This window comes from Aedes aegypti, chromosome 2, assembly GCF_002204515.2.
Source record: "Aedes aegypti strain LVP_AGWG chromosome 2, AaegL5.0 Primary Assembly, whole genome shotgun sequence".
Lineage (NCBI taxonomy): Eukaryota > Metazoa > Arthropoda > Insecta > Diptera > Culicidae > Aedes > Aedes aegypti.
In genome coordinates this window covers 402,556,502-402,830,707 of record NC_035108.1, presented here as the reverse complement: position 1 = coordinate 402,830,707, position 274,206 = coordinate 402,556,502, and the positions used below count along the sequence as shown (strand labels likewise).

The 274,206-nt window shown below is 37.7% G+C and overlaps 4 protein-coding genes across 7 annotated transcripts; 2 read left to right on the top strand and 2 right to left on the bottom strand.

Moving 5' to 3' along the window:
• Positions 1-10,160: 10,160 nt before the first annotated feature.
• LOC5580042 (ATP-dependent zinc metalloprotease YME1 homolog) lies at positions 10,161-46,058 on the bottom strand. The gene is made up of 8 exons (XM_021847190.1): positions 45,817-46,058; positions 45,122-45,686; positions 13,329-13,648; positions 12,839-13,151; positions 11,856-12,246; positions 11,637-11,802; positions 11,078-11,261; positions 10,161-11,009 (listed from the first exon to the last, which is right to left on the bottom strand). The coding sequence occupies exons 1-8, from the start codon at positions 45,841-45,843 to the stop codon at positions 10,678-10,680; spliced, it is 2,298 nt and encodes a 765-aa protein (XP_021702882.1). The 5' UTR covers positions 45,844-46,058; the 3' UTR covers positions 10,161-10,677.
• Positions 46,059-53,476: 7,418 nt separating this feature from the next.
• LOC5580045 lies at positions 53,477-55,314 on the top strand. Its single transcript, XM_001660646.2, has 2 exons — positions 53,477-54,048; positions 54,751-55,314. Exons 1-2 carry the CDS (start codon positions 53,681-53,683, stop codon positions 55,259-55,261), a joined length of 879 nt encoding a protein of 292 aa, XP_001660696.2. The 5' UTR covers positions 53,477-53,680; the 3' UTR covers positions 55,262-55,314.
• A 17,046-nt stretch (positions 55,315-72,360) lies between these two features.
• On the top strand, positions 72,361-240,728 carry LOC5580046 (protein daughterless). 4 transcript variants are annotated; one of them, XM_021847187.1, is made up of 12 exons: positions 72,361-72,929; positions 170,231-170,277; positions 219,702-219,983; positions 220,055-220,240; positions 221,433-221,864; positions 225,536-225,610; positions 233,211-233,499; positions 233,568-233,655; positions 233,878-233,979; positions 234,050-234,195; positions 238,689-238,804; positions 239,355-240,728. In XM_021847187.1, the coding sequence occupies exons 1-12, from the start codon at positions 72,848-72,850 to the stop codon at positions 239,397-239,399; spliced, it is 1,890 nt and encodes a 629-aa protein (XP_021702879.1). In that variant the 5' UTR covers positions 72,361-72,847; the 3' UTR covers positions 239,400-240,728. The 4 variants fall into 4 exon arrangements, with proteins under 4 accessions (XP_021702879.1, XP_021702877.1, XP_021702880.1 ...); XM_021847185.1 differs by having other exon boundaries at positions 233,863-233,979; XM_021847188.1 differs by lacking the exon at positions 225,536-225,610 and having other exon boundaries at positions 233,863-233,979.
• A 15,952-nt stretch (positions 240,729-256,680) lies between these two features.
• On the bottom strand, positions 256,681-262,752 carry LOC5580047 (protein phosphatase 1 regulatory subunit 42). Its single transcript, XM_001660649.2, has 4 exons — positions 262,484-262,752; positions 261,851-262,156; positions 257,367-257,604; positions 256,681-257,303 (listed from the first exon to the last, which is right to left on the bottom strand). The coding sequence occupies exons 1-4, from the start codon at positions 262,562-262,564 to the stop codon at positions 256,792-256,794; spliced, it is 1,137 nt and encodes a 378-aa protein (XP_001660699.2). The 5' UTR covers positions 262,565-262,752; the 3' UTR covers positions 256,681-256,791.
• Between the last annotated feature and the right edge of the window lie 11,454 nt (positions 262,753-274,206).

Below are 274,206 nucleotides of genomic sequence, written 5' to 3'. Positions count from 1 at the left end.
AATAATAATTTAAATATTTTAAATTGGAATGCTCGTTCTCTGAATGGTAAAGAGGACGAGCTGTTTAATTTTCTTACAGCTAATAACGTGCATATAGCAGTTATTACCGAAACGTATTTAAAACCTGGATCTAAACTCAAAAGAGATCCTAACTTTTTTGTTTATCGTAATGATCGACTTGATGGGGCATGTGGGGGAGTTGCAATCATCATTCATAGGCGTATAAAACATCAACTGTTTTCATCATTTGAAACTAAAGTTTTTGAAACTTTAGGTGTTTCTGTTGAAACACAGTTTGGTAAATATACTTTCATAGCTGCCTATTTGCCTTTTCAATGCTCTGGACAGCAAGTTAATTTGCTCCAAACTGACTTGCGTAAATTGACTCGCAATAAGTCAAAATATTTTGTCATTGGTGACTTTAATGCCAAACATCGGTCATGGAATAATTCTCAAAGTAATTCCAACGGCAGAATTTTATTTGATGAGTGCTCTTCAGGATATTTCTCAATTCAATACCCTGATAGCCCTACATGTTTTTCCTCTTCTAGAAATCCTTCTACGATTGACTTGGTCTTAACCGACTCTAGTCATCTTTGTAGCCAATTAGTTACTCATGCTGATTTTGATTCTGATCATGTCCCTGTTACATTTCAAATATCGCATGAAGCGATTCTCAATCCTATCAGCTCCACTTTCAATTATTTACGAGCCGACTGGAATATATATGAAACGTATGTTGACTCTAATCTTGATGTTAACATTTCTTTAGAAACTAAAATTGATATTGACAATGCTCTTGAAACTTTAACAAATTCCATTGTTGAAGCCAGGAACATTGCAATTCCAAAATGTGAAGTAAAATTTGAATCCGTGATTATAGACGATGATCTTAAACTCTTGATCCGTCTTAAAAACGTGAGGAGAAGGCAATTTCAACGCACTCGTGATCCTGCTATGAAAATTATATGGCAGGATTTGCAGAAAGAAATCAAGAAACGTTTTGCAGATTTAAGAAACAAAAATTTTGAAAATAAAATTTCTCAATTGGACCCCGGCTCTAAGCCCTTTTGGAAATTATCTAAAATCTTGAAAAAGCCTCAGAAGCCAATACCGGCATTGAAAGAGGAAAACAAATTATTACTAACTAATTGCGAAAAAGCTCAAAAACTTGCTATGCAGTTTGAAAGTGCGCACAATTTTAATTTAGGACTTACTAGTCCAATTGAAAATGAAGTTACTCAGGAGTTCGAAAATATTCTCAATCAAGAGAACGTTTTCGAAAATGCCTGGGAGACTGATTTGGAAGAAGTGAGAACTATTATTAAAAAATTCAAAAATATGAAAGCTCCTGGCGATGATGGAATTTTCTACATCCTCATCAAGAAACTTCCAGAAAGTAGCTTATCATTTTTAGTTGGTATATTTAACAAATGTTTTCAATTAGCATATTTTCCTGACAAATGGAAAAATGCTAAGGTTGTTCCAATTTTAAAACCAGATAAAAATCCTGCAGAAGCTTCTAGCTATCGTCCAATCAGTTTGCTTTCCTCCATCAGTAAACTTTTTGAAAAGGTTATTTTGAACAGATTGATGGCCTACATCAACGAAAATTCAATTTTTGCCAATGAACAGTTCGGATTCCGTCATGGACATTCGACCACTCATCAACTTTTACGTGTAACAAATTTCATCCGTTCCAACAAATCTGAAGGCTACTCTACTGGTCTTGCTCTTCTAGACATAGAAAAAGCATTCGACAGTGTTTGGCATGAAGGTTTGATTGTAAAATTGAAAAACTTTAATTTTCCAACATACATTGTTAGAATAATTCAAAGTTATCTGTCAAATCGTACACTTCAGGTTAATTATCAGAACTCCAGATCTGAAAGACTTCCTGTAAGAGCTGGTGTTCCCCAAGGCAGCATTTTGGGACCAATATTATACAATATTTTCACATCTGACTTACCTGAGTTACCTCAGGGATGTCAAAAATCTTTGTTTGCGGATGACACAGGCCTCTCCGCCAAAGGACGAAGCCTGCGTGTCATCTGTAGTCGATTGCAAAAAAGTTTGGATATTTTTTCTTCATACTTGCAAAAATGGAAGATTTCTCCTAATGCTTCCAAAACTCAACTAATAATATTCCCACATAAACCAAAAGCTCTTTATTTGAAACCTTCAAGTAGACATGTTGTCACGATGAGAGGGGTTCCAATAAATTGGTCAGATGAAGTTAAGTATCTAGGGCTCATGCTAGATAAGAATTTAACTTTCAAAAATCACATTGAGGGCATTCAAGCCAAATGTAACAAATATGTAAAATGTCTCTATCCCCTTATTAATAGAAAATCAAAACTTTGTCTTAAGAACAAGCTTTTGATATTCAAACAAATTTTCAGGCCAGCCATGTTGTATGCTGTACCAATATGGACTAGCTGTTGTAATACCAGGAAGAAAGCTCTGCAGAGAATTCAAAATAAAATTTTGAAAATGATTCTGAGGCTTCCTCCTTGGTATAGTACCAATGAGTTACATAGAATATCCAATGTTGAAACATTGGAACAAATGTCAAATAAAATAATAAATAATTTCAGGCAAAAATCGTTACAATCTTTTATTGCCACGATTAATGCGTTATATGTTTAGGTTAAGTTAGGTTAAGTAAATTCAAAGCGTTTTTTTCTCTTATAAGCAGGTGAAATCAACTCACCTGTAAAAAATCTGAACTGCTACGGCAAATGAAATGTAATATGTTGTTAACAAAATGTTAATAAAATCTTAGATTTGTTTAACCAAATTAGGATGATAGTGTTGTCTAATAACACAGAACACCTAGATATAAGAAATAATGAATGTAATGTTTGGAATGATACTAATAAAGAAATTAAAAAAAAAAAAAAAAAAACGCACTCGCGATCCTGCTATGAAAATTATATGGCAGGATTTGCAGAAAGAAATCAAGAAACGTTTTGCTCAATTAAGAAACAAAAATTTTGAAAATAAAATATCTCAATTGGACCCTGGCTCTAAGCCCTTTTGGAAATTATCTAAAATCTTGAAAAAACCTCAGAAGCCAATACCGGCATTGAAAGAGGAAAACAAATTATTACTAACTAATTGCGAAAAAGCTCAAAAACTTGCTATGCAGTTTGAAAGTGCGCACAATTTTAATTTAGGACTTACTAGTCCAATTGAAAATGAAGTTACTCAGGAGTTCGAAAATATTCTTAATCAAGAGAACGTTTTCGAAAATGCCTGGGAGACTGATTTGGAAGAAGTGAGAACTATTATTAAAAAACTCAAAAACATGAAAGCTCCTGGCGATGATGGTATTTTCTACATCCTCATCAAGAAACTTCTAGAAAGTAGCTTATCATTTTTAGTTGATATATTTAACAAATGTTTTCAATTAGCATATTTTCCTGACAAATGGAAAAATGCTAAGGTTATTCCAATTTTAAAACCAGACAAAAATCCTGCAGAAGCTTCTAGCTATCGTCCAATCAGTTTGCTTTCCTCCATCAGTAAACTTTTTGAAAAGGTTATTTTGAACAGAATGATGGCACACATCAACGAAAATTCAATTTTTGCCAATGAACAGTTCGGATTCCGCCATGGACATTCGACCACTCATCAACTTTTAAGTGTAACAAATTTGATCCGTTCCAACAAATCTGACGGCTACTCTACTGGTCTTGCTCTTCTAGACATAGAAAAAGCATTCGACAGTGTTTGGCATGAAGGTTTGATTGTAAAATTAAAAAACTTTAATTTTCCAACATACATTGTTAGAATAATTCAAAGTTATCTGTCAAATCGTACACTTCAGGTTAATTATCAGAACTCCAGATCTGAAAGACTTCCTGTAAGAGCTGGTGTTCCCCAAGGCAGCATTTTGGGACCAATATTATACAATATTTTCACATCTGACTTACCTGAGTTACCTCAGGGATGTCAAAAATCTTTGTTTGCGGATGACACAGGCCTCTCCGCCAAAGGACGAAGCCTGCGTGTCATCTGTAGTCGATTGCAAAAAAGTTTGGATATTTTTTCTTCATACTTGCAAAAATGGAAGATTTCTCCTAATGCTTCCAAAACTCAACTAATAATATTCCCACACAAACCAAAAGCTCTTTATTTGAAACCTTCAAGTAGACATGTTGTCACGATGAGAGGGGTTCCAATAAATTGGTCAGATGAAGTTAAGTATCTAGGGCTCATGCTAGATAAGAATTTAATTTTCAAAAATCACATTGAGGGCATTCAAGCCAAATGTAATAAATATGTAAAATGTCTCTATCCCCTTATTAATAGAAAATCAAAACTTTGTCTTAAGAACAAGCTTTTGATATTCAAACAAATTTTCAGGCCAGCCATGTTGTATGCTGTACCAATATGGACTAGCTGTTGTAATACCAGGAAGAAAGCTCTGCAGAGAATTCAAAATAAAATTTTGAAAATGATTCTGAGGCTTCCTCCCTGGTATAGTACCAATGAGTTACATAGAATATCCAATGTTGAAACATTGGAACAAATGTCAAATAAAATAATAAATAATTTCAGGCAAAAATCGTTACAATCTTCTATTGCCACGATTAATGCGTTATATGTTTAGGTTAAGTTAGGTAAAGTATATTAAAAACTTTTTTTTTTCTCTTATAAGCAGGTGAAATCAACTCACCTGTAAAAAAAAAATGAACTGCTACGGCAAATGAAATGTAATATGTTGTTAACAAATTGTTAATTAAATCTTAAATTTGTTTTACCAAATTAGGATGATAGTGTTGTCTAATAACACAGAACACCTAGATATAAGAAATGAATGTAATGTTTGGAATGATACTAATAAAAAAAAAAAAAAAAGATTTATTGATGAAACATTTTCGAACCATGAATGGTGCCTCTCTTTCGTATATTCATAAGCTAATGATAATAAAGGTTTTTGTCAAAATTGCGTTTAGTTCATGCGCAAATTTGTCAACTTTTTGAAACAATGATTTCTATCATTTTCACTGACACTACCGAAAATTCATGTCTCACATGAGTTCTGCAGACGATGTGATCAAGGAAAATGCGGTTCTTACTAAAAATGGCATCGCCGAAAACGATTCCGTTCTCAAATCTTTCATAAGTTTATTCAATTAGGCAACATTAACTAATTACTATTACGAATGTAGAATTTCCTGAGGAAATTGCCTACTTTTAGGCGTGTTCCGCGATTCAAGGTGTTTTGAATTTTGAAATAACTCAGAAAGTAAATGACTTGTAAGAGTTTGGTCTTCATATTCGGCTTCAGGGGCCCTGATTTTAGTAAGTAACGACATTTCCAATATTAGCGAACGTTGTTTACTTGGGTGATCAATGTTACCCCATATCAGCTGAATCAAAAAATCACTTAAAACATTTATTTAAACATGTTTAAATCTTTAGAAAAACAAAATAAAGTACATAGTTAGGAGCGGTGGGTGCCAGTACTTGTTTTAAAAATATGAAACTTGTAACATTTGTATTGTGAAATGAAAAATTTAAGAAAAACTAAATAAATGATCAATGTTACCCCGCATTACGGTACCGTAAATTCGGGTGAAATTGATCAGTAGGGTGAAATTGATCACTGTGTCACACGATTTTATTTCCCTCTAATAGAGCACAGAAATCAATACAACCTATGTAAATGAACATTGTTTGTCTTAACTATTGTCGAATTGCATGTTGTAAAGTTTTTTGTGTTATAGAATGTTTATTTCTATGAAAATAATAGAAAATTCCATAATCGTGCTCTGTATGGTATTGCAGATATCAATAAACTTATAGTTTTAAACAAGGATTTGGAGATGGTGTCAACCTGAAAATATGTAAGGATGCTTGAAATATATTCCCAAAGCGTATTTTATCATTAAAATTCTTACCAGTTTGTTCATTTTGTTGTAATAATTGATTTTTTTATAGATATCAGAAGATTCCTTCGGAAATTGCCTACATTTAGGCGTTTTCTGCGGTATTGTTGAAAATTAATTGTTTATTATTTCCAAAAATTTTGCATTGTTAAGAATTTGGAAAGCATATTTGGATTCAGGAGGCCCAAATTAAATAAGTAAAGTTGTTTTCAAAACTAACAATAATTGTTTTGACAGGTGATCAATTTCACCCCGAAATGAAATTCCTTGATTTTTTATTTTAGAGACGATTTACAGCACTAAAATCACAACTGTATGAAAATTTGAGTATATAAACCAATGAGGCTCACCGTCGTACTTGTTTTGCTGCATTAAGTTGTTTGGAATTGGCAACATCATAGAAAACAGACAAGGAAAACAGTGAAAACTGATCAATTTCACCCGAAATTACGGTACCTTAAGATCCTTATCAGCTAGAATGTTGGTGTTTTCGGCAAAGATGTCCAATAGAATAAGGGTAACCTGACGATGAAGAGTCTGTATGAGTCTGTCGCTAGGTAGCGCTAGTAACGAATTTGCTTGATTGTCTGCATCTTAAGATCCTTATCAACTAGAAGGTTGTTAAGGTCTCATGTTCCGTAACCGGTCGTTTGAGAATGGCGCGATCCATTAGGAGCCACGGAGTCTGGGGAATCTATCAGAGAATTTTTGGGGTAATCTCTGTAGAAATTACTTATGGCAACATCTGAAAAAAAGTATCAAAACATCTCTGGAAAAATCACTACAGTTCAGGACGAATTTCTGGGAGACTTGCCTGGGAGAACTCTGGAAGCGCCTCTGAATGTATTCCCTGACAAATATTTAGAGAAACCCTGAAGTTTTTCTTTGAGGAATCGTGGAGGACTCCACTTGTGACTTTAGACATCAGTTCCTCCCAATATTCCTTTAGTAATTCTTCCAAAAATTCTAATGAAAATTTACCAAGGAAGTCCTCAATAAATTTATCCAAGAATTCTTTCAGAGATATCTCAAGACAATTGTCGAATTTTTCAGGAATATTGGAGAAATTCTTTAAAAAAATCCGGAAGAAAATCCTAAAATATGTGATGAACTTCAGCAAGGATCCCTAAAAAAATCCTGGACTCTTGATGAAATGTAACAGAATTTCTTATATAAATTGCTAAGCAAATTGTTGAGAAAAAAAAATGAAAATCAAACTCCTGGTTAATATTCAGTATTTTCAGAAGAAATTCCTAGAAACATAGAACGAAATACCTAAATAAATTTGTGAAGAAATGGTTGAAGATATAACTAGAACAATTGTTGTGCTTCTGTGAAATCTCAAATGATTTTTTGAATCTTTCATGGAGTTTTTACTTGGGACACTACTTGAGAAATGTTTAGAAGAACTGCATGTGTAATCCCTAGATGAAAAGCTGGAAAAATAGCTGGAGAAATTTCTGAAGGCATTTCATTCTTCATTGTTAAATTTATTGAAAAATTACTGAAATAATTTCAACAATTAATTCTGTAGAAATTTTTGGAACAATTCTTGTGAGATGCTGTAGATGACTGATTTTTTGAAGGAATCCATTAAATGACTGGAAGAATAACTGGATAAATCGGCACAATCAGTAAAAGAATTTCTTCAAAAACTCTAGAATAAATCATTGAGGATTTTCTTAGAACAAAATCTGTAGGAATCTTTGGAACTCTCTAGAGTAACAACTGGAGAAATCGGTGGAAGCTAGGGCTTGTAACCATTAAGTGTCTTGAAAATAATAGCTTTAGAGACCCCATGCATAAAATAGCATAGCATAGCATAGACTGACTGTACATGTCAATGGTTGCTACTCCGTGATTGATCGGAACTGGTAAGAATTGCACTACGATCCAAATGAATAAGGGATGGGAGTTTCCGCTTACTCTCGAAGTGCAATTTTAGCAGATCTAATATTATTGATCAATAACGGCGCCGGCCAAGTCCTTACAGTCAGTTGGGATGGGGAAGGAATGTTAGGGTGTAATGATTGTTGCTTCTAGAGACCGAGAATACCTCTGCATCTCCACAATCACCACGGGAAGGGTGTTTATTAGTGAGGGAGGAAAATATCTGGGAGTCACCTCTGGTCGGTGATGCGATCCATGGACAAGGGGGAAATATACGACTTATATTTAAAGCTAGTTTTGTATTTTTGTCTCGAGAAGTTTTTGGTAGAAGCATTAAAAAATAGGTCAACATCTATAATGTCAAACAATTCAAAAGACGTTTTTATTAATGTCGAAAACTGAAAATTACATGTATATATTTTAAATTATATGAAACAGGAATAATGCCGACACTTGTAGTGACGAACCATACATAGTTTGTTTGAAAATGACATATGAGTATTACTGTGCATTTTGTCTCGATATGGTAGAAGTTTTAAAAAATACGTCAACATTCACAATGTCGAACAATTCAAAAGATTATTTTTAATAATGCCAAAAAGAGACAAATATATGTATATTGAAATTGTATAAGAAAATAGCATAATGCCGACACTTATAGTGACGAACCATACAAAGTTTGTTTTAATATTACATAAAAGTTACGCTTTCATGAAAAAATGTGTTATCATAAGCATGAAACGAACTCACCAGTTGGTAATCCATTCTCGACTGAACACAAAACTGACACTGACAGCAAAACTTCTTGGCGTTCCGAAAACAAACCGTCTTGCTTGGGCCTTCCCAAATACCTACCCAGCAAGACGCTCCAGAACAGGGAAAAAAAATTCTCCGGCGACGAAAACACGCGCGAAACCGTGAGCATAATCTATCGGACGACGCAAAACCGAACTGTCCTGCTTGGGCCTCACGAAGCACTACCCAGCAAGACGCTCCAAACAGGAAAAAAAAAATTCTCCGGCGACGAAAACGCGCGAAATTGTGAGCAAAATCTAACGGACGACGCAAAACCGAACTGTCCTGCTTGGGCCTCACGAAGCACTCCTTTAGAGACCCCATGCATAAAATAGAGACCAAACAGGAATCAAAAAGAGACCTATGTGGCGAACTCACCAAGAGCGAAAAACCACCTAAATAAAGATAAATAATAATCAAAAAGAGACCAGAAAGGAACTAACTTGTAACCAAAAAACAAAAAGAAACTCAACAAAAACAATGAGATAAGGGCTATTCGCCAGAGAATCCTAATAGACACTCCTCTAAGAATGTTTTGAATATATTTTATTGTATGTATTTTTCTATTATTTTCTTCAGGTATTTGCCCAAAGTTTGCTTGAAAAAGATTTCTTTAGGAGTTCATTCAGTGATTTTTTTCAGATACTTACCTTGAAAGGTTCAACCTGAAATTTTTCTAAGGATAGCCAAAAAAGTTACCTCAGAGATTCCATCAAGTTTCCTCCAAAGATTCAACCATCGTTTTTTCAAGACTTCCACGAAGATTCCGTTCAGAACATTTTCAAGGATTTCCTACAAAATTTTCCACACCTATCAGACTGGAAAACTCTAATGTTGTGTCCATAATGCAGACTCGTGACTCATCCTTATAAGGGAAAACATTTACTGTAAAGTCTGATTTTTTCCTAACTATTTGTACAGTTGAGTTGTAATAGCAATAAGGTACATGGGACCTATAAATAGTAATTGATTGTAGGTGTTATAAATAACGTCTCCTTTATTGCATAAGGATGACTCTCTTTGTGAATGTCGCCAATGTGCTCTCTTGACCACTTCCTGAAGATGCCAATACAACAACTAAAGTGGCTGAAACTACGACAAACGAAGCAAACAGGCGAAACAACAACTGTTACGAACAATGCAAGTGATGGGGGAGAAACAACAACTACCGCAGCATCCAAGAAACCAGGCGAAGGTTCGAAGGATGACCGCCAGGGCACGTACAACAAAGTCAACGAGCTGTTGGATAAGGATACCGACGTCCATAACATAGACAACGCGTTCCTTCGAGCCTTCCTAGTTAACAATCTTCAATCTCACTTTGAGGATCCCGGTAGTGGATGCCGTTGTCATCGGTAGTGGATTGCCATTTCTCCAAGATTGCTGGTTGCTTCACATCGATGGGCCCCGAAGTGAAGAAAATCGTTGACGAAAAACTGAAATCTTTCACGTCCTGCGACCGGTTCCAAGTGCTCCCAGGATGGCTCGATCGGGGGTCAGTTCAATCAGATTACTTCGAAAATCAAGGAATGCGTTTCTTCAAAGGCTAAAGGTAACAAATAGAGGCACACCGGATTGATCAACTAACATTTGTAATTTTTATTCAATTTTCCTGGAATAATTTTTGCTCTCAGCTCATTTGGTGGTGCTCTGACATTTTTTTTTTCATTCGAAACATCTTAGAATCAGACTCAAATTTTTAGCTGGTTTCCCCCTCGGTGCAGTTCTAAAGCTGTTTATCAGTTGGTTTATCTTATTCTGTGTATTGAAGGTTCATTGTGGTTCATTTTTAGCGCTTGATTCGCTTGTTTAACAATTCTATAGTACAACTATCTTACCAAGCCTGTGTCGAAAAAGGTTCGGTTCATTCTAAATAAAACGGACAAGGAAGAAAGCTGCGATTAAATATAAATTAGTTCAATATGTATATCTAAAACCACGCAGCAACACAGGATGTTGACCGCATGTGAGTGTATTTCGTGTTGGTTTTCGCCAATCAACTCTCAAATTTTTGTCCTTACATCTTGTTGCATTAATCTTGTACGAATCAATATATAGGTACCTACTCGGCATCAATTCTCCGTTACTCGCTTCAGTGTTCTTCCACCGGCATTTTCTCGCCCCCGAGGATAGCCTTGATGTCTTCGGCGTCCAGTGTTTCGTACTTGAGCAGCGCTTCCGCGAGAGCCTTGTGTTCCTTGGCGTGCTGCTTGAGGATGGCCTTGGCACGCTCGTAGCTATCGTTCAGAATTTTCTTGATTTCATTATCAACGCCTTCCACGGTCGATGGGGACAGAACTTCCGCGGTAGCACCAAAGCCCTTGGCCGTTTCGATCGTACGGAGTCCAACCTTTTCCGACATACCCCAGTCGCGAACCATGTGCGAAGCAATCGAGGTGGCTTGCTTCAGATCACTGCTGGCACCTATGGTAATCATGTAGAGACAACGCTCTTTAGCAAATCTTGAGAAAACGAAGGGTAATTGTACATACCAGATGTGATTTTGTCAGCTCCGAAAATAAGTTCTTCCGCCGCTCGGCCACCCATCATCGTGTCCATCATGGCCAACAGTTGCTGCTTGGTGACGTGGTAGCGTTCTTTCTCCGGGATGTAAGCGGTATGACCGAGCGATGGACCGCGTGGCATGATTGTCACTTTATGCAGAGGATGGGATTCCTGAAAAAAAAAAACGAATGTGAAATATTATCACTTAGTTTTCGTCTCAGTGTTCACAAGTAGGTGATATAATTCAACAACTGGATCTAATACACTGTACATCTTCAAGTCTAATAGTGTTTGATCTAGTCCCGCGTGAATGTATCGCATCACCAATTAAACTTAATCAGATCCTAACAATTCTATATTTTCCATATCCTATATTTTTTCAAATTTAAAATCTGTGTCTTATAGGAAATCGAAACTAAACAAAGCTTTTTGATATTAAAACCGCGAACGTTATCAAAGAGCTAAAAAGGATCTCTCTTTTTTAAATTTACGCCTTGAACAGGTTAAATCTGATCAATTAGAAGTATTCTCATTTGCCAAATTTACCTTTGTATAGTATGCCACAATAGCGTGTCCGCCCTCGTGATACGCAGTAATTTTGTTGGCTTCCTCGTCCGGCAGGCGAGACTTTCGCTCTGGACCCATAAGTACCTTATCTCTGGCGTTTTCCAGATGTTTCATCGTCACCGTTTCAGCCCCGTCAATAGCGGCCCTACAATAAAACTTATCAATTGCCGATCCTCGTTGATCACATTTCCAACGTACCTCAAAGCGGCCTGGTTGACCATGTTTTCAATGTCTGCACCCGTAAAACCGGTCGTTCCCCGTGCCAGCTGATCAATGTTGATCTCCTTGCTCAGGATCTTGCTCAAATAATGTGTGAGGATCTCCTTCCGTCCGGTGAAGTCCGGCGTCGGAACAACCACTTCCACGTCGAAGCGGCCCGGTCGCAACAAGGCTTGGTCCAAATCGTCCCTCCGGTTCGTAGCTCCTAGTACGATGACTCCCTCGTTCTGCTGGAAACCGTCCATTTCCGACAGCAGCTGGTTGATGGTTTGATTGGCGTACGGATGTAGCACGGAGTTGGTGCGCTTGGCACCAACCGAGTCAATTTCGTCAATGAAGATTACGCATGGAGCCCGTTCCTTGGCTGCCTCTGTTGAATAGAAAATGAAAGCCTTTCATTTTACTACGCTCCTTGGTCGGTAAATTCTCAGGCCGATTTTATTTTGCCAAAAATGCTACAACTTGTCGGTTTTCAAACATTTTAGATAACATTTTCAATATAATCTAGATGAATAGTTGTGCTAACAAGTGCATGGTGCCTCACCCGAATTTCTGGCAGCCAAAAATACGTGGGATTTTTCTCATTGTTCTTTAAAGCCATTTTATCCTATTCTAATTTTTTTTAATTTACCTACGCGGCTACAAAGCAAAGCCATGCTGAAAGTGTCTGGGTTCGATTCCCGGTCAGTCCAGGATCTATTTGTTATGGAAATTTCCTTGACTTCCCTGGGCATAAAAGTATCATTGTACCTGCCACACAATATACGAATGTGACAACTTTGGCAGAGAAAGCTCTCAGTTAATAACTGTGGAAGTGCTCATAAGAACACTAAGCTGAGAAGCAGGCCCTGTCCCAGTGATGACGTTAATGCCAAGAAGAAGAAGACCATGCACTTGTTAGCATTTTTAACAAAATAAGATTATCCTGGTTATTTACGAATTCAAAATAAGGGAAAACTTACTGAACAAGTCCCGCACACGACGTGCTCCCTGTCCGACGAGGACTTCGTCGAACTCCGGTCCAGCCGCGTGGAAAAACGGTACTCCAGCTTCGCCTGCCACTGCCCGCGCCAGCAATGTCTTACCCGTGCCGGGTGGACCAACCAGTAGGACACCCTTCGGCAACTTGCCTCCGAGGTTGCTGAACTTGTCCGGGTTCTTCAGGAACTCGACCACCTCCTTCAATTCCTGCTTGGCCTCGTCGCAACCCTTGACGTCCTCGAACGTCACCGAGATGTCCTCCGGGTCCACCTCGACCTGGTTGCCGATTGTATTCTACTGAAAATATGGAATCATGATGGGGGGGATAATCCGGGACGTGAAAAGGAAGAGAGGAAAAAAATGCAACCGAAAGGAAACAAGGATCAGTTTAGAATGTTGTTCCGAATTGTGGTCTAGACAAAGGCGTATAATGGACAAGCAAATCGTATGACAAAAAAGCAAATTGATTGCAGACCTAAAAACGGACCCGTTGGTCGAGACGAACAGGCTGATGAAGATTCCGATGAACACGACAATGATCAGCAGCTGCTGAAGGACCTTGAGATAGCGCATAGCTTTGCCAGAACGGTTTGCATGGTCCGGATGGGTTGCCGTAAGGTAACCTTCGGCAAACGCAATCTTCAACCGTTGCTTCTGCTCGTCCGGTATCGTTGGGTCGTTGACCTCATTGAGCAGCTTGTTGAACGGTTCACTGTACTGCTGAGGGTTGATTGTTTGCGCGTTGAATGGAATCGGTTCGTACTTGTGGGAAATTTGCGGTGCCGGAGCAGCTGGAAGAGGTACATCAGAATCTATTTTAGTGATACGCGTGTTGGCAAATGTTCTGGAGCATTTGGTTCTAACACGGTATGGAATTGTAGAATTTATCATATCATTGAGACAAAAAGGACACATTGAACGGGATGAATTGCAACGTATGCAGGGTTGGTAGCAACTAAGAGTCTCAAAAAAGGGACTTTGAAAAACTTATGCTAGTATAAAACCTTAAACTTCTGAATAGTTAATAGAAAAATCACATCATTACTGAAAGAACTACATGATCAATCCCTAGATGAAATCGGAGAAACACTAAATATATTTCGGAAGAAGGAGAGAATTCCTGATCGAATTCAAGGAAGAATTCCTGGAAGAGTTCCTAATAGAATTCCTAGAACTGGAGACACTTTTTGAGCATTTCCTGAGGGAAATAAATACTTGAAGGAATCGATATAAAAATAACTGAGAGAATGACTGGAAAAATAGGCGTTGAAATGAATTTATGGAGAACCTCTTGTTTTCTGGAAATATCCTTATCCCTCTCTTTCTAGATGAAAAAAACGAATTTAGTACTATACCATTTATTAGAGTTTGTATCCTTTGACAGATACGCGTACTTCGACCTCAACTGCAAGGCCGTTTTCAGTGTCGTGTATCAGTACACGACACTGAAGACGGCCTTACAATTGAGGTCGAAATACGCGTATCTGTCAAAGAATACAAACTCTAGTGGAATTAAATTGTATAGTACTAAATTCGGTTTTTTCATCTACTTATAGGTATTCTACTAAACAGCTCGATGATTTATTATCCTCTCTTTCTTTTTCTTTACGAAAGAAGCGTTTTTATAAAAAGTACTTGAACAAACACTATTGCAAATGGTCTGAATTTATTGAAATCGATTTAAAAAATTTGAATGTTTTTCAAAAGTAAATTCATTGTTTATCAATAGTTTTACTATTGAAACCCAGAGGCGTCGCGTCCGCATGTGCAACATTTGCACTGCACAGGTGGCATCTCGTTCATCCTGACCGCCAACAATATGTATAACTTATCAATGACAATTTAATAATTCATTCACCTAACAAAATATAGCCCTTTACAAGTATCACTATTATCAATAGTTTGCTAAATAATTTACATTCATCAAAATAGTTGTTAAAATTTTGCTTTGCAAATTAAATGAAATAGGCATTTTCGTGCGACGCACGATCTGAGACTATTCTTTTGCTCGCGCACAGCGCGAAGCATGCTACGCAACACTTTATCCCACGCTACCAGCCTCCTGACACTAGAGATGGTCGGGTTTCACATTTTTCAAACCCGAACCCGACCCGTACCCGACTTAATTTATTCCTTTAAACCCGGACCCGACCCGAACCCGAGACAAAAATTTAAAAGCAAACCCGGACCCGACCCGAACCCGAAAAATTTTCGCTGTTCAAACCCGAACCCGACCCGAAACCCGAGAAAGTTTTCTAAGAAAAACCCGAATAGAACCCGAGTTCGAAAAGATGATAAATTCATCGGTTCTGATGCATAGGGAAGCTTTCCGGTTGTTACTTTGTGAACAATTATCCCCAAACCCGACCCAAACCCGGCAAAACCCGATTTTTTTCAAGCCCGAACCCGACCCGTACCCGATATTTTTTTAACCTTCAAACCCGACCCGAACCCGAACCCGAAAAAATAAAAAGTTTCAAACCCGAACCCGACCCGAACCCGTCGGGTTCGGGTTCGGGTCGGGTTTCGGGTTTGAAAACCCGAGACCCGACCATCTCTACCTGACACCGCCTATACAACCCCATTGAAAAATAACGAGCAAACATCTCTGGTTCCTACTGGGAAGTGGTTCCCACTGACAGCTCAATGTTTGTAAACAAATAACCGTTTGAGGAATAACAATCTATGATGGCGAAATCTTTTTCTCCGAAAAAAATCTTTTCCCGCATATAGGGTTTATTCACAAATTTCATAACGCCAAAAATGGCCATTTTCGACACCCACCCACCCCCTCGTAACGCTTTTTGTATGAACATTTTACAAATTTTGTATGAGCCGTAACAGCACGAGGACACCCACCCACCCCCTTCAGCGTTATGAAATTTGTGAATGAGCCCATATACAGCTATTCGAACAAACAAACGGTTGCAAACTATTGGATTGCAGTACAGCAAGTCAATTTGGGTTGATGTGATTAGCTAGAAACACATTTTGGTATTGGAGGAAAAAATCCCTAACATGATTAGGCCAATGTACGTTGTTGCTCTTGAGTTTGATGCTGACTACGAAAACATGGCTGCCTAGCACCGGGTTGCACGCTACACATTGTTGGCTGGGACGATGAAACCCAACGTGTGCACTTTCATCGGTAAACGGGCTGCCCGGTATCGTACACGCAATGCTGCCAATGTGGTAGAGAGCTTTTTGAACTACAAATGCTAGTGTGTGAGTAGCCAAAGCGTCAACTCCGACCAGTGCACATCTTGTTACAGCAACCAAGTCAACCAGTATGAGAGTGCAGATGGGCATAGGCTAGGGGAAGTGGTTCACCTAGCATGAATGAGGGATGAACTTATCGCTGAGAAAAAGTAGATTTTGTATGAAATTTGACAAGTATTTGAATGACAGATTCATCCTTGTTCATCCACTTCTCCTAGCCTATGCTTGTGGTGTGAAGCGCGGGAGTGTCTCAGACAGCGGAAGGTGGATTATTTTTTAGTTGACTTTTAGTAATCAAACCTCGCTTTTCGCATACTGCGCAGTAGTTTTTGCAATAATTAATCGCAGAATGGACGCGCCCAACCCCAGCGCCGTCGTCGTCACCACGCTTGTTCTACATGTAACAAAAGCGAGTATTTTACACGATGCAAACTGTTTTGGTTCAATTCTATGTAGAGATATACATGACCATGGTGACCATAGATAGTCACAGTTTTAAATTGCAAGATTACCGTGAGGGCCCCTAACTCTGCGCAGCTCCTAACTCTGCGCACTTTTACCTAAATTCACCAAAATCTGGTAAAATACTTATTTTTTTGTTTAAATTTGTTTGTTCATGTATTGCTACAATAGTAATAAAAAAGTACGTGAAGAATTTTCTTGACAAATTTACGTTTATTACTTTAATAAAAAAATAAATACCTTTAAAAATATTGAAAAACGTCCAAATTGACTGCCCGTTAGCGAAAATGCTAAGGGAGTACATCATCACTTAAGTCATTTGAAGCAAATTAAAGAGAACATATTTCAGATTTTTAGTACGTAGGCACTAGTTTATGTATCGAGCAATCATCACTGGTAAAGTGCAACTTATTTTCTCTTCATTTTCTTATTCTTCTTAAGTGCGCATAGTAAGGAACCATTTTTCAACCATGTTCCTTACTATGCGCAGCAGTTATAAAACGTTATTTTCAACATACAATCAACCCTCCAGAGGTCGATATTGAAGGGAACCATCGACTTGTCGACACCATCGAGATATGGAATAGAAATACTTTGAAAAAATGTTAGTAAGGAAAGATTAAAAAATTACGTCCATCATATTTTAAGGATTTCTACACTCTGTCCCCTCAATCCTCTGTCGTGATTTTTACAGTACCTATTGCATGCATTGTCACATTTTCGTAGACTCCTCCTCCCCTGAACGATGGACGTAATTTTTGAATACTCCCTAACCATGCAATAAAATAATTTTGATTTTTTGTATAATTTCATGAGTCAATATTGAGTAAGAAACGCCAATAAAGTATTGTTATTGATCTGTAATAGGGATCATTCATTAATTACGTCACGCTTATACAGAATGGCAATACTTCTCGATTGAATGATGAACAATACATTAAGAATGGATATACCCTTTCGCTCAAACTATTCTTCGTATTTAGTAGAAATGTTCGGGTTTCACATATAACAAACCAGAACCAGGTTTATTTTCGTCAAACCCGGATCCGACCCGAATCCAAGACAATTATTTAATACTAAACCCGGATCCGAACCGAACCAAAGAAAATTTGGTTTTTATATTTTCTAGTGAAAATACATAAACATTCAAAGCTAATTTTCCTCTACATGCCAAGGGTGAACGCAAAAAAGACGGTAAAGACATTCCACGCTCCACTGGGGACGTAAAGCCGTATAAAGCAGGAAAATGAAGATTAATTCAGTGTTTAAATTCTAGTAATGCTTTTAGTAAAATACTTCAAGTGTTATAAAGAATTTATCGAGTGCGCAGAGTTAGGAACCTAAATGCGCAGAATAAGGAACATTGCAAAAATGAGTGCGCAAAGTTAGGAACACGGACACCTTTGAGAAAAATTAAAAATTTGCAATAAAAATCATTACTTAGTGAAGCTTTTATATTTTTTTCCTTATACATAAGATCAATAAGTATTTGCTCCCAAAATTTCAGAGTATTGTGTTTTGTTTTCAATTAATTAAAATTGTTTGAATTATGAAAAGCCTTAAGTGCGCAGAGTATTGGGCCTTCACGGTAGTTTGAAACCAGTGCTGTTGAAATTGTCACTACTTCTTCAGAATTCATCATTGAATGATGACTGATTATTGGGTTATTTTGCAATGACAAATTTACCGGTTTTTATTGACTGCTTAAAAAGAAACTTGCGACGACTGACGCGCCCCCATTATTCATATAACGGTGGGTTTAGAACTAAGTTGGAGGTGATGATTTCGCATTTTGGAAGAAAAGATCACCTCCAAACACTAACGATTTTGCGGTGGGATGTTGACGTTTGATTACGAATAAATGAATCATTGAAGGTAACTCTTTCGGTACTCACCGCATCAAAACAGCGGCGCTACCGTATATGGAATTTAACATTGTGCATCGCTGTTATGTCAAACACACAAGACTACGGTGGCGCTATCTATGCTTTTCATAGCGGTCGTTTTGGTTATTTTAATGATCCATTGACCGAAAGCGCACTTTTTCTTGATTTGAACGATATTACTACGCTCGACATCTTATTTTTGAAAATACCTGAAGGTCGTAGACACAAAAGTCAATTTGGACAAATTGAGATGTAAGATTGTGAAAAATAATAGAATCGTTCTGGTGGGCTTCGATCCCACGACTCCCAATACGCTAGACTGGGCGCGTTAACCAACTACGCCACAGAACGGGTAACGATTCTGCAGCGCAATCGGCCAACCTGAAACCAAAGTCCGTCACGACCCAATTTTCTCCTTCACAACCCTACAACTCCTTCGGCTCTCTGAGATGCCCAATTCGACTCTCCTAAGCGTGCCTACGAACAACAGTGAGAGATTTTATTTTTAGCGTCGCACTGTTGCCTTGTTTGTGCCACACTACTCATTAGCCAACGTTGGCTCAATGAGATGGTTAGTATGGGTCCGGCTTTCGACGTGGTCGTATCTCGTCATATCGACCCCTTTTGCGATAGAGAGATCGCCGCTCAATTTTACTCAACTAGGGTTGTCATGTCTATTACGGCTTAACCAGCCGACGGTGTTTTGAAAATACCTGAAGGTCGTAGACACAAAAGTCAATTTGGACAAATTGAGATGTAAGATTGTGAAAAATAATAGAATCGTTCTGGTGGGCTTCGATCCCACGACTCCCAATACGCTAGACTGGGCGCGTTAACCAACTACGCCACAGAACGGGTAACGATTCTTCAGCGCAATCGGCCAACCTGAAACCAAAGTCCGTCACGACCCCATTTTCTCCTTCACAACCCTACAACTCCTTCGGCTCTCTGAGATGCCCAATTCGACTCTCCTAAGCGTGCCTACGAACAACAGTGAGAGATTTTATTTTTAGCGTCGCACTGTTGCCTTGTTTGTGCCACACTACTCATTAGCCAACGTTGGCTCAATGAGATGGTTAGTATGGGTCCGGCTTTCGACGTGGTCGTATCTCGTCATATCGACCCCTTTTGCGATAGAGAGATCGCCGCTCAATTTTACTCAACTAGGGTTGTCATGTCTATTACGGCTTAACCAGCCGACGGTGTTTTGAAAATACCTGAAGGTCGTAGACACAAAAGTCAATTTGGACAAATTGAGATGTAAGATTGTGAAAAATAATAGAATCGTTCTGGTGGGCTTCGATCCCACGACTCCCAATACGCTAGACTGGGCGCGTTAACCAACTACGCCACAGAACGGGTAACGATTCTGCAGCGCAATCGGCCAACCTGAAACCAAAGTCCGTCACGACCCCATCTTATTTTTGATATTCTGAATGATCAAAATAGATTTCAAGCTCAAATTTCAGGCTCAATCTCATCCCGACAGCTCGTCCTGTAGTAAAATTTTCCAAGGGGAATTAACTGTTTCAGGGCACGGAAAATGTTGAAACAGGATTCTAGTTCAATTTTTAACGAAGATTTAGAATATATAAATTAGATACCCATATACAACTCTATTGATAAATTCAACTAAAAAGCTTGATTACTAAATAAAATATAAAATATTTAATTCGATTGAAAAGCTGAGAAAAACACATATTCTAGAATGGTGATTACGCTCTTTATACTAAAAAACTTGGTCCGTGGAGCATACATATTGCAAAAAAAGAGATAAAGTTAAGTAAGCAGTGCACAGGTGGAAAATTAGGTCACGCGACGCCTCTGTTGAAACCGTTAGTTGACTTTGGATTAATGTAATGAATGTATACCATCAGTGCCCCAGATTCCGCTCATTTAGTCCTTTTTTCCCACAGTAGAGGTCGAACAACAGTTGTGTGAATCCATTTGTTTTACCAAAACCGAAGACTATGTAAGTTTTCTTCACTTTTGATCTCAGTGCCAAAAAGATGTAAAGGTCGAATCCCATGACGGTTTCGTCTTTCCGTAAAAAGTACAATAGATGTTTTATTCGGGTTAACCGAAAGGCAATACTAATGACACCGATTCTCGACTATCAGGTCGTTTATTTGGTGCTTAGGACCGTCCATAAATGTCGTAGCATTTTAGAGGGGAGGGGGAGTCTACAAGTTTGCTACTAACCATGTATTAAGTATGGGAAAATAGGTTACGATGGGGGAGAGGAGATTCAACAAAAGTGGTAAGAGATCCTTTTGAGAGCATCCGAAAACAATTAATTCCGAATCGCAGCTCGACACAATGTCGAGAGAGATGTCGGTTTTTGAGCATTTGGTATATCCAATTAGTAATCAGTGTAGGCAGCTTATGGTTTCGAGCAGCTTCTAATATGGCATCGAAAGACATGTTACTAAAGGCATCCTCAATATCCAAAAAGACACCCAAGCAGGATTGCTTCTGAGCGAATGCTTTCTCGATATCGTACACAACTGTGTGTAACAGAGTCACTGTGGACTTTCCAGTTTGATAACCATTGATTCACATGAAGAGGCATGTTTGCCAAACAAACATCAAGGATTTGATGATCGATTATGCGTTCCAGACATTTCAGAAGAAAAGAGGTCAGACTGATTGGTCAAAACCTCTTCGCTTCTTTATACGACGCACGTCCTCCTTTCGGGATAGACTTCTCAGTAATATTACTAAAATTCATTTATGTCATATATCATATTTTTTATAAGGTTAATATCACAGACAAACAGACGTCACACTCTCATCATTGTCCATCGACCACCTTTTTAACGGTCGATTCAAACATATGTTAGGTGGCCAATCCGCCACCCGCAGCGCTTGCTTCGTTTTTGTTCGTGTTTGACGTTTACACACTACCGCCATCTGTTGGCCCGTCGGCCAAACACGCTGATTTTAGCATTGGGCGTACATGTCCTCGTGACTATGATTTTGATCGAGATTTGTTCTAAGTGTTACGTCTGTTTGTCTGTGTTAATATTTTAATTTTTGTCGTATTCTTTCTATCTATTAAGCATTATAGAAATATGAAATATATTTCAATCATTTGTATGTTAAATGTGCTCTTATTGTATTTTTTTTTTTCAAAATAATCCTATATCAGAAGAATGATTCAAAATATTTTCTATACATAATTAAATAATTGTATTGAAAAAGCATCAGTTATGATTGTATCCAACATGTTTTTATATATTAGTAAGTAAGTGACGAATTCGTGGCGAAAAGTCACTCAAATAGAGATAAATAATGTTTAGATACTTTGTCCATTTTACGAAAATTTGGCTATGATGTGACCTTTTTTGTAAGGTTTATTTGTTGCGGAACAATGTGTTTATTAATCGTTATTTTGGCCTTCTTTGGATTAACTGCTCGGATGATATAACTATGTTGTATTAGGATCTTATAAAATACCTATACAGCTTTTAATCATGTTCATGTTAAGCATGGAAACAGCTGAAGTGCGAAGCAACCAAAACGTTAGTTTGTCTCCTATACATCGGTTTACACAAATATATTTGTTTGGTGGAATATTGGCTCTTTAATAGAAGGAATAAAAACTTGTTCAACTTATTAGTAAACCAATCTTGACAAATCGACAGAGATTCTTTGTAAAAGTTTAATAAGGGTTGATTCTACTATTATTTATTCCAATGAAAAATGTTGAACATTGCCTTAAATTTGGATTCAAATAGCATCTTCTCAGCTCTTTGTAGGGCATTTTTTCAGCTGTCACCATTATTCAACAATAATAGAATATGTATGTTTATTTGTGACTCTGGACTGTTAGTTGAGTAACAACTTTCATGTAATTATTTATAAATAATTATAGATACTTCGATTATCATTAATAATGTTATGATTAGTAACTATTTCCGATATCAAAAACGTCGCAGATGATGAACACCACATTTAGAAAATTAAAATTATGGTCTTTTTAATTCAATGTGATTCGATCTTTACCTTCGATGATCCATAGTCGCCTACATGTTTTAGATTTGATTTAAAAAACATTTGAAAATAAAATAAAAAGACATAATATGTTTTGCTTGGATAAAAGCATACCCATATACTGTTATACTGTTGTTGGACGCAAATCTGGTATCAGTCGGTAAGCTAACTGAGAAAAATGCCGAGGTGAATTTCACTGGAGAAACATGCAAAATTTTGAAACATGGACACGTTGCCGTGTCAGGCCTATATCAAACATATATGGAAACATTGAACAACAGCAAATCGATAACCGCTATGTCAGCGAAGCATGCCGAAAATTGTATTCATAAATGGCATCGAATCCTAGGGCACCGAGACGAAGGAGCCATTCGTAAACTGGTACGTGATGATCTTGTAACTGGTATTCAGATTCAGAAATGTGAAGATGACGCCGACTGCGAGTGTTGCCTGGAGGATAATATGACGCGATTGCCTTTCCCAAAACAAGCTGGCCCATAATCATCGAAAATGTTGAAACTCGTGCATACCGATTTGTGTGGACCTAAGAATACAGTTACACCAGGAGGGGCCCGATATTTTATGACGATTATAGACGATTTTACCCGATATTGTACCGTGTATTTTTTTTTCGAAAGAAATCGGAAGCTGCAGAAAGGATGGAGGAATACATCCGGATGGTTGAAACACGTTTCGGAAAAACACCTGCTATTATTCGATCCGATTGCGGCGGAGAAAATAAATCAAGCAACCTGAACAGATTGTACCGCCAAAAGGGAATCTTTCCGCAATATACACCAGCCTACAGTCCTCAGCAAAATGGAGTTCCGGCACGTAAGAATCGAATTCTAGTCGAAATAGTGTGGGACAAAATTTAGATTCTCGCTCCAGTCTACTTTTTGGATTGCATTTATGTCCCATAACAACTGTGCAAAATTTCAGCTTGATCGGAGAAACTATATTTTAGCGCCAGCCGTTTAAAATTTGTATGGGATTTACTATGGGATAACTTACTTTTGCAAAGAAAATTCGCCAGAGGTCGCCCATTGACCTATATAAAAATTCTGAACACAGACCTCGATAGGTATTTTTTTCATTGCTGAAGACAGCAAAACAATCCGACACTTGTGAAAAAAAGTTATTCAATGAAAACCTATTGGCAAGGCGAAATTGATTAACACGTAAAGGAATAATAATAATAACAAAATCGGGCAAAATTTCCGAATATTCTATGCTTAATAACTTTTTTTACAAGCATCGTATTGCTTTGCGGCAATGTTGTTCATCGTAGAAATACCTATCAAGATATGTGTTCAGAATTTTTATAGAGGTCAATTGGCGACCTCTGGCGACTCTCTTTCATATAACCGTGTCCCAGGTTAATGCTCAATGCTCATCTATGCTGGTATGGATTATAAACACTGGGCAGAAGCTATCAACACCGCATCGCATATCCAAAATTTGTTGCCAACTAGAGCTACTGCAAGAACACCCTGTCCTTTGGTTCAGAAAGGGGTATGGGCGCGTTCTGCCAACTCGGTCGAGGCAGATTTCTTGTGTGAACAAGTTACAACATGGACGTTCTAAAGTGCCAGAATGAAGTGTTGTGCTTGTGGGGAGCACTTGAAGATGGGATGAAAGGTCATTACTTCGCGTTCGTGCTTTACTCCTGCTTATCTTAAAAGTTATATTTCAATAACCGACTCTAAGTTTAACTATCTAAATTAACAGTTGCAAATATAATAATCGCTCTTTTTTTTTTTTGTTTTTTACAAGGGGGAAATCTGCAAACAGATCCCCTGAGAAGATAACTCAGGGAATGCGGGGATGACGCACCAACGACGACCCGCTAAAACCAGCCTATGCACTGTGCATGAGCAATTCATTTAGAATTGCTCAAGTGGTGAACAGTGCATCGACATGACCCTTGGACTCAGACCCTCATCTCCCCGGAACCACCTTACGGTATTTCTTCGGGAAGGGACCAGTGCATATAGCACAACACGTGTAGCAGAAGTAGCCTAGGCAAACTGCTTCTCCTAGCCGACTTAAACAATGTTACAAGGGACCAGCCTCGGCAGGGCTAATCCTCTGCAGCCAACTCTTGGTCGGCGCGCCATAGACGCTGCAATTCTAACATAATGTGAGTGACAGCCGTGGTTACTGCATTCCAGCACTCGGCATCCGCACACATTCTCTCTATAATATTGTCGGGGGACGTGTCCCCTCCGCATGTAGTGAGCATGCGACCTCTCACAACAATGAAACGGGGGCAATCGAACACGACATGCTCCGCTGTTTCCTCTACACCAGCACAATTGGGGCACGCAGGAGATTCTGAGTGCCCGAACCTATGCAGGTACTGTCTATAGCAACCATGTCCTGACAGAAACTGCGTCAGGTGGAAGTTCACTTCCCCATGGCTTCTACCATACCAATCTGACACATTTGGTATTAGTCGATGGGTCCATCTACCCTTAGTGGAGTTATCCCATTCCTGCTGCCAGCTTCTGAGCGTTTCCTCTTTACACGTGTCGCGGACTCCTCTGGTACCCCTTTGGTTGAAGCATTGAACATCTTCCTTGATGATGAGCCCGATGGGCGTCATCCCGGCTATGATGCACACGGCCTCTTTAGATACCGTCCGGTATGCACTTGCTACTCTTAAGCACATTATCCTGTACGTGCTTTCCAACCGCTTTAGGTTTCTGTTCGTTCTAAGCGCTTTTGACCAGATTGGTCCTCCATACCTTAGTATGGATAGCGCCACGCTTGCCAGCAGCTTGCGTTTGCTGGCAATTACAGCAGAGCTGTTAGACATCATCCTCGAAAGCGCCGCTATAGCCGTAGATGCCCTTTTACAGGCATATTCAACGTGGCTAGCGAAGCTCAGCTTGTCATCGATCATTACCCCAAGATGCCTAAGGGATCGCTTGGACTCTATGGTGCAATCACCTACCGAGATAAGCGCCCGTTGCTCGGACCTGCGGTTGTTGACCACCACCACCTCAGTCTTGTGACGGGCCAGTCCTAGTTTCCTAGACTTCATCCACTCCTCAACCAGGGAAATAGAGTGCGCTGCTGTCAACTCTACTTCCTCCATCGATTCACCATAGACCACTAGGGTGATATCGTCGGCGAAGCCAACAATCTTAACACCCGTCGGAAGGGGCAGCCTCAGTACGTCATCGTACATCGCATTCCATAACAGCGGGCCCAGGATTGAACCTTGAGGTACTCCCGCGGTAATTCGAACGCTTTTCTGCCCCTCCTCTGTGTCATACAGTAGAATCCTACCATCAAAATAGCTTCCTAGAAGCTTACACAACTGCACCGGTACCTTGAGGCGGTGAAGCGCGTGTGCTATTGCTTCCCAGCTTGCGCTGTTGAACGCATTCTTCACATCCAGAGTGACAACCGCGCAGTAACGGATGCCGCTCCTTTTATGCTCGATTGCCACCTCAGCTGTTTGAACGACCGACTGGATGGCGTCCAGAGTAGATTTACCTTTTCTGAATCCAAACTGGTTGTTGGACAGGCCGTCTGCACTCTCCGTATACGGTACTAGTCTGTTGAGAATCAACCTCTCCAATAACTTGCCCGTCGTATCTAGTAGACAGATAGGTCTATACGCCGACGGGTCACCTGGTGGTTTCCCCGCCTTTGGTAGTAGCACCAATTTCTGTCGTTTCCATACATCCGGGAAGATTCCTTGATCAATGCAGCGTTGCATCGTGGTTCTGAACATGTCCGGATCCGTGTTCACTGCCGCTTTTAAGGCAACATTCGGGATACCATCGGGTCCCGGTGCCTTGTTTGACGCGAATGATTTCACGACTTCTGCCAGCTCTTCGTTCGTCACTCTCGCCACTTCTTCTCCTTCATCTGCCGCATACGGCGCTGGGGGCCATGGGCTTATGGGATGGTGCGGGAAGAGTACATCGATTATCGATCGCAGCAACTCGGGCGATTTCTCTTGGGGTGCTATGGCTCCTTTGGTCTTAGCCATTACCACTCTGTAGGCGTCACCCCATGGACTAGAATTGGCACTCTCGCATAGACTTTCAAAGCATGCCCGTTTTCGACTCTTGATTTCCTTTTTGAGAGCCAACTTTGCCTCTCTGAATGCTGCACCGCGTTCCTCTCTTTGTGCTTCTGTGCGTGCGCGTTGCATTCTTCGTCTAGCCCGAAGGCAGATTGCTCGAAGATTTGCAATTGATTCGCACCACCAATACACTGGCGGCCTGTTCTCTCTAGGAGGGGCTTTTCTCGGCATGGAAGCATCACACGCTCGTGATATCACAGCAACTAGCTCTTCACCGTTTAGGTCCAGAGTGTTTCGTTCGCGCCTCAGGGCTTCAGTGAATACTTCGCCGTCGAAGCGCGCTGTTTTCCATCCTCGGGCTTGGGTCGAGTTACATCGCGCTGCCTTCTGCCCGCCTGGTATTATACTATAGCGAATCGATTGATGATCGCTATGAGTATAACCGTCATCAACGCGCCAGTTCATGGTACCTAAAAGGTTAGGACTACAAAACGTCACGTCGATGATCGATTCTGCACCATTTCTGCGGAAGGTACTCACTGTACCCACATTTGCCAGCTCTACATTTAATGCGGCCAGGGATTCCAACAATAGCTGGCCTCTTTGATTGGTGCAGCGGCTACCCCACTCCACTGCCCATGCATTAAAGTCGCCAGCTATCACTACTGGCTGCCGATTAGCTAGTTCGGCCATCATCCTGTCAACCATGTGGGAAAATTCCTCAATCGACCACCTTGGGGGCGCGTAACAACTGCAATAGAACACGCCGTTGATTTTTGCTATCGCAAAACCGTCATTTGAGCTAGAGACTACTTCTTGGATTGGGTATCGTCCTGTCGTCCCTATAGCTGCTAGCTGTTGAGACCTATCCGCCACCCAGTTCCCGTTGTTGGCTGGTATGCGGTATGGGTCCGATAATAACACCACGTCAGTCTTGGTTTCCGAGACTGACTGCCAAAGCAGCTGCTGGGCTGCATCACAGTGGTTTAAATTTAACTGTGTTACTTCCGTTTTGGCTGCTTTGATACTCCGCTTGTGCCCGGACATTTGGGTCCGCCCGTTAAGTGTCCGTTGTCTGCTCTGTCGACACATATTAGGCACTTAGCGATTTGCTTACAATCGCTTGCCCTATGGCCTTCAGCGCCGCATTTTCTGCACATCTTACTTCTGTCGGGACCATTGCAATTCCACGACTTATGGCCCTTCCCGAAACACTTGAAGCAAACTTCAGGAGGCTGTTGTATGCTCAGCCGGCAAACCGACCAGCCTACCTTGAGTATGCCCAAGTTCTTCGCTTTGTTGGCCTCTGCGACCGGCAGCCTGATCGCCGCCACCTGGGTGCCCTGCGGGCCCTTTCTAAGGTGGATGGCCTTACTGGCTACGTCGATGTCACACTGCTCTTTGAGGGCAGCCGAGACCTCCGCTGCATCGGTGACCTCATCCAGATTTTTACACTGGAGAGTCGCTTCAGCAGTAAGGGATCTTACATCAACCTCGTCACCAAGTACTTCTTGTGCCAGTTGCTTATAGACTGTACCCTTTTCCTTGGCGTCCTTCTTTAAGACTAGGATCATTTCACCAATCCTAGTTCGCCTTATGCTTCGCACGTCTGCGCCCAATGGCGATAGCTTCTCTGTGCTTCGCATCGCCTTCAGAACCTCGGCGTATTTTGCTTCCTCCGTTTTGATAACGAGGGCTTCGCCTAAATTCCTACGTTTCGCTGTTTTCGGTTTAGCGCTCTCCTTGGGCTCCGTTTTCGGTTTCCTCTGTTTTTTCTTATTTCCAACTCGTATCCACGGGTTGGGCTGCAAAATGGTGAGTCGACGGAGTCCTCACAAGTTCCTACCTCATGCTTCCACGGGTCGACGGATGACAAATGACCGCCAGCTAAGAGTTGCGTGCTTAGCTGGTAGTGCAGCCTGGGTCCTGTAGTCCTTCTGACTTCAGCTAGATTGAGGAGGTACGTCCACCGAGCGTCTGTTCACCAAGGAGGTGCGGCTCAAACAGCGTCTGTCTGGCATCCAGCGGCTGAATAAGAAATGCTCTTCCCCGGAAGCTACACCTAAGATGGCAGCCCCATCACGGCGGATAGGGAACCTTAGGCTAACAACCTACTGTCCCCGAAACATCAAAAAATGTTCAAGAAACCGATAGAGAAAGATTACGAACTGATTTAACGGCAACGACTTTTAGCGCGAAACAACGGACACGAATTGGAACATGGAACGTACTAACCCTAGCCCAGCAGGGTAAACTGGCACAACTCGCCAACGAGGCGTGTCGCATGAAGCTGGAGATCCTAGGACTGAGCGAAGTCCGTTGGCCAAACTTTGGAGAACACAGAATACCATCGGGACAGATTCTGCTATATTCTGGCCTGCGAGGTGAACACGCTCCTCGGCACCGTGGGGTTGGCTTTTTGCTCAGCGCCCAAGCTTACGCCGCGCTTATGAAGTGGGAGCCTATAAATGAGAGAATAATCGTCGCCAGATTTAGAACACGGGTCCGAAACCTTACCATAGTCCAATGTTATGCGCCAACCGATGCTGCCGAATTGCAGGACAAAGAGAACTTTTACAGTCAACTCAATGCTGTCGTGGATAAGATTCCGAAGGGTGATATCAAGATCTACATGGGCGACTTCAATGCGAAGATCGGATCCGACAACTCGAGCTATGAGCCTGTCATGGGACGCCATGGTCTCGGAGAAATGAGCGAAAACGGAGAACTGTTGGCAGAGTTTTGTGGCAATAACGACATGGTGATCGGGGGATCGCTCTTCCCCCATCGTCCGGTTCACAAGGTCACGTGGGTCTCCCGTGACGGCTTTACCGAAAATCAAATTGACCACATCTGTATCAGCCGAAAGTGGAAACGGAGCCTTCTTGATGTGCGGAATAAACGTAGCGCTGACATCGCATCCGACCATCACCTCCTCATCGGCGAGGTGCGTCTGCGCATTGCGCGGATTCGTCGACAGGAGGAAAGAGTCGGACGTCGATTTAACACACGCCGACTGGAAGATGCCACAGTGAAAAGGTCCTTCGTCGAAGAACTGGAGACTCTTGCTGCTAATATTTCGGAAGGTGGCAGCGTAGAAGAGCAATGGACCGCCATCAAGAATGCCTTCATCACTACCAGCGAAAATAATCTGGGTGAGCTACGCACTCAGAGAAAACAGTGGATTACCGATGAAACCTGGAGGAAGATAGAGGAGCGGAGAGAAGCCAAAGCCGCGATAGAGCGGGCGAAAACCAGAGGAGCCAAGGCACTTTCCCGTCAACGATACTCGGCTCTAGAAAGGGAAGTTAAGCGCTCATGTAGGCGGGACAAACGAGCGTGGGCGGACTCCCTTGCTGACGAAGGTGAGAAAGCCGCAGCAACCGGCGACATTCGTCTTCTCTACGATATCTCACGACGCCTTAGCGGGGCAAAGATGAATACGACGATGCCCGTGAAAGACACGACTGGACAACTGTTAACCGACCCCACTGACCAGCTAAAACGCTGGTTTGAGCACTTCGAACAACTTTTCCAAGTGTCAACCCGGCCACCAACACCTCAGCATGATCCGCCTAGGGTTCGGCGTATTAGTCGCGTTAACACCGAAGCTCCATCACTGCATGAGATAGAAACAGTCATCCAAAGTATGAAATCCAACAAAGCCCCTGGGGTCGATCGCATATCAGCCGAGATGCTCAAAGCAGACCCCGCAATATCCGCACAACTGTTGCATCAACTATTCCGCAATATCTGGGACACCGCGACTTTTCCGGCCGACTGGATGCAAGGCGTGTTAGTGAAGGTACCCAAAAAGGGTGACCTCACTGTATGCGATAATTGGCGGGGCATCATGTTGCTATGTATTGTTCTCAAAGTTCTATGCAAAGTGATCCTAAACCGGATCCAGGAGAAGATCGATGCGACTCTCCGTCGACAGCAAGCGGGATTCCGTGCCGGACGATCCTGTGTGGACCATATTGTCACGCTCCGTATCATCTTGGAGCAAGTCAATGAATTCCAAGAGTCCCTGTATATGGTATTCATTGACTACGAAAAAGCTTTCGACCGACTCAATCACGAAAATATGTGGGGAGCCCTGAGACGCAAGGGTGTTCCTGAGAAAATCATCGGCCTCATCGAAGCGCAGTACGAGGCCTTTACGTGCAGAGTATTGCACAACGGGGTCTTGTCTGAACCCATCCGGGTTGTAGCTGGAGTGAGGCAAGGATGTATACTATCACCACTACTGTTCCTCATCGTAATTGACGAGATCCTGATAGGCGCCATTGACCGTGAACAAAACCGTGGGCTGCTGTGGCAGCCTATTACTATGGAGCACTTAAATGATCTCGATTTGGCTGATGATATTGCTATACTAGCTCAACGGCGCTCTGATATGCAGAGTAAGCTAGACGATCTTGCCGAACGCTCCTCAGCGGCAGGTCTCAACATCAATGTCAACAAGACCAAATCGTTGGATGTAAACACGGCCGGCCCTTCCAGCTTCACAGTAGCCGGGCAAACAGTGGAGAACGTCGAAAACTTCCAATATCTTGGTAGCCAACTGGCGTCTGACGGCGGTACCAAGATCGACATAGGTGCACGGATCAAGAAGGCGAGGGCTGCTTTTGCGAGCTTAAGAAATATTTGGAAGAACAGTCAGATTAGTCAACGCACCAAAATTCGAATATTCAATTCCAATGTCAAATCTGTGCTGTTATACGCCAGTGAAACGTGGTGTGTATCAGCGGAGAACACTCAACGGCTGCAGGTGTTCATCAACAGATGCCTGCGGTATATAATTCGGGCATGGTGGCCACACAACTGGATTTCTAATGCTGACCTCCATCGTCGGTGCCACCAGCAACCGATACAAACCGAAATTCGACAACGAAAGTGGGGGTGGGTCGGCCACACTCTACGTCGGGGCGGAAACGAAATCTGCAAACAAGCGCTGGAATGGAATCCAGCAGGACATCGCAGCAGAGGCAGACCCAGAGGATCATGGCGGCGCAGCCTCAACAAAGAAATAAAAGAAGTCGACGGCAATTTGACCTGGCCGCAGGTCAAGGCGATAGCTGGTAATCGCCCAGGATGGAAATCTTTCACGTCGGCCCTATGCACCAGAATGGGTGCCCAGGACCCATAAGTAAGTATCCACGGGTTGCTGTTGCCTTGCGCCCGTGGTTCCTGTGGATGCACTGCCTGGTTCCGGTTAACCCGTGGCTCCTTTTTCTTCGCTTTCTTGGCCTTAGGATTGGTGTTGGCCTCTCCTTTGTTGCCATGTCCTCTTGATCGCGGGGCTTGGCTCGTGCCAGCTTTTCCGCTTTGGAGGACGGCCGCGTAGGTCACTTTTCCCTTAGCAACCATACGTCTTTTCGCCACGTATTCATCCCCGGAAGCTTCCCTCTTCCGCATCGCGTATCGAATGATATCATCAGATATATTCGCGTTGCCTGTGAAGGAAAACACTTCGGTCTGACACGACCTAGTGTCTTTTTGGCCTTCTACCTTGCCCAGTTGTTCCTTGGCTTTCTCGTAGTCCTGCTTTGCAGCTAGGACTGATTGTCGCAATTTCAGTAGACTTGTTTTCAAGTCTTTGCTGATGTTTGTTTTGCTTTTAACATATTCGATGATGACATCAAGTTGCTCAGCAGCTACCTGCATTTTAGGGAGGTACTCCCTATTGCGATCCATGGCCTCGATTAGTCCCGGGCCATCGGTCACCACACATGTTGCACTGGAGCGGCCAGTGCCTGCCGTCGTCACAGTATCTAGGCTTTTGCCCACACTGTTTTCAATAAAGTTGGTCGCCTCCTTCCTTGGCGGGAACCTTAGCCGGTTACTGATAGGTCCAGAAGCCTCTCCTTCACATTCCGCTAGTTGTTTGTTTTGGTTGATCATCTCTTATGGGTCCCCCTAAGAGCCGCTATCCATCTCCGCTGGAATAGTCGCCTTTATAATCCCATGGTTATCTATGCAAGCAGGGAGGCCATGCTAGGGTTGACATAGTCCTTTATGGGGTACTATGTTCAGAGCCGGATCGGCGCAGGTCAGGTAATGGCATCTGAGCCTACTCCCGCCCAGTTGGAACAACCAGGCGACGGATTTGGAACGTACTCTAAGGCCTGCCACGGTTTTACGGGACGGGGGCAGCCTGCGCCATTAACCCACTCGCCGTTTCGGGCCAGTGTCACCCGACCCTACTAAGGGAGTAGAATGTCGCCGCTGTCAGCCTCAAAGCATATTATCCAGTACATATACCGTTACTTGTCCTTTGTCGTGCGCTGCCAGTATACATAATTGGGGCCGTACTGGCGTTGGTCCCAATGTGCTCGAAGCACTCCTACTCGTAATTCCATGCCTTGTCCGTTTGTATCGCGACCAGTATGCCATAATCAGGATCTCACTGGTATCAATCCTGATGTGCCGGTTGGCACTCCTGTTAGTTTGGGCTATGGTACTTTAAGCGGCACCGGTCGCTGTGACAGAGTTGCATTCGGATTTTTGTGGTTTTTATGAAGGTTCATCAGAGCCCACTGCGAACTTCACCACATCCTGGGCAACTCCCCAACTCGCAGAGGTCCTGGGGGGGGTCCGTTAAGCCCCTGGACTGTCGTCCCTGCTGCCCCAACAAAAAAAAAACGCATAATGCGAAGCCATAAGGGTGAAAAATTTAAACTAATTTACAACATCCTTATAATCCCACCCTTATTTAGCCTCAGGTTTGAGACTGAAGAAGAGAAGAGAAGCCGATTGTCTCGGAGAAACACAAGGTCACCTGCACCATTGCTCCGGGTAGCACAGGAAGGGCACAATACTGTAGAGGGCGCCCTGGTACTCCACAGGCTCCGTTTGCGGTTAGGTTTTTTTTTTAGACCCCCCTAACCATTCATTCTTAGGCACGGTAAGCTTAAAGCGGCATGAATTAGGGGTCACCTGTGAGATGGACTTCTACCACCGGAACAGGCAGTCCGTAGTGTTAATTCTTAGCCAATTGAAACAACCGCTACCGACACTACACGGCTATCTAGGCTGTTCGGGAAAAGGAAGTTAACATTGATGATTAACTCCTGACGTGCCCAAACAGCCGTGATAATAATCGCTCTGAGCTCACTAACATGTCGTCGCGTTAATTTTATCATAATGATCTTTTATCTACATCCGTCGAACCATTCTGAATGGCCGTTGTGAGAATACCACCAAGAACTTCTCACATGCAATAAAGCTGAATTGTCCTACATTGAAACATTGAGGTTTTCGCTCTTTTGGATTCATTTTTTGTTGTTCGTCATCAGTATTGTTGAGATGTCCTCAATGCCGCACATGGCGTACAGTTATCATTGCCATGGAGTTTCTCGTAAGCTGCATGGGGATTGTTATCATGGGAATCCAAAGAGCGAATTTTGTATGATTTCATTGTAGGCCAATACAGCAATAAAGCATGTAACAAACACTAACATTTCTTCTCTCTTTATCCTTGTTTTCATATCTAACCCGCCATTACAACGAGGAAAAATCCATCGGAGAGGAAAGACATGCAGCGTATTGGCCGAGAAAAGATAAGTATCATGTTTTTGTAAATATTCTTATTACTGATTGCAAGGTGAATAAGAAACTAAATTTTTAACTAATAACAAACTTGTTCCACAGAGCTATTTACAAAATACCACCCAAAATCCCTCCTTTCCCATATCCTTAGGCAAAACACTTCACTACCTTCGTGCTCGGGATACTGTATTACATTATCAAGCGCGCAGTTGCTCTCTCCAAATCTACCAATTTCCGAATACATACTGTGCGAAATCCCTCGTTTTGGCCGTTACATGGTGGTTTCACGCGGATTGTCCGTCGGTAAAGTGAATTCGTTGGGAAATTTACCATAAAAGTGATAAATTAGACAACTTACCGATAGCGTAAATATCACGCGGTGCAGCCACCGCTTGTGGCTATACCCACACATAGATCGTCGCGATAGTAGGTACCGAACGACTTGTCCCGATCGGTAGGTTGTGTTAAAGCAAAAACAAAATCGGTAGTGGATATTTTTTTGGAATCCTGGATCTGAATTCTCAGTGGTGAACAGTAGTCTAGGACCAATGACGGATAGTTCCGCTGGCCCCTTCGGGGGTGCAGCAGGACTGAGAAGGAACAAACCAGATTGGATGATGGATCCAAACGACCTCGGACAAGTGATGGTGTTAATCCTCCGTCGAAAAACGGACGCAGCTGACGGGCAACGAGTACAAGATGAATCCCTACCTGATTCGATCATAGTAGGAACATCGATTGAGATCATCATCGGTAAGAAGGCAGCAAGGGCACTCAAAGCAACCCGTGAGGGTCGTGGGACGCGCTATCTGCTTCGTACCAGCTCTACTGAAATCATTGAAAAGCTGACAAAGATGACCGAGCTAACTGATGGTACAAAAATTGAAATAGTGCCCCACCCCACACTTAATACGGTCCAAGGGATCGTGTACGACCCTGACACCATTAACAAAGACGAGAAGTCCATTTTGGAGTACTTGGATTCCCAAGGCGTACATGCTGTGCGGAGGATCCAAAAACGTATTAATGGCACATTAAAAAATACCCCTCTACTGGTCCTATCATTCCGTGGCACAATTCTCCCAGAGCACGTATATTTCGGGTTGCTGCGAATTCAAGTGCGAATTTATTACCCCACACCCATGCTCTGTTTCAACTGTGGCTGCTATGGGCATTCGAGAAAGTTCTGCCAACAATCTGGTATCTGTCTGCGATGCTCGGCACCGCACCACGTATCCGAGAGAGCAGTGCACTAACCCACCTAATTGTCTTCACTGCAGAACAGAACACCAGGTCACGTCACGGGAGTGCCCCAAGTACAGAGAGGAAGAAAAAATTGTTCGCCTCAAAACCGATAAAGGGATCTCTTTCTCCGAAGCAAGGCGCCTGTGTGCCCAAGAGGCAAAAAGTCAAACGTTCTCTGGTATTGTTCAAGAGCAAATTCAACAAGAGCTGGCAGCTAAGGATCAACTAATCGCTACTCTACAAAAACAAGTTGCGGTATTAACTAAGGAACTCTCCGCCTTGAAGAAAATGCTAAGACCTGCCACACAAAGTCAATCACCAGCTCCACGCGATCGGCGACCGTCATTATCCAACCAAAAATCGTCTTCGCTAATGGCACCACCTACACAAAACTCTACCCAACACTCCACTGACCGCCCGTCCCGAAAAGATCAGCCCACCACATCACCGAAAGCGCCTCGACAAGAAGATCGCCAGACCAACAAATCTAGTGGTGGAATTCAAACACGTAGCAGAAGTGGTAAAAGGCATATGGAAGTTTCGCCTACTGAAGCCGCCCACAGCCGGGGTAAACGAATGCCTTCGCAACTCGATACCAAAACTACATTTGTTGATATCGAGATGAACAATGGACCAGGGCCTTCATAACAAAATACGCACCGTCCCTTACGATTACGACTCCGCTACGATTATGGACATGAAGAAGGAAGAACGAAACCGACCAAACACGTTTGATGACTCCCGCAATTCCATGGACTCCGATAAACGACCCACAACTACTACGAACACATCTTCTAATACCGTCGTTACCAAGTTGAAATTTCAAACCATCACGTCTGAAGAATACGACAGAATGCATAATCTCATCGTCGTACCATCAACGAGCAGAACGAGCAGCTATATTAAAACAATTGATTTGCCAAGTGCGAGGCTCACCACGCCAACCCTGACCGAGGAAGTCCCGGAGTATTCCGAAGAGCCCTCGGCGGCAGTTGGCGTGGTTTGCCCACATCTCAGGGCTTCGATACTACACTCAATTCGACAACGTACAGTGTATGGCCTACGCCATTACACGCAAAAAGCTCCGAGTCATCAGCGAAAGTGGACTCTCGAAAGATATCGTATGGAACTAAACGAAATAGCGGCATATTCCGATCCTCTTCGAACTCAAATTTCCACCATGGCTCCATTCATCAACACAAGACAGACCTACCAGCTAGATGCACAAGACTCACAGCATCAATCGATTCGCCAAGCGCGAGGCCTACCACGCTGACCCTGACCGGAGATGTTCCGGAGCAATCCGAAGAGCCTCCGGCGGCAGTCAGCGTGGTCTGCCCACACCCATGGGCAAGTATTACTTCAAATTTTATATTCGAAGAACCCAATACTGCATCTGTTCCAATTATCCCAGGCTTTGATGCTAGATCGAGATCAATGGAGAGCAACAGTACATCACCTACCAGCGTACTTCAACATAGCCACGGCAATGTTCATCAACCTGCAGCCATCTTTGATTCGCCAAGCGCGAGGCCTTCCACGTCGACCCTGACCAGGGAAGTGCCGGATCCATCCGAAGAGCCCCTGGCGGCAGTCGACGTGGCTTGCCTGCAACTCTCGGCAAGTATAGCTTCTTTTTCGCCCAAAGATCAGTCAACTGCCACTTCTCTTCCTACCAACACAGACCTCAACATAGAAGTAAATTCAAGGGAGGTCACTACAGCCACAACCGTTCCCCTGCAAACATCGGTTGAAGATTCTCCAGCGGAATTGGACTACTCATCGTACTGGAATCCAATCGGGACCGAATTCAACAACCACATCGCCGACTTGCAGTCACCGTTACAAACATCAACCGATTCGGATTCCTGTGTTACCGAAACGAACGAAAACAGCCCAACGTTCGCAATTCAGTGGAACATATGTGGGCTCCGCTCCCATCTAAGCGAACTACAGATCCTTTTAGCAAAATACCAGCCTGTAATACTGTGCTTACAAGAAACCAATGGAGACTACCGAAAGCTAAGCCCTAGCTGTCTGGGGAAGGATTACCAGCTTCTACTTGGCCAGTGCTCTGCTCATGGAAGGCAAGGTACTGGAATTGCAATTAAAAACGGTACTCCCTTCCAAAGAATATGGTTTCAAACCAAAATACAGGCCGTTGCAGTTCAATTAGGCGCTCCAATCGCAATAACAGCAGTTTCGGTTTATCTTCCACCTAAAGACAAGGAAGCCGCGAAACATTTGGGTGAGCTTTTGGAAGAACTTCCAAAACCTATCATCGTGTTAGGTGACTTGAATGCGCATCACGACGCATGGGGTAGTAGAACAGTTCAATCATCATCTGGAGCCAAACAGAGAGGTGAAGCAATATTAGAACTAGTTGTGCAAAATGATATGATTGTTCTTAATAATGGATCTCACACCCGCATCGATCCAGCAACAGGGACCTCTCAAGCCTTAGACGTAACGATGTGCAGCACCTCACATGCAGCAAAATTTTCCTGGAAAACGTTACTCGATTTTTCAGGTAGCGACCATCTACCGATATTGGTTGACACACTTTGCAAGCAGAACCAACCCACACGCCGAACCCGATGGATTTTTGAAAATGCAGATTGGCCACTCTACGAGCAGCTAACAAACAATTCGATCAAACCAGGTTCTCAGTTTACGGTAGACGAATTTACAAACAGAATAATCGCTGCTGCAGAGGCAAGCATCCCCAAAACTTCAGGGAGGGTAGGACCAAAATCTGTTGTATGGTGGAATCAAGATGTAGAATTAGCAGTAAAGGCCAGACGAAAACGACTACGAGCTCTTCGTCGCTTGAAAGAAGGTGACTCTAGAAAAGTCGAAGCTCTTAAATTATTCCAAGAAGCACGATCACACTGCCGCAAAATCATAGCCGATGCTAAACAAAAAAGCTGGGATACATTTGTTGAGGGCATAAACCCTGATTCACCTGCTAGTCAAGTTTGGAACAACATCAATAGGCTCCAGGGAAAGCGACAACGGAATGTAATAACCCTAAACCTTCCAACAGGGCATACGAATAACGGGGAAGAAGTAGCAAACGCCCTAGCTGATGAGTATCAACTGAAATCTTCGGACGCAAACTATCCCGAAAAATTCCGTCGGAAACACAAAACCGAGCAACGGTCAATACGAAAAAACCAACGTCCCAACCTACATAAGCGATACAACGTAGACCTTACCATGAGCGAACTGATGTGGGCTCTTGATAGACGGACGGGTTCTTCAACGGGAGCGGATAACGTAAACTATCAATTGCTTCAAAGGTTACCATTTTCTGGGAAGGTTGCTCTGTTGGAGTTATTCAATCAAATATGGCACAGTGGCACTTTTCCTGAAGAATGGAAAATAGGAATAGTAATTCCAATTCCTAAACCTGAAGCTGATCGCAGCCGACCAGAAGGATACCGGCCAATAACTTTATTGAGTTGCTTAGGAAAGTTGTTCGGAAGAATAATCAACCGTCGGCTTGTAACAGAATTAGAGTCCACGAGAAAATTAGACCCACGACAGTACGCTTTCCGGTCAGGCAAGGGAGTTGACTCTCACCTTGCCAAATTAGAATCGCTTATCACCCTCCATGAGGACGAACATGCAGAAATCGTATCTCTTGACATATCAAGAGCCTACGATACTACATACAGACCTGGTATCCTTCGTACTCTGATGAATTGGAGAATAACAGGGAGGATGATGAACATGCTATCTAGTTTTCTGTGTGACAGATTCTTTCAAGTGGCAGTTAATGGAGCCCTCTCAACCCTTAGAAGAGCAGATAATGGAGTTCCACAAGGATCAATCCTATCTGTCACATTGTTCCTTGTAGCAATTCAACCCATGTTCGATGTTATACCTAGTGATGCAGAAATCCTAATATATGCAGATGACGTCATTCTAATAGTGAAGGGTAAGAACCACGTCACAATACGTAGAAAGCTTAGAAGAGCGGTTAAAGCTGCAGTCGATTGGGCCGCTAGTGTTGGGTTCACTATAGCCCCTACGAAATCTAAGCTACTGCATGTCTGTAACCTAACACACCGTAAACGAGGTAGAGCGATCAAGATTGACAGCATTCCAATCCCTCAAATAAGGCATTTAAAAGTTCTCGGAATCATAATCGATTCTAAACTCAAACTTTCAAAACACCTAGCGTCCGTCAAGCAAAACTGTCGTAAAAGAATGCATATTCTACGTATACTAGGATATCGTCTGAAAAGAAGTAGCAGAACTAGTATGTTAAGGATAGGATCAGCTCTTATTCTTTCAAAAGTCTATTTTGGAATCGGACTCACCAGCATAAATTTTGAAGCATTGCAACAAACTCTGGAACCTATCTACAACGATGTCGTTCGTCAAGCATCAGGAGCATTCAAAACTAGCCCAACAATTTCTATAATGGCGGAAAGTGGTTGGCTGAACTTTCGCTTAGCTTTGATTCAGCGTCTGTGTATACTGGTTGTTGGCCTCATTGAGAAAAATGAGGATGCAGTTGCCTATCCAGTTGTCCAGAGAGCTAAAACACTTATGTTGGAAACGACGGGATGGACGTTGCCAAATGTGTGTAATGTGTTAAGGTTGTCAAACAGAGAGTGGTATGCGCCAGTCCCAATATTTGAAAATGCACTGAGGAACAACATCAAAGCAGGTACAAACCGGGCCATCGTGGTACCAAGGTTTAAGGAACTTATCACAAGTCGCTACAAAATCCACGATCAAATATACACGGATGGCTCAAAAGATCGCGACCAAATTGGAGCTGGACTAACAATTGGTGATAGAAACTATAGTTTTCGTTTACCCGGCATATGCAGCTTATTCTCCGCCGAAGCTTTCGCCTTGATGAACGCTGTTTCAATGTCACAAGGACACACAAATGTTATCATCCTAACAGATTCTGCCAGCTGTCTTGACGCGCTACGCGAAGGACGATCTAAACACCCCTGGATACAATCCATCGAAAATAATATAGAGGGACGAAATGTGACATTCTGCTGGATACCTGGGCATTCTGGCATAGTCGGGAATGAGAAAGCTGATGAGCTGGCGAAACAAGGTTGTAATCAACCATCGGTGGATATACCAACACCTGCCCAGGATGCTGTACGAGCGGTAAAAGAAAAAATTTGGTCATATTGGGAAGCACAATGGAACCAGAGCCGATGTCACCTAAGAGCCATCAAACCCACAGCTGGAAAATACTTGGATCGTAAATGCCCATCCGAACAACGCGTGCTAACTCGCATACGAATAGGGCACACTCGCCTCACCCATGCACACCTGATGAACAACAGCAATCCTCCTGTATGCACGTATTGTGGAGATCGAGTTACAGTGCAGCACATAATAACGGAATGCAGAGGACTCGAAGGAAGTAGGAAAAAATGTGGTAAGGTACCGTGGGGCAAGTGGGTAATGGAATTCGCATAGTTGAGATTCTTCCAATTCTAGAGACTTTAAATTGAAACAAATGAGGTTGTGTATATTTTTTAGCATGACTCCCACCATATATAAGCAGCATGCTGAAATTGATTTTTATGAAAAATTGAAGAAAAATATACAGAAAAAGTTTTTGAAAAATGTCTTCTTACTTTTCACTTGCCCCAAAAGTGGGGCAAGTGAAAAGTTTACCGTTTTGAACAATAAATTCAAAAACTAAAAGTTATATTTACGATTTCTATTAGCTTTAACACTTGTTAAGGCTTCCCAATGAACAATAACATAAGTAACATGTAAACAAAGAAAATGTTATTCTTTTCACTTCAATTTTCTTCTATTCAGTTATGTTAGTTGAAATGATTCGACAACATTATAACTGCAACGTTTCGAATGTTAGTTCTTACAATATAGGACTGCAATTGCATTTCTGCTCTGTAGAATTTCCACCGCTCGTTATTTGTTTTTGAGATAGTCGGATATGACGTCGGATAACTTTTCGGGAGAAATCAAACGGAATCCTTCAATAACGTATTTAGGGTCTTTTTTATGTGGATAGACCTATACCCTTATTTTTATGTTTGGACTAGCTTTACATAGACATTCCACGAGATTTCCGTGTGTTCTCTAATATTGCAACTTTTCAGTCAACGTCTTCCTTTTAATTGGTTGCCCGAAGTAGACATATTGATATTGTAATGTTTGGCAACATCTTTTAGAGAATTTCCATTATTTCTAATAGCTTTTAACGCTTGAGTATAGTGTTTCTTGAATTATCAGCACGTTATGTTTTTCTATGATAATTGCGAACCATGTTTACTTCTGGCGACTTAAAGAGAAAACACAAATTCAATCTCTAATGATAAACTTTTCACTTGCCCCACCTGATAAGAAAATTAACGGTGTTTAAATTTAATTATTTTTAGGTCTTATTAATTCTAAAACTTTGTTTATTACAGTTTGAAACTGTCACAGAGGACAACTGAGAAGTGGTACAGGAAATTATTTTCCGCAACTTTTTTCCACTGAAAATATTAAAATAAGATTGTACGCCGCCAACTTGTTACGGAGTAACAGTTGACATGGCAACAATTTTTCACTCTATTATGCAATAATGGCTGAAAAATCTCAGAAATCTCTTAGCTATCGTAATGTTCTCAATGGCCTCAAAGGTTTACGCATGAGTTTAAAACGTTAATTCACATATTCAGTAAAATATATCAATTGTTTTCACTTACCCCATTTACCCACTTGCCCCGCGGTACCTTATAAATGGATCGATGGCTGAAATACTCGCGTATAACGCTGAAAATGAAAAAGCAGTGATACAATTTCTCAAAGATTGTGAATTGTTTGATAAAATTTAACAAAGGTTAATCTGATAAAATTTGTACGAAATTAGTATTAAACAGACACGAATGCCACTCAGATATGTGGTAAAGTGTCTCTAATAAAGCATAATAATAATAATAAACTTCACTACCGCTATATGTATGACTGATTCATGTTCTTTTGACCTTGCATCATTCATACGTGTATTGGAAGTCAAGAGCAGAAGCAGAACTTAAAGAACCTTCTGGTCAAAGATGTTGCGTTGCCTACTTCCCAAACTCCAAAATTCCCTCGGTGTATTATGGACGGTGTGAGTTTTCAAACTTATGCTGGAGACTTGGCCCCTGACCCCCTTGTACATCAATAAAATAAAATAAAATAAAAAACTAGAGCTACTGCAAGAACACCATATGGGTTCATTCACATATTTCATAACGCCAAAAATGGCCTTTTTTGACAACCACCCACCCCTTCGTAACGCTTTACACATTTTGTATGGATCGTAACATCGAGAGGACACCCACCCACCCCCTTCAGCGTTATGAAATTTGTGAATAAGCCCTATGACGCCTGGTATAAGAATAAGCCGGATTTGAAACATTTGCATATATTCCTGACCAGAAAAGGACTAACCTGGAGCCAAAAGGAATGAAGCTTACGTTTGTAGGATATTTTGATAATCAAAAAGCATATCGCTTCGTGGATCAGGCAATCAACGAAGTCTATCACAGTAGAGATGTACGATTTGTGAATGAAGGAAAACCGTTAGAAAATTCTTCGAAGCCTCCCATCTTAGTAGAGTACGAATCAATTCTAGAGCCAAGTATTTCAAACGAAATGAACAACTAAATCTGGTATTGACAGAAATTCAAAAAAGGAATATACTTCATATTTTTTGCTTCATGCAAAACAACTTTTACCGAAATAATTTCAAGCGAATTACTTTACTTCTCAAGAAAAGTACAAAACAAACAACGCATGTTCGTTTGGCTCACGCTTTGACAGCTCTCGCTGCTTGATTGGCTCACAATTTGACAGAAATGTCAGCTTCCGCGTATCTCTTTTATAAAAGATCACTAGTAATGTCGGTTGTAGTTTGGCCTCGGGGATATGCCATTCCAGCAAGTGGCTCCGTAAATCAGTACACTTTTTTCGCTTGTATTGGAGTGCCTGGAAATAGTGAAACAGAGGGTTCGCTATTATACAGTCAGTCTTCATTACTCGATATTTCGTTTCTCGATATCGAGTTAGAGAACCGTAGTAAAAGTTGGTTTTCATGGCTAACTCGATGGTCCCTTGGATCGCAGTTGCACTGGTTTAGTGTTCTGTAACTCGATACCTACCTAAATCGATGGTCCCTTCAATATCGAGCTAGGGAGAGTTGACTGTAAATGTAATAGCTGTCCACGTTGTAAGTGTTGTTGAATATAATCGGGCAGATTTCTGCAGTAGGCCTGTCTCATGAAACAGCATATCCTCAGCCAGTAGTTCGATGGAACGTCGACGCCATGAATGGAGTTTCATATGACTGCTGTTGTATCTCGTCGACGAAGATTGTGGATGCAGCGCAGAGTTGCTTTGAAGCAGCGCCCACCCACGGGGTAAAAGCGACCACCTCGATTTTCGTTCATAATTTTGCGAAAAAAATATAAAAGTTCCCTGTTATTCTAAAAAGGATATTGTTTTATGAATTCTACATTGAATCATTTGGATATTGAATCATTTTAAGGGTGAATTAGTTCAAAAAACTTAGAAATATACTATTTATTACCTTGAGACACCCATATTTTGGAAAAATATGCGGATTTGGTGTGTATTTTTAACAAAATTGATTTTATTTTACTTGAATAGTAATGTACAATGTAGTTATAACTTTTAAAATGGTTTAGACATTTTATTTGATATAAATTAGGGGTGGCGGTCTTACCCCATCAACAGTGGTCGGTTTTACCCCGCTTGCGCAATTTTCACAAGTAGGGCCTCATTTCAATGCTAAATATTTGCAATTCCTATTTCACTTCACTGAAGCATATTTCACATTTATGTTAGAGCATGGACGGGTCTTTAAATGAGCATCTGTTAAAATTAGATCAAATTCAGTATCTACGAGCAAAAACTTTGTTTTTGATATTTGTCATTTATGTCATTATGTCATTAATGTTGGTATTACACTAAATGCTTTAGAATGTCAAAAATCTTGTGTTTATGCAAAATGCTTAACTTTCAAGAAAACCGTCATTTTCATGCCAAACTGGAGGTGGTCCGTCTTACCCCGGCGGGCGCTCTTACCCCGTCTTCCCCTATATATTTACGGCACAACGGTACTGAGCTGGCTGAAGATGGTAGTCTGCGTTTTTTACGGGTTGGGCGCTAGGTAGTTGATGTCAGCCCAACTATAGCCTTGAGATCTGCGTTGATGGCGCACACTAGTCTTTCAACTTCGGATATTGGGTCATTACTCTTATAACTGTTTAGAAATTCAAGAAGACCACCGGTTAACTCAAGAGCAATTGCTATCTCAGGCACCTCCAGTAACACCACGAATAGATTTCCTGTAATAATTGGAAAAATCGGCGTATCTGGACTAATTCTTCTTGGAGCGTAGTTTCTGAACGGATGCCTAGAGTCCCTGAATGTGTTCCAGAAAAATACAAGCAAAGAAAATTTCTTCACTAGCAGAATTCCAAAAGTTTTTCCTCGACTAATCTGAAGAGAATATCCTGGAGAATAATCGCGTAAAAGTTTCTGAAGGTTTTATTTGGAGTTTCTAAAATTTTGCACTTGGATTCATTGCATGGAGAAAGGGATAATGTGGCTGTAGACACCAATTTGGTTAAAAAAGAGACTTCCTTCAAAAATAGAGACTTTCTTGGGACTTGCATCGACATAGTGACCAAGTCTCCAGGAAGAGACCTGCTACCAACTCTGCGTACGGTTTCCTCGCAGAGAAGCATTATTCTCATCCGAAATACTGCGCATCTGAATTCCCCTGCGGATATGCACTCATCCTGATGTCCTTTAAATCTAGCCGCCCTTCGAAAACCCCACATACTCACCCAACGTATCCTTGACCCGCGTGAACAGTCCCGGGTTCCGCTTCTGTTCAGCACTAACAGACCGAACCGTTTTGAATCCTCGCTGCTGTACCCAGGCCAAGTTACTGTAGGCCCCCGTGCTCTGATGAAGAAGATTCCTCACGATTTGCTGTACCGCGTGCCCATCGAAGAAGACCGTCTCCCGCTGCTGTGGTTCTTTGCCCTTACGCGCCTTGGGCGTAAGACTTATGCTCCAGGGGACGTCCTCGCGGTCACTGGTCATCACACGGATCTGACTGAAGTGTTTTAGCAAGCTTCGCTCAATCCTCCGAGGTAGTTTCAGGTCGAACATTTCCGGTTTTGGAGCGGCGGCCGTTGCGTTCTGAGGTTCTTCGATCGACTGCCGGAAACTGTCGGTGTAGAACTGCACCAGAGACTGCTTCAACCGTGGCAGGAACGGATCCTGCTGGGCCAGATAGGAAGCTGCTTCCTTTCCCTGTTGTTTCGGAGCATGGTTCCTGTGCTGCTTACTGAAAGCAATATTACTATGGCGTGGAGTGATTTGCGAGAGATGAAAGAGCAATTGCTACGGGATAGAACGATAACAAAAGATTAACCACCTTATTCTTTGCGGAATAATGTCCTTTCAATGACAGCAAAAAATTGTATGACGAAATTCACTGTCTGCCATCACTCTTTTCAAGCCAAACACTTACGTGCTGATGTGTGTTGACCGTAAACATTTTGTGGCTACTCTGCCGACGGCACTGTGACCTCGTACGGGTTCCGGAGGTTTCACTTGCACAATTTATCACCCGACAAACGAATAAATGCCGGATATTTTGTGTATTTTCACTATTTTTGCTTCGAGGCTCTCGCAAAAATCACTATCACCGTCTTCTTCGTCGTCTTGGCTTTTGGTTAGCGAGTTGCTCCGTCGTCAAGCTGATGGTTGTGTAATTTTGACGTTTGGTGTGACGTTTTTTGCGTTGTGGAACATAAAGTGGACTCTGATTAATGCGGATTTTGTGCTGAAACTTCGAGCAATGGTTAAGGTGAAACTATCTCCTAAATATTTTTACTATTATTTATTTTTTTTTATTATCGCAACTCCAGTTAGAAACCGTAATCATCGACACGCGACAATAGATTTTTCTCAAAATCTATGCGTTGAACCTAACGTCGGCCACAAAAGTTCAGTATTACTTTATAAATACCTGAATTGCCAAAATTCAAAATTTCTACGGTAATCTTACGAAATCTCAAAACTCTTATTGAAATCTCAGATTTTTCACATAAATCTCAAAATTATAGCATCCGAATTTACACGGTTTCGTAACGAATTAAGCTAGGTATGCTGTTCCGCTCAAGAAAAGTAAAATTTTATGCGGAAGAAATGGTCAAGAAATTTTCTACAGTGAGCTCAATTTGAAAAGACATTTCTTTTCAACTGCGTCCTGCGATCAAAGAAAAATGATTTTCTTGACCATTTCTTGCAAGAAATTTTCCACGCAACGAGATAGGCGATTACTTTTCTGTTGAAGTGAAGACTTCGCTTTAAGGTGAAGATGCATTGAAGCCAAACCTCAAATTTTCAACAGCACAAATGTCTTTGGCACAAATCTAGAGTACCAGACAGCGATTTGAGCTGAAAACTTAATCGATTGGTCGCACGCTGGTGACCAAACGATTAAGTTTTCAGCTTGAATGGCTGTTTAGCTCTCTAGATTTGTGCTTGTGAAAATTTGAGGTTTGGTTTCGATGCATCTTCACCTTAGCTAAATTAGAATGAAAATTGCCCGATTCAAAAATATGTGCCATACATCATGGCTGGTTATTCTCTTTCGAAATATCAATGCTGACATTATTGCCCATGATTTTAACTCACATTTTTCATTGGATCAACAATCTCAACAAGTGACCGATGCTGCACGTTAAAAAAAAGTCCATTCAGAGTGCAGCGTAAAATCATTTTTTTATAAGAATCATTCCAAACATTACATTCATTTCTTACATCTAGGTGTTCTGTGTTAGACAACACTATCATCCTAATTTGGTAAAACAAATTTAAGATTTTATTAACATTTTGTTAACAACATATTACATTTCATTTGCCGTAGCAGTTCAGATTTTTTACAGGTGAGGTAATTTCACCTGCTTATAAGAGAAAAAACACGTTTTTTAATTTACTTAACCTGAATTAACCTAAATATATAACGCATTAATCGTAGCAATAGGAGATTGTAACGATTTTTGCCTGAAATTATTAATTATTTTATTTGACATTTGTTCCAATGTTTCAACATTTGATATTCTATGTAACTCATTGGTACTATACCTCCTTCAGAATCATTTTCATTTTTTTTTTAATCCTCTGCAGAGCTTTCTTCCTGGTATTACAACAACTAGTCCATATTGGTACAGCATACAACATGGCTGGCTTGAAAATTTGTTTGAATATCAAAAGCTTGTTCTTTGGACAAAGTTTTGATTTTCTATTAATAGGGGGATAGAGACATTTTACATATTTATTACATTTGGCTTCAATGCCCTCAATGTGATTTTCGAAAGTTAAATTCTTATCTAGCATGAGCCCTAGATACTTAACTTCATCTGACCAATTTATTGGAACCCCTCTCATCGTGACAACATGTCTACTTGAAGGTTTCGAATAAAGAGCTTTTGGTTTATGTGGGAATATTATTAGCTGAGTTATGGAAGCATTAGGAGAAATTTTCCTTGTTTGCAAGTATGAAGAAAAATATCCAAACTTTTTTGCAATCGACTACAGATGACATGCAGGCTTTGTCCTTTGGCGGAGAGGCCTGTGTCATCCGCAAACAAAGATTTTTGACATCCTTGAGGTAACTCAGGTAAGTCAGATGTGAAAATATTGTATAATATTGGTCCCAAAATGCTGCCTTGAGAAACACCAGCTCTTACAGGAAGTCTTTCAGATCTGGAGTTCTGATAATTAACCTGAAGTGTACGATTTGACAGATAACTTTGAATTATTTTAACAATGTATGTTGGAAAATTAAAGTTTTTTAAATTTTACGATCAAACCTTCATGCCAAACACTGTCGAATGCTTTTTCTATGTCTAGAAAAGCAAGACTAGTAGAATAGCTTTTAGATTTGTTGAAACGGATCAAATTTGTTACACGTAAAAGTTGATGAGTGGTCGAATGTCCATGGCGGAATCCGAACTGTTCATTGGTAAAAATTGAATTTTCATTGATGTGGGCCATCATTCTGTTCAAAATGACCTTTTCAAAAAGTTCACTGATGGAGGAAAGCAAACTGATTGGACGATAGCTATTTCCATAAGGGCTTAGAGCCAGGGTCCAATTGAGAAATTTTATTTTCAAATTTGTTGTTTTTTAATTGTGAAAAACGTTTTTTGATTTCTTTCTGCAAATCCTGCCATATAATTTTCATAGCAGGATTGCGAGTGCGTTGAAATTGCCTTCTCCTCATGTTTTAAAGACGGATCAAGAGTTTATGATCATCGTCTATAATCACGGATTCAAATTTTACTTCACATTTTGGAATTGCAATGCTCTTGGCTTCAACAATGGAATTTGTTAAAGTTTCAAGAGTATTGTCAATATCAAGTTTTGTTTGTAAAAAAATGTTAACATCAAGATTAGAGTCAATATATGTTTCATATATATTCCAGTCGGCTTGAAAATAATTGAAAGTGGAGCTGATAAGATTGAGAATTGCTTCATGGGATATTTGAAACGCAACAGAGACATGATCAGACTCAAAATCAGCATGAGTAAAGCGTAAAATCAATAAATTCATGCATATAAAGGGGATGCCAAATTTGTCACTTATGATTCACACGACAAATCATGACTAATGCGCTAATAGTATTCAAGTTTCAAGATTCCTGATTTTTGCAAGTTGCTTGGATATAACAAAGATTCCTGGGTCATCGATTTTGTGTTTCGGTTACCAGCTTTTGCGTGTTGATGCCGAATTTGTGACTTCCATTGAGGATGGATTACCAACTGGTGAGTTGGTTTCATGCTTGTGAAAACACACATTTCTATCGTGGCAATGTTTCATTTATTTGATAAATAAACTATGGATGGTTCGTCACTGTAAGTGTCGGCATAAGCCCTTATTCCTGTTCCATAAAAAATGAGCTACGCGTACATATTCTTTTATTTATTTGTCGCAATTACTAAAATATATCCTTTGAATAGTTCGACATTAAAATAGTCGACGCACTGATAGATATTTTATTTTAATTTGAGGCTACATGAATCGCATCACTTACCAAGGTGAATCCTGATCATGTAGCTTGTGATCCCTCTCACTAACAAACTTCCTTCCTGTGAAAATCATGGAGATGCAGAGGTGATCTCGGTCTCTAGTAGCAATAGATGTCACACTAACATTCCTTCCCTTCCCCGATGACCGTAAGTACGTGTCCGGCGCCGTTATTGAAATTATTAAGTTTGGAGTCCTCGAAATTGTTCATTGAAGATGTTATGCTACTCCCAAGCTACATCTGTTGGATCCCTGTACAATTTTGATTATTTCGGTCAATCACGGAGTAGCAACCCGCATAAATATTTATCGTACATGATACGGTGTCGAACATAATGCGAATACAGATACTAATGTTACCCATTAGCAGTATGTTCGCAATACTTTCCATTTGAAATGGTAGAATAATAGCATTGGCATTAGTTCGTAAGGTTACCACAATGGGTACCCAAGTAACATTGGCAGCTGAATAACAGCTTATTCAGCTAAAATGCTGTTTATACAGCCTCTTTTCAACTGAATAAATTATTATTCAGCTACCAATGTTACCTGGGTATGGTCTTCCAACATTGAAACCATTCAAGCTCTGTGTAACTGTTTACGAACATATTGGTACAGTGACTCCACGCAGTTGAATCACCCACAATTAATGAATCAGCTGATTTCAAAAGACAAAATTATTATCAAACTTGTCACAAAACATCACAGAATTATTTTTACACATAGTTTCTTATCAGTAAAAATAATTCTGTGATGTTTTGTGACAAGTTTGATAATAATTTTGTCTTTTGAAGTCAGCTGATTCATAAATTGTGGGTGATTCAATTACGTGGGGTGACTGTACCATATTGGTTGAGGTGCCTGACGGAAGGTAAATAAAAAGCGCAGGTTTGCAAAGTGTTTGCTTTTCAAAAGAATTTCTTCGCGATTTTCCGCAAACAATTCGTTCACATCTGGACCCTATACGGATGGAAAAGTGGTGCAAGGCCTAACAGTAATCAGACCGTATCCTTCGGTAAGTTTTTATCAAATTAATTAACTCATTACGCGTGGTAAAGATGGACAAATTATGGGTGAAATTATGAAAAAAATCCACGTGCTCGGCTGGGATTTGAACCCAGGACTCTTGTATGCTAGACGAGCGCTTTACCAACTAAGCTACCGAGCCACTTGGTGACCCAATAACTGAGTTGGTTACAAGTTTAGAATTCAAATCCCTACAGACCACGCGGACCCCTTTCACAACCAATATCCATCCATCTCATGTACCTACACACGCGGAACGAGCGAGTGCGATTTATTTAGTGTTGAAACTGTTTGCCTATCGTACCTACATCGCTTCCACAACAACTGTATTGTGGAAGAGTAAAGATGTGGGAAGGCTATCAACGTGTCGTTCTCACTCAAGTGACGACATGACTACTACAGAGAGGTAGTAACACTCTAATATAAATTGACACTTATATTGAGCTGTTCGGTAATCCAATCCGCATGGTTATTAAATTAATTAACTCATTACGCGTGGTAAAGATGGACAAATTATGGGTGAAATTATGAAAAAAAATCTTTACCACGCGTAATGAGTTAATTAATTTAATAACCATGCGGATTGGATTACCGAACAGCTCAATATAAGTGTCAATTTAAGTTTTTATCGTTTTTCTTTAAGTTTTGGGAACTCAAATTTTGTATTTGTTCTATTTTGATTGCAGCGGAAAATTTTCAGTGGCATCTGCCAAGTAGATTGTGTTTCAAACTCATGAGTTCCATACATGCCTGGATTAATTACTGCAGTAGTATGACGAGATTACAGTGTCTTAAATGAGAACTACAGGTTAGAAGCAAATTTATTATTGCCTATCAAGAAATCAGATGTTATGTTTTGTTGCAGATTACGAGCGGAAAGTTGTTTGGAAGGAGTTGGTTATGCTATCTACAAATTCATAACGTTTTGCTTTTATTTTTAGCTTTTCAGTTATGGAAGTTTTTATAAGAATATTTATTTATGCCAATAAATAATATGTAAACTAAACAATAAGTGGAATAAAATTATTTTAAATACATAATGATAGAAAAAAAACATCCCTGTGAACTATACGCTGAATTGTACCGTGGTATGGTATAACTATACGCCAACCATTTCTCCAATTTCCAAACATATTTTTTCTACCATACGTGCTACGTTTACATTACGGTCGCCTTCCAAATTATGTATTAGAAAAACTCGATTCTGGAACGGTAAACATTCTTAACAACCCGTTGCTTATATGGTCGGAACTCTGAAAACATCATCCATTAAGGTTGAAACATTATCCAGAAAAGGTTCAGTTATGGTTGATAATACCGTATCGGATATGGTTTGTAGTGGAACATAAACCATAGAGGGTGATATTTTCATGTGGTTAGGAAATATGCGGGAACTACGAATAGGGTCCTAAAATGTTTGATGAAATCTTGTTTTTATTCAATAACACGGAAGAGCATGTTACTGCACCTACTTTAGCAATTTTTCCCGCTCAAATAACGGCTTTATCATATTTAAACTTTAATTTAAAAATTGGGTCCATAAATGAACCTTGACACTTTTGATCATGTTTGACGTTCGCTTAGTCGACAAAAACACCGTAGGGGATTTAGTTTTGACACTGGGGTAGTTCCTATCTGACATTTCAGAAGGGATACGGATAACAAAATACACTAAAAAATTGAGTTTAAACCAAGGGGTGTGAAAAAAATCTAAAAAAATGTTTTTTGAACTTAAACAAACAAAAAACATTTAAAAATTGAGTGATTATTGAGGTTATAATTTTACATATTTATCATTCACAAAATGGGTAAATTTTTACCCTTTTTATGCCGCGAGTGCGATTTACAAAACGGGTGAAAATTTACCCATCCTTTGACATAGACTGCCTCTACCCGATAATGAGTAAACCGGGTTTACTCATTAAATGGGGAGAGGCACTTCTAGCGGAAATGGGTATTTTTTTACCCATTAAAGGGCATTCTCAAACCACCGTGTAGGACCCTATAGTGGTTTCTGCGCTCGTGTACATACACGTTACATGTCACCAACACTACTTAAAGATTGCTGGTTGAAAATATAAACAAAGATCAGCTGTTCCCAGCAAAATCAAATGGCAGTATTTTCAACCAGCAAATATGCGCACGTGTTCGTGACACCGCTCGGCGAGAGCTCAATTCTGTGACTATTTTTATTTCTGAGTGTACTTTCCTACATTTTATTCATACCGCCCACACTGTAAGACCAAAGTACCCTTTAAAGGGTAAAAAAGTACCCTCTTTGAGAGAAACTAGTTTAACTCATAAAAAGAGTAAAGGGCCTTTACTCTTTAAAGAGTAAACGGCTTGTACGTCAGATCAACGAGTAAATTTTACCCATTATTCAAAACATATTTTGTAAAAAACAGAGTAAAATTTACTCTTTTTTATAGATGATAATGTAGTATATTTTAATTATTGATTTTCATAGAATAATTAAAAATAAAATCTCATAAACACATTTTTTTTTATTCAATGCATCATAAAGTATAATAATCATTAAATATCCATCAGGGTTTGAGTTTCTTTTTGGAACTGGTAAATGGAGCTGGAAATTCCTGTAGACCAGAACTTTCATACGGGATTGTACTCTGCAGCCAAAGCATCCTGTAAAATAAGATTGATTAATAGATGCGACACGGCAATAAAAGCAATTCATGCACCTACCTTGGACCTTCCCGCATTTCTGCTAACTTATTTTGTTATTATGGAAAAAAAAAACTCCGAAGTTTCTCAAACACTGCTACGTCCGACCGATTGTTGTCAACACATTTTTTCACCCATTAAGGAGTAAATGAACGGAATATGTAAATGGGAACAAAATACCCATTATTGGAAAATTTTAAATACCCTCTATTTTGACAGCTGCATATATCAGCAAAAAATGGGCATTTTTTATTCTTTAAAGGGTATACATTATAATGCCGAGTTTACAGTGACTGCGATTTGGGGATTGGCCCTTTTGTAATGTGACGCGAACCCTGTCTGTGGAAAGTAACATCTGGCAACATTGGATTCAATATTTTGTGGAACATGCTTTCGCTTTGTTTTTAAATTTTGTTTGTTGGTTCGCAAATTAGTTTACGATACATTCCTCGTTGTGGATTAATAACGAATTTTTCGTATGAAAAGCTTATTGATACGAGTCTCTTTATTCTAGATGACAAAGTGAAAGTACAATATGTGCACAAAATAATATCGAGTTCAAATCGACACAAAACAGCTTCCCAGATTGATGGCGTGCTGTATCTTCAAAAACTGCTTCAACCGCCCGACGCCGTTCTCGAAGGTAACGTTCTTCAACGTCCCGAAGGACAGCAGACGGCAACTGTGGCTGGAACGCTCCGGCAACGAGCTGGTGCAAAATTTACCCCTGACCGCACGGAGACTCGTTTGTGAGGCCCATTTTCAGGAGTGCCATCTCCGGAGACAGTTTCATCGGACGACTTTGAGTCGAGATGCGATTCCGGTAGGGTACGAAAAAGTATTCAAATATGTGAGGGAGGACTCGACGAATGGACAGGAACGAGTTACTGAAGAAGGTAACGGAGAGTCGTACATTGAGAGCTCGGGAATCGATGTCCAGGAAGTGCCCACTGGAAGGTAAGCATTGGTTTTGAATAAAGGGCAGGTCTGGTAGCGAGTCGCTTTTTTAAAACGGAATTATTCTAAACCAAGTTTCTATTTCTAATGGGAGGTCTCCAGTCTAGGGGAACCTTCAGAAACTTACATGATTATTCTTCTACAATTATTTCTCAGAATCCTTGAGGGAATACTTTAGGAAATTCTTCTAGTGATTTTTCTTGAGTTTTCTTCTGGAATACTTTCAGGGGCTTTTCCAGTCATCCCTCTAGATTTTCTCGACTTCTCTTAAGGGGCTGTCCATTTTTTTTTTTTTTTTTTTTAACTTTATTTGAGTGTATTTAGGGGCTGTCCATTAATTACGTAAGACAATTTCGGCGGTTTTCAGAAAACCCTCATCCCCCATGGTAAGATTTTATTTTGTATGAAAATCAATAGTAATTTGTATGGTGCGTAAGACATCTTACCCCCCTCCCACCTATAACCCCTTTACGTAATTAATGGACTAAATTATACTCTTATCTCCTTGTTCCTGTTTTGATTATTTTTGTTTCCTAGGTTTCTGTTCTCTTTTTGGTTTCTGTTTGTTCTCTTTTTGGCTAATGTGCGGTCTCTTTTTTTTTTTCGAAAAAAAATGCTTGCTAGATTCCTATTTTCAGGCACTTGGTCGCTACCGGTACTGAAACAGATTTGTACGTTAATCTGTCATCTTTATTATTTTAGCACTGCTGAATTGGAACTAGTGGAAGAATACCTAAGCGACAATGAAATAGATGTTTACCAACTCGAATACATACATACAATAGAGGAGCCACAGCAAGGTTTACAGAATGAAAATAACCAGGCTACGAAAGTAGTCTTCGAAACAGTCGCAACACAAACAGAAAATCACGAAACGTTACCTCAAGCCAAGCCACCTTGTAAAAAACGTAAACTTAGTGAAACAGTTAAAACTACCACAGATCAAGCGACCAACACAGAACCCTTGGAAATCAAAACAGAAACACCTCCAGTTGCGAAAGTTGTCAGCACCGCCGATCAGGAGATTCAGACAGAAGGCACTCCCCAAGAACCAGTCAAACCACCGAGTCAAAAAACAGAAGAGGAATATTTCCTGCTATCGTTGGCTGAACCGCTCCAGCGGTTACCACCGGAGAAAAGAGCCTTGGCTAAGGTGAAAATGTTGACCTATCTGGTACAGCTTGGCTGCGGAATGGACAATGCGCAGCTGTGAGCAGGTACGTGGACAATTTGATAGATTTAATAAAGCCGATTTTATACTATGGATACTTGACGAACTTATATCGAAAGAAAAGCACAGGATACCTACATAGATCTATGTCCGATATGGTCATGGTACAGTAATGGTAATCAAGCCTCGTTCATCTCTATAAGAGCTACTGATTCTACTCAACATTGTGTTGAAATTTAGAATATCTGAACATCATAATAAGCTGTGAAACCCATTTAACATTCAGTATTGAACAACACATTTCCAATTTTTTCGATTTTTTATGCAGAATGATCAAATTTTATTACGGTTTTAGATATAACTTGACATATGTTGAACCCCTGCCCTTCGATTCAGAAAGGGTCGGGTTCTGCCAACTCGGTCGAGGCAGATTTCTTGTGTGAACAAGTTACAACATGGACGTTCCAAAGTGCCAGAATGAAGTGTTGTGCTTGAAGATGGGATGGAATGTCATTGATTCACGTTAACGGTTTACTTATACTTCTCTAAAAAGTTCTATACTATAATCGACCATGAGCTAAATTAACAGTTGCAAATACAATAGTCGTTCTGAGCTTACTAACATGCTGCCGCATAATTTTATCATAATGATCTACATTCTACATTCGTCGAACCATTCTGAATGGCCGTTGTGAGAATATCACCAAGAACTTCTCACATGCAAAAAAGCTGGATTGTCCTACATTGAAACATTAAGGCTTTCGCTCTTTCGGATAATTTTTTTGGGGATTTACAGGGATTGTTATCGTGGGAATCCAGAGAGCGAATTTTGTATGACTTCAGTGTAGGGCAATACTGCAATCCCTGGCCAAGAACACAGGGTTTGACGGTGCCAAAGTAGATGCTGCACCATAACAATGTTCGACAAAAAAAATTTGGCTGGATCAGGGACGGGTTTATATGGGTCTTGAAGTGCAAGAAAAGTGTAGAAAGAGGCCGTTTTCAAATGATTTGCAGCACCCTTGGATTATTTTTTGACAAAGTTTGAAAATTTTGCATTTTTTATCAAAAAAAGCGTAATAAGCAAAATATTAATATATTTTAAAATTCAATTATTAAAGCTTTGAATTATTCAAATCAATATTTTTTAGCACTAGATTGCTTCAGGGAAACGTGCACCATTTCAGAAGAATATTGGCATCATTTTTATATATGAATTTGGAATGTTGACGATCATTAAGCAAGTATCCCGGGTAGAGGTGAATAACAAAATAATGGTAAAATAAGAACAAATTTTGCATTCATATATACTTTAACCATTATTATGTTATTAATATATGACATTAAATATCTCATCAATAGCAAAACATACAATCATAGCAAAATTTATCATTAATATGTTATTCTTGAAAGTCATGTAATAACTAATCAATAACAAAATATACTATCATGGTAAAATTTGTTATTTGTGCAAAAAATACTAGAAAACAATAAATATCTAAAGAATAACAAATATCGCCATCACAGTAAAATATGTCATTATTTTGATATTTCAAAACTTTATTTAAATAATTCATGAGAACAAACCAATATCAAATTTGACCATAATAGCTCATTTTACTATTCGTATGATATTCATTGAAGATTAAAAAAGCAAGAGTTTTTTAGCAGGAAAGCAAAAAGTTCATTTTTCAATCATGCTAAATTAAGATATTAAAGTCAAAGAACTTAAATTACCATTATATTGATCTACTTGTGAATAGCTTATTTAGTTATTATTTTGTTATCAATATCTAAATTATAACATATTTTGTTATTTACAGTTGCCTATATTTTTGCTATTATTTTGTTATTACAATGGCAAAATATGTTATTATTTAGTTTTTATGCCATACAAACTTAGTTATTATTTTTGTTATTTTATCTCTTATTTCAAACAAACAAAGAACAAATTTTGCTATTCGAACATTCTATTTTAATAGTAAATTTTGTTATTCTTTTGCTATTCTCCTCTACCCGGGATGTGAGGATGTGCACCATATAAATACTACTTATTTTTCTATTTCACACATCTGGTTCATTATATAATTATTATAGGTTCAAGAAAGACGCTTGATTAGGATTTGATTCTTTACTCCATTAGATAAAGCAATGAGCGATGCAATCCAGTAACATTTGATTTCAACAAGGATACGACTACGGAAAATTGATGTGTCTGTTATGTTTATATGGGCTGGTTGATCTAATAAACTCTCAGCAGAAATACAAAATTTATAAAGGTTGGACACTGACATGTAAGTGGTCTTACATGCGCTAGTCGGTTTATCAGGAGACGATGTCTGTAAAAAAAATGTGATAACATTGTTATTTGCGATTTCTAAATATTTCAATAGGTACTCATTAAGAATTGTTTACTTATCGTGACATTCATTTTCCTCGGAATATCTCAAGAAAAATTACAGAATAACATAAAATAGCAACAAATAATTTAGTAATCATCATGTTCACATTTTTTGCGAAAGCCGCTCAGGCAGCTCAGGCATAAGCTCTTTTTGATTCAGTCTGTGCACAATACTAATCATTTGTGAAAACTGATTTAGTGGTAACATGACTGCTTCTTACTTGTAATATGAAACAATTTCTGATTAAACCATTTCCGATTTTTTTTATTTTTCGGTTCTAAATTTCACATGTTTTTCGGCAATTTTAATCAAACTTCAGTTTTGAGATTTGGAATGAATTTCACAAATAATTGCGATATATTCAAAATGAGTAAAACACTTGTTTTTCTATGTCTTCTTGTTTAAAGAAAGAAAAATAAAAATTACGTGAAGTTTCGCAAAATTGTTTATCATAAATGTATGGATAAATTGTTTCTTCACTTAATTGAAAAGCATTTTTACTCGTTTCGAGGATATGGGAATGGGGGCTCATAAATGGACACGTTTGTCCTTATATGGGAGACGAGTTTAAACTTAACCTTAATGATCGACTTCTTTATGTTTCTAATATGCTTACAACTAAACCCATTTGAAGAAAACATCCCATTGAACAAGAAACTAATGCTCGATTTGAAAACAAAACAACAACAAAAAATCGGAAATAGTTTAACCAGAAATTGTATCATCTTACAAGCAAGAAGCAGGCATGTTACCACTAAATCAGTTTTCAGAAATGATTAGTATTGTGCACAAACTGAATCAAAATAATCTCATGCCTGCCTGAGTGGCTGTCAAATGGTGTCACAAAAAATGTGGAAATGTTGATTACTGAATTATTGGTTGCTATTTTATGTGTAATTTCTAGGGATATTCTGATAACAAATGGACCTCACGATAGGTAATCTATTCTTAATGAGTACCTATCAAAATCTTTGGAAATCGCAATTAACATTATTATCACATTTTTCACAGACTTCGCCATCGGCTCCTGATAAACCGACTAGCTCATGTAAGACCACTTACATGTCAGTGTCCAACCTAATTTTGTATTACTGCCAAGAGTTCATTAGACCAACCAGCCCATATAAACATAACAGATACATCAATTTTCCGTAGTCGTATCCTTGTTGAAATCAAATGTTACTGGATTGCATTGCTCATTGCTTTATCAAATGTAGCAAAAAATTAAATCCTAATCAAGCGTCTTTCTTGAACCTATAATAATTATTATATAACGAACCAGATGTGTGGAATAGAAAAATAAGTAGTATTTATATGGTGCACATCCTCATATGCTTGTATGCATATGCTTGATCGTTAACATTCCACATTCATATATTAAAATGATGCCAATATTCTTCTGAAATGGTGCACGTTTCCCTGAAGCGATCTAGGGCTTAAAAATATTGATTTGACTAATTCAATGGTTGAATAATTGAATTTGAACATATATTGATATTTTGCTTATTACGCTTTTTTTTGATAAAAAATGCAAAATTTTCAAACTTTGTCAAAAACTAATCCAAGGGTGCTGCAAATCATTTGAAAACCGCCTCTTTCTACACTTTTCTTGCACTTCAAGACCCATATAACCGCGTCCCTGATCCAGCCAAAAAAAATTTGTTTTATAATTCGATATAAGAATGGGTGTTTGTTGGAACTGTGCGTTACATTCGTCGTTAGTAAATTTAGTGATTGCGAGGATTCTAATAGTGATTTTATAATAAAATCTATGGTGATGACAATTTGAAAATGAAAGTGGAAGTGATTGTGATAGTTTTGTTAAAAATATATGTCGTAGTTTGAATAGTGATGACTCTACAACAACAAAAATATTAATAATGTAAATTGAATATCTTTTAATTACTTACACTCAACGAAATCCCCCGCCTCGAATTGAATGATTATTGGCTCATCCGAGTCCCATACCTACATATTTTCAGACACAATCAAGATGATTTTCATCTTCGCGAAAATCAGTTGTTTACAAACCACTCCGAATGAAAATCATTCAGCTTTGGAATGATTTTTATCCTTCAAATAGATGCCTCTAATTGAATTATTATCATACATACATGTAAACAATCCCTTTTTCATGTTAGTTAATAATTAAAAATAAATCAAATCAAAAGTTAACCACTACAAAACATTGTTGATATTGCCTAATATTTCTTAAATATGATATAAACTCATTATTCAACATCTTCAGTTTTCAGTTTTTTTTAGCAGTCTTGTAAAGAACATAATTGTGTGATGTATATAGCTCCATGGAACCTAGAAACTCGGATGTTAGAAACCTGTGGTTAGTAGGCACTCTTAAGAAATCTAAAAAACCGCATATAATGATAAAATAAGATTTCAAGTGAATCAGTGCGCATCGTACCTTCGTGCTGTGCGTACACGAATTCTCTCTGCTCTTGGAAGTTTTCTTAAAAACTACCTAAAGTAATAAAACAGTACTTTTCAGTGCTACATAAACAGTACTTTTCAGTGCTAAAATTAAAAACGGTACTTTTCAGTGCTACTAATACAGTACTTTTCAGTACTATCTTCTACTATTGATCCCTTTACGATCCTTGTTTGGACCCGTACCTTCGATTTTCCGTTGGACCCGTTGGCGAAAGCTAGCGGTGGTAATCCTTCTTGAACACCGTCTTGGGAAAAAACCTCTCGAAGGTCACGTCTTCTTTCGTCAACAAACAAAAGGAAGGGTGAATCTCTGAATTCACTACTTCCTTCCAAAAAAGTGGGTTTTAAAACTGTCAATACACGTGGCAAGAATGGAAGAAAGGACGTTTCTCCGGAATGCGAACTTTTTTCCAAGGGTGAAATGAAGAATTGTATTGAAATCAGCAATCAGTTCGATGCTCTAGACAAATTTTCCGAACACCAAATCGAAGCAGCCTCTAGCCCAGGCTCTTTGATTCAAGTGAGGAAGCAAAGAGTGACGCCTATCGTGGTCAGTTGTTCCGAATTTGGGGGATTTAGGCAGGAGATCCTGAACTCCATTAGGGGAATCAAGGTTTCCCTCCAAATTGCAAAGAAAGGAGATTGTCGCGTTTTGCCGGAAACTCTTAAAGATCGCGAACTTCTTCTCAAACATCTTGAAGAGAAGAAGCACAATTTTTTTACTTATGACGACAAAACTGAATGTTTGTTCAAAGTTGACTTGAAAGGTCTCTCAAGTGACTATAAATCACCTGAAGAGATCAAAAATGGAATAAATGATTTACTTGGATTTTCCCCAGTCCAAGTAATCATTATGAAAAAGAGAACCCAATCTGGCATTGTTCGGAAAGGGCTTTCTCGAGAATTTTATTTAGTTCACTTTAACATAAAAGAACTAAATAATATTGAAGCTTTAGAAAAGGCAAAGCTTTTGTTTGATGTCCGTGTGACATGGGAACATTTCCAGAAACCTGGAGGAAATTACCAGAACCCCACTCAGTGCCGTCGGTGCCAAAAATGGGGTCATGGTATAAAAAATTGTCGCATGGATGCTAAATGCATGATTTGCGGAGGTTCTTCTCGCGCCAAGGACGTCTGTCCAGTGAAGGAAGATACCACCAAGTTCATATGCTCTAATTGCGGGGCTAATCATAAGTCAAATTTTTGGAATTGTCCTTCACGCAAAAGAGTCATTGAGGCTCGTGCCAGGCAGATGAAAGATAGTATCCGTTACGATAACGGTCGTTTCCGGAATTTGCCTGGTAGAGTATCGAACAATGCTCATTTTTCAGTTAACGATCGCTTGATCATGAATCATACCCATCAGGAAGATCATAATCATGCTCATTCACAAACTAATTTTAATCCGTCGGGTAGCCGTTCGAATCTTTCAATTTCGAATGTATCTACCCACGGTAAATCCTTTGCCGATATCGTAGCAGGAAATTTGAACTCCTCCCCTGTTCGTACTATGAGTACCCATTCTACTTGTTTCAAATCAAATGGAAAAAAACCCTACCGCCACAGGTAACTTCGCTTTTTCGTCTACCGAAAATTCTAATGGGAATCCATCAGATAATGTACCCACTTCAAGTGACATTCCTGCCTCTGATTTTAATTTTCTAACTGAACAATTGAATCTAATGATTGATGCAATGCTCAAAGCCACCACTATGACTGAAGCAGTCCAAGTAGGTGTAAAATTTACAAATCAAATTGTTACAGTGATACCTCCATGAGTCGATGTTCCATGACTCGATATCGACTCATGGAACCATACTAAAAACACAATTTCATGGTTACTATGATGGTCCCTAGAAGCAGCTTTCCAAAGAATGGCTGTTCCATGACTCGATATTTCCATGAGTCGATGGTCCCTTCAATATCGACTCATGGAGGTTTCACTGTATTGGATTAGGTTTTTCTAATGGATCCAAATAATAATTTAAATATTTTAAATTGGAATGCTCGTTCTCTGAATGGTAAAGAGGACGAGCTGTTTAATTTCCTTACGGTTAATAACGTGCATATAGCAGTTATTACCGAAACGTATTTAAAATCTGGATCTAAACTCAAAAGATATCCTAACTTTTTTGTTTAACGTAATGATCGACTTGATGGGGCATGTGGAGGAGTTGCAATCATCATTCATAGGCGTATAAAACATCAACTGTTTTCATCATTTGAAACTAAAGTTTTTGAAACTTTAGGTGTTTCTGTTGAAACACAGTTTGGTAAATATACTTTCATAGCTGCCTATTTGCCTTTTCAATGCTCTGGACAGCAAGTTAATTGGCTTCAAAATGACTTGCGAAAATTGACTCGCAATAAGTCAAAATTTTTTGTCATTGGTGACTTTAATGCCAAACATCGGTCATGGAATAATTCTCAAAGTAATTCCAATGGATGAATTTTATTTGATGAGTGCTCTTCAGGATATTTCTCAATTCAATAACCTGATAGTCCTACATGTTTTTCCTATTCTAGAAATCCATCTACGATTGATTTGTTCTTAACCGACTCTAGTCATCTTTGTAGCCAACTGATTACTCATGCTGATTTTGATTCTGATCATGTCCCTGTTACATTTCAAATATCCCATAAAGCGATTCTCAATCCTATCAGCAGCTCCACTTTAAATTATTTACGAGCCGACTGGAATATATATTGAACGTATGTTGATTCTAATCTTGATGTTAACATCTCTTTAGAAACTAAACTTGATATTGACAATGCTCTTGAAACTTTAACAAATTTCATTGTTGAAGCCAGGAGCATTGCAATTCCAAAATGTGAAAATTTGAATCCGTGATTATAGACGATGATCTTGAACTCTAGATCCGTCTTAAAAACGTGAGGAGAAGGCAATTTCAACGCACTCGCGATCCTGCTATGAAAATTATATGGCAGGATTTGCAGAAAGAAATCCAGAAACGTTTTGCTCAATTAAGAAACAAAAATTTTGAAAATAAAATTTCCCAATTTTACCCTGGCTCTAAGCCCTTTTGGAAATTATCTAAAATCTTGAAAAAACCTCAGAAGCCAAAACCGGCATTGGAAGAGGATAACAAATTATTACTAACTAATTGCGAAAAAGCTCAAAAACTTGCTATGCAGTTCGAAAGTGCGCACAATTTTAATTTAGGACTTACTAGTCCAATTGATAATCAAGTTACTCAGGAGTTCGAAAATATTCTCAATCAAGAGAATGTTTTCGAAAATGCCTGGAAGACTGATTAGGAAGAAGTGAGAACTATTATTAAAAAATTCAAAAATATGGAAGCTCCTGGTGATGATGGAATTTTCTACATCCTTATCAAGAAACTTCCAGAAAGTAGCTTATCATTTTTAGTTGATATATTTAACAAATGTTTTCAATTAGCATATTTTCCTGACAAATGGAAAAATGCTAAGGTTGTTCCAATTTTAAACCAGACAAAAATCCAGCAGAAGCTTCTAGCTATCATCCAATCAGTTTGCTTTCCTCCATCAGTAAACTTTTTGAAAAGGTTATTTTGAACAGAATGATGGCCCACATCAACGATAATTCAATTTTTGCCAATGAACAGTTCGGATTCCGCCATGGACTTCGACCACTCATCAACTTTTACGTGTAACAAATTTGATCCGTTCCAACAAATCTGAAGGCTACTCTACTGGTCTTGCTCTTCTAGACATAGAAAAAGCATTCGACAGTGTTTGGCATGAAGGTTTGATTGTAAAATTAAAAAAAAAAAATTCCAACATGTATTGTTAGAATAATTCAAAGTTATCTGTCAAATCGTACACTTCAGGTTAATTATCAGAACTCCAGATCTGAAAGACTTCCTGTAAGAGCTGGTGTTCATCAAGGCAGCATTTTGGGACATTATTTTCACATCTGACTTACCTGAGTTACATCAGGGATGTCAAAAATCCTTGTTTGCGGATGACACAGGCCTCTCCGCCAAAGAACGAAGCCTACGTGTCATCTGTAGTCGATTGCAAAAAAGTTTGGATATTTTTTCTTCATACTTGCAAAAATGGAAGATTTCTCCTAATGCTTCCAAAACTCAACTAATAATATTCCCATATAAACCAAAAGCTCTTTATTTGAAACCTTCAAGTAGACATGTTGTCACGATGAGAGGGGTTCCAATAAATTGGTCAGATGAAGTTAAGTATCTAGGGCTCATGCTAGATAAGAATTTAACTTTCAAAAATCACATTGAGGGCATTCAAGCCAAATGTAACAAATATGTAAAATGTCTCTATCCCCTTATTAATAGAAAATCAAAACTTTGTTTTAAGAACAAGCTTTTGATATTCAAACAAATTTTCAGGCCAGCCATGTTGTATGCTGTACCTATATGGACTAGCTCAGGCTTTCTCAACCGGTGGTCCGCGGACCCCTAGGGGGCCGTGAAGACTTCTCAGGGGGTCCGCGAAGCAGTATTGTGAAAAACACAATTTCTCATAACTCATTCTTGAAATTTTTTATGTGTGAGTTGTCAATCATGCAATTCAGCAGTAAAATAATCATGGATTAGTTGGCTCACCTGTTTGACTCATTGTCTCGTTTTTCCACAGTTTACTCGCACACGGCAATAGTTTCTTGTTAGTCAGGTAGAATTATAGTAATCCTTTCCAACGTAAATAACAACATTCAGGTTTCACGGGTTTTTGACGAATTTTGTGACTGAATCATTTTTTACGGTTTGAGTTGATTGAGTGATTTTGCATCAAAATCTCAAGCATGAGATTTGCGAAGCAGATCTCTTACACGCTAAACTTGTCACGCTCAGAAATGAGTGCCGAGTACACAAAATCAGCCTCTCTTCATGCAGCACAGATTCTGTGCAAAGGGGGCTGTACACAGTTTTGTGCAAACGGTGGTAAACAAACCGAATGAGTGAAATGCGCACAGAGGAGGAACGCTTTGAATGTGGAATTCGCTTCCATTTTTGTCTTGCTTCTGAAAACATTAAAAAAAACATTCACATTTTCAAGTTTGCAGAGATTTTTTCATTCGAATAGCCGAAGCGGAAGCAAATGGGGAAAAAACTTCCACATTTGCGACCATCTTCCGGCTTTTCGCCTGAAAAAATCACAGAAAACTCCCCATCTTACCAACGGCCAACTGTTAGCTGCTGCGCGGGAGAGATTGACAGTTCCATTTCCATCGATCCCCGCACAGCCGAAGGCCAACACATCGGCTACACACAGCGTGAGTGCGACTTACACAGAATTTTCACTCAGCCAGAGAGTCCTGCATTGGTTGCCTCATTCTGTGTAGTTTTTACACATGCGCTGCGTTGAGCAGGCTTAGCGTGCTGTTTTTTGCAAGAGTTCATAATTAGTGGGGTTTTATTTTTATTATTAGAAAAACGATTTTTTTATTCACACATTCATTGATAAAATAATTATACAGTCGACTCTCCACATCTCGATGTTCTACATCTCGATATCTCTCTATGTCGATGATATTTTCGGTCCCATCATTCTGCATACATTTTCACTCTCCATATCTCGATATCTCCCTTATCTCGATGTCTCCCTATCCCGATGTGATGTTCGTTCCCAATTTCCTCTTCGTATGTCGATATGCCCATTATCGAAGGTTACTAGACCAGATTTTAGAGAATCAAAACAATTTGCGAAGACGAAATGACGTGTGTTTGTTTTTAATTTTCCTGGTAACGGAGTGATTTTCAATCTAGTATTCGTTAAAAAAATGTTCTATAGATATATGTCTCGATCTCTCCCTATCTCGATGATCCCTTCGATATCGAGATGTGGAGAGGCGACTGTAATTTAATTCTGTTCATATGAGGTTAGAAGTACAATTTCTGGGGAGTTTTTTAGCGAACTATTTACGGGATTGGAAAAATTTAAAAGTAATCACTGTTTTTGGCAAAATTTTTTTAAATCCATCAGTAGGATTTTTAACGAGATTCACTAAAGATATTCATAGCAACTACGAAGGTTCTCAACGAGATTTTCGAAGAGTTATTGTTAATATTTTAAAAACTTTTGTCTGATTTCTAAAAAGGTCAGAAGAAAAGCTATTTGAAATTTTCAAAGAAGCTAAAAGAGGTCGAATCCTAACATATTTTCGAAAAATATATTTACGAGAACTTCACTTGCAACTTTTTTTAATCGAAAAATCTTCGCAATCTAGCACAAAAAAATATTGTAGTACCCTTGGACTTTTTTTAATTGTGGAAGTAGTTTTTGCTAAAATCCTCTAAACTAACTGATTTATTGTAGGATTTCGTGAAATCCTTCATATTTTTTATTGGATTCTTGGAAGAATGTTCGATAGACTTTCTAAAAAGATTTTTAGTAGACTCCGAATGATGTTGTAAGAACTTTTGCATTATCTATGGTGGATTACAGAGAAAATTATCGATTGTATCTGTAAAAGTTATCTGTTTATTTATGAATATCCTTGAAAAGTATTCATAAACCTTTGTTTAGAGATCATCAACTTAAGGGGTCCGCGGAAAGTTTTTAAAACTTTGAAGGGGGTCGTAACTTCAAAAAGGTTGAGAACCACTGGACTAGCTGTTGTAATACCAGGAAGAAAGCTCTGCAGAGAATTCAAAATAAAATTTTGAAAATGATTCTGAAGCTTCCTCCCTGGTATAGTACCAATGAGTTGCATAGAATATCGAAACATTGGAACAAATGTCAAATAAAATAATCACTAATTTCAGGCAAAAATCGTAACAATCTTCTATTGCCACGATTAATGCGTTATATATTTAGGTTAAGTTAGGTTATGTATATTCAAAGCGTTTTTTTTTTTCTCTTATAAGCAGGTGAAATCAACTCACCTGTAAAAAATCTGAACTGCTACGGCAAATGAAATGTAATATGTTGTCAACAAAATGTTAATAAAATCTTAAATTTGTTTTACCAAATTAGGATGATAGTGTTGACTAATAACACTGAACATCTAGATATAAGAAATGAATGCAATATTTGGAATGATACTAATAAAGAAATTAAAAAAAAAAACTCAGGACTACCTGAACGAACGACGAGTTCTCGAAGGTAGGATTTTAAATGGACGACACATGGCTGACGAGCTTGCTGATGACGAAAATTTTTTCAGGATGTGAAGGTCAGCAGCGATTGCAAGTCAAGCGATGGTGCGTTCTACAGTCATCCGAGACCGGAGCAGAAATCTGGAGAAAAGTTTGCGGTAAAATGTTTCCGGTACAAGAAGTCGAGGCCAGAAGAAACCTAGCAAGAGGAAGGAAACCCAAGGAGAAGCCCGTGGTATGCTGCATTCTATGTGGCGTCCAACGCCAGTCGTCAGAGGACAATGTCGACCGGATCTTCGATTCCGGTCCAACAATTGTGCCGGAACAGGAAGCTCTTGGAAGATGCTGAAAAAGTGTCGGCAAGTATCAAAGTTGCGAATAATGCCAAAGCTTCCATCATTTCGAAGGGCGTCGTCAATCTGGAATAGGTGCGTCATGTGGTATCATTGTGTGTTCCGGATTAAGCCTAGAATCTGTTGCCCGTGAGTAAGATTTGCCAGAGCGGATATCAGATGACGAGCAATCATGCAAGGTCGTTAGCCCCACGATTGAGACTGAGCAGTTAGACAGTATTCGAATGGCCTGTACAAGCTGAAGCTGGTCAAAGTTCCGATGGTTTACGTGGCACGGGAACAAAACAATTGTCAACTGTGACATCATCTATTCGCACATCTCTCGATCGACGGCATTAAGCGGCTATAGCATATAGCGACTGGCATACAGTTTGAAGAACGAGACATAGACAAATGTGTTCCCTGCATTCAAGTAAAGCACCAGCGGCAACCGTTCAAGGTGAAAAGTCACCGTGCTGAACGTGTGCTCGAGCTGGTTCACTCTGATTTCTGTGGGCCGATGGAGACGGCATCGTTAGGACGAGGTAGATACTTCCTGACATTCATTGATGATGTGAGCTGGTAGACGTTTGTATATTTTTTGAAATCAATGACGGAAGTTTTGGAAGCATTCAACGATTTCAAGTATTTTGTCGTGAACCAGACGAAAGAGCGAATCAAGCAGATTAGAACGGACAACGGTAAGGAGTACGTTCATCGTGCGATCGCGTTGATGGTGCTCGCGTCGAGCTGGAATCCACCATGAGACTACGGTTCCGTACAATCCGGATCAGAATGGGCTTACAGAACGGATGAACCGAACGTTATTGGAGCGCGCCAAGGGTATGCTGTTTGATACTGAACTTAGAAAGCAAACGGTAGTCTGCTTCGTACGTCATCAATCGTTCACCGACAAAGTTACACCTGAAGAGAAGATCACAGGAAAGCGTCCCGATTTGTCACAGATGTCAGAGATGTTTTCAGATGGTACATGTTCCGAAGGAGAAGAGGCGAAAATGGGACGAGAAATCAAAGCGTTTCAATTTCATGAGCTACAGTGAGAACTCGAAAGCGTACGTTACATCGAGAGAGGAAGATCCCAACCCAAAATGTTTCTTTCGAAATGGTTGTGCAGAATGAGGTTGAGGTTGCAGAGGAACAGGTCGTTGAAGGTGAAGAAAATGATCTGCAGGCGCAAGATGGCGTGCTCAGTGAACCCGAGTTTGAGGAATTAGAAGACGCTGATCGACTCTGCACTTCAACTTGCTGCGCTCCCTCGACAACCAGAGGACTCACAACAGTTGGTAAGGCGCAGTGCGCGTAACCCCAGCAATGATCGAGATTTTCACAGCTCTGCGATGTACCAGGTGATGCGAGCGTTGATTCTCAGTCGTTCCAGGAAGCGATTTCGTGCGAGAACAGCGACCGCACAGCACTCCGTTGCAAGAGGGTCGATTACAAAGAAACCTACTCACTCGTGGTCCGGTATGCTACCATTCGCTATTTGATGTCGTTAGCTGCTAGGTTTAACCTGAAGATTAACCAGATGGATGCAGTAACCGCGATCCTGCAAGGTGAACTGGGAGAGGAAGAAATATGCCTGCAAGCTGACGAAAACGTTATACGGACTGAAGCAAGTAACCCAGATCAGAAGCTGGATGGATAATTAAAGCGCTTTGAACTGCGATTGAAATTCGACACGTGTGTGTATTACCGGATTAAAAACGGACATATCCTGATACTAGCGGTGTATGTCGATGACTTCCTGATATTTTCCAATAATCAGCGTTGGGTAAACCATCTCAAGAAGCAGCTTACATCGAAGTTTTCTGATTAAGGAGCTTGGATTGGCCAACAAAGTCCTTGGCATCTGTATGACGTGACAGAAGGGGACTGTTTTTTTGGATCAAGAGTAGGCCCCGGCGAACCACATTCAAAAACAGACGAAGCAGATGAGCCCTAGTAGCGAGGAAGAACGAAAGCAGATGCAGAAAGCTTCTGGCGTGTTGCACGCGCCCGGACATCAGTTTTGCCGTGAATGCAGCCAGCCAGTTGAACAGAGATCCAGGCAAACCGTACTGGACGGTAGCGAAGCGTATTTTGTAGATACCGCAAGGAATGAAGGAGATGAATTTTTTTTGCGGGAAACAAGGAGATGAAAGTTTGACTTTTGCGTTGTGGTGTGTCCACTTCTGCCCAACACCCAAGAAACTATCTGGTCGCAAGCGCTAGCGCAAGCGCACTAGCGCTTGATCAGGCCGATCCGACATTGAAGTACACCGTATGCTTTTAAAGAGAATATTTTCTGGCAACGGATTGTTGCATGCTGAGAAGCTGGTTTAACGAGTAGATAATAATGAAATAAGAGCGTCCAACTCGTTGGCAATAACTTTGTAAAGCACATTGTTGTGTTTGCCTAGTCGCTTCGACGATAAAAAAATATGCTGTTGAAATAACTCAACAGTGAGGCTTCCGTTCGCATACCACAGGCTACTGACTGATAGAGCTATTAAAAATCTAATTCGCTCATAGCGCTACTTATACAGTTTTTACCCATACATATTTCCACTGTAGGATGTGTGATGTACCTGCTCTCCAACATTTCTACCAACAAATTTCTTACTGTCCTCTGAGCTTATCCTGGAAACGAATCCCTCCTAGCTTCGAGTTTCTCCTGGTCAACCGTACCGTGCCTCTAGGTCCTCGTAGTCAAGCTTCCAGCATTACCGAGTTCGTCCATCGATCAGTTAGCATTCGCATCTGTCCAGACTCGTTCTCATCATCTTGGCCTTCGATACTTAGTACCTCATCCAACCCACCTCCGCGTCCAGGCTCTACATCCTCATCGAGGAACTGCTCAGTCCAGGTTCCGCTTTGTTATGGTCCCTTATAGAAATGACCTTAGCATTGCATCCAGGCGTCCTTTACTCAAGATTATCGTTTTCAAGTCTGGGTATACAAATTTACATTGCAATTCGTTCATAGCGCTACCTCTACAATTTTTATCCACAGACATCTCCACTGCAGCATGTGTGATGTACGTACTCTCCAACAGATGCAACGGACTGTTGCGATGATGATGTGCCGATTTATACGATGCGAAGGGTTCTCAGAGGCACGAGCTTCAAGCAACGGATTGTTGCGTACAGTGGATCTGTACTGATGAACGGATGAGATGCGTTGCGACTGTTGTTCACCTCGAAGGCAATAACTATGAGCGAAGTGTGTTATGAAGTTGCTCCGACGATGACAATATAGCAAACGTAGTGCTGAACAAACTGGTGGGGTAGACGATGACGGAATGCTATCGCCAATATGGGTGTTCTGCTTGTGGTCGAAGATGATAGCTTGTAGACGGTTTACTGATGGTTCACGTCAGCCGGACATGGTGGATCGAACTCGGCCGTCACACGCGAAATAGCACTGCCCGCATTAACTTTGTGACTTCGCAATGTACCACTACTACTTCACTAGGTGCTAGTAACGTACTAGCATACTGTACACAGCGCCAAACCGCGGAACGATTTGGTAAGTAATCAATTACAATTGTGCTCGCATAGAATTTGCTAGTAGTATAGTGGTGCATGAAATATTGTTTGAACTGTTATACACAGGTTATCATAGATGTTTCTAGAGCAGCCATCAAATAAATGGACCAATGCACAAGTTCACTAATTTGACGTTTGAGCGGTGCCGAATTCACTGGTTACCATAGCCACATAAATAACACGGCACCGCTAAAACGTCAAATAATGAACTCGTGCATAGGTCCATAGAACAATCCTAATGAAGATAAACAATAACGTTGGAGAGCTTTCTAGAATGATCGATAGGTAAGTTAATTTCTTTCTGCTTTCAAAATTATGTTTGAAATAACTGTTTTTTGTTTCATTTCAGATGTGTCTACAGCAGCTTTCAAATGAATAGAACTAATTAATATAAACAATAACGTTGAAGAATCTTGTAGAATGACGAAATAGTATACAGTGTTGCTTGTTTTGTGGATTTGAGTGTTTGCGACCGGCAATATCAGGTATACTGCGTACACTGGTGTAGTTTCGTGATGAAGTACCCTGTTGGCTTGCTACTGACCTGAACATGAACGTTTTGGTGACGTTTATATGATAATAAATCCTTGTAAAACACCCCAATGCAAAAGACGATCCGATAGGGAATCAATTACAATTGTGCTCGCATGGAATTTGCTAGTAGTATAGTGGTGCATGAAATATTGTTTAAATTGTTATACACAGGTTATCATAGATGTTTCTAGAGCAGCCATCAAATGAATAGATCAATGCTTATGAAGATAAACAATAACGTTGGAGAACTTTGTAGAATGATCACTTACTATTCAGTGAATTTCTTTCTTTTTTCAATATTATTTTGAAATTACTGTTTTTTATTTAATTTCAGATGAGTCTACAGCAGCTTTCAAATGATAAACAATGCTAATGAAGATTAACAATAACGTTGAAGAATCTTGTAGAATGAAGGAATAATATACAGTGTTGTTTGTTTTGTGGATTTGAGTGTTTGTGACCGGCAATATGAGGTATACTGCGTACACTGGTGTAGTTTCGGGATGAAGAACCTTGTTGGCTTGCTACTGACCTGAACATGAACGTTTTGGTGACGATTTCAGTGAAAAAAGTAAAAGTTTATATGAAAAAAGGCAAGAATCAAAAGCTCGGTATCTATCCTTTTAAAACACCCTAATGCAAAAGCCGTGTATACCCGCCTTCCGTTTTTGCGCAAGAAAATTATTAGCCTCGTTTTTCACCCTCAAGTTAAAACGGTGCTCGCGAGAGCGAGAGGAAAGAGTCTCGCGCGACGCGACAGACAGAGACCGAGCTCATGTGGTACCTTCTCGCCAACCCGAGAGCACAGACCGAGTTCAGTTATCGTTTCGCTCGCGCACCGTGCTGATGTGTTCTCACGTTAGCTCCCGTGTCGTGCTCGTGGATAATCATCATTGTTGCCCTTTTTCCTTTCTTCGGTAGCCTACTGTATACGGGTTCCGTTTTTTTGAATGGTGTTGTAGCAGAGAGACTCTTCGTACTTTAGTGTGATAGTGTGTGTCGGTGCTCCATTGAGAGGCAGTGAAAGAACATCAGCGAATCATTCATCGCGCACGCACACACTGCAAACCGAAACAATACCTTGTGCAGTGCGCTCTGTGCTTTTTACGGATTTGGGGGTAGGCAGCAAGCGAGAGTGCTTGTGTTTGAGTGCGCTTTGCGGGCGAGCACTCGCTCTGTGTTTTTGTGTGTTGGTGCTCCCAGAGAGAAGAGTGATCAGAAGAACATCATCATCATCATCATCATAATCATCACACAAGGAACGAATCGCGGGGAGTAGCAGAGAGATATCAAAATGGCTACTAGCGATGATGAACATTACCATCTCTACGAAGTGTTTCAAAATTGTTTCAACAAAATCGCAAACAAACAGCCTGGTAAGTTTCGGAGCGGATCCGGAAGTGCTAGACGCTTCCTGGGGTGATAAAAGTGAAGTTTGAAGGGTGGTGTGAAAGTGGCAAAACTGCGAGTGCGTGTTGTTCCCCGTCGAGGAGTAATAGGCCTGGAAGTTGGAGATCTTTTTTTTTTGTCATCCATATTTTCAATGATTTTCGTTCGGTGCGTTGGTGTTAGTGTGGCGCGTTCGGTCTCGGAAAGGTTTCGTAGAGGGTGGCGGAAGGGGGTGTTTTAAAGGCTTCGCTGTGTTGACGTCGTCGTCGTCTCTTCGCTTCGCATTGGCATTGGCCGTCGGGGACTACTACAAGTAGCGTTATTATTATTGTTCGCGCGGCGACGGACAGAGCTCGAAAAGCCCTTTTTGAATGTTTGCGTGCATTTGACGATCTGCTGGCGATGGTTTTCGCTAGAGTGGTGCGGAATGGCTTCATCTGAAATTTTTGCTGCTAATTTATGTGTAAGGTAACAGGAATTTATATTCTGGCAATGCAATTGGGAGGAAGAGTTACACAAGTAAATATTCATGAGTAGACATTGAAGGAACCTTCGACTCATGCAAATATTCTTTGGGAAGTTTTTTGAGGTGACCATCATAGTAACCATGTTTTCCGATATCGAGTGTGAGTCGATATCGAATAATGGAACACCAAATCGAGACATAGTAGTCGGGCTCAGTATAAGTACCACTTCTATTACTGCATTTGATCCCTTGATACTGCAAAAGGCACCCAAGGTTGACAGATAGGCACGACATTATAGATCTTGCTCTATTACCTTATGCACCAGAAAACATTGGGCAACTGCAAGGAACATGGAGGTCTTGATTTCATCTTTGCTGTAGTTTCAAACAAAAGTTTAGTCTTTTATTGACCTTTATCTTTTACCGTTACTTGGGAGTACAACCAAAGTTCTATATCTCAATATCTGATTATAAAACCAAAGTAAAGCTTGGATTTCATGAGTATCTCGATGATACCTTGAAACCACAGCTACACTTATTTTGTGGTCTATAATCCGAGGTACACTACAATATCGGGTTATAGAGAGTTCAACCCTCTGTAAAATTGTTCGATTTGGTAAAAAACATGTTTGTAATTTAAAATTTTTGAATTTTACAATTTGTCTTTTATGAAATATTTTGATTAAATAATTTCTCGTTTGCTTGGGTCAAGCTCTCTCTATTTTTGAGTTCAATAAACGCTTATGTTAAAGTGTGTAAAATTGTGTTCAGAAAAACATCTCAAGTGTGTCCATTCCAAAACTATTTCAGGAACTCGCTAATATTTTCACTTTAGATTTGTAGAGAGTTGACTGTAGTGCCCTAATTGTTTGAGCAAAAAAAAAAACAGTTTTCCATAGCACAACCAGGATTGTAATTACTATCACGGCTTATCAGGCGATTGGTAATTGGAAAAAACCTGAAGTTCATAGAGTGTCAATTTGGACAAAATGAGATGCAACATTACGAAAACTAATGGAATTGTTCTGGTGGGCTTCGATCCCGCATGACTTTCCAGTACGCTAGGCAGGGCACGTTACCCAAATACACTCCAGAACGTGTTCTGCAGCGTCGTCAGCCAACCTGAAATCAAAGTCCTTCACGATCCCACAGTTTTTCATTGTTTGAATAACTAGAAGAGTAGCTCTTTTGAAGTACACTGGAAAAATAGACAGGCGAAAATATTATAATATATAGAAACTTAGTTTGTTTTCTGGATCTTATACAATTTGTGTGGATTAGGAAACAACTGACAAACTTCAGATCAGCTTTGAAAGCTTTTATATGTTTTGTTACTTTACGCATATCTGGCCGTTAAATAAAAACAGTTAGTTCTATAAACTTTCGAAATTATCGCAAAAATATTTCAAATTTGTTGAACTTAACTTAAATTTATGAACTCAATAATCTTTTACAATGTGAATACAAATCTGTTTCGATCTAACTTAAATAAGTGATATTATTCGATAATATCATAAAAAATCTCTCTTCCTCCAAATTTGTAAAAAAGAACCAAATTGCTCTTCTAAAGGCAAAAAAATATAATTTCTCCATCAATGCTATGTTAATATAACATAACTTAAAGGACTGGGCTATAAAATTACGTTCTATAACGTAAGTCATCTACAGTGTTGGACAAAACATTGGTTTTTTTCAATTTTTCATACAAATTAATCAACTTTTAGAAGCCGTGGACTGATTTCAATGACATTTTCATAGCTCTTTTAGATAACTTGAGCTTTAATCAATAGTATAAGTATGTTTTCTTTCATAATTTTTTTCACAAAGGATTAGATTAAGACAAAATAAAAAATTTGAAAAATACTCTATTACGTAGATCTCTTAGGTTTTGAGGCCATTCGTTTATTTTTTTTACCAGAAACATTCCTAGTCGAATCGTTATTATTTTCAAACTAACAAAGTGAAATATTTTAAACTATGTGTTTAAGTTCAAATACTGTCTGAAATACTGTGTAAATATCATTCAAATTGATTGCTAAATAACAGATCTATCCTTCCGAAGTTGATCATTTTGTATAGAATAGCAAAAAAGTTAAGTTATAAATGTTTTGTCCAATACTGTGTATAGAGCATATAATGCAGATAACATGAGCTTTTCAACGAATTACTAAAGACAAACATTTCAAATACTTACACGTAAATTAGCAGCTAAAATTTCATGATACAGAGCAACTTCGAAGCACCCTAACGCGGTAGCTATCCGCCCAAGCGAATGTGTTCGGCCATTCTTTGGGCCGTACAGTAATGTTCCATGCGCGCGTACACAAATGTGAACACTAACTAAGTTACGGTGGTGGTGGAAATATCTTTGTGTTGCGGTGGTGTCAGTGCTTTTGGCGAGGAAATGAAACCCCCAAGCGAAACAACACGAAGCCAAAGAAAAAGCCTTTATGTCAAAACCTTCTATAAATATTATGATGAAGGCGCACTCCGCCAACCAACTCTACGATAATGGAACACTGTTCGAAGAAATAAGGGACTGATGGACACATTGGCGGAGAATGATGATCGGAAAATGACCACAAATGCTAAAATGAATGGATTGGCTGAATAAGATATGGTCAGAAGATTTTCCAGTGAATGGATTGTGACGATGTGTGAACAAGAATCGAGAAGAACAAGGTTGCCGGAGCGATGCGCGAGATGGGATTATGGCAAGCGTACGAACGACGTGGATCATCATCGATTGGTATCAAAAGAAGAGGCTCCCTATCACAGATAAGCAAAACCCTATTTCTATATATGATTATACTTTTTTTCTAGCTTTGGACGGGTGGGGTCTGGGGTGGTAATCAGCCAATTTTGAGTTGCTTTCTTTCTTTCTGGAGCGCTCTCTGCTCTGTAACTCGTTTTCCAGTGCCCTCGAGCATTTGGGTACGCAACAAGCATTTCACCGACTACGTAACATCAAAGCATAATTAGGGAACCTTTAACTTGTTTCTTAACATTCTTAGGGGTTGATTGTTGCAATCACGTTAGGCGATGTGGGAAAATTTTTCAACAAATTTGGAATTAACTTGGGATTTTTGGCAGTGCACAATTTTTCCGTGTATTGGAAGTTAAACATTTCTATATGTCGAGTTTCAAATTTGAATGGTTTATATGTCGGATTGACAATGTTTTACTGATAATAATGAACCATGTACCGTAATCCGAGGTAACATTGATCGGAATGACTTTTCTTTTGGAACATTTCTAAAGTATGCATGTTGCTTCTCTCTCTTATATTCCTGAGCTAATAAAAATTAAGGTTTTGCGAAAATCATTTCTATTATTAAGGATAACGCTACCGAAGGTTCATGTTTTACCTGTTTATGTGTTTTACATGAGTTCTAGGGAAGCAAAGAAAATGTGATTGTTACTGAAAATAGCATCACCGAAAACGATTCCGTTGTCAAAACTTTCATAAGCTTGATCAATTAGGCAACATTGATTAATCGGAGATGTTCATCGGGAAAATCATTTGGAACGAACACCTTCAAGCTCAAAATCTAAAAAACACCATAAATTGTAGAGGGATGTTATGGTTCATGATATCGCTTTTAAGCATCTGTAATTTTGGTCTAATAACTTCCAAATTTGAATATTTTAATAGCTTTCAGAAATAGTCTACTTTGCTACAGTATACTTCTCTGAAATGTTTCACTTTTCGCATTGGTTAGCAATGCTTAGAAATATTTTATGATTTTTTTCCTCTTACTATCAAGGATTGAATTTTTATCTGACTCGAAGTTTTAAATCAGGGCTTCAAAACTTTTTGCAGAAAGTTGAAGCACTATATTAAATTTAAAATTGTCTTTGATTACTGAATAATATATGAAAACATCCATATTATCGAAAAGAATCTTCTACCTATACGAGTTCTTAAGTGTCATTAGTTTTCTGATCGACTAAGAATTAAATAAGTAAGGTGAGATACACTTATTTGCTTTAGCGAACTTTTATTTTTTATGAAGATAAAATAATCGAAAAGTTAAGAATTAAAATCATTCCAATTAGAGTAGTAAGATAGCTTTTAAAACAAACCGCTGTCGAATTCGGTGAAAAGTGCAAAGAATAGAAACCATCCTATTAGCACAATCGAGGGGGTTAGAAGCAAAGTGACAAAAACCTAGTTTAGAGGAAATCGACTTGAAAAAAAATAACAAGCCAAATTACATTATTATTCCTATATGACGGATGACTCGCCTAAAAACACCGTTGCAAAATTTAAAAACGGTAGAAATTTTCAACATATTTAACTTAAAAATCGACCAAAATATAAACCTTTTGTGTTTGGGTCCCTCAATTAAAAATCGGTAACATTTTGAAAATAAAAAAGCGGGAATTTTAAAATGGATAATGGTGGCCACCCTGTCAATGTTAGTCTATATCAGCAGATTCAAAAAATCACTTAAAACATTTGCTTAAACATGCTTAAATCTTTCGAAAAACAAAAAATCGTATATAGTTACTAGTGGTATGAGCCAATATTTTTTTTAAATACAAATCTTGCAACATTTCCAAACGAAATATTGAAGAAATATAAAAAAAAAAGATCAATGTTACCTTGGAGTACGGTAGCTGGGTAGTTATTTTACTGAAATGAGGTTGTATTTCTGAATCCAATATGAACTTTCAGCATTGTTCAGAATGGCAGTGCGAAAAATGGCTTGTCTCCTCTTATGGTCTGCAGCGTGGATGGATAGCACACAGATATGGATCAAAGTTGGATTGAATAAAGAGTATCTCATCAAATAGAGTTGCAATTACGCAGAGCACATTTTACCTACGTGAACCATAAATCTATACAGAATTGCCAACAATGATAACTTAATATGCTTAATATTGAAAACCATATCACAGTTATGAATCAATGATAAGACGATTTCGAAAGAAATGCCAATTAAGCTATAAATAAGAGTGACGTCATGTTCCAATCTTGACAGGTTTCCTGCGAAACCCGTTCTGAATCACAGTTTCAACCCCAACCAGATTCAGGTTCGACCGAACTACAATTTGCTTGACGTTTGTTTGTTTATGCGTTGATCACCGATCCAGTTTCTGAAAACGAAAAACTATGAGTTGATTTGAAATGAGGTAATAATAATGATCCTCCTCTTCCATTTATACACAGCTGTGGGTTGGACAACGTTAGAAATTTTCATCGAAATTTGCACTTTTTCGTAAATAACTGCGAATTTTGAGGTGTATTCCCGATAAAAAGTATATTTCGCACTGCCTGAAGGTAATTTTGTTTTGTACAGCGTCACCATGATTTTCAATCATATTCTGTTCTTAAAAAAATACCTTTAGTTGATTCATAACTGTGAGGTAACTGCATTAAAGCAGTGCCCGAGCAGAAGTCTGACCATCAAATCGAGATATGTTTTGATTGACATAAGCGATAAAAGATTTGAAGATAATATCGAAATTTTATTCCTGGAACTTCTGAGCCATAGCAAAATTTGATGTTTGTAGATCTAATAACTAGCTCGTTGATATTGATTAGATGTTACAAAAGCTAAATGTGACATGCTAATGATATTCCAGAAGTAAATGTTAGATATCATTTTCAGATTTTCTATCTCTTATATCTGTCATGTTAATATCACTTTTAGATGTTCATATCAAAATTTGTCAATACCTGCTCGGGTGGTGCTCAGCATAATTGATTGCGGAGGCCACCTCAACGATTTCCAAACGTTGCACTGCCGCATGAAATGTAGGGTTTTATTAATCGGATGCAATGAGTAGCGAAAATTCTTCGTTCTTCAAACCTGAAGATGGGATCTGTCGGTCTTGAAGAACATCAATACAATCTAGAAAGTCAAGCAAATGGTTCGTCGAGGAACCATATGGATTTACTTCAATTTTAAATATTACTTGAACTAGGAAGAACAGCAAGGGCAAATAATACTATCAACATAAGACGAAATATAAGAAATAATGCTCTAACGTAACCTAGATAATATAAATAAGCTGGCGCTTCTTTTTTTGGTGTTACGTCCCAACTTGGACAGAGCCTGCTTCTCAGCTCAGTGTTCTTATGAGCACTTCCACAGTTATTTATTAAGAGCTTTCTTTGTCGATCGACCATTTTTTGCATGGAAATGTCTTATGGCAGATATGAAAACATCTATGCCCTGGGAAGTCGAGAAAATTTCTTCTACGAAAAGATCCTCGACCAGCGGGATTCGAACCCGCGACCCTTAGTTTGGTCTTGCTGAATAGCTGCGCGTTTAGCGCTGAGTATTTTAAGAAATTTAGCCTACAAACTTCCTTTTCAAAATCAACAAGGTTTGAGCAAATTGAGAGTCTTTAACTGACTTTACGCACAAAATTCGACTAAAAAATTTACAGTTTTCACAATTTAATTAGTTCAGAAATTCGAAAAGAAGAATCATAAAGTCAAATTCAAATTTGTATCAACCTTTGCATGATTTTATATAAATGATTAGTCTTTATATGCAATTACATTGAAATGACAATTTATTTGTTGAAGTGTTTCAATTTCAAAATCCAAAAAGAGTTAGAAAAATAGCCTAATTATTTGATTTTTTTATAAGATAATTTGAACAACACATCGCACGATTGTTTTCTGAGGGTTAGTAAGGTAAACTTTAAAATGATGAATTCTTGGCAGCGTTTGTAAGAATTCATAGCGTGCAATGTCTTTGCCAACATTTGCTACTAAATCTCCGTGATCGTGGTCTTAGTGTTTCATAAATAATTGGCTAACGATTGTCGATCGAATTAAGCCATTTCCATATCGTCCTGATGAATAAACGGTCTTGTAGTCCATCAAAGGCGCAAAGCTCAGAGGCCGCCTATTCATACTAGAACCAAAACCAACCCAAACAACAAACCATTCCGCGTAGCGAAAATTCGACTCTCTAGCTGTTGGTGTTGCTTTTGTTGCCAGTAGTACCTACTGGTCTAGTCAAGCTAGTGAGCTAGTCACACTGTGTCACATTCTTTCTATGACGAAAGGTGCCTTTGATTGTGGTCGTGGCTGGTCCGCTCTCCCGCTCTATCGTCTCCGTTACACAATGATTGTTGTTGTTCGCAGAGCTACTGCTTGATTCACCCGCACGCACGCACGACAACCAAGAAGACGCGAGACGTCGTTAATCTGGCAGTAGTCGATACAACAGTGCAAGCGGTACATGAAAGAAGGGTCTACCTTAGCGGTAGATCTTATGTTTAGAAATATTGAATTGTTAACGACATATTAAAAAAACTTGATAATGATACTTTTATCAATCGTTTATTTAATTTTGTATTGGATCAGAATCAGTCAAACAAAACTAAGATGAGCAAAGTTAAATTTAAAACTATTTACGATAATTTTTAGCCAAACTTCGTTCAATTTTACATTGCTCAAATTTGCCTAGGTTGGCCGTGTTCTTTCAGAGTTTATTTTAATCAACGTGAATTGAACTCATAATCTTCGCATGCGATATCAGATGGAAAAACTTCAAGATCATAACCCGTTGGCACGCATTTCAAGTTGTTTGTAACTCAATTTCTTCTGTGAACAGAATCCCACTAATCACTAATAGAATGTAAATTACCTCTTATTCTTACATTTTTGCTAGTCCCGGCCGAACGAAAGTTCGTTTCTGACTTACTCTCACTGTACTTTACTTTAATATTTCTGAAATTTTATGCATACTTTAAGACAGGCCTGCCCAACCTTTTTGAATCGCTGGCCAAATCTTAGATATAATATTGTGTGACATGCCAATTTTTACAAGTGCAGCATTTTTTAGTTTGATCAAATGAAAGTGATAAAAATTTCTTTTGGGGAGATTGAAAACAGATATTTGCTACTCTGGTATCTTGCCGAAGATTTCAAGAAAACTGTGCTCAGGATTTCGGCAGAATCTAGCTTCCGATTCTTTTGAAAATGCTGGCCTAAACTACAAGGTCGCCCACGATTTTATTAAACTAATTTTTCGTATTCTTAAAAAACTAACAGTATTTTGTCAGACTCACATGTAGTATTATTTGAATGTTCTGCTTAGATCTTTTTAGAATGAATTATTGATAGGGTTCCATCAGAGTGCTCAGATTCTGCGTGCAGTTCCTCAAAGTTGTATGACATCCTTTCCCAGGATTATTTCCTCGGTTCCTGGTTTTGTCACAATCCCAACATTTTGTAAAAGTCCTGCACAAGTTTCCGTGAAATTTAAGTGTGGATCTTGTCTACATTTTTTTAAACTGTTCATCTGCTTCTAGATCTGTCCAATATTTGTTATCATTGTCTTTTTCAGGTATTAAATTCATGCTCAGTAATCTGTTAGAATCAACATTATTGTTCAGTGAGATTGTTTTTGGTCCTTTAATTTTGTTGACAACATTTGTTTGAACTTGATATAATTTCAATTTTGTCTATTAATAGTAAAGAAAGTTATTCGAGAGATTTCTTTAATAGGATGTCGACTAAATTCTGAAAATCAAATTTCCTGACTTTTCCTGACTTTTCTGTCGACTTCCAGAACAATTCCAGGTCGTTTTATTAGGTTAATAGAACGAAAGCTAAATATATGTTACTATTTACTACTCTACTAGGCTACTAGTACAACATAAAATACGAATTATTCTATTTGAATTATTGCCTTCCAAGATAACATTACCTTACCATGATTGCATTAATCTATTTCGTTCCTGTAATCTGAATTTCATGAGGTTTTCTGGCAAAGGATTTGGCTTGATGGATTTCTGAAAATATCCCAGGCAAATCCTTGGTGCGAACTTTACAAGAGTCCTGGGTTCATGGCGATATACTTGACAAATTTCTAACACATTTTTTGAAAAGTGGCTGAAAAGTTTACTGAACCAGAGAGATTTTTGGTAAGTTCTTTGATAGCTTGGTAGATTTGTCATATACAAATCTTCAGCAAGGGATGGAAAAAATACAAGAAGCACCGGATACGCACACTATTAGGTCTCAAGCCCACCAAAGCTAAATTCGCTCCTAAAACTAGGAGGGTAAATATCTGTTGGAACTGTGGTGAGAAAGTTGGCGAATATTGTGGAGATCTTGGTGGATTTTTCTTTTGAGATCCTTGGCAGACTTAGGTTCATGAAGAATCTCTGTCGGAGGATTCCTAGAGATACGCATACAGAAACCTTCTTTGATAATGATATTAGTCCTTGAGGGACTTCATCATAGTTCTTCTGAAGTTCCCTACGATATATTGTGTGGATTTCTTTGAACTTTCGCACATCTACCCAAACGCCTACAGTTCAGAGTTGCTTGCTGTCACTATCAACGCTTGAAATTTGCTGATTTGCACAGGCCCACTGCGATACAATTCGGATCATTTATCACATCAACATCATGCTGTCTACTCCATCACCAGTGCATTGAAGGCGATAGACTATGGATGTCATTGATGGGTTAAGTTTAGTCTTAAATTAAGCAAATAAAATGACAATTTATCAGTACAATATTCTTGATAGTGCTACAAAAAGGTTGAAACTGTGTGTTGGTCACTGAAAAACATTAATAGCGTGGATAATTACCACTTGATCACTTATTCTGCGGTGATTATGATCTAGAATCAGAATTGCTTAATATCAATCACATCAGCTGATGGCTGATGATCTAAAACTATCAATATCACTTGCGAGCTATCAATATCATTTAGATTTGACTACCAACAGCAGTGACATGACATCGCACTCTAGATCATAATCACTGTAGAATGAGTGATCACGTGGTAATTATCCATGCTATTAATGTCTTTCAGTTACCAACACATAGTTTCAATCTACTGTCAGTACTGTCGAAAATATTGTAATGATAAATTGTAATTTTATTTGCTTTATTTAAGGCTAAACTTAGACCATCAGTGATATCCATAGTCTATCGCCATCAATGCACTGGTGATGGTGTAGGCAGCATGATGTTGATGTGATATAGATTGATCCGAATTGTATCGCAGACGGCCATTACAAATCAGCAAATTTTAAGCATTGATAGTGACAGCGAGCAACTCTGTCTAGAATGCGATGTCGCATCACTGCTGTTGGTTGTCAGATCAAACTGATATTGATAGTTTGCAAATGATATTGATAATTTTAGTACATCAGCCATCAACTGATAAGACTGATATTGAGCAACTCTGCTACAGTATATTTTTCGTATCCTTAGTGAATTCTCAACAAGTGTTGCATGCCTTTTCATTCGGACATATAATATATCACATTTTGGGGCCGAAGAAGCCAGAGTAAAGTCTTTTAAGGCCGCACGGCACGTCATTATAACCACCCAATTGAAGAAGCAATTCTCAAGTTTCACTCTATTAATCTATGTGAAAAATTTATCACATAGCTCTACACATGTAGTGCACAACCTATTAAATTTTCGGTTCACTAAAATTCGAGATTTGCTTTTGTGAAGTTTTGGTGAAAATTTCCCTGAGTGAGACAAAAGATAGGGAAAATAACACGGATTCCCGTGTCACCTTAAATTATTGAATATTGCTTCGGATAACTTTGCAAAGTTTTTCAAATGCATAATTGTTCAATGAAACAAACATTGTTACAACATTTATTAGAATCATATTGAAAAAACAATTTATTATTGGGGTAGAGTTTTGGGTATTTTTACCATTTCCGTAAGTGAAATTCTCTGACATTCCTTGACTTTTCATGTTTTTTTTCATGTAGTCGACAACCATGTTTTACTTAATCCTCATTGAAATAATCAATTTTTCGAAAATGAAACGTTTGAATAATCGAAAAAAAATCAAGCAAATTTAGAAGGATATTCAAAAATTAAGGGGTCAGATATAAGGGGCCTTCGAGCTTTTTGGGGCTGCACAAAATGGAGCCGCGGGCCGGATGCGGTCCTTCGTTTTGTAATTTCGAAAATTCAATTTTATAAAAGTCAAAATGGAGTTGAATCAGAGTAAAACTCGAAGAGTTTTTGTCTGTCAAACACGCAAGATTGATAAAATAAGTTTGTTTACTCTTTTGAATTACGGCTGTTTGAATTCATTTTAGAAAATTATTTATAAATGTTTTTTTTTCTTGTAAATACTTTTTTTACATATGTGTGTCCCATTAATTGAAAAATCGAGAAAATTATTTCAAAGAAAATATCGTGAACTGTAACAGAAATCGAATCCCCAAGACCCAGTATTGATAATCAGATTGACATAAGTGGGATTTATGCAATAATTTCTTCAGATCAAATCATTTCAGTCCTCCAGCTACCTGTATGCGCCGTTTTCACTTGTCAAGCTAGATAATACCGAGGCAGTGACGGACAACGACGACAGAAAGTCATCATTTGACTCACACATTGGACTTGACTTGCGTTTTGGCCCTTACCGTATACCCTCTATAGAGTCGTCTATCATCATACCATCATTGATGTCATCGTTTTAATCATCATCATCATCACCATCACCATCACCCTCGCACACAACGGGCAAGCGAGCACAAGTTGAAAGCAATCGGAGCACCAGGGAGCAAAAGGGAAAACCTTCGAAACTCTCCCGTTCGTCGCCCCGCGCCTTGCTCGTAGCCTAGCGTCTACGCCTAGCGCCTCAACTAAGGTATAGAGGGAAAGATCGAAAACTTTGTCCAACTCCCCTTCTCTAGCTCCGGTGGTAGTTGTTCGGTTCGGTGTTTCTACGGTATTGGCGAAGGGTAGGTACCTACCACCGATAAACTGGACCCGAACGACCGAGACAGGAGGAAAAATAATGCTTCCTTTGAAACTAAATTGTAACTTGTTCGCTTCACTTTTTGATTTCCCAATCATATCGAGGGATAGAGCGAAATAAGGGACGGAAAGAGAGAGAGCGGAACAGATACACAGACGTAGCACGGTGTATTTAAATCCGTTATGAACGAAAAAATGGCTTTGAAATCTGCATTTATCAGTCGAAAGAATAGTGACACGAAGCTAGATCTGGCCAGAAGATCGTAGGGCCTTCGTGTTGCTTCAATGGATGAAGCAGACGTTTCTGTAGACACTTCTTGAGATAGATCACCCCGTTTACAGTTCCGGTACAGATCGCTTGCCAGATCATGTATTTCTTGGTATACTTTGAAAGTTTCTGCTATCTTACTTCCTCCGGAATGCCAAATTTTTGGTGGGCGGTAAAGAACAGTAGCCCTGGAAGCTGCCGATAATCCGCCTTGACGTAAGTCTCATCATTCATGATGAGACGATAAGGCTTCGTCAGCATCTAAATGTACAGTTTCCGGACCCTTGACTTTCCCGACGTATTTTGTTGTTCATCGCGATTTAGAGTCTTATGCACTTTGGACGTATTCTGTCTCTCCTGGTCCTTGGCTATGAGGACGAAAGATTTGGACAGATTAAACTTTTTGGCCATATCCCTGACCGCAGCATTGGGATTCCGCTTATACGCTTTCACGATACGCGATCCTGATTCTGTTCATTGATAGAACTTCCATGCTGACAGCATTTCTCCTTCCATTTGTTACCCAAATTTTCGTAGCAAACGTTTAATCACACGACTCACCGCTGACTGCACGGTTTCGAGTTGTTTTCCGATGTTCTGATGAGAGAGTTGAGGATTAAAATATTCAATGGATCATTTTCTACAGCGTTTTTTCCGTGATGAAATGTAATGATCGTTTAGAAATAAAGTATGTTCGTAGAAAATGAATTGAAATAACTATTCAGACATTGTAGAATTCGTTTTCAATTGGTTTCGAAGCACGATCAAAGCAAGTGAATAAAACATCGCATTTGTATCGGTCCATGATCTGAAATGATTCGCAAGTTGTTACAAGCTTGATAAATACTGGCATGATGAACAATTCCCGAACATCTAATAGTAATAGTTTCCCCGGGTTTGGAGCTTGTTAAGATGGGTTTTATCATGCACGGTTAGCCCAGTTAGCAGTAGACGATAAACAGACTCTCATGATTTGTAGCGGATCATGATTGTTACAAAGAGCGATAAGTAAGAGATATTCTCATTTTTCTCAAAATCCAACCCCTGTAACTATTACTTTCATTTTTCTCGATGCAACATTTTAAAAATCATGGGGAGGATGCAAGGATACTATCCAATTATGTACCCCATCTTTTGGATGAAGTGTACAGGGAATTTATGATGTATTTTTAGTGTTCAAAATGGTGTCAGTCACACCGTGCATAGGCAAATACACACAGGCTCCCGTGCAAATGCATACATTTCAGTATGCGCTTATGCGATTTTGATCTTCTGGCTTCTTTGCATGCATTTCGGACGTACATTTCTGGGATGCAGTGCCTACCTATGATGTTTTCTACAGTCCACTTTTTGGTGTCTTTTTTCTACTTCTACTAGCTTCTACTGCTTCCAAGTAGCACCGTAGATTAAGTTTTTATTTCTCTGCCTTAGATCCTAATCTGAATGTTGTTTCATCTCCGACACCATTGGCCATGTGCAATTGTTTCTGCACGTTGAAGTTTGTGGCTCGGATAGAAACTGGAAGTGAGACCGAGAGTAATCAGCGTTTGGAGTTGTTATGGGGCTGGGGGTGGGCTCCTGTGGAGGGTTGGCCTTCTCTCTTCTTGTGGTGACGGCATGGCTTGGAACGGCACTAGAAGAGTCAGAGACTGGGAACACGAGCGGGAGAGAGTGTGGATGTTGTAGATTAGGTCTTGTGGGCTTGTTTGGAATTATGTCATAAACATTGGTCTCCAGCAGTAGGATTATGTTTTAATTTAATAGACTCCGGCACAGGGAGATAGATACACATCAGAGGTTAGAGAGCAACGTGTTCACTTAGCCTAAATTGAGTCATTCGAATGTGGATTCAATGTTGCAATTTTTGTTGTTGTGTGGTGTACTGCTGCTGACTGGCTTAGGTTTTATATTCCTATGTATGAGGCTGTTTGTGCAGCTGCTGTCGACTCAAAATCTTTACCTAGATTGAATTTGAATCTGGGAGCTGGTGGGGATACGTTTAGTTAAAATATGCTGGATGTTTTATTCCGAGCGTATGGTAATTTGGACATAAAACTTAAGAGATACAGCAAATGACATGCACACCTTAGCCGAGTGTTTTGATTCTTGGTTCGATACAGATTCTATTTTGTTTTTCGTACTGAATGACTTAGTACAGAATACAGTATCAGCTGGCGAACTTGATGTTTTTGATTGGGCAATCGCTAACTGCGATGAATAGTGCCTATCTACTAATAGATCGATTTTTACAATATGTAAATATCTATGAAGACAGTGGAATTCAGTTGACATGACAATTACACCGATTGTCAGAAGAACTATATTCCCTTGTTTTTTTTTCAAAGGAAATTCCTTACCAATAGAAAGCGGATGAATGCTATTGAAAAGAGCTTTCTCATGAAATTGGAAAATGTCTTTCAGATGATTTTTGAAAATTTCCACCGGCTAAGTAGTATGTCTATGAGTCACTGAGTTAGGTCTGGGTAAGAATGACACCAACTTCATTTTTTCGATAATATTTATCAAACTAATTGGCCTAACTCTAACTCAACTTGTTTTCATAGGTTAGACTATAGATGTGTGAACTAAGTTGGACTATAGAACCAGCTCCATCGGACTTTCGTGGTACTGCCTCTTTGTTTTTACTCTACTTATTTTCTTATTCCTACAAACTGGCAGATATGAATTTCAAACTACAGCAATTTCAAATCATAACCTCAGATTGCAGATTATTCAAATAAAATTGGAGGTTTCGATTAGGAGAAAGTCTGAACAATTATTGGTCGTGGTTGGGTTAAGCAGCGAAATCTGGTCAGTAAATTGTAATCGACTGTCGAATTATATAATTGAGCTCCTCACAGAGTTTTCCGATGTGTTGCGTCAAGGTGTTTAACAGAAATTCCTCTACAAATTAATCTTGGAATTCCTATACATGTTCTTTTAGGAATCCATTTAAGTATTTCACATCTACCTACTTGATGAATAACATTTCTTGAATTTCAGCGACAAATTTGCAGCTTTTAATTAGCGAATTACTAGTAAGGAAAATAACAATAATTTATTGTATACTTCATATTCTATACATGCTGTAAATGCTTTAAAATGCTTTAAGAGAAAAATAACCATCATCGTTTTTCAAATTTTTAAAACCTTTTTTTTTTTTGCTCAAAATGAATGCAATCATCAAGAAAATCTATCACTGCAATAGAATTGCTATCTGGATTGCAGTGATAGATTTTTATGTGGGTTTCGTTGATTTTTAACGGAAAAACTGGTTTTTCATGTTTGATGATTGCTGATGATTGAATGATGGATTCTTGAGCCTTAAATTGTTGAACTTTAAAGTGAGAATACGTGTCTCCACTGATATTCGTTTAGATATTTCTCCTACGTCTCGTATGCTAATTTCTCTAGCAAGTCCTCCTACTTCAAACGTACTAATGGCATATTCAAGGATATATTCAGGATTTTTTAAAGTGTCCTTTATTCGTTCAAGAATTGCATGATTTTCAAATTCAACAATAAACTTTTTCAGGTAGCTTTTCTTGAATACCTCCAATAATTAAAACTGGAAAAATCGGGAATACTCCCAAAAGTTTTCCTATGAGTCATTCCAACGTTCTTCACGAATTCTTTTTGAAATTCATCGATTTCTGTTATTGAGATATCCTTCGAATACTTGATACAGTACTCCTGATAATTCTACTATTATTCTGCTATGAATCATTCGATGCATTCCCTTTATGATTCGTAATTAAATGCAACAAAAGATTTCTAAAAAAGAAGTTTTTCGGAATGAATATTATACGACTCACTCGCAAAAATGAATCGTCACTTAGTATCGATTCACTGAGTCATTAAATACATAAATAAATCATATATTTATACACATATTTGAAAATTTTAAACATGACTGGTGTACCGGACTATAATAAGACCAACTTGAACATGTTCTTCTGATATTTTTTTAATTTTAAAAACATCCAAAATTTGTAGTGCTGACTGGACATTGTCAAATGATTCATCAGAGTGTCCACTATCTGGAAAACCTAGAAAACCTGGAATTATCGGGGAATTTCAATCAATCTGGAAAAAACCTGGAAGTCTCAGAAAATTGCGGTAATAATACCACTGAATCTGGAATTGAAATTATGTATCTGAAATATTGTAAGTTCTTCTTTAGCATCATCAAATATACTGAAAAACAATCTAAAAAAATAGAAACGTCTGTTTCTTCATTTTGTAAGTTATGTTAAAGGACGTTCTTGTTTTCGTGATTTGTTGGCCAATCGAAAAAAAAAACTGCTCTTTCAGTAGTGGCAAATGATCGATTCTAAATAGAACCTTAAGAAGATAAGTTTCAAAATCAATTTATTTGAACATTTTGTGGAAATTGCTAAATATTCTCTTTTTCACAGATTACGCTCTGCTGATCACTAACGAAGAAATTGAATAGAATACACTTATTTTTTCATTTTTTATGTTTCATGTTGTTGAACTTTTTTCGTATAATCTATTTAATTTTAACAACACCCATTTTTTAATTGAAGGAGTTCATTTTTAGAGCTTTTTCGGGTATGTAGTTAAATATATTAACAAAAATTCCTTTTAAAACAATTAGTTAAAAAAATAAATAAAAATCAAAAGCTAAATGAAAATCACTTTGAAATTTGCTATTAAATATCATTTGTTATAATTTAACTATCTGTGTAAATGAATTTCTAGTCACCTAAAATTATCTTTTCGCTGATCATTTATGTATTTTTAAATACCGTCAAACGGGGTAATTTGCAACAATTTTCAACTACAAAGCTATATGGATGAAAAATTTGAGGATTCCGATGAGACAAAAACCATCTAGTATCCTAATCGCCACGTGAAGAAATTTTATCAGTATTTGGTTTTCTGGGATCAGGAGAGACGAAAAATATACATTTTTCATGCTACCCTTGATGTGGGGTAACATGCAACACACAGTGCTACTTGAAGTACACTATTGAAAACTTAACCTATATCGTGTTAGTATGGTCATATAATAATTTTCTGCAATAAAAGTATGACGATAGCGGACTTTGGGGCAAGTGTGCCATAGGGGCAAGTGTGCCACCCCTGCTTTTTATAAAAACTACAATATATATTTTTTCTTTGAGCTTAACAATATGTTCCTTCATAGTTCACAATATAATGATCAAAATATGAAGAACATTGCTCTATTTTACACGTATTTACATCGATTTTTGCAAAGACAACCAAATTTGAGTGGATTTTTATAAGATTTCGTTGTTTCTAAATAGCATGGTAAACGGTAAATTATTTCCAGATTTTTCTAACGTACTGTACATCGTGAAACTATTCAAATGTGTAAGTTATTGTGGCATTTGAACGAAAAAAGTATTTAGTTTAACATACAAAATCCAGTTTGGTTGAAATGTATAGTTATTGGGGCAAGTGTGCCACCTATTTGGTAAACAAAAATTGTTGAAGTGAAATTTATAAAAATGTAAACATCATCAACAAAATCATAATAATAAACTAAAATGAGGCACCGGTAGTGGTTTCTGAAGTATAGTAGGGGAATGACTAACATATTTGCCCCCAAAGTGATTTTATCTCAAAATATTCAATAATAACATGTTTTTCGGCTTATTAAGTACCGTTTTACATATCTCCATCAATATTTTACCGTTATTTAGTGCTGATCTAGTGTAATATTATAAATATTTGCCGTAATATAAGGGTACTACTTATATTGTATTGAATGGAGACAAAAATAACCATTTTAGTTATTCGAATGAGTAAAAGAGAGTTACGCATGTTTTGAACCTTGTTTTAAAGCAGCACCTTATTACGGTAAACTTTTTTTTTTTTTAAATTATCGATTAGCGTCTGCTTTTTAAGTAATATTAATAGGAAATAAAGAAAATGTCATTACAAGTAGAATTACATGCGACGTTCATTCGGTGGCCGTCTTGCCCCATATGGGTGGCACACTTGCCCCATAGTGTCGAAAAATAGGTTATGTTGGATGATATTTGAGAAGCTCCAAAACTAATACTTTTTGAAATATTTTCATTTCAAATGGCACAGTGGTTATGAAAAGATGTGAAACTATCATCATGAGGCTAAATTGGTGGATTTTATAAGCTTTGGGCAAAGTTAGAGAACAATTTGCTTAAGGTGGCACACTTGCCCCACATTCCGCTAATTAGAAACGGCTACTGTACTCTTACAAAACTAATCATTATTGATTGAATTATGAGTATTAAACCAATTTGATTGAAAACAGGGTGTCTACACGGGGATATTCTAGCATATTATAAGTCTTGAGAATAATTGGAAGACCATTAAAACGATTTGATGCAATTTTTCTACAAATACAATTATAATTTAGGATATGCTTCACATAACTTATTGTTTATACAAATTCAAATCCAAGCGACGTATCACATATCGATATGTATATTTTAAAATGGTCTCTATTGGTGTTCTAAAACAACTTTTAGCATACTTCATGCAGAAAGTCTCCAATGGCAGATCTGCAAGTTAGTTTTTGCACAGATTTTCAATTTTTTTCATTATTTTCATGAATAAAATAAATCTAAATCTAATAATAAAGCGATTCATGTAAATTTTTCAATATTTAGTACCAAACGTGTATTGAATTAATCGCGGTACAAAAATTTTGAAGTTACTGAACAAAGGAGAAGGTATCGACCGTGATTGTTTTAATTTTATTTTGTTTTATGGCTATAGCGGTCATGCGACTCAAAGCTAAAGGGAGTCTATAGAAGCAAATGATGGAAACGAATAGGTGCATAGGCGTCGCAAGGGAGCGACAAGATTGAAAATTTGTAATTAGGTGGTGAAAATTGAGCAAGCCATTTTAAAGTCAGTAAGCATCGAAGCGTCCTGTATTTTGCCTAGCTTCTCTACTGGAAAAGGGTTGGCTCAAAGCTTTGAGCTTTGCTACCAACACAGGCAAAATACAGGAGGCCTTTTCATGTGTTTTCGATGATAAACGGCAAAAAATATCAAACAATTGAGATCAAAATAGCTGTTGCAAGTTACCCCACAAGGGTAATAAAAAAGGTTTTTGAATTTTTATAGTGTTTAAGCATCAAACTATCAAAACTTTTAAATTGTCAATTATTACACTACTAAGTACTGTAACTGTTAGCAAATGCCTCGAATTACAAATTTAAACCGGTTTTGTGGTACGAGGAACGTTTTTCAGCATAAATTTCATGCAATTCAATGTTTAATATGATTTTCACCTCCAGCAAACCAAGCAAAAAACAAACAATACCCAAACCTTTGCCAAAATCTTCTGTTGTATACCTGAGGTCAATAAGTGGCGGAATAAATTTTGAAAATTAAACTCAATGCTGAACGAAACAATAATTCGGTTACATGTCGAAGTGTTGCAAGTTACCCCGTTTGACGGTATTTCTGGAACCTGGAATTGTTTTGCCAAACCTGGAGAAAACGTGGAATTTGATTTCTGTAAACGAGTAGACACGCTGTTCATGAGCCAGACAGATTCACCAAACATTCCAACATTCTTCCAGGCATGCCTTCTAAGAATTTTCATCAAGGGTTTATGTTGAAACAGTTTGAAATCAAACTTTAAAGATTGCACTTAATCTTCAAAGAAACTAGTATCACGAAGGAAGCATCCAACAACAGTGCACTTTTTATTTTGACATTGTACACTAATAGGAAGCTTAAAATAAGAAGATCAGGAACGTTTGCTTCCTATTTCTCCAGTTTTGTGCTTTTAAAAACGTGAGCAGTGGCACAAGTCGGCCATTGTGTCGGCCATCTTCGGATTCCGAGATGTTTCACCTTAAGATTTTTTTTTCCAGAAATGTATTCAGAAATTCAAAGAACGTTTCTAAAGCAATGGTCCCTAAATTTTTCAATGTTGCGACCCACTTGGAGATTCTAGAAATGTTTTTTTTTCTCCAGTGAGATGAGTATACCGTCAAAAATTCTTAAAACTCCATACCATAAGTCTGTTAAAATTTACGCTGGAAATCTTTCAAAAATCTTGTAAGGCATATGTAAAGCTTCACAGTCTGCAGAATTACGAATTACTGACTCTGAGTCCACTCGCAAAAGCACTTTGAAAATGCTTCAATATCTAAAGAATGATCTGTAATCATGACTATCATCGCATAAAAAACTTCGAAAGAATAGAAACTAGTAACTAGAAACGCCAATAATTCTAAACCGGTTTTTTTCAGCCTCGTTTGGAACATGGAGGCCTAGAGAGACCTCCGGAACATGTTAGATTTGACCAGATCATGGGATTGCAATTGAATTCAAGGCGTTGTTTGAACGGTTTTGGCTACCTAACTTGACAAGCTGAAAAAAACCTACTCAGGTAACCAATAATTTTCATAATTCGACTGTCAAAAATGATAACGTCATAATCGAGCAACACAAAAATGAGCCTATGCATGCTATAAAACGTTTGACTTTTAATGTGCGCTCTGTTAGGGTTCATTCACATATTTTAAACGCTGAAAATAACCATTTTCGATAAATGAATATATTATACTGCTAATCGGATATTGTAAAAGGGCAATTTCAAAGCAATTAACATACATTTTAATGAATGTTCGAATCCTCTGAGCAGAATCTCAAATAGAGAAACTTAAAAGTAGATGGAGTACCGTGTACCTTTTAATTCCGCTCCTAAATGCTTATCTTTGAATCCTCGGGGCAGAATCTCAATAGAGAAACTTAAAAGTAGATGGAGTACCGTATACCTTTTAATTCCGCTCCTAAATGTTTATCTTTGACAGATACGCGTATTTCGACTACCCGTGATCCCTATTAAGAAGTAGTGAAGGCTTTTGTTTGTAAATTTCCAAACTTTCAGCGACGTCTAGTTTCCAAGATGAAGATACGCTTCGTACGATATCTATGTTATCGGTTGTCATTTGATGTCCCTCCTGGAAAACATGTTCAGCTGCTTTTGATTTAAAGTCATACGTTAATTCCTTGCCCGCTTTTTTACCTCAGAAACATGTTCTTTGAATCTTATTTCTAGAGTTCGTTTAGTTTGTCCTATATAGATTTTATTACAATGGGGGCATGAAATTTTATATACTCCTGCTCTATTCAGTTTATTAATTTTATCCTTTGTTGATCCTAATCTAGATTTTAGCTGACTACTGCTGAAAACCAAATCTACTCCATATTTTCGAAATTTCTTAGCCAAAAGCTTTTTTTCTCTATCCAATGTTGATTTATTATCCATAATAACGTTATGTTCTCTTGATGTCTCTTAAAAGGCAGGAAAAGATGTCCTGTTGACCAGCGAGAAAGATGACAGTTTGATAGCTTACGAAAATATTCACCTCTCTTAGCAGTTCCATGGCAGTATACAAGCAATTGAGATGTTTGAAAATCATAACATGTTGTGCAATCAAAATGCTGATTAACAGATGAAAACTTTTAAATGGCAGTGCATTTGCTATTTTAAGCAGCAGTTTAAGCAATCAGTCTGCTATATTAAGGCAGTGAGCATATAGAATGCAACAAGAAGACTGATTTACTGCTTATTAAAATGCTTATTGCTTACCTGGGATAATTTCTTATTGTAATAGGTGGACCGTTCTGAAGAAATCCACTTTTTAATTTTGGAGAACGTTCGAATAATACTTGTATATTAAACAATTGGATGTCTCTTCCATCTATACAAACTTAGGGAAGATTTACTGAGAACTATGGGGTATTTTTTCTCGGTGATTATTTTAAGTGAAACTGTCAAAACTAGCTTCACATCAGAGCTAGCGTTGGGCAAATTTGTCCAGAACATCGATGTTACTGAATCGATTCACATTTGAACTGCCGAATCGATTCACCGATTTAATCGAATCTTTTACATCGATGTTTTTGAATCGATTCGAATCGGATGCAAATTGAAATTTATATGCTTGAAATTAGACCAAATACATTTGCATTCGATTTCCACTTTTTTCAATCGAATCAGTTTTGAAAATCAATCGAACAGATTTACTGCTTCCAGATAAGTTCAAACTATGTTTTCTTTTTCTACCAACTCATTAAGAAATATTTATCGATTTCAACAAAATGAATCGTATCAAAAAATCGAATGGAGAGAATCGATTCACCTGATTTTAGGTGCTCCAAACATCGATTCGAAAAATCGATTAATCGGAATGAAAACATCGATTTTTGGAACATCGATTCAAAATCGCCCAACGCTAATCAGAGCACATGGCTGTTCTGTTCACAACGATAATGCTGTTGGCTGCGTGTCCTACTAACTGCAAGGCTGTTGCAGTATCCTATAACCGCGTAGTATACCTAACTGTACGAACATGAAACATCCAAGAAACCAAGAAGATAAACGAAAGAAACACAAACCTACTTACAGCAAATGCCTGCAACGGTATGGGGGCCCAGCAAAACCCCCAACCGTCCAGGATTCGAGCCGGAGCAAACGCGCTGTAAAAATACGAGAAATGTTGTAGAAAGAGGCTATCGCTAGGGTTCTTTTCCTGCTTTTTGCGTTTCTTGAGTTGAGCAGAAAGAAAAAAAAACACATAAAATTATACGGCCCTTGCAGTCGTTGTCGACGTTGGCAACTCCGTCGTCGTCGTCGTCGTCGCGTTGATCGGTAGATTTGCGACCACGAGTGTCAACGACTGGGTCCGGGCAGTAGTAGGAGGGATGTGTTGAATATCAGCTCCAAATTTTTATTATATTTTAAGCTCCAGTCGCGCGCTTATTGCGTACGCACACATTGTTGGTGCCGTTTGGGGGAAAAGGGCCACCACCGTCTTCAACGAGAAGAAATGCAGCAAAAGCAGCAGCAGCAGGGTGTTATTTGTCACGGTTATTTTTGTGGGTCATTCGTAATTTTAGAGACTGATATTAAAATTGCAACCTTTCGTGGCTTATTTCGCAAGAGTTTGACGTGGCCTTTGGTTTCCTGTATGGTGGTGTGCCACTTTGCCTGCACAGTGTGGGTCAAGCAGGGGTGAAAGTTATGGTATAATTGGGTCTGTCCATGCGGTTAGAAGCATAGTTATTATATTTGAACAGATATAATAAAATTATAGTACACAGTTGTATGAATCTCAAGGTCCCGATCAGTGAGTGCAGCGTTTTGTATGTAACTCGGCTTGCAAACGTTGCAATTATCATCGATTTGCAACGTATTCATTCCGAGTTACATAGAAATGGTGTTCTATGTTAGGAAACATTATCATTCTAATTTAGTGAAACTAAATTAAGCCTTTATCAACTATTTGTTAACAACATATTACATATACAGAATTTTTACAGGTTAGTTCATTTCACCTACTTAAAAGAGAAATTTCGATTAAAAAGACAATTTACGCCGTCTTCAGCCAAAGGCTGCACAGACTGAACAATCACGAACATTAAGCAACGGATAACACGGAACACCCAGTAGCCCAATGATGAATTTATCGTTTGACGAAAAGTTTCCACCGACCGGAGTTGGAATCGAACCCACGCTTCGTGGCACAATACGCCTAAATGACTAACGCTGCTAACCACACGGCCACGAAACCTACACTTAACCTAAATATATAACGCATTAATTGTAGCAATAGAAGTTTGCAACGATTTTTGTTGTTTTATTCGACATTTGTTCCAATGTTTTTACATTGGATATTCTATGTAACTCTTTTACTATACTATACTATACCAGAGAGGAAGCTTCAGAATCAATTTCAATTTTTTTCCTCTGCAGAGCTTTCTTCCTGGTATTAGAACAGCTAGTCCATATCGGTACATTATATGTCCGGACTGACTTGTTTTAAGATCACGGCAAAGTTTCGATTTTCTGTTAATAAGTAAATACATACATTTTATATATTTGTTACATTTGGCTTGAATGCCTTCAATGTGATTTTTGAAAGTAATCTTTTATCTAGAATGAGCCTTAATGAGATACTTAACTTCTTTTGACCAGTTTATTGGTTTTGACCTCTTTTCGTTTATGTACCTGCCGCACAATTAATGTTTCTCGAACTTAAAAAACTTAACTGAGAAGTTAGCTTTGTAGAACAATACGTAGAAATAGAAGTGGGAGGATTTGAAATTAGGGGCCTTCCTTAGCCGAGTGGTTAGAGTCGCAGCTACAAATTAAAGCCATTCTGAAGATGTATGAGTTTGATTCCCGCTTGGCCCAGGATCTTTTCGTAATGAAAATTTCCTTGACTTCCCTGAGCATAGAGTATCATCATACCTGTCACTTGATATAGGAATGCGAAAATGACAACTTTGTCAAAGAAAGCTCTCAGATAAAAATTGTGGAAGTGCTTATTGAACACTAAGCTGAGAAGCAGGCAGGAAGTGTCTTTTTGCCCTAAGCGAGATCGTCACTTAAATCTAGTGCTTCTTTGGTGTCTCTAGTGGCTGAAGGTTTTACATGTAACGTAAACCTTACCATAGTCCATATTGTTTCTCTCTGGGAGTTTTAAGCATTGATTTAAAGAGACTGATCATCGCAGTCAATATGATGTACGACTTCTTTCACCTCTCTGCTCTTGTTCCCCCTTCAGTAACCCCATTCCAAAGGCGTGTCGTAAAAGTTTTGGTTTTATTTCAGCATAAGACCCAATCCAGCGACGACAACGTCTACGAAGACGACGAGGGGAGCTCTTCCGACAGAAATTTTACTACCGAGTACCTCGAGCAAGGCAACCAACGGCCAAAAACAACGCCAACAGCAGCCATGCTCACTGGAGCAAATCAAATCAACATAATGTGTGTTTTATAATCCCGTGTGCTCCCCCGGCAGATCGATAGAGATTACCTACTACTGGCTGCTCTAGAGCCACCTTTCCATCTTCTTCGGTGCGGGTATTGGATATCCAAGTCGAACTCGCGTGAAAGGTACCCTGCTACAACAAGACGCTCGTTTGCACCTTTTCTCCCTTGAGAGTCGTTTTGCGCGTCTGGCTGCGGCCGAGGAGACGACAAAACATTCCCATTTGGATGAAGTGTTGTTGCCGTCGTCGTCGTCCTCGCCGTCATAGTCGTTGATCGACGTCTCGAGCAAGAGTTGGATGACATGCACATACTCAACGTATTTACTCATGGTACTATCCAGTGTTGCAGCTGAAATGAAAGGGAAACCATGCCGTTCGCCAGTCTGTGGTGCAGGGCTGGTAGCAGGTTTCTTTTTAGCATCTTGGTCTCTATTTTGGTGCAAATCTCTTCTAAGTCTCTATTTTGGATGGAAGGTCGGCGATGTCTCTTTTTAACCCAAATGGTCTCTAAAATCACTTTTTTCCTTGTCAAAGACTGGACTCGGAAAAAAATAGACACACAAAAATGATCACAAAAAATCATTTTAAATCAGACACTTCTCTCGGCATAATTAATTTATTGAATTTCCTCCACCAAGCTGAATGCTTGTACAATTCTCTTAACACTGCTTATGAGATCTTGGGCGAGGCTTTGCCCATCTTTCTTACACAATTTCTCCCAGTTTTTCTTCAAAGCTTCATCGGTTTTGAATGTTTTTTTTCCGCTTTTCTTCAACTTCTTCTCCATTATCGCCCAAAACATTCGATCAGACGAAGTTCTGGTGTATTTGGCGGGCTCCTCCTTAGGGACCACATTAACGCCCTACGCTTCGTACCAATTCATTACAGGCTTGGCGTAATGGCACGAAGTCCAGAACAGCGACAACAGATATTGACAATTCGGGTGACAATTAGAAGTTCGGCAGTCAAAACTTCGGCGAAGTTCGGCGTCGGCATTCTAATTTAGTGCTTCGCCGACGCATAAGGAATGCCTTTTTCGGCGTAGCACTTCGTTCGAATGCCGACGCCGAACTTCGGCGAACTTTTGTTGGTGATATATCATTTCTCTTATGAACTTCGGTCTAAAGTTAATCTGAATGCACAATACTTCTTCGCGAATTTGTCCATCTTTCTCTTCTGGAAATTTTTCAGAACCTCCATGCGGGACGTATCGACAAAAAATTCGAGGCCGGGGATTTGTTTGGTGTCCGCCTTGATGTATGTTTCGTCGTCCATGACGAGACAGCCTGTCTTGACCAGCCACTCACGGTACAGATTCCGCGCACGCAATTTGGCCACCGTGTTTTACTTGACAATCCGGTTTGACGCCTTCCTGACCTTAAAAACACGTAGCCCAGCCCGCTTCATGGTCTGCTGGACGGATCACTTCGACGAATTGACCTTGGCCACGTCTCGGGTGGAAAGGTTCGGGTTGATCTTAAAGTACTGCCTTATCTTCCGCGACTTCTCTGGGTATTCCGTTTTCGGTTTTCGGCTGTTTCCAGTGCACTGCTCGATGGTCTTCGTCTCTTGGAACATCTTCACAACACGGGACACGGTGGAATGGTTGATTCCAAGGCTTTCGCCAATCCATCTGTGCGACACTCCCGGGTTTATGGATCACCACCGTGCCCAAGATTTACTGGCGTAGCTCTCCTTGTTTCGAATGCATCTTGAAAACCACTTGACAGAACGCGATGAAATTTTGCACACATAAACATAACACTCTAAAAAATCATTAATTTTTACCTACGCTATGAAAAGTTACACCCATGAGCTTCATGGCCGTGCGGTAAGTGTCGTCAGGCATTTAATCGCATCGTGTCATGGGGTGCGGGTTCGATTCCCGCTTCAGCCATTGAAACTTTTCGTCAGGAATGTTTTATGGCTGTGCCACTGGAGCATGCTTGTCCGTTGTCTATTGTTAAGTTACAGTCTGTGCAGCTAAATGGCTGAAGACGGTGTCCGTGTCTTTAAATTAAAAACAAAGTGTCGCATTCCGAGTTCAATTTTTATCCTTGTGAATGAAACCTGGTGCAAAATTATTGAGGCTCCGGAGACAAGGTACCACGGAGCAAGTGGGACCTTAATAAGTTAAAGTTCAGACAAATTGATGAATATAATTTCCAAACTGTTAAATAGAAATAGAACAAATAGAAAAAAAATAGTTGATTCTAATGTTGGGAAAAAAGATCCCATTTACCCTGGATATAATAAAGTTTGGGGGTAATTTAGACCAATAAAGTGTTCATTTGTAATCGAACCATTTTGTGTAAGTAATACTTGAAACTTGTGCTTCTTGATAATAATTTGATTTTTAATACAATTATTTCAGTTCACGACATGTTCAATTTATAAATTGAATACCCTCCTCAAAATGTTATTACAAATGAGCTATGCCAGAAGCTATGCCCACTTACTTAAAATTATACTTTCAGAGATTCTTACGAGACTATTCCACAGGTTCTTCTGGAATTACATCACGTATTACTCGAGAAAATGCTTCAATTCTTCCTGTTCTTCTAGAATATTCTTCAAGAATCGAGCCCTGTAGTTAGTTTTAATGGACACATTTTCTATTATCAAAACGGTCTGGAGGGACACCGTGATGTCAAATTCTACTTTCAGAAATTCTTACGCGGCTTCTCCATAAGTTCTTCATAATTTCTATGTGAATTACTAGAGGAAATGCTTCAAGAATTTTTCCCTTTCTACTCGAATCTTTCAGGCACTCCTCCAGGGATCATTCCAACATTACTTCTAGATGTTTATCTTCCCCTATTCTCTCAAGAATGCGTCCAGAAATTCCACCAAAGATTTCTCAAGGGATGCTTGGGGCTATTTCTCCAGAATTTTAAGAACGAAATTCTTCACTGCTTCTTCTAGTAATTTCAACAGGGAATTCTCTCATAAACTTCCCAGGTATTATCTCAGGAATTCCCACAATTTTGACATGTTATTGTTCCATCAGTTTCTCCAGTTTGTACAGAAATTCTTACAAGAAAACCTGCAAAGGTTTATACCAAGTTTTTTTTTTTTAAATTCGTTAACATTGATTGATTCAGTTATTCTTCCAGCTATGTATTTTGGTAGAGATTTCTTCATAAATCGAGCCGTGTACTCAGTTTTAATAGACACATTTTCTGTTATGATAACGGTCTGGAAGGGCACCGTGATGTCGAATTCTACTTTTAGAGATTCTTACGCGACTTTTCCATTAGTTCTTCGGGAATTTCTTTGTGAATTACTCGAGGAAATGCTTCAAGAATTCTTCCTCTTCTTCTAGAATACTTTCAGGCACTCCTGCAAGGATCACTCAGGAATGTGTCAAGGATTCTCTCAAGAATTCGTCCAGAAATACCACCAGCGATTTCTCAAGGGATGCTGAGGGGAACTTTTCCAGAATTTTCAACAAGAAATTCTTCAGCAACATTTCTCTAAAATCGTTCCAAAGTCTGTCAGTAAAAAACGTTTTTTAGGGTTGCTGAACATCAGTACAGTACTATAACAAGTACACTGGGTTTTGGAACAATTGCTCGCAATTTTTTAGAACTATGTGTGGACTCAGTGAGAATGATGTTAAGGGTTTAAATAACACTACTCAAAATCATTTCGGGCAACCGCATATGATTCTGAGGGAATCCCATCTAGAATTATTTCAACATCTTTTCAAAGTTCTATTTACAATTCTAAAATCTGTAAGATTACCGTTCGAAGATTTTTGTTAGAATTGTGCCTAGCATTCCGTCAAAATATTGTCCAAATTTTATTTTTATTTTACTGTTTCTGATTTTTCAGAACTCCAAATTCTGCCAGAAAGCAATCCTTTGTATGAAAACGCCAGTCCATGATTTTTCGAGGATGATTTGCAGGTTCCAAAATGAATCCTGGCTAGATCTTTTGCTAATGATTCTGATAGAATGCTGTTCGACATTGTGCTAGGTTTTCACTCAAAATTTACCGTGAAAATCATGTCTCAATTTTGAGTTATAGAATAGAGAACCGATTAAAAAAATAATAAAAAAAGCTTGCTATGTTCGAATTTTAGGCTAGCATTTCAGCAATCAACAGTTGAGATTTCACCGGAAAACGTGAAATAATCTAAGTGTGAAAGGTTTCACACCAGCAAATAATACAATAGTTATTCCGGTTGGTACTCTGATCATTCCTACACAAATTTCTTCAGGGATGTACGATATTTTACAAACCGCTCCTTCAGAACATCCTGCAGGATATTATACAAGACTATTTTTACAATACATATTTTACCAATTAATTGATTTTTCTTCGAACATCCTTGCAGGAGTTCATGCGGAATTTCTTAAAAAGTTTTATTGAAGATTATTCTAGGATTTCATTTAGAAATACTTCCTGGATTTATTCAGCAATTTATCAAGTAATTTTTGAAAAATTTACTTGGCAAATCAATTTTTTGATACGTATTTCGAAGGAATATTTGGGATAACGACTGTTTATATCGTTCTGAAATGTTCACAGTTGGTGCCAGCAGCAAAAAGTGCAGAACCTTTCGAACATTTAGTTCCTAACATTAACCACCGAGCGGCGACACTGTTGTTTGTTTTCCTGTATTAATTTAAACCTGTATTAATTTAAATTCCAAAACTGTACTGAAACAGTAATGATTAGAAATCAAGCATGATGTGAATCCAGTTTTGTACGCTAGCTATAAAACATCGAGGGTGGTTTTGAATTTGATATTTCTTGCCTACCAATTTTATAGTTTAATCTTAGATGGCCAACAATTGATATTGTTGATTGAAATGTCAATACATACATGGTCGGGGTTCTGCTAAACCGCACCAAGTGCCATTTGTTTTCCAAATTGAGTTTTTTACACCAAAGGACTCACATAATCATAACCTCTCTACCATAAAAATATCGAGTTATTTGAACAAACCCTTGTAATCTTAGATCATAAATATTGTTTGGAAGGACACGTAAAACTGTCATTTTGTTCAGCCAGAGTGAACCATAAACCAACGCACGTCATCAGAGGGAATTCATTTTTCAGATACAAAGCTATATTATTCCAATTTCCTTCTATATTCTTATAATTTATACATTCCAAGCAACTCATAGAAACAGAGGCCAGTGAAATTGGGCAGCAATTGATTAATTAAAATTAAATATTGTTTCGGTGGCGTTGATCTATTTTCTTTGAAATTTTATCCAGCCACACCGCACTAAGTACTGTTTATCTGAAAATCACATTTAGACATGAAGTAAAGGCATTTATATACCATAAATACTTGCATTTGCTTGTTATATAACATGTTTATCAATCCACATAGAAGCCGAATTGAAAAAAACGAATTTATTTAATATTAATACGTTGTGAACAACTCAGGTGAACTTGGTGCGCTTTAGTTGTTCAGAAAATGGCATTTTCGCCATCAAACCCGTCAGACAAAGTGCACATTACTTGATTCAAGTTTATCACCATCCTTCAAGAAGTGAAGATGATCTAGTGGTTGCACACTAGATTATCGCTCAGAAGGCACGAGTTCGAATCCCGATGAAACTTTTTTTTTCTGATGCTCTATACGATGGAAGTCAAACAAATTTTAGATTCTGTGATTATTTTTATATTGAAATAAAACATCAGCAGGTCAATGTACATCTGAAATGATGGTCATTCCTGGTGAACACTTCACGCATTGAACTGTGAACTTGATCAGCAAAGGTGCACCAAATAGGAGCAACTTGGTGCGCTTTGGCAGAGCGAATTCATGGTTTTCTTCAATCATTAGGATTTATGTATGAACACGTGAGAACCTTGATTCAATACATACTAATCCTTCCCATAAACACTTGTGACATAGATTCCAACATGCAAGGTGGTGATAAGCATCATTTGTATCCAATTTTACTTGTGTTGTTGAAAACTACGAAACACATCCAACCATACCGAACCAAGAACCATATTTTTTCAATATTTGTTTAGCCAGAGTGAACTGAGTGCTTCATATTGTTTAAAGAAATCCAATTATAACGTTAATTTTTGATGATTTACTAGTACATTTAATCTCGGTGTACTTATTGAACACAGTTAATCGCATGTGAGCGATAAAAAAAAAAATAAAATTATCGTCCGCGATAAACTAGTACAGGAAAAGACTTTAAAGTAAAATATCTCGGAATGAATATTTTGGCACTTGGTGCGGTTTAGCAGAATCCCGATCACATGTGAATACATAACCATTCCGAAGTGAAAAGACTTATAAGAGGGCCCTATTAGACGGTGTAATTTGGGAGAATGTCGACGAATCTCATATACCGTCGATGGGGGTGACAATGGATCTAGGGGTGAGATTGGGTCAAAACTGAAAATTATGATTTTCATAATTTATCAGCTAATAACGCTGATATCGCTAGAAATAATCATTCATATGTTGGGGAACATATTATTACACTTAATTAATCACAATATACATTTTTAGAATTAGTAGTTTTTGTTTACTATATCAATAAACTTGTACGTTGAAACTAGATAAAATTTACAGCACTAAATTTCTACTGTGCAAAGTATAACGCATGTACTTTAACCTCTATCGTTGTGTTAGTAGAAGGTTGAAAGACTTTTCATTACACTTCACAAGTGTTTTCCGGAATCTAATTGATTTCTCCACCAAACAAAATATTTTTTTCGGTACGGTGTCTAAAACATTGAAAATGGGGGTGAGATTGGGTCAAGCAAGAACGATAGTAAATGAAATTGCAAGACCACTTTTTTGACATTTTACGGTGCTGGGTGTTCTCATTCCTCATTCCATCATTATTCTTTCTAAATACAGCATCTCTGAAACATCAAACAAGTCTACTTGAAGATTCCGTGCATGGAATAACAATGCAACGCATTTTGACAACTTCTCAAACCAGCAACTGTGTTTCGTAGACAGCAACATCGTAAAATTTTATCAATTGTTTTTTTTTTATAAATTCAATTATTTATTAGTGTTTTAATATTACAGAAACATCTCACGAAAGTACGAATGAGTTAGATTGCTGAAATACCGGCACTATGACGTCAAAATCTTCCTGAAATATATTGATCGTGGAATGTCACACCGAAATATAACTACAGTGAGAGGCAAAATAAAGTGCCCACCTTACCAGTTTTCGAATTTCTCTCATTGATTTGGTTCAAATTAAAGTTAACACACCTAAATCTTTTGTGATATTTTATTTTTGATGTTCTTTTAAAGTTGCACTTACGAAATTTTGATAAAAAAAAGAATTTTACTTAAAGAAAAAGAAAATCAATTTGTATTGAAAAAAAAGTAGTGACAAAAATAAGTGCCCACTTCCTTCTTGGCCCCAGAAAAGATGATTTAAGAAAAATAAAAAGCAATTTAATAGTTAATGTGTCCTCCTTTGGCCTTAAGGACTTGCTGGAGGCTCTTCGGCATGCTTTTCACCAGGTTTTGTAGGTGTTGTGGATCTAGTTCTTCCCAGGCGCGCTCCAAGGCTTCAAAATAATTATTTTTGTTGGTAACACCAGTTTTTTCAACCCTGGCATCGAGAATCGCCCCACAAATTCTCGATGGGGTTGAGGTCTGGGCTTTGTGAAGGCCATTCCAGCGGTTTAATCCGACAAGACCGGAAAAAAAGACTTGGTCTTCTTTCCAGTATGCTTCGGGTCGTTGTTCTAGAGAAATATGAATTTCTCTTCAAGGCCCGTCTGGATCAGCGAAACCTCCAGATTTTCCAGCAAGATGTTAATGTAGGAATCTGCCATCATTATTCCGTCGATTTTCACGAGGTTTTCTACTCCACTCCATGAAAAACACCCCCAGACCATCACATTTCCTCCTCCATGCTTCACCGTTCCTTGGATGTGGTGCTCTGCATCACACACGAGCCCGCCGCTCTCGGTTAGACAGCTCGAGCTTCAGGAGCGCCACATCCAAGGAACGGTGACGCATGGAAGTGTGATGTGATGAAATGTGATGGTCTGGGGGTGTTTTTCATGGAGTGGAGTAGGAAGCGTCGTGAAAATCGACGGAATAATGACGGCAGATTCCTACATTAACATCTTGCTGGAAAATCTGGAGGTTTCGCTGATCCAGACGGGCCTTGAAGAGAAATTCATATTTCTCTAGAACAACGACCCGAAGCATACTGGAAAGAAGACCAAGTCTTTCTTCCGGTCTTGTCGGATTAAACCGCTGGAATGGCCTCCACAAAGCCCAGACCTCAACCCCATCGAGAATTTGTGGGCGATTCTCGATGCTAGGGTTGAAAAAACTGGTGTTACCAACAAAAATAATTATTTTGAAGCCTTGGAGCGCGCCTGGGAAGAACTAGATCCACAACACCTACAAAACCTGGTGAAAAGCATGCCGAAGAGCCTCCAGCAAGTCCTTAAGGCCAAAGGAGGACACATTAACTATTAAATTGCTTTTTATTTTTCTTAAATCATCTTTTCTGGGGCCAAGAAGGAAGTGGGCACTTATTTTTGTCACTACTTTTTTTTCAATACAAATTGATTTTCTTTTTCTTTAAGTAAAATTCTTTTTTTAATCAAAATTTCGTAAGTGCAACTTTAAAAGAACATCAAAAATAAAATATCACAAAAGATTTAGGTGTGTTAACTTTAATTTGAACCAAATCAATGAGAGAAATTCGAAAACTGGTAAGGTGGGCACTTTATTTTGCCTCTCACTGTATTTGCGAGGGTTTAAAATAATCACTGTTTCAGTACACCTCTAGGAAAACTGAATAGGCTTCATGGCAATGGGGATGAGACTTTGAAGATGATTTGAGGGAAACAAACAAGTAAATTTATGTAAACTTGACGATAAATGTTGGGTGTCATATATTTTCTCAAAGTTCTTCAAATTTTTGGTATAATCGTTATTTTAAGTGAGTTTATCATACTTGTGAAACATCTTAGATATCTGTTCGTCTTGTTTGCATCGTATTTCATCAATATTTTTCAGCTGTGAATGGTTTTGCAATAATATTCTAAAAAATAAGTTATTTCAAAAATAGTGACCCAATGTCACCCCCTCTATGGGGTGAGATTGGGTCATTTTTCATTCACTTGTAGTGCCGCTGTGAATAAATATTTTTCAATAATTTTTTGAACAGTTGTTAATGTACCATCAAAGTACATACACACCAATTTTGAAGTTTCTTGGAGCTAAATTGCGATAGTTATTCAATAAACAAATCGTACATATGCCTTTTTGACTCATTGTGACCCCCAACGACGGTACGTCTGTAATGCGATCGGTATGAAACTGACATGCTGTTTAAATGACGAAAACATGATAATATTTACAAAAGTTCACTTGTGTTCATGGTACTCAAATATGTTGGCAAAATCGGGCGGTGCCAAAAATAGAGAAGCATGTCAAAAACGGAATCCCACTGTACATGAACACCTGAAAAAATCTTCGGAGTAATATCTGAAGAAAACTTCGGACAAATAACTGAAATAATCTCGGATGAAATTCTAGGAGAAAAACATGCAAAAATATTAGCTGTCATTCTTGTCGCAATATCTCGAAGAATTTTCAAAAAACTATTAGAACTATAATTTAAAATGTGTCTGGCAGATTCATTAAAAAAAAATCTATCTCCAGTTTTTTTTTTGTTTTCTTGATTTTCGTTCGGCCTCTTTTTGGTTCCTGTCTGGTCTCTTTATTCAGGCATGAGATCTCTAAAGTTACTATTTTCAAGCCACTCATCCGCTACCAGCCCTGGGTGGTGGAAAGAATCTCCGCTCGAATCGAACAGCTTTTCCGCTTTCGTCGGAGGAAGATGGATTGGTGCTGCGACGTTGATCACTATACCCTGGATGCGAGGGGGCGAAGAGCGACGAGAGACGCCGGTGGACGAGGTTCATATTTGCATAATTAATTTTATGCTTCAGTCAGAACTCCAGAGACTGGATTTAGTTAAGTTGTTGCTGTTTGATGTCGACAACAACACGACCGATGATGACGCTCTGATCTGACTACGTAGGATAGGAGCAATTTAGTGAACAGCATGCACGGTTCGCGTTCGACGACGGTGACCATGAGCGAGCTAATCGGTTTGAATAATCAACCCGATATGAATTGCTAAGTCAAACAGAGGGGGGACCCATAGTGCGCGGGACTATTGATAAGATTGAGCTGTGTGACATTTGTTCGGGATTGTGTGGGAAAACGTTGGAACATGGGGCGGACGATGGTTGGGGATAATATGTTACAGAGAAAGTTTGATAGTTCATAAACATTATGCAGATCTAATGTGTCATCATCGTTAAGTGTCACATTTTAAATTTCTATCGTGTTGACCACCCAAATGGATTATTAGGGTCAACACGTCTAGCGGTTAGATTTAAGAAGCATTAACATTATTGTATCAGCAATTTAGCCGTAATGTAGTAAGTACTCAATAAAAATATAAACAGAAATGTTATCAAAAAACAAAGCGATGGCAATTCGAAAACTTTATTTAATACGTTATGTATTGATTGCTGAAATACGTAACAAAAATAAGTTATACATTAAATAGAAAACAGCTCCAAAAAGCGTTTTAAAATATGAACTCTACTTTTCGTGTGTAAGGAAGCGAAATCATTTGAAAAATAGAAACAAATCTGCGAAAGAGCAGTACTATGGGCGCATAATACATCAAAACATAAATAACTATAAGAAAACGTGGAACACAATAAGCCAAATAACTTTTCAAATTGTGAGCGTTTCCTTCAACACAGATATTCTTAAAACCATGTGTTGTTACTGTACCTATTGAGGGATATGATTCTTCTTCCGTCATCAAAATGAGAAACTAATTGATCTATGAAACGTAAACTGGAACAGTACGTAATCGAGATAATAAGTTTTCCGATGGTAGACAAACATCTCTTCAGATCATTGGCCCGGGAATTCAAACCAATTTCCACTCTTTTCCGCAGTATAAGAACCATAAAGCCGGTTCACAAAATCATTTACTTTGAATCACGCAATGATTTTCCAGAAAAAAATGTACCCAAATCCCTCTCGTCTTCTTCCCGAATCGACCGAACTCGTTTCACCTCTAATCCATCATGTTCCGATTCATGCAGACTGCTTCCTCGTTTCCTTCCCCTGGCCTGGGTGGAACGAACCACGATGGAAACAAGTCAAAATTAGAGAGAAGCAAAAGCAATTAGAAGGAAAGATGATTTTTACCCATTTATTTATGATTTTATCGTTTTATGGCGCGCGCGGCAGTGGCCTCTTCAGAGCGCTCAACAGCACTTTACTCATACTGGTGTCGGGTCGGTGAACACGCTAAAAGGAAATTACACAGAACTGAGAACGACCCGAACAAAATCTGGCTCTTCTGGTTCAGCTCAAAATTGGTGTAATTTTTATACGATGCTGAAAAATCGATCCTTTTTTTTTTTCTTATTATAGATGATTGACAATATCGAGCAACCTTAAGTGTTATAAAACATTGAAAATTGAAAAAAATACACAGCAGCGATTTTTTAGCATGTGAAAAAGTTACACAAATTTTCCTTTGATCCAGAAAAGCCCGATAGTAAGCCCAATGTGTAAGTCGTACTCAATTCTGTTTTGACTTCTTTTTCAGCGTAAATGACGGCGAAGACGATGATGATGCAGAAGTTGCTTCATCACCAAGGCTTTCGGCTCGAATCACGTCTTTTCCTCTCCCTACTCATATATGCTCACGCTGTTATAAATTGTAATGGATCTCGCTCGGAAAATCGTTCGGGGGATAGATCTGGTCGTAGATCACTCCGTGGAATTATAAAACCACAGGGTATGATTGCCGTCGTCCCTAGGATGGGTTCAGTGGTTGTGTCCCGTAATCATAATCTTCGGGGGCCTACGCTGGGCACGATTGCATTCAATGATTGCGGTGTGTTACAAAATGTGGTCGATTTTCTAATCTGAATCAGTGCCCTTTCTACACGGATCGTACGCATTAGTAATTATTTTGATGATTCAAGAGGTATTGAAAGCAAATAATTTTGGAATTGGTGCATCTAGTCTTGCAGTGAAGCGATTTGGATTGAGGGTAGGCTCTTTATTTTTCGATCCCACTGTCGATATAAACTCAATGGTTCTACCCGTGTTAGAACTATTAGTTTAATTTTGTACTTATTTCTGTGGATTGCCTTTTGTGAAAGTCTCCAATTGCCCACAGAAGTCTGCCTTATAGCTAAGAGAGAGGAGACAGTTGGCTTACACTGCGAGCTCCCAAAAGTCATGGAATCCTGTCTCCAAATGTCACTGGAAAACCGCACATTGGAAAGGCAGAGCGTCAAAATTCGAGTAGGGTGCCGGTACCAATGGTTGTAATGCACCAATAGATTGGACTATGAAATAAAACGTACATTTTTAAATGAAAACGACCTGCGCTATTTGTGGTGGCTATATCGCTTCTAGTTTAGTCGATTTGTCAAATTTCAGCTTTTTATTTTTATCAAAAAATCATATAAATAATTAAGTTTACGCAAAAAATTTCCTCCCTTGCACCAATAGTTGCCGTTGTGTTCCAATAGTGAATCAATGATGGAACCAGTTTTTTAAATAAATATATAAAAATTAAGAAACGTCTCATAGATGATCTTTATGCTTCATCCGAAAAATCTTAGTTGCTGCTCCGAGAGAAAAATATTAAATCTGTATAAAAATGAACTATTTTGTTTGAATTTCCTTGTATCATTCCCGAACGTCCACTACTGAAGCACTAGCGCAACTACTGGAACACGTGTACCAATAGTGACTCAAGAGATTTTATGCTCAAAACATAATTTTATCACTTTTTTCATATTTTTCCCATATAGTAGAGGTTAAAATCTTTCTGTTGACGCCAAAAGATCTCTGTTAGGACTTTTGGTTATTATGTTATGATTTTTTATAGTTTAGGTAGTCCACTAATGGCACCAGCACCCTAAATATAATTAAAATTTCCGGGTCGGTTGGTCCAGGGTCTTTTCGTAATGGAAATTTCCTTGTCTTCCCTGGGCATAGAGTAAAATCGTACCTGCCACACGATATACGAATGCTGAAATGGCAACTTTGGCATAGAAAGCTCTCAGTTAAAATCAGTGGAAGTGCTCATAAGAACACTAAGCTGAGAAGCAGACTTTGTCCCGGAGAAGGACGTAATTCCAAGAAGCAGATGAATATTTTGCAAAACTATTAGACAGAACATTACAATTACTTACGACACTTTATTACACTGTTGTTAGCCTTTTTTATAGGAACTATCATAGAGTGTCCCCAGTATTCTAGAAAACATTGCACTACGGCCAGTGACGCAATCTGGCTGGACAAAATTAATAACTCGGTTACGAAGCATTTCCGACGTTTTGAGTCTTCGGCACCATCTACACGTAAACAAATTTTGCTGTATAATCATCTAAATCCATGGTAGAATTAGGAACTGCATTAACGATTTTCAACCGACTACTAAAATCTGGTAAAAATCAATGAGAAGTGCAGTAAATGTGACTATGCTCATAGTAGCCTCTACTACAAAGCATTGTGGATATATCAATTCGTGACACCCACTGTACAACACAGTGTGGTCAAAAGTATAACGCCAAACTTGTCAAATCTAGAATGTTTCTAGTAAAAAATAACACAACAGTGGTTAAATAAACAAAATATATTTTCTTGTGTAGTAATGTTTACTATGTTTTGTTAGAGTTAACAGATTAATGTAGTCGGTAGAAAATCGTTGATGCAGTTCTTAAATTTCAGTAGTTTCTACAATAAAATTCACTTCATTGTACTGACAGAGTGTGCTTCCGAAAGCCCAAGCAAGCGAGTTCAGTTTGTGCGTCGCGGAATGATTTTTGAAAGCCCAAGCAAGACGGTTCGTTTTCGGGACGCTGAGAAGTTTTGCTGTTCGCGCTGTGTGAGTGCGAAAATACATTCGTGTTCAGTCGAGGACGGATTACCAACTGGTGAGCTCGTTTCATGCTTATGATAACACATTTTTTCAAGAAAGCATTACTTTTATGTAATATATAAACAAACTTTGTACGGTTCGTCATTAGAAGTGTCGGCATCAAGATACATATATTTTTTTCTTTTTAACATAACTAAAAATATTTTTTGAATTGTTTGACATTATGAATATTTACGTATTTAAAAAAAAACTTTTACCTTCTACCAAAAACTTTTTATCTCGGGACAAAAATGCACAGTAAATCTTTTGAATGGTTCAACACTGCAGATGTTGCCGTATTTTTTAAATCTTCTATCAAAAACTTCTCGAGACAAAATACAAAACTAGCTTTAAGTATAAATCGTATTTTCCCCCTTGTCAATGGATCGCATCACCGACCAAAGGTGACTCCCAGATCTTTTCCTCCCTCACTAATAAACACCCTTCCCGTGGTGATTGTGGAGCTGCAGAGGTATTCTCGGTCTCTAGAAGCAACAATCATTACACCCTAACATTCCTTCCCCATCCCAACTGATTGTAAGGACGGCCGGCGCCGTTATTGATCAATAATATTAGATCTGCAAAAATTGCACTTCGAGAGTAAGCGGAAACTCCCATCCCTTATTCATTTGGATCCAGGTGCAATTCTTACCAGTTCCGATCAATCACGGTGTAGCAACCATTGACATGTACAGCTAGTCTATGCAATGCTATGCTATGCTAAAATTCACTTCAGTGTACTGACATAAACGGATAGTTCGTAAATCGTCCGCATAGGTGGCGTCACAATCTAACTTTTCACTGTGTCGTTCTAGAAACTTAAAATGTTCGGCAAAGTTGTAAATATTGATTAAATAAACAACTCTCTCGAAAGTGTCAAAATTCCACAGCCTACTGTTTTCGAGTTATCAGCAAATAAGACAAAATTAGCGAAACAAGATGTTTTCACCAAGTTTGGCATTTTTCTTAAGAATCATGTCAGATAATAATTGTTGCTGATAAAAACATAATAAACATAAACTCTAGTGAAGCAATTTTAAGAATATGACGCATAAAAAATAAGAAATAACGGATAAATCTGGGAAACAATGCATTTTTGAAACTTAATGTCTCCAAAAGCGCAAAACAACGCAGGCGAAAAATTTCACGCAACATACATTCGACTCTCCATAACTCGATGTTCACGGGGCCATCGACTTATAGAATTATTGGATTTTAGAAAACACCCACACAAAAAATCATAAAATCATAGGATGAAAATTCTGTATTTCCATTATGATAACTTATGTAAGGAAGCAATATTTATTTTTGATTTTGTTGATAGCATTTTGAAAAATTATTGTTGACAACTTTTTTTTAAATGCTCGAGAAATCCCTTTTTTCCTGAAAATCAATACATATCTTTATTTTCATGTTTTTTAAACCTTGATTATTATTTGCAAATCTTCATTCGTTTCCAAACCAAAAGTGGTCCATGTTTCCCTGTATGAAAAGGATTTTTCGATAGATATCGAGTTATGTAGGGAAATTTGCCTCAATCGATTAGTGGAGACATCGAGTTAGAGTTATCTCCATAAGGCGATATATGGAGAGCATGATGTATGATAAATTGAAGGGACCGAATAATCCAACGAGTTATAGAATACCGTAATTTCGGGTGAAATTGATCATTTTTCACGGTTTTTCTAGTCTGTATTCTATAATGTTAACAATCCCAAACAACTAAATGCAGGAAAACAAGTACGAAGGTGAGCCTTATCGACTTATGTACCGAAATTTTCTAACAAATGTCATTTTAGTATCAACAAATACCTCTAAAATAAAAAATCAGAGGATCTCATTTCGGGGTGAAATTGATCACTTGTCAATGACATTATTGTTAGTTTCCAAAACAACTCCATATGATAAATTTGAGCACCCTGAATCCAAATATGCTTGTAAAATTCTTAACAATGCAATATATATATAAATGACGAATAGTTAAATTTCAAGAATTACGCTGAAAACGCCTAAATGTATGCAATTTCCTAAGGAATTCAATGATATCTAACAGAAATTCAATAATTTCAACCATATGAGCCAATTGGTACGAGTTTTGGTGATGAAATCTGGTTTGGGGATATATCTCAAGCATCCTCACAAACTTTCAGGTTTATACCATGTTTTAATCCTTGCTTATAAATAGAATAGATATAGAAAATAGAAATAGAAATTCATAGGTGTTTGTCAATACTGCACCGTGCATGATTTTGAAATTTTACGTTATTTTCATAGTAATAAACATTCTTTAACGCAAAAAACTTCACAACACACAATTCGACAATAGTTACGACAAGCAACGTTCATTTACTGCAGCTTACATCAATATTTGTGCTCCATTACGAGTAAATAAAATCGTGTGATACGATGATCAATTTCACCCGTCTGATCAATTACACCCGATTTTACAGTACCAAGTTCTGGAGAGTCGACTGCAGAACAATACTAGATGAGATGGATGTCAAAATTTCAGAGTTTTCTATGTTTTTGAGATTTTTCGATTCTTTACAATGATCATATTACTCCAATACTGTTAATTTCCATGGATCAATTTTAGAGGGATCATTGACTTATGGATATTGCGAGTCAAGGAACAGATGCTTTTTTGAAAACTATTTATGAGGGCTATCATAGTAGCCATGAAATTTAGTTATAGTACTGTTTCTAGAGACTTGGTCTCTATTTTAAGGCCCGTCATTCTTTTTCGCAGTCATGATTGAATTGCAGCTCGCAATTTCAAAGTAAAAAATCTCAGTCCTCATATTTCATATTGCTTCCAAAAAATATCATTAGATGCGCTTACATGCCGATAGTAGGCTGATACTTTTTCAGCAATGTCAGTGCAAACCCAACTAATTTTCTTTAATTCAAAGCCGTAGGATGAATTAACAACAATCATCAATCACGCGTACAAATTTCAATGACGGCCTACTTCGCCTTTATGCAAATTTATATTTTTTACGGAAGGTCATCAAAGTTTTTTTTTCTTTGCTCTGATTGCAGCGAATCCTGATACAAAATTCTACAGGCTCAAGAAAAAAATAAAATAAAAGACTATAACGTGACTATTCAGCTGGTTCTTCAAGAATTTTGTCTCACATACCTTGAGGAAAAACTTCTTGAAATCTTCAAGAGATTTGTCCAGAGATTTCATCTGAAACACTTTCATGGATCTCTCCAGAAATTTTCCTAGGGATTCCTCTACCAATTCTACTAAAATTATTCCATAGATTTTTCAAGGATGCTCACACAATTAACTCATGAATTTGATCCAGGCATCCTTGAGCACTCCAACGACACTATCTCGATTTATTTCCTTAGGATCACCATCAGATATTTTTTCACTAATCCTTCGACCGAATTCTCCAGTTGAAACTCTAGGAGATTTTACATTTTTTTAAGATGTTCTAAACGGGAATCTTGAAGAATATACTAAGTAAATCGATGTAAGAATCACTGGATAATATCTTGGAGAGCTTTCTTGAAAAATATCTAAAAGAATCTATGGAGAAAATCCTGATGGAACCTCTCAGGTAATAGCTATGGTTATCCTCGGAATAATTTAGGTTATATGCTTGATATTCGAAACAACATTCTAATGGGAATTCCATTGCAAAATTCTTGGAGGAATTAAACGGGAAATAATCACCTAATGAACTGAAGAAATCTTCGGAATAATCTCTAAATCTTTGGGAAAATACACGAGGGTTTACAAAAAAGATAAATGTCTGACTGGATTCTATGACGAAGAATCAAACTCTTATCTTCTGGTTCCCTTCTTCTTCTTCTTCTTCTTCTTTCTGGCGTTACGTCCCCACTGGGACAGAGCCTGCTTCTCAGCTTAGTGTTCTTATGAGCACTTCCACAGTTATTAACTGAGAGCTTACTATGCCAATGACCATTTTTGCATGCGTATTTCGTGTGGCAGGTACGAAGATACTCTATGCCCTGGGAAGTTGAGAAAATTTCAAACCCGAAAAGATCCTCGACCAGTGGGATTCGAACCTACGACCCTCAGCTTGGTCTTGCTGAATAGCTGCGCGTTTACCGCTACGGCTATCTGGGCCCCCATTAACCCTCAAAACCCCGTGACGTACCTTAATTCCAAATGGACACAGATGGTTTAAGCACTCAAACATGTTGGATTCATCATTTTCTTTAGTTACTCAATACATCCGAATAATCTTGAAAACAATGCTCTATTTATAAGAGCTTCTAATGTATCATTAGTTATCTAATCGACTAAAAATTAATAAATAAGGTGAGATAAATGCCCCAACATGTGCGGCTTTGTTTCATCCTTCAACTTATTCTCTTTAGTGAATTCTGGAATGGAATGGCGTTTTTATGTCATGTGTTGGCTTGGGAACGGGACGACCATCTTCAAAAATTCTTTCACTTTTGTTTTCTTCAAGGGCTCCGACGTGTTTGTGTGGAATAATATTTTCGAAAATCCTCCGAAAAAGTTTAGAAAACGGGAAATGCAAATTTGACATAAATATAGGCTTACTGGGCAATACCATATTTGCCGGGACAGCTAATTGTTGATAAATATGGGCTTAGTAACTTTTAAAACTAACCCCTGTTGAAGTGAATCAAAAGTGCCAAGAGTAGAAAGCGCCCTATTTGCACAATTGAGAGGATTGGAAGCACATGGGTACAAGTGACAGAAACCTAGTTTTGAGAAAACTGACTTTTAAGTTGATTTTTTTTTAACCTGAAGTAGAATTTTTTAGTATATTTAATTTAAAAACTCGACCAAAAGGTCACTAATTTACGTTTGGGCCTCTCAATTGAAAACCGGGAAAATTTTTAAAACTATACCGGAAAAACCGGGAAAACGCGGGAATTTCAAAATGAACATTTGATGGCCACCCTGCAAAAAATAAGTCACTAGACTAGACTAGAGATTCCTTCAAAATACATTGAAGGACTCATCCAATGATTCCTACAGAAATTCCTCTATAGATTTCTGTAGCAGTTTTTATAGGCAATTTTATGAAAATTTCTCCAACGTTTTCTCAAGATATGTAAGATTGAAGGTATTCTTCCGGAATCTTTCAGCAGTTTAACCTCCAGTAATTTTCATATGAATTGCTTTCAAAATTCTTCCAGGATTGGCTCTGTTGCAGGCTATCTTTGCATTTGTTTATCCTGCAGTAAGAAGAGACTGTCCTCCTGGCAAGTCGAGATAACTTCCAACCCAGAAAAAAAACAGTATTTGCAGCCAACCTCAGCATGGTCGCTGTATTGCTGAGTAAACGCACGAATATTTGGAACTCAGTAATTTACTTTAAATTCTGGGGCGTAGAGTCAAGAAGCTATTGCCGCTAGATATACAAATGCAAAAATGGACAACTGGTAATGATTGTTTTCAGTTAAAAACTGTAGAAGGGCTCATAGAACACTATCCTGGGTCGCAGGCTTTGTCTCAATAGTGAACAATTCGTTAACAACGTTATCCAAAAAGGCGAGATAGCGGCCTAGTGATTACTTAGGTACTTGCATCGAAACCTACAAATAGCTTAGTAATTTTCCATCATTCTTGCAATTCGTTAAATCATTAACTGCAATATCTTATCTACAGTTGGTAACTGCCGAATCCTGTTGAACCAAACTGCTAGTCATTGCTGACATACAGTGGAAGGGTCCGATCCATTGTTGACTTGAGCGCCTTGACACAGAGACTTGTCGAAAATATGCGATTTCCGCCTACACACATCACCACCTTTTTTTTGGCAGATGAACTGCCATAACCAGTAACAACCTAATATATAAACTCGCTGTTACACAAAAGAGCCCCCGATTAGATAACGAAAATTGGATTACACTTCAGTCTGGATCATCGCCCGCCGCCGATGATGCACAGTAATATAATAAAATACATCCCAAACGCACGAACATCCGCTCGTTTGGCGGTATTATACAGTTCAGCAAGCAAACTCTTCTTTTTCCTTTTGGTTTTTACGTCCCAACTGGATCAGAGTCTGCTTCAAAGCTTAGTGTTCCTATGTACGAAAAGATCCTCGACCGGTGAGATTCGAACCCACGACCCACAGCTTGGTCTTGCTGAATAGCTGCGCGTCTATCTCGGCCCCACAACCAAACCCTAACAATTCAATTCCACAAATAATAAAAAGAACGAAACGTTATCAAATCATATTGTCGCTGATTGGCTTTCCCGTTTCTCATTCACTCCAGCCTTTCATTTCATCGCCGCGCGTTGCCTTGCATGAGCTGGCGACTCTCCTCAACCACGCGACGCAGGTAATCGTATCGATCGATATTTCTCCACACCATGCCCTCCATTCATTCCGGCAAACAGTATCGGAGTGTTATTGTTCCAGCCAAATGACCTGACCACCTACGCCTCCCCCCACTTGTCACCCTTCTCCCCCATTTCAACCATTTAACTCGACTCAAGATTGACTCCCACACGCGTCAACATCATTTGCACACATACTGAGCTGCCACCACTGCACGCGGGTCCTTCCTTAGTCCGATCCAACATAGTCTTCCAATGCGAGGGTGATGCTCTGACCCAGTGGTTCTCAAAGTGGGCAAAATTGATCTCCTGGGGATGACTTTCATGTGAAGTTTTAATAAATTTCAGTAATAATTGGTATATGTATGTTATTAGCTTTTAGAAAATCAAACCGCTGTTAAAATTAAAAATTAAACAAATAATTAAAAATGTGTATCCCTTTGAGAAACGTAATCAAATAACAATTATATTAGTAAATTTTCCACTGTTTCAGCCATAGTGGTGGTTTTAAACATGGGCCTCAAGCATTTGATTCAGTTATTCAATTAAAAATAGTCTGGCGAAAGTCTAAAAAAAATGGGAAACACTGATACTAACCCGCTGTCCCCAGCACGTATAAGCATAGAAAGAGTTAACTCGGCGAGTCTCACGAGGTCGTCCGATTCACATCAATGATAAGTTTTCACACACTTAAAATTTCGATGCTGTTCCCTACTCTTTTTCAGTGGGTGTCACAGAATTCCATGTTTTTCGAGAAACAGTCGTCAATCAGTGCAGAAGTGGCATTCAAAAAATTTATTCGAGCTGCGATTTGTCTCCAAAATTTGGACGCGTTGAGTGTGGGATCCCCCTCATGGCAATTTTATGGTTCCCCCACTTCCCAAAAAGACCCACGAGCCCAACAGTCCATAGTTTACGGCCGAAGTAACAAAGTTTATGAAGAAATTCATAATCCAATTAGTGGTGTCAGTTCAATTCAGTTCGGGCACGGTAGGTGCGCTACAGAAGCTGACGCGTACGATAATAAATCTATCAAATAATAATCTGAGGAATTGGCGATAAAAAAAACTACGTTCACATGGGGAGCGTATGCAGAATTGGTATGTTGGTTATGGGGTACTGTGCTGTGCACACCGCGGGAGTTTATGCTTACTGGAATAGAAATTAGGTTATTGCGGGTCTGGCCGGCGGCGGCCGTTGTTGGCTCTGGTTTTGTTGGTGACTCGTTGGAGCTGTCATGATTAATCATCCGGTGGAATTTGCAATTAATTATTGTTGTGTAATCTCGGTTAAGTCACAGGCAGTTGGCTAGTGAGAGACTCTCAGGCGGAGTTATGGAAAATGGAGCGGATTGATTGTTCCGATCATATTTTGGCAAGTATATGTAATTGAAATGATGTTGAGCTTAACATTGATTAGTGCACTGTTCTAGATGTTCCCAAATCTGTTCTTTACATTCTTCAGATTGTGGAACAATTAAATAGTTCTAACAGTATCATTGAAAATGGCTGTTATTGGATGAATTGGTGAGCTCGTTTTATAAAAAATTATCTTGACTTTTCCGACGGGATTCGAAATTGAGACCCTCAGCAGGGTCTCAAACAATAAACCTACCTACTTTTTCACGTATGTGTTTCATATGCTCGTATTGCATAGCAGAACAGCCTTAAAGCCTGCTCCTGTCTGCCCAGTCTGTATACGATATGAGTTTTGGTTTGACGTTGCGCTCCTGGTTGTAATCGACTCACTCTTCCTGCTCCGTTGGACTGATTATACCTGAAACCGAAACAAATCGAGTCAGAGAACGAAACAGGAAAATATGGAATCGTTTATACTTTACTAAGGCAAAGATTACAAATGCAAAGAGTGATCAACCTGTCGACTCCGGCGTAAAACTTCTTCTTTTAACAATGATTTATACATTGTTATTCTTAGAAGCTTGGAAACTATTCCACTGAAGTTTGATTCGCTTCAGAGACTTGGAAGCTTCTCCTCAGAAGCTTGAAAGCTTCTCCTCAGAAACTTGGAATCTTCTCCTCAGAAACTTGGAAGCTTCTGCTCAGAAGCTTGGATCCTTCTCCACAGAAGTTTGGAAACTTCTCCTCAGAAGCTTGGAAGCTTCTGCTCAGAAGCTTGCAAGCTTCTGCTCAGAAGCTTGGATGCTTCTGCTCAGAAGCTTGGAAGCTTCTGCTCAGAAGCTTGGAAGCTTCTGCTCAGAAGCTTGGAAGCTTCTGCTCAGAAGCTTGGAAGCTTCTGCTCAGAAGCTTGGAAGCTTCTGCTCAGAAGCTTGGAAGCTTCTGCTCAGAAGCTTGGAAGCTTCTGCTCAGAAGCTTGGAAGCTTCTGCTCAGAAGCTTGGAAGCTTCTGCTCAGAAGCTTGGAAGCTTCTGCTCAGAAGCTTGGAAGCTTCTGCTCAGAAGCTTGGAAGCTTCTGCTCAGAAGCTTGGAAGCTTCTGCTCAGAAGCTTGGAAGCTTCTGCTCAGAAGCTTGGAAGCTTCTGCTCAGAAGCTTGGAAGCTTCTCCTCAGAAGCTTGGAAGCTTCTCCTCAGAAGCTTGGAAGCTTCTCCTCAGAAGCTTGGAAGCTTCTCCTCAGAAGCTTGGAAGCTTCTCCTCAGAAGCTTGAGTTCCCAGAAGCTTGGAAGCTTCTCCTCAGAAGCTTGGAAGCTTCTCCTCAAGCTTGGAAGCTTCCTCAGAAGCTTGGAAGCTTCTCCTCAGAAGCTTGGAAGCTTCTCCTCAGAAGCTTGGAAGCTGCTCCTCAGAAGCTTGGAAGCTTCTCCTCAGAAGCTTGGAAGCTTCTCCTCAGAAGCTTGGAAGCTTCTCCTCAGAAGCTTGGAAGCTTCTCCTCAGAAGCTTGGAAGCTTCTCCTCAGAAGCTTGGAAGCTTCTCCTCAGAAGCTTGGAAGCTTCTCCTCAGAAGCTTGGAAGCTTCTCCTCAGAAGCTTGGAAGCTTCTCCTCAGAAGCTTGGAAGCTTCTCCTCAGAAGCTTGGAAGCTTCTCCTCAGAAGCTTGGAAGCTTCTCCTCAGAAGCTTGGAAGCTTCTCCTCAGAAGCTTGGAAGCTTCTCCTCAGAAGCTTGGAAGCTTCTCCTCAAAAGCTTGGAAGCTTCTCCTCAGAAGCTTGGAAGCTTCCCCTCAGAAGCTTGGAAGCTTCTCCTCAGAAGCTTGGAAGCTTCTCCTCAGAAGCTTGGAAGGTTCTTCTCAGAAGCTTGGAAGCTACTCCTCAGAAGCTTGGAAGCTTCTCCTCAGAAGCTTGGAAGCTTCTCCTCAGAAGCTTGGAAGCTTCTCCTCAGAAGCTTGGAAGCTTCTCCTCAGAAGCTTGGAAGCTTCTCCTCAGAAGCTTGGAAGCTTCTCCTCAGAAGCTTGGAAGCTTCTCCTCAGAAGCTTGGAAGCTTCTCCTCAGAAGCTTGGAAGCTTCTCCTCAGAAGCTTGGAAGCTTCTCCTCAGAAGCTTGGAAGCTTCTCCTCAGAAGCTTGGAAGCTTCTCCTCAGAAGCTTGGAAGCTTCTCCTCAGAAGCTTGGAAGCTTCTCCTCAGAAGCTTGGAAGCTTCTCCTCAGAAGCTTGGAAGCTTCTCCTCAGAAGCTTGGAAGCTTCCCCTCAGAAGCTTGGAAGCTTCCCCTCAGAAGCTTGGAAGCTTCCCCTCAGAAGCTTGGAAGCTTCTCCTCAGAAGCTTGGAAGCTACTCCTCAGAAGCTTGGAAGCTTCTCCTCAGAAGCTTGGAAGCTTCTCCTCAGAAGCTTGGAAGCTTGTCCTCAGAAGCTTGGAAGCTTCTCCTCACAAGCTTGGAAGCTTCTCCTCACAAGCTTGGAAGCTACTCCTCAGAAGCTTGGAAGCTTCTCCTCAGAAGCTTGGAAGCTTCTCCTCAGAAGCTTGGAAGCTTCTCCTCAGAAGCTTGGAAGCTTCTCCTCAGAAGCTTGGAAGCTTCTCCTCAGAAGCTTGGAAGCTTCTCCTCAGAAGCTTGGAAGCTTCTCCTCAGAAGCTTGGAAGCTTCTCCTCAGAAGCTTGGAAGCTTCTCCTCAGAAGCTTGGAAGCTTCTCCTCAGAAGCTTGGAAGCTTCTCCTCAGAAGCTTGGAAGCTTCTCCTCAGAAGCTTGGAAGCTTCTCCTCAGAAGCTTGGAAGCTTCTCCTCAGAAGCTTGGAAGCTTCTCCTCAGAGCTTGGAAGCTTCTCCTCAGAAGCTTGGAAGCTTCTCCTCAGAAGCTTGGAAGCTTCTCCTCAGAAGCTTGGAAGCTTCTCCTCAGAAGCTTGGCAGCTTCTCCTCAGATGGATGCTTCTGTTCAGAAACCAGTAAGCTTCTTTGCAGTGCGATATCACTATTGTTTTATGGAAAACTGAGAAGGAGCTGCTATTCAATCTTTAAACTGACATTAAAAAGCATGAACACTTCCACTACCGGCCACACTCGTCATCATTCAATATGTAGTGCGTAAAATCGCCGAGGTAACCGTTCTTCCAATATAAACTCTTCGCCAATCGGAACCGGCGAGAGTCGGCATGCGGAACAAGGATAACGGATCGTGCAGCAAAGAGCTTATCCTTTGTTCTATATTTTTCATTTCATTAATTTTTCAACTTTTGTTATTGCCGGTTTCCCCCCCTCTACATCCGAGGCCAGCCATCATCCCCACATGAAGAGAGAGCAAATGGGGGATGTTCGTTCCGATTTTTATGTGCACCTCATTGCATGTATGGATAGATGATGTACGATGGATGGTGGTGGCGGTTTGGGTTCAAGTCCAAAGGGAGCACACTCTGTGTCGGACTATCTGTGTTGGCTTTTCCCGGACCGGGTTCCGGTTGACTTTCCGGCATTATTTTCGTTAAAAATTCCATTATCATCGGTGGGTGTGTGTTGTGCAGGTATCTGACGGGAGTTTTCGTTTCGTTTGATTCAATTTTCTGCAAACAGCCGCCGGTCGTTCGAGGTTTCATTGTATTTACTTCTTTTTTTTCATATAATTTTTAATGTTTATCCTGTTTAGTTATTTATTGGCCTGAAGTGCTTTTTTTTGCTGGGAAACGATGTTTCGACTTCGAACCCTTTGTTCAGTTTGCAGCATTTTTCATTGTTTTAAAATGAGATGAATCCGTAACCGAAACGAACTGACTTATGGTGGTGAATGGGGTGGTATTGAAATGAATTACCAGTAATGAAAATGAAATCCATTTTATGGTGCCGATTTAAAAATTATTTCCCACTTGGGTGATTTGTTGCATACGAATTATGATTGTTGTTGATGAGGGATTCAGTTGATTAATTCCATTCAAAACGATTGAAGGAAATATTTTCGTAATTTTTCTTACTTTCTGAAATTATGCAACTTTTTGAAGGGTTTTTACATTCTTTTACTTACTTTTGTCTATTCATGTGATTCTACAGTTCATTCGTTTGAAACAAGTCTGTGTTATTATAAACTAGCCAAACTAGGCCAGGCAATGCTTTTCATAAACACAGTGCAAAACAACAAAAAGCTTTGGTAAAACAAGATTGGTATACATTGATTGACGCCAAAGACAAAAAAGCACAGAATACACTGTGCCATGACTAGGTTTCATCAATTTTCTCCCACTGTGAGATGGTTTAATCTTTTATGTTTGAATATTGAAGAATTCTAAAAGCTTCGGAGAGTCAAATCTGATTCGACTAAAATCGGATAAATGCGCAAATATCCATGTTCGTGAGACATAATTCACGTTTCACGTAGGAGTACTGATTCAACCAGTTTCGCAAGAAGTTCACTCTTCTTCCAATTGAAATTCTTCCAACTGCTTCGAATCGGAATGATCCCAAATCGAAGATGATGGTTTCAATTTCAGAGCATCGAATCGTCCAAAGCTCGTAACCATCGTTTCGTTCTTCAGAATGGCAAACCATTCTAGTTAGAACGCGATCGTGACCGTCCATGGACGGGACGGACGTGCACTCGCAGAGTTGTTCTTTTTCCAAAAATATAATCCAACAAAAAGCTATAACTTCATTATTTATGTATCTTTTGCGCTGCTGCTGCCCCTCTTCCCTCTCTGTCTGTTTCCCCTCTGATAGAACTCATCATCGCGACTCGCTGAATAAGGAAGCTAATCCAAAAACGGCCACCAAGACGAGACGCACTGACTTTTCTCCTCACTAGCACCGGGGAAGCACCCGACCAGTGGATTGCAACAGAATTTCAACAGATATCGTTACTCAGCTAGCAGTTAGCGAAATTTTCTCTATATCAAACAAGTTGAAACAGAATATTTAAATAAGAAAACAAACAAAAATGTAACTTACTATTTTTTAAATCAAGCAAAAATATAATTTCTTGTATTATTTTCCATAACTGAATTATAAAAAAAAAAGTCGTTTGTAACAAGAAATAAAACTGCCCATGTAAAAGCATTTTTTGGATTAAAACAGCCTTTATTCTGATAGAAACTGATTTTGTTTTAATTCACTTGTAATTTCCTCCAACAACTCAAAAACCTGTCACAAAATTTGTTGTTTGTTTTCTAACAAAAAATGTTGTTTTTAACTAATTTTAATATAATTGTGAAACAATTTAGTTGTTATCCACTGGTCGGCCAGTTTGGCTTCGATTCAGACGCCTTTGCTGCAACATATTTTTTTTTTAACTCGGCTTCTCAATGCGTCTTAGAGAAGACGATTGATGCCCGATGACGATGATAGGCGCGCGAGCGAGCTAACGGCTAACGAAAACATCAACAAACATTGGCAAAAATAAAGCATATATTTTCCTTGCGAGAGTCTAGTGACCGAAGAAGTTTAGTGAAAAGTGAGCGTTTCGCGGCGGGAAAAATCTTCTCCTAGAATAATAACAATAAAATATATATACGCTTCGGGGTTTGAGACAAACTGGCTCGGCGAAAGAGAAATGATGGTCGAATCGGAACCGGCAGGGGTTCGTAATTGGGACTTGATTCAGTAGGGAGCATAATTAGTTCTGAACAGTGCGGTATTACGTACCGTACGGTGCGTAATACAAGTCAAACCAGGAAGGCATAAATTGGAAACTGCGAAGCACAAAGTATTTGTTATGCGATCTGAGTCATCCGAGTCATAATTCACTGGAATGGCCTCAATGGTGCTATGGTGGTCCACTAGTATAATGTTGGACGATTGGGATGATCGTCGTTCTTTTAGGAACGTGAACGATGATGGATCTCAGAATTAGAGAATTTTGTAAAATTTCGCTTTGTCGGTTAGGTTTGTGCCAGAAATAAGAAGCAGCTACCACGAACTGCAATGTGAATTCATATCGTATTATGGAACGGTATCACACATTTTTTAAGTATATGTCTTCAGAGCAACGTTTTTGTAAATGACTCATGGTGGGATCAGGCTTGATAATACTCCTGAACATCGTCAGAGTTCGATGGCATACTCTAGAGCAGCGTGCTGTCTTTGCCTCTTTGCGAAGGAACGGAAAAATTGCTAAGCAGAGAGGCAACGAAAAATGAGCGAGGAATATGTAACACAAAGCACAGATTAAAAATACATCAAAAAGAGTGCCATAGCAACTCCCCGAGACCTGTCTTGTTCGGGCGGGACACTCAAGAGTTTTTTTTTGAAGCGTGAGTAAAGGTGAGCATAGCAACGAGAGAGAAAAAGTACCAGAAAAAATCGTAGCATTGTTTTGCACTCTCACTCGAATTGTTTGAGTATCTGTTTTGAAAATTTTGAGTTAAATTTTTACTCCTCAGAATTGCATCGCAAAGTAGTTCCTGTCATGCCTGGTGTCAACGTGTTGTCCTTCCGAAGTTTATGTCAGATTCCGCTCAAACCATTGCACAAAATGCCATACAAAGTTTTTGGCGTATGAACTTCTTGTACTATTTTTAGTGGCCTACAGAAAATTCTCTCGGTAGCTTTAAAGTGTCATCTTTGACTAGTTGCATTTAAGATTATTGTAGGGTGTCCCAGAAAGTATGGGCACGACTTTGATAATGAAAATCATAGTATTTTACCAAGCAATCAAATATTTTTATATTTTTGTATTTTTTTATAGGCTATTTCAACCAGCATCTGTAATAAATTTGTTTTATTTAACAATCGTTTGCATTAAAAAATTTGATTTAGGAAAATCAATTCTTATCTGGTCAGCCTACATTTTGTTTTTGTTGAAAAATAACTAGTAAAATATGTTTTCAATAAAATCTTTTGGCGTGGTGAGTTCAAGTACATTGTATCAAGGATGTTTTACATAAATTTTTGTTTGAAATTTTATTTGGCTTTGTTGGAGAACACTTGAAGAAATAGTGAAATTCGAAAAATCTCGTATTTTTCTCTCTACATAAGACAGCATCACGAAGTTATAACTCTTCAGGTATTTTAAATAGTAATAAAAATAATACATTTCACATTTACGAAAGGTTAATCTCTATTCTTTTGGATAGGCAACCTCAATTCTTGATTTATTCATGTTTTTATCTAAATATAAGGATTTGTTTTTCGATCGTTTTTAAATCGACCACGGTGGAATCGGATTTTTAGTTACAATACAAATTTAACAAAGAAAGGTCCCCAAAGGGCCTTCGTGGAACCTGTGCCAGAAGCAATAGAATGGCCACATCTCTTCGTACCGAGTTTGTTCGCTCGGATTTATGAAGATTGGTATGTTTTGGACATGAAACGGAAATGTCCCCAAAGAGGCCCTGGCGGAACCTGTGTCAGAAGCTCTGGAGTGGTCAAACCTATTGATATTTAGTTTATTCCTCCTTTATTGACATGCCCTTTCGAATTCATGACGATGGAGACGTCGCACGGTATGTTTTCGACATGAAACGGAAATTTCTCCAAAGACGCCCTGGCGGAACCTGTTTCAGGTGCTCTGGAGTGGCCACATCTGTTGGCATGTGATTCATTCCTCCTTTTTTTACTTGTCCTTTCGAATTCATGAAGATTGAGACGTCGCACGGTATGTTTTTGGCATAAGACGGAAATGTCCCGAAGAGGCCCTCGTGGAACCTGTGCCAGGAGTCTTAGAATGGCCACATCTATTCGTACCGAGTTTTTTCTTTTTGTACTGACATGTACTCCAGAATTCATGAAGATTGAGACGTCGCACGATATGTTATGGACATGAAACGGAAATGTCCCCAAACGGTCCCTGGCGGAACCGACTTCGATGTTCTGGATCGGTCCACTTATTCAAATTATTTTTAAATGATAACAATCGATCATTATCTTACATTTTACATAGAAACTTCGGTGTTGCAACTGCAATAAATAAAAAATATAATCACATTTCCAAAATTTGGCACCCTCGTGACCTTAGTACAACCCGGAATATTTCTGGTATGGTTTCGAATTCAGTATTGTCCATTTATGACAAAAAATTAGTACCTTTTTAAAGTGAACTGAAGGTGGTTTAAAAAAAATCGAATGGAAATTGACGAAATTGCAGCTATTTGAAAATGCCATGTCGGAGCTCGGTAACGTAAAGGTTAAACTGAATTTTATTACGAGCTACAAATCCAACATGGCTGCCAACACAAATGATGGGCCACTTAGCCTTAAGGGTACAAGTAAGGTGCTATAGAGTTATTCAAAATTATTTATTTAAACAAAAACTTATTGAAACGATTACTATATTTTAAAACTTTGTTTTAAGAAAATTCTCTCTCAAAATCCTTGGAAATCCATTATAAACCCCCTAGACATCGCACCCAAAAGTTAAGAAATAAAAAAATGTTATTTTTCACACCACCGGGATACAAGGGAAGTTATACAGCTCATTCGAAAAGCAAGGTTTCATGTATGGGCAGGGTTGAATTCACAAATGTGGGGACCCAGGGGCACCAACAATTTGTGGGGGCCTTTTTCAGAAATCTTTGAATGCTGTAGAACAGACTCAAACAATGTTTACTTAGAAACTTTTCTGATCGAGGTCAATAGGTGAAGAACTAGCCATATGTCAATGTACTACAATTCACCTCAATTAAGAATCAAGGTCAAGATGTTCTAATCAAATGCTTTGAAACATGTTACTTGGGCTCAGAAGTAATACTATTTTTTAAAGATATTATTTAGTAACAAAATTTCAAAACTAGAAAAGCACTGGTGTTTGATTTTAAGATGAAGAGATCCTTGTGTGTCGCTGTTAACTTAGTAATGTTCAAGGCTTAAATTGTATTTCTACCATATCTAAATATATTGGCCATCCTTATCAATCTGCGGATATATAAAATCCTATATCCAAAACTCATTAGTAGGGGGGCTGGGGGCAAGAAGGACACCTTAAGATATATAGGTTCAAATCATGGTTGATTAGCACAATTTTTGAAGATTATTCTAGTGTAGGGGCAAGCTCACCTCTTGTTCTAAATGATGTTATCGATAGATTGCAAAAATATAAGAAACACATGATGATTTGAGATTTTTGAAAATGTCCCTTCTTATGAGGTTTTTAAACGAGGCACGGGGCAAGAGTGCCACTCGTATGGGGCAAGAAGACCACCAGAGCAAAATGCCACAAATTTTGTATATTATTATTTCCCCGCCTAAACGATAAATTGTAGAGTAAGTAAAGATAAAAACTGAGGGATAAAAGTTGACTTATAGTTAAAAAGTCATTTTACGAAATTAATTTAGTTTTCATCTTATTTGACTGTTACAATAATAGTAAAAAAATTCAGAAACCATTTTGAATGTTCAAGATGGTTTATTTTGATTTTATTTAGTAGGAAACATTGACTGAATGCAATATTAAACAAGAAAAATGAAAGTTCATTTGATTTTATATGGAAAAATTGCGGTGTCCCTCTTGCCCCATAAGACATACTGTTATTATTTATGTAAAATTTAATGTCAATAGGACTTTTTCGAAAAAAATTTCCTCACAGCTATATTAAACAATTGAAAATCATCAATACTGTGCGGAAAAATCAATATGTTTTGTATTTATTAGGAGTCAAACTTTGTTTTCCAGTCTTACATTCTTATAATATTTCGCATATTTTGCGTTGGTGAGTTAAAAACATTTTTCTAATTTTTTGTACTAAACATTTTTACCTGTAATATTTACACAACCCTCAATTAGTACTCAATCTATACTTATCCTGCTTTAAACATCAAAAAATTGATTTGAACTACGTGAAATTAGAGGTGGCACTTTTGCCCCGGGTGTCCTTCTTGCCCCATGTCCCCCTACATCCAAAATTTATGGAACGTCTCAAATTTCTCACATTGGCACTGGGCCAGGAGCAGAATTTAGTCAGACAAAACCTCTAGCGCTTTAGGAGTGCATTTTTTTCCGGGTTGGTGTCAAAGAAGACTTGTATTTTTTTGTTCTTTAATTTGATGATAAAAATTAGTTGGAAATTTCGCCGCATAGGTGGCACTGCGAAACCAACTTTTTTTTATTTCGCATTCTAGAGCTTTCGTGTCTTTGGCAAAGTTTTAGAACGTGTAAAAAAAAAGATGTTACCGAAGACACCAACGTTATAGGACTTCAAATAACAAAAAAATCTATGCCATTTAGGGTACCAGTTTTGGCCACCCTAAGGAAAAATATTGTTTATTTATAAATCAAATGACCTTTGGTTACTGTCAATACATCAAACGAAAGCTTTCAATCCATGTTCAGCAGGGAAAATATAAAAACTAATCAGAAACTTTGTTTTTATATTAAAAATGGTGGTGGCGAATACTGGACCACTTGCACCAGTATTCGCCACGATTTTAATTTCGGTTCCTGAATTCGCCTCTTACGTTGATTTCTTATGAAGGGTGGCGAATCAGGAACAGGTGGCGAAAAATAGGTGCAAAGGAGTAAAAGTTTTAAGGAAAATGATTTTTTTCTATTATTTTCTGAGAAAATTTTGCGGTTTCCAAGAATGTTTCCGGATCATCTTAAAGCAATTTAGCGAACAGTAAACAATTGGCAACCATATATGTCGTAAAACGGTATATAATCTGGGTGGCGCATAACTGGTACATGGCGAATACTGGTACACCTTCCCTATATGAAGAAGTAAAATTTAAGTGATTTTTTCATTTTTTTCCATGAGTTTGTTATGAAGTCCTAGAACTTTAGTATCTTGGGCAATCTGTCGTATTTTTACTTGCTCTAAAACTTTGTCGAAGACACAAAATCTCTAGGAGGCGAAATAAAAAAGTTTGTATCGCAGCGTCACCTCTTGCGGCGAAATTTTCAACTAACTTTTATCATCATATTAAAGAACAAATAAATCCAATATAAGTCTTTTTTGACACCAACCCAAAAAAAAAAAAAATGCAGTCCTTAGGCACTAGAGATTTTGTCTGGCTAAATTCTGTTGCTGGCCCAGTGTGCATTGTTTGATCTGATTTTAGGAAGTTGGTTTCAAGTATTATTACCAATATTTTTAGCGGTAAAGTAAAACTTGTGGGGGCCCGGGGCCATGGCCCCATCAGCCCCACCGTAAATTCGGCCATATATATGGGGTGGTTTATGGACAAAAGGTCGAAAGTTATTTGTTTGGTGGAAAAATTTTCCTTCTTTGAAAAAAGATTTTCGACCTTTTGTCCCTTCATTTTTGTTCTTCGGCCTTTTGTCCTTTTGACCTTTTGTCTTTCGACCTTTTGTCTTTCGACCTTCTGTCCTTTCGACCTTTCGTCTTTCGACCTTTTGTCATAGATTCATATGGGGCCCGTTTTTTCCCGATTTCCTATGAAAATTTGGATTTGCGTCAACTAGTTTCATTTAGGTATTTTTTTTTTCAAGGAGTCTATCTTTCCAAATCCGTACTGCAACGTTTTCCATAGAACATTATAAAGAATAAATTGAAGATTTACTTCAATTCTTGTTCGGGTCCGCCGCTGCGACCAGTTTTTATATCTATTGAGGCATATAGGGGCTGTGGGACCAAACATGCAATAGTATGAATTTGAAGAGAATTGTTGATTTAAAAACATGAATATGAGATATATATAGAAAATAAATGTAATGATTGAAGTTAGTGATGATCATGCATGGGCAAAAGGCCTTCATAATAGGTTATAATAATAATGTTTGAAATGGTAAAAGGAGATTAATTTAAATAGCCATAACCTACTTAAAAATATTGAATATAAAGGTATATTAAAAGTTAAAGCTACAAGTTAAACTTTGATATAATAACGACCTAAGTTCAGGTTTAATAGGCATTAACACTGGTTTGATTGAAAATTATATTTGCATGACATCCAGCCAGAACTTTCGAACATTCCTATTACATCAGTTTTACAGAACGAAAAATATAAGAGAAAGTTTTAAATAACTTCCAGTCACAAAGTACCTGTTCATCGAACCCTTCCGATTTTCCATGTACAACAACATCAATTTGAAAATTAATCTTCAAACTCCCGTTTCTCCAATCGATCCGAAGTTTATTTTCCAAAAAAGAGCTAAGCACTTGCGCGCGTATCAAGCCTCGAACATCTTCCGACGAACCGATCGAAAAACGCGAACACGTCGAGCGTAATTATTTCGGCAATGACCTGAACCTTGGTGCAACAACCTCCTTAGAATATAATGTTTGAATGTACATTCTTCCTCGGTTTCCTTCCTTCTCGGAGTCTTTCCGGAGGCCATACCGCGCCGCACCCGCTGTGGTTTTTCTTGTGCAAATACTCCTCGCCACACGGGGGTCCAGTTTGCCAAAAACCTGGCAGTACCCTGATTTACAAACATGTTATTAGTTGTACAGAAAAGTTTAAAAGTTCAACAATATCGGATAGTTAAAAACACATACGATAATTTCAAAAGAAAATTCTAACAGGTCCAAACATGTCCAAAAAATTTTAATGTTTGCTCTAACATTCACATATTTATTTCCATCAAAACTCAAATTTAGTTCAAACTACAAAATATTATTGTAGATATGTCAAATAATAAAAGGACAATTTCTTCATATCATACAAATCGCTCCCCGTGGAGATATCTTGCTCATATGTTCTTTCAAGTCTTAGAAATCGTGTAGAGAAGAATCTTCCTGAGCTTGCCTAAACATTCTTTTTTTGAAAAATTTGAAAACCTTGAAATGTATGAAAAAGACTAAATTGATTAAATTTTACTCATTGAAAACCAACAACACTAAAACATGTTCCACATCATTTGTCATGTTCAAAGCTTGCAAAATACTAAGAACACGGGGTCCTGGCAAACTTCATCTTACCATCATTTAGGTAGGCTATTGAAAAATGGCATGCAAAATTACAGAATAGTTTACCCTTGTTTTCTCGGATATTCCGAAGACTTTCCTTAACTTTTTTAATGCAAATGTGAAAGAATTATGCAAACCGGTTACCCACTGTCAAGCTAACTCGTGACATACAAACACCGTACTATTATTATTATTTATATTAATAGATATATGTGCAGTTTTTGTCATGATTTTTTTTTAAATCTGGACCACTATGCGCTGTAGGCCGACGCAGAAGCGTACGCATTAGGCGAACTATAGGCAGTAGCCTATAGCAGCAAAATTGAAAAGAAATTCGGAAGCAAATAATCACCTTCAAACGATCGATTGGTCGAGTTGGTAGTTTTCTCGACGCGGAGAAGAAGGCTGCACTTGTTCGGGTCCGAGATGATAATTGCCGTGAAAGGCTTCAGAACTTGCGGCCAAAAATTTTCCCCGGGAAAAAAATAGTGCGCATACACAGAGATCAATTACTACTCCGAACTTCCATCCGTGGCAGGCGGCTGCTGAACTCCACGGGGTCTATCGGGCCTGGTTGAGAACGCTAATTATGCATTTTGCCGTTTTTCATGTTTATTGACGCGCGCGCCTCCACTCGTTTTACCCCGCATTCGAACACACAGGAAGTTCAAGTGGCATTGGCAGCAGCAGTAACACTAGCTACCACCGCGCACCGCCGATCAATCGGCTTAACACAACAACAGGTTGGATGCAAATTCGACCTTCTCGCAGGTTACGGAGTTGGAGCGGTTCGGTAGAGGAACGCTATGGACAGTGCACTGGGCACTGATCTTGGTGCGGCATTTGAACCTTTCAAGCACCGTTAACTAGAATGGCGGATGTTCTTGGAGGATGGCCGTCCCCCGATTGACGAGTGGTATTGAGAATTGTATCACTGCAGCAATTGATCGCTGTTGATAATTGATTTATAATCAATGTTGAGTCAAGCTTTTAATAAGAACATTCAAAAAGAACTTGTTTAGGTGAAGGCTCAAGTACAATGCACGACCTTACGACAGAAACGGTAACACCGACTTAAAGTATCTTCTCAAATCATGTATTTAGCATCTCTTGGAAAATGTTGGGCACTATGGGCCTGTTGCCTGAATGGGGTTCTAGAAATCACATCCAGAATTCTGGACATGTTTCCAAGCCACACTGACAGAAAACATAAGTGAACTAATTAAAATTCTCATGACTAATGCCAGATTCTCTTTTTCATAAAACCCAAGTAAAATATTCAGTTCGCTTTTGATCTTCTCAGGTTAATCAATGTCACTTAAGAGACCTTTGAACTGACAGAAAAAAACTTTCAGTTTTCTTGTCTTAATTAAAAAAAAAATGTGTCTCTTATCTACAAGCTTTTTAAGAAGTAGTTAGCAATCTTTGAGGGTTTCCGGCAATACGCAGTAGTCTCCAATCTTTGCGAATAAAAGTAAACCTTGAATTCCATGAGGGAGTCCAAGATCCAACGAATCAAAACATTCTGACCACGATTGCTACCACCCTTTGCTTCCTCACTTTAATGGATGAACCTGGGCTCGCGTATCCACCTTATCTGGGTTGTAATTCCCTCCAGTGACGTCACGAAATACATTGACATCGCGCATTGAGCAACCGGATAGATCTTTACGAAACAAGAAAATTGTAACGAACCCCTTCTCCATGATCCAGCAAGTTTCCCTCTCGGTGTGTTTCCCGGATGTGAGCGTAAAATGAAATCGTCACCGTCGTTGAGCGTCCTCCATATCGAAAAAAAAAAAAACGGAACGGGACCAAACACCGAACCGAATGAAGAAACTGAAACACTGCAAGACAGTACCCACCACCACCGCAGATAGAAAGAGAGGGACGTCGCGTCCCTCATTTTGGCTTATAGATGGGACCGAACGAGACGGAAATCAGTTATTTTCTCTGGTGCGTTACTCGAACTAAAATTACCGCGAGGGGGAAATGCGAGGGCGCGCAAGTGGTGGTTGAATTATTTACAACGGTCGGGTGTAGGATAACGACCGCCGAGCTCTTCCCTATGCCGTGATGATGATGACGATGCGTTCCTAGTTTTTTTTTTTCGAGAGCGTATTTTATAAACACACTAATCGAATCGCTGTGGGACAATTCATCAAAACCCGACGCGGTTCGGTTCGGTGGTGCGGTGTCATCCGTCCGGCGCACAGTGGCCGCACTTCATACATGTGTTGACCAAAAGTACAAATCTCAATCAAATTGTTTGAAAATCCTTATATAGAGTAGATATATCAGAATTCGCCGTCTCAAGGGAAAATATTTTTTTGCAAACAAGTCATAAGACTTCTGAATACTGTCAACACATGAGCACTATTGTGAAATGGGGTGCAATTAGGAAAAATCATAGAAAAAAATATTGTTTTAATTCCTTTTTTGTGTAAATTTAGAGGGTTTTAGGAATGTTGCTACATTTTTGGTTTATGCCTAATAGGGTCCTAAGACAGAGCGTGTTCTTGCCAATACTTTAGTACATTTTCGCGCTCAAATAACTATTATATCACATTTAAACTTTATTTTAAACATGCAAATGCAAATTTGAACCTTGACACTTTTGACCATGCTTAACGTTCACTTCGTAGATTAATTTCCATTGCGGTTTGACTCTCCAAAATGTTCGGGAGGGACACGGAAAACAAAATACACCCAAAATTTGTATTAAAACCAAAAGAGGTGACAAATCATAAAAAAAACGACAAACAATTAAAAATCGAGTAACCCATTATGTTCCAAATCAAGCAAAAATACAACTTATTTTGTTATTTTCCATAACTGAGTTTTGAATATTTGTTATAAGCAATTGCTCTCAGAGTATTTGTAACAAATTCTGTTATAATTATGTTTTAAATTGAAACAGCTTTTGTTATTATAACTGATTTTGTTTCAATTATGTTATAATTTCTTCCATAATTTCAAAGTGCTTCTTACAAAATTAAAACAAAGTTTGTTATTCGTAACAAATCTTGATATAATTGTGCTACAATTTTGTCGCGAAAGTCCTCGAAAAAAAGCTTCGAATAATTGTTGTTGTTTTTTAAGTACTGAAGGCCCCAGTGACCTCATATCCTTGTTTATAGTTCTGCAATGTAAAGCCATTTGATATGTGCTGATAGTCTTGAGAATAGAATAAATGCTTTTCTATTGTCTCAATCCTTATATTACATGTGAATATTTCTCGCTTAATTTATGATTTCGCCCTAATAGTCATTGGTAACCCAGTGTATAGCTTGCCTTTTTTTCTGATCAAACAAGTTGGATTTACAAGTTATTTGATAATGTAACGACGATGATAATATGCTCCTTTATCATCCATTGATGATAGTTTCTATCTTCGTCCATTCATTTGATTAAAAACAATTCGCTATATACTCGGTTACCAATGCACTATGGGCCAGGGATGCAATCTGGCGGGACAAAATTAATAACTCGGTAAGGAAGCGTTTCCGGCATTTGGTGTCTTCGGCAAAGTTTTTTGTAACAACGAGGACCATCTACTGACATAAACGAGGACCATCTACTGACATAAACGGACTCTTTACTGCGACGTTCTAGAGACTTGGAATGTTCGGAAAAGTTGTTCATTTTGATAGAATAAACAACTCTCTCCAAGACGTCAAAATTACACAGCCTACTGTTTTGGAGTTATTAGAAAAATTAGAGAAAATTAGTGAATAAAAGATTTTTTTCACCGAACTTGACAGTTTTCTTAGGAATCATGTCTTATAATATTTTTTGCTGATAAATATATAACAAACACAAACTCTGGTGGAGAAATTTTAATAAAAAGACGCATCTAAATTGAGAAATAATGAAAAAAAAACTTGAAAAATAGAGCAATTTTTGAACCTTAACATATCCAAAAGCGCAAAAAATCGCAAGCTGAATTTAAAGGCAACATAGAACAATACTTGATGAAACGGATGTCAAAATTTCAGAGAGGTATATCTTGGTGTTTTTGAGAATTTTTCATTTTTCTACGGTTTTATTTTCATTATGCGATTAATATTTTCGTGGCAAATATTTAAGTGTAATTTAAAATTAGCGCAAAAAATATATTTTATTATTTCATGAAATTATTATATCTGCCTACAGTACAAGCTGGCTTTGGATTTCATCTGCAATTCGTATGTTAGAGTTTTTGGAAGCTCAACATTTAAGCAAATCACCGGAATTTAAACACATATTTAATGTTAAACAACCTAACAGTTCTCAAAGTCGAAGGAATCTCCAAATTAAACTTTTGATCTGTAACCTCTGTTTCAAAACGTCAAAGGATCAAAGTTCTTCCCGCTTAAAAACAAATCTACAAGCTCAGGGCAAGATTTCGAGCGCTTTTAAATTTTAGTATTTACTAATATAGACATGAATATGCTCCATGATTTGATATGAGCCATGACGACAACAATTAATTGATCATGTGTTTTTCATTTCATTTGAATCATTGAAGAAATACAAACATGAATTCAGTTTCAATCTGCACTTTCATCTACATTACTACAACTACAAGTCAAAGAACTGCTCTTAAACTGAATTTCATGGCTACTATGATGGCTTATTTAAACAGTTTTCTGAAAGTTTTTGTTCCATGACTCGTTATTTCTAAAAGTCGATCGTCCCTTCAGATTCACTCATGTAAATTTAATTGTATTGGTGTAATATAATCATTGTGAAAATGAAAAAAATCTCAAAAACACCAAAATATCCCTCTCTGAAATTTTGACATTCGTTTCATCAAGTATTGTTCATTGTTGCCTTTAAATTTGAGCTTGCGATGTTTTGCGCTTTTGGAGATATTAAGGTTAAAAAATTGCTCTATTTTTCATGTTTTTTTCATTATTTCTCAATTTGTATGCGTCGTATTATTATTTTTTTCCACCAGAGCTTCTGTTTGTTATATATTTATCAGCAAAAATATAATATGACATGAAAAATGTCAAGTTCGGTAAAAAAAACGTTATTTTCACTAATTTTCTCTAATTTTGCCAATAACTCGAAAACAGTAGGCTGTGGAATTTTGACGTCTTCGAGAGAGTTGTTTATTCTATCAAAATGAACAACTTTGCCGAATATGCCAAGTCTTATGCCCCTGGGGGGTCGTGAGTTGATCTCTGATGGGTCGCGATAAATATATCAAATTTCATATGTTCTCCAGCTTTTTGATTGCCTCCTCGTTTTTCAACAATAGATTTTTCTAAGTTTTTTATTACTCTCTCATTTATTAAATTTAACAAATTGATTAGGCATCAGGTTAGCTGCCACTAACAGCCACACTACTGTTTAAGAGAATTTAAAGCTGAAATATCGATTGAAAGACGAGAAAAGTGGATCGTCATCATTGGAATCATTAGCTGTATTATTTTGGTGAATTTCATAGAGATGAATATTTAATAGCTTGATGAACTTGACCTCAAAGGACTGGACTGAACTTCCGCCATTTTTAAGCATACCATTTACTGAATTTCTCAGCTCGTCAAAATGTAGCAAAATGTTCCTGACAAGTAGCGAAAATGCCTTCAATTATTAAACTAGTTTTTATCCAACTAACCAGGCAACTGGCTAATTCTTTTTTTTTTTTGTTGAGCTTATATGGCTATTATATTTTCAAATGTAGGGACTTTGTAATCTCTATGATAGCACATTTTAAGCACGCAGATCAGATTAAAGCGCATTCAGTTCCTTGGGTAATATAACCTACAAAATTCATTTCTTATTGATTTCATCCTAGTGGGTCGCGAGGAAGACGCTTAACGCCAAGGTGGGTCGTGCACTCGAAAAGTTTGGGAACAGGGACCAAACATGAGCTCAGTAGCTGTCGATTAAAAAATTATCAAGGTATCTTCTAAATATTAAACCAAAAATCATCAGTTCTGAAAGCTATGCATTGACATTTTTAGAGGCTTACTGGTGGGTTTCTTAGATGCCAACTATCTCTTGTGGGGAGAATTTATTAAAAAATCCGCAATGCAATCTCCAAAACCCTTGTGAGATTTCTGTTACGAATCTTTGCAGAAATCAATCAAATAGTACTGTGACAAACATCGGTCAAAAATTTTACTTAAAACTCAATGATAGATTTAAAAGAGTTTCATGAAACGTTTTTGTGAAAGCAGGGAATAATTACGCTTTATTTAATCCTTCCAATATACATCGGAATCCTAAGGAATGTTTCGAAGATCTTGCCAGGCGCAAATATTCCAACAACATTCCATGGATATCTCCAGAAGCACAAACTCGGTAATAATGTTCTCTTGAAAACAAGTTCCTTATATTCCTCATGTTTATTCATCAATCAAGCGAAACGACATTTATTCTCAATGAGAACTCGTCACGGTCCCCTAGAGGTCCGCGGACCACCAGTTGGGAAGCCCTGGTCTATTTATTTGCATTTTAAAAAACCGCCAGTTATCAGTCTATGTCAGGTAGGGCGGTTCAAAATTTAAAAATATTTGAGAATCGAATCTCCCATATGTACCATACCATCCATAGTGTTCTGTGAAATTTTCAGCTTTCTAGGTGGTGAAAATTTAAGAAATGTTCCAAACACGCTTGTACTGTAATGTAAGTAGAAGCTTTCCATCCCATATTGAAAACTCATTCTTCAAGCCATAATAATGAAATTTTCTGAAGAGAGAAATTCAATCCGACGGATAGCAGAAAAGATATTCATGAGTTTGTTTGCTATTATTTAGCTTAATATATGATTAAAACCCTGAAAACATGTACACAAATCTCAAACAAAATTAGCTCAAAAGGGATTTGTTTCTTCAGCAACATCCTTCATTAAGATTTTAAGAATGAGTTTTCAATATGGGATGATAAGTTTCTACTTACATTACAGTACTAACGTGTTTGGAACATTTCTTAAATTTCTCCATAGTAATTTCCATGTAAACCTACATTGTCTATGGGCCACCTTTAAATCACCACTTAGAAAGCTGAAAATTTCACAGAACACTATTTTTATGGTAAGGATGGTAAGGAACATATGGGAGATTGGATTCTGAAACATTTTTAAAATTCGAATCGCCCTAATGTCAGGCCTGCATACATATACTTGAGTAACAATCCCTGTGATAATCTTGAGCTTTGTGAGCATAATAAGAAACACACTCAAAATAATGTCAGAATTCCTCAAAAGATTCTGTCAGAATGCTGACTAGTATTATTGAAAATTATGCTCATGATTATGTGAGAATGTTGTTCTCTATGCATCGACATCCTGTCCAAGATCTGGCAAGATTGGCTATCATCCTACGTAGGATTATGTAACAACTCTGCTAAGGATTTTGTTAACGTAACTTCCCAGATTTATTGGTAATCATGGTTATGATTCTGTAAGACTCTTTTGCAATATTAATGGAATTAATCTAGTTTTTTGTCAGACTTTTGCCATACATAAATTCTTCCTAGTATGGTGTAATGAAAAATGTTTAGGGGTCATTTATGGCTGACGTCTCCCCACGTCTGCGGTTCACATATTACTAATAATAGAAATACACACCGATCGATTTCAAACTTTAGGGAATTGCATCTTATTATAACCAGAAAAAATAACAGCGAAAGAATTTGTAAACTTTATTTCATTCTATCACTTTTAGCCCATCTTTGGACCACTGTGCCTCGATCAAGTGCGTTCCGTGTAGGTCGTGCGCCACAAGCACTTGAACATTTCTTCTTGTTATGCGGCTCTTAGGCCGTGATAGAACTGAAGATGTTTTGGCCAAACCGGGGCAAAATATTTTCCCACTTTCGAATCGATCAAATCAATCCAAAATTGTGGGAGACGATTTTCGATGGGATTGAGAACGTGGGTATGGGAGTTTCAGTTCAAAAGCAGCTGTCGAACCAAAATAATGTGAGAATGGTGGATGATGGTGGCGGCGCCTCACCCGGCCAAAGTGGCAACACGTGAGTCAGTCAAAATCAGTGTCGACCCGGCTGGATGGAGGAAGTGTTGATGCTGCTGCTAGCTAGAGCTACACACTCTCTACAGTCTACACACATCTGGGTTTTGTTCGATTACATGCGGGTTGCACGGTAAAGAGCAAACAGGGCCACAAGTGGTTTTGTCGTAGGTCAATGCTGCAGATGGTTTTGTGGAATGAACGGGGCTCGTGAAATTTAAGGACACTGACCAGATTGAGTCGGGTGTGTCTTTGGTTTTGGGTGATTGGTGAAACAAATGTCGATGAGGTAGGTGGTGTTTGTTTATGGTTGGTGCAACTAAAAAATGAAATTTGCGGTATTGTCTCAAGTCGATTCAATTTCTTTAGGATTCCTTTGGAGCAAAGTGAGACATTTTTTTTCTCCTCCTTTTACCTTCTTACTGAAAATATATCCTCTTGGACATAATTCTAAGCTATCCCCATTTTGTCAGCCCCTTTTTCAAAACGTTTTCCAGTCTGCAGTAGAAGAAAGCATGTTTTAAGGCCAAATCCATACACTTTGACATCGAAGCTTCCCAAAGAAGTTAACAGTTATCAGTTATTAAATTATACCAAATTTTATTATTTAAATTAAGTAAATTAAGTGTTAGGAAAATAAATCACAGGGTTTTGCTTATCTTTCGAATCTTTTGAATATCGATTATAATCCATCGTGCACTCAATTCCGGCAACCGTTCTAATCGATTTTGTTCCCATTTCAGCACCTAGTAGAACGTGTCAAAGACATCACCGCAAAACACAACATCATTCCTCGAAAAAAGAGCGCCATGTGCACAATCAACTATCAACTTGTCTCTCGATCGAAGTCTTGTTTGCAAAGGTGTATTCAGAGACTACTACATCCGTCCATTCTACTGACTTAAGGTGAAACAGTGCAGAAATCAAAACTTCAAAGGCACAAATCTCACAAAAAGAAGGTCTTATACATAGGTGCATCATATATTCAGAGCATCGTACCGGCCAGTTTTGGGTTTCAAGGCGTTCCACCTTAAACGCACGCTGTCGGGGCCCGTTTTCTGCAGTTGTCTGCCAATGCGTAAGATTTTCCAAAAACCTGATGCGATTTTTCGGAGGTCCCCGGTTTGCTGTCGTGAAAAAAAAGGCAAAAGAGAAAGAAAAAAGGCCGGCTGCATCGGTTGGAAACTGGATTCTGGTGGATTCACTCGCTGTTGATGATGGGCGATGCGTTTCGAAAAGTGCATCTCTCCGCGTTCAGAAGACCAAAACGAAGAACTGAAAAATATGAACATGTGTTTGAACGTTTTGGGCTGTGATGCACTCAAAGTATCCTGATTTGAGCGAAGGTTTTACGTTTTTATGTTTGTCTCGCTTTTTACTTCACATTCTGCGAGTTTTTTTTTGGCAATGTGTAGAGGACAGTGATCTTTTTTTTTACTTTTGAAGCAATTCGGATGTTTGTTTTGATGAGGACTTGTTTCCTCTTTAGGAACTGGTATCTCCGATTAACTGCGAGACCGCTACACTGTTAAGCTGGGTTCATTTCATTCATGACGGTGTGAAACATTCCTGATGTTTTGATTCGATTGGGTTTTCAGCTGCGAGAAAAATAGGTTGATATACTTTGTGTTTCGAATTTCCATCAGCTGAATAAATTTCAACTTACAATGTTTGCAGTCAATTACTCGTTAGCAGTTTTTTTTATCACATTCATTAGGATAGGATTTGTGATATTTATTATAATATCACCTGAAAACATCCCATATCGCAGCAGCATTATTTACTGCAGCAAATATTTGCATATCGTTATAGTTGATGTAATTAAAAAGAACACGAAAAAGTTGGAAATGCGCGGTGGCCTAATTTCCATTAATCCGAGTGTTGGTCTTGCCTCGCCCTGATCCGAACAGTCATTGGTGACGAATAACCTATGGTCACTCTTACTACCCATTTACATTCTCGGAATAGCCCGCCATTGCTCGGAATGCATGTTTTTGGTTCTGTTCATTGTGTTTAGGAATTAACCCGAGTAGGATATTTGTAGAATGTCATTTGATGTAGCATCGTATGCGTATGGGTACTGTTTCCGCTTGCACCAGCAGCTATGCACAGTAGGGCGGTTCAAATTACAATTATTTTGAAATATCATATGTTTTCGCACATTCCTTAGGATAAAAATAGCGTTCTGTGAAATTTTCAGCATTTTTGATGGTGATGTAAAGGTGACTCAAAGACGAAGTAAGTTTTACAGCAAATTACTATGAGAAAATTTTGAAATATGAATCAAAAATATTAGAACTGTAATGTAAGGATGAATTTATTATCTTAAAAGAAAAAAATATTCTTCAGACCATGATAAAATAAGTCTCTGAAGAATGTTACTCAATCCGATGGAGGAGAAAAGAGATAACCATCAATTCGATTTTTTGTACTTAGTTCCATGTAAAATTATAGTCCAGTAAACTTCTTCCCCAACCTGTAACAAAAAGTTTCAAAATAAATTTGTTTTTTCAGCAACCTTCTTTATTAAGGCTTAAGTAATAAGATTTCGATAATTTATTTTGGCATCAACATGAATATGATAGTTCTAAACTTTCAAAGTCTTTGAACCGGTGGTAGGTCATTTGGCATAAAGTCGTTTGGCATAAAGCCGTTTGGCATAAAGTCGTTTGGCATAATGGTCATTTGGCATAAAGTCGTTTGGCATAACGGTCGTTTGGCATAATGGTCGTTTGGCATAATAGTCGTTTGGCATAATGAGTCTGAAACCAAGAATTTCTTAAGATGAGATTCGTTTTTACGTTTCTCTTGAATTTTTCTGATGACATCAGGCTTGTTGTGGATTCAATAATTGACAATAATTGATACAAAATGTCACTTTTGTTTACAATCATATGCTCTTGAATATACTAAAGCATATTAGGAAAGTTATTGTCAATAATATTTTATAATTTATGCAGAAATTTACCTTCTTTCAAAAATTAATTCTTCTTTTGAGTTCCACTATTGGAATAATTTTTTGCAATGAAGATTTTGATATATTTAGCACTAATTTACCCTTCTTTAAAAGATAGGATATTTTTCAAATATGATGTAACCAAATTATAGGCAACTGTTGATTTGAAATTGAAACAAATTTCACCTTCTTTTATACATAGGCTGTTCTTTTAAGATTTCTTAATTTTTTAGATATTTTGTTGTTCCCAACTGACAAAATGGCGGCAATTGATAACATTGATCTGCTCAAGTTATCAGCGAAAAGAGAAATCGATTACTGCAGTTACTTTGATGGGTTGTGCTACTTTTCCCGTAATGTCGGTTCCCCGAATGTCGTTACCCTGAACGCCAGTATCCCGAATACCAGTTCCTCGAAATCTCCCGCTTCAACAAAAAGTCCACTTCCCCGAAAAGTTTGTGGCACTCATACTTGTCGTAACTTTAAACATTTCAGGGTGGTGAACGAACTGGTTATCTGATATGCACCCTTCTTTCTTAAATTGGTGGTTCTTTCAAGTTTTACCGTCCTCAATATTTTTGCCAACATGTGTATAGCCAAGAATGGCAGAATACCTGCTTCTTTTGATTGTTTATCGTTCTTCCTCGTTCACCTTCCAGCCACTAAAGACTATTATAGCACCTATTTAAACTGCATCACTTTTCGGGGAAACGAGTCATTCTAGGAACTGGCATTCGGGGAACCGACATCCAAAAAACGACATTCGGGGAAAAGGAGGACAAGAGCTATGATTCTGAACGCAATTTTTGATGTCTTTTCGTTTTATTTGCCGCAATAGTTTTTGGCGTCCAATCTTCTATTGATTTAATCATAAATTTTGCCTTCTTCTAATAATAGGCTGTTCTTTATATTTATACTGTTTTAAATTTCATTATTTAGTCAAGCATTTATATATTTCGCAATTCTTGCAAGATGTGCTGTTAGAATAATAATTACATGTCGGACTCGATTATCCGGAGTATCGAATCCTCCGGATAATCGAATCACTAAGAAAAAAAATGAAATCTTTGACAAAAGAACTTATATATTATCTTTTTTCGTTATTTTATTTATATGATGCGGTGGCGTAGCCAGAATTTTTTTCTACCCCCAGTTCGTAGTTAGTAAACTAGGGGTCATTACAAGAAAAAAACAAAATTTGACCAGCATACACAAAAATCCATTCTTTCAAACTCCCCTTTTCCTGAATACGGTCTAAACTGCAAATTGTACAGTGCAATACAAAATTATCTCAGATTCATGCATAATAATTGAAAAACAAGAACATCAAAAAACAAATTTCGGATAATCGAGTTTAAAATTCCAGATTATCGAATCCCGGATAATCGAGTCCCCGGATAATCGAGTCTCCGGATAATCGAGTCCGACCTGTACTTTACAACCTGTAAATATTCAAACACAACATTTCCTTTCAAGATATGCAGGAAAAATATTATTTTAATAATAATCCTTTCGATAAAAGACAGTGTTTTTGATGTACACTTTAAAAATTAAAATTTATATTGAATCGATCAAAAGTTTTGCCACATATATTTTCTTTCAAAAATGTGTTGTTCATTTGAGTTATGTTGTGAGAAGATATTTAGTGTTAGAGCCTTAAACATTTTAAACGAAAAATAATCTGCTCTCGTATATAGGCTATTTTTTCATTATGCTGCAATAATAGATCTTTGCATAAGAGCTTTTAATATTTTGCAAATATCTTTTTCCTTCTTCTACCAAGTAATTTTCATCAAGTGTTACGTACAAACTGGGACAAAGCTTGATCTGCAGCAAAATATGTGCGTTCTTTTTATTAATGACTGCAAACTTTCTTTGTCAATATACTATTTTCAAATATGTATATCGCAACTACTCAACGATACTTTATGTTCTGGGATGTGGAGAAAATTATTATTCCGAAAAGATCTTCCACCAGACCCGTCACGAGTTTTATTTAGCTATGCTCTCTAATGTCACTACAATTTTTGACATTCATTGCTTGGATTATCTCTGAACGACCACCACGCTTATTGAGAAACTACGAAAAAATTTTGCTATGGGCTCAGTGGTGTTGATCTCGGTAAAAGCTTCGAAAATGCCGATATTCATTCTAAGTCAATAATTATGCCAAACGGCCATTATGCCAAACGACCATTATGTCAAACGGCCATTATGCCAAACGACCATTATGCCAAACGACTTTATGCCAAACGGCTTTATGCCAAACGTCCTTATGCCAAACGACTTTATGCCAAACGGGGTACAATCCTTTGAACCATCTTTAAACCTTTATCAAAATGGTTTTTGAAATTAATTTCAAGGATTACATCAGCAGATAGAATTTTCGATCTTTTTTGAAATTTGAACCACCCTAACGAACATATTAATGACCCGGACAACAATAACATGCTACATATTATCTGCTCCCGTCCACTTTGGGTGACTGCACAGAGCAACAGCCAACCCCTTATAGTGCTGGGGGTGTTGTTTTGTGGTCGGTGGCGCTGGAAACTAGGCGTTGATGAGGACGGATCATCCGTCCAAAGGGCGGTTTGAAACTTGGTGGGGTTGTTCGGTGTGGTAAGCGAAAAATCGGCTTACAATCGATAGCGGTCAGGGAACACACGCTGTTGCATTACGTGTGGGTGTACCGGGAAGTTGAGATAAATTGCACTGAACTTTCGAATGCAAGAAAGCCGAAAAAAGCCCTCAAAATATAACTGTGTCAATATTAAAAGAACACGTTCTAAATGCGAATAATAAAAGCACAAGCTGAGAAGCAGGCCCTGTTCCAGCTGGAACGTAGAATGCATAAACACATCTTAACTTAAGTTTATTTAAATTGTTCAACTTTTAGGACACATGCCGTGACTGAACTATAATTTCAAATTTTATATACGCCAGATAGCTAAATAGTTTGCGAAGAAGCCATTTTTTACCAAATTTAGGTATTTCTTCACGTGATATGTCTTATATTTCCATTGGAACACAAAGCTAACTTAGTGGCATCGTATAGAGGAAGGGTGTAGCTTTCATCTGAAGCAAACATAATTTTGAAACCCACCTGTCAAGGTTGCTTTCGGTTTGGAAATTTTCTCGACTCAAATGGAGATTTTCCTCGATATTCAAATGCAAAAATAGTCAATTGACAAATAAAGCTATAAAATTATAGCTGTACCAATAGTAAAAGAAGCTCAGAAGCAGTCCCTATTCCAGTTGGAACGTAATATCAGAACGAATGGATAAACACATTCTCACTAAAATTTATGCAAATTGTTCAACTTTAAGAAGAAATGGCGTGACTGAAACATAATTTCAAATTTTATATCAAAATAACAGTAAGAAACGAGCTCACCATCGATCAACAGAGATAAACATTTTTTTGCTGTTCACATACTCAAACAACTTTTACACACTTAAATGAATTGGAACAAATCATAGTATTTTCTGCGACATGTTCTGATGTTATGATCTTCATTGTAAAACAGATCATGATTGTGAGACAGATCATGGGTGTCAAACTTTTTACATCAAAAATCTTTTATCTGAGTGGTCATTTCCAGGTTCCCTGGTTAGCCTTAAAAAACGTTCAATGACACCTCAACAATTAGGGTTTCAAACTTCTGGAGACTAATGCTGGATTTGTTTCTGTTATATTTGAGCTTACTGGAAGAATTTGCGTCAAAAATGTCTCTGGATGTACAATGTACATCTAGGCACTTCACTTCAGATTTGTTTTCCTGATATGTCGTCTTCAAGAAACTTTCTCCAGAGCTCCTTGAAAATTGCTGCAGCAATATTTCCAGAACTTACTGCAACGTTTTGTGCATTGATTCTTCCAAGTACTACCTTTAGTGATTCCTCCGAACGTTACTTGTGGAACTCCTCCAAAAATTTTGCCAAGGATATTTTTTTCCAAAACTCTTTCAGAAAATTCTTCAAGTATTCAAAATATTTCCCAACGATTTCTTCGGATTTGGATTTTGGATATTCGCAATGATTTTCATCAAGGGATTCTTTTCAGATCCTAATTTTTTTTTTAATTCTTCAGACAATACTCCAGAAATTTCACTAAAATATTTTCAGATATTCGTCATAAATTGCTTCTTTGGTTTAGAGACCAAATGTCGAAAGACAAAACGTCGAATGCCAAAACGTCAAATCCGAAAACGACAAAACTTCAAAAGGACAAAACGTCGAAACAGTCGATTTTCAACAGTGATTTAGAACTCTTTTCTAGATTTTTTTCACATCGTGCTCGATTGTACTACGAATAAAAGCTGCTATGAATAAAATTTGGCACATAGTGCATTATTTATTTTTTCGAAAATGAATTATTCTTCCAAGAAGTTTTCGTTTTCGCCACTTGCTTTCCTTTCGACGTTTTGTCTTTTTGACGATTTGTCCCTTCGACGTCCTATTGACGTTTTGGAATCCGAAGTTATGGTTTTCGAAGTTTTGTCACCCAACCTGCTTCTTGATGTTCTTTAGATATTTTTGGTTTAGGGACAAAATGTCGAAAGACAAAACGCTGAGAGACAGAAAGTCGAATGTCAAAACGTCAAATCCCAAAACGTCGAAAGAACAAAATGTCGAAAGGAAAAATCGTCGAAAGTAGTAAAATTTCAACAGCGATTTGGAATTGTGTTCCAGATCTATTTTTTCACATCGTGTGCAATAAAACGTGCACGTTTTGAATTATTAATTCTTGCGCAAAAAAAATATCTTTCCAAGAATTTTTCGTTTTTTGTTTTTTTTCGTTTTGATTTTTTGTCCTTTCGACGTTTTGTTCCTTTGATGTTTTGTTCTTTCGACGTTTTGGCATTCGACGTTTTGGAATTCGACGTTTTGTCACCCAACCGATATTTTCGTAGAAATCAAAAATAATAAATTAAGTAGTTCTATGGATCCCTTAGAAATCGTTTAGGCACAAAATGTCGAAAGACAAGACGTCGAATACCAAAACGTCGAAATAGACAAAGAACAAACAAAACTTTGAAAGGACAAAACGTCGACTTTTTTATTCTTCCAGAAAAGAATCATTGTTTCAAGAAATTTTTATTTCTTTCTGATTCTTTCCCTCGACGTTTTGTCACCCAACGCTAGAAATTTTCGCTAGAGTTCCTCCTGATAAACTAGAAATTGTTGCAAGAAAATTCTCATTTTTTTGTGATATCTACCCGATTTTCTGAATGGACTTCATTAGAAGAACGCTCTGTGATTGTTAGGTGGAATTTTGAACAAAATCATCCTGAAAACTGCCTGTTATTCATCCATAGAATCTTCTGGTGATTCCTCTAATGAGTACGTTTATTATCTCAAGACTATCCTCGACAATACGGGTTCAAACTTCTGGAAACTAACCTAGGATTTTTTAATTGTATTAACTGGAAGAATTTCCGCCAATTTTTTTTCGAGGCACTTCACTGGAGATCTCTCTAATAATTTTCACAAGGATATTTCCGATTTTTTTTCACAACGATTTTTCCGAGATCTCTTCAGCACTTCCAGGGTTTAATCCAAGAGCTATTCCTCCAAGAAACTTTCTCCAGAGCTTCTAGAAATTTCTGCATCAATATTTCCAGAACTCACTTCTAAGCTTCACCTTCAGTGATTCCTAGAGCAATTCTTCTAAACAGTTGTTGTAGATTTTCTTCAAATATTTTGCCAAAGATTCCTGCAAATTTTGGCTCAACCTCAGATATTCCCCATTAATTTAAATAATGGATTCATTTGAGATCTTGAAATTTATTTGGATGGTTGTTCAGACATTATACCAGAATTTAATTTCCAGATATTTTCTATAAATTGCTCCTTGGTGTTCTCTGGGTAGGTTATCGCAGGTATACGAACGAATAAAAATAATAAATTCTATGGATCCCTTGAAAACATCTTCAGAGATCACTCCAGAAATACTTCAAGCGGTTCAAAGAGATTCTTTCAGATGTTGCTGTAAAGGTTCACCCAAAAGTTTCGCTAGAATTGCTCCAAACGAATCATTAAGAAGTTGTTACAGAAAATTTCTTTAATTATTTTTCGCGATTTCTACATGAAAACTAGATTGTTCTGGGGAATTCAGAACAGAATCGTCCAGAAAAATGCTGGTTATTCGTCCACAGATTCTTATAGCGATTTCTCTAATGACTCCACAAATATTTTCTCCGGAGATTACTTTTATATTATGCTTAGCCTTCGATGAATTTCTCTCAAGATTCACGAGACTTCCAGAGAAAAATATTTTCTTAAATTCTTAAGAAAATTGTTTTTTCGATTTTTTCCAGAGATTCCTCCAAATAATACAAAATTATCTCAGATTCATGCATAATAATTGAAAAACAAGAACATCAAAAAACAAATTTCGGATAATCGAGTTTAAAATTCCAGATTATCGAATCCCGGATAATCGAGTCCCCGGATAATCGAGTCTCCGGATAATCGAGTCCGACCTGTACTTTACAACCTGTAAATATTCAAACACAACATTTCCTTTCAAGATATGCAGGAAAAATATTATTTTAATAATAATCCTTTCGATAAAAGACAGTGTTTTTGATGTACACTTTAAAAATTAAAATTTATATTGAATCGATCAAAAGTTTTGCCACATATATTTTCTTTCAAAAATGTGTTGTTCATTTGAGTTATGTTGTGAGAAGATATTTAGTGTTAGAGCCTTAAACATTTTAAACGAAAAATAATCTGCTCTCGTATATAGGCTATTTTTTCATTATGCTGCAATAATAGATCTTTGCATAAGAGCTTTTAATATTTTGCAAATATCTTTTTCCTTCTTCTACCAAGTAATTTTCATCAAGTGTTACGTACAAACTGGGACAAAGCTTGATCTGCAGCAAAATATGTGCGTTCTTTTTATTAATGACTGCAAACTTTCTTTGTCAATATACTATTTTCAAATATGTATATCGCAACTACTCAACGATACTTTATGTTCTGGGATGTGGAGAAAATTATTATTCCGAAAAGATCTTCCACCAGACCCGTCACGAGTTTTATTTAGCTATGCTCTCTAATGTCACTACAATTTTTGACATTCATTGCTTGGATTATCTCTGAACGACCACCACGCTTATTGAGAAACTACGAAAAAATTTTGCTATGGGCTCAGTGGTGTTGATCTCGGTAAAAGCTTCGAAAATGCCGATATTCATTCTAAGTCAATAATTATGCCAAACGGCCATTATGCCAAACGACCATTATGTCAAACGGCCATTATGCCAAACGACCATTATGCCAAACGACTTTATGCCAAACGGCTTTATGCCAAACGACCTTATGCCAAACGACTTTATGCCAAACGGGGTACAATCCTTTGAACCATCTTTAAACCTTTATCAAAATGGTTTTTGAAATTAATTTCAAGGATTACATCAGCAGATAGAATTTTCGATCTTTTTTGAAATTTGAACCACCCTAACGAACATATTAATGACCCGGACAACAATAACATGCTACATATTATCTGCTCCCGTCCACTTTGGGTGACTGCACAGAGCAACAGCCAACCCCTTATAGTGCTGGGGGTGTTGTTTTGTGGTCGGTGGCGCTGGAAACTAGGCGTTGATGAGGACGGATCATCCGTCCAAAGGGCGGTTTGAAACTTGGTGGGGTTGTTCGGTGTGGTAAGCGAAAAATCGGCTTACAATCGATAGCGGTCAGGGAACACACGCTGTTGCATTACGTGTGGGTGTACCGGGAAGTTGAGATAAATTGCACTGAACTTTCGAATGCAAGAAAGCCGAAAAAAGCCCTCAAAATATAACTGTGTCAATATTAAAAGAACACGTTCTAAATGCGAATAATAAAAGCACAAGCTGAGAAGCAGGCCCTGTTCAAGCTGGAACGTAGAATGCATAAACACATCTTAACTTAAGTTTATTTAAATTGTTCAACTTTTAGGACACATGCCGTGACTGAACTATAATTTCAAATTTTATATACGCCAGATAGCTAAATAGTTTGCGAAGAAGCCATTTTTTACCAAATTTAGGTATTTCTTCACGTGATATGTCTTATATTTCCATTGGAACACAAAGCTAACTTAGTGGCATCGTATAGAGGAAGGGTGTAGCTTTCATCTGAAGCAAACATAATTTTGAAACCCACCTGTCAAGGTTGCTTTCGGTTTGGAAATTTTCTCGACTCAAATGGAGATTTTCCTCGATATTCAAATGCAAAAATAGTCAATTGACAAATAAAGCTATAAAATTATAGCTGTACCAATAGTAAAAGAAGCTCAGAAGCAGTCCCTATTCCAGTTGGAACGTAATATCAGAACGAATGGATAAACACATTCTCACTAAAATTTATGCAAATTGTTCAACTTTAAGAAGAAATGGCGTGACTGAAACATAATTTCAAATTTTATATCAAAATAACAGTAAGAAACGAGCTCACCATCGATCAACAGAGATAAACATTTTTTTGCTGTTCACATACTCAAACAACTTTTACACACTTAAATGAATTGGAACAAATCATAGTATTTTCTGCGACATGTTCTGATGTTATGATCTTCATTGTAAAACAGATCATGATTGTGAGACAGATCATGGGTGTCAAACTTTTTACATCAAAAATCTTTTATCTGAGTGGTCATTTCCAGGTTCCCTGGTTAGCCTTAAAAAACGTTCAATGACACCTCAACAATTAGGGTTTCAAACTTCTGGAGACTAATGCTGGATTTGTTTCTGTTATATTTGAGCTTACTGGAAGAATTTGCGTCAAAAATGTCTCTGGATGTACAATGTACATCTAGGCACTTCACTTCAGATTTGTTTTCCTGATATGTCGTCTTCAAGAAACTTTCTCCAGAGCTCCTTGAAAATTGCTGCAGCAATATTTCCAGAACTTACTGCAACGTTTTGTGCATTGATTCTTCCAAGTACTACCTTTAGTGATTCCTCCGAACGTTACTTGTGGAACTCCTCCAAAAATTTTGCCAAGGATATTTTTTTCCAAAACTCTTTCAGAAAATTCTTCAAGTATTCAAAATATTTCCCAACGATTTCTTCGGATTTGGATTTTGGATATTCGCAATGATTTTCATCAAGGGATTCTTTTCAGATCCTAATTTTTTTTTTTAATTCTTCAGACAATACTCCAGAAATTTCACTAAAATATTTTCAGATATTCGTCATAAATTGCTTCTTTGGTTTAGAGACCAAATGTCGAAAGACAAAACGTCGAATGCCAAAACGTCAAATCCGAAAACGACAAAACTTCAAAAGGACAAAACGTCGAAACAGTCGATTTTCAACAGTGATTTAGAACTCTTTTCTAGATTTTTTTCACATCGTGCTCGATTGTACTACGAATAAAAGCTGCTATGAATAAAATTTGGCACATAGTGCATTATTTATTTTTTCGAAAATGAATTATTCTTCCAAGAAGTTTTCGTTTTCGCCACTTGCTTTCCTTTCGACGTTTTGTCTTTTTGACGATTTGTCCCTTCGACGTCCTATTGACGTTTTGGAATCCGAAGTTATGGTTTTCGAAGTTTTGTCACCCAACCTGCTTCTTGATGTTCTTTAGATATTTTTGGTTTAGGGACAAAATGTCGAAAGACAAAACGCTGAGAGACAGAAAGTCGAATGTCAAAACGTCAAATCCCAAAACGTCGAAAGAACAAAATGTCGAAAGGAAAAATCGTCGAAAGTAGTAAAATTTCAACAGCGATTTGGAATTGTGTTCCAGATCTATTTTTTCACATCGTGTGCAATAAAACGTGCACGTTTTGAATTATTAATTCTTGCGCAAAAAAAATATCTTTCCAAGAATTTTTCGTTTTTTGTTTTTTTTTTCGTTTTGATTTTTTGTCCTTTCGACGTTTTGTTCCTTTGATGTTTTGTTCTTTCGACGTTTTGGCATTCGACGTTTTGGAATTCGACGTTTTGTCACCCAACCGATATTTTCGTAGAAATCAAAAAATAATAAATTAAGTAGTTCTATGGATCCCTTAGAAATCGTTTAGGCACAAAATGTCGAAAGACAAGACGTCGAATACCAAAACGTCGAAATAGACAAAGAACAAACAAAACTTTGAAAGGACAAAACGTCGACTTTTTTATTCTTCCAGAAAAGAATCATTGTTTCAAGAAATTTTTATTTCTTTCTGATTCTTTCCCTCGACGTTTTGTCACCCAACGCTAGAAATTTTCGCTAGAGTTCCTCCTGATAAACTAGAAATTGTTGCAAGAAAATTCTCATTTTTTTGTGATATCTACCCGATTTTCTGAATGGACTTCATTAGAAGAACGCTCTGTGATTGTTAGGTGGAATTTTGAACAAAATCATCCTGAAAACTGCCTGTTATTCATCCATAGAATCTTCTGGTGATTCCTCTAATGAGTACGTTTATTATCTCAAGACTATCCTCGACAATACGGGTTCAAACTTCTGGAAACTAACCTAGGATTTTTTTAATTGTATTAACTGGAAGAATTTCCGCCAATTTTTTTTCGAGGCACTTCACTGGAGATCTCTCTAATAATTTTCACAAGGATATTTCCGATTTTTTTCACAACGATTTTTCCGAGATCTCTTCAGCACTTCCAGGGTTTAATCCAAGAGCTATTCCTCCAAGAAACTTTCTCCAGAGCTTCTAGAAATTTCTGCATCAATATTTCCAGAACTCACTTCTAAGCTTCACCTTCAGTGATTCCTAGAGCAATTCTTCTAAACAGTTGTTGTAGATTTTCTTCAAATATTTTGCCAAAGATTCCTGCAAATTTTGGCTCAACCTCAGATATTCCCCATTAATTTAAATAATGGATTCATTTGAGATCTTGAAATTTATTTGGATGGTTGTTCAGACATTATACCAGAATTTAATTTCCAGATATTTTCTATAAATTGCTCCTTGGTGTTCTCTGGGTAGGTTATCGCAGGTATACGAACGAATAAAAATAATAAATTCTATGGATCCCTTGAAAACATCTTCAGAGATCACTCCAGAAATACTTCAAGCGGTTCAAAGAGATTCTTTCAGATGTTGCTGTAAAGGTTCACCCAAAAGTTTCGCTAGAATTGCTCCAAACGAATCATTAAGAAGTTGTTACAGAAAATTTCTTTAATTATTTTTCGCGATTTCTACATGAAAACTAGATTGTTCTGGGGAATTCAGAACAGAATCGTCCAGAAAAATGCTGGTTATTCGTCCACAGATTCTTATAGCGATTTCTCTAATGACTCCACAAATATTTTCTCCGGAGATTACTTTTATATTATGCTTAGCCTTCGATGAATTTCTCTCAAGATTCACGAGACTTCCAGAGAAAAATATTTTCTTAAATTCTTAAGAAAATTGTTTTTTCGATTTTTTCCAGAGATTCCTCCAAATAATACAAAATTATCTCAGATTCATGCATAATAATTGAAAAACAAGAACATCAAAAAACAAATTTCGGATAATCGAGTTTAAAATTCCAGATTATCGAATCCCGGATAATCGAGTCCCCGGATAATCGAGTCTCCGGATAATCGAGTCCGACCTGTACTTTACAACCTGTAAATATTCAAACACAACATTTCCTTTCAAGATATGCAGGAAAAATATTATTTTAATAATAATCCTTTCGATAAAAGACAGTGTTTTTGATGTACACTTTAAAAATTAAAATTTATATTGAATCGATCAAAAGTTTTGCCACATATATTTTCTTTCAAAAATGTGTTGTTCATTTGAGTTATGTTGTGAGAAGATATTTAGTGTTAGAGCCTTAAACATTTTAAACGAAAAATAATCTGCTCTCGTATATAGGCTATTTTTTCATTATGCTGCAATAATAGATCTTTGCATAAGAGCTTTTAATATTTTGCAAATATCTTTTTCCTTCTTCTACCAAGTAATTTTCATCAAGTGTTACGTACAAACTGGGACAAAGCTTGATCTGCAGCAAAATATGTGCGTTCTTTTTATTAATGACTGCAAACTTTCTTTGTCAATATACTATTTTCAAATATGTATATCGCAACTACTCAACGATACTTTATGTTCTGGGATGTGGAGAAAATTATTATTCCGAAAAGATCTTCCACCAGACCCGTCACGAGTTTTATTTAGCTATGCTCTCTAATGTCACTACAATTTTTGACATTCATTGCTTGGATTATCTCTGAACGACCACCACGCTTATTGAGAAACTACGAAAAAATTTTGCTATGGGCTCAGTGGTGTTGATCTCGGTAAAAGCTTCGAAAATGCCGATATTCATTCTAAGTCAATAATTATGCCAAACGGCCATTATGCCAAACGACCATTATGTCAAACGGCCATTATGCCAAACGACCATTATGCCAAACGACTTTATGCCAAACGGCTTTATGCCAAACGACCTTATGCCAAACGACTTTATGCCAAACGGGGTACAATCCTTTGAACCATCTTTAAACCTTTATCAAAATGGTTTTTGAAATTAATTTCAAGGATTACATCAGCAGATAGAATTTTCGATCTTTTTTGAAATTTGAACCACCCTAACGAACATATTAATGACCCGGACAACAATAACATGCTACATATTATCTGCTCCCGTCCACTTTGGGTGACTGCACAGAGCAACAGCCAACCCCTTATAGTGCTGGGGGTGTTGTTTTGTGGTCGGTGGCGCTGGAAACTAGGCGTTGATGAGGACGGATCATCCGTCCAAAGGGCGGTTTGAAACTTGGTGGGGTTGTTCGGTGTGGTAAGCGAAAAATCGGCTTACAATCGATAGCGGTCAGGGAACACACGCTGTTGCATTACGTGTGGGTGTACCGGGAAGTTGAGATAAATTGCACTGAACTTTCGAATGCAAGAAAGCCGAAAAAAGCCCTCAAAATATAACTGTGTCAATATTAAAAGAACACGTTCTAAATGCGAATAATAAAAGCACAAGCTGAGAAGCAGGCCCTGTTCCAGCTGGAACGTAGAATGCATAAACACATCTTAACTTAAGTTTATTTAAATTGTTCAACTTTTAGGACACATGCCGTGACTGAACTATAATTTCAAATTTTATATACGCCAGATAGCTAAATAGTTTGCGAAGAAGCCATTTTTTACCAAATTTAGGTATTTCTTCACGTGATATGTCTTATATTTCCATTGGAACACAAAGCTAACTTAGTGGCATCGTATAGAGGAAGGGTGTAGCTTTCATCTGAAGCAAACATAATTTTGAAACCCACCTGTCAAGGTTGCTTTCGGTTTGGAAATTTTCTCGACTCAAATGGAGATTTTCCTCGATATTCAAATGCAAAAATAGTCAATTGACAAATAAAGCTATAAAATTATAGCTGTACCAATAGTAAAAGAAGCTCAGAAGCAGTCCCTATTCCAGTTGGAACGTAATATCAGAACGAATGGATAAACACATTCTCACTAAAATTTATGCAAATTGTTCAACTTTAAGAAGAAATGGCGTGACTGAAACATAATTTCAAATTTTATATCAAAATAACAGTAAGAAACGAGCTCACCATCGATCAACAGAGATAAACATTTTTTTGCTGTTCACATACTCAAACAACTTTTACACACTTAAATGAATTGGAACAAATCATAGTATTTTCTGCGACATGTTCTGATGTTATGATCTTCATTGTAAAACAGATCATGATTGTGAGACAGATCATGGGTGTCAAACTTTTTACATCAAAAATCTTTTATCTGAGTGGTCATTTCCAGGTTCCCTGGTTAGCCTTAAAAAACGTTCAATGACACCTCAACAATTAGGGTTTCAAACTTCTGGAGACTAATGCTGGATTTGTTTCTGTTATATTTGAGCTTACTGGAAGAATTTGCGTCAAAAATGTCTCTGGATGTACAATGTACATCTAGGCACTTCACTTCAGATTTGTTTTCCTGATATGTCGTCTTCAAGAAACTTTCTCCAGAGCTCCTTGAAAATTGCTGCAGCAATATTTCCAGAACTTACTGCAACGTTTTGTGCATTGATTCTTCCAAGTACTACCTTTAGTGATTCCTCCGAACGTTACTTGTGGAACTCCTCCAAAAATTTTGCCAAGGATATTTTTTTCCAAAACTCTTTCAGAAAATTCTTCAAGTATTCAAAATATTTCCCAACGATTTCTTCGGATTTGGATTTTGGATATTCGCAATGATTTTCATCAAGGGATTCTTTTCAGATCCTAATTTTTTTTTTTAATTCTTCAGACAATACTCCAGAAATTTCACTAAAATATTTTCAGATATTCGTCATAAATTGCTTCTTTGGTTTAGAGACCAAATGTCGAAAGACAAAACGTCGAATGCCAAAACGTCAAATCCGAAAACGACAAAACTTCAAAAGGACAAAACGTCGAAACAGTCGATTTTCAACAGTGATTTAGAACTCTTTTCTAGATTTTTTTCACATCGTGCTCGATTGTACTACGAATAAAAGCTGCTATGAATAAAATTTGGCACATAGTGCATTATTTATTTTTTCGAAAATGAATTATTCTTCCAAGAAGTTTTCGTTTTCGCCACTTGCTTTCCTTTCGACGTTTTGTCTTTTTGACGATTTGTCCCTTCGACGTCCTATTGACGTTTTGGAATCCGAAGTTATGGTTTTCGAAGTTTTGTCACCCAACCTGCTTCTTGATGTTCTTTAGATATTTTTGGTTTAGGGACAAAATGTCGAAAGACAAAACGCTGAGAGACAGAAAGTCGAATGTCAAAACGTCAAATCCCAAAACGTCGAAAGAACAAAATGTCGAAAGGAAAAATCGTCGAAAGTAGTAAAATTTCAACAGCGATTTGGAATTGTGTTCCAGATCTATTTTTTCACATCGTGTGCAATAAAACGTGCACGTTTTGAATTATTAATTCTTGCGCAAAAAAAATATCTTTCCAAGAATTTTTCGTTTTTTGTTTTTTTTTCGTTTTGATTTTTTGTCCTTTCGACGTTTTGTTCCTTTGATGTTTTGTTCTTTCGACGTTTTGGCATTCGACGTTTTGGAATTCGACGTTTTGTCACCCAACCGATATTTTCGTAGAAATCAAAAAATAATAAATTAAGTAGTTCTATGGATCCCTTAGAAATCGTTTAGGCACAAAATGTCGAAAGACAAGACGTCGAATACCAAAACGTCGAAATAGACAAAGAACAAACAAAACTTTGAAAGGACAAAACGTCGACTTTTTTATTCTTCCAGAAAAGAATCATTGTTTCAAGAAATTTTTATTTCTTTCTGATTCTTTCCCTCGACGTTTTGTCACCCAACGCTAGAAATTTTCGCTAGAGTTCCTCCTGATAAACTAGAAATTGTTGCAAGAAAATTCTCATTTTTTTGTGATATCTACCCGATTTTCTGAATGGACTTCATTAGAAGAACGCTCTGTGATTGTTAGGTGGAATTTTGAACAAAATCATCCTGAAAACTGCCTGTTATTCATCCATAGAATCTTCTGGTGATTCCTCTAATGAGTACGTTTATTATCTCAAGACTATCCTCGACAATACGGGTTCAAACTTCTGGAAACTAACCTAGGATTTTTTTAATTGTATTAACTGGAAGAATTTCCGCCAATTTTTTTTCGAGGCACTTCACTGGAGATCTCTCTAATAATTTTCACAAGGATATTTCCGATTTTTTTCACAACGATTTTTCCGAGATCTCTTCAGCACTTCCAGGGTTTAATCCAAGAGCTATTCCTCCAAGAAACTTTCTCCAGAGCTTCTAGAAATTTCTGCATCAATATTTCCAGAACTCACTTCTAAGCTTCACCTTCAGTGATTCCTAGAGCAATTCTTCTAAACAGTTGTTGTAGATTTTCTTCAAATATTTTGCCAAAGATTCCTGCAAATTTTGGCTCAACCTCAGATATTCCCCATTAATTTAAATAATGGATTCATTTGAGATCTTGAAATTTATTTGGATGGTTGTTCAGACATTATACCAGAATTTAATTTCCAGATATTTTCTATAAATTGCTCCTTGGTGTTCTCTGGGTAGGTTATCGCAGGTATACGAACGAATAAAAATAATAAATTCTATGGATCCCTTGAAAACATCTTCAGAGATCACTCCAGAAATACTTCAAGCGGTTCAAAGAGATTCTTTCAGATGTTGCTGTAAAGGTTCACCCAAAAGTTTCGCTAGAATTGCTCCAAACGAATCATTAAGAAGTTGTTACAGAAAATTTCTTTAATTATTTTTCGCGATTTCTACATGAAAACTAGATTGTTCTGGGGAATTCAGAACAGAATCGTCCAGAAAAATGCTGGTTATTCGTCCACAGATTCTTATAGCGATTTCTCTAATGACTCCACAAATATTTTCTCCGGAGATTACTTTTATATTATGCTTAGCCTTCGATGAATTTCTCTCAAGATTCACGAGACTTCCAGAGAAAAATATTTTCTTAAATTCTTAAGAAAATTGTTTTTTCGATTTTTTCCAGAGATTCCTCCAATAATCCTTCCCAAAATAATTCATTTTTTTCCTCTTAAAATTCGTCAACTTGAAATCATTCAGAGCAAATCTCCAAATTTGTAATCACTAATGCAAGCATTTTTCCGGAAATTTGTCTAAGGATTATTTCAAATATCTCATGTGTTCCTGTAGAAATGTCTCCAAAAAATTCTTAAGGGGAAACGTAAAATTAAATATTTTGAAAAGTAGTTTTTTAGTTCACAATCAACAATGTTTAAATGAAAATGTATTTAACCGATACACAGTGAACGTGCTTTCAGCGAACATATTTCAGTTTTGAGTAGAAAAACTGCTTTTGAAGTTTCGATGATGATGAAGAATAAAATGACGTGTTCTTGAACGTTGAGAGATCTTCTTCTTTTGGCATTATGGCTCCGATTGGACATATACGCCCTCTCCGCGCCCACTTCTACTGAGAACCATCATTCCAACCAATGCTTCCAGCAGTTTCTTCTGAAATACCCCTAGGAGTTTCAGAAAACTCCTGGATCGGATATCCAACTATGAGCTCTGCTTGGAAAATTGTGGTAGAAAATTCTGATAACACACATGTCTTTTACCAATTTCCGTGGATAGTGAAATATGGAACGACCTTTTGATAGCAGCCTTTTCCGCTTAGTATTCTAAAAGCACTTCCACTAAAAATTGTCATTCAATCAAATGCTTAGGAATCCCATTAGCAATTCCTTTTGACATACTCCTAGGAAATGCAAAAAACTTATTTACGTGATTATTGCGGATATCCAACCATGAATTCATCTAGGAAAAATGTGGCAGACATTACTGGTAACATACAAGCCTCTTATTCGATTATCGAGTATAGTGAAATATGGAACGAGCTCACCATTACATCTAAACATAATAATAAATCTTCGAGCTGTTTAGTAGAATACCTATAAGTAGATTTAAAAAAAAAAACGAATTTAGTACTATACCATTTAATTCCACTAGAGTTTGTATCCTTTGACAGATACGCGTATTTCGACCTCAACTGTAAGGCCGTCTTCAGTGTCGTGTACTAGACTCGACTTCTAGTACACGACACTGAAGACGGCCTTACAGTTGAGGTCGAAATACGCGTATCTGTCAAAGGATACAAACTCTAGTGGAATTAAATGGTATAGTACTAAATTCGTTTTTTTAATCTATCTAAATATAGTTTATTTTACCTTCAACTTTAGCAAACTATGTGATTGAAACATTTCAAAATAAATTTGAAAGTTGCATTATGTGCTACAAATCGTTTCAATGGATTTGGAAATCTTTGGAAATAACTCAGTTCTATAACAAATCTGCTAATCTACTTCAAATAGATCTTTCACGAAAAAAAAAACACCATTTGTGTGACAAATGACAAGTTTATGCGAAATAGTTTCCAGAATACAACCAAGATTCGTTGACAAGCGTCGTGAGTTAGATTAGATGTCTGAGGACACTTTCGACTGTGATTCTTCTAACAATCATATCAAAAATTACGCTAACATTCCTTCCCTTCATCTTTGTAATAACGAAATAATAAACCAATCGACAATTTGATTGATTTGACTTTCGAATATTTATTGGCAATCGCATTCTGATCCAGCGGAAACGAACGGTGGTGCATATTCTGAACTTAAACAATTCAATACCCCCAAATTTCAAACGTCACTCCATTTCACGGTTCATTCACTCACGTGTGCAAAGTGAGTTATATTTTTGTGTCGAATTCGGAAGCAACAGGAACCACCACCCAAACGTATAGGCAAAAAGCAACAGCGTTACCCCCTCCTAACGGCAGCTTTCTTCCGGACCCCACCGCGTTTTCCTGTCCACCCGCACACATTAGGAACGGCCCACAGCAACAATGTGTGCTCTTGTTGGTGGTGTTGTTATTTGTGCTGGCTAGAGAGGATATCAATATTTATTTTTCGACAGTGTTTAATTTCTATTCTCGCTCACTCATTCGTTCGGGAACGCAGGGCTGGTAGCTGAACGCTTTTTAGGGACTTGAACTCTATATTTATGCAAGTCTCTAAAAAGTCTCTGTTTTAATGGAAAGTCTCTAAAGTCTCTTTTTTTAACCAAAATGGTTTTAACCGATTGATCTCCAGGAATTCCTTTTCAGATCTCTCGAAGACAGGCTTTAGCAAATCTCTCAGTGATCTCTCCAGAGATTTTCTTTCTGTAATACGTTCAGAAGTTCATCCAGAGATTCCTCTAGAGATCTTTCATAGACTGTTCAATGAATTCGTCTATGTCTTTTTTATTGCTGTAACTTTCTGTTCAAATAAGAGGTCCCTAAAATTCCTAAAGTTGGAAGACACTCAGTCACCACCAGCCCTGGGCACGCGGCGTGTTTTGTGTGTGTTTAGAGAAAATGGGTGAAAGGAACACGGTGACGAGGCTGATGATGACGACGGAAAAGGTACTCTAGCAAACCAATATAGCACAGCACCCCCTGCGTGGAACCCTGCCTGTCTAGATTCAACTGGTGGCAGATCAATTTTGTGAACACATTTTCCAATTCCGGTTCGATTGACGAGTGGTACCTATCGAGTGACTGACCGACGACGACGATGCAGGTAGACCGGGGAATCGAGCCTCTTGTTTCGGCGGAAATTTGTTGCAAGTTTCATACTTTTCCTCACTTTTTATTATCATATGCGTTTTTGCCATTTTTCGGGTCGGTTACCGATCATTTTTCTCCGGCAGCAACAGCAGCAGCAGCCAGCAGCGATTCCAGTTGTACAGGTGGTACTATGCAATTATTAACATATTTATGGTTTCACGTTGGCGACGGACGACGACGACGATGCTTTTGCTGCTGCTGATGTTGATGATGATCATGAGGATGGTGATGTTATTATTGTTGATTGGGACCGGTCCTTGAGCCAACTGATATGACACTATGGGAAAGCAAGGATAATTTGTGGTGCCTTTGGGCAAACTTGACCGAGTTCAGAAATCGTAAAAAGTAACAACTTTGTTAACTTTTTTTTCTCAAATTTAATACATTCAAACCTTAATATACCAACTAAATTGGGGGGTTTGTTTATTGAATCAGTTCGTAAAACAAGGGAGTTTAGTTCGTGAAACGAGGTTTTGCCTTTTGGAATCTATTTGTAAAAACATATTTTTAATATTAAAAGAAACTATGATTTTTTACATTCCTCCAGACGTTGTTCCACAAAATTCACAATACCTACAGCAATTATTCCAGTAAATCCTTCAATCATTCATACTCAAATTTCTTCAGTGATGCGATGAAATTCCTTCGCATCATCTTGCTCGATATTTTCTAGGGATTTGATTCATTTTTTTCAATAATCTTATTAACAATTTAACAAAGAAACTCCAAGACTTTCTGCGGAGTCCAGATATTCACTCAGAAAACCGTGCATGAGTTTATCAGGAATTTATACATAACCCAAGTAACCACTAGCTCGTTAATTCGCCTTTTTGGCCTTATAGGGCCATTATACGGCTAATATAGAGCAAGTCAGCTGTATTATAGCACTATATTGGCACGCAAAGCGAATTAAAGTGCTATTTGATTATTTGGGAAGTTTCATTAACGTCAAATGTAGAGTATCTTCCAGAAATATAACTCCGATTATTTTTTCAGAAATTTAATAAATAAAAATTAACATGTGTGAATATATTTCTAAAAAATACCTGGAAAAATCAATTTCTGAAGGTATCATTACAGTAATTCGGGAACAAAAATTTTGAAGTAAATCCTAAGAAGTCAGTGAAATCATATCTGAACAAATTTTTGTTTGAATTCTTTGGGAAACGGAAACCTAAGACGAAATTCGAGAGAAATTTGCGAAAGAATCCTTGGAGAAGTTCCTTAAGACAGTTCTGACGGATTTTCTAGACTTTTGCTTAAAAAAATTCCAGGTTAAATTATTGGAGGTATCTTAATCGTAATTCATAGAGAATTTTTTTTGATGCTCAGGGATTCCTTAAGAGAATATCTAAATAAGCTTCTAAAGAAGTCTTTTAACTATTACATTATTGGAACTTTCGGCAAATATGTACCTAAATCAGTTTCTGATGAAATTCTCAAAAAACTAAAACATTAAAAAATACATACTGTTAAACGGGCAGTAAGGCATGTCGTAATATCATGAACAATACTTGTCGTAATTAAAAAAAAAAACACACTTAGAAAAAACATTGAGCGATTTTCTGTAAAAACTTTATGAAGCATTCAATTTCTGGTTTCTGTTTGGATTATTTATACTTTCTTTATTCCTGTATCTAAGGACTAGATGGAATATAGGCCTTAGGATCTAGCAATGGAAGCAGTTGATTTATGGCTGTATAATTACGGGATTGTACTGATGATCTTGGTCTTCCAAATACTCCAAATACATCCAAATACCCTAAGGAATGTAGACCTTAGGGTGTACAAGCTCAACAAGAGGTCTCTAGATAGTTTTTAAATATTGCAACGGGTGTCGTATTAGCAAACGGGGTATACTGCATTAATTTGTATCGATTTATTTTCGGCATCTCTGAATGATGTCTTTTGTTGTTTTCAATTAGATACACAGCTTTGCTGAGCATGTATTAAACTGAGTGACGCTCTTGGGGAAATTTGAAAAAGATATATCTAGTAAGGGCGCCTCTTCATAGTTTCAATATTCGTAGACTCAATTGCATAAAATTGAGGTTATTCTTGAATCGCTTTGAAATAATACTTAAAATGTCTCAGAAGAATACTGGGATAATAGATTGAGAATTTTGAGTAAGGATTTAAAAAAAATATTTAACTCATTTTACGTAATTGATTAACTTGGGAGGACACTCAGTATTTGATCTAGGATGTGGAGCAAAAACGTTTTTTACTACCTTATTGTTCATAGCATTGCCAAGTAAATAAGTTTGCGGTAACTGTGCTAGGTCTTTCATCCTTTCTAATGCATTTGAAAAATACCATCACGTACAATTGCCAAAAATAACCCCAATATACGAGAGTTAACTCACTATCTTTAAAACATTCACCAAACGAAAGTTCGTTAAGTAGCCAGACTCTACGCAAACCAGTTTAAAGATTCAAAGTTTGTAACTGTTCGACTCGTAAATCTGTTTAAAATGTTCATTTTGACGAGAAAAATCAAGAATAATTTCCAAATGTTATAATTTTAAATAAAAAAAAGAATCTCCCACGTTTTATTTTTTGCTAGATGATAAGCAAAAATGAATTTCAATCCAACAATACCTAACAATCGAATTCGTCAAACGCAACTTCATTGAGCCTCAGGCTGCATTCCAACAGAATCCCGTTAAATATTTTCCCAGAATCCTGGGTATTAATCCAATACTATCTTGGAAACGATTCAAACATTATTCTGGGCATAAATCTTACAATAGGGTCCTAAAACTTTTGATAAAAATCTCGAAGACTTCAAACAGACTCAACTCAAAAAAGTTAACAAACTTACTTTATCAATCTTACGTGTTTCGCAGACGAAATTCTACACGTTCCGCTCTAAACCAACACGATTTTTGCACTTTTAGAGCGTTTAATTTCCGGATTTACAAAACGACGAAAGTAAGATTCTCCACTTTTGCAGCCTAACCGCTACTTTCGCCACTCCGTTGTATGGGAGACAAAGTGACTTAACCACGAATCAAAACAAAACACTAATTGAGTCGTTTTTACGCTGGTACAAAAACGTCGTAAGTAACTGATTGAAACGGCTTATAATTTTGTCATACATTTTTTGTGGGAAATGATAGGAACTACCTAGTGTTTTGACGCGAGCTGATTGCATGTAAAGTTTAAGCAATATACACGGTAAAAAAATGTTAAAAAGGGTATTCATTTCAAAACAGTTTTAGAAAGAAGGTTGTGATTCTTCTTATTTATCTTTCTCAAAACCATATGAAAGTTACTTACGTCGATTTGAAAAAGTAATCGAGAAATATGTTTTTAATTAATAACACAATAGATCGTGTTCTTGTCACTTATTTGGCAAATTTGGCCACATGGGCTGTTCCTATCTGACTTGTTTACACTGAGGTTGTTCATATCTGACATTTCGCAAAAGATACGGAAAACAGAATGCACCTAAAATTTGAGTTTAAACCAAGGGTTGTGACAAAATCACAAAATAAGAAAAACAAAATTTTTGGACTTAAACAAACTAAAAACATTAAAAAATTGGGTAAACATTTGTTTCTGTCCTAAACATAAGCGTTTGGTATTAAAATTGTGACAGGACTTTAGGGCCCTTAGCTTTTATAGTGCATTGGCCAGGTAATTGTTCGGAGAGCTAGTGGAGTAGTGAGTAAAAGAAAAGACAGTCAAGAGGTTGGAAATTCTATTTACGTTTATATTTTTGTTTTCTTTGTTTTTCTCTTCAATATTGTGAAACAAATAAGCAATTTCACTATAACATAAATGTGGTGCAAACAGACTCCGCCTCTTGTGCTTTTTGCGTTACTATTCAGTGCAATTGTTAGTCATATTTTCAACAATTGACAACTGTCATTAGTTGCAAGAGATATTTTTATTCTTGGGTTGAAACGAACTGTACTGCTTGGGTAATCACATGGTTATTGGTGTCATTGTGACAGAAAACTGGAAATAATTTTGAGCAAGTTTCTTTTCAAATTGTGGTTGGCATACTCATATAATTCTACTCGGAATTTAAAAAAACCCTGCTCAAGATTCTGACGGAATCATAAATAAAATTCTCATTAAATTCTGCTCAAGGTGCTCAAAAAATTTTGTTTAAATAATTTTCGTAAATTTTCTCAAAACAATATTCTGCACTGATCAACAACCATTTGACCTTGCCGAAAAATTAATGTGCGCCAACACATTCCTTCTCCCTTCTCTCTGGAAATTATTCATGAAATCATTAAATGTTTGCTTTTTCTCTTTAAATCCTCTTAGCTATTTCGATAAATTTACTTGTGTTGTGGTTAGATGGATTTTGGCAAATGTTTTCCATACAAATTATAATTATGGGGAATATCCTGAATATTGTAAAGACCTCTGATATATCTCAAACATTTTTGTTTGCTGAAAATTGTACTGAAAGGATCAATATTTGGCAAACAGTCTCAGAAATGTATATTAAAAAAAAACCGACAATATATCGATGAAATTCTTTAGGGACAAATTGAAATACTTTCTGATCATCCAAACAAGGATTTTTGTTTCTTTTCATATTAACAATTTTTCGAAAAATATTATTGATAATATTCAACAATGCTCAGACAAGACAAGACACAAGAAATTTAAGCTTCGAGCTGAATTTTAACCAATAGTTTAACGTATTATTATTTTTAATAATTAACCGAGTGTTCGGAATATGAGTCAAAACCGTATAAGTTTTAGAATTATACTTTTGGGGGAAATGGAATTTGAATTTTTTTATATGTTTAAATAAACTTGTTCAAAGAAAAACGAAGATAAACTTTGATTTTGTCTAGGGGCGCACAAATGGAAGTTCGCCTAGGGCGCAATGAAGCAACGCTACGGCCCTGGTATTGAATTCCAAATTCTTTAGTGAATAACAAATGATGCTCGTAGAGTCTAATATATATTTTCCAGGAAGTTCTTGGATGACCCATATTGTCTACGAACCATTTTTTTCCATATTTTGTCTAGATTTCATGAAGAAGAACACTGCTTTGAATTACTGTTAGCATGAACAAAAAAGGCATTTTTGCGCATCTTAAGGATAAAATTATATGTCTCTAGTTAATTTGGGGTCGCTGAATCTGATGCCGTTCTCAGATAATATTCCAGCATGTCACAATTTTTAGCTACAGGTCAGCAAAGTGTATAAAACTGGTTTCATTGATGTTTACATAGAATTTAGAGTATGAATTATTATACTTTTTTGTGATATAGTCCACCAGTCATGCAAAATAGGATTTCTATATCAGAATAATTTGGTTGAAATTGCGCGATAAAATTTAGTTTAAATCGATATTTTTAACGTGCTTTCAGTCTCCATACAAAATTCTTTGCTTCTCTTATATGGCAAAAAACAATATTTCTTCAAACCACCAAAAATAACTTTTGAGCAACGGAAGTATTATGAACTTTGGTTGTTATACACATGAAGTTTGGATTCTGCGACAAATTAAGCAAATAAATTGCCATACAAGCTGGCAAACTTGCATGTAAGTTGGCTAGAATAGTCAAGTTTTGCATTTTGAGCCACCATCTCAAAAATTAGACGTGCGATAATATTTTTGAAAACGGGATTGGATTCAGCAACCCTTAATTAAGTTAATAGTAGTATTTTGATGCTTGAGACAAAAAGGTGTTCCGAAGTGTTATTGATAAATTACAGCGCTGGCTAAGTCCCTATAACTGTTTGGGATAGGAAAGGAATGTTAGTTTTAATTCTAGAGAACGAGAATACCTCTGCATCTTCACAATCAACACGGGGAGAGAGTTTATTAGTATGCAAGTTAAAAGATATGAGATTCACCTTTGGTCGTTGAACTGATCCATGGAAAGGGTGGAAAAATAAGACCCATAGTAAAAACTAGTTTTGCGTTTTTGTCTCGCAGTTGCAACACATTGGTAGAAGATTAAAACAGAAACAGAAACAATGTTCAATCGTCTTAATTCAATGGAGTTTAATGAAAAGTAATGAAAAAGTCAGTTGTAGTGTTTGAAAATTATATAAACGTAACGTTGCCACGATTGAAATGTGTATTATCATCAATATGAAACGCGCTCACCAGTGAATAATCCATCCTTGACTGAGAAATCCTGACAAATCATCAAATTTGAGGGAAAAAATACTCCTATTGTGCGCCGAAAACGGTGCAGATAGCTTTGGCCTTCAAAAAGTACTCATGAGCATGCAACATGGATAAAAACCACACACTAGTCCTGTTTTCCAGAAAATTATTGGATAAAAAGTAGAATGTCCATTGAATTCAACGATTGATCATCAGCTGGATATGAATACTTTTTACAAAAGTATCAAACAATTGATTATCATGCTTGCAGATCTTAAGTTATGATTTCGGAAATTCATGGATGACATAGAACTTGTGTTGTATTTATCATGATATGCAGTCAATTTCTTCAAACTTTCCTAAATGGACCTAGTTAAAATGAAAGAATAGATAAAAAATTAAGCTCGTAGGTTTCAAGTTCTATAAATATCAAGAAGTTTTAGATAATTCGGATTGTCTACGAACATTTTTTTCAAAAAATTCTATGAAAACATCTCGTAGGTTGTTACATGTTACTTTATTGATATAACAAGAACATGCACTGTACTATATCCATAGATCTAAAAGAAGTCTAAAGAGAAGTATTTGTACATTAAAATATGTAAAACAGGAATAAGAGTTTATGCCGACACTTGTAGTGACAAACCATCCATAGTTGGTTCAAAAATTACATAAACGTAACGTAATGATTGAAATGTGTATTATCATAAGTATGAAACTTTCAAACAATTGGTTATCACGCTTGCAGATCTTAAATGCTATGATTGCGGAAATTCTTGGATGATTTAGAACTTTTGTTGTATTCATCATGATATCCAGTAAAATTCTTGAAACTTTTCTAAAGATAGACTTTGTGTGAATTATTGAATAGAATAAAAGTTGAGCTCGTAGTTTTCAAGATCTATGAATATCAAAAAGTTTTTTGATAATTCAGATTGTTCTAAAATATGTTTTCCGTCAAATTCTATCAAGGTTTCATAGTGGTTATTTTGTTGATAATCCATGAAGTTGTACCGTTATAGTGTATCCCAATTATCTGCAAACTGTCATATTTAAAGGCCATTCCATCGGAATCCAACGAAATTCGTTTCTGACCAAACCCACTGTCTGGTTCCCAGTGTGCAATGTGTTCCGAAAAAATCACTCCTCCATCCATCCAACCGGCAGCAACAGTCGTCCACTTTGCCCACCCGATTCGATCGGATCCCCGTATAGTTGTGCGGCTGCTGCTGCTGTTGTAGGCCGAGGCAACCTTTTGGGTACCCTTCGAAAAAGGATGGCTGTATTTGGGTTCGTTTTTTTTACATTTTCGATGCGTATCATCATCAACGAAGACGACGATGACGGCCAACGGAGCAGATGGCTTTTTTCGAAGGCTTTCCACCAATCGTAGAGAAAGAGAATTGATTTTTTAAATCGCCTTGGATGATATGGTCGTGTGTGCGTCTTGTATGCGTGTGTGAAGGAGGGGATATGCAAAAGGTGCTTCTTGTGATATTTTCGAAATGATTTTAATTTCTTTCTCCTTGTCCTTTTTTTATCCATTTCCAGAAAAAGCAGGCTATCAGTCTCCATATGGCGGCATGGACAATGGCGTGGTAAGTTTTGTTTCTTATTTTTAGCCCTTATTCCAGGCTGTGTCTTTTCCCCCTCTATGTTTTGAAACTGTTTATTAGTGGGGACCCCCTTTTCGGGGAGGATGGGATCCTAAAAGTTTTGCAACTGCTGCTGTTGCTGTGCTGTCCCTTTGGATGGCTGGCGCTGTGCAGAGCGTGCAATCAACTTTGTAGGTTAAGTATAGGTTCACGCGCACTTTAGAAGGGGTACAGCGCGCAACCTGAGGAATTATTCCTTTTTTCGGGGTCCAAGCGTAGGCAGAAAGAAGGAGAATTGGAAGAACAAGGAGGCAGTTGTTAGCCCCTTTCTTATGTGTGTTCCGAGCGAAGAACTCAATTGGCCGAGAATGCAGCGCCGGGTGCAATGAACCAGGTTGGCGTTGATATGGGCAGATTCGGAGTTTAATGGTTTTCAATTGGAATCTCATTTGATTGGGCCAATGAACCACGGCTGGTTCGTTCAAGGGTATCGGTCATCGAATCTTGGGATGATTTTTATCGGGCATTTTTCAAGAGTTCGTCAAACTCATAACTGGATCAGTTTCGAAACGACTTTAGCTGTTAAGGCTCTGGAGTTGATCGATGTTAAGTAAGGTGGGACCAATTGGTTTTGAACGATTTCAGAAAATTGTGCTGCAAGCATTCGAAATTCTAAAATATTTGATTTTATGTGTTGTAAAATTGAAACTATTTTATAACACATCGTGTTAAAAAAAAACTTTGATTTACTCTTAAAATGTGCGCAGGTAAATTTACAGTTTTTTTTTTAAATTTTACAATCAAGTCTTCATGCCAAATACTGTCGAATGCTTTTTCTATGTCTAGAAGACCAGTAGAATAGCCTTCAGATTTGTTGGAACGAATCAAATATATTACACGTAAAAGTATATGCGTGGTCGAATGTCCATGTCGGAATCCGAACTGTTCATAGGCAAAAATTGAATTTCCGTTGATGAGGACCATCATTCTGTTCAAAATGACCTTTTCAAAAAGTTTACTGATGGAGGGAAGCAAGCTGATTGGACGACAGCTGGAAGCTTTAGAAGGATTTTTGTCTGGTTTTAAAATTGGTACAACCTTAGCTTTTTTCCATTTGTCAGGATAATATGCTATTTGAAAACATGTGTTAAATATATCAACAAGAATGATAAGCTACTTTCTAGAAGTTTCTTGATGAGGATGTAAAAAATTCCATCATCGCCAGGAGCTTTCATATTTTTTAATCTATATAAATAAAAATGGAGTGGTGTTTGTATGTCACGAAATGGCTTGAGAACGGTTCAACGGATTAACGCAAGTTTTTTGATGTTGGACTCCACAAGAGATGGGACGTGTTCGTGCGGAGAAAAAGTTCGGGAAAGTCTCTGGAATAATCGGGAAAATGGGAGAAGACTGAGGTGTCATTTTGTATGGGGAATTTCTTGACGTTTTCCAACAGCCTACTTGATGGCAAGACGAAGTTTGCCGGGAGCTCACTTCTTTCAAATCAGTCTCCCAGGAATTTTCGAGAACGTTCTCTTGATTGAATATTTTTGAAGTCCTGAGTAACTTGATTTTCAGTTGGATTAGTAAGTCCTACATTGAAATTGTGCGCGCTTTCAAACTGCATAGCAAGTTTTTGAGCTTTTTCACAATTAGTTAGTAATAATTTGTTTTCCTCTTTCAATGCCGGTATTGGCTTCTGAGGTTTTTTTTTTTCAAAATTTTAGATAATTTCCAATAGGGCTTAATGTCAGGGTCCAATTGAGAAATTGTATTTTAAAAATTTCAGTTTCTTAATTGTGAAAAATTGTGTCTTTCTTGATTTCTTTCTACAAATCCTGCCATATAATTTTCATAGCAGGATATCAAGTGCGTTGAAATTGCCTTCTCCTCACGGTTTTAAGACAGATCGAGAGTTTAAGATCATCGTCTATAATCACGGATTCAAATTTTACTTCACAAAATGCCATGCTCCTGGCTTCAAGAATGGAATTTGTTATTGTTTCAAGGGCATTGTCAATATCAAGTTTTGTTTGTAAAGAAATGTTAACATCAAGATTAGAGTCAATATATGTTTCATATATATCGCAGTCGGCTCGAAAATAATTGAAAGTGGAGCTGATTGGATTGAGAATCGCTTCATGGGATATTTGAAACGTGACAGCGACATGATCAGAATCAAAATTAGCTTGAGCAACTATTTGGCTACAAAGATGACCAGAGTCGGTTAAGACCAAATCATTCGTAGATGGATTTCTAGAAGAGGTACATGTTTTTCCTCTTCTAGAAATCCATCTACGATTGATTTGGTCTGAACCGACTCTGGTCATCTTTGTAGCCAATTAGTTGCTCAAGCTGATTTTGATTCTGATCATGTCCCTGTCACGTTTCAAATATCATCAGGGCTATCAGGGCATTGAATTGAGAAACATCAGCACTCATCAAATAAAATTTTGCCGTTGGAATTACTTTGAGAATTTTTCCATGACCGATGTTTGGAATTAAAGTCACCAATGACAAAACATTTTGACATATTGATAGTTTGGAGCAAATTAACTTGCTGTCCAGAGCATTGAAAAGGCAAATTGGCTGCTATGGAAGTATATTTACCAAGCTGTGTTTCAACAGAAAGACCTAAAGTTTCAAAAACTTTAGTTTAAAATGACGAAAACAGTTGATGTTTTATACGCCTGTGAATGATGATTGCAACTCCCCCACATGCCCCATCAAGTCAATCATTACGATAAACATAAAAATAGGATCTTTTTTTTTAGTTTAGATCCAGGTTTTTAAAAGGTTTTAGTAATAACTGCTATATGCACGTTATTAGCTGTAAGAAAATTTAACAGCTCGTCCTCTTTACCATTCACAGAACGAGAATTCAATTTAAAATATTCAAATTATTATTTATTGGATCTATTAGAAAAACGTAATCCAATAACAATTTGATTTGTAAATTTTACACCAACTTGGACTGCTTTAGTCATAGTGGTGGCTTTGAACATTGCATCAATCATTAGATTCAATTGTTCAGTTTTGAAATTAAAATCAGAGACAGACATATCACTTGAAGTGGGTTCATTATCTGATGATTTTTCGGTAGACGAAGAGGCGGAGTAGAAGTTTCCTGTGGCGGCAGGGTTTTTCCATTTGATTTGAAACTATTAGAATGGGTACTTCCTCCAGGTTTCTGGAAATGCTCCCATGTCACACGGACATCGAACATAAGACTTGCTTTTTCTAAAGCTCTAATATTATTTAGCTCTTTTTTATTTAAATGAACTAAATAATATTCTTGTGAAAGCCCTTTCCGAAGAATGTCAGATTGGGTTCTCTTTTTCATAATGGTAAGGTTCTTGGAATGGGGAAAATCCAAGCAAATCATATATTCCATTTTTGATCTCTTCAGGTGACTTATAGTCACTAGAGAGACTTTTCAAGACGACTATGAACAAACGTTCAGTTTAGTCGTCATAAGTAAAATAGTTGTTCTTCTTCTCTTCGAGATGTTTGAGAAAAAGTTCGCGATCTTTAAGAGTTTTAGAGAAAACGCGATTGTCTCCTTTCTTTGCGATTTGGAAGGAAACCTTGATTCCCCTTATGGAGTTCAAGATCTCCTGCCTAAACCCCCCAAATTCGGAACAACTGACCACGATTGGTGGCACTCTTTGTTTCCTAACATGAGCCACATTATGGGTTAGAGGCTACTTCGATTTGATGTTCGAAAAATTTGTCTAAAGCATCGAATTGATTGTTCATTTTGATACAATTATCAACATTAACCATTCCACTCTTAGAAGAAAGCACGCACTATGAGAAGGAAGTTGTGAATTCAGAAATTCACCCGAACAAAAAGAAGTTCGTAGTTGTAACTATGCTAAGTGAAAAAACGAAAGAATAAGAAACCTTCTAAGAGGTTTTTTCTTAGGTAGGTGGCCATGCTCTCGCTAACGGGTCCAACGAAAATGGTAGGCATGAGCCCAAACAATTATAGAAAAGAGATCAATAGTAGAAAAATAGTCCTAGAAATACTGTTTTGTATCTTTGTAAACTACTATTTTTGTAGCACTGAAAAGTACTGGTTTTGTAGCACAGAGAATGGTCCCCAAAACATCTTTTGTAAAGGCCAAGAGTGATTCGATCCGACTATCCACTAAAAACTCACTACTGTTCGTCTGTTAACCATCAGACGTGACCTTGAACTTCTTTTCACAAGCTCGCAAAAAATACGAACTCTAGCGTGTGCCAAAAATCCATCAGAACAACGACAAAACTAAGCGTAAATTGCCGTAAATAAGCTCAATCAACGAGAAAAAAAATCTTACAGAATACAAAAAAAATGCGTTCTGGGTTCGCTAGACTCATCCTGGACTTCGGAACTGGAACCCAACAACAATCTTCTGGAAAAGGACGAAACATAAGCGAAGAAACTCCGAACATTAAATGCACAAATTATTTTGTGCCAGCTCAGCAACGCAGTACCTATACCTAGAAAGAGATGAAAGCAACTTGAACCGAATCCTTCTTGGTCTTCCGTTTTGTTGCTCCTAGCCAGAATCCTACGCAGCACCAACCGTCAAGAATTCTCGAAGTAAGAAGCAGCAAAAAAAAGGACACTCCAGACAAAACTTCTGGGCACGAGCTCTCCGAGGACGGCATGAAACATAGGAGAAACTATACTCCGTTGCTGAACGGAATGCGAATAGATTCAGTGGGGTCGCCATTTGAAACGTTCGTTTCCAATTGGAACGAAGCGATGAGTAGCGAATCCTTTGGAATGAGCACAAGCCAAAAAGTTGATTCATCCGCCTTGGAGTTGTCGGATATCATATGAGTCCAAATCATGATGTATTTTCATAAGATGAAAACACTCTGGAATCATGATTTCACGAGTCATAATCATGGTTTTGGAATTTCGATTTCTACTCGTGTGACGTAGAAACATTTTGAAGTACTTCAACCAGATCTTCGGATGTCGTTGAAGATCTATCAAATTTCGCGTTATCCTTATACTTTTCTACAATCTCAGAATCGTAAAAGGATGAACATCAGTCATCTGGTGTGATGGAAAAAGGATTTCTTTCCGTTGAAAAAAGCCCAACGGAGAACAAGAACGAAAGAAAAGCTCCATCCGGACCGGGCAGACCGACCCCAGGCGCAGTCGGTAGATCTTCTTCATACCATATACAAACGTATACAGCAATACCTACAAGCTGGCTGAGCTGGACGAGTGCCCCCGAGGGGAGATTGAACCGATTTTACCGGCTGACTGACTGATGAATAATAATGAATTAAATCCTTATTTTTGGGCAGGCCAGTAGCATCAGCAGCCCGAAGAGAGGGACCCGAAACGCTCGAATGAAAGTGTTGAACGTTTTCTAGTTGCACGCGAGACGACCTGACTAACGGCGACGAAGATTTGAAACTGAGAAGTGTTAGCACACCGAATGGACCTACAGCATCGGACAATGCATTTGCAACTTCTTTTTCGATTTTCTGTACAAAATGATGAACTTTGGTAGCCTAGATCACAGTTAACACAAATCACAAATCGATTTGAAATCTCAAATTTCAATGGACGGCCTCTAAAATCTCTTTTAAAACCAAAATAGTCCAGGACTTACTCTGAAAATTTTCCAACATACTAGTCTAAGAGGATTTCCACTGATTTCCCTGTAGTTTCTCTTACAGATGTACAGATCTAAGTTTACAAACGTACTAATTTTTTTTCTGATTCTTGGACTTTTTGGAGAAATTTTTCAAAGGTTTTCGCAGGACACCCTACATGAATTCCTTCAAGAGTTCCTACGCCGTATTTAATTGAAATATTTTATGTTGTTTGATACTGCCTTTTTCCATTATCTTTTCACAATTCAAATAACGTATCTCAACGTTTGTTCCTCGAGTACAGATCATTGACGTTCTCCCCCTAAGTTACAGATTTTGTACGGTCGACCCTTTCTGTTTTAAAAAGTCTTAGGGTGATGTGCTAGTATCCATCGTATTGAGCATTGATCAGTGAGAACTGCAATTTTCCCAGTATTGCAGCTAATGATGCTGATACAAACCGATGTCAAACAATTCTTTCTCAAAACGGCTTTAGCATTGTACAATAACATTTTGATAAATCTTGATCTCTTTTTGGAAATAATGCAAAGAAAATGCATCTTACCGTATTCTCAGTCCGTCGTATCGTTTTCAACTCCGTCGCAATCAGATTCCAGATTCGTCTCACAACTTATGGCTCACTGTGATGTATTGAGTGGTTAAAACACAACATATCAACGCTGATAAAATACCTGAAATAACCTTCAACGGATCCATGGATTAAATGGATTATTATTTCAATATTAATTGTAGCAATCCAGCTAGAAAAACTTCCAGTCTAAGAAACATGGAAGATTTTTGAAGATCTTCGCAACAGTTTTTCAGGATTTTTTAAAGAATTAATCAGATATTACTATAGGTTCGTTTTAGTGATGCTTTTCTGATTTTTCAAGGGGTTTCTTCAAAAATGCTTTTTAAGGATTTAAACCAAAAGTACTTGACAATTTCCTGGAGACATCCCTGTAAAAAAATTCCTACACAAATCTTTGAGAGCTTCCTTGGAAAATTCCTCAAACAATTTCTGCTGGACTTAGTGAAAAAATCATAGGAGAAATCTTTAGAGTAATTTCTTAAGGTATCTTTAGAGAAATTGTTGGTTGTAATCTTTAAAAAACTGAACTACAATTCTGGAGAAAATCGATGGAGGCATCTTAAGCTTAAGACATCTTGAAAAATAGAATTTATTTAATGATTCATTGGATGAACACCACGACTTCTAGAAAATATTTGTGATAGATTCTTTTTGGTTTTTTTGTAAGAAATTCATAGTGGAGTCTCTAGAATACTTTCAGGGGTGATCCTTAAAAAATTGAGATGTAACACCAGTATGAAGGATAAAAAAAATATTCCAGGAGGAATTTCTCAAATATTAAGTAAACGAATTCTTTGGAGAAATGTCTGAAAGGTTCTAAATTAAAATCATGGAAAAATTCTATCCTCTTAGTTTAGAAAATATTAAATATATTCGTGATAAATATCTGGCTGGATCCTCTGACAATACTTTCTGCAAACTTCATCTCCTGATTCCTGTTTGGATTTTTGCTTTTTCTTGATTCCTATTCTTTTGATTCCTGTTTGGTCTCGCTTTGGTTTCTTTTTTTTCAACCATAACGGTTTGACCAAAGTGAATTTTGTGATGAAAAATTTGAAATGATTTATCTGAAAATGTAAAAGTCCCACATAAGACGAATTCCATGTCAAATCGGTCAGTCCCAGAACTCGACCATCTTTAATTTGCAGTAAATTTTGCACATGTTTTGGTATGAAACAATACGTGTTTGTCATAGAATAATCGATTATTTTGACTCCAGAATAACTTTTGAAAATAGCCTGTAAATGTTTGCATGCAACTTATCTGAAAAATCTAACTCCGAAACTGTTGATTTTAGAGAAAAAAATTCTATGAAGAAGTTGCAGTGGACCGTTTTTCTTACAAGAAAAAATACACACTGGAAAAAATATTCTGTGACGAAAATTTAAAAAAATATTAACCATGCGGTTTTTGTTTAATTCAAAACTTAAGTATTATTTTTGATTTTTTTATGAAAATAAATAAAACAAATTTTCAGAGTATATTTTTTTCTTATAGTCCAAACACTACTTCACTTCTCCATAGAACATTTTTCTCCAAAATCAACAGTTTCGGAATTAAAAATTTACGAATAAGTTGCAAGCAGAAATTCACAGGCCATTTTTAAAATTTATTCTTGAGTCGAAATGATCAATTTTTCTATGTAAAACACTTATTCTACCATACCAAAAACATGTGCGAAATTTAATCCAAACAGAAGACTATTGAGCACGATTTTTATTTTTTTCGACTCATTCTGGATGGAGTTCGTCATAAGAAGTGTCAAAATTGTTGCATCTTTTATATATCTATAACATTACTGAATGTGTCTTCAGTTTCTAACCAATTCTTCTAATTTTTAACTTATGTCAATTATTAAAATATGTCAAAAAATACCTTTAATTAAGTCGTTATTGCTTTTCAACTCGTAATTACAAAAATCATCCAAAAATATAAATTGGAATTCAAGTTAAGTCTGAGGAGCTGTAAATCGGTACACAAATAATTCGGATTTAACCCTCTATAGTTCACCATTTTATATAGAAAATGGAAAAAGTTTCAAATGTATTGCCCAACACTGTATCTATCGTAACGGAAGCGACAGGAATCGGAGAGACGCCAGAAGGCGGAGATGTAATTACTGATGCTACTTCAATTTCCTCCGAATCTCTTTAAGATCGGCTCTTTCTGTACGCGTCGGAATAATCAAGTCTTTTCTCAGCCGTACATAGAGCAGCAACGCAATCCGACCTAAAGACGAAAGCGGCGATGCAGCAAAAGGGGGAAGGTTATTGTATTCGGGAACAACTGAAGAAAAAAAAAACCGAAATATGAAGAAAGGATTCGCGAGCTCGGGATCGGTTAATGGTTATTTAAATCTAGATTTAAAGAAAAGTAGGACGGCACTTCCGGAAGGGGTGATCGCACCGATGACGGGAGGTATGGAGCGAAGTTGTTTGAAGTGTGGTGCATAATACGTCGTCGGAACCTGTTTCGGGAGGTGCAACGGATTTGTAGTTGATATATTTTTTCCAGTATAATTGGGGTAGAAATAGTATGAAGAATACTGTCACCGGTAAAACAGAGTCTGAGTACAAGACCTTTAATTTAACGAGCAAGTAAATCTCCCATTGTGTTGTCTGACAATGACAGGTAGAGTCCTCGCGGAGTGGAAAACGTAATTAGGAGACGAACTCTAAGGGTAACGGAATTTAAGACTAGAGAAAAAAAAACGGATGAAATCTCTTTAAATTGTGCATGCTAGCTCAAAGCCTGAATTGCATTTAATCAGGAACGGATAAGTTGCAGCAAATTTGAAATATTGAGCATTATCGAGATTTTACTTAAGCAGGGTTGCCAGATAGAAAAAAAACAATTTTCTACTCTGAATAAGAAGTATGGTATAACCGAAATTTTATTACTATTTCGATTCATTTGATTTCAATGATCTATTTTTGGCATCAACTTAAACTTTCAAATTTGTCACAATATTCAATGACGTGATATGTATGACGTCAGTTATAACAAAATATGTGATGAAATTGTAATTCTATTCGCCAATGGCGATCTGCACATAAACCGGAGACATAACTGCCTGGAGGTGTGTCGACTATCCATATTTATGAATGAAAGCGACGAAATCAATTGGTTCTTTGTCAGAGAACACTAAACATTTCCATATCAGATCAAATTCAGCCAAATTTCTTCTTTCCTTCAATCCTTTCGATATTCTTACCACCTAGTTTACCGAATCAACCAGAGCGTGTACCATCTATTCTGCGTCTGATCCAAATTTGTCAATAAATCAAATCCCGTGAAGCTACGGGAATGAAGAAAAAACTTGATTCATAGTTCATTCCGTGAAATTAGACTTCCTACATGTGGTGTAGCAGCAGACAACCCAAAAAGAAGCACACTTACGCACCGAAGATCGCGCTTCGAATAGCGCACGCTCTCCGCCAAGCCCGCGGTTTCTTGTACTCTCATATTTTTATTATGATAATAAGCTATTTAATATATTTTTACCGCGCGCTCCGAACAAGTATAAATTGCTAATATGTAAATGAATCATAAACCGACGAGAATTTATGGATTTCGGCTGGCAGAGAGGTTCGATTCGGTGTTGTTGTGCTCTCTGATGGTGGTGTATTCCTCCCCCTCGCACTACTACGACCCCTAGCATCATCGGTGCCGGTCGTTCCTTTGGGATGCACAGTGGGCAAAACCCGAAACGAATGGCGCTAATTTCATCCACCGCACGCCACTGCACATACCTCATTTTACTCTCTCCTTTTTGTATGTAAATAGAGTATTTTCAAGTTGATATACTCCTGCCGATATGAATCAGTAAATATTACAGCTTTGCCGGTTAAAGACATCTAAAATGAATTACATTTTGATAATCAAACTTACTTAATATCCGTTTTTACTACTATTCCCATATTTATGGCGGCTTTACCATATTTTTCAAAAATGCCACTTGATTTTCAGCTCCAAACATTAAAATCGTGTTGTGAAAGAGGGGATCGGGTAAAGAACTACTTGGCCACCTCCATGATTCACTTTGGCATGGGGGTTTTTGTGGGCCGACTTGTCTGAAATTTAGTAATAAGATGTACTACCGCTAGATGTATTTTTTTTGCTTTATTAACGTGAATTTTAACCGCTCGATTTTACCGCTAGATTTTTAACAAAAAAAAAAAAAAGAAAAAAAAAACAGATTGACATCTAAAAATGATAGAACATAGAAAATGGTTCTACTAGAGATCGGGGAGTCGTGAGTTCGTTTCTCACTAAGAAGACGTGTAATTTTTTCGCAAATTTTCACATCAATTTGTCCATCTAATCCAATTGCAAATTATATGTAATGTTTAGCTTTTCGGTAGTTGTTAAACTTCCACTCGGCTGGTTGGCCGTAAACCACGATTCATAATTAAAAACAAGTATTTATTGAGCAACGGACTCATGTTTCGTAACCGGTCGTTTGAGAACGTCGCGACCCATTGGAAGCCCACACAATAGAAACCTCAGCCAGCGCAGTTGCTGGCTAGTGTAGTGTGCTATTCCTATACCTAAAAAACAATGCGCTCTCGGGCTAGGCATTTGATATATATAGAAAGCGTTGTGTTTGGATGGGCATCTAATTCTTCCAAAAGAGGTGCACTTTGCAAAAAAGGACCACGTGATTATTGAGCTGAAATCTAATTCAGGTTAACTTCTGGGTTCATGAGTCCTCTCATGGCGTAGTGGTCACGCGCCCCAACTAGAGATCGGGGAGTCGTGAGTTCGATTCTCACTGAGAAGACGTGTAACTTTTTCGCAAATCTTCACATCAATTTGTCCATCTAATCCAATTGCAAATTATATGTAATGTTTAGCTTTTCGGTAGATTAATGTACATTTCAAAGGCATAAGTATCATTCCACACTTTTCTCTCATAAATCATCATATTAGGAGATTTTAAAACGTTGCTATTGAATTTTCAACTCGAAACTGACAATTTCTTATATTTAAAATATTAGAAAAAATTAATTATGCATACTTCGAGCTTTCGGACTATGATAAATGACTCAATTTATTCCTTTTCTTCTATGATCAGTCATGAAATAAATTTTACGAAATATTTTAATTTTAATTTAATTTTATTCACTGTGGCCGACTACCAATAGAGTAAGGTGGGGCAAAAGTTCGACCTTAGTTGTATAATCAAAGTTTCCAGGAAAACAATAGCAGTTAAAACAAAACAAATACCATACAATGAACCTTCATCATATTGACATATCAACATAATTGATTGTCTTATTCGAACTTTTGCCCCACCTGTGGGGCAAGAGTTCGAATCTAGTGTGGGGCAAAAGTTCGCTGGCTAAAACACAAAATATCGATGCTTTTATGACAGGCATACTTTACACCAGCCGTAAACTTAAATTTGACGAAAAATACACACTAAATTTTCAGCAAAAAATTGCCCAAAACCGGGTTAATTGTAATATACTCAAAAATTTTCGCAAAACTAAGTGGAAATGTACATGATCAGACAAATTTAACTAAATTTGAAGATAATATGTGGATTTTAGGCAATTTGCAAATTTTTCCGTGATTTTATACATGGGTCGAACTTTTGCCCCGCTGATTCGAACTTTTGCCCCACTATGGGCCAAAAATTGTTTTAAGCATTTATACAAAAACTAATACACCTCAAAGCAACCTTATGATAGGCCTAGAAACGCCCTTACATAAAATATTGAAAAAGATTTTATCTTCAATTGGTTCAATGCAACGAAAGTTTGGCCAAAAATTACAATATTCACGTCGAAAAACAACAAATAGCCATAACTTTTCCAAATCTCAATCGATTTTTATGATATTTGGATTGAAAGTCTCCTACTTGAATAGCATTCGAACCACCATGAAACTTATAAGATTTGTTTTAAATTGAGCTAGGAATCTTAAAAAGAAACTCTTACCCCACTCGAACTTTTGCCCCACTTTACTCTATTGTTTATTAATGTCCAATATTAGTTTACTACTCATGAGTAGGTGACGAACCTAACATACATATACACTGAAAGAAAAACGAGGGCAAAAACACAAAAATATGTAATATTGATCTAGACCTTCGTTTAGCCGAGCCGAAATTTATTTCAATTTGTCAATTATTGTTCTATATTTCCATTTATTCTGTGGAAATATCATGACGTATTTAATCTACTCAGTCCAACAAGGAAGTGAATGTTTTGCAGCAATTCTGTGCAATGTTGTGACAGTTCTCACAGCAAACAAAGAAAATTTTGTCAACATTTCACTACTACGCAGGCGATTGGATTGGTCTATGAGCGGCCCGCCAGAAAACGTTATTCGAACGTCTCGTAAAATGGCTTATAGCATTATTTGCCGTTTTGACAGGAGCATTTAAATTTCAAAATGCCTTCTATTTTATACAAAAAAAGAAGAACAAGGCACATGCAGGCGTGCGGTGGATGAAATTAGTGCCGTTTAATACTCCAGAGTTTTACATAAAAATGGATACTTTACACCTTCATTTTTCACACCTAAAGTGTAATTATGGGTTGGATTTTGCCCACTGTGCGTTGGTTGGCGAAAATCCCGCGATATTCTTCCGCATCTTTCACACACAGCAACACTCTCTCCGCGGCATCAAACGGTTCCACCCCATCCGCTACTGCTGGTGCTCGTCCTGCTTAGGCTGACCATAAGCCAACCAGATAAAAACGGGACAAATAAAAAACAAAAACGGGACAATTTTAAAAGACATAGATTATGCGATTGTGCTACTTTTCCCCGAATGGCTCGTTTCTCTGAAGCCATTTCCCCGAATGGCTCGTTTCCTTGTAAAGCAATGCAGCTCAAAAAAGTGCAATAATAGTCTTTACCCGAGCAGGCGAAAAAGCTAAGTAATAGCAAATTTTGGTATGGACATACAAAAGTGATATTAACTTGAAAGATATAAAAGATAAAAGATCCGAAAATAATATCTAAAATTTACTCCTGGAATACTATTAGCATATCATATTTAGCTTTTATGAGATCTCACCAATATCAGCGAGCTTTTCCTTAGATCTTCCAACATCAAATTTAGCTATGGCTCAGAAGTTCCAGGAATAAAATTTTGATATTATCATCAGATCTTTTATCTCTTATGTCTATCAAATCAATATCTCGATTTAATGGTCAGAGCTTTGCTTCTGCTCGGGTAGTGAGATAGTGTTGAGTTAGAAAGATCGATAAGCTACCAAAGAAGGAGATATTTGATCATTCTCGACTAAATACATATTGCCAAAAATACATATTGTTCACCACCTTGAAATGTGAAAGGTTCTGACAATTATGAGTGTTATGACTTTTCGGAGAACTGAGCTGTTCGGGGAAACGGGGTTTTCGGGGAACTAGCATTCTGAGAACTGGCGGGAGAACGACATTCGGGAAACCACCATTCGAGGGAAAGTAGCAGAACCAGATTATGCAATCCCAAACTACATGTCTGTATGATTTAATAAAAATCACTTAAGAACCTTGAAATGCAATCTTTAATTTCCGAGAAGCAGCGTTTTTTTAAGTATTTCCCAAAAAAAAATCGTTACACTTTTCAATTTTTCCAATTCAAACGTAAATTTTTCTAATATTTCATTACTTTTCTGAAATATCCACTTTTTAAACAGATAATTCAATCAATTGCGTATCAGAAGTAAACACATAGTTGTTCTTTATAATTTTAGGTATTATAGAATAATTATCTTATGAAGATTCGTATTTTGGAAATCCTCAAAAATTTGGCATAAATATGAGTAAAGAAACGCAAAAAGTTAAGCGGAAGCATGTACGGATCAAGTTTAACTCTGTTTGAGAAACTAATAATTGCTTGGAAAGTAGATGACAATATACTCTGAAATATTTCTGTTTGTTATGTCTTTAATGTTATTGTTTTACTGGTGTTGAAAATTATGTGCCAATTCTCCATTTCCTAAAATACGGGACAATTCGAGCATTTCCCATAAAACGACGGGACAGCCCGTCGAGGGGATGAAAACGGTACTGTCCCGTTAAATACGGTACGTATGGTCAGCCTAGTCCTGCTGGATTGTACCATTATAGGAATAATAAATGGGACATCGGCAGTCGGCAACCGGAGGGCAAGACCAGACTGTGTGCGACGAGGTCGGATCGGGTGAGATGTGCTTAATTTTTTTTCCCGGTTACTGCTTCTGCTGCTGCCGTTGTTGCCGCTACTTCTATCTTTTTGCCTATATTTCTGCGCTAACGACCCACAAAAATTGGCTGGTTAGGTCGCGTTCAAGGTGCAGAGTTTACGGCGTCGGTGAGACGAGAGAGGGGAAGATAGCAGCAACAGCAAATAAGTGCCTATAAAGTGCGAGGAAGATTTTTCCGCTATTGAATTAAATATGCGCCTTTGACCGCCCTCCTCCCGAAGGGTAATCATAGAGCGAATGGGCGAAGACGACTTCGACGAGGTCGACGATGCAGTGCAATACTGGTTGTCTGCTGTGCCCTTGTTGCACGTAGGATGGAGTGTCATGTTGATCATGATGATAGTGATGATGGCTGGGTTGTTAGATTGGTGGCTGTCTTAAAGATGAATTTTCCTTTCACGATTGCAAAAACTTGGTCATCGTGTTAGAAAGTAAGAGTCCCATTCCTTGGTTGGAAAATCTAAGATTAATGCGAAATATTAAACACTACATGGACAATCACATGACCCAGGCAACCAGAAGTCGTATAAGAGTTTAAGAGAAAAGTCGTTTATGTATACAAAATACATCAAACAAGCACTGTGCATAAAATCGTCTGATTGACGTTTTTCCTCGAATAACACGCTACTTTCTATGTTTATTCGTACAATTCTTTACATCCCGCATACTTATACAAAGTAAATCGGTAAGTCAAATAAATCCATAACAGCAGTCAAATCTACTTTGTAATTATAAATAAAGTCGTATAAGATTACAAATGAGAGGGTTAAAAGTAAACGAATGTAAGTGAAATAAACCTAATTTTGAGAAAATTTCCTTTGAAGTTTTTCATTTCATACGAATTGCAAGAAAGGCTTAGAACGAAACCAATCTTCTATGAATTATGTTATTTTTTCTATTAGAAGAAGAGATGCCGCTATATAGCTTGGAAACAGTAGCATTTTTTAGTATACTCAACTCAAAACTTGCTATATTGGTATGTTTTCGGCTGATTGGGTTGTATGATTTTTTCTACATCTATAACCTTTTCGAACTGCTAGCCAAATCTCACAAATAATATAGCGAGAGCGCTAAAGCATCTCCAACATTTTTTCAAAATGAATAAGTAAAGTAATTTTTTTTGGAGAGATGCAGTAAAGTTTCAGTGAGAATCCCTTTTAGTATTGTATGATGATTTGGCGAAGGAGTTGTGTTCAAGATTACGTTAGATTTTCGTTCAAGAATCATGAAAAATCCTGGTCTTAATGTTATATTAGAATCATGTCAAAAATGTTATAAGAATCGTACTCAGAATTTTGTTACAATCCCACCCAACATTATTTGAAAATCTTGCCTATGGTTATGTATTCTGCGTGACATTTTGCGAAACTCCAACAAAGAATTCTGTAAAGAAATGTTTCTAGGATACCCGCAGAATCTTCATTATAAAATTAGAGTACTGGAATCTGTGAAATATCTGTCCAGAATTTTATATGAATCCAGAATTCGGTCAGAATTCCACCCAGGAATATTGGGAAACCCTGCCCAAAGTTTCGTTAAAATTTGATTTTTGATTCTTCTAAATCCTGCTGTTTTTTTTTTTTGGGAATTTCTAACAAGTTTTCTGTAAAACGTACAGAATTTTGTGAGAATCAAGCCTTGCCAATGATATTCTGTTCAACTAGTATAACCTTTTACCATCATATTTTATTTAAGCTTGATTGAAGTTCAGTTTTCCTTATTATATAGGGTAAGTGTTCCCTTAGTTGTGGGTGTTCCTATTCACTGGTATTATTACATTAACCACAGAACCGACACTGCCAATCGACGTATTGGTTAGTAATACACGGAATAGTTGAAAAGAGCGTTCAAATTGCTTTAAAACTGATGAAATATCACTAAAATTGCTAAAACTTTTGTTACTTGTACCAATAGTAACGGTAAAGTGTTCCTTTAGTGGAGGATCCCATAAGAAAACAACGGATACCGCAACTATAGAAACACAAATTAAAAATATACCGCAACTAAAGGAACAGTGTACCAATAGTGGAGGTCTGGGAGGGAGAAACCAATACAAAATTTCTGTACGTCATAGTGAGCCGGGATTCCGCTGTCACGAACTGTCACTCTCACTCTGAGATCTCAAACATTGGACTAACATGGAAAAGCGCGTAACTGATTAAAACACATTTTCGCATTTCATCAAAAGTGACAATAATTGAATGAAAATCAATTCATGCACATAATGCAAGTAATGTCACGTGAGCACCTTTCAACTGATTGAATATAAAGTATTGAAAAACGCATGGTTTTACTTTTTCTAATGGAAATTAATATTTGGTGCATAGAAAACTGTGGCCCTTTTTGCATGTTTGTCAGGAAAGATCGAAAGTACACAACAAAAGAAAACTAGCGATTTTCCCCAAGCCAGCCTTGATTGTTGTTGGCAAGCTGGAGTTATCTTGCAGTACAAACAAACTTTGTTCTATATTTCGTGTGTAGTATCGGTGCCTCCCTCCCAGGTGGAGGTATTATTTTTCACTGACATGCCGTGGATTACTGCGATGAAATCATTTTTCTCATTAAGTCAATGGCTGTTACATCCCATTATAACATTAACATGTACATTTATTGCGCTTCTTGAATGTAGGCGGTTAAATGAACTTCAATCGTGCTTAGTACCTCCACTATTGGTACATTTACCCTATTTTGTAAAATCATGTCAGACTGTTCTAGTTATCTTAATATTTTTTTCTTTTAAAAAAAGTATGGTTTCTTATTATGTTTCGCGCAAGCAAGATTTATTTACAGGATAATTTTAACGCTTACGTGTTACCAACTTCTCCAGTATTTTAAAAATTTAAAATAGAATCATTTCTAATCATTGATGAAATCAAATAAATTTAAATAAATTTAAAACTAAATCATTTTTTTTTTGTAATCCTTCTAACCCCCACTGTTCGGCAGTGGTATTATGGAAGAAAACTTTCTGCACTTCAGAACATTCTTTGTTTGCAAAAAGTTTTAGTCCGGGAGTTAGATGGCGATAGCTCTATTGCAGATCCCATGACTCATTTCAGAATGGCTGGAGAGACACGTCCATTCAGAAGTCACTTTCACTTACAATAAGCCCCGCATGTATGTATTGTCTTTATCAAATGGATAATAGCAATATATTCACACTTCCTGGTTTAAAGATTTCATCTTTATACCTGGCGCGTATTTAGTTAATACTCATGATAATATGCATGTTAATATAATTGATTCGATCTCACCATTTTCTGTTTTTCCACTCCTTTTCCGATGCGATAGCTTCCTCTGAGATTCTCTGTATCTCTCCTCTTTCTTTTATTCGTTGGATCAATCTTCTCGTCTTTCTCTTTCCATCTTTCTATTTCCTTGATTCGTTCTCCCGTCCTCCCTGTTTCAACCTCTATTCACGGATTTAAATTTAAAACTAAATCATTAGCTTGAAATTCAATCGATAGTTTTAATAATGATCCTTGGTATGCTTCTTCATCCTGGCGTTACGTCCCAACTGGGACAGAGCCGGCTTCTCAGCTTAGTGTCCTTATGAGCACTTCCACAGTTATTAACTGAGAGCTTTCTTTGCCAAATGACCATTTTTGCATGTGTATATCGTGTGGCAGGCACGAAGATACTTTATGCCCTGGGAATCGAGAAAATTTCCTATACGAAAAGATCCTCGACCGGCGGGATTCGAACCCACGACCCTCAGCATGGTCATGCTGAATAGCTGCGCGTTTACCGCTACGGCTATCTGGGCCCTTGGTATGCTCTAACTTTGAATAAGCACAATATTCAAAGGACCATATAAGAGTAGAATCTTCGAAGTCTTCGCTGGCCGTACGTTTGGCAGCTCTGATCTAGAATGTGTATGTATAAGAGCTTCACTTGTGTACGTATAATGCCGTTTGATGGCGTCCTATACGTGAAACTTTGGACGTGACAGCATCGCATAACGCAAGAGATGATTTCGTTATAGGGAGCCGGATCCTATTCTTGGCATTGTTGATTCACTTCGGCAGTGAGTTTTTTTGAAAGTTACAGAGCTCATATTTGACCACAATATGCGTCGTACTAAAGCGCTTCTGATTGCAAAGTATAAGACAATTCGGCCTATAAAACCCCCCATGCCAAAGCGAATCATGGAAGTGCCCAAGTAGCTCTACACCATACGTACATTCTGGTTGTCTGTGGATTTAGTCGGCAGAATTGTCAGAAAGTTTGCTTATAGAATATGCTTGCTAGGGAAAGATTTTATTAAAAAGTTCATACGTAGCTTCTCAATGATTCCTCGAGTTATTTCCATCGGGGATTCTTTCAAAATTCCCCCGCATTCTCCCAAGAATCGAGAATCCTCCAGGAACCATCCCAGGACTTCTTCAGTCGATTCCTTTAGTGATGACAGAAGGAGTTCATTCTGGGATTCCTACACAAATTCGTCAAGGATATTTCAATACATTCGTTCAGGTTTCCCTTATGAAGTTTCTCCATTAATTTGTCACTAAAATTTATCTAGAGATTTTCCAGCATTTTATCCTGTGTGTACAGTTGTCACGCTGTTATGGGTCACCCACTATTATGGATAATTTTTTATTGAAATGATAAGGAAATTATTGACTTATAATCGCGTCAAGATGACCCATAATAGTGTGACCATTGTTTACATAAATTCTTCAAAATGTTTATTAAAGGTTTCCAACTGGAAATGCTACAGTAATATCCGAATTTATTCCCATACACATTTATTCAAGGATTTTGCCCAAGATTTTTTGGGGATCTCTTTAGAAGTAAAGTATTTTCTACAATCATTATTTCAGCAGTTTATCAAAGGGATTTCCTTTATTCCATAGAATGATTTCTGAAGAGATTCATAAAAAAATCTCGAAAGAACCCAGGAAAAATCCCTGGGACATTTACTGGAGGTATCGTTAGGGACTTCCTCGTGAAAATCATGTAGAATTGCGATACGAAAGGTTTAATGGAAGTCTTATTGAAATCTCTGAAAAAAAAAAACGTAAAGTTTTCCTGGAAGAAATTCTAGGAATATCTGAACTGGAAACATTCTTGAAAAATCGAGGACTTCCATAAATTATTTCAAGAATAATATTTGGAAGATTCTTTTCTGCAAACAACATGTTTAGCAAAAATTCTGGTTGTATTAATGAAGGTATCCTGAACGAAAATATCGATCCAAAATTAATATCTGAACACACCCCAGACAACCAGAAGTCGCATGAAAGTACACGTAGTAACTCGTTAATTCATACATATTACATCAAACCCGCAAAACACGGTGGATAAAATCGTCAGATTGATGCGTTTCCTCGCATAAAACACTTTTTTTCTGAGTTCATTTGTACATTTTGTTTCGTCCCGTACACTCGTACAAAATAAGTCGAATCAATCCGTAGCAGCTGTCAAATCAACATTTGTTATCATAAGTTTAGCCGCATAAGGTCACAGGTTAGTTCGGTAGAAAATTTATATACTCGCATTTTATGCTGTTATTCATCACATAATATATGCACGTATATCGCCTCCACTTTTATACGTAGAAGGCCTTTTCACGACATCTTATAAGTGAAATATTGCACATACAAAGCCTCCAGATGATTTCATTATACGTACATTTTGGTTGTCTGGGAACTTGGGAGTATCCGTAGGAAATTTTGGGCAAATCCTGAATTAATTTGTGATAAAATTCTTACGAAAACTTCAAAAAATCCATTTGATCACTGATTGGTTTATTTTTGGTTTTTGTTTTGCGGACATATGGTCACTATTGTTTCTATGTTTAGAAACGCAATCGCCACCAGCACTGTGTATACAATGTATTGATGTAAAGACAATTAGTGCAATAGAACCAATTAACAAATTATAATGCAGATTCTGCACTGCCAACATAGCATAAGTGGCCCATAATATTATATTCTTTTCAATAGCATTTAAAAATTGAATTCAGAACTCCTCGTTTCTAACCGCACACAGCGGTTCCAAATCGTTCACATAGTTAGTCATAATCACCGGACTCAGCCATTGATGATGATGTCGTCATACAGCCCGAGCCGTTACTTTGAAGGCTCTCCTCAGGCATGAAACGGCCACATTATTGACTTGCTTATTCCATGGGCTCTGGCAGTATGTAGGTACTTGCTGGGGCCCAGATAGCCGTAGCGGTAAACGCTGACGGTTTTGGGTTCGAATCCCTCCGGTCGAGGATCTCTTCGCATTGCCACACGACAAACGGATGTGAAAATGGTCAATTGGCAAAGAAAGCTTCCAATTAATAATTTTGGAAGTGCTCATAAGAACACTAAGCTGCGAAGCAGGCTTCGTCCCAGTTTGGACGTAACGCCAAAAATAAGAAGAAGTGGTAGTACTTGCTGTGCGCACTTCGAGTCCAACCGAGAGAAGGTCGACTTTGGAGCCGGCCACACGCTGCTGCCTTTTGCTCTGCTGCATATTATACAGGCTGATGATGATTATGACGATGCATGCAGAGTGCATGGACGTGGTGAAGGGAGAGGGGAGCATTCTGCAGCTACACGGTTGTTTCTGATTCCAAAGGGAAAAAATATAATATAAAATGCTTTTTATAGCCCAGTTTTTATTTTGCGGAGTGTGCCAGCAGCCCCCCGAGCGCTGCGAATAACAATAACAACAACAAGAATAGCGGCAACATAATCGCCAAACAGTAATAACACTGCGACCCTCTCGCTGCACCAAAGCGACCAGACGGAGAAAAAGCGCGCACTCGGATAAGCGTAATGGGAAAGCAAGTAGCACCCGACCGTACACCTTCGTCCGTAAAGTTTCCCCCCGTCTGGGATAGGGTTGTAAGGTGATATTGAATTAATCTTGTCTTTTCGGGCAACTCAAGTTTTACATATTTTTTTTTCTGGCAAATACTACAAATAGTAAGTATTTCTATTTCTGGTGTAACGTTCCAAATGAAAAAAAGCCTGATGAAATCCTAAAAAGATTATGATGAGAATTCTGAGAGGTTTCTGATGAGCATCCTGAGAAGATTCTGAAGATGAGAATCCTGAGAGGATCCTGTAAATATTCCTCAGGGGATTCTGATGAAAATCCTGAAAGGATTTTGATGAGAATCCTGAGATGGTTCTGATGGGAACCCTGTGAGGATTCTTATGTATGAGAATTCAAAGAGGGTTCTGATGAGAATCCTGAGAGGATTCTCATGAGAATCCAGAGAGGATTCTTATGAGATTCCTGTTAGGATTCTGAAAAGATTTCTGGGAGGATTCCGATAAGAATACTGAGAGGATTCTGATGATAATCCTGAGAAGATTCTGATGAGAATCATCAGAGGATTTTGATGAGAATTCAAAGAGGGTCTGATGAAAATACTGAGAGGATTCTGCTGGGAATCCTGTGGAGATTCTGAGAGGATTCTGAAAAGATTCCTGAGAGGATTCTGATGCAAATACTGAAAGGATGCTGAATATCCTGAAAGAATTCCCTAGAGGATTTTGGTAAGAATCTCGAGAGGGTTATGATGAGAATCCTGAAGGGATTCTGATGATAATCTGAGAGATTTTAATGAGAATCCTGGGAGAATTCTGATGAAATGTCTGAAAAGATTTTGGTAAGAACATCTGAATGATTCTAATCAGAATTTTGAGAAGATTCTGATGAGAATCAAGAAAGATTTCTGATGTGAGACGTAAATTTCCTCGCGCAAATGAACCATCCTGGTAACCCTGGAAAGAAGGAACTGCAGCAGTAATACTACTGGATGGATGGTGGTTATACTAACAAATTTCGAATGGACCCCGCAGGATGGATGTAGTGGAACCACCGCTCGCTCGCGCGCGCACTCGTCACTGCCGTTGCATTTCCCGAGGAACATATCGGTAGGAACTGCGACGAAGAACCGGCGAGAAAACAAAGCTCGAAACCGGGCCGGGGCAAGCCAGAAGAGAGCAAGAGTGAAACAGCACCTCATATATGGGTTTCTCGGCATGCCGTAGCATGCGGTGTGGAATAGCCACACACTTCGGCCTCCGTCCTCTACGAGGTAAACGCGCACACGACGACGATGAACAGTGTTTTGATTCGTCCATTTCGTGCACTTTTTGAATAGTGTCCGAACCGTTGGTTATAGCAATCTTTCATATAAATATGCGTCTTAGACAAAGTTGTAGAAACCATTTCTGATAAATATTCGTACCTCAAAAATATTTCAATTTAAATTTTTTGTTATATCCTAAAATTTTTATTAATTATTAAGATTTTTAGCTTTAGGCTGGTTCATTTAGGGGCCAACGGATTTACTTTCATTCCGAAGAAAATCGTAACTTTTTACGTCATAAGTGACTATCTCGAGGATATGATCCAATCCCAGGTCCTCGGCGTGAGAGGCATGTGTTCTAACCACTACATTAGGTCCGTCCCCTAAAATATATATATTTTGTAACAACTTGTTGAAATTTTTGAATAGGATTTCATTAGTTTCTCATAGTTATCAAATAAGCTCAAATCAAGTTGTTCAAGTTAGTATATTAGCTTGAATTTCAGATAAGTTATTAAGTAGGAAGCTGTGATACAGGTCTTCAAACTTGACCATTTTGTATGAAAATCAGCTATAGTTTAATTTATTCTTGCCAGCACTGTAATTTCAAAACCAATCGCGCAACTTTGGTTTGCTTTCGGTATTCTGAGCAAATATGATAAAGACATTATGCTTCTTGATCTAGGTGGTAAGGATCATAAAATAATACAGTTTGAAAAACGATAAACTTATACATGATACTTCCTAATCCAATAAACATTTCTGGTCAAGTTTGTTTAAACCCAAAACATTGCAAATTGTAAAGGTTTTGAGATATTTCATCGAACATTTCCGAACTTCATAGAAAAATGCTTCTAGATTTTGGGTATTTAATATCCCTAGAACGGCTAGCGGTCCTTGGAATAACGGTTTGAATGTGCTTGTCTCAGTACGAAGCAATCAATTTAAAATGGTTTAAAATTCTATGTTTTGTTAATATATAGATTCATTAAAAACGGTATAAGGAAGGTTTATGAACAAAACGTCGAAAGCCAACATGTCGAAAGGACAAAACGTCGAAAGATAAAAGATTGAAAGGACAAAAGGTCGAAAGCTATTTGCTAGGTGGGAAATTTTTCCATCTTTGAAATAAGATTTTCAACATATTGTCCCTTCTATTTTATTCTTCTACCTTTTGTCCTTTCGATCTTTTGTCTTTCGAGCTTTTGCCATAGATTCTATATGGGCATTGATTTTTTTTATCGCCAAAGGGGCAAAAGCCTCAGTGTTCTATGTCCTGGAATGGTCTTGAAAAGACGAAGATACTCGGTAATTCTTTATTTTACTATGAAGGAACTGAAACTACTAGGGGGATTAGGGGCATAATGAACACCCGGGGCGAAATGGACACTCCCTCAATCTCTGAGAATATGCATACTTCATCAAAAGTTCATACACTGCATGAAATCTGTATTGCATTTGAAATGTTTGACGGTAATAAAGTTTATGTTTCGCTGCAATTGTCATTTGAATTTTGACTTTAAGTTTTTCTCCACTTTAAATTGACATATAAGCAAGGCGGTGGGAGAATCTAATTTTTGAGCAAAATAACGAACCGATAAATGTTCTTTTTAGCTCTTATGATAGAGGGAGAGCCCTTTTACACATCGGAACGACTGACAGACATTGAATATTTTGGAATCATTAAATTTCATGCAAGTGTTCATTTTGCCCCGATACCTTTTTACTAGACTTGTTTGGGACCTAATTTTTTTCTCACTTTTGTGGAATATGATATGCTTTTTATTACCATGAAGGAAGTTAGCACGTCGTACTTACATAAAACTTGAATACTAGCCGGAAGTAATTTGAAATAAATGTCATTGTATGGTCTTAAAACAAGCATTTGCTTGCTGTGTCCATTATGCCCCGAATTCCCCTATTCTATCAAAAACATCTGAAGTTCTACCGGAAATTCAACATTTCTATATTCTACTGTACTGTTTTCCATTTGAGCCAGATTTTTATAATTTGAGTTAATATTTTCATGATCATGTTTCAATTTTTGAATTTTTAGTAAGAGCTTCGAATTAAGTATATTATTGACACAAATTCACAAAATTTGTTTAAATGTAGCATTTTTCACTAAGAGCTTAGATTTCAAATGGGGAAGGCTCATATAGCTAATTCTGGAAATTGTTAGTTGACCGACAGGGAAGATCAGGTGCTTTTCTGAAAGCAATTACTCCTTGTCTGCAAAAACTAGTGGAATATCTGATTAGGGTTCATTCGTTAATTTCATAACGCCAAAAAATGGACATATTTTACACCCACCCACCCCTTCATAACGTTTTTAGTATAAATACGCTACAAATTCTGTAAGAGCCGTTTTTGAGAACACCCACTCACTCCTTTCAGCGATATGAAATTTGTGAATGGGTCCTTAGAGTATGGCTAGATTTTCTTTTGTTTTTCTTTTACCGTTACGAAAATCATATTAAGTATTTAAAAGCATGTTGTTTAATCCAGTCGCGATATGACCATTTTTTCTAACAATAAAGGTAGAAAATCAAAATTTTTTTACACAATAGAATAAAATAGTCAATTGATTTGTTCATTGCTTCAATAAGGAATGTCGTTGAAGTTCATCAAATAGAATTATGTACAGAATGATTCAGTCAAAATTCAATTTCGTTATCTATTATGTATGATCACAGATATTTTATACAGATGATATATTTCACGCACCATTCACGACGTGATGTGACTACAGTCAAATGCGATTAAAATTATATTTGTTTTGTGTTATCCGGATATTTTATTTTCATAATACTAAACTTTCCCATGCTTAACGTTACCCTCTCATTGTATACCAAAGGGAACCCACAAGAAATCTGACTCGGCCGCTCGAAACCAAAAATTGGCTCTGCACGACACCCTGTATCTAACAACTTTGTAGAAGACACGAAAAACGTTTAAAATCTCAGTAATAGGTTATAAATATAAATATTAAAAAGTCCAATCCGCTGTCCGGCTCTCCAGACCCGAGCTCCTAAAAATTTTAGGTCCGGCTTCTGCTTGGGATTTAACGAAGCACTGCCCAGCAGAACGCGTGCAGAATAAACCGATTTATTTCCGCTTTACACACTTTTTCCTAAAACTGCACCAGCCGTTTCACTAGCCGTATATAATAATTTGCGGAGACGATAAAAACGTGACAGATCAATTTTCAATACATCCGTTCGCGCGCGCTGCCTACTGCAATCTCCTCAGTCATAAACTAATCGGAATTCAGTCAATACAATAAAAATATAAGCAGTAGAACGCTAGTGGCGCTGCTATCACAAAATATATTTTTTTAATGCTTACTATTGAAGTTTTTCATTATTTGTTTAGTGCCATCTTGTAGAGAATGTTTTAATTTGGTCAAAAAAATTATTTGACACTTATAGACCCGGTACTCAAGCTGTCAGAGCGTGGCAAACTAGATGTTGGTCACACGAATAGTCGCTAAATTAGCATTTTAAGGCTAATGCTTCTACTGTCAAAACCCAATGCTATTGTTTACGTTATAAAAGTATGTTATTTGTATTACGGCTTAATCCAGCCGACGGTGTTTTGAAAAAAAACTGAAGGTCGTAGACACAAAAGTCAATTTGGACAAATTGTGAAAAATAATATGGGGTCGTGATGAATTTTGGTTTCAGGTTGGCCGATTGCGCTGCAGAATCGTTACCCGGTCTGTGGCGTAGCTGGTTAACGTATTGGGAGTAGGGGGATCGAAGCTCACCAAGACGATTCTATTATTTTTCACAATTTTATATCACAATTAGTCTAAATTGACTTTTGTGTCTACGACCTTCAGGTTTTTTCAAAGAATAAGTGCATTGTGTGAAAAAAAAAACTATGGAAATATAAATTAATGAGTCAAACAGAGGAGCCAACTCATGTATGATGTATTGGCTGTTGATAGAGTTTCCAATTTTCCCGGGAATTGACTTCCCGGGAAACGGGAAATAAAATTTACAATTCCCGGGATCCCGGAAAATTCTTAAAACTTAAAAATTATGATAATTTGATGTATTTTTTTTTCAAATATGCATTTGTACGATCGTTTCTCTCTTTTTTAATAGTAATTTATTTATGTTCCTCCTAAAGAATGTTGGCTTTGTTTTTTGCTAGGCTTCAAAACCAAAAACTTTAAGAAATTGAGTAAAATTATATGTGGAGGTAATTTAAACCAAATCGTATGAAGTTCAAACAATATTTGCAAGCGTTTGATAAATCTTTTCAACACTAGAATCAAAAACAAACAAATGAAAAACTTCATAACGCTACTCATATCATGACATAGATTCCTCGAAAATTTCTTTATATTGTATAGCAAACTAGTAGGCTGTGAAGTAATGCAAAAATCACCTACCTACAGTGAAATGTATCCCGATTTGTTCTCTTTTTTCGGTTGATTTTCACCAATATTTTAACTTAAAAACACCGTCGCATTTCTTCTAGTGAGGACATTGTTTGGTATGATAGGAAAAGTAAATTGTGCGATGGTTTTTCTTTGAAAATAGATGATCAATTCTGTGTTTCAATAGAACTGCCCGGGAACTACAGAAATTCCGTGAAAAAAAGAGAATCCCGGGAAACAGAAAATCATTTCTTGGGAAACGGGAATCCCGGGAAATCTCATTTCCCGAGATATGTTCCCGGGATTGGAAACACTAGCTGTTGAGTTGCGTGAGCTGTAACTCAAGCGTGAAAAAATTCAACCATGAGATTTGAACATTTGAGACTTTTGCAACGCTGATTGTTATCCCAAATGACATTATTATTCTAAAAGATTCTATGAGAACATCTTATGAAATATTGAAGGAAATCCGTGGAAGATACACTGGATGACTTGTTAACAAATTCCAAAAAGAATTATTGAAAAAATACCTAGAAATAACTTGATAAACATCAGCAAAATTTTCTAGAGCAATATCTGAAGATACCAATAATCACTAATGTTTAACGAAATTTCTGGAGAAAATCATGAAAAAATACATAAAAGTATACCTGGCGTAAAGTTAAGATGAATCTCTCAGAGAATTCTTGGAAATAGTCTTAGATGAGCTTTTGGTGAGATTCTCAGAGCAATCCTCATTGAAACTCTCAGAGCATTTATAGATACCTGGTAAATCTTTTTTTTAAATTTTTGTTGTTGTTATTTTCGGTTTCTTTACGTTCTGATGCATGTGGTCTCTGAAGTTTGTCAAAAAAATGGTTCGCAAATACTTTTAAAGAATTTACAAAGATTAATATTATTTCTTTATTTAAAAATGTTGAAGTCAGAGAGGTTAAGCCTTATACGACTGAGCAAAAAAAATTGTTTTTGTTTTTCGCTTTTAAATTTCGGGTGGGTATGACGCCAATTTAATTTCATTCGGAGTGGATTAAGTTTTGGTTGGCGCGGATTTTGTGCGAAAAATATTTTGGACTTCATTCAACAATCTTGAAAGTGCCAAAAACCAATGAAAAAATGCTACGCCCTTTATTGATTATTCCTATGTCCACGCTTCTGTGCAAAAGTTTGGATTCATCCCCCAAAAAACAGACAAAAGTGTCTCTGTAATTACACGTCCATTTGAAACTCTCTAGGTATTTTTACGTTTTTTTTTAAATTTTGTGTACTGAATGTCTACTTAAAGTTGTGACATTTTTCAAAAAACACACTGAAAAATCATGGCTAATTTCCTGAGCATTGGATCGACCAAAATATTGAATCAATGCGTCATTAAAATCGTTATCTTATATTATTTGAACAGCTCTCATGAAATTTTGGCGGAAAAATCGGTATACTATTCAAAAAAATAAAACAAATAGGTCGGACTCGATTATCCGGGGATTTGATTATCCGGGGTTTGATTATCCGGAATTTTAGACTCGATTATCCGGAATTTGTTTTTTAATGTTCTTGTTTTTTAATTTTTATGCATAAATCTGAGATAATTTGGTATTGCAATATATAATATGAATGGTTTTGCAGTTTTGAACGTATTTAAGGAAAGGGGGTTTGAAAAAGTGGTTTTTCGTGTATGCTGGTCAAAAATTTTTTTTTTTTTTTTTTTTTTTTTTTTTTTTTTTTTTTTTTTTTTTTTTTTTTTTTTTTTTTTTTTATAAAGACCCCTATTATTCCTAGAGATAATTTCTGGCTACACCACCGCGTTATATAAATAAAATAATAAAAAAAGATAATATTCTAGTTCTTTTATCGAAGATTTAATTTTGTTTCTTAGTGATTCGATTATCCGGAGTGAAAAAAAAATCGATACTCCGGATAATCGAGTCCGTATTATGAAACTTTTCTAAACAAGCCATATCGTAAAATCAAAGTTTTAGACGCCATTTGAAAAAAACGCACGACATCGTCAAACTAAAACACTGTGCAACGGAGTACTACACAAAACAACCCGAAACCCAAGGAACGGCGCGCGGGACGACGAACAACGTGAGAAGGAGTTGAAAGGACAAGGAATTGGGTGTACGAACGTGAGTGAGGTGAGGGATCGCCGGTCGGTTGGTGCGGGGGAGGGTCAGGTCGGCGGTGGCGGCGGAAAACGAGTGTATGCATTATTGTATACGAGTAAAAGATACGGCAGCGCAGAAGGCGAGAAGGAATTGGCTAAAAAAGAAACGAAAATAATAAAATAAAGTGGAGGAAAAGTTGAAGGGCCCGCATTTTAGGTTAACAGATGTTTTCTTATAGAAAGCCAACAAACCAGAGGCACCAGCTAGCAGCAATCATATATAAACACTGACTGCGACTCCGCCGCACACACATATGCAGAGGGAACACCGACTATCAGAGCTGCACCGTGCTCTCACACTTATTCATATCGGGGGTCATGAAAAGGAAACGGGCGAAAAAAAACCGACCTCATGATCGAACCCCTAACCAAAGAAACCGTTCGATGTGGAAGGAAAGGAAAAAAAACTACAGGCACATTAAAACTATAAGGGGACCTCTTACAGCACTCGCTGTCTGGAATCGTTCGGATTAATTTACAAATCGTGATTTGAATTTTGATTAGATTTTGATTTATTAGTGACTTATCATGATGTTTGATTATCGACATGATTCGAATTTATTTTGAGTTAATAGCATTGTATACGAAGATGCAATCATTGAAAGGAATTGCTTTAGAGATGCGACTTTATTTCAATTTCCTACAGGATTTTTTGGAGAAAGCCTTGGCATACTTCCTAGAAGAACTAATGGAGGAATATTAGAAAGATTTAGGAACAATTTCTGCCGAAATTCTAATAATTATTCATCGAAAAATTACTGTGGAAATCTCTAGCAGAATTAGTCAAAGAGTACCTGGTCGAATACGTAGATATATCCCTGGAGCAAACCAGGAGAATTTTTGCAGGATTTTTGGATGCGTTCAAGCAGAAATCCTTGTAAGTATTCCTGAAGAAATTTTTGAAAAAAATTCAGGACGCTTCGTCAGAAGAACCTTTGGAAGAATTCTCGATGGAGTCCATAGAGGACTCCCATGGATAAACCCGGATAGATTTTGAAGAAATTCTGAAAGTATCTTTAAATTCTTGTATGAATTTCTGAACCAATGTACGCCGTCATTGGAGCACATTCAGTAAATGATTTGGTGTAGCCGTGTCGTAACTTCACTCTACAATATGAATATTAATGTTGTAGTTGGAGTGACGATTTTTTTCGGGAAAAGAGGCTGAATCGTTTATCGTAAACATAAACTAGTTAAAGCAGATATACATATTTTGCAAATGATTCAAGTCTAACTTCATTTGCAGTTCCGTACGTTGTTTTACTTTACTCAATGACTCAAAGTCTGAGAATTCTTCGATATCGTATCATTCAATAACTTTGGAAGACATCGATATCGAAAAGTGCTCAGCATTGCTCGGCACAAAAGCCACCACTCGACGTGTGACCACCTAACCAACTGAATTCCAGTTCCCCGATTTTGTACACATCGAAAGTCACATACCCGTAAGTTCCAGTAGTACTCACAACCGGCCAGAGGCAACATCAAACCCCCTGAACCATGTTCTCCCTGTGAAATCTAATTATCGAAACGGTTACATTTCCATTAGGTTTTGCACGAGGGAAAAAGCCCGCCCCGAAAAGGGACCCTTCCACACCATAAGCAAGTTACTCGCATCAGCATTACTATTAGGTACCTACTGGCTGCCACTAACTGAATCCGTTGGACGCGGTTGGTTGCGCTCGTAGCTCTCAATGGTGGTGTTGTGGTAGGTAGGGTGGCAGGTCCAAAAACCGCACTACCACGCGACACACTCCGGTGCTACAAAAGGAATACAGCAAAGACGACGACGACGGACGTTCAAAGTACTTTACTGGGGTAGCGGAGGCGGGTACCGCAAGTGTGCCCGTCGCGCCGTCATCGTCGCACAGTGGGACGACTCGTGGGCAAAAATCGACTTAGTCGCCTTGATTTTCACTCCATTATATATTTCAGACTACATTAATATATTGACACATATATTGAGCTGTTCGGTAATCCAATCTGCATGGTTTGTTAAATTACACAGCGTAACAAAAATGACATTTTTGCGTGTCTCAAGGATCAAATTATGTGTCTCTAGTAGTTTTAGGGTTGCTGAATCTGATGCCATTCTCAGAAATTTTCCAGCACGTCACAATTTTTAGCTACAGGTCGCCAAAGTTGTATAAAACACTGGTTTTCTTGATGTTTACATAAAATTTAAAGTATTATTTATCCAACTTTTTTGTGATCTTATCCACTAAGCATGCGAAGTAGGACCTGAACATTCCAATTGGATATAATTTGGTTGAAATTGCACGATTAAATTTAGTTTAAACCGATTTTTTCAACCTGCTTGCTGTTTCCATACAAAATTTTTCGTTTCTCCTATATGGGAAAATACAATACTTCTTTAAATCATCAAAAAATAACTTTTCCGCATCGAAAGTATTATAAACTTTACTTATAAGCATTATTATACACGTAAAGTTTAAGTTCTGTGGCAAATTAGGCAAATAAATTGCCTTACAAGTCGGCAAACTTGCATACAAGTTGGCTAAAATATGCATTTTTTGCATTTTCAACAGCCAAAATCTCAAAAACTAGACGTGCTATGATATAGCATATAAATTGTGGTATTTTGGTGCTTGAGACAAAAACGTGTTCCGCAGTGTTACTTATCTTATTACTCGTGATAAAAATGGATAAATTTAGAGTGTTATTATGAAAAAATCATGGACAAAATTTGCAACACATGGATAAAAATCTGATTCCCAAATCATGATTTACAAGCCAATAAACTTTAAATTGGCTAGGATATGATATGACATCAGGACGACGAATCATGGTTCCTGGAGTCATAATCATGATTCCTGGAGTCATAATCATGATTCTTCATAAGCGTAACTATCAGACTGACAACACAGTACGTTTTGCTTCATTTCATTTGTATCAAACACCCACAATTCAAAACGACAAATTGGTACAATGTGGTATCTCTGACTTGCAATATGAAGGTTCTTGGTTCGAATCTAGTTCTGGTTCATTGGCGTTATATGAAAATAAAAATGATAATAAATCTTCGAGCTGTTCAGTGGAATACCTATAAATACATGAAAACCGAATTTAGTACTGTATTATTTAATTCCACTAGAGTTCCACTGTAACGCCGTCTTCAGTGTCATGTACTAGACTCAACTTGTCGTTCATTCGTCGTAATGATAAATTGTTGATTCGAGTTTTTGAAATGATAGACAACATTCTCGAGAGTTTTCATCACATATTATATTTGATGATTTATGATTGCTTCATTGAGCAAATGGAACCACTGTGGGTCGCTGGGCTGCTGCTGTTCTCTCCATGGGCGACATTCCACTCGCTCCCCCCGGGACGATCGTTCAGTCGGTCGGTCTGTGTTGACTATAAACACTTTCATTTGTTGGAAATATAAGGAATAATAATAAAATCAGTAATAATAAAAATAGCGAAAATAGGCAAAAACACACTCGTTTCGCCGTTGGTTTAGAGTAGAGTGTACCGGCCAAGGCAGCCTATCGCGAGTTGAGTCAGTTGCCGTGCTTGGGCAAGGAATAAGGGTAAGGGTTAGGGTTGGGATGGCTATTCGGTACCGAAAGGGTGAATAACGTGGAGTCTGCTGGGACGAGAATGGGTGCTTGATCGAGGCAGTGAGAGCAATGGTGCTTTAGTGTGACGGCGTGCCTGTTTTTAGTTTTGGATCGATCGATTCTCTGTACCTAGGGCTTGTGGAATGTACGGATTGTAATATTAGGCCATTAATTATGTTAACTTTGTGTTACAATGTTCGACTTTGTTTCGATGTTTTAGAATTATTTAAGGAAAGCTTGACGCCCATTTATTTTTTAATTCTAGATTCCCATCTCCTTTTTTCACGCTTTCATTCCAATGTCTGATACATGAACTGTAACACTTTCGTAGATTCCCCTCCTTAAATGATAGACATAATTTTTAGTGTTCCCTTAAGATCTACACCCAATTAAAGGGTACACTGTTTTGAAACAAATGCTGAAACCATTAGACTTTAGTGAAAAAAGCAATGTGGTAGCTAGTTATATTTTCGGCAGCTTTGTTCTCTGTCATGGCACAACACATGCGTCAATATTTTTAGCATTCTTTCCCAATTTTAGGCGATATGTCCAACAAAATCCTCCATGACGGAGAGAACAAAACTATCAAAAATACACCAGAGACTGTGACATTTATACCAGTTATGAAGAAGAGACGTACAAATCTAGGTTATAGATGTATAATTACTTTTATTTTTAGTATTGCATTTAAACGGGAATAGAACTTGTTTTACAGCAAACTTTACGCCTATTTTAGTGAACGAATTTGGGTAAGGGCAGGGGGCGTAACCACGAAATTGGGGCAGGTCACGGTATTTTAAACACCCCTTAGAGGCTTAGATAACAATTAAAATTGTTCTACACATACGTTGAGTTTGATGTGATCAATGAGACGTTTAAAATGAAAATAAAACAAGGTTTGTATTAATATTTCAAAATATCTACTCTCCCGTCACTTTCTTCACTATTGGATATCGAGCATTCAACAAAATGGTTACAATAATGGTAAATTGGTCAAATACAATTTCACTGAATCATAGACTGCATTCTCTTAGAACCCTTTGCATGAACTTTGAGAAATACTGGGAAGCATTTACGCAGGATCCTTGGAAAGATACTGTCAGAACACCGGTACCCGCATGTTCCAGTAGCCCGCTAACGAATTTAAAGGTGAGGTTACTTGTGTAAATACTTAAAAGATTATTCACAGTGTGCTTTAACATGTCCATTTGAAATGGATAGCGAATGAAGTTTATAAAATAACTTTATTCAAACTTCTTGTTTCAGTATAAGTGAAGTACTGGGACATGAGCGGCTACTATCATCAGAGTAATTTGTCAAAAAATTAGCTTGTCTAATTCTAGAACGACATTTCAAAAGTAATCTTGAAGCAGATTTTGACAGTATCCTTTTCGGGATTCTCATCAAGCCTTGAGCTGGCTTCTCATAGCATCATATGCAATATTTTCCAATTATCCTTGGTGAAATTCAGAAAAAATCTTATTGTAACAGAATTATTAGTAAGGTTTTTACAAAATTCTGGACATAGATTTCTGAGAAGCAGATTACTGAGCAAATATCTTGTCTTACTTCTGACTTGGAATTTGCCCTGTGATTCGAAATCGTTGGACCGGCTTGATGTAGAGTATCTTGCATTTCTTCTATTATCTAATTAATCACGGAATAGCAGCTACTAATTTTACAATTATCAATGGTCATTTTCAGTTACGACCCCAAAAGAGCCAAATTCTGATTTCGCAACATGCATCTGAAATTACAAAAGTCATTGGAATTTATACTAGAAATTTCTTTTAAAATTCTGCTCTTCTGCTTTCTGTAGTATTTATAATATGATAATGATATTATGGAGGGTAACAACGACATATTGTTCAAGATGACTACGATCAAAACCAACTTGTTTATAGTTTATGAGGGCTTGGCCAGGATACTACAGTATGAGCAGGCAGCTCGCCAAATTATGAAAGAACTCGAATAATCAGGTGAAAATAATGAGAATTTCTCAGATGAATTTGTTGTGAAATTCCTATAAGCTATTGTGGAAAAATCCCTGGAAGTGCATATGGAGCACTTTCTACCATACTCACTGGGGTACTATTTGAAGAAGTGGTTCTAAAAAAATGAAAGCATGACAGAAAAAAAAACGACATGGAAGCCTTTTGAAGAATTTTCGTATGCTTACTTTGAAAAATTTCCATATGATTTTTTTCAACCCTGAAATAAACCTTTATAAATTTTTCTGTAGGTAGCTGTGTAAGAATATTTCCCCAATTATTCATCTGAAAAAGTAATACTGGAGAAAACGTTTGACGAATTTTTGAAAGAATCTTTCTAAAATATCCTGTGAAAAAATTTAGATAAATTTTCGGAGTCATTCCATTGTTGAACTGCTGAAGGTTTTCCTAACAAGGAAGAATCATTTAACCATTTTCAAGACGAATTCTTGGGAGAATCGCTAGAGTAATCTTTATGACAATTTATGAAGAGATTAAGCTCTAGATGATTCACTACAAGAATTCCTAATAATTTTCCATGAAGCATTCGCTTGGAATTTCAAGAAAAAAATCAAAATTCATCTCATTGCAAAAAATGAAAAAAAAGTTACCCCAGATACTGTTTTGTGTAAAAAAAAGAGACTTTAAAGACCTATTTTCACGTCATTGAAGAATGGTTAGATATTTTTAACCCGTATTGGCCTGAGTGAAAGCAAAAAAACTAAAACCCTTAGCACTAAGCGAATACATAACGGATTCAAATATTTTTTTGTCAGTATACTGGTGCATATATCTTGTTTCTAGAAGAGGTCAGAGGAACTTGAGAATACTCCTGTAGCCGGAGTTATTGCGATGGGTTACTGGGTCAAGTCGGGTAGAAAAAGGAGATATTTTGGGACATGCCAAGTTATCTTTATTTATTTCCAATGACAATCATTTTAATTTGCATAAATCATTAAGATCTGATATTCAACATTATAAATGCATAGTTTGGCACCATTTCGAGTGTACCAGATGCGGCCACTCGGACTTAATGCCCTGAAGTACCGGCTCTAGATATGATAGGTTTCAAATCTCTAAAAGTATATCGAACATAATAGCTCACTGAATTGCGTTCCCAAAAGCTTGACACAGATGTTAAGATACAAATTGTACACTTTATCATTAATTTGACGCAACCCGGGGACCCGAAAACGGTCATTTGTAGGACCAATCAAATACAGTTGGCATAATTATTCAATTTAATCGATTATCAGAAGGTTTACGCTGATGCGTTTTTCTTAAAACTCCTTGATATAGTGGCCACATTATAGTCTATTCTTGAAATTATCTGTTACTTTAAATTTGCACAGAAACACAGAACCCTTGTCACTCGACCTGACCCAGTGATCCACCGCAATAACTCCGGCCACAAGAACATTAAAAAAATAAAAAAAGATCGAGCCCCTCTCCTCTCCCCTTGTCACGCTTTTTGTATGAGACCTCGCTTGTCACGCTTGGCTCGACCGCCTCCCTATCCTCTTCCTTTGGAGTGTGACTTATTTTTGCATGAACACCTATCAAATATGTAGGTTTACTCGACATCAGAATATTGTATTCTAATAATATTTGAAAAGTAAAGCCTACGCTATTTTTTGTAAAGAACGAAATATTCTTTGAAACTCGAAGGTTGTTCTTTTCTCCACAAACGTACTTCGGGAAAATTTTGTTCACATAAAAATGTAGGCCTGGGGATTGCAAGAGAAGCTGCAGTTTGCAAATGTTGCTTCGTTTGATTTTATGTTAATAATAGAAATATTTTTTAATTTTTGTGCTTAAAATTTCTTATCCCATTTTAGTTTGCTGAAAACATTACTTCCAAGTTTACAAAACCCCCAAAAGAGCCAATTTTTGATTCCGCAATAGGAATCAACCATATGCAAAATGGGCCGACCCCGGTATACTTAAAAAACACGATGGCTGCTTATTTTGCCATCTATCACTATTTTAACAATAAAAATATCTTTCTCTTCATCAGAATGCAGGTCAATGAGAAAAAGGGGAGTGAATGATGTATGCAAGCAGGAGTAGGCCATATAGCATAAGGTCGTTTGGCATAAAATCGCTTGGCATAAGGTCGTTTGGCATAATGGCTATTTGGCTTAACCAGAATTATATCCTTTTTTTTCAAAAGATACTTTTAAAATATGTTATTGATGAAAAATTGTTATGCCAAATGTCCTTTATGCCAAACGGCGTGATACCAAATGACTTTATGCAAAATGGCTTTAAGCCAAATGGCAGAGTTTATGCGGATTGCATGAAGGTTTTTCACGACACAGGTTATCTAGATGCCAATGTATCACGAAAACATACTAGTACGTTGCCTATTACAGTATCTTATCAAAGGTCAAATTTAGGACATAGAGTCATCTCTCCATTACTCGATATTTCGTATCTCGATATCGAGTTGGAGAACCATAGTAAAAGTTGGTTTTCATGGCTACCTCGATGGTCCCTTGGATCGCAGTTTTGTAACTCGATGGTCCTTTTAATATCGAATTATGGAGAGTTGTAATAGGTAATAGGTTTCATGGATGATAGGGTGCAGAGCTACTTGGGCACTTCCATGATTCCCTTTGGCATGGGGGAATTTTATAGGGCAAATTGTCTGAAACTTGGCAATTAGAAGCACTTCTGTACGACGCACAATGTGGCCAAATATGAACTTAGTAGCTTTCAAAAAACCCCACTTCCGAAGTGAATCCAAAGTACTAAGAATAGGATTCATACTTTGAGGACTTTATAAAAGCCCTGTCCCATGTGAACCGTATTTAAATTTAATTTAATTGATAGTGCTCATCAATTATTATTTTGAAACAGATTTGGCTTTCGATTCAATTTTCAAACATAAATTTTCAATTAATGAATCCTCCTTTGCTTTATATAATAACACCTATGACTGTAAAGCACAGCTGTTCTAAAGTTTCGATTCCCGGATAGTCTAGAATCATTCCATAGTGGGAACTCCCACTCTTGGCATAAAGTATCATCAATCCTGTCCCACGATATGTGCACTAAAATAAACATGAAACCTTTGGTAAAGAAAGTTCCATAGTGCTCCTAAACACTAAATCTGAGAAGCATGATTTATCCCATTAGAAACGTAATGCCAGAAAGAAGAAATCTTCAGTTTATGATTCAGTCAAAAATTATATCTCCTCCAAAAACACGCACAACGCGGAGAATGGCTAATAATTCGCGCGTGAAAAAAGCGCTATGTTCCACGTCTGCTTCGCGTTCAGTTAGTTTTTGAGGGGGTGGTGTTGAAATGGTCGAGCAAAAAACAGAACAAAACCACGTTTTGCTCTTACCACTTTCCTTCCAAGGCAGGAAGTCACCGGAAAGGTTGACAGTGTCTTTCCACCCATTCGGTGGGGGTATGGATCGGAGCATGAATCAGAGAGGGGACCACTCCTTTGAGAGCCGATTAAGATAATCGATGGCGAGTAAGTGAGGGTTCGGTAGAAGAACAGCGCAAAGAAGAGTTCGAGAACAACCGTGTTGATGTTTCCTCTGAGCTCATATTTTTTGTTCCAGTAGGTTTTTTTTCGCCTTCAGCTTGAGATTATGATTAATATCGGAAATTTGTCAAGTATGAAAATTAGTTTCAGTTCATCGTGTGACGGGTGACAAAGAAGGTTGCCGTTTTGGTCCGGGCTAGATAACGGAGCGTAGCACGCCCTTTTCGTTCCGTTTGCTACTGCTAGCTTATGTTTTTTCGTTCGACTAAGCCAGAGATGGGACCCGGCGAACGGCGAAAAAATAAAACCTCTCCGGTTGTTAATTTAATGCCATATTTCACAGCCTCTTCATTCGCACAGCTCGAGCTGCATTTAGTGCTCGAGACTACGGAGCGTAGACGACATGACACGTTTTCCTTCTCAGGGCTGGTAGCAGGTCTTGTTCTAGAGACTTGGTTACTATTTTAACCCCTCTACAAGCAAGCTAATTTGTAAGGAATTTTGTGGAAAAAAAATATCTTGAAAAATTCTAAAAAACACTAATACTCGTTGTAATTAGAAGAAAGGTCTGTAAAGTTTCTCTCAGTCGCAACCAGCCCTGCAATTGATGGGTGCTTTATGGGTGCTTCCAAGGTTTACCACCACCGGAGGGGTTTTGTGTTTGGTTTGTTTGGTTCTACAACTGGGGTTGCGCTTTGTGATGTTTATCACAGTTTTCCTCGCAGCCGCCCGCCGGTTGCTCCTCCTCTTGCTTTCCCCCTCGGTCATTGGGGTATGGATTTATTAACGCGATGATCTTTTCGCAAAGTTTGATTCTTTGTTCCATCGATGAGTATCGCGAGCTCTCCGGGCGGGTTCTGTTCCGTCTAATTCTAATGCCGATCTGGTGATGCTTGATTGGATCTTTTATGGAAGTTACACCAACTTATGAATGGCGGCGCGCGGTTGGCTTCAAAGATTTCAGGTTCGTTCGGTTGGATGGATTAGTGCTGGGAGGTATCTGATAAAATAGTTCATCAATCAAGGTTTTACCATTTTGAATAAATTTGGGTGCCTTGTAAATGGGGGGAGATTAGAATGATTTAATGAGATTGAGCTTCATCGATCATCTGGAGGCCATCACGGATGTAAAAGGTTTCGATGGGTGATAGATACACTAAAATCTTGTTTTGAGAAATCTTGTGTCTCGTGAAGTTAATTTACGTAACTTTTTTCACGATATTCGTAAATTGTGTTGAGACAATTCGATGGATAACTATATATTGAAATGATATTTTTTGCGCAAATAATGTAAATAATAATGTAATAATGTAATAATGATTTATACTTTCCAGTTTGTTTCTAAGTCATACCTGTCCTAGCATCAGAATACTCTAGAAGTTTGTCTTCGGATATAGAAACGTGATCTATGAATATTACCTGCAACAGCATTGTCATAGAAATTTTCCTCGAATATTTCCCTTGAAATTTAAAATATTCGAACCCGACGTAATACAAATTCATTCTTTTTGTAATCCTTTAAGATTCTAGCGAAAAAATCACAAGGAATGTCCTTTGTGATTCTTCCACGATTTTTCCAAGTATTCAATTATGTTCTTTGAAGAGATTCCTCTTAGAATTCCTACGGAAATTTCTTTATGAATTATTATCGTAATTTTCAGTGCTTTCATTAAGAACTCTTTTACCAGTTTTCACGAAGTTCGTCCTGGGCTTTAAGCAGAAAATCATTCCGAAGATTTCTGATCTCACCAGAAAAACTCTCGAAGAATCTGTATCGAATTGCTTAAACAATCTCTTGAAGAATTCGGCCAGAAAATGCATTAGAAATTCTTTTAATCATTTCTCTTGGAAGGTCCTCTACGAACTTATTATGTATAAACTGTTAGTTTAAAGTGTCCTCCAGTTGCTTATTAATAATTTGTTTAGGATTTTAATCAATTACTGAGTATTTCTCCAAAAAAAAAAGTACAGAAAAATCACCAAAAATGTCTTCAAGATTACCAAGCAAGGATTCATTCCACGAATTCCTTAGAACAGTTTGCTTTTCAAGCTCTACAGTAATGTTTGAAAAAATCACAACAAAAATTATCCAGATTTCCCGCAAATAGTTTTCTGGGTGTTACTCTAAATATTCCCCGTAATATTCCACGAGTATATCATGAAATTCAATTGGGAAATTGTTATTCTCATGATTTCTCAAAGTAGTTCTCCGCAGGAGTTAGTTGTGTTTGATCCTTTGCTCGCGTCACTTGCTCCTGCGGGGGCGGGTGATGTGAGCAGGATCAATCGTGTCGCGCGTCGCTCGCGTGGCATGATTTATTAGTGGCGCGGTTCGCGAAGCAGGTTGGTAGTGTTTGATCCTTAGCTCGCGCCAAATAATTTATCATGGTCTAATCGCTTATCCAAGTGAATCCTGTGACCCAACGATCCTCACCATTAACAAACATCCCTCCCAGTAACCTTTGTGGAGATGCAGAGGTAAACACGGTCTCCATATAGCAAAGGTTACACACTAACATTCCTTCCTCCAATCCCACCTGACTGCAAGGACGTGGCCGGCGCCGTTATTGACCCTGTATAAATAGAGGCACTGAATTATGCACACTGAAGAAGATTATGGCCAATCCCAGCCGAACTTCTAGTTGATTCTTTGTGCATTTTCACTGACTTCGGTCAATCACGGAATAGCAACCATTGATATGTGTAGTCAGTCTAAGCTAAGCTAAGCTAAGCTGATTTCTCAAAGTAGTTCTCCGCAGATCTATCTGGAAGAAAGAACTGTCAAAATTGAGTCTCTGAAGAAGGTCTCAAACGGACCGAAACGTTGGACAAAATAAAATAACATTTAATTTTGTCGAGACTGAAAAGCCAATCTATCATCCACGCAGATCTACATGCATTTTTTATATTTTTCTAAAATCAAGCAGCAACATCCCCCATTCCTTTAAAACTTCCTCGGCATTTTTGTTTTATTTTCTTTGCTTTGCTTAACTAAGAAATGTTTAAAAAATTCTAACATTCTTATAAAGTTCCTTGCGGAAACCCTAGAACTGTTCTTTCAAAAACTCTTCCACGAAAACACTCAAAGATTTCCCAGAGTAATTTGTGCAGAGATGTCTTAGAGAATTAAATTATTATCCATATTTTGGTTCAAAAAATACTCCCTGAATATCTCAATACTTTTAGGAATTACTTTACCAACTCCTTTACGAATCACTCCATATCACATGTCTAGAGAAACACATACAAGAAAGGTTTGAAAGAACTTTGTAGGTTTTTTTTTTAATAATCACAGCTGACATTTAATTCGGAAAAATTTACTACATTCCTGTCGTAAAATTCATAATCGTCTTTTATAATAAAAAAATATTAGTGTTAAAACGCATGGAAGTTTTACTGAAAGAAAAATAAAATCAAAATCTTAGATAATATTTTGTATGAAATCCGAATAGTTTACAATATAGTACTTGTGAACATATTGATGTAGGAAACACCAATTTTTTCCTACCTTTAGAAATTTCAAACAAACTAACTTGAATAGTTTATTATCGATTATTTTGTAGTACAGTAGAAGTTGAACGCGGAAATATTACCGGTATTTTTTAAGAACATTACCGAAGATGTTTTGTGCATTACTTTGAAAATTTGTTGAGGAATTCCTGATGATGTTTCAGAAATCAGGAACCATACGTTTAAGAATTCTAAAATTTTTCAAAACTCCTACAATTTACCTTTTTTTTTAGGATTCTATCAGAATCATAATTAGAAAGCATCCTTGAAATCTATCCTTCCTTGACTTCTGGTTCAGTGTTGCTCAGACTCATTTCCCCGAAAATAACATTTTCCGAACTACGAAGCCACGAACTACTACAACCATGCTCTATCCTCCTAAGATAGAAAAGCAGATGGTTAAGCTTGAGTACTGCACACAAAATCGATCAATTTTGATCCCAGAGAGCCACAATTCAAGTTTCGGTGAAATGAAACGAGTGAGTGAGTGAGTGCGAATCATTTCACCGAAACTTGAATTGCGGCCCACCGAGATCGAAACTGTCGGATACCATGTGCAACACTCAAGCCCAACCACCTCCCCCTCCATCTCAGGAATACAACGCACAGTTATAACAGTTCATGGCTTCACAATTCAAATTTCGTGGAAATGAGTCTGGTCAACACTGTTCTGGTTTTCTTGAATTCTGCCAGAAAGCCTCTAAAAATTCCGGTCTCGTATCGCACAAAAATATAGGAATTTGGAATCAGACAATAATTGGTAAAAGTATTTTAGGAAAGATCAATAAAAATTGATTTATGAATATCTTAAAATATTCATTCCCCCTTCCCAGTTATTTTGCTACATGTTTCTCTACAAATTTCTTTTGCGCTGTGCTAACTTTGGAAGCAAAAGTTTTCCTGTGGTATTTCAACAAATTTCTTTTGAAGATTCGAAGGCAAGCGATGTTTCAATAACAATTTTCTTTCCAATCCATGAATCAACCAAATCCCCGGTTCAAAACAAATTTCTAGAAAAAAAAAGCAAAGAAGAATTTGACGCAACTTGTGATGTATTTTGGAAACATTTCTTAAGGACCATTGATGAGCAATGCAGAAGGATTTGTAATAAAATTTTTGCGAAAAATATTGAAAGAAATTCACAGAAGAATTAAAGAAGTAAAACTTTCAGTGAAATATTTCAGCATTAGATTTGACAGAAGTAACATTTTTTAGGCAAATCCGGAAACGTATTCCGGAATCAACTTGCTAATAAATAGTAGACATAGAAGGAATGGATTTCCACCAGGAGGAATTCGCTTTGAAGGTATGAACAAGTTCCATAATATTATTTGACTAATTTCCATGAGATGAAAATCTGAATACTTAAAACATTGAATCAAAATCAAAGAAAGAATTTATTGCTGGAATAACACTATTGCCGATTTGGTTACATTGTTTTTAGCCATGTATCTAATGAACAGTTGCCCATGCCGAAATTCCTTGAAAGTTAAACTTTAATTTTCGTAGTAGTATTTTTAGTAATTTTGTGACAAAATGTGTGTCTGTTTTTTCAATTATTGTTTTTCTGACATCATACAACTTGATGTTAATGTATGCATTTTTTTAGTGAATTCTCATAAGGGAAATCATTATCACCGGACACCTCGAGCGGGGTATCTTCAAAAAACATGATAAATCAGAATGCAGTGAATATGCTGCTTTATGCTGAAACAGCATTATTTGGATTATTCATAAAAAAATGAATTTTGGGAATCAAATTTCCAGCATATTGACGCTTTTTGGTACCACGGTATTTTCAGCAACGGAGATGTCGAAAAAATGCACTTATCGCATGCAACAAGAAACTAGTTCTAACAGTAATCAATCGATCGACAGCTGGACGGTTAAGCTTTCAATTGTCGCACGATTCACCGAAGTCAAAACAGCCGCTCTGATGCTATGTAACGTAACTACATTGTGCAATATCACATAACGTAACTACTGAAACGATTTTTTTTTGTTGATAACAAGAGTCATATACATAATTTCAGAAGATTTTGCGTCATCTTAAATCGTTTTTGTTTTATTTATTCTGAATGATTCTGGAGGGGGCCAGGCCCCCTGTTCCTACGCCAATGGCAGTCCCAAAATGTAGACTTATGGTTGCATCAGCAATTTGCCCATACAAACTTTTTGGTATCTTCCTTCACAGAACAGACGCCTTAGCGTGAGAAGAACCTTCGCAAATCATACATTCAGCATCCATGAGCCAGTGTTTAGTACCATAACCCCACTTTTGGCAACGACGGCACCAAGAAGGGTTTCGGGTTATTTGGCCGAACGCCAAATTTTTCACACGCTGTTCCTCTTACTTGGACGTCATTTCTGAAACTGGGAACCAAAAGGTGAAAACACATCATAGTAACCATTGCACTATGGTCCAGGAATCGATTTTACGCGGAAAGATGCATTTTGAGCTTTAGAATGGAACATTAGACAAAAACGGTCTTCTACAAAGTTGTTTGTTTAAGTAAGGTCCTTTGTTCGGTGTTATTAAAAATTAGGGTGGACCACTTTTTCATAGAAATTGTCTAACTAACTTTCTTATTTGTAGAAATTATATTATACATGCTTCAGCAGAGTTGTAGACCATTCAATTTCAAACAACTTTGCCAAAAAAAATTTTTTTGTATCTCTTAAATTGATCGATTTAGAGCTATTTTCCTACGGTGACATAGGGTGGTCCGAACAAAACTGGTTTTCTGGCTCTAGAGTTTTCAATTCAAATTTCTCATCAAAGAAGTCTATGAAACACTTTTAGAGCTCTAAAAAATGCGTAATTTGGCGAGTGAAGAAACTCGCTATCTCCTTCCATTTGGGAGTTATTGTTGTTTTTCTCTCAAAAACATGCCTACTTTGATTGAGAATATCTCTGATTGGGGCAAACATGAAAAATATCTTTTGACTGCATTCAAAAGACAAAATAAAATTGTATATTACATCAAAAAATTACAGATGTGTTATTTTTGTAACTCTTATAAAATGTCTTTAAAAACAAATATTTTTTATCACAAAAACTTTAATAACTTTTGAACTAAAATAGATATCATCAATCTTTTTGCATGAAAATTTGCGTTTTGTTAAGTTCTTAAAGTCGTTCATATACGACTTTGACGAGAAACTAATATTAAAAAACTAGAGTTGAAAAACTTATTTTTGTTGGACCACCCTTTGATGATTAGGAAAAAATGCTCTAGATTGGACAAATTTCGAGCTACAGAAAAACTTTTTTTGGCAAAGTTGGTCAAAATTTCAAGTTCTACCGCTTTGTCTAAGAGTATATACCAGTATTTTTGCAAATAAAAAAGTTGAATATATGATTTGTGTGATATTGTGGGCCACCCTAGTTTTAAATGACACAGTATGAAAGCTAACATTTTTAGAAACAATTTTGTAGAAGATCATTTTTGTCTAAAATTTCATTTTCATTGCCATAATGCAAAATAATGAAGAAATACATACCATGAAAATCTTCAAAATAGTTTTAGAGCCCTATCTTTCTTATTTCAGATTTCTCGTCAAAGCGGTCTATGAACGACTTTAAGAACTTAACAAACGCAAATTTCCATGCAAAAATATTGATGATATCTATTTTAGTTCACAAGTTATTAAAGTTTTTCTGCTTAAAATCCTTCGTTTTTCAGGGCATTTTATAAGAGTTACAAAAATAACACATCTGTAATATTTTGATATAATATACAATTGTATTTTTCCTTTTTAATGCCGTCAAAAGATATTTTTTATGTTTGCCCCAATCAGAGATATTTACAATCAAAGTAGGCATGTTTTTGAGAGAAAAACAACAATAACTCCCAAACGGAAGGAGATAGCGAGTTTCTTCACTCACCAAATTACGCATTTTTTAGAGCTCTAAAAGTGCTTCATCGACTATTTTGATGAGAAATTTGAATTGAAAACTCTAGAGCCAGAAAACCAGTTTTATTCGGACCACCCTATGTCACCTTTAGGAAAATAGCTCTAAATCGATCAATTTAAGAGATACAAAAAACTTTTCTGGCAAAGTTGCTTGAAATTGAATGGTCTACAACTTTGCTGAAGCATGTATAATATAATTTCTACAAATAAGAATGTTAGTTACACAATTTCTATGAAAAAGTGGTCCACCCTAATTTTCAATAACACCAAACAAACGACCTTACTAATACAAACAACTTTGTAGAAGACCGTTTTTGTCTAATGTTTCATTCTGAAGCTCAAAATGCATCTTTCCGCGTAAAACTGATTCCTGGACCACTGTGCATTGTATATACACTCAACTTACAAATGAAGCATTTCAGGTTTCGTTTTAATGCATTTTCAATAGAAACACATTAATTTGAAGATGACCAAGTATTGCGCGTTCCAGTCTTTATAGAATTTCTGCAAGGAATCGTCGAGGAAATTCTTTAGCGATTCCTTTTCAGCAGCAAATCAGTCTTGAAGAAGGATATATCATCATCGATTTACGAGTTATTTGCTCTTTAGTGTTCAAGAAACAGTTAGTGCTGAAAGAATAACACCCTAAATGCAATTAAGCAATTTTTCACTTCTCTGCTAGCGGTAATAGCTGCCATTAGAAGTTTCCGCATTGCGTTTGTAGTTTGCTTTTGACAGTAGATAAAACGATTTACGACTAATTCGTCCTTCTGTAAGATTGGTTTGCTTCGATCTCTTGAATCGTACTAAGCCAACCGCAAGTTTTGGCTTCTTTTTTCACAACGGAGAAACAGTGAGTTTTTTTTTGACGTTAATGTTCACCGAGTCGTTCGATTTACAGCAATGCACTATGGTCCAGGAATCAGTTTTACGCGGAAAGATGCATTTTGAGCTTTAGAATGAAACATTAGACAAAAACGGTCTTCTACAAAGTTGTTTGTATTAGTAAGGTCCTTTGTTTGGTGTTATTGAAAATTAGGGTGGACCACATTTTCTTAGAAATTGTGTAACTAACTTTCTTATTTGTAGAAATTATACTATACATGCTTCAGCAAAGTTGTAGACAATTCAATTTTAAGCAACTTTGCCAAAAAAAGTTTTTTTATATCTCTTAAATTGACCGATTTAGAGCTATTTTACTACGGTGACATAGGGTGGTCCGAACAAAATTGGTTTCTGGCTCTAGAGTTTTCAATTCAAATTTCTCATCAAAGTAGTCTATGAAACACTTTTAGAGCTTTAAAAAATGCGTAGTTTGGTGAGTGAAGAAACTCGCTATCTCTTTCCGTTTGGGAGTTATTATTATTTTTCTCTCAAAACCATGCCTACTTCGATTGTGAATATTTCTGATTGGGGCAAACATAAAAAATATCTTTTGAAGGCATTTAAAAGACAAAATAAATTTGTAAATTATATCAAAAAATTACAGATGTGTTATTTTTGTAACTCTAATAAAACACCTTGAAAATCAAATATTTTTTATCACAAAAATTTTAATAACTTTTGAACTAAAATAGATATCAGCAATATTTTTGCATGAAAATTTGCGTTTTGTTAAGTTCTAAAGGTCGTTCATAGACGACTTTGACGAGAAACTAATATTAAAAACACTAGAATTGAAAAACTGATTTTTGTTGGACCACCCTTTGATGATTAGGAAAAAAAGCTCTAGATTGGTCAAATTTTGAGCTACAGAAAAACTTTTTTTGGCAAAGTTGGTCAAAATTCCAAGTTCTACCGCTTTGCCTAAGAGTATATAGCAGTATTTTTGCAAATAAAAAAGTTGATTAAATGATTTGGTGAAATTGTGGACCACCCTAGTTTTGAATGACTCAGTATGAAAGCCTACATTTTTATAAACAATTTTGTAGAAGATCATTTTTGTCTAAAATTTTATTTTCATGCTCAAAATGCAAAATAATAAAGAAATACATACTATGAAAATCTTCAAAATAGTTTTAAAGCCCTATCTTTCTTATTTCAGATTCCTCGTCAAAGCGGTCTATGAACGACTTTTAGAACTTAACAAAACGCAAATTTTCATGCAAAAAGATTGATGATATCTTTTTTAGTTCAAAAGTTATTAAAGTTTTTCTGTTCAAAATCATTTGTTTTTAAGGGTATTTTATTAGAGTTACAAAAATAACACATTTGTAATTTTTTGATATAATATATAATTTTATTTTGTCTTTTGAATGCCGTCAAAAGATATTTTTTATGTTTGCCCCAATCAAAAATATTCACAATCAAAGTAGGCATGTTTTGAGAGAAAAACAACAATAACTCCCAAACGGAAAGAGATAACGAGTTTCTTCACTCACCAAACTACGCATTTTTCAAAGTTCTAAAAGTGTTTCATAGACTACTTTGATGAGAAATTTGAATTGAAAACTCTAGAGCCAGAAAACCAATTTTGTTCGGACCACCCTATGTCACCGTAGTAAAATAGCTCTAAATCGGTCAATTTAAGAGATATAAAAAAACTTTTTTTGGCAAAGTTGCTTAAAATTGAATGGTCTACAACTTTGCTGAAGCATGTATAGTATAATTTCTACAAATAAGAAAGTTAGTTACACAATTTCTATGAAAATGTGGTCCACCCTAATTTTCAATAACACCAAACAAAGGACCTTACTAATACAAACAACTTTGTAGAAGACCGTTTTTGTCTAATGTTTCATTCTGAAGCTCAAAATTCATCTTTCCGCGTAAAACTGATTCCTGGACCACTGTGCAATGGTACATAGTTAAGTTCACACGTTGCAGTCTTAATATTGGCGGAAAATGACATCTTATCTAAGATAACCCTTGAGATAAAAAAAAACTATGTTTCTGAATAAGACTTTTTATGAACGTTTTATAAGCCTTCTAAAAACTAAAAAAAAATTGTCTCTTGAAAGAACAGCTTATAATCAGAAGAAGGAAAAATCTCTTATTTAAAATTTGAGCAAGTGTAATGCAAATAATCGTTATATAAGTATAACTACAAAGAACTGTGAATGATTTAAAGAAAGAAAATTTCTTTATCGAGATATGAGCTAAATTATTGTAAAATGTAATAAAACCAGTATAACTCGAAAGAATAGCTTAATTACGGTCCAACGAAAAATCAAAGGCACGGGTCCGAACAAGAATCGAAAAGGGATCAATAAGTAGAACATTGACTTATGGAGGTTTGACAGCATTAATTCCCACAAATTTGAACAGATTCAAGTCTAACATGTGTATTTAAAACTCAAGTGCTCGGAATAAGAATCAAATGATATTTTCTGAAGTAATTTATCAAACCTTAAGTAAGTTTTTCACCATCAACGCACATAAAATACAGCAGCTTCATGTGAATGAACCCACACAACTCCCTAACAGAGGGGCACGAAACAGAACAGGCAAAAAAGGGTTGAAGGACCTACGATCGAGACAGTTGACGCATCATCTCTCTTATCCGCTATCCTTCGGTTATTGCAGTCATTAGGAAAATGCAGACACGAACGAAGGAGCTGGCAGACACCCGAAAAAAGCTTCGTTCGAACCGTTTACCTATAAGATGTTCCTTTTTGTTCAGTTCAGTGTCTGGGATTCAATGGCTGGAAGTGGTTGCGACACGGCGGGTTCTAAAAATAATCGACACGATAAAGTGTGTATCGAATTACGTTCTCTGTGAACATCAGACGGGAACGGCGTAACGTAAGGCCGCGACCAGCCAGCCAGCCAGCCAGCCAAATGCGATCAGTGAGTTCGTGATTTGATACTTGCTGTCATCGTCGCCGGATATCTCTCAGCTGATCGCTGACCACCCTCAATGTTCCCACAACGAAACTAATTCAGGAATCTTGTTTCTTTTCTGCTTTCCTTTTCAGTACACGCCGGAGGAATATACTCACGAAAGCCCGGTGTCCGGGGGACAGAGGTACACATCACCCAAGGCGGGTGGCGGACTGTACCAACCAGATGCGTACTATGACGCGCCGGGTGGTTCCTGGTATCCCTCATCGTCCAGCGGTGCTTACGCGCCTCATTCGGCAGGTTCCGCATATCACAACGTAGGCCACGGAGCGCACCTCGGTGGACCCCAGCATAGCCATGAACAGTACGCAATGTCGCCGGTCGGCGTTCCCCACATGGATGGACATCTAAGCCAAGTGAGTTGTGCAAGCGCAGTCTCATTCAAACGTTTAAGATCTAACATCTGATCGTTATGTTTTTTTTGTAGAATCAAACACAAGCACTTCCACCGATGAGCACGTTCCGGGGAAACACCGCCCAGATACCGCCAATTGGACCCCAGGGACAGAACTCACCCGCAATCTACAACGCAATCGCAGGACATCACAATCAGCATGCACAGCATAGTCCAATTGTACAAAATGACACCCTCGTCGGCAATGCACTGAAAACGGTTAGTAGTGTGGGGATGATTCTATAACAAATACCTGAAAATCATTTACCCGAATGACATTTACCCAAATCACACTGAACTCTGAATAAATCAAGTTCTTAAGTGATTCTTAGTACAATGGAATTGATTACACTTTGATCATCAATCTGATAAAATAGTCAATGTTCGTCTGTATTTAGAACAAGGAAAACCCATGTATTTTTAACTTAATTTTGAGTTATTTATCTCTCCATATTTCATTCGATCTTCCCGTTGTTATCAGCGAGGAGCAAAACAATCTAAAACCGAACCTTAGCGCCTCAAATTTGTTATTTAAAATCCCAATAAAATAGCTTTCTTTCACAAGTAACTAAAAAAAGTGTCTGTTTATGATACTAACTAACGCATCTGCTCTTTTTTGCGTTAGAAGAGTGAAAAAGGTGCACTTTGATACATATTCCGACTGAACATCCTATTTATAATTCAAGTACAATACGCCTGTTTGTTGCATGATGAAATTTTGTTGTTTCAGAGGGCCCTTCGAAGAGATCTGAAACGGGCCCTGTTTTTCAAGGACGCAAATGTTCCAAATTCGCTGAATGTGGTCTTTTTTTATTATATGTCACTACGACAGGATATCAACATTTTCAGATAATGGCGTTTTGTGCATTTCTCTTGCAGAGCACAATATTGCATGTAGTTCCAAATGCTAAAACACATTTACCATGGATGTAATAAATTCATCATTGAACCACCATTCAAATTGATTATGGTTAAAGCATTTTTGGTTCAAACATTTCATATATCTTGACTTATTTACAATCCCAGTCATTATGGAAGATTATTAGAGTAGAAATGGAGAAACTAATTGAATTATAGCACTTAAATTCGATTTGCAAACAGAAAAAAATAGAATGAAAATACTTCAATATGTTGCTTAAATGGTGACAGATAAAGCTATTTCGTCTGCGACTTACAGACTTCTTCAGTGTGGAGTGCTCGACTTCGATATTTCACCGTACTACACCATTCAGGCAATTGACATTCGGGTAAAGGTCGCATTTGGGTAAATGTCTTTCGAGTGAATGATTTTCAGGTATTTGTTATAGAATCGAGTTGGATGCCATCTCCAAGTCTTCATGTTACCCTTTGGATCTAATTTCGTGTTTAAATCCCGCACCCTATCGCCCCCTTCCCCCCGCTCGGAATGTAGATGTACCCCACTGATCAGAGTATTAGCAGTTACGGTTCAAACCCAACGACACCAGTGAACTCACCTCCTCCACTAACATCACAGCAGCAAGCGGCAGCAGCCGCCGCCGCAGCCGCAGCCCTCGCCCAACAGCAGTCTTCTGCGGCCGCGAGTATACACGGCTCCGGAGCGACGGCCGGTTCGTCCAGCGGCGGTGCAGGTTCCTCAGCCACGACGTCCTCCGCGGCAGCTGCGGCAGCGGCAGCAGCAGCAGTAGCAGCGGCCGCTTCCGGTGGACCCTGGCAACAAATCAACCCTGTGATCAACAACGGCGCTGGACCGGCTGGAGCGGCAGGATCCGCGGCTGCCGCGGTGGTAGCGGCCGCAGCTCTCAACGGTCTACCCAACGGTTCCTATGCCCCCGAACTAGTGCACCGAGGCCTGCAGCACATGGTAATTGCAAGATTTGCTCACTCTGATCCCGTTTTTGTGTCATCTTGATAGCGGAACTTATGTATTTTCGGCAGTTTCGTTCTCTTCATAGTCGTAAACGTGCAGTAATTTAGTAAGATTAAGTCGTAATGAAAATTTCCTTGACACGATATGCACATGCAAAAATGGTCTATCGACAAAGAAAGCTCTCAGTTAATAACTGTGGAAGTGCTCATAAGAACACTGAAAGCTGAGAAGCAGGCTCTGTAGCACTTGGGATGTAATGCCAGAAAGAAAATAAGACGATTTTTTTTTGAAAACCAATCATAACTAAGAGAACAAAGCTGCCAAAAACACAACAAGTCAACCTATTATGCAAGCGCGTGCACCAAGAATGCTTTCCTTTTCGCTACCATCCATTTGTCACGAACTATTGTGTTGTATCTTTCTTGTGGTTACCTACCTATCATCTATTTTGTTCGTGGTTTGTGAAATGATCGGAACTATTGTTTAGCAGTCTTGACCATCGATATCAGCGTTATCAACACCTTTTAGGTTGCGGCTTATTTTTCGAAAGTTCTCAAAACTAATAGTAGAGTGTGCTCTTTTGAACTCAAATCACATTGAAATGAAACCATGATCGCCAAAAATGAATAGATTTTGAAGTGGCGCAATCGACTTGAAATTGAACTTTAAAGTTAGAAAATCACTTCAGTGAGGATTTCATAAATTTTTGATTTTTCTACCAAATGTTATTCTATTAGCATAATTTTCTTCGTAATAAAATCTAAAAAATGTAGAGCAGAATCCTCACAGCATTCTATTTGGAATCCTCTCAGGATTAGCTTCAGAATGCTCTCAGGATTATTTTCAGAATCCTTTCTTCAGAAACCACTCAGGATTCTCTTCAGAATCCTCTAATGATTATCTCCTGATTCCTCTCAGAATTATCTTCTGACTCTCAGGATTATCATCAGAATCCTTTCAGGATTTTCATTAGAATCCTCTCAGGATGCTCCTCAGAAGCTTCTCAGGATTATCATCTGAACCCTCTCAGGATTCCCTTTGGAATTTCCTCTGGACTCTTTTGAGAATCCTCTCAGGATTCTCTTCGGAATCATCTCAGGATTCTTTCCAGAATCATCATAGGATTCTGATCAGAATACCCTTAGAGTTCTCTTCAGAATTTACTCAGAATTCTCTTCAGAATCCATTGAGGATTCTCTTTAGAATCCTCTCAGGATTCTATTCAGAATCCTCATACGATTCTCTTCAATATCTCAGGATTCTTTTTAAATGCCTCTTAGTATTCTCTTCAGAAGCTTTTCTGGAGTCTCTTTAGAATTCTCTAAGGGTTCTCTTCGGAATCCTCTTTTAATTTTCTTCAGAATTTACTAAGGATCTTCTTCAGAATCCTCTCAGGATTCTCATCAGAAGCCTCTTAGTTTTCTCTTCAGAATCCTCTATGGATTCTCTTAGGAAACCTCTTAGGATTCTCTTCAGAACCCTCTCAGGATTCTCTTCAGAATCCTCTCAGGATTCTCTTCAGAATCCTCTCAGGATTCTCTTCACAATCCTCTCAGGATTCTCTTCAGAATCCTCTCAGAATTCTCTTCAGAATCCTCTCAGGATTCTCTTCAGAACTCTCTCAGGATTCTCTTCAGAATCCTCTCAGGATTCTCTTCAGAATCCTCTCAGGATTCTCATCAGAACCCTCTCAGGACTCTCTTCAGATTCCTTTTAGGTTTCTTTTCAGAATCCTCTTATGGATTCTCTTCGAAATCCTCTTAGAATTATCTTCAGAATCCTTTCTGATTTATCTTCAGAATCCTTTCTGAATTCTCTCCAGAATCCTCTCAGGTTTCTTTTCAGATTCCTCTCAGGATTCTCTTCAGAATCCTCTCAGGATTCCCTTCACAATACTCTCAGGATTCTATTCAGAATCCTCTCAGGATTCTCTTCATAATCCTCTCAGGATTCTCTTCATAATCCTCTCAGGGTTTTCTTCAGAATCCTCTTAGGGTTTTCTTCAGAATCCTCTTATGGTACTCTTCAGAATCCTCTTAGGGTTCTCTTCAAAATCCTCTCAGGATTCAGAATATTCTCAGTATTATATTCAGAATCCTCTCAGGATTCTCTTCAGAATCCTCTCAGGGTTTTCTTCAGAATTCTCTTAGGACTCTCTTCAGAATCCTCTTAGAATTCTCCTCAGAATCCTCTTAGGATTCTCTTCAGAATCCTCTTAGGGTTCTCATCAGAATCCTCACAGGATTCTATTCAGAATTCTCTCATGATTGTCTTCAGAATCCCCTCAGAATTCTCTTTGGAATCCTCTCAGGATTTTTCTTCGAATCTTCTTAGAATTCTCTTTAAAATCCTCTCAGGATTCTCTTCGGAATCCTTTTAGGATTCTCTTCAGAACCCTCTCAGAATTTTCTCAAGAATCTTCTCAGGATGCTTTTCAGAATCCTCTTAGGATTCTTTTCAGAATCCTCTTAGAATTCTCAGGATGCTTTTCAGAATCCTCTTAGGATTCTTTTCAGAATCCTCTTAGAATTCTCTTCAGAACCCTTCCTGCATTCTCTCCAGAATCATCTCAGGATTCTCTTCAGAATTCTCTCAGGAATCTCTTCAGAATCCTCTTAGGATTCTCTTCAGAATCCTTTTAGAATTCTCTACAGAATCATCACAGGACTGTTTTCAGAATCCTCTCAGGATTTTCTTCAGAATTCTCTCAGGAATCTCTTCAGTATCCTCTCACGATTCTCTTCAGAATCGTTTTAGGATTCTCTTCAGAATCCTCACAGGAATCTATTCAGAATCCTCACAGGAATCTATTCAGAATCCTCACAGGAATCTAATCAGAATCCTCACAGGAATCTATTCAGAATCCTCTTAGGATTCTCTTTAGAATCCTCTCAGGATTCTCTTCAGAATCCTCTCAGGAATTCTCTTAAGCAATGGCGGTAGAAACATCAAAATGGATTTGAAAAAGAAAAATATTCCCTAAACCTCAATATTCGCAGTTCAAAACAACTTCAAAAGTTTTATTGTAAATTTAATTTAGAAAAGTACACAATGTTTTGGTTCACTAATTTTTAAAAAAATAAACCGCACCTCAATACCCTTACCCTCATCATTCATATCTATTTGATTCATTACTTTAAGTATCGTTTCGTGACATTGACATTTTATTACGTACTCCCTGCTTTTCCTCTTTTTCTTCTTTGTTTCGCACTGTTTATGAAAACTGACACTTGCTCCATCAAATGGTTTCGCTAAGTTTACTACAATTTCAAGACAACGCACTCGCTCCAGTATGTGAGCAATGTGCTCATATTCTGTTTTGTATTTTGCGCGATCTCAGCACAGAACGCATCCTCCATCTTTTTTTGTTTTGCAAAACAAAATACTTCTCGATGACCTTGTTGCATTACCCCAAAGACCCTCGATTCCTACCCAGAAGTTCAAACAAATCAATACAAAGTTGCACTTCTGCATCGTTTCTTAAACTCCCCGCACTTTTTGCTGTGACTTCCTTCACATTTCTCAAACCTTGTTTCGTTCATATCATTTCGACTTTCTTCTCGATTCGAACCCTTTTTGTTGATGCATGTTTTTTTCTTTCTTTTTTTGTGTTTCTCTTCTTTTGGTATCTCTCGAACGACAACAACAAATACCGGCATGTTTAGGCAAACTCGCCGGAGATTCAACCGCTGGACGATGCGATTGTGTCGCTGCTCCGGGAACACTCGGAGAACGGAACGGTAAGTAGGAATGAGCGCTGTGGGCAGAGGCGAGGAGCCTCTGGTGGGGGATGGGGGAAGTGTTTTTCATGGAAATGTGTTGGTATTATGTTGCCCTTCTAGTACTTGTTGTTTTCAATGTCTATTGTTTAACCACTCATGTTGCAAGATGGATTGAGAATAACCATCATAATAAAAAAAATCATCCAGTTCTTTGATGAATTTCTTGAAAGATTCTCAACGGAATTCTCCTGAGATGTTCAAATAGTAATAGTCACCTACAACTTATGCCCTATATGCTTGTCAGATTTCTTTAGCACTAATTTTAGCTCCAGATCTTTGGGAAACTCTCGCAAGATTTTTTTCCAAGATATATTGCAACTTTGGCTGTTTTCTCTTACGGTCCTTTATTTAATTGTCTTGCAAGAATATTTTTTTAATTTTAGAGGTTCTATTAGCACGTATTACAACTTGCAAGCTCATAATTAATAATCATTCAACCAGCAACAGTATGCAATTCTGGATAATCAACACAAATTTAATGTCAATTTCTATACCGTGGCATATAAAACCACATTTATTCGATTAAAAAAACCAATCCCTATCATTGAAAAAATCGAAAAGTCAACCAAAAAACAACACTCTTTCAGAAAATTCAAACTATTGGTGTCAACATTGGGGCATTCTAGGTACATCTTACAAGGGAAGGTCACGATGGTGTTACACGGGGTTTTCAACCGGACTATTTTTGTTAGATTCTACATGTCGAAATATGAAAAACCACAAAGCCTTTCGGGTGATGGACCAGTGGTATAGCCAGGAGGGGCTCTGAAAGGGGCAATTTTGTACGTATATGGTATTATTCAGTGAATTGGAAATTTGACAAACATATTTTTTCAGGATTTATTGTGATGGTAGACAACAGAATTGATATTGATGAATGTTTAAAATGTATTTTTTCCATGCCATAGGGGCAATCGGGATGGGTTTCTTATTGGTACACTATTCTAATAAAACCAAATTTGTTTTGGTGTCCATATGCCATGTTAGTTACACCAATGACTTAAAAATACATAATAAACATACATTAATGTCAGTTCTGTTCATAACTATCGTACTAAATACTAAGAAAAATCTTTTTGACAAATTTTCAATCGACTCAATAATATTATATTCGTACAAAATCGACCCTTTCAGAGCCCCTCCTGGCTACACCACTGGTCCATCACCCGAAAGGCTTTAAGGTTTTTCATATTTCGACATGTAGAATCTAATAAAAACAGTCCGGTTAAAAACCCCGTGTAACACCATCGTGACCTTCCCTTGTTAGTATTTTTTTTGGATTTAGTGCAGTAGCTTCGGTGTTTGGTTCTGTCTGAAGTTTCCATTATACATATATTTAACAATTATATTGTGATACATAAACGCAAATTTGAAGGGTATTTTCATTAGGTGAAATGTATTATTAGGGTGGTTCAAAATTTAAAAATGATTGAGATTCCAATCTCCCATATGCTCCTTACCATTCTTACCATAAAAATAGTGTTCTTTAAAATTTTCAGCTTTCTAGGTAGAGATTTAAAGGTGGCCCATAGACAATGTAAGTGTATATGGAAATTACTATGGAGAAATTTTGAGATATGTTCCAAACACGATAATACTGTAATGTAACTATAAGCTTATTAGCCCATAGTAGAAACTCATTTTTCAAACCATAATAAATAAACTTGCTGAAGAGAGAAAATCAAACCGACGGATAGCAAAAGAGATATTCAAGAGTTTGTTTGCTATTATTTAGCTTAATATGTGATTAAAGCCCTGCAAACATGTACAAAAATCCCAAACATAATTAGCTCAAAATGGATTTGTTTCTTCACCAACATCCTTCATTAAGGTTTGAAGAATTAGTTTTCAATATGGGATGATAAGTTTCTACTTACATTACAGTACTAGCGTGTTTGGAACATTTTTCAAAATTTCTCCATAGTACCTACATTGTCTTTGGGCCACTTTTAAATAACCACCTAGAAAACTGAGAATTACACAGAACACTATTTTTATGGTAAGGATGGTAAGGAGCATATGGGAGATCAGATTTCTTATCGAAATCCTCTCAGGATTCTCATCAGTATCCCCTCAGGATTCTCATAGGAATTCTCTCAGGATTATCAACAGTATCCTCTCAGGATTCTCATCAGAATCCTCTCAGGATTTTTATCAGATTCTAATCTAAATCCTCTCAGGTTTCTCATCGGAATCCTCTGAGGATTTTTATCAGAATCTTCTCAGAAATCTCATCAGAATGCTTCAGAATACTGAGAGGATTACCATGAGAATCCTGAGAGGATTACCATGAGAATCCTGAGAGGATTCTGATAAGAATCCTAAGAGGATACTGATGATTACCCTAAGAAGATTCTCATCAGAATCCTTTCAAGATTCTCATCAGAATCCTCTCAGGATAATCATCAGTATGCTGTCAGGATTCTCATCAGAATCTTTTTAGGGTAATCATCAGTATCCTCTTATGATTCTCATCAGAATCCTCTCAGGATTCTCATGATACTCCTCTTAGGATTCTCATAAGAATCCTTTCAGTATTCTCGTCAGAATCTTTTCAGTATTCTCATCAGAATCCTCTCAGGATTCTCATTAGAATCCTCTCAGGAATCTCATTAGAATCCTCTCAGGATTATCATCAGAATAATCTCAGGATGTTTATTAGATTCTAATCAAAATCCTCTCAGAATTTCATTCAAAATCCTCTAAAGATTTTCATCAGTATGCTCTCAGGATTCTCATCAGAATTCTCTCAGGATTCTCCAGAATCCTCTCAGGATTTTTATAAGATTTTGATCAAAACGTTCTCAGAATTTCAATTCATCTGGTTCCTCATCGGTATCCTCTGAGTATTATCATCAGAATCCTCTCAGGATTCTCATCAGAAACCTCGCAAGATTCTCATCAGAATCCTCTTAGGATTCTCATCAGAATCTTCTTAGGAGACTCATCAGAATCCTCTCAGGATTCTCATCAGTATCCTCTCAGGATTCTTAACAGAATCCTCTCAGGATTCTCCAGAATCCTCTCAGGATTCTCGTCCGAATCCTCTCTGGACTCTCATCAGAATTTTCTCAGGATTCTCATCAGAATCCTATCAGGATTTTTTTCAGATTCTAATCGAAATCCTCTCAGATTTCTTTTCGTAATCCTCACAGGATTAACATTAGTATCCTTTCTGGATTTTCATCAGTTCCTTCTCAGGATTATCATCAGTATCCTCTCAAGGTTTTTGGCAAATTTCTGCATACAGAATCTGTATATCTGTATTTTTCTAAAAAATCTGTAATATGTATATACAGTAGACAGTTTCACAAAAATAAAAATTTCTGGGATTCAACCAGTCACCCCTAAGTCCTAGTTGCAATACTAAAACAAACTACCAGACAAATTTTCATCCAATTTGGAGAAGATTAGGAGGTGCCTCAAGTCGAATTTGTGTTTTTTGGCTATTTGTTACATTCAAAAAATTCTAACAAGAATTTGGAAAAATGAAAATCAGAATGAATACCACTAGTTGAACGTATTATTAGTACTTTACAACTTCTGAGAACACTGTATGCCGATAAGAGATGGTTTTGACCTCATAAAATTGATTTCTGTTCATTAAAGTACCTGTAAAACATACATTTCTCTACAGTTTTTGTTCTACGAGATTCTTAACCACATGCCTAATCGTAAAAGTTCAATCGTAGTATCATTCCTTTGTCATTTCTGAACATTATTGTAGTACATCATTTTTGTCTCCGAATTACAGATAAATTGTAAAAAATCGTCGGAAATACGACATTCCTCATTCCCCTGCATTTAGAGCTGCTGCTAAATGGCGCAATTGCTGACATGTTACAAAATTGAACATAGTAGCTTTGCTTTTTCAATGATGGATGATGATTGAAGAAAACATCTAGCAAATGTCATCAACGCAGTCGTGTTTCAGACAACATTCTCATTTGATGCCAAGCAATTTCATATGTGATATAGCCCCGAAGTCAAGCTTCTCGACAACCGATCTTGAGGATCAGAGTTTGATTACGCGAGTTCATTTAGAGTGTTCTTTTTTTCCAATGGACCAAATGACTTGAGGCCAACAAATTTTATCACGATTTATTGTTCAAAAGTGTATCATTGAAAAAGCAAAGCTACTATGTTCAATTTTGTAACATGTCAGCAATTGCGCCATTTAGCAGCAGCTCTAAATGCAGGGGAATGAGGAATGTCGTATTTCCGACGATTTTTTACAATTTATCTGTAATTCGGAGACAAAAATGATGTACTACAATAATGTTCAGAAATGACAAAGGAATGATACTACGATTGAACTTTTACGATTAGGCATGTGGTTAAGAATCTCGTAGAACAAAAACTGTAGAGAAATGTATGTTTTACAGGTACTTTAATGAACAGAAATCAATTTTATGAGGTCAAAACCATCTCTTATCGGCATACAGTGTTCTCAGAAGTTGTAAAGTACTAATAATACGTTCAACTAGTGGTATTCATTCTGATTTTCATTTTTCCAAATTCTTGTTAGAATTTTTTGAATGTAACAAATAGCCAAAAAACACAAATTCGACTTGAGGCACCTCCTAATCTTCTCCAAATTGGATGAAAATTTGTCTGGTAGTTTGTTTTAGTATTGCAACTAGGACTTAGGGGTGACTGGTTGAATCCCAGAAATTTTTATTTTTGTGAAACTGTCTAATATACAGGTTCTTGGTCATAAAATATTCGAGAAAATCTGTAAAATACAGATAAATATGTTCTTCTTAGGGTTCTCATCAGAGTCCTTACAGAATTCTCATTGTAATCCTCTCAGAATTTTCATCAGAATCCTCTCAGGATTCTCATTGAAATCCTCTCAGGATTATCAACAGAATCCTCTCAGGTCTTTTATAAGATTATAATCAAAACCCTCTCAGAACTTCAATCAGAATCCTCTCTGGTTTTTTCATCGGTATCCTCTAAGTATTCTCATCAGTATCCTCTCAGGATTCTTATCAGAAACCTCGCAGGATCCTCATCAAAATCCTCGCAGGATTCTCATCAGAATCCTCTGAGGATTCTCATCAGAAGCCTCTCAGGATTATCATCAGAATCCTTTCAGGATAGTGATCAGTATCCTCTCAGTATTCTCATTAGTATCCTCTCAGGATTCTCATCAGAAATCTCTCAGGATTATCATCAGAATCCTCTCAAGATTCTCGTCGAAATCCTCTCAGGATTCTCATCAGAAATCTCTCAGAATTATCATCAGAATCCTCTCAGGATTCTCGTCGTAATCCTCTTAGGATTCTCATCAGAAACCTCTTAGGACAATCTTCAGAAATCTCTCAAGGATTCTTATCAGATTCTGATCGAAATCCTTTCAGATTTTTTATCGGAATCATCTCAGGATTCTCATCAGAATCCTCTCAGGATTCTCATCAGAATACTCTCAGTATTCTAATCAGATTGTAATCTGAATCCTCTCAGATTTCTAATTGGAATCCTCTCAGGATGATTATCACTATCCTCTCAAGATTCTCATCAGCATTAGAACTTTAGCTGACTGCTTACGAGTTCTCATTCGAGATCTTATGTGGACTCCAGAGAATAAAGAAACTTTTACTGAGTTGGACTTTCGAAGAAACTTCCGACAGTTCATACTTTCTAGCTCACTGGTCCATTCCGTAACAAGTTCTTGACTCTACCTTACTTCATGTTGCCACTAGTTCGTGAATGAAAAAGGGATCCGACCTAAAAACCAAGATGGTCGTTTTGATTTGCTTCTGCAATCACAAGCTACGGAAAAACCCCTGGCCGGGAGTAGCGATATTTTTGATTTTGGTTTTCTTGTTCAAGTTTCGGTCAAGGTTGGTTCACTCACCTTATTCCTGGAAGCAGTTTCCATTGCCAATTTGTTTTAGACTTTTAGAGAATATTTTGTGATTTCCTCCAGGGGTCCAGAAGCTCCTTCGAAGAGCCTTGTAGAAGATCGCTCCTGTAGAAGTTCATCATGTATTCAAGCAGAAATTTCATCAGTGAATTTGGTAGAATTTTTTTTAGGAATTCCTGAATAAATTCTTCGAGAAAAATTTTAGGAATGAAATGTAAAAGAATTCCTGAAGACATCTTGGAAAGAATCTGTGGAGTAGTTTCTGGATGTTTAAAAAAAAATACAAATCGAGCCCGAAAATTTTAGATGAAATCCAAATAGATTCCTAGAGGAATCTCTTGAATAATTCTTAAAGATATCATTAGCAATTTTTGAAGACATCTTAAATGAGAAATGCTTGAAAATTCTCTGAACGCATCTTCGGATGAATTCCTGATTAAATTCCTTTAAGCTTTTGATCCACACTTTAAATGAAAATGTGAGTTTTGTAAAAATACGGTTTTGATTTGTATTTTGCCGTATAACGCCGTGATGCTAGTGCTACTTCCTCTTCTTCTTGACATTACGTCCTCACTGGGACTGAGCCTGCTTCTCAGCTTAGTGTTCTTATGAGCACTTCCACAGTTATTAACTGAGAGCTTTCTTTGCCAAAGTTGCCATTTTCGCATTCGTATAACGTGTGGCAAGTACAATGGTACTCTTTGCCCAGGGAAGTCAAGGAAATTTCCATAACGAAAAGATCCTGGACCGACCGGGATTCGAACCCAGACACCTTCAGCATGGCTTTGCTTTATAGCCGCGGAGTCTAAGCTAAGGAAGGCCCCCTAGTGCTACTATAGGACCAGAAATTAAAAATAGTGCTACTATACTGCCCATAACTGCATAACAGTCACATTCGACATTTTTGACAAATTGGAGTTAATACCATGGAGAGTCATCAAATGATAAATACTTTCGATCAACTTACTGAAATCTGTGGGATTGTTCTAGAAAATTCGAAAAAAATACCAAGTTGTTTTGTCACATTGGTAATTATAACCACATAACAGTAACATTGAGATTTTAAATGAGCCTCGTAATGTAACAGCAATGAAACTTCTACCAGAATTATTTTCTGACTATTCACCTAGTATGCGATATGAGTTGTACAAAATATCAGCCTCAAATAAGCACTTTTGAGTTCTTGGTAAATTTTAGAAATTTTAGTTTCCCCCCATACTGCCATGAAATGTACACTTGATATTCCATTTACTCAATGCCTACTTTTGTCGAATGTTACAAATATGCAGTTATGGGCAGTATAGGCACATGTGTTCCTTTGGTGGCATAAGCGATAATTAATACATACATATGAGTTTTCGTAGTTTTCATATTTTTCCTTCAAAACCAAGATAAAAAGCTTTCAGATGATGTAAAAGTATTTTTCGATTTCATACGAATATTTGTTCTTAGATATGTGGCTATTGGTACATCGACCCTAATCAAACTTTAGTACAAACAATTATAAAAGTATGAATGATTTAAAACTTAAACTTGGTTTTGTAAATGTTACTTTTTTGTGTTAATGCACTGCACTTTGCTTCCTATCATATTTAATGGTACCGTTTATCACTAAAACTCCCCTTATTCCCCTTCATATCTTACCAATTTCCTTCATCTCTGTTCTTTTCCACTCACTCATTCCAGGGCACCCGCATGGAGGAACGCTTGGACGACGCCATCAACATCCTGCGGAATCACTGCGAACCGCAGGTCGGTGTGTCGCTCTCTTCGATCGATGCCGGTTCGCCGTACGGTCCGGCCGGGGCCTCGATCATTCCACCTGGCACTTCCGGCGGTGGTTCCTCCTCATCACAGCTGCACGGCCAAGACTCGACCAGTGATCTACCAGTGACGGCGGCGGCGGCCGTGGCAGCCGGCCTAGTACCAGTGAAAACCGAAAGATTACCCAGCACACCGGTCGCGATGAACAGTAGTAAGTTTTGGGGGTGGTTGTGGCAGTTGAGTTGAAGTTTACTGACGTGTCTCACTCTTGTATTGCAGAGAAACGCAAAGAACCGCCAGATTCAGATACCAAACCCAGCAGTTCCGTACCAGGTTCCACCAAGGGTGCCAAGCGGCAGCGTAAATAGTGAGTGATGTTGTAATTTATTCTCAGCCATACTCATGCATTTGATTAATTTGATTTAGATTATCTGTGTTTGATATAGTTATAGTATTTTCCTAAGTTACATCCAGTAATGTATTGTTTTTCGATTTCTTGCGTTTTCTTTTCATTTCGAATCAATCTTCTGTTTGGTTGGCGTTGTTTTATCCTGATTTGTGTTTGCCACTAAAGTAAAAATTCACGTAGTTGTTCCAGTGCTGACGATGACGACGACGACGATGATATCGATCCCCTGACGAAGGATCGAAAGGAGAAGGAACGAAGACAGGCCAACAATGCCCGCGAAAGGTTTGATATTGCTATTATTGGGGGCACAAATTGAGTGATGGTTCTAACAAAGTTTTCAATTTCATTCTAGAATACGTATCCGGGATATCAACGAAGCACTGAAAGAACTGGGCCGCATGTGCATGTCGCATCTAAAGTCCGACAAACCACAAACCAAACTCGGCATACTGAACATGGCCGTGGAGGTGATCATGACGCTCGAACAGCAAGTTCGGGGTAAGTTTCGGAGAAGATAAGTGGCGGAGTATACTTCGAATTCGAATGTTCATGAGATTATTTCATTCGTATGCCGTAGCGTTCTCCCAGTAAACAGATCGCCATGATGTCTCTAGAGATAAATTCTGTAATTGGGACAAATTTTGTGTCACTGTTCGCAAGTATTTCTGTTCTAGGTTTGAACTGACTGCCATTGTATAGAACTATACAATTTTTGAAGGGCAGCCAAGAACCCTACCATTATTTACCCAGGGCTCTTGAATTGTTCCCATATCTATATTTTCTTCCGTAAATCTTCTACTAAGCACTGCTGAAGCACCCTTCGCATGATAAAGGTTCACCTGAATAATGTTCATGAGGTTCCTATTGAACATTTATTTGATTTATCATGTAAAACTTACCTTCTCATTAAGGGCACTCTATTCCCGTTGCTGAAGGCACTGAACTAACGAGTTTTGATTGATCGTACAGGGCTTACCAAATTTAGGTTGGCAGCATTGTCTGCATACCGAGGGGCATATCAATAGTGAAAATTACATACACTGGACGTAAATTGCACTCTCAATAATCGAGACCGCGAAGGATCGCTTTGGAAGGCTTGTCGGCCTCGATGTCGTAGGTGAAGGTGAAGAATAATTGGATGTTCTTCATCCCCAGGTACGATCCCATCGCACGGATGTGCTTGATTGACGGAACGATGATTTTGTAGCCGTCCGTGCACCGACGGAGGGGTGCCTTCAGCCTTGTTTGACATAGTAATTTTTTGACGCAGGCATTTAATTGCTTACGGTCGAGATCACCCTTTATTTGTAGAAAAGAAACTTCCGCGAGTAACTACGAACTTTGTTACTGACTGTAATTCAAGATGTAGAACATTCAATGAATTAAATATCAGAAACGTTCACTTTTCATTAAAAGCAACCGCTCTGTATACTGATAAAAATCCACACGTTCGATCCGTGTGTTTAAAATTATGGATCGATTCATAAACGTCTATATCGATTTGCTGTGATTTTCTTACAAACTTCGTGTGTGCTACACATTCAATTCTTTAGTTTTGCTCCATGGACTGATTAATCAAGCGACAACATGAATTCCATAGTTTTCCACATATGTTCCTAAAACTTTCCTTTTCAAATTCGTGTGCGTCAACCTATGGGTGCATAGATCATCACCCAACACGGATTCAGTGTGTTTAATTTATGGCTATCTTGTGTCATGATCATTATGTTCAAGTTGGCCGATTTGAAATCGATGAGCTTGCTGTCGATTTTCGTGTTCCAAATTTCTAAATTGTTAGTGATCAACCCATAGCGAACTGAATTGCAGTCGGACCTCGTGTCGAACGACAGTCATCATGTTCCAAAAGGAAGAAGCAAATTCTGAAGCTGAAAGTGTTAGAGGGAAATTTGCGGATTCGATTTTCTTTCTCTTAGGGCCGATTTCTTCACCTTCGCTTAAGCCGTAAACCACGTTTACCCATACGATTAAACCAGGTTTAAGGCCTAAGCGGTGGTGAAGAAACCGCTTATTAGTGAAGATGTCCGAGTGAAGGTGAAGAGTACTTTCTAGTTTTCTGTAAATAAAATGCATTACTTCCAGCATTCCATATGATGTATGGTGTTAGAGAAAAATCGGATTCCACTAACAGATTTTCCTAGCTTTCAGCTTCGAATAAAATGAAATATGTGTCTCCCGGGCTTCCCAAATTATGGATTTGCGGCTCCCCGCTTGTTGCTGACTCACTTGTTTGAAAAAAAAAAAAACATTCAAGTGAGCTTTCGACAAGCAGAGGAGCCTCGAATCCATATTTTGGGGAGCAAGAGTTCTTCTATCAAATTTATTCTTTCAGTCTCATGACATTAATGTTCTATCACACATGACTACCGAAAGCCACTACAATTCGAATTCAATAAGCAAATGAGATGGTTTTCATGATTTAATATTTAGGCATTCATGGTTGTTTCACATGACAACCTAATGTTGATCATGTTATTATCAGTGCCGTAGCGTGCGGTTGGCCAGGTTGGCCCCCGCCAAGGGCGCTAGCCTTCAGGGGGCGCCAAAATGAGAGACGCATTTGGAAAAACTTTAAAGAAAACATATCAAGTAAGGGCGCCTTTTCACAATTTCACAGATATACGTAGACATAATGGTATAAAATTGTAGTAATGCCTGAATCGCTTTTAAAATTTTTTGATAAAAGCTTCTCAGAAAATAAATACATAGAAGGATAGTAAATTGAAGATTCCTAAGAGAAAAGCTTGGAATTATCGTTAAACAATCATTGGACATTTTCTTACGCCTGTTTTACTAAATAGAAAATACAACAAACTATAAGTTTATTGCTTTTTTGTTCATTTCAATTAAACTGGAAGAAAAGTTGCAGCATTACAGCTAAATTTGTCAAACACAGCTTGATTCAGTTCCAGGATACATTCCAACAAAATCCCGATAAATATTTTTTTTTTATAGAATCTAGGGTACTAATTTAATACTATCTTAGAAACGTTTCAAACAGAATTCTGAGCCAAAATTTCAAAGTATATTGGATATAGCTGTTCTAAACTTTTTAATAGTAATCTAACATAATTCTAACCTAAAATAGGATTCTCACAATACCTTTGGCAGGTTTATGATCGGATCTTTAACAGGTTTCCATAGAATTTCACATAGGATTTACATGTGATCGAGGTGTAGGAAATCTTGGCCAGGATTTTCACATAATCCTTGGTGTCATTTTGAAAAAAAAAGGTGGAAATAATTCTGAACAATATTCTTTGAAAATTTGGTTGGCATACTCATAAGTGCTACACATAATTATCAAAAATCTTAATGAAGATTCTGATGGAACCCTTGAGACACTTCTCACAAAATCGTGATCAGAATTCTCAAAAATGTTTGTGTTTTTTTAACTATTTTGAAAGACAACAAACAAACAAATTCCCCTTTCATTCTTCTTGAAACATATTCATAACGCAACTAATTATTTTTAACTAACCCTTTCAACTACTTTGATAAATTTACTTATGCTATAATAGAGTCCTAAAGCCCTGTACCAATTTTAGTGCCAAACGCTTAAGTTTAGGCTAAAAACACATGTTTACTCAATTTTTTGATGTTTTTCGTTTGTTTAAGCCCAAAAAACATTTTTTCAGATTTTGTCACATTCCTTGGCTTAAACTTAAATTTTGGGTATATTTTGCTTTCCGTGTCCCTTCCAAAATGTCAGATAGGAACAACCCCGGTGTTAAAACTGAAAGCCCTGTGGTGTTTTTGTCGATTAAGAGAACGTCAAACATGATCACAAGTGTCAAGGTTCATTTATGGTCCCAATTTTTAAAATAAAGTTTTAATATGATATAGCCGTTATTTGAGCGGGAAAAATTGCTAAAATAATTGCAGTAATAAGCTCTTTCGTGTCATTAAATAAAAACAAGATTTCATTAAGCATTTTAGGACCCAATTGGATGTTTTTTAAGAAACTGTAATACAAATATTAATTATTTGAGAATGACTAAAGGCCTCTTTTTATGAAAATTATTTTTTGCTGAGAATTGTATTGTAAAGGATCAAATGGTAATTAATTTTTAAAGTTTTGGACGAACAGTCTTAGATAATTTCACAAACATAAATAATTCAACAATGTTTTGAAGAATTTCCTTCTCGTTAAATGGAACACTTCCTGATCCTTCAAACAAGGGATGTTGTTTCTGATCATATCAGCAGTTTATCATAAATATATGTAGAAAAAACATTTTAAGAATATTCATTAATATTCATACTGTTTTCCTAAACAATAAATATAGCCTCTTGCAGAAGTTCCACCAACAGTTTAATGTCTTCTAAATTTAAGTTAATTCTTAGGTTTAATCATAATCCTCTGGAGGATTTGTGTGATGAATTCTTAATAATGTAGCCATAGAGTTTTGAATTTATCCAGGGTCGTACAATTGGAGGTTCGCCAAGGGCGCCATGAAGTATCGCTACGGCTCTGGTTATTATACCGTGAAGTCAATGATGGATTTCATATGGCTACCACACTCAAGTCAAGGGATGGTACACAAATTATGTCACGCTAAATTTCGATTTTTTTGACCACCTCCCCCCCCCCTTTTTGTCACGTTTTTTTTTGTATGAGTCCTTCGAAAATTTGTAAGGCTTGTCACGCTTGGCTTCACCCCCCCCTTGGAGCGTGACGTAATATGTGCATGACCCCCAAGTGGTTTTCCTTATTGTGCAAATCTATAAGTAAAACACACGACCTTGACGTGCAGATTTTTCTTAGTGTATATGATTTTATACAGTGCTCGTTCGATTTTGGCACGGTACGTTTTAGGCAACATGAAAATTGTTGGTATGTTGCCAAATTCGAACTGGAACACACTTATCATCTTTATGGTTTTATATTCAATATCTTAATTGCTAGTTCTAGGAACATTGGAATAATTCACATTGTATTCCAGACACTAATTTCAAACTTTCTTCCACAGAACGCAATCTGAACCCAAAAGCCGCCTGCTTAAAGCGGCGAGAGGAGGAAAAAGCCGAAGACGGCCCCAAACTGCCCCCTCACATACTACACCAAACGCCGTACCCCTCACTACCCGTAAGTAACCTCAAGCAAGAACGAGAGTGAGAGCACTGAGAACGCGCGTGTCGTGCCGTGGCATCTATAACTAGCAAAAAATAATGAACAAAATCGCAATCGGTACTTCAAAATTCAAACCCATACCCGCTTAATTCGGCTGATGTATGTGAGCGAAACAATCGAAAGTTATCGTACGCCAAATGATCGAGCGTGTATGATGATACAACCTATACCCCTAGTAAAACAGCACGAGCTAAAATTGCACTCTTTTTCTTCTCTAATTTCTTCCAAACCAACAAACAATCAATCTGCTATCTGTGTGTAATGCGTGCGACCCTCTGAATACCACCCACACAACAACAACAACAACCACTCCGACAACAACTGGCTATTGGTTCAACCCAAAACCGTGATCAATGATATCAATTGTGTGTATGCATTTCAACCATCCCAACTATCACTACGACCACCACCAACAACCTACAACTACAACCAACAATGAACATGAACAATTCCGTGTCTCCCGTTGATCTAATCCGGTTCCGCGTTTGTGTGCGTGTGAGTGCAGGGCCCGCCGCCAAATCTTCCCCACAACCCCGGGCCACCACAATAGCATAATAACTTTAATAACCTTATTCGAAGATAACACTGCAAGCAGCATACATGTACATATACTAGAGCAGCGGGAACCGTTGCAACAGCCGCAGCCACCGCAGCTTCTTCAGCAGTAGAAGAAGCAACAGCAGCAGCAGTGTCAAAATCAACAGTAGTGGGTGAATCGTGTGAGTGCTGGACGGGTGCCGATTGGTGGATGTGGTTGTAAGCGGGAAGAGTGATTGAATGGGTGATCAGAATGTGAGGAAGGTTTGTGACACTGATCTGGAAATGGGAACGAAATATTGCGCTATCCTTTTAAGTAGCTGTCTGTATTGTCAATCGGAACGAGTAACGGATTTTAGAGGAGAGGTAGATCGAACGATTCGGGAGGTTAAGGAATTGATCGGGGAGATCGGGAACAGACTAGAATTGGAGAAACATACGCCGCGAACCCTTCCTCGTCATGAGTTCAGTAAAACAACTAGAGAGTGCTAGGTATTGAAAGTTAGAGAAGCTTATTTTTATTGTTAATGAAGGAATTATAACATCACATCGATCAGACTGTGTTTCACATGTAGGAGTTTCAACTTTTTCAAAAAATTTCGAATTGGACAACTGGGGGTTAAGCAGTGTCGTTTTTTTTAACGGGAATAGGGATTATTTTCGTGAACTCGTGTGAACCAAAAAGAAGAATAAGGTTTGCCAAACATAATGGACTAAATGGAATGAGATACTGGAATTTTGATCTGCTTGGAATGTTCAATTATCAATGTAATCAAATGTTTCAAACACATCAAAGTTCGTCATTGATATACAGTCTCTTCAAAATCAATATCTCCTCAAATTACTGTATATGCCTAAGTGATCCTGTCATGGAACGAGTCCCAAGGTTCCAAAGTCCTTATGAGTTTTTACGAAGGGTTTAAAGAACTCCTCGATGCTTGATGGACGAATAACCCATCCGTTGATTGTCTTTCCAACAATATTCTCCCTTCACCTACTTTTACTTTCCGTACAGTCAGTTTTCTTTCAGTCCATGTATTGACAAATTATGTGTTGTCAATTACACAACAATTCATTTCCGTGTTACACGTTGTTGACGCACATTCCAGCGTTTGTGAGGTCAGTGCCGTGAAATGGCCAGCTGACGACGAACTTTTCTTCCGGACTTTCTGCCTTCTAGTATTTTCCGCCTTTTGTTTCTTTCGGCCTTTTGGTGTTTTTGAACTCAGATGCATCACCGGCCACAAAAGCATACCGCCTTCTAGTATTCTGTCTTATGGTTTGCCACATTCTGAACTTCTTCCTTTAGGACTCAGCAAAAATATCGATTCAGGGAACTGAAACTCTGGAAACCCAGATAACGAATAGTTCGGACAATTGGAATCAACACGGTGAAGTAGCTGGTAAAATGGGAGGAATATGATTTCCAGGCTTAAAAGGACTTTAATACGAACACGTCTAGTTCGGTTGGTTGTCACCAAACTTCTGATCATTGTATATTTTTCCTATTCGGTATCTGAATAGCTCCCTAACAGACTGCAAAAAGGTTTTGAAGGTTCTTTTAACGATTTTTGATAGATGATGTGTTTACGGATGGAGGACCACCTATCAACTCTGACAATTTTGTTACATTTATGAAAAATCAAGCGAAAGCAGAAAGAATCGTAAGACTGGTCAAGGAAGTACTGAAGAAGTTTTTGCTTGATCCAGAAATAAGAACTTTGGATTTTGAAGAACAAATTGCTTATTTTTAGTCCAACTACCGCAATATTTGCTTAGATAATAATTTCCAATTTCCATCCGAAAGATTACTCTCTTATAAGCCAAAAACCTTGATAGACTTAATTTCTCCTTCGAGATTTCAGTTTTTCACAAAGTGGTAGTCAAACTGGTAGTTTACTGTCGATTTGATGGATATTCAGATGATTTGTCGGTAGAATTCATAATAACTCACACCTTGTTCGATTACTCGCGAGTAAATGATCACGAACTTTTTGCTATGCCTATCGATATGTTCTTCCGAGCAGGCGGGTGCGAACTTATTCACACCGAGCCTGTTCGCGAGTCTCGGCAATCCGATAAGAGATCTTATTCTCCAACGGTAACAATACCAAATTTGACATGATCGTGGTCAATAAAAATTTCTTCAGTGTTATGTCTGTTTTTCTGTGACTGTAGGCTTGAAATCACTTTGAATCGCATCAACTTCACTGCTGTCAAGGTAGCACAACCCTACGAAAAATCACACTAATGCCCTTAAAGCAATCATTTCGACGCCTATTTGTAGTGAATCTTACAACCAGAGCACGAGAATCGATATTTATCTAGTTCTAGCTTTTTGCACTAATGGATGCCACAATCTAGCTCACTGTCTGGAAGGGATCGAACAATCTGACGTTTGGTCCGTTCACTATTAGGCCTTTTCACAAGACGTTCCAAGTCCGCTGATCTGGATGCTCTTTGACTACAGTTCTTTTATGGAAATGACAACCTCGTGTTTGTACCGTTCCTCCACCGATGTTAATGCATCGTCCTTCTCTGTCACATGAAAAGGCCTATTGCCCGAGCTTGATTGGAGCAGCCATTGGCGCTCGTGAAAAGCTGGATTTTGTGACACATAATTACCGAATGGCGTTACTTCTGTTTGTCTCTGTCTAACCTTCCACACCCACCACCAGATATCCATTTCACTGTGATCCCGTGCAAAGTAGGCTTGGAATCACTTTGAATCGATTAAGTATCTCGATTTTCAAGGTGACATAACCCTACTTAAATTTCCAGTTGGTTCCATTTTAATTTCAGAGATGTTCAGCAGTTAGCAATAGTTTATTTAACAAGATGCAGAATGATTTTTTATCAGGGGCTCCCCCTCCCTTATATTGGTGATATCGATTTTTAACATTTAATAAAAGGCATTGCCACTGCCCCCTCTGGCTACTCCCATGCGTGCATGACATCAAACATCATCATCAATTTTAATGTAAACGTGGTAAAACATGACGATAACAATTATATGACAAATTTAAAATAGGCTGACAAAATCGGGTCAAAAATCTGACAAAATCGGGGGTAGACGAAATCGTGGGCAGACAAAATCGGGGGCTGATAAAATCGGGTCAGTACTGTATTTTGCAGCATAAGGTGTGCATCTATCAAACTAGCCTTTTTGGATAATAACGACGGGTGTTTTAAACATCCAAGTTCTGCATCGAGTCGCGTGCAACATTTTTTTGCAATTTCTCAGCGTAATGTTTTCCCACTTCAAGAAGAAGAATGGAATTAAAAGAAATTAGATTACAGTTATTGCTGAAAAGCGTTGTGTAATAAGTCATTACGCAACTCACACCAGTTAAGAAAATAGACCATATAACGATTGATTAACGTGATGGAAAACAACATATTTAGATGAGAAGTTGCAAAATAGTAGTTCACAAAACAAGTTGCAGAATGATGATTTTTAAAACATAAAAATCGAGTTCTGCAACGAGTTGCGTACAACATTTTTTGTAATTTCTCATCGAAATAGGCTGTTTTTCATCACGCCAATCTGTCATGAAACGGCCTACTTTCCTGCACTGATGTATGTAAGTGGTCTTCTACGAAATTGCAAAAGATGTTGTACGTAACTCGTTGCAGAACTCGTCATAATTATCCTACCCGGCAAGCCTCGTAGGATAAATTTACGACTCGTGCTGTAAAAATCATCATTCTGCAACTTGTTTCGTAAACTACTATTTTAAAACGTGAAAATCAAGTTCTGCAACGAGTTGCGTACAACATTTTTTGCAATTACGTAGAATACCACCTTAGGGTTTCAGAAATCTTACCGAGATGCAGTTAAAATTATTCTGAGAATAGTTATGTAATTATCAATTACGCAACTCATTACTCAGTCTCAGTCATTACGCAACTGATTTTAGTTGCGTAGTGACTATTACCGCACTCCATAATTCAGTGTGGGAAAGTAAGCCGTTTCATGACATATTTGCGATACGAAAAACAGCCTATTACGATGAGGTAAATTGAAAAATGACTATTACCGCTCTATATAATTCAGTACAGGAAAGTAGGCCATTTTATGGCAAATTGGCGTGATGAAAAATAACCTATTACGACGAGAAATGACAAAAAATACATTTTTGCAATTTCTCATCGTAATAGGCTGTTTTTCATCACGCCAATCTGTCACGAATTGGCCTACTTTCCTGCACTGAAGTATGCAGTGCGGGAATAGTCATTACGCAACTGAAACCAGTGCTGTAATGATTCATTACGCAACGCTTTCTCATTACGTAACTGTTGTGGGTTCATAACAAAATAATTTTTCAGAAATTGTAAAATGATGATGAATGCATTCCGATATAATTTCTGATACCCTCAAGTGGTCTTCTACGAAATTGCAAAAAATGTTGTACTTAACTCGTTGCAGAACTCGATTTTTAAGGCACTCGTCGTCATCATTCTGCAACTTGTATCGTAAACTACTATTTTTTAATAATGACACTTTGACCTCAGTTGCCCAATTCGTTACCAGAGTTATAGATGTGATAACATCAGTACAGCCATAAACAACAGTATTCCAAATGTGGCTGTCATAAGAAGCATGATAGCTCTGTTTACTTTATTCTGTCAGCCGTTATAGAGTGAAAAATATATCGCATCGTTAACAACAATCAATCAACAAAGCCAATTGTAAACAATCAAATGTAGTAATCAAAACGACAGGATATTCGCGCAAGAGTCCATTTTTTATTGTACCATGAAACCTAACCTTGAAAACTTTTACAGAAAGTAAGTCATCATGACAGTTCGTGTATAAGAAGGAAAGAAAATACAAGCTTATAGGCCTTTTCGTGAAAAGTTTTCTATCAGCTGATTTGGAAGCTCTTCTATGGAAATTACAGTCCCGTATGTTAGAAAAAAAAAAATCATACACAGACCTGTCATTTCCATAGCAGAACTGTCGAACCGTTTCCTATCCAAATGATTTGACATGTCTCGTGAAAAGGCCTATTTTCTAAAATTTCGGGGTTAGGTTCGAGTTGTGATAAAAAAAAAATCATTTTAAGTTGCCCTTTGTTACTTCATACCTTAGTCTTGTATGCCTCTCGCTCCCTCTCTAACCTCTAGCCTGACAAATTCATCTAAAAAGCCCGACCTCTAAAAATCCAACATGTCTACTTAAACTCGTTACTTAACTTTCCGTTAAACGACTCGAAACGTTGAACGCAAGCGCTCGGGAACTGTGTCTGTGTTTTGTCCGTACCATACAAACACTGAAACAAAAGTCAGTTTACTTAACCTGTTCTTATCGTTCTACTGTTTGGTAAAACAAAAATCACATTTAGTGCTCTGCTGAACGTTTGCTGTAAGTTTTATATCATTAGCGTTTAGTTTACGTTCTCCGCTACTACCATATACGACTACTACAATCGTTCTGATCACACGGGAAACAGGAGGCTAGGTCTCACTCTCTCTCTCTAACTCTCTCTCGCTCTAGCAGCGAGCAAAAGCGCAACACTAGCGCACAAAACCAGATGAACTTTTCCTGAACAGTGCAGTACAACCTCTTAAATTTCCCAAATTATACCAAGAGAGAAATGATTTTATGTGATATATATTAAATTATAAAGGCCGTGCGCGCAAAACTGTAGCTCATCCGCACTCCGGAGAAAAGTTCACTAGAGGAAATCGACACAACACTGAAGTGAAAACTGGTGCGCACTTAGGTCGGGCCTCATGCAGCGAACTTGTTCTCTCACCTTCGATGGAAGGAAAAACTTTTCCTCTTCTCTCGAAACACGGTAGCTAGCTGATTAGAATGCATCACAAACCCAGATTTATTGTTATAACGCTGATAGATTTCAAACCCAATTTGGGACGGTTTTTCTTTCCATCGAAACGAGGTGATTTCGCTCAGTGCAGCTCGCAAACTCGATCGGGGTGATCAATTTCGCAAAGAAGAGAAACGAAAGGGAAGCTTACTTAATATTTTTTTTATTAAATTAGTTTCGTAAGTAGATGACACACATACACAAACACACACACAGGACGAAAAAAAGTTATATTATTTCAAAATACTGTAACAGCAACGCAGCAGCAAGATTATAGAAAAATTTTATCATTAGTTATTTTTAATTTTATTTTAGTTTCCCTTTTTAAAAAGCTATTATTAGCTGTATTTTTATATCGGTAGTTTTATTATTTTTATACAAAAAATGCAAACATGAAAAAACGAAAAACAAATCAAGAACGTGCTAAAAAGTGAATATTTTTAATAAAGCCAATAAATCACAGAAAAAAGCGGACAGAGTTCTAGAGTAAAAAGTGTATTATTGATTGTATAAAAGATGAGGACAAATAAAAAAGGTGAAGAAAAAATGAAAGATTTCTTTTTTGTTTCAAATACATTTTGCAAACGTTTATTTTTATTAAAATAATTTTAACGGAGAAAGCCTAGGAAAGAGCAAGACATCAAGAAGAAAGCTAGGCAAACAAGGAGGAAAAAGTATTTTTATGGAAAAACCTATATATTTTATAACGTTTTATATTCGCGGACGTGAAAGTAGAGTAAATATTTCTTGCAGAGATACAATTATTTCGTCTCCTTGATTTTTTGATCGCTACTTAGGCAAGAGAAGATGTGCACAAAAGAAACTTAATTTTTGGGAAACAGAAAGGGCACAAAGAATGTGAATTTTCATCCGGATACTTATTTCCTGTGTTGTTTTATATTAGTTTTCCCTTGTTTTATTGTTCACCAATCTCCAGAACAAACCCGGCACCGCTGATCTGTAGTTTGAATTTTTTACTACTGAAACCAAACCGACAGAAGAAAACGGCCATTAACCTTTTGGGGAGGAATCATTACTAGTATTACACTTGCAAAAATCAAAGCAAACAATGGAAAGTAATATCGTATCTAATGTAACGAAGTAAGAAAAGCGAACGGAACTTGATCAGTATCATTGTAGCAAATAAGCCAACAACCATGCAAATATTTCACTCAAACTCTTTTAAGAATTATCGAAAGATACCAAAAGATCGAAATCATCTCTATATAAATCTAAAGCAAACGAAAATATTAAGCAAATCAGCAGAGGTATTTATCGTAAACAAAACAAGTTTCTGTGTTACAACAAATTGCAAATAAACAAAAACAAACAATGAAAATTAGTATAAAATGATTGGAAATGGTGAAGGAATCATGTGAGAAAACGAAACGAAACTGTAAATGCCACAACATGTGAGAGAGTAAAAAAAGCAAAACAAAATCAGATAAATGAAAATCACAGTGTATATTATGTTATAAAAATAAATGTGCCATTTTTCCATAATAATTGCACAAGGGCTTATCAATCTATCCGAAAATTTCTTCATTGGTATTAGGGGATTTTGTTGGAAGCACACGAAGACAATTCCAATACCAGGGTAGCTTATACTGAGCACAAAGAAAACAAGCTAGTCCATTCCTGCAGACAGCTACTGACTGATAACTCAACTAGCAACTGCTGTTCCTTTTATTTCATCCAGTTATTTACAATACAAACATTTCCACTAAGCATACCTCTAAATACTACCACCGACGATTCCCGTATATTCTACCTACGGGTGCGACACTACAATCCCAACACTCCTCCTTAGTGTCGTCATTCGGATTGCTCTTCCTGTCGCCAAACTCCTCGTCCAGGTTCACAAAGCTCTTGCAGGTTCTACCTTCTCGTCCACCATATAGGTCGTTCGGGTTCTACCTTCCGAAGATCACGAAGCTCCAACTACTTATCCACCACAAAGTTCAGGTTCTACCTCCTAACGGATCACGAAGCTCGTCGAGGTTCTAATTTCGGAGGATCACGAAGCTACTCCTCAACTCGAGCCCTGTACAAGTGGTCCGACTCCGATGCTTGTACATGCTCCGACCAGCCAGCAGCTCCTCCTACGGATCCCGTACGGCTGATCTTTCTGTAGAGCACACCCCAAGAAACAATTTTTGCTTTAAGAAAAGTTTCTCAGAACTGTTTTATCAAGCTGTTAGTTGCCTAATGATTGACTTAGTTAATATTAAACTATTATTCAAGCCTTATTCGCCCAGAAATGGAGAATCTATTCAACAACAACAATTTTATTAACGTATTTTAGTACATGTTTATTCAATGACCTTACCTCGGCTGTTAAACAGTAGTAACATTATAAGTAGACTTTATAATTTTTATTCAACATTTTATCCACCAGGTGTACAGCGAATATCCAGAGATGCTTATTAGGCGTTTGTTTGACAGGATTTCGTAACGTGTTACGGTTAACTCTCCCTTACTCGATATTCCGTATCTCGATATCGAGTTAGAGAACCATAGTAAAAGTTGGTTTTCAAGGCCAACTCGATGGTCTCTTGGAACGCAGTTGCACTGCTTTTGTGTTCTGTAACTCAAAACCTCCCTAACTCGATGGTCCCTTCAATATCGAGTTAGGGAGAGTTGACTGTATTTCTAAATTGTCGAAGAAAAGTTGTAGATGCCATTATTACTCATGGTAACAAGTGTACAAAATAGTAGACTTTGTTCAGCATTAGTTCAACAACAGCACATGCTGAACACAATCTGTTTAAGCGTTTTGTTCAACTGAATTGGACATCATATTTATTTATAGAATTAATTGTTTAAACGTACAAAAAGAGGTTTGTTCAATGTTTCTTCAACATTTATTTTATAATGGAAACAGCAAAAACATTGGTAGTTATTTGCGCACTTCATCAAATACTCATATCTGGATGCCTAGGAATTTGGCACTTCATTATTAAATCAAACATTGTTGGGATGTCGAGACTCGAACTCAGGACCTTGCGATTTACAGGTGCATGCTTCTCCACTGCTTTAATCAAGGTTACATAGAACAGCAGATAAAGAGCAGTATTTAAAGATATAATAAGATAATCGAACAAATTATCGTACATATGTTGTTTAAACATTGTCTAAGTATTTTGCTTGCCTACGGTGTAAGTAAACATCTTTGTTGAACATTGCTTGTGAATGGTCTCAAACGTAAGACTTATTCAAGCTATCAGTTATATTATAGTTTAATAACAGATCAATAATCACCTTATCAAAACATAATGTTGAATTAACACTGTACAAAGGCTATTTTTGGAATGACGGTGATTATAAGTAATAAGGACTTCTTCAACTATTCTTCCACGATTTAATTATTACTCGTTATAAATCCCTGTTAAACAAACGCTGAACAAGCATTTCTGAATCATCGATGGATAACTGGTGGTTTACTTGTTGAATACACATTGTAGTGTCTATTTATAATGTTATTAATGTTTAATAGCCAAGGTAAAGTCATTGCATAAGCAATTACAATACTGCGTTAATCAAATGGTTTATTATTGAATAGATTCTCCATTTCTGGGTGAATAAAGCTTGAATAATAGTTTTAATTTCATCAAGACAATTATTAAACAATCAGTAAAACAGCTCTCAGAAACTTTTCTCGAGGAAGTAATTGTTTCTTGAGAAGTTGAACAATACTTGTGATTGAGAATTTCAATCTTAGTCGGTAATAATGGTTACTACCACACTTCTACAAGGTTTGAACAAGAATGTACCTACAACTATGTTTAAGAGCTTTTATATTACTGGTGGTTGAAAAGTTGAATTCAAAGCTTTTCAAAGCAAACATATTTTCACTGCCGTTTTGTCCCATTTAAGTATTGTTGAAAAGTGACGAAACAAGTGTTGCTAAAAATGGATCATTGAATGTAGTTTTTGCAAGTGCTCACCGCATCAAAACAAAGGCGCCACTGTATATGGGATTTAACATTGTGACAGCATTGCTGTTCTGTCAAACACACAAGGCTACGGTGGCGCTATCTATGCTTTCCATAGCGGCCGTTTTGGTTATTTTAATTATCCATTATAAAAGCTTGTTATTCAATTGTTTGTCGCATATGGAACAGCAGAGTCTGGATCTTGAGAAACAGCACATCTTCAATTATTATAGAGAGGCTCTTATACAACCATACTAAATTATCGACAAACGTTGCTTCAACTTTGGTTCTACTTGCTATTAAAATGCCATGAAAGTGAGGAACAAAAGTGCTGCTAACAATATATGCAACATTTGATCATCACTTTGTACAACTTATACTTTTGTTCAACTACCACGGCTGCTGTAAAGCTTTAGTTAAGCAGGCAAGTTTATAAATCGCCTACAATTGTTTCTTGGGACTCGCAGATGAACCGTTTCTGGGCCCATAACCTATTGGAAAGCACGAAGCAATTCCAACTCCAGGCTAGCTTGTTCTAAGCACAAAGAAAACAAGCTAGTCCATTCTCTGCAGACAGCTACTGACTGATAACTCCAATCGCGAATAACTAATGAAAATGACCTATTTTAATATTTAAATATTATTTTTTACATTAAACTTGATATACCGTAAAATGGGGTGTTAAGGGATGAAAAAAAAATTCCACTTGAAATTCGAACAACTTCTAGTATGCCAATAATTGTACAAAATACAGTCCTACCAGGTCCTACCATTCTCCCGGCGTGTATATCAAAAGCCAATTACAATAAAGACGATCCTATGGCAGATTTCTGAGATAATCATAAAAATGTGTGATTTTTGGCGAAAATGCAAAATGGAGTGTTAAGGAATTTGAGCTTTGTATATAAAACTATATTTTGCCAACAGCAAAAAAAAATATTTTGGTCAACATCGTTGATGTGTCCCTTCAACTCTAAAAGTCTTGTTCAAAGTAAAGATGATATTACTTCAATATAATTCAAGTTGGAACTCCTGAAAACGCTATTCCTAACTGCTAAATCTCTCATACCTATTGATTCTATTTTCAAGCAAGCTATCAGTGCATCGCACAATTGTCTTGAAAAGATTTTTATACTTATATGCAGTACTCGTATCCTAGAACAGTGCAGAGCAATCTTGTCATGACTTGTCAAAAGAAGGATAATTTCAATAAGCTTTAAGTGTGAATAGAGTAAGTGTCCAATTTGCCTTTTAAATAAAGCACCACACCAAAGAAAGGAACTCTACTTAATATAAAAACTATCAGCTGATGGCTGATGCTCTAAAACTACCAATATCACTTGCGAGTTATCAATATCACTTTGATTTGACATCCAACGGCATTAATGCGACATAGCAATCTAGATCATAATCACTGCAGAATGAGTGATCACGTGGTAATTATCCATGCTTTTGAGGTTTTTCAGTGACCAACACGTAATTTCAATCTGTTTGCAGCACTGTCAAAAAATCATACTAATAAATTGCCATTTTATTTGCCTAATTTTAGGCTAAACTTAACCCATCAGTGATATCCATAGTCTATCGCCTTCAATGCACTGGAGATGGAGTAGACAGCATGATGTTAATGTGATATAGAATGATCCGAATTGTATCACAGTCGGTCTGTACAAATCAGCAAATTTTATGCGTTGATAGTGACAGCGAGCAGCTCTGCACCAAACAACGGATTTGCATGTAACACCCAGTGGCATGATCGATATTTAGTGACTTACTTAATAGATCCCTTAACTTTACGTTGCAGTTCAACTTAACGGAACAGCTCAAAACTATATTGAAATATATTACGGCATAAATTGAATGAGTTTAGTTACTTAGAAAAGTTATAATAGATAATTCCTTAACACCCCACTTATTTTAAAAACGAGACTTTTTTCATAAAAGTTTCTAAAAATCGAAACCCAGACATAATTTTAAGAAGTTTTTGTCTGTACTATGATCTCAATTAAATTGTATTGTATTGTATGTAAATGTATTTAGACCATAAAATTTGAACAAAAATGCTTTGAAAGGTTTTCAATTTCTATAAACCACAATACTTCATATTAATAGACAGCTCCTATTACATACTGCAGTTCACAATCCTCTGAACAAATCGAGCATTTCAGATGACTTACATATCGACTTTCTAGGTTTCTGTGATTTGTCGAACTTGATTGAGAAGTTCAATCCCTTAAAACCTCACGAGTCCTTAACACCCCATTTTACGGTAACTTGAAAATGGCTACTTCTAGAGAAAATATTTTTCCAGTGTATATTTTTTTCTTATAGTCCAATCAGTTCACTACAACTTCTTCATAGAACATTTTTGTCTAAAATCAACAGTTTTGGAGTTAAAATTTTTCAAATAAGTTGCAAGCAAAAATTTATAGGCCATTTTCAAAAGTTACACTTGAGTCAAAATGATATTTTTTTTCTATGGAAAATATTTATTCTACCATACAAAAACCATGTGCAAAAATTAATCCAAATCGAAGACTATCGAACTCGATTTTTATTTTTTTCGACTCATTCTGGATGGAATTCGTCCTTAGCGTTTTTCCATTTGTCAGGATAACATGCCAATTGAAAACATTTGTTAAATATATCAACTAAAAATGATAAGCTACTCTCTGGAAGTTTCTTGATGAGGATGTAGAAAATTCCATCATCGCCAGGAGCTTACATATTTTTGAATTTTTTAATAATAGTTTTCACTTCTTCCAAATCAGTTTCCCAGGAATTTTCGAAAACGTTCTCTTGATTGAGAATATTTTCGAAGTCCTGAGTAACTTGATTTTCAATTGGACTAGTAAGTCCTAAATTAAAATTGTGCGCGCTTTCAAACTGCATAGCAAGTTTTTTAGCTTTTTCGTAATTAGTTAGTAATAATTTGTTTTCCTCTTCCAATGCCGGTATTGGCTTCTGAGGTTTTTTCAAAATTTCCGATAATTTCCAAAAGGGCTTAGAGCCAGGGTCCAATTGAGAAATTATATTTTCAGATTTTTTTGTTTCTTATTCGTAAAAATCGTTTTTTATTTTTTTTTTCTGCGGATCCTGCCATATAATTTTCATAGCAGGATCGCGAGTGCGTTGAAATTGCCTTCTTCTCACGTTTTTAAGACGGAACAAGAGTTTAAGACCGTCGACTTTAATCACGGATTCAAATTTTGCAATGCCCCATGCATTGTTTATATCAAATTTTGTTTGTAAAGAAATGTTAACATCAAGATTAAAGTCCAGTCAACATATGTTTCATACATATTCCAGTCGTCTCGAAAATAATTGAAAGGGGAGTTGATAGGATTGAGCATCGCTTCATGGGATATTTGAAATGTAACAGGGACATGATCAGAATCAAAATCAGCATGAGTAACTAATTGGCTACAAAGATGACTAGAGTCGATTAAGACCAAATCAATCGTAGATGGATTTCCAGAAGAGGAAAAATAAGTAGGGCTATTAGGTTATTGAATTAAAAAATTAAACTTTCCGTTTTGATTTCCCTAGACTGAGAAAGCCATAAAATCACAGTTAAAATCCTTCCAGTCGAGTATCCTAGATTAAAAAATATCCTGAAGAGCACTCATCGAAAAATTCTGCTGTTGGAATTACTTTGTGAATTATTCCATGACCGATGTTTGGCATTAAAGTCACTTATTGGAAGTCAATTTTCGCAAGTCAGTTTGAAACAAATTGACGTGCTGTCCAGAACATTAAAAAGGCAAATAGGCAGCTATGAAAGTATATTTACCAAGCTGTGTTGCAACAGAAAGACTCAAAGTTTCAAAAAAATTAGTTTCTAATGACGAAAACAGTTGATATTTCATACGCCCATGAATGATGATTGCAACTCCCCCACACGCACCATCAAGTCGATCATTACGATATACAAAAAAGTTTGGGATCCCTTATGAGTTTGGTTCCAGATTTCAAAAAAGTTTCAGTAATAACTGCTATATGTATGTTATTAGCTGTAAGAAAATTAAACAGCTCGTCCTTTGACCGTTCAAAGAACGAACAGTCCAATTTAAAATATTGGAATTTATTTTTGGATTCATTAGAAAAACATAATCCAATAACAATTTGATTAGTGAATTTTCCACCAACTTAGACTGCTTCAGTCTAGTGGTGGTTTTGAACATTGAATCAATCATTTGATTCAATTGTTCAGTTTGAAAAATAAAATCAGAGGGAGACATATTACTTGAAGTAGGGACATTATTTGATGATTTTCCGTTAGAATTTATGATAGACGAAGAAGCGGAATAGAAGTTTCCCGTGGCAGCAGGGTTTTTTTTTCATTTGATTTTATGCAATTAGAACGGTTACCCGTAGTATGAAAAAAATTACCTGCTACGATATCGGCATAGGATTTTCCGTGGGCAGATCCATTCGAAATTAAAAGAATCGAACAGCTACCCGACGGAAAAAATAGTTTGTGAATGAGCATGATTGTAATCTTCCTGATGGCTTGATTTATAATCAAGCAATCGTTAACTGAAAAATGAGCATTGTTCGATACTCTACCAGGCAAATTCCGGAAACGACCGTTATCGTAACGGATATTATCCTCCATCTGCCTGGCACGAGCCTCAACGACTCTTTTGCGTGAAGGGCATTCCCAAAAGTTAGACTTATGAGGCCTCCGCAATTTGTTACTATCTTTTTTTGTTAAAGTGAACTTAATAATATTCTTGAGAAAGCCCTTACCGAAGAATGCCAGATTGGGTTTTTTTCATAATGATTACTTGGACTGGGGAAAATCCAAGTAAATCATTTATTCCATTTTTGATCTCTTCAGGTGACTTATAGTCACTTGAGAGACCTCTCAAGACGATTTTAAACAAACGTTCAGTTTTGTCGTTATATGTAAAAAATGTGCCTCTTCACTTCAGGATGTTTGAGAAGAAGTTCGCGATGTTTAAGAGTTCCCGGCAAAACGCGACAGTCTCTTTTCTTTGCGATTTGGAAGAAAATCTTGTTTTCCCTAGTGGAGTTCAAGATCTCCTGCCTAAATCCCCCAAATTCGGAAAAACTTACAACGATCGGCGGAACTCTTTGTTTTCTGCTCACTTGATTCAAAGAGCCTAAGCTAGAGGCTACTTTGATTTGATGTTCGGAACATTTTTTCTGAAGCATCGAATTAATTGCTCATTTCGATACAATTATCAAAAAAGCGCGATTTTCGGAGAAGCGTTATTCCATTTTGCCACGTTTAGTGAAAGTTGTGTATTCAAAGAGTCACCTTCCTTTTCTTCGTGGTTGAAACCATGTTCAGTAAATAAACGAAAGATTTTCTTTAGCGATTCCTTTCCAGCAGCAAATCAGGCTTTAGAAGGTAACTTTCTTCTAAAGCCTGATTTGCTGCTGGAAAGGAATGGCTAAAGAAATTTCTTGCCGATTCCTTTCAGAAATTTTCTACAGCGACTCCCGTTTGAACTGACACTTCTGCGACACTGCGTACTGCGATCAGAAAAAAAACGCTTCCTTGATCGATTCCTTGCAGAAATTTCCCATGCATCAAGATTAGACCCTGGGAGGGAGAAACCAATACGAAATTTCTGTACGTCATAGTGAGCCGAGATTCTGCTGTCACGAACTGTCACTGTGAGCCCGGATCTCAAACAATGGACAAACTTGGAAAAAGTGCGTAATTGATCAAAACATTTTTTGGCATTTCATCAAATATGACAACAAATCGATTGATAAGCTATTCATGCCTATTCTAAAGTAATGTCACGATAGCACCTATTATTCTGATTGAATATAAAGTACTTAAATACGCATAATTTTACTTTTTCTAATAAAAACGAAAATGAAATGCATAGAAAACTTTGGCCCTTTTTCAATGTTTGTCCGAAAAGGTGGAAGGTACACAACAAAAGAAAACTAGCGATTCTCATCAGGTCTGCCTTGATTGTCGTTGGCAAGCTGGAGTTTTCTTGCAGTTTGAAAAAAAATCATGTCATATTTCGTGTGTAGTATCGGTGCCTCCCTCCCAGATTAGACCTATTCATATTTTCAAAAATGTCTGGAAACTCCCCAGTCAACCAATACTTTGATTTTTCATTGCGAAATGAACTTATGGCTAAAATTTCATTCAATTTAGAGTATATTTAGTTGTGCTTCAAATCAATTATGTGTTTTTAAGCTATTTTCAAGCTTAAAAAATCATAACTACCGAACGAAACATCAAAATTTATCGGAAATACCTCTACATAGTAGTTTATCCAATTCTACGAACTTTTGCCGAACACGATTTTATGATTGGAGCAAGTTTTAACATAGTTTGGTTGAGGTTTGTATCTCGAGGTTCATGAAAATCAGTATTTTTGAGGAGTTTTCTCTCTATAAAACATACCTGCATGAAAATTTCGTATTTTTAATTTCCAGACATGATGACAATGCATATCTAAAAGTCAATCCCGTTCAAAGTTACCATTTATCTTACGAAATTAAATTCTAAAAAATAAGTAATTATAAAGCGCATTTGTAAATCCACTGTGGGTGACCCAAGAGCACTACCGTGAGCTTCAAGGAATACAAAAAATGAATACGTTAGCACTGCCTTTTCTCAGTCGATGATGATGATTGTTTTTAAATCGTTCTAAATGATCACTGAAATGCGATCAAAACAATCATCACTCGGAAAGAAAAAGCAATGCTAACTTGTTCGTTTCCGGTACATGTGTCATGCATGATTTGATTATCATCAGGTTGCGACGCGGTGCTTGATCTTTGGGCATTTATTGTAATTTATTGCCTTAAGCAACATGTAGTCTTTTGATGGTCAATGAATTCAGAAATGTATTTTGTTTTATTCCCGTTGACTAGGGCCTGAAAAAATAATGCCAATGGGTGTTTTATATACCATGTATATTGAGAAAACAGTAATTTCTGGGTACTGCGGAGTACAAATTTGGATCAAACAATGTTAAAACTCAATTTAATGTTATTAGCGTGTTCGAGAAACTTTAACATAATAGAATTAGCTTTCAAATAGTGGTAATAGCAAGTGGTTTTGATTTTACACATGCTAGTTATGATTTTTCAAACCTTGAAATAAGCCCAAAAACACATTTTCAACTTGAAGCATACTGAAATCTTTATCAAATGAGCTGAAAATTTGACCAGACATTGTTGTTGGCATGAGAATTCCGAATACTGCTTGACCGGTAGATTTCCAGGCATTTTTTTTAAATATGAACAGGTCTAATCAAGATAGGCCAAGAAATTACTTGTCAGCAGCGAATCAGACTTAAGTTGTTTTTCCCAAAGACAGTGTCCAAAAAGGATTACCACCTCTAGCTTTCGCTTACGGGTACAACGAAAAATCGAAGGCACGGGTCCAAACAAATATCGAAAAATGATCAATAGATAGAAAAAAATAGCACTGAAAAGTTCTGTTTTTGTATTCAAGTGATTGCACAGCACAAGAGTATAATACACACTGATTTATTCGGAATATTGAAAACACCAACCATTATTCAGCTAAAATTTTATTCTCATCAACCGTAAAATGTCCAAACCAAACCGCTAGCTAGAAACCAAGACATCAGCACACCACCGAAAACAGTCACGCACTATTTTTCAACTAATCGATCGACGGTAATGATTGCACCTTCCGTTGCACGCGAATCTTTTCCTTGAACACCGGAACTTCTGCCTTCATGACCTTCCCCTGCAACATCACCCCGATATTATTGTTCTGGCTGCCGCCTCGTTCCGACATCACCAGTCCCGAATCCAGCCCTCTAATCTCAGCGCGTCCGAACATCTCATCACTAAAATGGGCCGACATCGTTTTCAGCAGCACCGGCGATCGAATGACGGGCTTCCGGGGAACCCTTGGACACACCGGCCGCCGAGGAGTCACCTGGAAGAGCGAATTCGTTGGGAAATGACCCCGGATGTGCCCTCCTCCGACGGTAAATGTGCTCTCGCTACCGGTACTACTATCAAGCGAGCACTTGGAGTTGTCTGCCGTTTTTGCTTTCTCCTCACTTCCGGCAGCCAAGGCGCGACGCTTCTTCTCCTGCTTGATGGTCTGGAAGTTCTTGATGAAGTTACGCGTCGATTGGGAGATCATTTTACCATCCAAAAGCACTGCAAAAACAGTATTAGGTCATCAATCTCATATTCTCTTATACCACAAATATGTAGACCTACGCAATTTATGTCCAGCGGCGGCCGTAACCTTCTCCCGGTAGTGGACATCCTTTTGCGCAACGCACCCCTGAAGATCGAGAACGCGTAACGAGTACAGGGCACTGATTACCGGGGTGATGTCCTCTGTCGATTTAAAATTGTTCTCCGATGCCAGAAGGACTTCCAGCTTCCATAGCGGTTCCAGCGCTGTCAAGTGGGTGAGTCGGAGCTTTTTGATGTTCAACACCTTGAGATGGTTCTGTTAGAGAAAAAGTTATTACAAAAAAATCTCTCTTTTTTGGCGAATTGGGTGGAAACATTTATCTACTAATAATTGTAAATGGTTGAACGATGACAAAGATATTGAAAAATGATTTGAATTGTAACCGTTTATCACAAATTGTTAGCCTTTTTTAATTCGTACTATTTTTTAAAGTCACAATTAACCTAATGTTCAGTGGTGTTGGATCAGTACAGGGTTAATTGATGAAAGGTTAATAAATGTGTTTAATTTTATTTGTTTTTTTTTAAATGTATACTAGGGTAGATGTACCAATAGTGGAGGTACTAAGCACGATTGAACTCCATTTAACCGCTTTAATTCAAGAAGCGCAATTAATGCACATGTTGATGTTGTAACGGGAAGTAACGACCATTGACTTAAGGAGAAAAATGATTTCATCGTAGTAATCCACGGCATGTCAGTGAAAAATAATACCTCCACTATTGGTACGCTGTTCCTTTAGTTGCGGTATATTTTTAATTTGTGTTCCTATAGTTGCGGTATCCGTGGTTTTCTTATGGGATCCTCCACTATAGGAACACTTTACCGCAATTATTGGTACAAGCAAGAACAGTTTTTGCAATTTTAGTGATATTTCATCAGTTTTAAAGCAATTTGAACGCTCTTTTCAACTATTCCGTGCATCAACAAGCCAATTCGTCGATTGGCAGTGTCGGTTCTGTGGCTAATACAATAAAATCAGTGAAAACGGCACTACCGCAACTATAGGAACACCCACAACTAAGGGAACACTTACCCTAGACAGTTTCACAAAAATCAAAATTTCTGGGATTCAACCAGTCACCCCCTAGTCCTAGCTGCAATACTAAAACAAACTACCAGTCAAATTTTCATCCAATTTGGAGAAGATTAGGAGGTGCCTCAAGTCAAATTTGTGTTTTTTTGGCTATTTTTTACATTCAAAAAATTCTAACGAAAATTTAGAAAAACGAAAATCAAAATAAATACCACTAGTTGAACGTATTATTAGTACTTCACAACTTCTGAGAACACTGTATGCCGATTAGAGATGGTTTTAACCTCATAAAATTGATTTCTGTTCATTAAAGTACCTGTAAAACATACATTTCTCTACAGTTTTTGTTCTACAAGATTCTTAACCTCATGTCTAATCATAAAAGTTCAACCGTAGTATCATTCCTTTGTTACTTCTGAACATTATTGTAGTACATCATTTTTGTATCCGAATTACAGGTAAATTGTAAAAAATCGTCGGAAATACGACATTCCTCATTCCCCTGCATTTAGAGCTGCTGCCAAATGGCGCAATTGCTGACATGCTACAAAATTTAACATAGTAGCTTTGCTTTTTCAATGATGGATGATGATTGAAGAAAACAGCTATCAAATGTCATCAACGCAGTCGTGTTTCAAACAACATTCGCATTTGATGCCAAGCAATTACATATGTGATATAATCCCGAGGTTAAGCTTCTCGACATGAAAACCTTCTGGAGAACAACAATTTTTATTCACAATTCCGAAATATGTTTAAGGATTCAACTAAAAATAATACTTAACCTTTTCAAAAGTTTCCCTTGCAATTCCCCCAAAAAAGCTTTGATTTTTGCAAGTTGTTTTAACATATTTTGCTGCATGTTTTACTAGAAATTCCTGGGAATTCCTTCAAATGGTTTTCCCAAAAAAGCATTACAAATTCTTTCGCAAAGTTCATCAAAAGTCCATCAGAAATATTTGTAGAATACATCTCAAATTGCGTCAGAATGCTCCTTATTCTGAGAATACTGCTTCAAATCCTCTGATTATACTAGAACTATCTATGAAAAGTATTTTTAAAATGTCTCTTGTCTTCGAATTTTCAAAGGAAATTTGTTGAAAAAACAGGAATACTTTTGCTTCCGAAATTAGCATAGCGATAAACGAATCTGTGGATGAACAATGAGCAAAATAACTGTGAAGGAGGAAAGGATTTATTAAGACATTCACATAGAAATTTTTAATGATCTTCCTTAAAATCTTGCTTTGGAAATAGTTTTATCAATGGTTAGCAGAATCCATATACTGGGATTGAATTTTTGAACAATTCCAGAGCAAGAATTCCGATGCTTTCTGACAAAATTCTTAGGAATCCAGAAGTCAAGGAAGAAATTCTGTTAGATTTCAAAAAATAATTTCAAAAAAGGTTCTGATGAATTTTTCTTGAGGAATTTGCTTCTTTGCTTTCTGCTAGAAATATTTTTAGAAACATTCCTGGTTAAATCCTTGAAAATATTCACATAACGCCTCTGGATGAAATTTAAAATAATGTTAATATTTCAAATAATGTTAAGAATTTATGTGGAAATCTCCGAATGAAACATTCTTTGAATTATACTTAAAAGAATTCCAAAAAGAGCTTCGAGGCAATTGTGTATGCTATTTCGATGGAGTTTCTAAAATATTGAGGAATTTTAATATGTAGCTCTTTAGGAATTTTGATGTTCTGGAAGATATTTATAGATGATTTAACGATCATGTATAACCAGGAACTCAGGTAAATTCCGATTGTCTTACTGGTCAGACCAAAATTGCCAATCAAAGAGATAGCAACGAATCGAATCTTCAAAATTTTTCCAATAGGTAAATCTCCAAGACTTTAAACAGACCAGCCACTTTACATTGAAACAAGATGCGTTTAGATCTTCACTTTACTTACTATGATAAATAGGGTAGATATTTTGCATAGTTTTATGTTTTATGCAAAAAGGGTGCAAAGGCAGTGTATAATGATCGTTTCGGCGTGAAAAGCGTGAATGAAGTGTTAAGAGTCGATATTGGCAGCCCCTGATGAAAAAAAAACTGACTACGCCCATGTCCATCGCCCCATTAGAAGTTCATGTAGCCATGTTACACATTAAAAATTGAAAATAGGAACAAAATAAAATGACCCGATTTTGTCAGGTTCCCCATTTTGTCAGCCTAAAACTCATCGAGGGGCTGATAAAATCGGGTTTTTACTGTACTCCCAATACGCTAGACTGGGCGCGTTAATAACTACGTCACAGAACGGGTAACGGGGAAACACACCATGCCTTGTTTTACCAGAGTTGAGTCGAACGCCATCTCTGCTAGGTTGTTGTCCAGCATTCTAGTAACGATTTTCCAATTCCAAATCATTGTAGGATGCGGAATCACTTGGGCACTAAAGCGGTTCAAAATCTAAAAATGTTTGAAAATCCAATCTCCCATGTTTACCTTGCCATCCGTAAAAATCATGTTCTGTTATATTTTCAGCTTTTTGGTGGTGATTTGAAGGTGGCTCGAAGACAATGTAGGACATTCCTGTGAAGAAATTTACTGTGGATGAATTTTGAAAACTATTCCAAACACTTTAGTGCTGTAATGTGAGAACAAACTTATCATCTTAAAATGAAAACTCATCCTTCAGACTCTAATGAAGGATGTTGCTGAAAAAAACAAATACCTTTGAAGCTAATTCTTTTTGACATTTTTGCAGAAGTTTTTTAAAAGTTTCCTCTGGTGAAATCTGTAAAAAAAAAACTTTCGAGGATATTAAGACGTCATTAAAGAAATTCGTGGTTGAAACCCAAAATAAAACTTTAGGTAGAAATCTCTGGGATACTCGTGGACGGCAAAGTGCATAAATTTACAGAAATATACCAGGAAGACAACTGAATTCATGATTCTGGAGAAATTCATCAAGGTTTTCCTCGAGACAATTCTGAAAGAATCTTTCAATGTTTTCTTTGACAAAATCCCTGTGGGATTCTCTGGAGTGATTTCTTGAATTCGTAGATGCTGCTTGTCTTGAAAAAAATGGAAATAAAAATACTTGACGGAATAATAAGCTCTAAAAGAAAATCTTGAAGAACATCAATACCTAGGGGACTAGTGATTTTATTTGAAAACTTTCTAAAATAATCTTTGGAGAAATTCAGGAAAGATTCTTCGAAGAAATTCATGGAGGAATCTCCAGTGGTTTTATAGTAGTCCATATAATCTATTGAGGCATTATTGTTCTATTGCTTGTACTGTTTCAGCATCGTACACCATATGATAATTTAATAGTGCAAAACATTCCAGATTTCACTGGAAACAGCCAAATACGATTTTGGAATTTATATCTTCTGACATGTTTACCTGTATGACGCGAGTTTCTTTTGATACATTTAAAATCATTTCAAATCTGCGTAATCTTTTAGTTGGTCTGCGAAGAATATGAGTCATTCAATACACTCACCGCCAGCGCCTTCATACAGTCATCGTCAAACTCGAAACGGGTCGTCCCATCCAGCAGTTGTCGCTCGATGTGGATCTGTTCCAGCTTTTTCAGATTGCCCAGATTTTCCAACTTGGCGATTTTGTTGTACCCCAAATAGAGCTGTTTCAAGTTCTTCAAGCCATCCAAATTCTCAATTTTCCTCAAATTGTTCCACTGCAGGTAGAGATGCGTTAGGTGCGTGAATCCCCCCAGTTTCTCAATGCGGGAAATTTGATTGTTGTGCAGATAGAGCACCAGAATCCGTTTGGTAGGGTAAATGTTTGTCTGAAACGATTGCGATTAAGCAGTTTAGAGACGAAAATGTGTCGCAGCACGGTTTGCACTCGATGACGTCAATAAATCAATAAAGCAATAAAAACGGCGCATTTGGTAATTGATCGGTTTTGAAAACGTGAAACGTTTCAGAAACGGTTAACCTCGTACTAATTCACTATATACCGAATCACGTGGTACTGTACATATATGAACAATTTGATCCTGAAATCAAAGGCATTCCATTCCTCATGCAATCGCGAATTTATATTGCGTGACCCGGCTAACCACTTTTCTTCACCCGTGCAAAAAAAAAAAAACGGTCGCGTTGCTACTTACGATTTGGGTGATATTTTTATCGTTCAAATAAATGTGTGTCAGATTGGTGTTGGCCTTTTTGGATGATTTTTTGTGCTTCATCTTCAATGGAAAGCCGCTAATTTGTCAAGTTTTGTCTAGCTAATCACTATCTCTCCTAGCTCCTTGGACCTATCCTTGAAAACAAGAGTGGAAAGTTCACTGGACGACGGCTTTCTGGTGAATCGAAAAGCCCATCGGTTTGCCAGCAGACGATTTGTCGAAAACTGGTAGTAAACAACCATATCAAACAACCGGCTAGTTACGGTTGCTACCGTCTGCCGACCGAATCTACGTTTGGGTGTTTGTTGTGATACGATAATAAAACTATGAATTGCATCTACTACACAGCGTAGATCCTACAAGGCAGGAACTATGAGCTATGCCATGAGCATTGCTTTACATAAAGCACATAGTTATAGCCTGACAACGAAATGGTAACAATCAGATTGAGTTGAAGAACAAGCTTGCCATAAATGCCGGTGATTGCAGATTTATTAGATTAGGCTGAGCTGTTTAGGGTTGTTCAACCTTTTACTACCCATAACGGCATATTTGTAACATTCGACAAAAGTAAGCATTGAGTAAATGGAGTACCAAGTATGCGTATTTTTGTCAGTATAGCTAAGTATGCTGTTTCGCTCAAGAAAAGTAAAGAAATTCCCTGACTGAATGGGTCAAGAAATTTCCTACAGAGAGTCCCTTTGAAGTGACATTTCTTCTCAACTGCGTACTGTGATCAGAAAAATGTGATTTTCTTGACCATTTCTTGGATGAAATTTTCCACGCATTGAGATAGGCGATTCCTCTTCTTGTCAGTAGCAAACCAGCCTTAAGCCTGATTCGCTGCTGACAAGTAATTTCTCGGCCTATCTTGATGCATGGGAAATTTCTGTACTGAATAGATCAAGAATGCGCTTTTTTCTGATCGCAGTACGCAGTTGAAAAGAAATGTCAGTTCAAATGGGAATTGCTGTGGAAAATTTCTGCAAGGAATCGGCGAGAAAATTCTTTAGCGATTCCTTTTCAGTAGCCAATCAGGCTTTATGGAAAAAAATAAAATTTCGAAAAATTACAAAAAGCTCCACAATACTGAAATTTTGCACATCTCATATCACATATCGGGTGAATGAATCTGATAAAAATAGCATTAGTACTACCATGAAAACCATGTACAATCCCTATGTGAATGTTATGCAATTATATTTAACATTGTAACAAAACAACTTGGTATTTTTTTTTTCGAAATTTCTAGAAAAATCTGACAGTTTCGATTAAGTTGGTCTTGAGTTGAGTATTATTCTAAAGGCCGATTTCTTCACCTTTGCATAAACCGTAAACGTGGATGCACGAGGCTAAGCGGTGGTGAAGAAATCCTCTGTTTATACGGAAAACTATGTCAGAACTGGAAATCCACCAAATAGTATAAATAATAATGTTTTAGAAGCAGTTTGTTTGAAGTTACTCAAATGAAGTTCATCAGAGATCTTTTAAGGGAAACAACATAGAGGGTTTTTGGACCAGTCTGTAGGGAATTGTCTATTTCTCGAGACAATTTTTCACTCACTTTAGGTAATGATGGTTATTTCAAAACACTAATTTTCACTCGTTTTACAGAAACATGTTTATTTTCTCCAAAACACACCAATAAACTAATCTCTGCTTTTCTTACTTAGAAACAACTGCCTGTAGAATATTCCTAACTGTCTCCTAAACTCAATGACTACTCTGAGCGATCCAATCTCTATGCAAGGTGTAAGACCCTACACCCTACTCTTAATCAGTATCTTTCCTTCTGAAATTCCTGAAAAAATGCTTAAGAAATCTCCGCAGAAACCCCTATAGAGTTTGATTGAGCATCTGGCTAAATGGCCAAGGGAATTATTGAAAGGTTACCTGGGTGAATATCTGAAGGAATCTCTGAATGATTCTCCGAGTTAATTTATGAACGACTTCCTGAAGGCATCTATGGAAGCAGCTCTTTAGTCATCGTTGGATGATTCCCTGGTAGAATATTTGGAAGAATCATAGTAGAGATTTTGCTGAAGAGCTCCCTAGAGAAATCCATGTAAAAATAATTCTGGAGAAATCCCTGGAATATTCCTTGGAGGAATCTATGGATAAATTTCAGGAGAAATCCATGAAGAGATTTTCCAAAACAAAGTCTTGTACAAATTTAATGGACGGATTTGTGTAGAGATTTTCCTAATGTGAGCTCTGGGGAATTTTTAGGGTAGTTACTGATGAAAATCCTAGAAGAATACATGGAAGAATCTCTGAAGTTATTTCTAGAGGAACTCGCGAGAGAATCCCCGGAGGATTTTTTGGAGGCCCACAATGAATCCTTGGAAAAATTCCTGGATGGTTATTTAAAGAAACCCTTGGAGCGATTTTCTTGGTAATGTCTCTGGTAGAAACCCTAGAGTGGTCCCTGGAGGAATCCCTGAAGAAATCTCCGGAATAATTCCTGGAAAAATCTGAAGAGGATTACTTGGGGATATCCGTGAAGGAATCCACGGAAGAACTTCTGGAGAAATCACTAGAGAAATATTGTGAATAGTACTTGAAGAGATTATCCTAGTGTAGCCCTTGGAGGTATTCCTGGAAAAAAGCCTTGGAGACATGTAAGAAAAACATAAGTTATGCCGCAAGTAGGGTTGTCATGTCTATTACGGCTTAAACCAGCCGACGGTGTTTTGAAAAAAAAACCTAAAGTTCGTAGACTTAAATGTCAATTTGGACACATTGAGATGTTAAATTGTGAAAAATAATGGAATCGTTCTGGTGGGCTTCGATCCCACGACTCCAAATACGGTAGACTGAGCGCGTTAACCAACTACGCCACAGAACGGGTAACGATTCTGCAGCGCAGTCGGCCAACCTAAAATCAAAGTCCATCACGACCGTATTCGCGATCCGTATTGGGAGTCGTGGGATCGAAGTCCACCAGAACGAATCCTTTATTTTTCACAATTTGTTCAAATTGATGCCAATTATAATATTATTTATTTTTTATTTTGGCTGTAACGGACATGGTATCCAAAAACATGGTATGTTTGGGAGGCCCATATAGCCGTAGAGGTTAACGCGCAATTTTTCAGCATGGCCAAGCATGAGTTCAAATACCACAAGTCGAGGATTTTTTCGGATTGGAAATGTTCTCGACTTAGAAGAAGTTCTAATAAGAACACTATGCTGAGAAGCAGCTCTATCCCGGTTGGAACGTAACGCCAGAAATAAGAAGTAGAATTTTATATTCGGCATGGTGTCTATTTAGAACTGGATGAAAAATCATGACTTTACAGCTGTTGCATGATAGAACTATATGATGGTCTGAAAATGCCCACATCACATCATACCCTACCGGAATCGGTTCAAAGTCAGTCCAAGGTTCCATAACAGACCGAAAATTGGTTCAAAAACAAATTTTAGAAGAATTTCAAAGTCATGGGTAATTTTTGACCCTTATTGAATAATGTGTAGCTCTTAAGCATTAGGAAGGTTAATGTGAAGATAAATCGAAGCCAAACCTCAAATTTTCAAAAGCACAAATCTAGAGAAGCAGAGCGCTGTTCAATCTGAGAACTTGATCAATAGGTCGCAACCAGCGAGTGACCAAATCGATCAAGTTTTGAGCTTGAATGGTTTTCTGGTTCTCTGAAGTTGCGTAATTTAAAATTATTTTGTAATGTATGATTTTGCGAAACATGGCATGGTGTCTATTTGGGGTAGACTCTAGTGATTCCCAAAATGGGCCAAGTTCGCCACCTGGGGTCGATTTTATGGTCCAAGGGCGAAAATGTTATTATGAGAGAAATTTAAAATAACAACCCATAACATTTGTCGGAGGCAAAACATTTGATGGTAGATTGGTCACTAACTCATTTGTAGATTTATTTTATTCCAAACTTAATTGTTTCGGTATTTATTATTTGTTTTTATAAACTAACTGACTTTTGAATCATGATAGACAAAACTTAACGTATTTCAAAAACAAAATATTTGTGTTACACATCAAGATTTTTCTTGCATATGTTAATTTAAAACATGAAACGGCAACTAAAATTTGCACAAAAGATAACATAGATTTTAATAAGTTGTGGTAATATTGGGAGTATTTCCATAGTTAAAAATATGTTGGAATTTAATTTTTTTTTCAGATAATTTCAAAATCTGAAACAAATATGTAATTACTCTTTAGTTGGAGGATTTTAGAATCGGCCACACTTTCCGAAATTCAATTGCTCACGAACAAATTTTTGAATTTATTTTAATATTTATGGCTTTATATAATTATACATTGACCGATAAAAACTGCCGCAAACAATAAAAACACTAATTGCCGAAAACGCCAACCTTACTTAAAAACAGACGTTAATAATGCAGTCAATTATCATTAAAATTTCTCTACTTTATCTCACGACAAATGGTAATCGAGCAGTCATATCTTCGATTACATTAGCGGTACAACAACCCCGTTCTAACAGACCTGCTCACGAACAAAATGGACAACAGCAACACCAAAGAAGCCTCCCAAAACGGTTACCAGGATGTCACCATAGTCGAGTACCAGGATGTTCACTAGCCTGGGACACGGTTATATGAAAAGTTTAGATTCTCGCTTCAGTTCACTTTATGGATTGCATTTAGGTCCCATAACAATTGTGCAAAATTTCAGCTTGATCGGTGAAACTATATTTACGCACCAGCCGTTCAAGGTTTGTATGGGATTTACTATGGGAAAACTCTCTTTTGCATGAGCATGAGCATGAGCATGATTGACCGCCTGCAGTTGCTACTCCGTTACTGCAAGAACAGCTGTACTTACACAGGGAACCAACAGATGCTACTCAGGAGCAGTAGCATCTTCAATGTGTAAGTACTGGTGCTTTCATTATTATAACAAACAATACCGGCGCCGGCTGCGTCCGAATGCAGGTCAATTTGGGGATGGGAGGGAAATGTTGACGTGTTACTTGCTTTCTGGGAGCCGAGGAGTCCTCTGCACTTCCACATGAAAACACTGGGAGTTTGGAAATAGGATAGGATTCGTTTTGGTAAACGATAAAGATATAATTTGATATGAATACGTAAGCACGGCTGACCGATACCGATAGTGTGACTACTATGCGAACCGGACACGATCCTGATTTCATTGCACGCTTCCGCGCAACGAGAACCGGACACAATTGAATCGGATTCCGTCGCTCGCCCACAGAGGAGCAAGCAACAGATTCAACACTACTGACGCGTTTTGTTTTTTCTTCCGCGGTCCTTGACGTTTAGGATGGTGCCCCGGCCCCGGCAAACTGATCGTGCAATTAAAAGTTCAAAAATGAAATGTAATGTAGTGTGGAAGGACCCAGAAGACCTAATACAGTCGACTCTCCACATCTCGATGTTCCATATCTCTCCCTATGTCGATGATTTCTTAAGTCCCTTCATTCTGCATACAATTTCTCTCTCCACATCTCGAATCTGCTGCACGTAGTATATTATTACAATATTATTGGCCAGTACAATATTTCCATAGTTGTCAATTGTATAAAATTAAGGAGAAATATCAGACAGATTTGAAGACATTAGAAAATAAACAAAAATGTAAATTGGATAGTCCTTCAATATTGGATAAATGTAGCAAAATAAACCGCGTGTCATTCTATTTCCGAAACTAACCAAGTTTTAAAGATCAATACATATTATTTTGTAAAAAAAAGTGGAATGATTTGGCTCTGTTATACCATGGCACCCGAGTCTGCCTACACGACAACGCGGATCTACTCAAACCTGAGTTGTTTCAACGCAAAATTGTAGTTAAGCCCAATAACCCAAATTTGGATAGATTTTCAAAGCCTCCATTAGGTACTAGGCTTGCTTTTGAAGCCATAAGAAAACTTTACTAAAATTTGGTATCATTTAACGCAAAATTAAGTTCGTTCAACCCAAGCTTGAGAATAATGCATTTAATCGAATTTGGCTTATTGGGCGTAGTTTGGCCCCATTGGGTAAGTGCAGCTGTCTCTGACAGCATCGACAACATTGAAGCTGTCCATTAATGGCGCATAAGAAATCTCGAACCTCCCTCCCCCCATAAACCCTTACGTAATTAATGAACCACCTCCATTGGTGAGGAGAAGAGAGAATACCGATTGATTTTGGGTTGAGAGAACAATCGATATACTTAATTTAGGGTAAAGTCAACCCAGAAATTTGGCTAACTATTTTTTTCGTGTAATAAACGGAATAAGTAAAGAAAGTATTGCATGACTCTTTTATGAATGTGCGATTTGAGCAAAATTTTCAGTGCGGTCATGAAAAGCGTGGCCAGCCTTACAAGATTTTCAAAGCATCCATAAAAAAATCGTTGTAAAGGGTGGGGGAGTGGGGAATGAGAGACGAAAATGTCCAAGTTTTCGTGAAATAATTTGTATATCATCCTTAGGAACTATCGTAAATATACAATCATTACCCATTTAGGAATTGCAAAAGGAAATTTTCTGCTCAACATCTGTGTAGTGATATTTCATAATTCTACACTGCAATGAAATGTAACAACACAGGTAATCAATAAGCACTGTCATAGGCGGCATATGAGCCGCTCAACAGGTTTTCAGTGCCAACAGGCTTCATATAACATTTTCAAGTGTTTTTACTGTCTTCCTGTCACCTTCGAGCACTGAAATTAGCCGTATATGCGTATATAACGCCATACCGCAGAGCTTGTAAGCCCTGTGCCCACAAGCCGCATACATCGGCTGTCAATGCTGTTGCATGGCTGGTATACGTGACGTTTACTTACTTACTTACTTACTTACTTATTTGGCTTTACATCAATTATCTTGATAAAGCCTCGCCAACAATATTTCGCCAATTCCCTCGGTTCATGGCCGCTTCTCTCCATCCTCGACTGTGACCCACGCTCTCCAGGTCCTGGTGTACCTGGTCAATCCACCTAGCTCGCTGCGCCCCACGCCTTCTTGTTCCGACCGGATTCGTGGCGAACACCATCTTTACAGGGTTGTTGTCCGGCATTCTTGCAACATGCCCTGCCCAGCGTATCCTTCCAGCTTTAGCTACCTTCACGATACTGGGTTCGCCGTAGAGTTGAGCGAGCTCGTGGTTCATCCTTCGCCGCCACACGCCGTTGTCCTGCACGCCGCCGAAGATCGTCCTTAGCACTCGACGTTCGAAAACCCCAAGAGCTTGCAAGTCCTCCTCGAGCATAGTCCACGCCTCATGCCCATAGAGGACTACCGGTCTTATGAGCGTTTTGTACATCGTGCATTTGGTGCGGGGGTGAATCTTTCTTGACCGCAGTTTCTTCTGGAGCCCATAGTAGGCACGACTTCCGCTGATGATGCGCCTCCGTATTTCCCGACTAACATTGTTGTCAGCCGTCAACAAGGATCCGAGGTAGACGAACTCGTCCACCACCTCGAAGGTATCCCCGTCTATCGTAACACTGCTTCCTAGGCGGGTCCTGTCGCGCTCAGTTCCGCCAACCATGTACTGTGCATGTACTTTGTTTTCGACGCATTCACCATTAGCCCGACTCTTGTTGCTTCGCGTTTCAGGCGGGTGAACAAATCTGCCACCGTTTCAAATTTTCTCCCAATAATATCCATGTCGTCCGCGAAGCAAACAAATTGTCCGGATCTCGTGAAAATCGTGCCTCGACTGTTAAGTCCGGCTCTCCGCATGACACCTTCAAGCGCAATATTGAGCAACAGGCACGAAAGTCCGTCGCCCTGTCGTAGTCCCCGCCGAGACTCGAACGAACTGGAGTGTTCGCCCGAGATCTTCACGCAGTTTTGCACACCGTCCATCGTTGCTCTGATCAATCTTGTGAGCTTCCCGGGAAAGCTGTTCTCGTCCATGATTTTCCATAGCTCTATGCAGTCGATACTATCGTATGCCGCCTTGAAATCGATGAACAAATGGTGTGTATGGACCTGGTACTCACGGCATTTCTGGAGGATTTGTCGCACGGAAAAGATCTGGTCCGTTGTCGAGCGGCCGTCGATGAAACCTGCTTGATAACTTCCCACGAACTCGTTTGCTATAGGTGATAGACGACGGAAGAGAATCTGGGATAGCACTTTTTAGGCGGCGTTTAGGATGGTGATTGCACGATAATTTTCACACTCCAGTTTGTCGCCCTTTTTGTAGATAGGGCATATAACGCCTTGCTTCCACTCCTCCGGTAGCTGTTCCGTTTCCCAGATTCTGACTATCAGCCGATGCAGACAAGCGGCCAACCTGTCCGGGCCCATCTTGATGAGTTCGGCTCCGATACCATCCTTGCCAGCGGCTTTGTTGTTCTTGAGCTGTTGAATGGCATCCTTAACTTCCCCCATCGTGGGAGCTGGTTGATTTCCGCTGTCCGCTGTGCTGACGTAGCCATCGCCTTCGCTGTCCTGACCTTCTGTGCCTGTGTTCTCTGCGCCATTCAGGTGTTCATCGTAGTGCTGCTTCCACCTTTCGATCACCTCGCGTCCGTCCGTCAAGATGCTCCCATCCTTATCCCGGCACATCTCAGCTCGCGGCACGAAGCCTTTGCGGGATGTGTTGAGCTTCTGATAGAACTTCCGCGTTTCTTGAGAACGGTACAGCAACTCCATCTCTTGGCATTCCACCTCTTCCAGGCGGCGCTTTTTGTCCCGGAATAGGCGGGTTTGCTGTTTCCGCTTCAGTCTGTATCGTTCCACGTTTTGCCGCGTACCATGCTGCAGCATTGCAGCCCGCGCTGCATTCTTCTCCTCTAAAACCTCTTGGCACTCCTCGTCGAACCAATCGTTTCTTGAGCTCCGTTCCACATATCCGACAACGCTTTCGGCAGCGTCGTTAATGGCTGCTTTGACTGTCCTCCAGCAGTCCTCAAGAGGGGCCCTATCGAGCTCGCCCTCATCCGGCAACGCTGCCTCAAGATGCTGCGCGTACGCATTGGCGACATCCGGTTGTTTCAGCCGCTCGAGATTGTACCGGGGCGGGCGTCGGTACCGTACATTGTTGATGACGGATAGTTTTTGGCGCAGTTTCACCATCACCAGGTAGTGGTCGGAGTCAATGTTGGCGCCACGATAGGTTCTGACGTCGGTTATGTCGGAGAAGTGCCGTCCATCGATCAAAACGTGGTCGATTTGCGATTCTGTCTGCTGAGGTGATCTCCAGGTGTACCGATACGGGAGGCTGTGCTGGAAATAGGTGCTACGAATGGCCATGTTCTTGGAGGCGGCAAAATCTATCAGTCGTAGGCCGTTCTCGTTCGTCAGCCGGTGGGCGCTGAACTTTCCAATCGTCGGTCTGAACTCCTCCTCCTGGCCAACCTGAGCGTTCAAATCTCCTATGATGATCTTGACGTCGTGGCTTGGGCAGCGGTCGTACTCGCGTTCGAGCTGCGCGTAAAATGCGTCCTTGTCATCATCAGTGCTTCCGGAGTGTGGGCTATGCACGTTGATTATGCTGAAGTTAAATACGTGACGTTTATGTCAATCAAATTCATCCAAAACAATCCGGTGATGATTGAATTCATTCAGAATTACAAAATAAGAGCTGATACAAATTAAGTAGCAGGATAATCGTTGCTATGGATGATTATCGAAAAATACTTGCGCATGTTCGTGATTTTCTGATTCCTGATGGTCTCCGAAACGACGGAAGCCCATTTTCAGTGCGAAACTCAGGCTGTATTGGTCCCGGAGGCCATCTGGATTCCAAGAACTGCGATCTACTTTACGACGCCTGGAAATATTAATGCAAGCAATTATTCTTGATACTTTCACGGTCTTTTCGATCTTTTCATTCTCCCAAACATTCCCCATACTTCATTTTACACTCCTTTCTGACTTCCTTTGCAATGAAGTACAAATTAATCCAAATTAAACTGCTGGTATTTCCAGCCTCCAATAATTATCTGCCTTATAAACGATGCTGAGCACGGCAACTCATAAAAGCATGGATGGAGTAGATGGGAAAGGGGACCGAATCATCTAATAGGAGCCTAGAAAACATCAGTTCGAGTCTAAGATACTTAATAAAAAAATTAACTTGGAACAGGTCAAAGAAAGAGCGAAAAGTACAGGAGATAAACAAACTTTTTTTTCTCTTTCTTCAACCAAGGGGCTGTCCATTAATTATGTAAGGGTTTATGGGGGGAGGGGGGTTTGAGATTTCTTACGCGCCATACAATTTATTTTTAATTTTCATACAAAAAATCTAACCATAGGGGGAGGGGGGGTTGAAAAACCCCGAAAATTGTCTTACGTAATTAATGGATCGCCCCCAACCTGCTATAAAATTTTGACGTCTCTCGCTTCAGATACTCGGTACGAGTAGGCAGTATATCAGCCAAATAATTCGCCAAAAGTGGCTTTTTAACAGCCCTTAATTACGATATAGTTCCTATTAGCCCTGTTAGCTATGTCTTTTATTCGACTATAGAACTAAGCAACGATGAATAGAAATCGATGGTATGCAATGCTGAATTGTTGTTAATCTGTACACATTACGCACAAAGTTACACATAATTTAACTTTTGTCGCTCTCCAAACCCAAAAAATCATTTCAATGTTTGTTTCAGTGTATCAGACACGAACCGCCGTCACCAACTCCTGGTTCTAACGGTACTAGTTTTACGTTTTTCACGTACCCCTTGTACCGTTATCTGTCGTCGAATGAATGAAAACCCGACATTGAACGCACTCTCCGACTGTCGCGTCGTCCCGTCAAAACATCATCATCGTCCGATACGCGAATGACAGCCAACGAGCACACGCACACACTCGCCGATTGCTGTTTTTGTTGCATACACAGCGAAACCGTACCGTCATCCGTCTCCGAGTGCGAATATGCATCATGAATGGAGGAGTAAATTTTCCTCGGTGATAATGTGACTCCAGTGGTGGTGTGTGTTAGCCCTGATGATTAGTGTCATTTTAACACACTACCACGATGAAATGGAAACCAGTGGTAGAAGATGTATTTATTCCACTTGTTTTTTTTTTTTATAATTGATAAAAACAAGTTTGGAAATAATAGTGTGTGCTATTTACCATCAATAATATTGGTAATCACAATGCAATTTTCATTAGTATTTTTAAAAATTTCAGTGCGTTTTTGACAGCGAGAAAGAAATGCAAAAATTATGACATATCAAACTCTTCTGATTAATTTGTTTTACTCGACTTTAGTCACCTTTGTAATCAACTGATTGATCACTTATTTTGATTCTGGTCATGTCCCTGTTACATTTCAAATTTTTCATGAAGCGATCCTCAATCCCATTAGCTCCACTTCATATTTTCGAGCCGTCTGGAATACATATGAAACATACATCGATAGCAATCTTGATGTGAACATTTTCGTTGCACACAAAACTTGATATTGATAATGCTCTCGAAACTCAACAAATTCCATTGTTGAAGCAAGGGGCTTTGCAATACCAAATTATGAAGTAAATTCGAATCTGTGATTATAGACGATGATCATAAACTCTCGGTCCGTCTTAAAAACGTGAGGAGAAGACAAATTCAACATTCTCGCGATTCTGATATGGCGGGATCTGAAAAAGAAATTAAAAAACGTTTTACTCAATTGAGAAACAAAAATTTGAAAATACAATTTCTTAATAAGATCCTGGCTCTAAGCCCTTTTGGAAATCATCTGAAATATAGAAAAAAAAAACAGAAGCCAATTCTGGCATTGGA

What these genes read in the sequence shown, in the direction of transcription:
- LOC5580042 (XM_021847190.1), bottom strand. Translation starts at nt 45,843, where the DNA reads ATGTTTACGGTCAACACACATCAGCAC. An exon ending in TCGTGTGCGGGACTTGTTCA is followed by an intron (nt 12,247 to 12,838) that starts GTAAGTTTTCCC and finishes TCTATTCAACAG; the next exon opens with AGGCAGCCAAGGAACGGGCT. An exon ending in AGCTGACAAAATCACATCTG is followed by an intron (nt 11,010 to 11,077) that starts GTATGTACAATT and finishes TGATTACCATAG; the next exon opens with GTGCCAGCAGTGATCTGAAG.
- LOC5580045 (XM_001660646.2), top strand. Translation starts at nt 53,681, where the DNA reads ATGGCGTGCTGTATCTTCAAAAACTGCTTCAACCGCCCGACGCCGTTC. An exon ending in CAGGAAGTGCCCACTGGAAG is followed by an intron (nt 54,049 to 54,750) that starts GTAAGCATTGGT and finishes TTATTATTTTAG; the next exon opens with CACTGCTGAATTGGAACTAG.
- LOC5580046 (XM_021847185.1), top strand. Translation starts at nt 72,848, where the DNA reads ATGGCTACTAGCGATGATGAACATTACCATCTCTACGAAGTGTTTCAA. An exon ending in GCCAAGCGGCAGCGTAAATA is followed by an intron (nt 233,656 to 233,862) that starts GTGAGTGATGTT and finishes TTGCCACTAAAG; the next exon opens with TAAAAATTCACGTAGTTGTT. An exon ending in GCTCGAACAGCAAGTTCGGG is followed by an intron (nt 234,196 to 238,688) that starts GTAAGTTTCGGA and finishes TTTCTTCCACAG; the next exon opens with AACGCAATCTGAACCCAAAA.
- LOC5580047 (XM_001660649.2), bottom strand. Translation starts at nt 262,564, where the DNA reads ATGAAGCACAAAAAATCATCCAAAAAGGCCAACACCAATCTGACACAC. An exon ending in ATAAAAATATCACCCAAATC is followed by an intron (nt 262,157 to 262,483) that starts GTAAGTAGCAAC and finishes CAATCGTTTCAG; the next exon opens with ACAAACATTTACCCTACCAA. An exon ending in CGCCGCTGGACATAAATTGC is followed by an intron (nt 257,304 to 257,366) that starts GTAGGTCTACAT and finishes CTGTTTTTGCAG; the next exon opens with TGCTTTTGGATGGTAAAATG.